The 236,451-nt window shown below is 34.4% G+C and overlaps 6 protein-coding genes and 3 non-coding genes across 15 annotated transcripts; 5 read left to right on the top strand and 4 right to left on the bottom strand.

Moving 5' to 3' along the window:
- Window positions 1-34,652: 34,652 nt before the first annotated feature.
- On the bottom strand, window positions 34,653-48,676 carry LOC123716337 (cleavage and polyadenylation specificity factor subunit 6). 2 transcript variants are annotated; one of them, XM_045672029.1, is made up of 14 exons: window positions 48,556-48,676; window positions 48,238-48,441; window positions 44,374-44,589; window positions 43,981-44,095; window positions 43,492-43,730; window positions 43,039-43,164; window positions 42,601-42,694; window positions 42,372-42,485; window positions 42,054-42,148; window positions 41,497-41,760; window positions 40,971-41,176; window positions 39,811-39,858; window positions 39,040-39,138; window positions 34,653-36,096 (listed from the first exon to the last, which is right to left on the bottom strand). In XM_045672029.1, exons 1-14 carry the CDS (start codon window positions 48,619-48,621, stop codon window positions 35,913-35,915), a joined length of 2,070 nt encoding a protein of 689 aa, XP_045527985.1. In that variant the 5' UTR covers window positions 48,622-48,676; the 3' UTR covers window positions 34,653-35,912. The 2 variants fall into 2 exon arrangements, with proteins under 2 accessions (XP_045527985.1, XP_045527994.1); XM_045672038.1 differs by lacking the exon at window positions 39,811-39,858.
- Window positions 48,677-49,195: 519 nt separating this feature from the next.
- LOC123712206 (ubiquitin-like protein 3) lies at window positions 49,196-183,244 on the top strand. Its single transcript, XM_045665206.1, has 4 exons — window positions 49,196-49,543; window positions 170,066-170,174; window positions 179,927-180,094; window positions 181,606-183,244. Exons 1-4 carry the CDS (start codon window positions 49,514-49,516, stop codon window positions 181,668-181,670), a joined length of 372 nt encoding a protein of 123 aa, XP_045521162.1. The 5' UTR covers window positions 49,196-49,513; the 3' UTR covers window positions 181,671-183,244.
- On the bottom strand, window positions 166,666-166,738 carry Trnat-ugu. The gene has a single exon. It is a non-coding gene; the product is annotated as a tRNA-Thr (tRNA).
- Window positions 169,118-169,190, top strand: Trnar-acg. Its single transcript has one exon. It is a non-coding gene; the product is annotated as a tRNA-Arg (tRNA).
- Trnat-ugu lies at window positions 179,522-179,594 on the top strand. The gene has a single exon. It is a non-coding gene; the product is annotated as a tRNA-Thr (tRNA).
- Window positions 183,245-185,199: 1,955 nt separating the features above from the next.
- Window positions 185,200-189,567, bottom strand: LOC123714815 (DNA-directed RNA polymerase III subunit RPC3). 5 transcript variants are annotated; one of them, XM_045669375.1, is made up of 12 exons: window positions 189,481-189,529; window positions 189,177-189,367; window positions 188,918-189,036; window positions 188,707-188,836; window positions 188,405-188,603; window positions 188,225-188,317; window positions 187,605-187,766; window positions 186,948-187,101; window positions 186,695-186,815; window positions 186,369-186,440; window positions 185,595-185,762; window positions 185,200-185,396 (listed from the first exon to the last, which is right to left on the bottom strand). In XM_045669375.1, exons 2-12 carry the CDS (start codon window positions 189,321-189,323, stop codon window positions 185,262-185,264), a joined length of 1,500 nt encoding a protein of 499 aa, XP_045525331.1. In that variant the 5' UTR covers window positions 189,324-189,367; window positions 189,481-189,529; the 3' UTR covers window positions 185,200-185,261. The 5 variants fall into 5 exon arrangements, with proteins under 5 accessions (XP_045525331.1, XP_045525322.1, XP_045525341.1 ...); XM_045669366.1 differs by having other exon boundaries at window positions 189,177-189,567; XM_045669385.1 differs by lacking the exon at window positions 189,481-189,529 and having other exon boundaries at window positions 188,918-188,978; window positions 189,177-189,258.
- Window positions 189,568-193,336: 3,769 nt separating this feature from the next.
- LOC123720848 (MIT domain-containing protein 1-like) lies at window positions 193,337-195,409 on the top strand. The gene is made up of 4 exons (XM_045677653.1): window positions 193,337-193,674; window positions 193,906-194,144; window positions 194,404-194,603; window positions 194,763-195,409. The coding sequence occupies exons 1-4, from the start codon at window positions 193,548-193,550 to the stop codon at window positions 194,923-194,925; spliced, it is 729 nt and encodes a 242-aa protein (XP_045533609.1). The 5' UTR covers window positions 193,337-193,547; the 3' UTR covers window positions 194,926-195,409.
- A 39-nt stretch (window positions 195,410-195,448) lies between these two features.
- On the bottom strand, window positions 195,449-233,894 carry LOC123720839. 2 transcript variants are annotated; one of them, XM_045677639.1, is made up of 11 exons: window positions 233,710-233,894; window positions 226,299-226,325; window positions 216,888-216,939; window positions 204,037-205,878; window positions 203,684-203,965; window positions 202,549-202,852; window positions 199,950-200,237; window positions 198,739-198,910; window positions 197,739-197,938; window positions 196,921-197,108; window positions 195,449-196,443 (listed from the first exon to the last, which is right to left on the bottom strand). In XM_045677639.1, the coding sequence occupies exons 4-11, from the start codon at window positions 205,875-205,877 to the stop codon at window positions 196,173-196,175; spliced, it is 3,546 nt and encodes a 1,181-aa protein (XP_045533595.1). In that variant the 5' UTR covers window position 205,878; window positions 216,888-216,939; window positions 226,299-226,325; window positions 233,710-233,894; the 3' UTR covers window positions 195,449-196,172. The 2 variants fall into 2 exon arrangements, with proteins under 2 accessions (XP_045533595.1, XP_045533586.1); XM_045677630.1 differs by lacking the exon at window positions 216,888-216,939.
- Window positions 233,895-234,327: 433 nt separating this feature from the next.
- LOC123711587 (40S ribosomal protein S16) lies at window positions 234,328-236,238 on the top strand. The gene is made up of 5 exons (XM_045664234.1): window positions 234,328-234,387; window positions 234,481-234,525; window positions 234,903-235,034; window positions 235,521-235,635; window positions 236,000-236,238. Exons 1-5 carry the CDS (start codon window positions 234,370-234,372, stop codon window positions 236,143-236,145), a joined length of 456 nt encoding a protein of 151 aa, XP_045520190.1. The 5' UTR covers window positions 234,328-234,369; the 3' UTR covers window positions 236,146-236,238.
- Window positions 236,239-236,451: the final 213 nt, after the last annotated feature.

Here is a 236,451-nt window from a genome sequence, read left to right as displayed (position 1 = left end):
CTTTTAGTTTAGTTATAGTTTTGACTTTTTAGTTTTAAATATATATTACAAGACTAAAAATATATTTTATGTATATGTGAGTGTTCTTTTAAACAGTACACAGACATTGGATATAGCAAACTTTATAGGTACAACATATAATGAAGCTATGCATCCTATAAGGTACAAATAAGGATAAAGGGCGATTAAACATTTAAAAAGCCAAAAAGGTTTAGTTTTATCATCGGACGTCAAGGCAGCATACGAAATACCACCCGTATCACCTCGACGTCCGTCGTTCCACAACTATGCGATTAAGACAGTTTTTGCCGCGCCACCAAGATTTGGAACTAGCAGCCCATTGAAGTATTTCCGAACCAATTCGATTAAGGGTCACGAAAAGGCCTCAAGAAAAGAGCGTACCAATTCTTAAAAGACATTGGATAGATTTTCTCCATTGCGTCTCCTCTGCTTCCGTGTCTGAACCTGTCATCTCCCTGGAAGTTAGACAAGACTTGTTTCGGGATCCATCATTCATTTGAAAATCTTCCATTTTTAACAATTGTGTGATACACACACAACACAAAGAAAAAACAACATTTTTCCAACTAATTCGCCTACATTAATAAATGACGGTAGCCTAACGTCTACCGACATTTTAAACCACTCACTAATACGCGTACTGAACGGAAAATTGTATCACGCCGACACGCTCGCAGCACTCTACCGGCAATACGTCTTATCTGGTCGAGCGCCCGACGCCGTCAGGTGATCAGCCTCCTGTGATTGACAGACACCGTCGACTTTCCTCACCTTTCGAGCGAATGTTAAAAAAAGCATATTTGTGAACAGCTGGGGATCGAAACTACGACCTCAGAGATGAGAATCGCACGCTGAAGCCACTACGCTGGCACTGATCTCAATTTTATGTACATTTTAGTTAATTATCTATACATATATTCCTATTAAAATATTAACTAACTATGTATTATAGTTGTTATAAAAAGGTATTTACGAATTAATCTTCAACACAGGTTTTCCGCTAAAGTTAAATTAATATTTCGGTCCCAATTCCCAGTATGTATTACAAATATTACCATTTAAAATTTAAGCTTTAGTTTAAGAGACTTTCATCCCTGATTAGTTAAAGTTGAATGACACCAAGCCGAGTCCTTAAGGTATAGTTATAAAAGGAACGCATTAATGTATTTTTAAGACTTGCATGCTTTTTAATCATTTTTAAATTTAAATATTTTATGAAAATCTGATGCATTATTCACATATTATAAGTATACAGAAATTTTATTTTGCTTATTACAATGTTTAATTAGACATCTGTCGAAAAATTAGGAGAAAATGGCTGTGCCAAAAATTTATTTGGAATTGTATTCGAAAAGCACCTTTTGTATGGCAAAAATATCACAAATCTTTCAATGATTTTTTATAAGAATTGACACAATTTTTTTAAAGACCAATTTGCACGCCATTATGTGTGGCAAAATAGGCTTTTGAACTTTTGATTGTACCACCATAACATTTTTGTACCTTGCAAGAAGCAAATAAATTATTATTATAAGTACAATAGTTTTTGATATCATACCCTAAACAGAAAGCCTTGATACAAACAAATGAGGACATAAGTTTGAAACAAAAACAATTGAAGGTGATATGATAAAATATTTCACTGTTTATCACTAATACATATTGTTGCATTCAGAAAAATCAGGCGTGTTCACTAAATTAAATTTCTATAACAGCATAAAGTTTGTTTAAACAGACACAATCAAATAATTAATTAAAATAAAACTTTTTCAAATTATTATACGCGCAGACTTATGACATTTCAAGTGCTTTACAGCAATTTTGATCAACTAGTGCCTCGTCAATTGAAAGGCAGTTCTGAACGGCTTTTAGATGTTATGATTAGTTATTGGTTTGTGGACTCAGTTTCCGCACTTAGACTCTCAATAGGTCCGTTGTGCGTAAACTCCTGGCTAACTAAGCCAGCTTAACTTCCACAGCACAGAAGCCTTCTGAATACTTCGCAGGCTTCAAGGAGTGACCTCACTGTTCCGAGAATTTCTGCACGTTGTTTAGCCACAGCCGAGGTTTAGTCTAGCATTCCATGACTACGTGGGTAGCTGATTCCTCCGCGCTGAAACAGCCTCTGCACATGGGGCTGTCTGTCGTCGGTGTTATGATTAAACTTCATTAAGACGTTGTATATTAAGTGAAGTAGATCTAAATATATTTTTTTAAAGGATTGATAAATAGATGAAACTAATATCGACACCTCAACTAACCATGAACATATTAAGACTGTATTTTGACATTATCAAGTTTATATATCCTAAAAGCAGTTATAGCTGTAAAAAAGCATCTAAAATTATTCGAAACATTTAAAAAAATGGCTGTATTTACCTATCCAACACGGTTGTGGGTGCCTGCGTGTTGAACCACGTAATCAAAAAATTGTTATGCCATAGCTATCAAACTATTTCATTATCACCTTCCTAGATGTTATAGATCATTGTATTGCTTTCAAGTGGAAGTTAATTAAATTTTTAAAGGCAACATGCCTTTTATAGCTTGTGAGAATATTTTGACAATAATTATTATAACCTGTTCTTATTATGTTGTCAAAATTATAATTAACACATTTGTATGCCTATTTTTATATGGCTGACTATGCGATTGGTTATGAAATAGTGACTTTCACCAGTATAATACTTGAAGCAGAGCTAATCTAAACGTACGCTCAACCAGGCTCCAGAAGATAAACCACTCCATATATGGAAATTGTAATAAAATCCATAACTCTCGTTAAACGTAAATTAATACTTAAAGCTTAATAAATTTGACGATTATTGATCCTAAACCTTGGGATCGATTTACTCCAACTCAAACAATTTGTGTGATCATAAAGAGTGGCGGAGAGTTTCTTGTCAGTTCTTCTTGCCTGCTCGCCCTTGAGTTGCGAACTGGTAGTAAATGTAAAATTAGAATTATTTTAACTTCTTTTCTGACGTATACAAGTGTACTTCTTTACCTATATGAATAAAGTTATTTTGAGTTTGAGTTTATTATTGTTATAAGAGTCCTTTCTTATAAATCTTATACCTGGACGAAATATTTGTTTATTTCCATACATTACAGTTTTATATATTTATATGAGGAGACGTCTAAACAATAGACATAATTACGTCTGGTGAACATCGAGTTACGTATTTTCTGGTATTAGAAACGCCTTTTAATCGTTACTAACATAATATTTAGATAACCTTCCAAAGGATATTATCAGACGACCTTTTAGAATTAAGGATAGCGAACTCAATTGCCTAAAACATTATGATTTTGGTAAAACTTTTATCGTTTAATATTTAATAAATATTAATATCCATCCATCTTGACTACTACTACGTGTATTTTTTGATAGCAATATACCTTGCGTTATGTATATATCAACATAGTTCTGTTATATACTATAAAATCATTTCAAGACTGTTGTTAAATAGAATCAAAAGCTGAAATACCATTATGATTCTAAATTATTAATTATTTTTTTACTGGATACAAATTTTTGTTTATAAATTTTTATAATTATTTGATCTTTAGGTCGGTTGCCCGCCAGCAGTTTTTACTACGCCTCTATGGAATCGTGCCTGTGAAGAAGATAAGAGTTTCCAATCAATACTACTTAAAGGCCGTTGCAAAACATACCCGTTACCACGACGTCATTGCAACCGCGATTTATTCAAAGAAATGCGAATAAACTTATTTATTCGTATTAAAAACTAAGTCGAGTTATGTCATGTTCCAGAACGCCTTCGTAGTGGTTACACATGTGTTAATTCCCGTGCATACGGTGTTTGCTTTGTATAACAATGTTTTTATATACATTACCTAATAAGAGGCGCTTCAACAAAAACTGATGAACTCACATTGTTGTTACTTTTTAAACTAGTTTCATTGTTTTATACAAATATTTCTAAAGGATTAGTGTCAACACGTTCCACGCGGCATACAAAATGCAAGAAGGGCAGGTTTTCGGACTACATTGCAAATACGCAGCACCAGAGATTTAATAAAGCCAATTTCACATTTGAAATTCATTTTTATAAATTTAATGTAATAAATCTACTTCTTAGTGTAGTTTTCATCAATCTCTTTACAAAGGGCGCCTTGAATCTAAAGTGCCGCCACGCCTTACGCCACGACTTTTCTACTTTGGCTACTACACGATGGTGTTGGACCTCAACTTTCTGACACACACATGTATGTAGAATACAGCAGCTACATACGTCATATTTTTTCGAGATTTTTTAAAATCTTTAGGCGCTCTTTCATCTTTCATCATCACAATAGTAAAATTATAGTAAGTGTTATGTAGAAATGATTGTCAAGTACTGTTAATATGTCAAAAGGAAGAGACTAGCTGCCCACGACACAGGTAATCCTAGACGTCTAGTGCACTTTTTCTTTGTTTAGTTATACATACTTTTTTATTGTATAATAAACTTTTTATTTAGTTCTTTAAATCTTTAGCCATCTTAATGTATGTCAGGAATTGACACATATTTTTTCTTTATTTAAAATGTAAATAATATTAACTAATTTGTAGTTATAGATTCCTCACAAAATTATAACATTAAAAAACGTAACATTACATGATTAAAATATTTAACACAAAAAATATCTAAAACTTCAACGTGGAAAAGTGTTTAGTTGCTTGTTTGAAAACGTTCATTTCTGAGTTATTTAAGTTAAGCTTAAAAACTTACACTCACAGATTCCCATACAGCCTTGTTTAAACTAACTTCATTTTGTAAATAAGACATTTTAATTAATTTTAATACTTTTCTTTAATCTGTTAGTAATGACAAGTAAAAATGAAAATAATACTAATATTTAAGACCCGCAGGAAGGGCCAGTTTTAATAACTAAAATAATCGAGATAAGGTAGTGTTTATATTATCATGTAAGCCATCACTTCCGGTCAAAAACTGAAGTTTAATTTTCAGGAAAGTTCATGTCACGACACAATTAATTTACAATAAATTTTTTTCGATTATAAATTGTATATAATTATGTCTTAGTAATTCACAACATCTAACATCTTGTAGGCTTAATCCCATCATGGATATCATTCGTACACTCACGAACAAAAGACAAACTTCACTATTTTAGCAGGTCGCGGGCGGGAACTAGATTTTTACTACGATTATTTGATAACCCTTCAAAAAGAAGTATAATATCACTATTGTCTCTTCAAATAAGGGTTGTAAAATTCCAGAATTTTCCGATATTCACATAATATGGCCAGGTTAACATGAACCGTATATCAAAAGAATGCGTCACAAAAGACACAAAATTGTAACCCCGCTAGAGGTCTTTTTATATTGGTAGTGTCATCCATTTCCCTTTGACTGTATGTGAATGGGTTCGTTTGTGAACTTTTTATCTGAGTCTGTGGTGTATTGATTTTATCATTTAAAAGCTTTAGAATTTTGCACCAGCTTCAATTGGGGTAATTTGTAAAATGTGTGCACATTTCTCATTTTTAATTCATAATTTCCTTATTATAGCTGAATATGGAATAAGCCTGACGTAGTATAATCTGTCTAGACTTAGACTGATATTTATTGTATTTTCAAAGTAACATAAATGTAAAACAAAAATACACTCAAAAACTAACATTGCGGCTTTATAGTAAAGATGAGAAAACAGGCATGTTTTAGGCTTTTACCATTGTCTTCAACCAAATAAAATGCAATCAAATACCTGTTTTTGTAAATATACAAAAATGCCGTATCCTCAGTGGAGAAAGACGTATATATATATCCCTCTACTTGAAATAAACAAAGGGGTCTACTGATATACTAAACCTGACATTTGATAAGAAAATTAGATACTATAAACATCTCAGTTTAATAAATCTGGTCATCGAACGAAATCAATTACTTTTCCTTTCGAGGGCATCCTTGGATATCAGGGTTGCCGACATCTAACAATGTTGACATAACTTCATTGCTTTCAATGTTGCCGTTTAGTATTACAAATAGAAATAAACCACCGCCATGGTCACATTGCGTATAACGCTTTTATTCCCGGCGAAAACAATAAATTAAAATGTTAACAAACGCCTAATTATCTAGGTAATTATATGCAATTTTCAATAAAACAGACACAAATGTGCTTATGTTTCTTAAGACTTCACATCTAAAAGACTTTGTGTGGAAAATAAAAAAGATTTCCTGAAAACAACTGAATTAATCTTATTATATAGGTTTAATTTAACTGGTTTCAGCCCTTTTTAGTTTTCGTTTTCGAAAAATGACACCGGAGGCAAATACACTCGCATAGAAATACTTGACAACACCTAGTCTGACACAAGATTTAGTTTTATAATAAACAAGCCATGGTTTGGTTTCATCTGTTTTTATTCTATAACAATATATTTTAATCCAAAAAATCCTCGGCCGCTCCGCCACTTTAACCAAACAGATAATGATGATTTATACTAAAAATAAAGGGTACTGAAAACACGGGGAAAACTGTGTCCCATTATAGGTTTGTAGAGGAAAGAAAGTGCTGCTCTTGCTCCAAAATAAAGGATCGTGGACTAGTCATTAAATGGCGCGAGGCCCCCATTGCTTAAGTCAAGAAGTTGGATGTTTCCATAGCAGTTGGAATAACTTTGTTATCGTGTTAAAAATAATAATAAGTAATCAATGGCACTACAACCTTTTTAGGTCTGGTCCTCAGATTTCTCTATCAGTTTCATAATCATTTGTTAATCTTACATGCTAGTAGGTGATTAGCATTCTGTGCTGATCACCGTCGTCTTTTTGGGTTTAGAGCAAGCCGGCTTCTTCACGATCTTCCTTCATCATTCGATCGAATGTTAAATGCGCACATAGAAAGAATGTCCATTGATGCACAGCTGGGAATCGAATCTAACCCCAGGGATGAGAGTTGCACTCTGACGCCACAAGACCAACACTGCTCACTATCATGGTAACTAAGGTATAGAACTGACTAAAGAATTTAGTCTACAGTCTCCTTAACGGACTAAAGATTCCCAAACTAGTGTCTTAGACTAGCGTACGCAAAAAATAGCCTTCCAGATTTGCAATATTAATATATAATATAAAGCAAAGCTATACTTTTAACTCTTTACTGAAAAACAATTAATAAATATCAAATATGAAAGGCCGGCAATATACTTGCGCACAGGAATTTGTGGGGAAATCAGACCTCATCTTGTGCTGAAATACGAGTGATATTAAATATGACTACTTATTTCAAACGAGGCTGAATTTTTGCCTTCGTTCCCAAAATCGATAATATACTTACAACGGCCAATGTTACGTTGTAAAGCCTCTGGGAATAGCCTGTAATTAAGAAAGCAATCAGAAATCACTTAATACTAGAATGCCAATATTTTTCTGATACACTTTAGCTTTGAAACGGTTAAATTAAAATAAATATTAATTTAACACTCTAGACCACTTGTTTTAAGTGAGGTTATGATGAAGATTGGTTATTTAAGACTTACCACTTAAGTATGTCAAAATTGCAAAATTATACAAGTTTGTTTAACATTTGTTACGGTTTGACATTAACTTAAAAAAAAACAGTAAATCTTAAAACGTTGAACAGGTAAAGACCTCAACCAAAATTGTTCATAACTGCCACGAGTGTAGCGCAAATTTATTTGGACAATTAAGTGACGCAGTGCCTTGTGTTGGTGAGTTACTGAAAAATAAATACAGCAATATATTCGACGAATACAATGACAGCTTGTTATGATGTCAACCATTCCATGAGATTTTATGAAGAATACCTAAATATTAAAACTACAAATTCGAATGACTATCGCTGTATGATGTAATTATTGAAATAATTCTCAAAGTCTCAACAAAATTTTCCTTTCACCAATTTATGTTGTAACTATAAATATTTGACACAAATCTCACTGGCTTCAAATGCTTAATATTATTGAGAACTACAAAAACTATGTAACCATGAAATGATCGAACTAGAATTAATCAAGGGCCAATAATCTACCCTGGAGTAACCTCCAGGATTCGAAACTGTATATGGTAAGCAATATACAGTTTCGAGTCCCTGAATTTGAATCGAATTCTCATTCGATTGAATTACTATATAGAAACATTATTGAGGGTCGTGAAGCGCATCACATTTGCCCCTTTTAATACCACTACAACATAGCGATCACAACCGCTCTGTCAAGAGTGTACTGGATAAGAAGAAGAAAAGTCGATAGTGCAAGTATAAAACCTGATATATGCTAATAATTATAGACTTGACATATATGAATGAAAGTACAGAATTTAACCAAAGTATTATTAATTATTTCGTGACTCAAAACATTTATAGTCAAGAATTTCAAATATTGGTAATATATTTTGTTCTATAAGAATAAAAGGAAACTAATGATGTGAATAAAACTGTAACAGTATTGTAAATACTAATAGGTGCGCTGAAACTTTCAGTGGCTTTCATCTATGTCGATGGCGCTATTAATATTAAATCAATACAATTTTTAGTTAGCCCTAACCTTCAGAGGTCACGTGTATTAATTTAACGACTGTCGTACTATTTAGTATGTATAGTTTGTGATCGTATTTTGATTGAAGGAACTTTTGTTTGTTTAAAAAAATGGATAAAAAGGATTGCTTTTTGGCAAAAAAAATACTATTGAAGCCAAGGCTTGGCTTGATAAACATTATTCGGACTCCACCAGGAAAATTCAACCACTTAGAAGTTTGCTAAGTTTTAACGAGGCGAAAAACTATATTTTTTGCATATGTTATATAACTGAGTTATGTATCAACGCGAATCTACCATTGGAATCGAAATATTGCGGTTTGATGCATTTTATGGCAATCCAATAAGGAATGACGCTTGAAATTGCACAAACACTTGTGAAATATAGGAACTGTTTCCAACCTGCGGTGTTCTATTTTTAAAGCGTGAAATCTCTGCAATATTTTTATTAACACATTATGTCGGAGACCCTAAATTCTTTCTTTAGTCACAGACTTCGTTATGTTGGTAGTTACGCATTTCGTTATGTTGGCCCTCTTGGCCAAGAAATCTATTCAACAAATATGTTTGTTAGAGTGTCATAAACCTTACAATACTCCATAATTGTTAGTATCGATAGACAATTCGATTTTGCTTACTTCATAATTTGATCGAGTAGTATACAGTTAATCACGTAAATTGAATTCTACGTATCATGTAAGCCAGTGTTCCGCAAACTTTTTGCGTTCAAGGTACATTTAAGAAAACGAATATTTTTGGAAGTACATCACAAATTAAAAATCAGTTTTAAGTTATAATAATCAACATGTATTATGAATAAACATACCTCAACTGGCAGAAAATGTATTTAGTGTGAAATTTGAGCCTGTTTAATTAAGATGGTCAACATTTTTTTTTAAATGAGTAATTGCTGACAGGGCTGCTGTCATCTCTTTGTCAAAAGTCCTAAGGCCTTCCCTTGAGCTCATTTAAGTGAGCAAATACGTCCGCCAGATATCCATGTGAATATATCATTTACTTAAGATGTCATGTGAAACATGGTGTAATGTTCACAGCTGGTACAAACATTATGTAAAACAAAAACTTGGCGATTAAAAAGACTACCGGCCAGTTCTTCGTGTCTGTTCTACGCGCTTGATTTGAGAATTGACAGTCAATGTAAAATTAGAAGCATTTAATATGTATTTCTTTATTGACGATCATAAGTGTTTATTGTGTTACCTAAATTAATAAATGATTTTGTTTTTTTTTGTATTTTGATCCACAGAATTTCAAGTTTATAAAATAATCTTAATTTTCTGCGCCCCGTAAAGTAACAACCACTGTATGACGCGCTACACACTTTGCGGAACACTGATGAAAACGAATTGAAATTCATATAAGCGCAATATCATTGCTAAACGAAAAGTAATTTTATACAGCTTACGTTGATATTTATACCATTTTTTATACTAACATTTTTGAAAATTTTTAAAATCCTTTGTGACTATTAAATACTAGTAGTAGTTGTTGTTACGTGTCGTCATTTTTATATATAGTATTGTAATTCGTATTCTTAGTAAGACTTTTAGTTTAGTTATAGTTTTGACTTTTTAGTTTTAAATATATATTACAAGACTAAAAATATATTTTATGTATATGTGAGTGTTCTTTTAAACAGTACACAGACATTGGATATAGCAAACTTTATAGGTACAACATATAATGAAGCTATGCATCCTATAAGGTACAAATAAGGATAAAGGGCGATTAAACATTTAAAAAGCCAAAAAGGTTTAGTTTTATCATCGGACGTCAAGGCAGCATACGAAATACCACCCGTATCACCTCGACGTCCGTCGTTCCACAACTATGCGATTAAGACAGTTTTTGCCGCGCCACCAAGATTTGGAACTAGCAGCCCATTGAAGTATTTCCGAACCAATTCGATTAAGGGTCACGAAAAGGCCTCAAGAAAAGAGCGTACCAATTCTTAAAAGACCAGCAACGCACTCGCGCCCTCTGTCATTGAAAGTGTCCATGGGCGGCGGTATCACTTAACATCGAGTGAGTCTTATGCCCCTTTGCCCCTCGTTCCACAACAAAAGTAAATGCGAAAGGGTTTTTAGCACAATGGCTTTTGTTCGGTTGTAAATGTGATACTATTTTTTAAAATCTCTGCTGTCGTTAACAGTCCGAGTGTCGTGGCAATGGCGACATCTCTAGCGGATGATTAGTCTGCACTGATTTCTGTACGACACATCTTATTGTGTTGAGGGAGACAAGTTTTTTAATAAAACAAAATTTAAAAAAAATAATTGGCTCTATCCATAGTGGCTTATCATTTAAAAAGATCAAGAACACAACCACACGCTACACTCGTCGAGCGGGTTTGCTTATCTTGCCGAAGCCGCGCACAAATGATTTGAAGAGGTCGATTGGGTATGAGGGAGTGCAACTGTTTAATCAGTTGCCATCTAATTCACAATATTAGCGTGTTTGACAGATTCAAGGGGGCATTAAAAATGCATGTCAGAGTGAATGTAGTGGATTAAAATTGGGACGTGTATCTCGCTCGTATATACATAATATTAAGTTTCTCATGTAAATAAAATATAATTTTGTAATGAGAAATAAAGTTCTTTAAACATAATCTTAACTCAAACCTCTTTACAACTTTTAATATTAGTCCACAGCATTATTTACTTACTTGAAAATCTCTGATAACTGATTATTTATTAATCGATAAATGTTATTTCTGAAAATCAATAAATTTATAAGAAAAAATATTATTTCTTAACCATAGCTCACTTTTGTTTTTCCAGTCAGTTAGGTCTTCTACATGGCTACCTCTAAAGCCTGCGCGCGTACTTAAAATTTTACACGCGGCCAATAGAGTTCATAGTTTGTTGACTCTGCCAAAATTTTGTAATTATTGATTTTTTCACGTTGACAGTTCTCTCACCCCTCTTAAATGTCAACTTATTATTGTATTTAGCTTATTTAAATAGTTATTATTGTTTCTTTATAAGGCGTTTTTTGTTTAACGTCAATTATATATTTAGATCTGGTTTTCTTTTATTTACTGCATACAATGTCTGTTGGCCTAAGGGTTTCTGCGACCTCTCATCCTTCGTTTGAACCCCTATGCATCAATAGAGTTACCATTGTCGATTAACAAGAAATATTTTGTAAGAACAAAATACGATTAATATAAGATTTTTAACCAAATATAACCTCACATGTCAAAGGGACATCATACCAATTCGATTTCCAACGATCAGACTTCTAAAGCATAAACGTTTATAAAGACGTGAAAGGGTATTCTTTTGTGACTTTCAATGCATTGAACAAAATGTAGACGATGTTACTAAAATTCTAATACTATCATATTAAGAATAATAATGTCAGTTGAAGAATTTCCTTTCGAATTAAAAAAAGAGGTTACGCATTATGATACTTTCGGTGAACGTAAGACGATACCTGCCGCTGAATACAGCTTATTGCCTCTATAAAGATCCACATGATCCTCATAAAACGGTGGTCTCACGGACGACATAATATAATAATATATTTATAAGTACTCTCTACATCATGTTAGCCTGTGACGATGAAATCACTACATATGAAAGAAATAAAAAAAGGTTGATCCTACTTAGACGGCCATATAAAATGTATTATTATCTAAGTTATTCTTTCCAAATGTTTGTTTCAGCCTTTTCCATAATTAAACAAATAAAACCAACGGGATTAACTACCCAGATGTTGACAGGTTACGGTGGATTCTTATCGTGTCTTCACAGGTTCAGGGTTAGACAAGTGCTGCCTGTCCTTGTAGCAATACAGCTGAAGAGACGGTGTTACATGTTCTGACCGACTGTCCAATGTATGGATACGATAGGTATCACAACACTGAATAATCTATGGGCATAAAAGCAACAGAGACCAATTTAAGGGAAGTAATGTTCAACATTAGGTTAAGAGGCATCTTTTTGGGATTTTCTGTAAAAGTCATACAAAAAGTTGTTAAACGAAATAGATAGTAGTGTTTAATCATCCAGATTAGCAATACTATTTACGTAAGCTATTTAATACCTCCGACGACTACATAGTCGGGGATTATCTAGAATTATATATATATATTTTTTTTTAATGTATTATTATGAATAGGTTTTTTGGAAAATTATCGTTAATAGTAAGTAGTATTTAGCTTGAAAGCTCATATTTGATAAAATATTTAACAGAGTAGCCTAAAGGCTTCTCATCCCTGAGGTAGTAGGTTCGATCCCCGACCGTGCACCAATAGACTTTCTTTCAGAGTGCAAATTTAACATTCGCTCGAACGGTGAAGGAAAATATAGTGAGAAAACCGGCTTGCCTGGGTCTAAGGCGTCGGCGTGTGTCAGGCACAGGAGTTTGATCACCTACTTGCCTATTAGATTGACAAATGATCAAACTCAAACTGAGACCAAAATTACTTCATTCATATAACCTATATAGGAACGTACATATATAGGTAAGTACACATATAAACGTCAGAAAAGAATTTAAATTAATTATAACTTTACTACTAGTTCGCAAGTCAGATAAAGAAATCTGAGGCCCAAACCTAAAGGGGTAGTAAAGCCCCTGATTTATTTTTTAGTTTTGAGATAATTAGAATAGTTCATGTCTGCCTCGTGTGGTTGTGACAGTTATCATTTTTAAAGGCGTTCAAAATAAAGTCATAAACTGTACTTAGATGCGTGTACTATGAACATAGTACAGCTTCTTGAAACATTACAAGGCCTTTATCTATGAACAACCATGCCATTCAACTAGTAGTGAAATAGCACCTGACAGTATGATTTTTTTATAATATTAGAATATATTCGGCGCTTAGCGATTGTACATATTTAGTAACAATTCTTTATTACAAATACGGATGTAGTCTGTATGTGATTCGTTTATCTCAACGAGAAATGAAACTTTTCAGTGGTCAGTTGAATTGTTTCATCGACTTCACTTTTAAAGAAAAATAAAGATGTTAACAGTAGATTGAATCGTGTCGGTTGACTGGTCATAGAGACACAGGGTTGGATTCAACAATTTAGACTCAATATTATGTGTTAATCCCACACAATTATGCTAAGGGGTCGAATAGAAACGCAATAATAATTGCATTATTATAGCACAAACACAACACATTAATAAGTTCACTTTAGAATGTTCCATCATCAAAGACCAGAGACAAGACAAGACAACCAGTTATGAATACCTTTCAAAAGTAGTTTCCTCAAAACGGTATCCTGTATCACTTGCAAAAACAGACAAAATCACCTAAAAACGCTTTCGAAACTTTATGTAAATTCCAATGTTCTAACGTGAGAGAAGAAGAGAGCCTCTCTTGAAAACCCGTTTTCGTAACAATAGATACAAAGTGTGGTGAATCTAATAATTAATTATCAAACAACACTAAACATACAGGTTAACGAAGTAATAAGTTTTTATATATACAGTACAAAACCTTAATAGAAAATATACATTTAAAATATGAAATATTCATCGGGAAATACGTTTGAACTCACATACATGCACGAATGGATTCCCGTTAAACATCGATTCTTTACTACAAAGAGCGTTAATTAAACGAAATAATAGTCGCTAATTACATGTTCGAACATTCACAAAAATTTAACAAATTTTATATTAAGAAAACATTATACGTACATACACTACATGTAACCTGAATCTTGTAATCAATTCCCGAGGAAATAAAATCTAACAGCTGGCTGGCTCTGGCTAAATCGATATTTATGAAATACGAAAATTGTTTTTTAATAGTTTGATAGTAAGTAATATCTTAAACAGTTCTCAACCACGATAAACATTAGCTGATAGACTTTATTAGCTTTTTAGATTTTAGGTCTTTTTTAAATTAGATTCTTTAGATTAATGTTGGTGATTCCATAATTTCATTTTTTTATGAGATGTCGTTGTGCACTTATTGCACTACCATCAAATTTCTCATTTTAGATTTTTCTTTACTAGGGTTACCTGGAAGAGATTGCTTGTTAGCGATGAGGCCGCACGTTGCATCCCTAATAATTTTAACGTGTAATATTATTCTTTTTTCTATAAATGTAACGAAGTAAATAAATAAATAATATAATTTTTCATCAGCAGTAACTATGAGTTTATTCACAATTTATGATATTAAACAAATATTTCTTCTAAACATATTCAAACATTTCAATACTGTATGAAATCAAAGTTAATAGACCTCATAGACTAGCTAAGTATTTACTTTTGTGATTGCTTTTTCCCATTTGATTCTCAACTTCTATTATGTGAAATTATTTGATGCAAATAATGTTATAAAGCTTCTTTGCCTGAGAGAATCTATGACTTACCGTAAACTTCAATATGGTTGGTCGAAATACATTATTTCCCTAAAAAGATTTTCGAGTTTTTCGAGCCTTTTTGGTACACTTAGGTCCTTTAGTTGTATTACTAGTTATTACTACAAAGTGTGTGATTTCTTCCCCTCGTTTTTCAGATGTACTTCCACTGTCTACAATTTAACTTAATTTCTTCCCCTCGTTTTTCAGATATACTTCCGCTGTCTATAATTTCTTAAACGCATTTGAAAGGTAAAGTTATGTAAATAATATAATAAATTCCCTTTGGCAGAGTGAATGCCGACAATATTACCAAAAATCAGTCGAGCCATCACCATCTGCTTAGTCCATTCACACACTATCATCATATAAATATTATCCATTTTCACTATCAGACAGCTCAGTCAATTTATATTTCATTTTCATTCATTTCAATGTATTATCATTGATTAGCTTTTGAATGCCAGAAGTCTCGAAGGCTCTATTGTGCTTCAACTTGACATCAAACGTATTTGACGGGTTGTTTTGTCCTTGTGAAAATGCCTCACGGTAATCAATGTTGTTTTAACTTAATTCTTATTCAAGAGTTTTATTGTGAGATAAACTTAAATTTCAATAAACTATTACCCAAATAAATTAGACTTATTTTCTGTGGTGATATTGTATATATTACGTATTGTATATATTACGTTTCCTTCTCTCAAAATTTTCTCACTAATAAGTGACTCGCAGACCAATTAAGTATTCAAGTCTTGGCATTATAAGTGTCTTAAGTGGATTTACGAGGACGCTGAGTAGGCTAGAGCCTAGGGCGGCAAATCTGGAAACCGATTTTGCTACCTCATAGAAATCACAAAGATGACAGTTTTCTGATAGAAGTCTGCAACAAATTTTGCCGATGACTTTACTCTCTAACTTGTCATTGTACATTCGGTGTGGCAAACTTCAATATTCACAGTGATTGATCTCTGCGCCCTCAGCTTGTTTGTACGTGTGAAAAGAACGAAATTACCGAAAATGTATTTCTTTTTTACTCCAATCAAACCCATACATATAATCCCTATTACTGGTTGGAGGCTGCGAACTGGATGGTTTGTGTATAATTTTGTACTCGAAAATTTTCTAAGGCAGTTTTTGCCACACTCCACCACTATATGGAAGCAGCTGCCCACTGAAGTATTTCCGAAACAATTCGACTTAGGGTCCTTCAAGAAAAGAGCGTATCAATTCTTAAAAGCTCGGCAACTCACTTGCGAGCCTTCTGACAATGTGAGTGTCCATGGGCGGCGGTATCACTTAACATCAGGTGAGTTAAATGATACCCGTTTGCCTCCTATTACATTAAAAGAAAAATCAGATCCAAAAATGATAATTCGTGCATTTTTTAATAAATTGCATTGTAAATATAATCTACATGACAATTGTAGAGGCAAAGGCGGCACAAAACTTCACAGCCTTGAAAATATGTAAATCCGCTACTGTAATAAAAATTATAATTTCCATTAGGGCAAGCAGGTGATCTCTGACAGTCCTAGTTTCGGTAGCTAACGAAACTAAAGACGTAATCAAATCGATTGTAAAATTCCAATCGTCTTGAATCTCTTATATTGCTTCAGGCAAACATTCCCTAGGAAAGAAGTGAATCCCAAAATAAATGTAAGATTTACGAAAACTTTCTCCTATTGTGATTTTAGTAAAACCGTAAAAGCCTACTTACAGCTGAACGCGGAGAGCTTATTTACATGTTTTTCTTCTAAAGGTCATCGACCGTGCCGAAGCCAACTTTTTTGATTACCTCTAAGTTAAAACGTAGCAGTACTGTAAAGAATTCTCTGCGGGACCATCATAAAACAGTTTTGAACGTTGCAATGTACCCAAAATAATGTGCTTAACACACTTTACATATATTAGGTCCTTACATTTCATATTGTTACGAGCTAGGGGATCGGATAGAAAATGCCGTAGATTTCTTCAAGGGTTTATTTCTTGGTAATCAATGAGGAATTTATGGGCACAAATTAATTGCAGAGATGCACTTATAGCACACAAAAACAATCACTTATTACTTCACTTATGCACACTTCACACAGTACTTTATCACTTATATTCACACTTTATCGCTTCGGTGTTTCGCTCTTGTAATCGCATTCAAAACTAAGTGACTAGTCGCGTTTCGGCTCGCTTATATATCCCTGGGAATAATTCTAAACAATATTCGAGAACTTTCTAGGCGGGCTTGCTACTGAGTAGCGATTGCACAATTCTAGAACGTTCGCACTCTTTGTCTCTTTGGCACGTTGCTCCGTCCTTGTCGTACGGCGTTCTAGAGTGCTCGTCTAGTTTCGAGAAAGTTCTGATCTTCTCTCTCTCTCTCTCGTATCATTTCGTCCTTGTCTCACACCTAGAAAGTTCGGTCTAGAATATTCCTTCACCAAAGGGGTATAACTAGGCCTGAAAACGCCTGAAAACGGGTCTCCTGAAAACTGCACTACTCGACTACACATGTTCTGAAACCGACTGAAAAAAGGTTTCAGCTTCCTGAAAACTAGGGTAACATTATGAAAATTACAATTTTCTAATATGTGATTGACCCTCTCCTGAAACGGTCAGAAATCATATTACAGCTTGCTGAAAAGTTCTCTAACTAGTGGAAAAATCTAGAAACATTGCAGTCGACCCGTCTTCGTAACAATATGTTGGCGTTTTGTTTAGGAGGAATAAGTTGTTTTTCTTTTAAATAAAATATAAAAAAGAATACTAAATCGTTTATTTGCGAAGATAGTGGTACAATTAGATCCATCTTGACAAATATCCGCACAATAAGGCATGCAAATGTCATATAATTTTTTACAATATCATATAATAAGATCTTTAAAAAAAGATTAAGTTTTTTACAATTGCTCCTAAACGCTATAAAGGCAAGTTACCTTTAAAAATTTAATCACCTTCCTTCGAAAGAATTCCATGGCAGTGATCTCTAAGTTGATTACTACGGTGATTAAATAGTTTTATTGCCATGGCGTAAAAAAAAATTCATACATCGTGGTTTAGCATGCAGGGTTGGATCCCTCAGTATATAAACGCAAGTTTCTTTGAATGTTTTGAACATCAAATTGAATTGAATTTCGGATACTTTTTTACAGTCATAACTGCTTCTAGGATATGTAAACTCGGTACCGTCAAAACATGGTCTTCAGCTCACAAGAGGTCAAACGCCTATATAGACCTAATACATTTTTTCTGAGCAATAAAAACTTTATTTACATCTACCGAATTTCCCCTTAAAAGGATACCATAGCGCAGAACTGAGGCGACATAGCCGTGATAAGCAATAATTGTTGCTTGCTTTGAAGCCACTCGGCGAGTTCGACTCAAAGCAAACACAAAACTATTAAGGCGCGTAGATATAGATAAAATGTGTTGTTTCCAAGTAAGATTTGGGTCTAGTGTTATGCCTAGAAACTTAGTCGATACTTACTATACTTACTCGACTCGTTTTTATAAATAATATAATATATTTAATTAAACATAGTAAGGACTATTGCTAACTATGCACTTTTTCTATCTTATAGGTAGTGCATTGATCCCTTTACTAAAAAACATTCGGACGGGAACTCGTAAATAATGATGGAACTCGTACTCGTAAGTATTTCGTGTTTTACATTTTATAACTAGATTGACGCAAAGAAAAAAAAGGAAAATTGAATTCATACGACGACTTAGTAAAATCGAAAAGTATGTAACGTAGGAAAATAGAAAGTGAAAAAAGAATGTGTCGTAAGACGTATTTAATATATAACATGTAAATATCAGGCAAAAAATATATGTATATAGTCAGAAATAAATTATAAATAAAACTAGAACTGCCCGTTTGATGCATTAGTTATAGAACTTATCGATATTAACAGAGGCAGCCTAGTACCTTGGCAACAGCCCCGAGGTCACGCGTTCGTATGGAGAAGAAAAACATCGTAAGCAAATCAGCACATTCCAAGAAATCCAGCCATGAAAGATGTTCAGGCCATGCCACACACATTTTTCACATTGATATTGCAGCGTCAAATACCATACCATAGTATTGCCTTTTGTTAACATAGCTTTTACACATTTAAAGAAAACACGCATAAACTTGATTATCTGGTTTAATTACGTAAATCCCGGAACTTGGCTGTTTACACATCCGTAGGACGCGGCTTTTTCACTGTCTTTTGTTTTATGACCACGCAACGATTATTCGCCAGCCATTTTAGTTTTGTGAAATACGTGTGTGATTTGTATGCACAGAAAAACAAATGTTGAATAAGGAACATTTTTTGCCGCTGACTATAATTATATATTCTTCACATTATCAAAATCTATGAAATATAATTGTTTAAATAAACATTATATGTAAGGAACAGTGTTGGCCTAGTGGCTTCAGCGTGCGACACTCATCCCTGTAGTCGTAGGATCTCGATTCCCGGCTTTCTGTTTAGGTGCTCATTTAACATTCATTCTAACGGTAAAGGAAAACATCGTAAGGAAACCGGCTTGATTTAGACCTAAAAAGTCAACGGCGTGTGTCAGGCACACCTACTCGTATATTAGATTGACAAATGATGATCATGAAACGGATACAGAAATTCGAGGCCTACACCTGAAAATGTTGTAGCACCACTGTTTTTTTTAAATTTAATGTGTTTTATTATTTTTGCACGCTTGCAGCCTATAAAATCTATTAATTCTTGTTTATCAAAAACTTTGTTGACAGTAAAATTACCGGAAATATTTGTGGTAAAGAACGGGTAGGTTTTCAGATCATTTTTAATAACTTATATGCTCTCAAAATTTACACGCAACTCAAATTGATAAATATTAAACAATATTCAATAAATAACTCAAAAATATGTAACTTAACAAATTGGCCAAATTATCAAATAACGAATGTTCCTAGTGGCGTTTTAACTATCGTATTTTATGGACAGCCTGTTCACGGCTTGGTGACCTTTGTTAAAGTATTTTATTTGGACCTTTTCACTGACAAACCTTTATTGTTCTAACAGCCCACAGAACAAGCAAAACAGTTAAGTTAATTTTATCACAGAATAATCACTTTATATCCTTTTGTAACGTTTTAACACAACAAAAGTGATACAGTGTAGACTGTAGAGAATGTTTATTTAAGAATCTTGAGTATGTATTTTCTTGTTTCGCTAGCTTCAAGGGTGTATATGAGCCTAGTAATAAGATGTACGGATGTATAAAAGGTTGTATATTCAGTTCCTCAATTTCTACTTTAATTGTGTGACTCGGGCAGGTGGTCAGCAGCTAGTCCTCCTCCTTCCCCCTTTGACGCGAACACTAGATTCTCTTTTGGAGCCTGAGAGAATAAGAGAGGAATTAATCAGTGGTTGTAATATATTCTTTACTTTTTCGCTATGCCAAAAGAGAACTCTTGTTAAATTTTAGTTAATTGAAGTCAAATTTGGTTTTGATTTTCTTTTGAATCGATCTAGATCACGGGACACTCTCAAATAAATCCAATGCACAATAAAAAATATATTGCAACTTTTTAAACCTATTTATTTATATTACAAAGATGACAATGAGTTATATTGTGATATTTATAGCGCTTTTTATAACACTGTGGTCTGATAAGGGCTTCAATAACAGTAAAAGTTAGTTGTATTGAGCTGTGAGGTTCATGACTGAATTCGAATGGAAAGTTTGGGGATAGGCAATTTATTACAAAGGCACCCAATACTTTAGTATTGTGTCGTTAATAGCTTTTAATGTTGCTACTTAATGTTGTTTAAGTGTTATTTTTTGACGCCTTATTCTGCCAAAGGGCTATGGAAAGAAGCACGCTTTACATGCTACATGAAAATAAATGTTTGAATCGAAAATAAAACTGGGAAGACGTACCAGAGTACAGATGGGAAATAGATAACTGGATGCAAACAACTGTGTGTTTTAGCACGTTACATACGATACGAAACAAGAGCGACAAAAACAATATGTGAAAATAAGGTAAACAGCACGAAACTCATGGTGACGGAAGCGCGGAGAGGAGTGGATAAAGCTATTGTTAATTAGAGTATTAGCTATAGTTTAATTAATTAGACTATGAATATGACCGATTTTATTTATTAATATTACATATTTTTATATTTAGGTATATTTTATAGTGCTTTTATTAAAAGGGTCAGCATAAAGTAATTATGCCGTTGCAAATGTGCCGGATTTGTATACCTCGGTACATTAGTCGAAATTTTATAACTACTAATCTGAAAAGAACGACATAGTGTAAACCTTGTACCTAATTCTTTTTAAGAACAACGCCAAACACACGTACTAAGTTGGGAAACATAAATTCATAGAAATCCGATTGTTGTTCTTCAGACACTGACGTTACGTATAATCGTCAATGAGAATATTGAAATAGACGAAAACTTCTCATAATTTTCTATTTTGACTCTTCATAAGGGATTTCTCTTCCAAGAAATTTGATAGACCGTTTATTAGTAAATGTATTATATACTTACTTTGAGGAAGAAAGTCACGTGGAGTTGCAACGTGGCGTGATCACGTTTCTACTCACTCGTGCCTTAGTGGAAGAAAGCTCCACAATAGATAGCGTGGGTTTATTAACTTCAATTTTCATCTAGTAGTAGGTTCTACCTTCTATGCAGACAAAAACATTGTTTAAAAAACTTAGCATGAGTTTAGGTTTCACATGTTAAAACAATACTTACATACAAGATATATATTTTCAAGCAATTGTAAAAATTAGTGTATAAATATGAACATACATTAATTTTCACAATTATATATATATATATTGGAAAGTACCTATTATAAGATCACGTGGCTAAGTAGTGATATCATATTCACTCATACAATAATATTGTACTTGTGTATAGTAGCTGTAACTGTTTGCCTTGTTTGTAATATATTCATGTTCGCTAGTCTAGAACCAACTATAGATCTAGACTGGCGAGTAGGTACTTATCGCTCGTAATAAATAATATATATTTATACTGTGAATTTTTATTAAAGTGAGACAAAGGTAGAATAACTAATATTGACTTCATCAGTCTTACATTTTTCTTATAGTTAGGGAGCTGGTGAGCATTTAGGTATATGATTTGCACAAGTTTCACATTGAGGTAGATTGCAGTTTACGTCAGTACGAATTGATTGGTCCAGTCACTGCGTTTTCGCGTTACAGCCGATTGAAGTTGCTTAAAAAAAGGGGGAATCATATTGCATATGTATGCCTCTGTGGTTCATGGTCACAAACATCTTGGAAACGAAGAAAATCGAAGAGGCAGAAATTCAGGGCTTTGCATTCATTATGGGATGGAGTAGTAAAAATGCTTAAAAAAGCTCTACTAAGTAATTTGAACCCGGTTCTCACTGCGCACATTAGATTCATTATCAATCCGTGGATAAGTCAGAGCCATGGATGTCTGCCTCTAAGATTTTTTGTGTTAACAGGATGACTATGATCATCAGCCCCAGAGGTAGATATGTGCACATAATATCACCCACTTTTTTTAAACATTTTTGAAACGCTGTAAATGGACAACGCAGCGTCACCATGGTGGCAGACGAGACTCAGCCAGCTCCCTAACTATTACAGCTATATTAGAAAGTATGGCTTACATAATATTTAATTCGCAAAATGAATACTTGTCGTAGGTAGAGTACTCACTAGAAGTTATTCAGTTCAGAGCTCGTATCTAATGTCAAAACCCAGTATGTGCCACGGTTATTTTATGGAAATAGCTTCTGCTAATTGACACGAGACGGAAACGGACGAGTAAGCGACGCTTTTCACGTTTACACTGGACAGACAGGAAATTAAAGATGTCACTCGACTTTATTTCAATGAATAGAAAACGTTGAACCTTTTGATTAAATTAAAATAATATTGGTAAGATCTATTTGATTATAACACCAAGATTTTCCAAGATTCATTACATTTCAAAAATATATATAATCATCCTACGTCTAGTTATAATTTAAAACATTTTTGCAATGTCCCTATATAATCATACTAGTGGATCCGACATCAGTCTTACATAAAAAATCTAATAATGTAAATCATTCTCGACCCCACTTGAACACACAAATTAATCAAAATCTGCATTGCCGTTTAAGAGTTTAATAACGAACACATCCCAACTTTATATATATGTAGCGTCAGGCCCCGACATTGTTAAGATAACAAACACAAAGTTTTCTCCCAATCACTTGATTTATTCCAATTCTAATTTCAGTCTCTTACTTCAATACGATTTCAATAAACAAATTCAATAGGTAAATATTTCGAAGTCTACTCGGTAATTACGTAACGTGTGCACCGGGCAATGGTCGATGAACGACTGCCCGAGTTGTTTTTTTTTTTTAAGAAGGAATCTCGCTGTTGGCCTTAAGGGCCTTTACAGCTCAGCTGGGGCTGTTTTGGCGAGCGTAGCTCGGCCAGAATGGCTTGTTTTCCCGCGGCTAGCGCAAGGGCGTCTCCTGTGAGACTCGAACCTCGGCTTGGGCCGTCGCGGGGTGGTCAATCGCCTGAAGGGCAGGACGGAAGCTCACTGTAGTGAGCGAAGTGCGAAGTAAAGGTCCTCGCCTTCCCCGGTGAAGGCGGTTTTTTACCCTAGTCTGTGAATTTCTATTTTTATTATTGGCCGCGCGGGCGGCATTTAATTTATTGTTTGCTACAGTAATTGGATCGTCCGGATCCGTTAGTATGTGTCGGGGCCTCCTACGAGCCTTTTTTGTCGGGAAGGGGTAATAGTTGATGCTGTGACGCACCAGCGGATTTGGATGGTGTTGAGCCTTGTTAGCTCCAGGTCGTGATGGAGATCGACGTTTCTCACATAGAAGGGCGCACCGGTCGCGATTCTCATGAATCGCGACTGGAGCACCTGTAGCCGGTGAATATAGGAGGGGGCACAATGTGCAAAGACTACGCTAGCGTATGTCATGCACGGTCGGATGCAGGCCTTGTACAGGGTGACCTTGTGTCTGAGAGACATGTGACTCCTTTTATTTAGGAGGAAATGAAGGCGAGAGAGGACAAAATGGGCCTTCTTGCGAACGGCGGCTATGTGCTTTCGGAAAGACGTGCCGCTATCGAGCGTGACTCCTAGGTACTTAACGGACTTTTGCCATGGAATGGCTTGCCCGTATAGGGTTACCTCTGTCTTGAGGTGAAATTTATCCCTAGCGTTAGCACCGGGGTTGCCCCTGGCAAAGAGAACTGCTACGCTTTTCTCGGGATTTATTTGGAAGCCCCATTTCCGAAACCATTCGCCTAACGACGTGGTAGCGGTCTGGAGTCTGTCCACGATGACACCTCTATCTTTGTGGGTGGTATAGAGAGCGGTGTCATCGGCATAGAGGGCTAGCTCCACATTGGGAGCCCTAGGGATGTCGCCGGTATACAGCGTGAACAGAAGGGGCGAGAGGACCGAGCCCTGAGGGACTCCGGCCATGATGGGGCGAGGAGACGATAACGTTCCTTCTACGCGATAGCGCATTGAGCGGTCGGACAAGAAGTCGTGTACGATACGCACGAGTCTTAGTGGCACATTAAGGTGGTAGAGCTTGTAAACCAAGCCGTTGTGCCAGACCTTGTCGAAAGCTTTCGCTATGTCGAAGAAGAGCGCACCCGTGGCTCTCGGTTTCAGGGAGCTATTCATCCCGGAGAGGATGTGCTCCGTGATTCGATGGACTTGATGAACGCACGAGTGGGCCGGCCTGAAGCCAAACTGCTCATCGGGAATGAGCCCCTTATCTAGGGCAAAGTCTAGGAGGCGCTTTTTAAGTACCTTCTCGTAAAGCTTGCTAAGCTTATTGAGAAGGCTGATAGGGCGGTAACTGGTGGGGTTGTTACGGGGTTTGCCTGGTTTGTGAATACCAATGACAATGGCCTCTTTCCACTGCGCCGGGAAGGTGCAGTTTTCAAGGAGGCAATTGAAAATGGACACTAGTAGGCATATCAGATGGGGCGGGAGGCACCGGAGGACCTTGTTCGAGATGGCGTCGAGACCTGGAGATTTACGAGGCAGTGAACTCTTTATTAGAGTTTTGACCTCGGCGATCGACGTAGGAGGGAGCGGCTCGGGAGGGAGGGGCAGTGCTACGATGCGTTCGACCTCACGGTTCACGTGTTCGACGTGCGACGTATGATCGAGATACGGGGTGCACTGCTCCACTAGGTTGACGGCTAAGCACTCGGCTTTTTCGTCGTCGTCGAATGCGTCAGGCAGATTTGGACGCTTGAGAGGGGGCATGGACGCCACCGTGTCGGTTTTTAGGGAACGCGCGAGAGACCAATAAGCCGTGTGCGAAGGTGACAATTCGCTGGTAAGACGGTCCCAGCGTTCGTTTCTAATTTCCCGCATGCGCTCTTTGACTCGGCGCTGCGAGGCGCGGAGTGCTCTGCGGTTTTCGTCGGTCGGTGCTCTGGCGAAGGCGCGAGTCGCCGCGTTCTTCTCGGTCAATAGACGCCTCGCGTCCGGGGGAAGCTCCCAGCGTTGAGCGAACTCATCTGGGACCTTCCGGGACGACTCGGCGACCTTGGTCTGAATGTGATTAGTGACCGAGGAGATCGCGTCTAACGCGTGAGCGGACGAGACTAAATTGTCGGGGACATTTGGGAGGGCAGAGGTGTCGGCGGGCTTGAGGGCCTCGTCTAACTTCTGCCAGTCGACAATGGACTTGAACCTCTTCTCTCGAGTGTTAGGAGGGCCGAATTCAAAGTGAACCGGGAAGTGATCCGAGTCTAACTCGTGTAACGTCTCTACGCTTCGCGGCTGTAGTGCCACGTTACGTAAAACCGCTACGTCTATGACGTCCGTTGAGAGAAGGCCGTTGCCTGTTATGCCACGGCGAGTCGGTTGTATGGGGGCAATGACGTTGAAATTGAGCACGTCTTTAAGCCTATTGAGGGCTAACCCATTAGGGTTCTGTTTTGAGCTATTCCAGTCCCCGTGTTTGCTATTGAGATCCCCGACTAATAAGATCGAGGGGCCCATCGCAAACAGGGTTCTGAGATCGCTCTCTAGTATGTCCTTGGCGGGAGGGAGGTACACCGACGCGATAATAATCGGCTGATGGCCGGTCATGGCTACGCGCAACACAGAGCACTCTATGTTGGTAAGGGAGGGCGGGTCTAACGGCGAGCAGTGAATCGCTCGTCTATAATAAATGAGCGTACCGCCTTTCGCCGTAGGTCGGTCGTTTCGCACTACGTTGTAATTCGCGAATCTGGGAGCGCGAACGCTGGGCTTGAGGAAAGATTCCTGTACTAGGAAAATATCTATTTGGTGGCGAACGAGGAAATCTCGAACCAAATCTGCCTGCGGCTTGAAACCGTTTGCATTGAAAGTCACTACGGACAGTGATCGAACCTTGATCCTAGACGTGGTCGTAGCTATTGCGGTGTGGTGGAGTCTGCAAATTGTCGCACGGACTGAAGGAGCTGGACGTGCTCGATTACAAGTTGCTTCTTGTCTTCCGCGTTATTGGCGGATTTGAAAGCCTCGGAGAAGGCGACAAGAGCGTCTATGTTTAACGCGTCTACGATGCTAAACGCGAGATTTAAGGCGTCGCGGTGTGGCTGAGGGCTTTAGCCGGAGGGCTCACTTTGCGTGTGGGCCTCTCCGTTATGACGGGGGTCGGCGCCGGCGCCTGGGAAGGCTTTACGGGTGCCGATTTTGTTGGCAGAGGCGGGAAGGCCTCTGACGTGAGCTGGGGAGGGCCCTCCGTAACGGGGGGCTTGGTCCAGGCACTATTCTTAGGAAGTGGGGCCGGCGCGTACGTGGGCTTTGCTCCTGCGCCACGACGGACCGCATCGCGCCCCGCCGTGCGCCCAGACGCCGGCTTATGCGCCTTGGGGGCACGAGGGCACCCGCGATAATTCGCTGGGTGGCCCTGTTGCCCGCAAAGCACGCACGCCGGCGGCTCAGCGCACGGAAGCGTTCTTTTGCAGTCCGCCGTGCCGTGGTCGCCTAGGCACTTTACGCACCGTGCCCTAGCGAAACAGTTACGGGCCGCATGCCCGTATAGTTGACAGCGGTGGCACTGTCGTGTGAAGGAATGTTTGAGGGGGGTTTCAACCCTCAGCCCCGAGAGCTTACAACACTCTCTCAGGCTAAAAATCTTCTTCCCACTCGGGGTAGGGTCTAAGACTGCGAGTACCATGTCGTGCTCTTCTTTGGTAGTTCTTTTGAGCATACGGAATACATCCCTTACGGGGTATCCCTGCTCGACAAGGTCCGATTGGACTATCCCGGAGTATATCTCCTTTGGGATGCCCTTAATGACTACCCTTAGGACGCGCTCCTCGGGTAAGGGGAAGGTGTGGCCACCAATACCTTCAGAGCGAAGGTATGAGGTTAAAAACCGATCATGGTCGGAGGTAAATACCTGAACGCAGAGGTTATCCCTCAGCGTTCGGGCCTTGTAAGTTATCGACTTAGTGTCGAGAATCTTTGATAGGGCCGGCCAGGCGCCCTTGTCCCTAACGTACACGGGCGGGGGGGTTTTGATGCGGTCCGCGGGGGCGGGGGGCGCAGGTTTTCTCGATAAAAGGGAACTAAGATCCCTCTTCTGAGGGTTGGCGGCTTGAGTGGGCCTTTTGGCGGGGGGACCGCCGTTGGCCGAACGCTTTTTCTTCCGGCCGACGGTTTGAAAGCCGTCGCTCTCGGAAGATGAATTTTGTGCGGCTTCGTCGGCCGCTACCGCCGGAGTGGATTGGGTCGACATGACCGATGACGGGCGTGAATTTAAACCCGTCTCCTCATCGCTGGCGCTTCCCACTTCAGGGAGTGGTGAGCGCGAGCGCGAGCGAGGGCGGGTAACGAGTTTCGATGCCTTCGCGGAGGCATTTTTCTTCGCCTTACGCGGCGATGGCGACGGCGAACGCGGTGAATCCGCGGTTACGGACTCGTTAAAAGCCCGCAATGCGTCGGGGAAGCGCTCTTGGAGAAAGAGCAGAATTCTTCTTATGTCAGGGGGTGGATCCCCGGACGCCATTCTGAAGGCGGGAAGCCAACAGGTTGACGACGGGTGTGTGTACCTAGTTTGCCTAAGTGAGGTGAGTACCTAAGCTAGTGATTTTGCTCTACAATGTGGTGTGTCTCCGCTGGTGATAGCGGAGGTGTGGTTTGTCACCGACCTAACCAGCCCGTAGGAGATTGGGTATAAGAGCCCCTACGGATGTGACAGGACCCGTCCAACAGTGGACCTGTGTTTAGCCGGTTGCTAGAGAGTAGTTGGCGTACCTACTCCCCAATACGTGCCTACTAGGAGGCCCGGCCGTGCACAGGACTTGGAGGAAGCGGAGGGGCTGTTACGCGCCTTGAAAAAGGCACGGTGTATGCACCCCGGACAAAAACACTCCCGCACAAGGCGTTAACCGACAGATAACCGTTTGGCACCGTTAGGTGGCTATCTGAGGGCCGCAGGTAAACCCGCGTTCATAAAATGCAGCCTTCAACCCGATGTCCAAACACCGAAGACGCGAAGCGACCAATGAGAGGGCGGCAGGCAGCAAGGCAGCGATCGGGCTGACCAATGAGAGGGCAGCAGGCAGCAAGGCAGCGGTCGGACAGCGCGTGCGCACTGTACAGCGGCAAGCGGCGATGACTCACACGGAGCGAGCGAGATGGCACTACAGCACTGATGACTCACACGGAGAGAGCACTGGAGCAGACGTGCGCACGGGTCGGCGGTCGGAAGCGAAGTCCCTGCCCGAGTTGTGCGCGCGCGCTGCTTTATATAGGTTTTGTAGTGGGGATCGAGTGACACATCGTACGATCGTTCGACTAATCGCCCGTTGCACGTTGTTTTACAAAACACTGATAGTGGCGCCATCAGTTTTACAAAACATTGATAGTGGCGCCGTCACGGCCATACTGACATACGCTCGTCCTCGAGCGCCTTTTGGGCATCTGGGAACAGACAAAAAAAAATGTGTTCGTTCATCCTGACACATTTTTCTAATAACCAATATAAATAGTTTCAATAATGAAAGATTAAAATAATGAGCTGGTCCGGCAACCCCTTCAGCGTACTAGAACCCTTAAGTCCCTCTCATCAGTTTTAAAACCGGAGACTGGACAAATACCTCTCATCAGTTTTTAAAACCGGAGACTGGATAAATCCCTCTCATCAGTTTTTAAAACCGGAGACTAGATTGCGCTAGACCGGAAATCTCTATAGCTGTGTTAGCTAGACCAGATATCCCTGTAGCGAATGCAAGACCGGATTGCAATCCCTATAGCCAAAAGGCTAGACCAGAATGCAACCCCTATAGCTGAGTCATTGGACCGGACCGGAGGCCCTGCAATGACTCTTTCCTACATTTTTTATATAGTACTTCTTTTTTTCTCTTTTTTTTCGTATTTTTTTATAATTTCAATATCTTTCCCATTTTTTTTACTACTAGCTTTCATCGTGGTGTACAATGGCATTAGTCACAATACTGATAGAATCTGGTGATTCTGATGATGAACTCTCTAAACTACTGCTATTAGCGCTCAAGGTACGTGAACTAGCCGACAAAGTGCTACTATTAACAGATATAGTGTCGCTATCAGAAAGACATATTTTGTAAATGCATCAATAGTGACGGAACAATACTCCTTGCGGTCGCTCTTACCACTGAGTTTTCCTGTAAGATCTAAGTGGAGAGTGTGCCATGGGAGCGGAACCTTGGGGATTGGATGCAGGCGTACTTGTTGGGCACCAGATGGACCCTTTGAAGACTTGCAAACCACACAGGAATCTACAAACTTCGTTACGTGTCTTTTCATAACCCAGATGTTTTATGTCATTATGTACGTGGCTAATAAGCGACCATATTAAAGAGTTTGGGAGAATGGGTAACCACTTAGTAGTTTTGGCGCACTCTATTTTACAGTACAGAATGCCTTGCCTAATATCGTAAGTATGTGAGATTTCAGAGGGTAATTGATTCGCTTGTATTCTAGAAATCAAATTTGAAATTTCAGAGTCTCGTTGTTGCTCTACAGATAACCATCCCTTGTCAAGTTCTGTTTAGCTGTGGATGGTTTTGGAGCATTTTGTAAGGCTTGAACTATGCGCGGATTAGGTTTGAGAGCTCCTGAGGACACGACATAACCTAAGTACTCGATCTCCTTTTTCATACCTGGTGAAAGCCTGAGGCCATGTCCACAATACTGTAATAATTCGCTCCATGCAATTTATTAATTTGGTCACTGATTAGAGGAAGTGGGTAGCTATCCGGACGAGTATTGCTGTTGAGCTCTCTGTAATCTACACACAACCCATCGCTACCGTCTTTCTTTTTTACTAATAGCATGGGAATTGAAAATGGGGATGAACTTTCTCGAATTATATAAGCATCTAACATTTCTTGAATCTTTTTATGAACGATATCAAGCTCTAGAGGAGACAAACCATATGGTCTCCTGTGAACTATCCTAGCAGGGTCAATAAGATCGATTTTTAGTTCAGCGGTTTTAATACGAGTAGTTGGCAATATCTGTATAAAATTATTGGAGTATTTTTTGAGTATACCCAACAACTGCTCTTTATCGCATCCTACGAGGTCGGTATCAATCGAGCCTTCGTGAAATGGCGAGAGTGTTATACAAGAGTTTGATATCTTTTTCTAAAGAAAAGTCAAATTATCATTACTAATCTAAACGGGAATTCCTAGTTATAAAACTTCACGGCCTAATAAAACTTCTTCACTGAGAAACTCATCTGGAAAAGGGTGATAAGTGATGTCAAAATTAAGGTTTTGGACTATAGTGGGACATTTGATTTGTAGCAAATAAATCACATTATTACTACCTACACCTTTTAAAGCTATTTGTTCATGAAACTGTTCACCCTTAATAAAGTTGCAATAGCTTTGCTTAATCAAACTACATTCCGAACTGGAATCAAAAACAATCGGCAATTTTATACCACTTATCTCAATCAATCCATGCACAGCTCGAGTACACACGTTAACCTGCTTGCTGGAACTGGCGGCAGCACCCGCAGCATCTTCCTTTTCCTGTTCCTTGCTAAATGGCCGGGATTGGCACACACGTAGCAGGCGACAGATGGGCGAGGATTCTGCGGTGTGGCTGGGAAACGTGGCTCTGTCTTGGCTGCCACTGAAGAGTCCCTTGCTACGAATCTATTTCTGTCGCAGCAATCTAGGCCTCGATGACCGTGTCTCCCACAAAAGTGGCAGCTGCCGCGAAATAGTGTATTGCTTCTAAAGCGCTTCATGTCCGAATCAGATAAACCAATGGCTTCGTTGCGTCTCTTTAATGTGAAACCACATAATGTACGAAATAGTTGGTTTTTGTTATTTATAACCACTGAATTTAACTCTCGACGAAACTTTTCATCGCACTGAGACATCACAGAGATTGCAAAGCCAGTGATCACCATCTCGGGCATATTCACTTCAGGAATTTTCTCAATTAATTACCATAATCGCATTCCCGTTTCAGCAGGGCTCTCTTTGCCATCTAACTGAAATTTAATGATCTGATCGAAGTAGTCTTGAGTCGAATCTTGATACCAGCATTTCCTTGATCGTCGGCCATGATATTTGATCTGGTTTGATATTCGTCAGACAGGTTGCAGCACGCCCCTTGAGAGAATGTGTTAGGGCAAGTATTAAATCGATTCCTTTTAGGTTTTTCTGTTCAATTATCATTTCCATGAGTACGCCAGTTGATGATGACAGATTCAGGTTCATCCGGGTCATAATTGACAAATTTTATCGGTGCATGCTGAACAGGCCGACAAGGTGTCATATTATCAGCGATTTTTTTGAAGATCTCTTCCATACCAGTCGAAAATAACATCATTTGCTCCATTACTGTACTCCTCGGCGCATTTGACGATGATGGTTGGTGTGGGGGTGGATCCCACTTCTGATGTAGCGTCAGGCCCCGACATTGTTAAGATAACAAACACAAAGTTTTCTCCCAATCACTTGATTTATTCCAATTCTAATTTCAGTCTCTTAATTCAATACGATTTCAATAAACAAATTCAATAGGTAAATATTTCGAAGTCTACTCGGTAATTACCTAACGTGTGCACCGGGCAATGGTCGATGAACGACTGCCCGAGTTTTTTTTTTTTTTTTAAAGACTACGCTAGCGTATGTCATGCACGGTCGGATCCAGGCCTTGTACAGGGTCACCTTCTGTCTGAGAGACATATGACTCCTTTTATTTAGGAGGAAATGGAGGCGAGAGAGGACAAAATAGGCCTTCTTGCGAACGGCGGCTATGTGCTTACGGAAAGACATGCCACTATCGAGCGTGACTCCTAGATATTTGACGGACTTTTGCCATGGGATGGCTTGCCCGTATAGGGTTACCTCTGTCTTGAGGTGAAATTTATCCCTAGCGTTAGCACCGGGGTTGCCCCTGGCAAAGAGAACTGCTACGCTTTTCTCGGGATTTATTTGGAAGCCCCATTTCCGAAACCATTCGCCTAACGACGTGGTAGCGGTCTGGAGTCTGTCCACGATGACACCTCTATCTTTGTGGGTGGTATAGAGAGCGGTGTCATCGGCATAGAGGGCTAGCTCCACATTGGGAGCCCTAGGGATGTCACCGGTATACCGACCGAGCCCTGAGGGACTCCGGCCATGATGGGGCGAGGAGATGATAACGTTCCTTCTACGCGATAGCACATTGAGCGGTCGGACAAGAAGTCGTGTACGATACGCACGAGTCTTAGTGGCACATTAAGGTGGTAGAGCTTGTAAAGCTCCCAACGTTGAGCGAACTCATCTGGTACCTTCCGGGACGAATCGGCGACCTTGGTCTGAATGTGATTAGTGACCGAGGAGATCGCGTCTAACGCGTGAGCGGACGAGACTAAATTGTCGGGGACATTTGGGAGGGCAGAGGTGTCGGCGGGCTTGAGGGCCTCGTCTAACTTCTGCCAGTCGACAATGGACTTGAACCTCTTCTCTCGAGTGTTAGGAGGGCCGAATTCAAAGTGAACCGGGAAGTGATCCGAGTCTAACTCGTGTAACGTCTCTACGCTTCGCGGCTGTAGTGCCACGTTACGTAAAACCGCTACGTCTATGACGTCCGTTGAGAGAAGGCCGTTGCCTGTTATGCCACGGCGAGTCGGTTGTATGGGGGCAATGACGTTGAAATTGAGCACGTCTTTAAGCCTATTGAGGGCTAACCCATTAGGGTTCTGTTTTGAGCTATTCCAGTCCCCGTGTTTGCTATTGAGATCCCCAACTAATAAGACCGAGGGGCCCATCGCAAACAGGGTTCTGAGATCGCTCTCTAGTATGTCCTTGGCGGGAGGGAGGTACACCGACGCGATAATAATCGGCTGATGGCCGGTCATGGCTACGCGCAACACAGAGCACTCTATGTTGGTAAGGGAGGGCGGGTCTAACGGCGAACAGTGAATCGCTCGTCTATAATAAATGAGCGTACCGCCTTTCGCCGTAGGTCGGTCGTTTCGCACTACGTTGTAATTCGCGAATCTGGGAGCGCGAACGCTGGGCTTGAGGAAAGATTCCTGTACTAGGAAAATATCTATTTGGTGGTGCCCGAGTTGTGCGCGCGCGCTGCTTTATATAGGTTTTGTACACATCGTACGATCGTTCGACTAATCGCCCGTTGCACGTTGTTTTACAAAACATTGATAGTGGCGCCGTCATATATATACAAGCTGTTTATATAAATTACTTAGATACCGACTAGAGCGCTATCTATCGGCCTTTTTGAATCTGAACCATCCAGGGCGCCGCCCAAACGCATAGAAAACAAATCATGCAAATCGGTCCAGCCAGTTGAGTTCAGTGACATATACACGTACAGTCGAATTTTATATATATAAAGATGAAACAAAAGCTGCCTATTTCATAATTGTCATACTATTATGGGGCACACCTAGTGGTCTTGTGAGCATTCAGGCATTTTCTTATAGTGCCGGACTACAACATATATATATATAGTATAACACTTATAATTTACGTAATTACCAGAGGTAACTGTTTTATCAATGGTACGAAAGCGGATTATGTAAAACCTCTGCTAAGTTTAGGAATTCATAAAAGCGTGGGAAGAAACATTATTTCCTTAACTCAGTTAAGAATTGCAAATACTACGCAATTTACTTTTTTAATCCGATCCCTTTGAACAAAGGTGAAGGGTCGACAATTAGCAACAAACCAAACTTTGTAAACACGATATTTCTTCAAGGGCCCAAAATTTTTAATTATGATTCTAATAATATTTGTAGAGTTTTTATTCTGTCGAATGAGAAATCGTTACATTTTATATATATTTGTAAGTAAAATAAACTAGTAAAGAAGCCTATTGCCTTGGCCGATTAATTTTACATATATTTCTTTGAATGTTGGCATTAAGCGTGCGATTTTCATCCCTGAAGTTGTAGGTTCGAGCCCCGGCTGCGTGCCAATGGACTTTATATGTGCGCATTTAACATTCACTCCCACGGTTCAAGGAAATCGCGAGGAAACCGGCTTGCCTTAGACGCGAAGTCGATGTGTCAGGCACAAGAGGCTGATCACCTACTTGCCTATTAGATTGACAAATGATCACGAAACAGAAATCTGGGGCCTAGACCTAAAAACGTTCAACGCCACTGATTTATTTTATATAATTGATTTATGTGCAATGTTCGCTTAGTCGCCAAACCATATATGAATCATTAACCGGTCGAAGGTAAGTAAATAAAAACACATAAATTATATCAATTTAATCAGTAAATTATTGGTACAGAACAATATCTATACTAAACCTTAACTATCTTAATTAGTACTTAATGTGTCTAAACAGGATGTGATCTATAACAGAAAATTCTTACACTAAGAATGTTTATAGTCATACAAATCATACAATAGTACCAACATAAGCAATGGAATGTTGATACCAAAGAATTGGAGATATAGAATCTCTTTTAGTGTCAGTTTGTTCGTGAACATATTTGGAAATATAAATAATTCGAACCGGATTTAAATTAAAATAACCAATAATTTAACCTATTTCCCTTATTCACAAAACCTTAAGTCTAAATTAAATTCTACGCTATGCGGAGGGCGAAACGTCCTGTCACGAAAATGTTTTTCAAACAGCATACAAACAAACCAAGACCAAGCGTTTCGCAACTCAGATGGCGCAGAACCTGACCGGTGACGGGGCATTTGGAAACTATTTACACATATTCAAACTGAAGACAAGCCCCGAGTGCGACTCTGACCAAAACCAACCAAATGGAAGTACCATTTGGTTAGTTTGATATTTTTTGAATTTGAATTGATATAATTTAATTTAACTTTATCCTTTTTTGTAGACTGTCCGACTTTCGAAAGACCCAAGTGCGATCCGGAGCTCGAGACTGGCATGAAGGTATCCCAGGATGGGCTATCCGACATGTTGCTCGAGCACAGATCGCAGCTGGAAAAATTGACAAATGACAAAAAGGTAAATAGCACAAGAGATAACGCGGGTCTCGCCGGCCAGCGAGCTCCGACTTGCCTATAAATATCACGAGGATATTTCCGGTGTATTTGTCGCCCGCGTCCGGTGGAAGACGCCAAGCTTTAAAAGTAAATTAAGTGAAGAGCAGATCTGACTGATCACGTGCGTGTAAGGCTACTATGTATCCTATAAATTAGTAAAAATGCAATTCTATCAAATTGTTTATACTGTGAAAAGAGACAGAAGTTTAGTTAAAATTAGACGGATTTTGCTAATGAATAAGAGAGTTAAGTTCTAAATCATCGATTTGCAATTGAGACTACAATATTCCTTACATTTCACAAATTAAATAAATGTTTATGAACAAGTTATGCTTTTTGAATCATCAATCTGAATTACTGTACGTACGCAAATTCGCGATACGCAACGTATACGCTAAATTTACGTACGTATACGGGGTACAGTACGTATAGTGCAAGGCTTTTGTGCCTTAGCATCGGAGCTCTATTGCCTGTTTCGTGGACTAATGCCGAGCATCCCGCCTGTGTTCGCGGTCGCGGTCACGATCACGGTCTGCTGGCGGCGGGTCACGGTCACGCCTCTCTCGGTACCTCTCGTCATAGTAAGGCGCGGCCGCTGAACGGCTCTTTCCGCTCGCATCACCCGCTCCCGGTTCCGCTACCGCTTCCACTGGGGATTTACGTGGCCTGCAATATAGAAAATAAATTAAATAAAATAATATATAAAAGTTTCGGATACTTTACGCGAAATCTAGTTATTTAAAATTGCCTGCTGCGTAGACGTAGGCGGTCAGGAACCGGCGTCCAAAATTATTTCACCAATATAAGATTATCAGGAGCACTTATTCATTCGTTATGAGAGCTTCCGGTTAGTCCTCTACTCTACTCACATCACATCATCATATCTACTATGACTGAATTTAGGGGAGTGCAATGTATCATATAGACACAGCAAGAGTCATTTATGAAAAAAATGTTAGTTTAAGATATCAAAAGTAGTACAACTAGCGCCACCTAGTGGGTTAAGTATGTAAATCACATGTAGTAGTTAAGCTGTGTATTTCAATAAATCAGTTTGTTCGAAGTCAACTAAGCAAGCACATTTTTTTTATTAAAAAATATTAAAATATTTAAACAAAATAGTTATACAGTCGAAATCGATTATAACGACATCGTTTACAACGACCGATCGGTTATTACAGCCAGATTGTAAGGTCCCGCCCGAATCTCTAGTAAACTATTCAGCAAACATACCGCCTATAACAACATCGGATACAGCGACATATCGCTTACAACGACGAAACTTTATCGATATTCATCGACTATAACGACCAACCGCTTCTTGTCCCGGCAAAAAAAAACAATACGGACGATTTTAAATCTTATTGATAAGCATTGAAGGAATATTTAGGCGTATTATTACCTACGCACTTTCTCCCACCTCATCCGAACCTCTTCCCGGCCATTTGACCTTGCATATTTTACACCAATTGTTTAGTGCGCGAAATGACTGCGTGAGTAACAGCTTGATTTATAAGTGTTGGTTTTGATTAGACCGTGCATTTATGCGTTATCATGTCGCAAAAAAAGAGGAAAGTGTTTTCTATTGAAGAAAAATCTCATGTCATATGGAGATTAGAGAATGGCGAGTCAAATAGTGAAATTGCAACGGAATGTGGAGTTTCGATATCAACGATTTGGAAGAATAGAGATAAAATAAAAGTTCTTTTCGAAAACAACTCTTTAAAACTTAAACGAGCAAGGACAAGTAAACATAAAGTTATAGAAGATGCTTTATTAACATGGTTTAAACATCAGAGGGCAAACAACGTCACAATAAGTAGTCTGATTCTGCAACAAAAAGCCAATGACTTTGCTCGTCTTATGGCTAAGGAAAATTTTAAGTGTTCGTCGTCTTGGGTACAACGTTTTCGTGCTCGTCATAATATTGTGGCAGGAAAAGTTTGCGGTGAAGCGGCTGGCGTTTCTAAAGGAGTGTCTGAAGAGTGGCTCTCTCATAAGTGGCCTGCACTATGCGAAGGATACACACCAGAGGAAATCTTTAATGCTGATGAAACAGGATTGTTTTACAATTTAACCCCTGACAAAACACCTAAATTCAAAGGCGAGGAATGCAAGGGCGGAAAGTTGTCCAAAACAAGAATTACAGTATTGGTTGCGGCAAACATGACTGGTTCATGTAAAAGAAAACTTTTGGTGATAGGAAAAGCTAAAAAACCGCGTTGCTTTAAGAACATTCTTCAATCTTTGCCTGTAACTTATGAAAACAACACTAGGTCCTGGATGACATCGCAAATTTTTGAAAAATGGCTGCGTATCTGGGATGCAGAATTGAAGTCTGGAGGAAACAAAATACTTCTCCTAGTAGACAACTGTCCCGCTCATTCTGTAGTCTCCAATCTGAAATGCATAAGGCTTGTGTTTTTACCGCCCAATGTCACCTCTGTTTTACAGCCCATGGACCAAGGAGTGATAAAAGCTTTAAAAACACAATACAGAAAACTTCAAGTGCTACAAATGATACAGAATATTGAAAACAGCAAAGATACTAAAAGTCTTAGTGTTCTGGATGCAATTCTAATGATATCGGAAGCTTGGGAAAAGGTCACACAGACCACTATAGCCAACTGCTAGCCTGCCATGCAGGTTTCAAAGATCTCTCTCCATCACAAGCGGAGAACGACGATGATATTCCGCTAGCAAGAATGATACAATCTACAGATGAAGATGACAACGTAGCACTTGCTGAATTGGTTGCTCAGTTGCAAAGATCTACTGCTACAGAACAAAGAATTGAGATAGAGGAATTTATTGGAATAGATGACAGTGTCGCCGTGTGCGCCTTAGCTACTGAGGAAGAAATTCTTGCAGAAGCTGAAAGTAACAATCATAACACTGACGACGAAAACGAAGACCAGCAAGACCCAGAAAAACAGTTTCAGCCATCAACAATTTTCGAGGCTCTTAACGCTATAACAGTTTTGCAAAAATTTGTTGCCTTTAACGACCAGTTTAATACTGATGATACTCATACCTTGAGGAGTATGAAACGTAAAATGGAATAAAATATTTGAGACTAGGCTAAAAAAAACAGACTAAAATGACTGATTACTTTAAAAACTAGTGTGGTCTTATAACCTGTACTGTAAGTAGCTAAGTACATTTTGTATTCTAATTATTTCTTAATAAATATTTCCATTTCTTTTCTGACATTTGATTTGACAACAAGTTCACATACATAACCTATTCTAGATAGATACCTATGATAATATAACTACACAACTAATATAACTACTGTACTTGTATATACTTATGTATTGCTTATAACAACTATCGGATATAACGTCGGCAAGTATACGGTCCCTTCAATGTCGCTATATCAGGTTTTGACTGTAGTTAACTAACATCTTAAAATATAGTATTGTGTTAGTTCAGTGTGCCACTCTTAATTTTGTTAGTATAAAGGTCGTGTTCAATTCAGTTGACACTTAGCTTCCAATAACGTTGTTTCATTTATCTGAACATTCTTATTACTAGCTTAAAATATATTTTTATGCGAAGAATACAACAGAACTTCGAGAAGGAAAAAATACAAATATATCTATGAACCTTTCTTCTCGACTGTGGCCTCTATTGTAGTGGTCAGCACGTTCCCTCTCCCTCGACCTGGACCTGTCCCGCTCACGTTCACGGTAATCACGATAATACCTGCAATTAAAATATAGTCTTAAAAATATAATACTTATTTATACATATACCAGAAAGTTTTGGTAATATTATCGGAATTATAAGCCTATTGTCGTAGATAATGACCATACAATGTAATAATATTGTATACTACCACATGTAGTAATTCTTCTTTCATTTAAATATTATCATAGAATTAAAATACAATTAGGGACAGAAACAAGATACAATATAATGACCAGCCAAATGAATATGAAGCACAGATATAGGATTGAACTCAAATCAAATATTTCGTTAAGTGACCGACTTTATGACTTAAATATAGCATTCGCAAATTCGACTTCGCTCGGTGAAGTCATTTTACTACATACAAATATTTCACGTATGTACTTTCAATCAACAATACAACTCTTAATTTACAATTAAGACAAGAAAATTGATATGATATACATTGTATTGATATACATAATATAATTACAAAAAAACGAATTATATTGCAAACCTTCAGAAATATCTAAAATCAACAAATATATATATATATATATACCATTAGACATAACAAAAAAACTATCTTTGAGTGTAGTTACGATAACTGTTACAGGGTTTCGAATTGAAATTAATGCAAAATGAATTAAATTAAATAACGATAATTAATCTTTGCAAGTTGTATGATGATCGAAAGTAGACACTTACGCGTCACGATCGCGTTCACGGTCGCGGTCCCTCGACCTTTCCCTATACCTGAAACAAGCATTGTTTTGAGAACAATCCTTTGTAACTGGTTTTTAATAGCCATTTACTTTTACCGATAATCATTTAGACACCATTTCTGATTTTCTGATTTCTGAACTTTATTTTCATATTTTCTAAGGTAATAATTGTCTAAGACATCCTTTTTTATTGTCATTTTGAATTCACATGTATTCAAAAATCATGAAAATAAGGCAAATAAAGGAGAAATTTACAGTTTTTGTTTTATTGATACGTTTTCTAAATTAGCGATTTATATAATTCCGTACCATAACATTCAACAGGTTACTAGACATTAACCTATAAAAAAAAGTAATTGTAGGAATTAGATTCGGTCAAAATTTCAGGCTAAGTATGACTATATACATATTGGACCGTATATCGAAGCCAATGTTTTTGACACACTTAACTTTTAACTGTGTATGTTTAACTTAGTATTACGCGTAACTGTGTTTGATACAATTTGAAGGATACTTATTAGAATTTATTACTTTGAAGAACCATTTGAAACTTCGAAATGCACATAACTAGAAGCTAGTAGAGTTTATAGATAAATTTAGCCACGCGCGGTGAACATTTTTAGAACTAAACGAAATCCGATTATTATAAGTGAAGTGAACAAGAATATATATTCGATCAAATTGTTAGGGTTTGTTCTAAGAAAATTTAAATATAATTTCTTGTATATACATTTATATTTCGTTTGCTAGATTTTTACTTAAATAAATCTTACTTCAACTGGACATATATTACTGCCCTACAGTCTTCCATATATTGTGAATTTTTTGACCTACTCAAAAATCTAAGTATTTTATTAATGAGATTTTTTAATGATATAATAATTTGTTATAAAATATATTACCCGTACTTTTAATATACGTAATATAATTTTATTTAACGCTATAATTGTTTTCTCAATGGTAATCAAGTATTTTCTTTTTGCCTTTGATATATTGCTTATGTTCTAAAGTAATTGATGTGTATTGTGTATGTGTGTTAAATTGGAGAAGTCATATTTTCTTGTATTTTTTGGGCCTGCACATTGTTTTAGAATGTGTATAAATATATATATATATATATATATATAAATAAATATCACTTACCGATCCCTGTCTTCTCTGTCCCTGGACCTATCGCGGTATCGGCTGGCAGACCTCTCCCGTCTCCTGGGTGCGCGGTGATGAGCCCTCGCATCTCGTTCCCGAGACCTGGACCGACGTCTTTCCCCACCGTAGGACTTTGTTTCGACGCCGTGAAGTGTATCTTGTAGAGATGATATCAGGATCTTGCAACGGTCGTCGTGGGCTACCTGCAATTTAATTATACTTATTGCAAGGGTTAAGAAAGAGACATTTTAATTAATAGATAATTGAACAATTTTCAACGACTGATAAAGTTTTATTGAAATTAAATTAGTTTTAGATTTCTGAATTGTATTTTTTTAAAATATTGTTGAATAATAATAACGTCAAGCTTTAATGAGACAAATTCATACTCCAAACATTTTAGTAAAAACAGATGAAAAAATATTTATTTTATATATAATCTCCCTTATTTATAAAAAAGCAATCTAAATGCTTATATTTTATGATAGCGATATGCATCTTAACTAATATACCCATCTCTTACCTTACTCTGCTTGATGAGCGAGATAGCAGTAACGAGTGTCTCTATGGCGGACGCGTATTCTCCGGCGGCAGCATCGCTGACCGCACGCGCAATCGCACTAGACGACACCGTTCGGTTTCTGCTCATGACCTCCTCGAACTCGGCTTCGCTGATGACGGGATGCGGAGGGTGCGGATGAGGCGCGGGGTGGGGGGCCGCGTGGGGCGCGTGGGGACCTAAGGTAGCGGGGTGCCCCGGACGGGCCTCGGGGCCCGGGGGATACACCTGAAAAAAATATTTATTTCTTAATACTAGAATAATACAATGACACAATGTCATCTTTTAAATACAATACATTAAAATTTGTGAACTTTTAGAAGAGACGGGTTTTTTTAAAAATTAAAACAAATAATTAAAATTAAATACAAATAATTGTCAGATCTAAAAGCATGATATATTGATATGGTTTTTAACTGACAATAATATCATGAGTATAATGTGCAAAATAACTATTATCTGTTCTTGTAATCGTAGAATCAGTAGAATATTGTAAATTAAATGAATAGATTTTTTGTTACCTGAGGTGGTCTTCCGTAGGGAGCTCTAGCTCCTGGAGGTGGGCCCTGAGTGGGTGGAGGGGCAGCGTGTGCCGGGTGTCCGTAAGGGGCTGGACCTGTACAAAAAAACCATCGGAATATAACATATAATATACAACAGATGGTGTTAATATGACAGAATTTCCAAATACGTTGTGTTAACTATATGTAGTCTCTCGTTGACTACGTTATGTGTCTAATTAAATAACTACGGAGAATTGTCTGTCACAAACTTCTCCCTTTACCAAAACAAGATGTACATCGTCTGTTAACAAAGTTTTTAACATTTAGTTAATTTACCAGGTGGTCCAGGTTGGGGTCCCGGCTGGACAGGCGGTGCGGTCTGCACGGGTGGCTGCTGGTTGAAGAATGCCGGATTCACGTGAGGAGCGGGACCACCTACGCCCACTACACCTAGAAAATATGGCATCAATTTCAGTTCAGCCATGTAGGGAAAGAGCACATCCGTTCCGAGCATCGTCCATTTCTCTAGTAAACACAGAATTTGTTTCGTATATAAAATACTAACCAGGATGCTGGGGTAAGGGGGCAGGTCCCCTTGGAGGTCCTTGCTGGTGAGGAGGCAGCTGGTGATGGGGCGGAGGCAAGCCTTGACCCGGGGGCTGCAAGACAAGAATAATGCTAGAATCAATTTCGGGTTAAATGCGTATCTAAAGCATTCAGTCAAATAGAACTTTATCGTATTAAAATCATGTGCAAGTACTTCAACCTTTACACACACAAACACACTCACACAACTTCTATTATGATGATTCTATTTAACAACTATAAAGCGCTTATTGCATTTCAGTGCCAGTACTCTGTAACTTCTTCCGATTTTAATATTAAGTTTGGTAATTTTGATAAGTGGTATGTCTCTCAATGGCTCCCCTACCCTAGATATTAGAAGTTACAGAATAACGCAGGGGAATCATTAATTAAGCCTTACGGGAATGTCGAAACTTACAGCATGAGGTGGGGGCATCTGATGTGGCATCTGGTGCTGCGGTGGGCCGTACTGTGGTCCGGGGGCAGGCTGCATGTGGGGCCCTCGAGCACCCCATTCACCTCCGCGGCCGCCTTGACGCTGCATCTAATTTTAAATGTAATTTATATCAACACAATATAACATAAGGTAATAATTTTGAAGTAATGCGATCGATTCTATTTTTTTAATTTTAATAAATATTTAACTTATAAGGCCATCCTAATCCAGTTTAAACAATTTGTATGACTCAATACTTGGCGATTAAAAAGAGTGGCGGAAAGTTTATTGCCAGTTTTTCTTACCTACTCAATTCAATACCAATCAGATTCTACCTATTAAGAATTGAAGCATTGTCATGCCCCATCATGATGGAATTTATCCATTAAGTAGATAGATACCAGTATATATATCGTTGAAAAATACAACACGTACATCGTTATATGGCATGGGCGGCCTATGCTGTGGGGGCCCTTGATGTGGCGGGGGTCCCTGATGTGGCGGCATATGATGAGGCGGAGGACCCTGATGTTGTGGCATATGGTGTGGAGGGCCATGAGGCCCGTGAGGTCCGGGTGGGGGTCCACGCATTTGGTGATGAGGGCCTCCCGGTCCTGGCATCATCATTCGGGGCCCGTTCGGCCCCGGACCGTTGGGTCCACCACCGTAGAACTCTATCGAATAATTCAACCATTTTTAAAAAATGATTTTGTATTTTAAAAACAAAGTTTTAAACGAGCATAGAAATAAATTTACAGAAAAACCGTTTACGACGACATCGCTTTGAACATAAGTTATATTGACAAAAATCAAAGGTCCCAGCTGAATTGTATTGTAGACTGTTACGACTATCCTATTTTACGAACAAATATAAGTAGTCCCTTCGATGTGGTTATAATAAATTGTCACTTTATTTATAATTACCTCCTGGGTGCGGTCCCGGTGGACCACCAGGATGTCCAGGTGGACCTCTCATTCCAGGGTTTGGACCTGGCGGCGTTGACCTCGTCTTGGATTGACTCTCAAATTGATTAAGTGCCTGAAAAGTCGATTATTTGGTATCCTTATGCGTCCAGTTCTTAGTCGTTCTTATCGTTGTTAGAACAGGACATGTTCAGGTAATATCATGAACACCTTATTTTTTTATATAAAGCTTTACTAGATTTAAATTCAGCCCTTTACTTTAATTAAAATCAGCTACTGTCACGGTGTACTTGTCACCGAGCCAAAAAAAATCCTCTAATCCAGGAAGTATAAAATACGAAAACTATAATAGCTTTCCGATTATCAGTTTTATATTTTTATTCTCTCATGTACCTGTTTCGTAGGCAGCGTAACAACGGGATGTTGGCCGTGTATCTCCTTTTTGGTCAAACGGTCCATGACCATCCGAATGGACTGGTCAGAACCCAAAGATATAACGCAGAAACCCTTCGACTGTCCATTGGCCCTGTTCTCGAAGAATTTCACGTCTTGAAAATCTGTTACGCCAACGTCTGCGATGGCATTAGCTATATCTTGATCAGTGGCCCACTGGAAAATGTTTAGCAAAAACTCATGTCATGCAACGCGTTTTAAATTGTTACAATTCGCTGGTTCCCATTTCCAACTTACAAATAGCGCAGAACTTTACTATTGGTTAAGTAAAGAATGTCGTAAATTGGATACGAGAACTAGCATTATATTAAGCGCGGTTGTAACATACCTCATTTGAGACTTTCCGATTCTGGAAAAGGTAGTAACCTAATCATGTCTCGAAAGCTGATATCTGAGTGTTAACTGGTTTTCCCTACATAATACCTGTCATATTCATTCACTCTATCATTCTCTCAAATTATATGTATTCTAAGTTTGGTTTTATAGGAGGCTTCAGGAGAAAAGAAACAGTTGTATTTGCTGTTATTGTTTATTGCTTTTATCACAGTATATTCTTCTCAGGAGAGGTATAACAAAGTATTTATATGTCCTAATAGAGCATCGAAATCCTTCACGACATTTTGAAGGATGGTATGAATTTGACGTTAACATCAATAGGCCGATGTATAACATTTTTTCTATTTTTTTCCAAATCAATGATTATAACCGTCGAAAAAATAAAACATTACAAATATATAAATTACTAATTATGTAATTATATTAGGACCACTTTTTATCAGAATATTAAAATGATTTGAACTATAATAACTGTATACTCGCGTCTATATATACATCTATTAGTCATTGATAGAATTACAGATATTCGCCAATAATGAAACCAACACTGTTCTTTGACCGTATTTGAACTAATATATTTATATCGAAGTTTAATACATGTTTTGTAAGCTTTCATTAAAAAGCACCACGTCCAAGAACAAATCGAAATCTTACCTTGAAGATCAGATAAATGATTATCGTAAGTTTATATTTATAGTAGTATAAGTTTCGTTTCCACTTATATAAAAATTTAAAACATGAAAGCGACACGTTAAAAAACGTAAAATAACTTTTTAATACAAATTTTTTCGATTAAAGTTACACATCTTTACAAATGGAAACTTATTTGGTATGAAAATAATAATAGATAACGTAAATTATTCAGTATTCCCCCTCATAGTACAAATGTTGTACTTACAAAGTCTCACGCCAGTTAAATTTGTTTAAAAAAATATTTTTTATATTGTAAACATTGTCATTCAATTAACACAAAAAATAAGTAATGTTAACATAGAAGATTGACAAGAAAGGCAACTAAACAAAGACAAGCTCAAAATGTTTAGTATTTGTATAAATTCTATTAAGATTCTGAATACCAATAACATCAGTGTACAGACCAAAATAATCAAAATGTTACCAAGATATTTGCTGTATGAGACACTATAGATGTGAAAATGTTTTACATAAAATAAATATAGTATTCATCCTTCTCTGACAATCCTCTTCATTCAAACCATAATTATTGTCCATACATTCATCATAGTTATTTAAAAATAGTTTTGTTGGACATGAAATACAAAGATTTTCATATGGACCATAAATAATTTTTATATTTCATGGCATACCACTCATACAAAGTCATCAACACTTTAAAGAGTGCGATAGCCAAAAAAATTCAAAAACAAACCAAGTAACAATAGACCATTGCACAAAAATAATCCATTTCTGGACTATACATGCAAATAATACCAATATATTAAGTTACACAAATTTAAGATAAAGAGTTATTTATCACAAAAGTACATAACTACAATAAAGCAAAATAAATATGAGAATTATAATAAACAATTCTTATTTTTTTAAAGATATATGAATCTTAGTTTAAATTTAAATTATATGTAAAATATAATATTTACAGTCAGAATATATATGCTTTACTAGATTCTATTCTATGTTTTCTAAATCTAATTTTCACTAACCACTTTGTAAAATAAAATCCATAAATATCTCTTTAGAATTTTGCAAAATGGGCCAAAGTCAAACCATCACAATTACAAGTAGCAATAAAAATTAAATGTGTGTAACACATCACCCTCGACGATGTTTCAAGTCACATATGATCAAGAGTGGAATGTAAAGCATTTGAGTAAAAATAGCGCATTGCGAAAAAACTCGCTCTATAATTAAATAGTATAATGTATTGCAGATTTATCACATAATATAAAACCATTTATAAATATTATGAGATATAATCTCAGCATATAACATATCACAGTATATAACGAGGTTATATATGTATAAAAACAAATATTGAAAAAGCAAAGCCATATTTCTTAATACATGTCAGTATTACAAAATTAATAAAATAATTTATGAAGTAAAAGCCATTAGGCTTGTTACCCTTTTATAGCATACAATTATATATGGAGTTGCTTTATAATTGCTTCATTTTGGAATTGATACAGCACTATAAAAAATCTTTATTGTTATAACCCTTAATAATTTTATTTTGTGATAAAAATGACAAAGTAAGCCTCAGTATATGCACACACAAACTAGAATGAAATTTTTAATATTTTGAGGAGCCATGTCATCATATCACTGTAAAAACTGTTTTAACACATGTGCCCTTAAAAGAAGACTACATATACTACTTACCAAGACCAACTAACACACAATATTGTCACACCAATTAAAATTAACTTGCATGTAACTTAAGATTATATAATGCTATATCAATTTATGTCCTTATTTTCTAATTTAAAAAACTAAACAATAATGTGCATAAGTGTGCGTTTCACACTTAAAACACATATAACTAACCAAATGAAAACTTAAAGCTGGTAGCCTAACAAATACCAATCTTAATATATTGAAAGTGAATGTTACATGGTAAAATACAGCTATTAATCACAGCAGCATAAATTTTGAGTAATACAAAGTTTTGGTTTATTCAGTTTAAAGAATTTTTAAGAAGTTCTGAGACGCCTAAAAAATAGGAAAAATGAGCCAAGTATATTTAACAATATATTCCTACTATATTCCACAGTGATTTCTCTTGATAATTTTATATTATGCAAAAGTTAATAAAGCGGATTCTAACAATGAAATTGGATGACATTAGGCTTTCGCTATATCATTTGGCACAGAAAAACAAAACTTTTTTTTCTGTTACCCTATGGTTTTTACAATTAATCAAATGACTGTTACAGAATTTTACATTTTTGTAAACTTAAAGCTAACATTAAGTAAATGTTTGTTACCAGTTAGGATAAGTGTTTTGTTTGACATTTCAAGTTTTCATTTGGTTCATTGATTTTGGGATTGCCAAATTGCCATGCTACTTACTTATATGTAAAATATACACAACTTTTTTCTCAAAACGTTTCTTGCAATAATAAAAATGATGTAGCAAGCACGCACATACACAAGATTACAGCTTAATTTTAAATTATTTTATTTTAATATAGGAAGTTATTTGTTTGAATTAGATAATTATGAAATGTTGCGCTGTGTGTGCATACCGGCTGCAGCTGTCCTGACATTATATCCGAACATAATTAAAACAGATATTGAGTCGTGAATTATGAATTGCATCTTTACTTGGTATGATAACAATAAACTTAAGTTTTCTAGCTTTAGACTGGGAATAAAGGGAACAAATTATTTACTATGCATAAGAATTGACACTCCCAAATATCAATTAGGTAGCACAACGTGAAAATCTATATTTACATTAGAACTAGTGAGTTAAAATCAAGTACGAACCCAAGTTAGGTTGCCGACGTAAAGCTGAAAGCGGCGGCCATGATGCCCGTGGCTTGGAGCGTTGTGATACGGCGCATTTCCATTTGTCTCCTCCGGAGGATGTTGTGACCCCGAGTTTTGTGGACCATCTCCATCTTCTGGCTTCGTAGGAGGTGCAGCTATTACATCGTCGTATAAATCTACATTGTCTCCTCCAAACTCGTCCTAGAAATGGCGTCACATAAATTTAGAAAAAAAAACGGAGTATAACCAATATGAAACTTTTATATATATTGTAATAAGTTAAAATTAAAGTAAACTATAAACGTTAAAACATACCTGTCTATTAAAATCAGATTCAATATCATCAGCGTATAAATCTATATCCACGCCGCCATCCGCCATTTTGCGAATTGATTGATATATGACCTATGCTACCGGCTCCCGCCCAGCACAGACTAAAAAGTTGCATCGCTAATATACATAGTGTTGCAATTGCAAAATAATAGGTTCCTTGTTTATCAACTATGATTATTTCAATAAATCTGATTTCTAATTTTTATATTTAAGATTTTTTTATCATAGCATAATTACTATGTAGCAATATATACAAGTTAAGTATTTACTACTTTACCATCTAAAGAATATGTTTAAGCATGCCCCTATAACGATAAATTAAACCGTAAAATAACTTTATAATTAACACTTTACTTCGCTTTTGTTGTTGAAGCTATTATTATGAAACGTATCACGGAACTATACTACTTAAATAAATCAAAATCTGCAACAAAATATATACAAATCTGTATCATCGTAAGTCAATCGATTTTACGCCATCTATTCTAAATTTATAAAACTGACATATAAAGGGCGTTAGTGTTCAGTTGCACGAGAAAAACACAAAACTGCCCTCTGTAATGGTTTAAAGGAACTATTATAAAGCATGCGCGCAGAGGCGGGTCAGTGGGGAGGAGGGACGACGCAACCCTCGCCAATCGCCATTTTCCGTCAAGCTCAATCAAGTCAGCTTCTTTCGCTGTGTTTGTGTTGTGTGTTGAAAAATTACCAGTACCGATGAATATCAATGGGCAATTGTGTTGATTTCGAAGCCAAATTATGGCTAGCTTATTGTGTATGTGGCTCTAATGCACCCTACAATCAGTGATGATGGCCGAGTGATTGATAAAGTGAAGTGTTTTGTGTTGTATGCTGATCTGCCGCAGCAACATTGAGTTCCTTTCTCTGGATATATCGTCCAGACGACATCGGATCATTTAATCACATTAAGAGTTACACCATGTCGTCAAAAAATATCCCAGGAGATAAGGTATGTTTTGTTTGCAAGCTTTTTTGAGAGGTCACTTTGTTTATTTTTTTATGACTTCCCTTGTCTCTGAAGATGATAGTTGAACTTGTTGTCCATAGTGTGAATAGGTATAAATAAATTTCTTATAGATTATCAAATAAAATTGTAAATTTATTATAATGTTATTATTTATATTCTAATAATAAATATTAAAACTGCAATTGACATAACACTATACTTGCATTATTTTCGAGTTTGATTAATAAAGTTTTTTCTTAAGTCTAAATTATTCATGTGTAACAGCTAATAGGTTGTTTATTTATAATATTTTCTAAACTTAAGAGCCCAGTCTAAGAGCTGTTCTAGTCTTATTAGATCCGGCTTCATATTGTGATGCATAGCTTGATTTAAAACTATTTTTTCTAATTCAAAAATTAATTTAGTTTAACAAATTAATTTTAATAAATGTTTGTATCTTAAATATTAGGCAGTAGGTGGCATAGGTATTGTTTCTGGACTACTATGCTTCCTAAATACATATTAAACTATCATCTTTTGAAATTCTAATATAGATGTGCTTGACAGTTTAAAACTTACTTTATTATAATATACATTAGATGTATAGGAATATCTGTTTATGCCTTATTTTATAAACCAATTTATGACAACACAATGAATATACACATTTCAGGTAAAATAGTTTCAATATAATATTCATGATTATAGTATTTGTATGGTTGGCCATAAATAGAAAATTGGATTATTAAATGTTTGATAAACTGTCTTTATTCAATTTTTTACTTAAAAGAATTCTTTGAAATAAAGGAACAAGAACCCCTATTATCTTAATAATTTCCTACATTGATAAGAATCAGGAACTTCAAACAGTTATTGCTTGAAACATGACTAACAAAGAAAGGTTTTGTTAGCATTGTCTTTGTTTTATCACATACTAATGTTAATGTATTTGAGACAATTTACACACTTGAACACAGTTACTGATGATATAAGTAATGTAAAAACTAATAATTAATATTGTTTTATCTAAGTCTAAAACAACATGTTAAACTATAATTATTTATAATTCTTACTTGATTTTTTCTAACTGGAATCTCATTTAAGTTTTTAATTTATTTTTATGTATTTGAGTTTTTTTAACCTAAATAAATATAAATTGTACTTACTTACTGTAAGTTAATAAGTGTTCAATTAATATAGATAGTGTCTTTAGGTGTTACTCATAAATAAAAAGTAATTACTTAGTAATCCTGAGTAATTATTTTCGATCAAATATAGCCCACTATAATTTGAATTACGCCCGCATAGGAAATCCGCGGTTGCAAATTACTTCAGGAAGCGGATGATTAAGAATGCGTCTGAACTGGCGAAAGTAATTAAAAGTTTAATCTGAATATTAGTGATTATCTATGCCACTAGCTACATATAAAAAAAACGAAGGAAGCTATTTGTGAACATGTGTTATTTTTAAATACGTAATTTTTAAAATAACGTTTTGATATGCAATGCTTTTTTGTTCGGTTCGCTTAAATGGAAATTAATTTAATATTTGTTTCGTTGTTTCTTGTGTTGTTTAAAATATTCAGAAATTTTGGCGAATTAAAAAAAATATGGAATTCTTCAGCGCGGTCAGCGAGAAAATAATGTTGTTGCTATAGATATATTATGTATATCAATATATCTTTCTCGATATGTTTTAATGATTTAAATAATCTCCAGGCCTTTCCAGGTCTCGAGGTCTGAATTTTTTACTTAAAGATTATATGCAAATATTTTGCTATGATTAATATTACATAATTAAAATATAATGAATTAACAAATTAAGTAATTTAGTAACGCACAGTAAAATCATGTTTATTAGTTTTTCTCGCTAAAGTAATTAAAATTAATAATGTTATATTATGAATCAAGGTGTTTTACACTTATGTATTATGCATATTAGAAAGTTATAGTAGCATTTAAATAGGTATATTGTACTAGAAAAGGTAGATATTAGTTGTACATAAATCACGATCAGTTTGAACCAAATTTAAGAGAATACGAAATATTTGTTTAAAAACCGAGTCCGTACCGTAAAAACGGAACGTATAGTTGCTTAGTTAGTATAGTCTAAAATAAAAAAAAATATATAAATAAATATATATAGTAGAAATATAAAGTCCAAAATGTCTATGGTCTTCTGGATAGCTTTAAACACATTAATAACACTGTTAACTAAGTCAATTGTCAACCTTTATGGAATTTGACAAATCTTAATATAATAAAAATAACGTATAAACACTAAGAAATTTACGAGAATTGAATGAAAAAATAAAACGGTCTTGCTGTAGAGGTACGAGTCTCAAGTTTTTACGTAAGTGGAATTAAATTATAATCTCCCAAGGCAATTATATAGATATTGTGAAAATTAAAGCGTTAATTTCACTTATTTTGAAATCTCAAAGTAAGGTTAGGCAAATTTAAATACAAAACAGGAAAATAAAAGTCTTAAGAGAATTAAGAAATAGGCGGAGACAGTAAAAATATTAACTCGAAGATCCGTATCAATTGTGAAATACATACATTCTCTTTGTGCTATGTACCGTCAACAAAAACATGATGTTTTCCATTTTATACAATTTGTCTGTACACAATTAGGTCAGGTAATTTACACTTGCATAGACACCCAAAAGTAATTGCCTGGAATTAACATTTAGATACCTGATCAGATTTCGGTTCAATTCAGTGCCAAGTTTCACGTTGATATGATTTTTCAACTATTTATAACACTGTTTGATAATACAGCTTTTAAAAGTGATAGTGGCCTTGCTCTAAATACAATATCCGTTTTCCGCCTATGGAGATTTTGTGGGACAAAGAGATTGAGCGTCAGAGCGCGTTTTTATATAACTGGTATTATTAGATGTATAAGAATTGGACTTTTAAAATATTTCCAGCATATGTGTAATTTGGTAAAGTGAGTAACAATCAATGCTATTGTTTCCACTTGTGTAAATTGGTATTCGCTTACACTACGATTATCTATATATATAAAAATGAATCCCTATTTTCCTTGGTCACGGCATCACGCGGCTGGATCGATTTCGCTAATTCTTTTTTTGTTGTGTTTGTTATTGTCAGAAGGTTTGCCTTGCCGGAAGGCTTTATGAAAGAAAAAGATACTAAAAAATGCGCGGAAAATTAGCAAAGAATACTTTTGTTACGATGGTAATTTTTCTTTTCAGTTCAAACTTTTTTCATGTAACCTTATGGCGTTTGACATAACATTGACAGAATGCGCGCTGCAAATATCGTCAAAGAGGATGTAAAAAAAATGAATATCGTTTAAAATAAATGCTTCGATCGCAGTTATTATATTGATAAAATACATATAAAATAATTACAGTCACTAATTGTTTGTGTCATTAATCTTGAAAGTCCATGTTTTTCACATGGCCAGTTATATGTCGCCTGTTCCCGTGTTGGAATACCAACAAAACTATTTATATACGCGCCAGAAAAGCAAAGAATGTTGTATATCATAAAGCATTTTTCGTTAGTTATTCCAATTCGAAATCAATATTCATACTTAAGACATGACAACGTCTGTCAGTCCGTTAGTAATCAATAAAAGCAATTTCTTTGAAAGTTAGTTGAAAAAATAATACTGATAGTAAAAATATGTTTAATATATATAGATACGATTGAGCTAGGTTAATTCGTTAATTGCGATTAACAATATGGTTGTTGTGGCTTTAAATATTCAAATAAAAAATAAATTATTTATTTTGTATCTATTTTTATGAAATCCTTGTAAACTATTGTATTCAAAAGTTTTCGTTATAACGCGAAAATAAATTCCTTTTGTGCCATGTGCCGTAATTCAGATGTGTTTATTTTACTATTCATTCCCGTATGGTATTCATAAAAGCATTGTGACAAAATAAGCAAAGAATTTCTAGAGATTAACCTACTTTTTAAGGATTGTATTTACGAAATAGTGCCTACGCGAACCGGCTTACGTAACAATGTATACCTAGCATAAATATGTTTTCTGCTGTTTTTTATCTAGTTTTTTATGTAAATTGATAAAACTCCAAAATACCTATAGATTTTTTCTAGTAGATTTGTATAAAAAGCAATTTGAGTGGAAAATTTATGTTACTAGTTCCAAGCTAATAAAGTACACTTCGTAAGCATACTCGCATCAGTTCTTTTGGAGTTGGTTCAATAGCTATTTCCATATGCTTTCTTAAACCTTACCACAACTTTGAGTACAGCCTTAAAATAATGTTAATTCCTTTGATATTTCTGATGTCGTTGCCCTAATTTTTGCTTTAAAAATGCTCCTTACGTAAACACTGCATCACTATAAGAGCTGGGTTACCTAACCCAGTTGTATCCTCTATAGCCTTGGTTGTTCAGCGCACTGAGGCTCGACGATGTCATTGCCGCAGTTGGTGGCATAGACATGTCGTTCTGTCTAGTGACTGTATAAAACCGGTCCCAAACTGAAGTTCGACGTTCTCAGTGAAGTGCTCGAGTAAAAACATAGCGTAATTATGGTAATTGCGTGGCTTACAAAACGTTACTTTATGCCCGTTGCGTATCTAGCGATTTATGGTCCATACTTTTCAAGTGGCCTTTGTTTGTACGAATGTATTCACGGTATTGTAAATCACGAGACGAATTGGCGAGCATTATCCCGCAATGGCTTTTGTTTCAATGAGTACACGGCTACCGCTTTCGTTTCATTAGTCTGTAACTTTAAGTATTTATTACTAGTTTTCAGTTGAGTCTCTCCGCAAAATGAGCGACATTTTCATTGCTGTCAGTGAAATCGCAATTCCAGTTGCGGAACTTAAAAAATAGATAAAAATACAGTATAATATTAAAATTATTATTTTACTTTGCGTTCTGTTTTTAAGTTTTTAAATTTAGTAAAATTTTTGTTTAAGAAATATTCGAAGAAGGCAACAATACTGTGCAAATGTTGCTGCCGGTAAGATGGTATCTGTTTTTCATTGAAATTAAAACAAAAATTGTATTCAAATCTCGTCTGTTTTATTTTTGCTTATTAGTACTTCAAATAGACTCCAAGAGTAATTAGTTGTTGGTTGCAAAAAAAATTAGAAGCCTTTTCCAGAAAGACGTAGCCTCAAATTGGTACTTCAAAGTCTTGACGTCTTAAGACTTTTGCCGACAGTATTTTTTTACTCTTCTAGGCCTTGATAATGACTGCGCGATTGCTATTTTCTTAATGTTATTTCTTCGTGATTATCTAACGGGATGTGTACTGTTACAAGTACAGTTCATTACACTTTTTGCGATATTATATTCGGTTGTCAGAGCTTCGTGACGTGCTTAAAACCTTTAAATGAATTAAGGTACTATCGGCTGATGTCGTCTTCCATTAGTCCAACCTACATTATTCAACGAAGAGCGATTCGAATAGTCGTCGACCAGTCACATACCGATAGACTTATCCGTTGGCGTTGCGTAGAGATGTGGGGTCCCTCTGCATCTTCTACCGCATTTATCAAGGAGAGTGTTCAGAGGAGTTATTCGGTACCTGCAGCTGAGTTTTATCATCAGACGTCAAGGCACAATATGAAGTACCACCCGTATCACGACAGTACAACTAACTGAGAGTTTTCTAAGGAAGTTTTTGCCTCGCACCACTGTGGAACCGGCAACACACTTATGGCTTTAGGCATATGAATTTAGGCAATGTGATCTATGGGAAATATAGTAATGGAAAAACACCTTTAGTCCGATTCGGTATATGGCTTCGTCGTTGGGTCACATTTGTGTCTCTTTAATTGATAATTTTAAAGAAAATACGTTAAGCTTCTGCACCGATGCCAAATAACTATTGTTTCTTCGAATCGAATCTAGCTCCCCTGGATTAAAGCCACGTAGTAGGATGATGGAAATACAATCTATATCTACAATTTCGAACGTTATTATCCATTAAAAACTGGCCTTTTAATATCCTATAAGGCCCTTTAAAATATCTTTTGATGATCTTCAAAGCTTCTTTTTGCGAAACGCCTCTCGCATATAAAAGTGCTAAATAAGCAGATCCCCTTTACATCTTGAAAGTGGTCATTATGATAAAGTCAGATGTCTATCAAAGGTCACTGAGTAGGCGTCAGGGGCGTTGTACATTTATACTTTAACGAAATAGAGCAACGGACTATTTATACAAATCGCTTCTAAAATTAATGGATGCAGTTCCCTGATTGGTCACTGAATATATCATTATATCAGTTTCTATAGAAATGACGTAAAGTGCATTTTTGCTCAATTTCATTTTCCCTTGCCGTTGAACGACTTTTAGAAATCAATGTAAGAACACTGTATAATATAGTAAAAAGATAAAATAAATCAGTGGCGCAACAACCTTTGTAGGTCTGGCTTGAGATCTATTTTATGATCATTTGTCAATCTAATTGGCAAGTAGGTGATTAGCCGCTGTGCACAGCCGCGGATGTAACCTACGACTTCGGGAATGAGAGTCGCGCTGAAGCCACTAAGCTAATATAATTAACAAATACAAAATTAATTACGTTCACTTGACTTTTGATATCTTCGGTCGGTAGCTCATTACGGAGTGTGGTCAGCAGCAAAGGGTTTAGAGCGAATTTTCTATCTCTACCGGTTTTCTAATTTTGTCTTGTATTTTTTTTATCGCGTATTATATTATTATGGTTTATAATGTATGTAGAATTAGTGTGTTATAATAATAAAATGAAAGTGGTAATGGTCAAGGTATATAGCAAGATGCACAGATGAAAGGTGGGCTTAAAGAAACACTATATGGAGTACCTTACTAATTAGTCCTTACTAAGGAGAAGATGGAGAAATAAAGCCATTGATGAAGATATTTGGAACAAGCTGGAGGAAGACTTCTACCGTGTAGGGATGCCGATTAATGGCGAATAAAAGATATTATTAAACTGTTTATTTTAAATTTGTAAAGATTGTAAATAAACGGGATTAATTATACAATATTATTATTATTATAAAAAAATGTATAGAGTCCCTTTACACACAATGCTGACTCAGACTCGTTGATGTCCGGATTGGCTCACCGAGTCGCACAATGCTTGTAATGACTGTGCCGACGATATGAATTGTGATTATCGCCTTTACAATATTCCGGTTATTATTTTTTTAATATACAGAAATGCCTTTTGAATTAACAAGGGCAATTTTGTAATAACGACTTCTATTTGAATTTTAAATTTATGCTTAGCACAAAATAATTTATAATCTGATTTTTTATTTCGGTCACTTAGCGATGATGTATGTTGGAACAAATGTGACGAGCAATTTGAATATCCAAAATCGAAGGCCACCTAGAGATAAACATTCTGAAAGTATTGTGTTTGCGACGTTGGAGCATGGGAACATTGGTTTTCTATTTACATTGTTAGTACGAGCATCATTCTGTTCAAGTGCTTATGCGGCACTTAGGATGTATCTTTTGAGTGCTTACATCCTAAGTGTAACACATGAGGTGAATATGAGATTCAACTGTTTTCTTGTAGAATAAAAAACCTTTTATCAAAGGCTTCGTCTATGAATACAGATATATCAACGATGCAATAGTGTGTGGTAAGCGACAACAGAAAGAGTCATTTAAAAGAACCCGTGGTGTTTGAACCTTTCAGTTCTGGGCCTCTGATATCTGTGTCTATTTTGTGATCATTTGTTTTTTCTATAATATACAAGTAGGTAATTAGCCTGCAGTGCTTGACGCACACCGTCGACTTTTTGGGTCTAAGGAAACCGGTTTTCTCACGACGTTTTCCTTCACCGTTCAGTGCGCAGACTGGTTTCGAACCTACGACCTCAGAAGTTTAGAGTCGCACTCTGAAACCAATACTATTATAATACCTAGACCAATGTCGCTCTCAATAGTGATTAAAGAAGATATATGTATAATATTCGCTACTACTTGTTTTCTCGTGAAAGTAAAAGTGAAAAGATTTTTTGTTTATCAGAAAGTAACAATTTACAAGTAATTTCTTGTTAAATACCGTTATTTAAATAGTCATAGACGTTCAGCTCTACACGGGTAAAAATATTTAAACATCTTAAAATTTTTCTTTACTGAGTTGGTTTAATTCATAATGGGACCGCTGGAATTGAATGTTTATTTTTGTCAGAAGCACTTAAACGTTGCCTTATAAATGTTTAAGTACTCCAATTACTTAACATTACATTTTTAAAAGCAATATTTTTAAATAGCCTTTACGCTCAAGTTCAAAATATATAATCGTAACAATAATGTTTTGCCGTATTACATTTTATATATATATATATATAAAATGTAATACGCAGGCAGGAGGCTCGTCTCGTGTTAAGTGATACCGCCACCCGTGGACACTCAGCGTTGCCTACATTTTAAGAGTTGGTACGCTCTTGTTCCGAACCAATGCGTGTTGGTGTCCCCGAAGTCGACTGTAAATTAATATATGTAATTTAAGAGACGGCATTAATACAAATGACAAAGTAATTGTGTTCGCTAATACTAAACATATGAACATATAAACATGAAAAGCTTCATGATTGGACGTTGAGCATTTTTTGCCGCGTACCACAACTATGTGGATCCAGTTACACACTGAAGTACTTCCGAACCAATTCCAGTTAGGGTCCTTCAAGAGAAGAACGTATCAATTCTTAAAAGCAAAACGCACTCGCCAGCCTTCTTGCTTGTTTGCTTACTATAAAAAAGACACATAGCAACGTTCTGTGTCTTTTTGACTAACCTGAATTCACATATATGCGCGTCTACTGTGCAAGGGCATTCACAATACTCATATTAATTTAAATATAAGAAGAAATCGTCCTGCTTTACATTAATTGAATTGTATAATTATAGCTTTTATTGGGTGTGAGAATATGAAGCATAATACGTTCGAGACTTAAGGGCCTATACGGTCGCCAAACTCCAAAAAAGTACATTGTTTCTTTCCATTTTTTGTCATCGTTTCTTGGAGTAGGGCGAATGGAAAAAATATATGGTGCAGTTGAGTAGTTTATGTATTCAATTTGAAATATCGATACACGATTTAAATAACTTCGCTCGATAAAAAAAAAACCGAACAGCCAATTTTTGACACTTTGATATCATTTTATGACGAAGATATTACACGATATATTTTATCGCAAGCCAAGTAATCCATTTCAGAAAAAATATGATACAATTACATTAATTTAATGTTTTACATAACTAATTTTTATTACGGGCCGGCGCGCCTCAGTGCTCCAGCTCTCCCATGCGCACCGCAGACAATGACACAGCAATTCGTGGTGGTATAGGGCCTCAAACCATCGCCACGGTTCAAATATAAAATCCAATTCAACTAAATTGTTTAGATTTATTTAATCGAACGCGTAGCGAAATAAATGTATCGGAAAATCTCAATTGATACGTATTGATCTTAGCATGTGTCGAACATAATTCAAATGGTATTAGGGGGAAATTTGACAGTTCGTTAATGATAATATTGCACCCTTGTTAGTTTACACTAGGTTTACGCCCACCCTTCATATATCCCTATTATTTTGGTAATCTAAATGTGGAAACGGTGTATTTATTCTTCTCGGTCATATTTTTCATTGCTGAAGATCGTGTCACTGTGAGATGCCATTGCCCTGCTAGTGTAATCTCACTGGTTCGGTATGGTGTATAGCGTCCGTTGACGCAGCTGTTATAGGAATCGTGACTAGGTCTCTCTAGCAGGTTGGCGATCTGCCTCGCAGCATTTCGCCTTCCACCTTGCCAATGTTAACCAACTTGCATCTGGCCCGTGACAGAAGAAGAAAAGTTAAAACTCTTCAATGGCATGTTTTTCAGAGTCTCTTACAAACTCGTGGGTTGATCCCAGATTGATTGGTTATTTTTATCTTTTTCTAAGTCCTTTATATATGCTTATCTGCTTATGATTGTTGCTAGATTCGACTATTATAGGAAATATATTATTTGTTTTGAATGCTTTCATTAGAAGATTATTACACCTATATTTCCAGCTGTAGCTTTACTTTAAGTATTATAAAGACTAAAACCTCTAGGTACCTCCTATTAGGTCTGGCCCTCATATGTCTGTATCTGTTTCATGGCCATTTATTTTTCCTTATAAGTGATCTGCTGCTGTACACCTACTTGGATCAGCAGCAGATTAGATTCTTTGCCTAACACATGGCCTGAGTTTTTGGCTCTTAGGCATGTCGGTTTCCTCGCGATAAGGAATCCTGAAAGGCAATTCACCGTCAGAGCGAGTATTGAGTGCACATAGACAGACCATTGGTGCTGCCCGGGATGGAGAACTTACGACCTCAAGGATCACACGATCAAGAGTCACACGTTAAATAATAAATTTAGATGGTTCTACTGCAGGATCACATACCAATAGTTTAGTAGTTACTTTTGTCTCAAAAAAAAGTTCATATTTATTTGATCGATTTTAAACAAGTAAGTCGTACATGAAACATGTGTTTATTCATCATTAAAGTACACATTTTGGGAATTTATTTTACAAAAATAATACCGTCCCAAAGTCCCTCGCGTTCGCGGCACTCATTTAAACAATAAAATTACTTATGACGGCTCGGCAGGTGGACTCAGTGATGGCTGCCATTTCGCGACGGATATTTTCTTTCAATTGCACAGAAAAGTCGGCTTATTGCCGTAGAATGAAGATAACCCAGAAACAATCCATAGGGGTTAAATCAGGACTGCGTGGACGCCAATTTGTGTCACCTCTCCTGGAGATCAAATTGTCTAAGAAAATTTCACAAACTCGTGGCAGAGACGTATTAGACGTGTGTGACGTTGCTCCGTCCTGCTGGAGCCATGTTCTTTGGTTATAGCCAGGAAAGTTTGGAAGTTCAGGCATTAAGAAGTCGTCTAACATTTTCACATAACGCTCTGAATTGTAAATGTAAACTTTCTCTTGAGACCTGTTATAAACAAATTCTATTGTATATGATAATATTATTATATTTACTGTAGGTATAGTAAAGGCTAATTTTTTTCAGCATCATATTTACAACCAACGAAAGTATAGTATTTGTTCTTCTCAATATTCATTTTTCTCTAGAGGAATAATCACAAACTGCGAAATAGCTTGTATTTTACTATACGTATTTCTAGTTGGAAGTTTATGTAGAAAAGTGCATCGAAATATTTTCCTTTGTGAGGCACATTCTGGCGTACCAAACGAATATTTGTCGAATACCTAGCTACGTGTACTGCTTTCAAAAACCGCTTAAGTATTCAATATCCGCTAGATTGGCTTTCGTAAATGTGTAAAACTTTCAAGGGCGTTATTTCTTTCAAGTAAACTATTCGAAATCCATGAAACCCGTGCCGCTTGAATTTCTCATGAAATATATTTATGTGGACCCTAAGTAAATTGTCAAATATTTTGCTTAAATACATTGAATATCGTCTAATTATATTATAAGTATATTCTCATATATATAATATAAGGATCACTTATTCCACGTCATTAAATTTAATGTAAAAAAGTAATAAAGTAATTTGGAAATTAAATGCCACATTAAAAGAATAGTTTGATAGTAGATCTTGGGTCTGAAGGTAAAATAATACATATTGTCCACGATTGCGAAAAAAAAGCTAATCTCCAACCTTAATTACGTCGACATTGGTGCCATAAACTCAATGATAAGCCATCCCGAATCCTTGAATACATATTGGTTAGATAGGCCCCAATCCCCCGTAGTTTTGTGCAGCCTTCCACTACCCATTGTGGTCTATAATCGGATTATTTTATCTCGGATATTGGCACAAGCCGCACCTTATCAGATCTTAGCCCCAAGTGGCCCTTTGTAAACAGTATCCAATGAGGTATTTTAGCGATTGTTTGCTGATTCATTTCCTTTAATCTAATGATCTTTTATCTTAATTCTGCGCTGAATGTAACATAAATGCTTCATTAGTCCGTAGAGACCTTAACGGTTGAACTTCTCACGCGATATGAGTTGTTTAATGAGGATATTTAAAATATTGTGTGGTTTGTTTTTGTATAAAACATAACTTATTTGTGGGTGGTTAACTGTACGAAGTATTAGTTGATTATTTTAATAGAGCAATCTTGTGATAATGACTTTTTAATTACGAATACAATAATATATGTAACAACTTTTGTAAAAGAAATATGGTAAATAATATGCCATATTTATAAATATTCCTCAGGTATTAATTTTTGCAATACATGTTATTAATTGTAACGTGACACGATACCCCTTGCAAGCGTTAGTAATTTGTCTGACCGTGAGTCATAGTAAAATTCGTAAAAATATATACTCTTTTTTCTGTTGTCTTTTTTATTGTTGGTTTAAATAAACTAATTTATCAGTCGTAAATCTTATTTTGCCTTTTTCATGAAAACTGTTAACAACCGTTACTCTCGTTATAGAATTCAAATTTGGCATCAAAGGTTTATAGACCGGTATAGTGACACAAAATAGTGGGTCCTTTGTACCAAGTATGGCGGTTGTTCTGGGTTGTAGTGGTACAAATCGTTAACATTAGCTATTTAAAAAAATTACCTGGTACAAATGGTTGATTTTTTTAAATTAACGCATTTGCGTCGTTATGGCCTGTAAGTCACACCGGATAAGTATGCCACGACTCTGTCACCTCTTATTTTTGTATGGAATAACGGAAAATACTAGAATTTTTGTGGAACAAATTGTTTGACACTCGTAATTAATCCGATGAGTTCGACTAACGCCAACGCGATTGGGCCGCCGGGACCAGCGCTATGACCATCATTTTTCTTTTTTTCATTGCGTAATAAGACCCCTGAAGAACCGCCATACTGGTACAAATGTGTACATTGTAAATACCCACTATTTTGTGTCACTCCCGGCTATTAGTCGATATTGGACATTATTTTTAAAAGCTCTATCTAATCATTATACTTGAAACAAGGGGTACGCGCACTTTAATCGTAAGCATGGCAGCTTATCGCAAAAACCTAACGCTTTGTTTTGAGATAGCAATAATCCATAGAACAATACACGTGGGGCGGGACGCCCTTCTATATTTGAAAACATTTGGAGGGTGCTGAAAGAAGTGGCTTATCGACATTTCTGGTTAAATAGAACTTGTGTGTAGCCGGTGTTTACTTTAAAACCTTCCCCTGATTCACGAAAACTTAACACGTTTATATACTACTACTTCGTCTTTTACATTAAAAATTTGTTGATGTTTTGATCAAAAGGGTGATATAGAACTGTTGTTTCAACTATTTCCTCCTTAATCATAACTATTGCGCTTAAAAAAATACAAATCAATGGCACTACAACCTTTTTCCGGTCTGGGCATTAGATTTCTGGCTTTTTCACAATGTTTTCCTTCACCGTTCGAGCTAATTTTAAATGCGCACATAGAAAGAAAATCCATTGGTACGCCGGGGATCGAACATACGACCTCAGGGATGACAGTCGCACGCTGAAGCCACTAGGCCAACACTGCTCCTTTTTTTAACTAAAGTATTCTTTTCGTCAAATTCTGGTTACGCTGTGATGAAATGGGACCGATAGATAAGGTAGTTTAATTATACAATAAATCTACCTGATATAAATAACTTCTACTTTCTTCTCATTATGATACTTATATAAACTTGCATTGTTTTTGTTATGGCCACACTCATTGCGTCTTATTCGTCATAGCCCTCAATTTTCACCACTTACATTCAAATTGTTTTGACGGAAAGAGACAGTCCAGCGCTTTAGTCAGTGTTATAGAACTGTATAAAATTGTTGGTTCTGTACCAATAATATAAGTCTTTCCCCTTAATCGTTAGTCTTAACTAAAGTATTTTTCGTTGAAAATTTTTAGTTACGCTGTGATGAATAACTTCTACTTTCTTAATATTATCATATTGTTAAAAGTTCTAAAATCTTATAAAAAGTTGCATTTTTTTATTCGCCTACCTCGCCTTAGATAGTCCTCACAAGCAATCACATTTCTGAATACTTCTCCAAACATATAGATTGCTCATAAAAATGAAATACTTACGATACTTCATAGGGTAAGGATTATATGTGTTAACATTAACCATGTCCAATTCTTCATCTACCCCATATCAATAAGCGCCTGTTTCCTTTGCATTCCTTGGCGTGCCTTTATTTTTATTTCCCTTTCTTCCTTTTAGGCATTTATTATTAGTCTCTCCTTGCCAAGGGTGCATTTACAAGTGCAGGGGCAATAATCTTTTGTAACGCGTCCGTCGCGTGCCCTAACAGTTGTGTAATTTCGTTTATTTCGATTCAGTTTTATCGCTTACGTCGTAAATAGTATATCAAGCCAATCTAGGCTTTATTGTTTTTCGATAAACACTAGTTTTGAATGTCTAATAAAAGTGAATGGAATATGGACGTGCATTGCGTCACACGTTTACATCTCACGTCTTAGTGACCATTGGGAGATAAAAATAATTGAATACTTGATTCAAGTTAATCAGTAAATTACCTATGTTAAAAAATGACAAGACTGGAAAGCCAAAAAAGCAGACAGAATAGTATCTTCTGGCCTGAGTATTTCTTATGATCAACTACAAGACCGGTGCTGGTTTTTCGCAAATTGACCACGTCGCAGATGAAGATGGATGAGACACACTCTTCGAAGGGGGCCCAAATGCATCTCCAAGGAAAATAGAAAATGTGACCAACCGAAACAAAGCTGGCAACGCTCAGTTGTGGCTGAGGCACGGTTGACGTCCAATGTTAAGTAGGCGGCACAAGGAAGAACGCGATGGTGAAGCGAGTTCACTCTGCCCCACCTAGTGCATATAGGAAAGTCAAATTATATTAAATAACAAAAACAGAAACCCTTTGTATTAAGTTCAGGTCGTAAACGGTTTTCATCGCTTTGTAACTAAATACATTATAATATATCAGTTGTATTTGTGATGTTTTAATGGTTTCCCAGAAACATGAACATATTTTAATGCATGGATAAACTATTCTTTATTTCGTTCTGACTTTAGGGAGATTTTATGTGGTAAATAATCATGAGATCTCGAGGGAAATCTGTATCTAGGGAAATAAAACATGAAACTGTATAAAAATATCAAGTGTCGTTTCAAAAATTTCATTGCTCATAAGACATCAATAGGTCTATACATTATAGTATAACCTGTCCGGCGTTACATTAGTAATGATTGTTTTCTCCATCATAAAAATATAGTAGATTACTCCTAAATATTATGTTATTTACTGTTGAAATAACAATGGTGCTGGGAGTCGCTCACTAAATCATATATATTTTAAGAACACAGCAATTAGTTTAGGTACCAAGGTTCTATCAGCAGAATCTTCCTAATTCCGTCTGTAAAAAGAAATCTAGAACCGCAGGCACTTTTTATTCGAATTCTTCGCGAATACAATAGAATACACGCTAACAGAGTTTGATATATTCGGTAATGGTCTGATAAATTTAAAAAAAAGTTTTGTTAACCGCTTACCAGGTATCTATTTCGAATCGTTAAGAATAAAAATTAAGAGTAAATACTAAAACTAAAACTTTTTTTGAAATTTTTGATTACCGGAATTGTCATAATTTTCGAATAGATATATAGAGACATATACTGTAGAAAATGCATTATATATGACGTGGTGTATCTTCATAAATATTTTAGATAAGAAAATTCATACTCAAATAATGAACGATTATCAACAGGAAACACAGAGCAGTAAAATATATTTTTACGTTTCATTGAGATCTGTTATTATATAAATGTAACTAACTTTGTTTTAAAATTTAAGAGCAATAACCTTCGTTTCTATAGTTTTTGAAAAACTTATTACATTAACACGAGATTTAAAACGAACGCAACAACTGCGCCGTTTCCTCCTGTTGCAATAAAGAAGGGCCGAAACTATGCGGTGCGGAGGTCAGTAAAATTTTATCACACAATAGTTGATATCGTATCTCACGTAATGGTCACATAATTCGCGTCCGTACAGCTTACACGAACAATTCGGTGGCGTGATCGATGGCATCGGGATAAAACGCTGCTCTATTGGGATTTTGTTAGACAAAGACTAATATCGGTCTATCTGTAGGCATGATTAAGTTGCCACATTAACATTACCTTTTACTGTTCTGTACATAGACAACTAAAGGTACAGATTAATTTTTATCTCATTGCCTTTTTAATTAAATAATTACACTGTGTTAGGCACTGAGGTCTCCCATATTGTAAGCACGATTTAACAGAAAGAGACCGTGAGATTTATAAATTAACCATAGTCTAATCTTTAGCGAGATAAAGAATTAGATTATAAAAAACACCACTTATTCCATATTCGATTTTTATAACGGTTATGTTCTGGATTATAAGCGTTATGGGGTAGAAAGTGCATTTTTGCACTATACTATCTCTAATTCGCTAAGCAAATTTTTAGTTATTATTATTATTATTTTTTATTTTGTGGTTGTTTGTTTAATTTTATTTTACGTTTGATAAATTGCTTATGTTCTAATGTAATTGATGTGTATGTGTGTTAAATTGGAGAAGGCATATTTTCTTGTATTTTTTAGGCATACATATTGTTTTAGAATGTATTTATAAATAAATAAATAAAATAAGCTGCCGTGGGCAAACAGTCTTCATTGAAGAGGACATTTATGATTACAGTACAAAAGAAATGTCACTAAACATACCCCAGTTATCCACGCGAATGCCATATAGAGATAACGTGCACTGAGTTGCATGTTAATGTGCCGTGATTCGAAACCGGGAACTTCCTTATGAACTAACAAGTAGTAAGTCATTAAACTTTCCAACGATGATCCGCTTTGCCGGGCAAGCGCCATCTGTTGGCTGTTTTAGAAACTTTGTTCATTAAAGATATAAGCTTTGTACAAATTGCTGTTAATGAGGCTCTTTGATAGCAGATACTTTGCGGCTCAAGGTATTATAACAGACGTGTTAGAATTGTTGTGAACGGATTATACCATTTCTATAAAGTGATTCAATGTTGCTTGCGTTAGTAATGTTCAAAGGCACTTTTAGCCTTGCCCCACTATCACGTGAATTCGCGACTTCTGGCACTGTGTGCGCATCACTTATCTAATAAGTATATCTTTCTTGAGTTTTTCTAGAATAGGCTAGAAGCTTCAACTAGTTTTAACCTTGGGTTAAAACTTCGATTTAAATTGTCCCCTGCTAATTCTGATTTTAAATAACTCCGAGTCCTTGTAAGCTATTCCCGATTGCAAATCCATTACCTAATGGGTTCTAAGTCCTTTGATACATTACGTTCTTATGCGATTAGCTCGGAGATTGAGCTTACTCGAAGATTTCATATTCAACACAATTGAATCAGCAAGTGCTTTGTAATTGAAATTTTGTTCTAAATTCAAATCGTCGTCAGTCACATAAATGCTTGTGTTTTCTAGTAAAGCATTTTAGTGTTGGCCTAACGCCATCAGCGTGCGACTCTGATCCCTGAGGTCGTAGGTTCGATCCCCAGCTTCTATGTGCGCATATAACATTCGCTCGAACAGAACATGAAGGAAAACATCGTGAGCAAAACGGTTTGCTTTAGACCCAAAAATTCGATTGAGCGTCAGACATAGGCTGATCACATACTTATCTTTTAGATTAACAAATGCTCATGAAACAGATTCATAAATCTGAGGCCCAGACCTAAAAAGGTTGTAGCGCCGCTGGTATTTTTAAATTAGATACATAAATAAGCCAGTGGCGCTACGACCCTATACAGGCTGACATTTCAGATCTTTCATTGATTATTTGTCTTTATAGGCAAGAAGGTGATCAGCCGTTTAAGTCACACATTGTCTACTTTCCGTTGTCGTCTATATTTATCATCACGCTGCAAGCACCTATTCTTTGAACTACGTGTATGTATCGAGGCGCTTATTTATTTATTGTTATAAGTGCAATTATTGATGCTTAATTAACGTTTAAGTCCGCTTAAATAAATATATTTATTATTTACGTATTACGAGAATGCTCCGTAACAATCTTTATCGTTTTCATTGAAACACGCGAACCACAATAGATATCCCTGTAAATATCTGGCAATATGATTTGAATTTTTAGTGGGCTTTAAGAAGTGAGCGTATATGGCCTTGATTTATAAAAATGTGTTGTTGATTGCAAAAGCAGTGGTTTGTTTATAAAAATGCCGTCCTGTTTTGATTGATGTCTAGCAAATAAATTTCAATAAACAAAGTCTTCGGGATGTCACAATAAGTGATTCGTTGGTATGTATTTCAATCGTTGACATATCACATAATACACGTCAGGCAAGAAAGAACTAAGATACGTCATGACGTCATCCCACGATAAGCCCATTTTTGATATAGAGTACTATACGTGGCGCTGTAATGTACGTGGTGTCAGATTTGTATTAAAATTGGGAATGCGATCGGAAGTTGCCGTTTTGATTATAATTTTAGCTGGAAATGAAACTGAAGCGTAACTGAGTACATACACCATTTAAGTGATGATCTAAGCTAAGATACAGAGTCGAGTATAAACGCCTAACTAGGCCATGTGTGAAACACTTATTAGATTTTGACAATATGGTTCGCGCTATGTCTTGAAATTAAACCAGAGATAATAAACAGTATAATGATATTGTTGTATCCTGCTGTAATTTAATTACGGAGCCATGTGTATATAAGCGAATAGAATTAATAAGCAATAACAAAGATGGAATTTCATCGTCGAAATTCTATTTAGAGATAACCGTTTTAAGTAAATTCAAAAACAACCTATGGAGGAGGTTGTAAATTCGATGTGGTATTTTTTGAAATGAAACTTCTTAATCGGCGTTGGAAAAAAAAAATAACGGCACATTTTTCAGTTACGCGTCACGGTTTTTCGTTACGCGCCATCTGCTTCTTGCCCTACCACGGTTTATTCGAAGTAGAGATACGAAGCTATTAATAACGAAAATATATAATAACGATAACAATGATAGTAATAATTATATTACAATTAATGAAATTATGTAATAATCTTAATAGCTATAAGGTAAAATGAAATAATTGTATTATTTGTATTCATGTCTATGATAATAAAAGCCTTTTGTTAAACTTTATCAGCTAATTTAACTTTATTTAACCAATTTCTGTAAGTTTCATATAGTAGATTATTTTTCGACCAATACCTGACCGACCGAACAGTCATAAAGACGTTTCACTTACGTGTATACACGCACACATTTTTATTTGTATGTTCCAGCATAGCTCCGTCTTCCGTGACCCAAATTGTGTGTTGTTTTGCAGCGAATTTTTGTTTATACAAAACCAATCAATAAAAATAAGAAATATTGCTTTTAAGTGCACTTTGAAGCCGGTTATGTGTTTTTTTTCGGTCTGTTCTTCGTATGGATTAGTCTAATAATCGTGACGATATAGCATTATCATGGTAAACGAACTTTTGTAATGGTTTGTGCGTTGCAAACGTTCTTCAAAAATTATACGTACATACATTACCTGTTTAGGTTGTTTAAGTCGGTTAAAAATAAAAATCTTATCTTTTTTTATTTTATAATCCTATACTTTATCTTAAAATATAAAGTATAGGATCTAAAGTATAATATCTATTTATTTATTAAGTATGAACAACCGATGATTATAATATATCACGGTCAGTGTAAAATATATTAGTTAGATTTTGTTTAATTAATTTAGTTTCGAAGACAGGAAGTTCCCTTATGCAATAATTAAGAAGATATATGCATTTAGAAACATATGAGCATGAAATTGTCATTAAAGACTATAATACGTATCGTCATAGTATATGTATGAAAAATGTAAACCAATTTTAGCCGGCTCTGGCGCTTTAAATTTTAATTCTTTCAAGTACACGACGACATCCATAAGACGGTACATTTAGAAAGTAACTCCTTATACGAGATTGCATTTAAGATAGGGGATGACAGGGTTCTTCGTAATTCAGCCGGATTATGTTAATGGGGCGAGTGGGGCTGATTCACGGCTCGCTAATCTAGCACGGCCTCGGGGGAGATGGGTGCTAGATAGGAGAATTTCATTGGTGACTTGAGACCATTCGTAAGACAGGAATTGCGTGTATAAATTACGAGTGTTTTTGACGATTTTTATTGAAGAGATGTTCGGAATTAAAACAGGATGTAGACTTGTTGATTATACGAAAGAACTTATTTGAATAAATGTAGTATAAAGAACGTAATTTGTCGATGATATTTTTGTAAAATTTCCTAAGGATATCTTATCATATAAGGATACGTTTTTTTATTATGGAACAGGGTGCAAACGGTTAAGTGTTACCGCGGGCTAATGGGCACTAAATTCAATAACCTCGCGGGCGCGTTGCCGGCCCTTTTAAATATGTAGTTCGGAAATTCTTTAACACGTTTTTCCATTACCTATATTCTTATTTTTTAACAATATTTAATTTTCAGGACCGATATAAGTTTTCCATTTTAACATTTAAAACAACATTAATATTAATTTAAATTAACACATGCACCTGGTATGTTGCGTTTCATTTGTTTTGATACGGTCAGCGAGCGGTAATTAGATTTTGTTATGAAATTATTAGTACCGTGCGAAATTTGATACCATTGTTGTTAGGTGTGCACCACATGATAATTACAAGGACAATCAATTACAATTGATATAGTGTTTTAATATCTTTGTATATAAATAGATTTCTTTAATAAACCTTTATTGTTTTTCGTATTTTTTTTATTGTAGTAGTATTGTATTTAATTTGCATTTTATTTACGTCCGTGAAATGTTCGAACTATGGAACCTTTTTAATACAATAATTATTTCAATTGCATACATAATGTTTATACCATTGGTACTTAAAACGTCAATTTATCATAAGTAACGGATCAGACAACGATCCGAAGGAAGCGAAAAGTGATTGGTAGAAATCAAAACAGGATGTTGGGAATTTTTTATTGAATTTAAGTAGTGAACGGTTTCGTGTAGAGAAACACCAATCGCAATCAGTTAAAGGAATAGTTATGATTAGATCTGTAGTCACCCCAGCTCTGCCATTTTGTAATTATAATACTGGCTCGCCGCCATATTATCATAGAATTTATTTTAATATAGAAAATACAAAGTCCATTGGTGTCACACACAAAAAATCTCATCAAATACTTGAGACGTGTAAAAGGAATCTCTAACAAAAAGCTGTTAAGCTATTTTGAGTTTGTTATAGCCGCTACACGATTCCTGGAATTCGATCTATTGTATTTTAGGGTTGTGCTCATGAGCCGATATTAGGATACCGGTTATAACAAAGAGTAAATAAATATACTGACGTTATTCGTTTTCGCTGTATACAATTGTTGAATAAGCAAAAAAATATTTTACTAAAATGAAGAAAGAAATTTAAATCGAGATATATAACAGTCGTTGAATAGTTTATGAAGTAAATTGTTATAATTTTCAAACTGGTTATCTTAGATTCAAAGGCAAACTGAAAATGTATTCCACTGTCGTATGCTTTCTTATATAAAGCATATAATGTCGTTCGTCATGTAGTTAAAGGTGCTATTTGATCCTAATCATTGTTATTTGGATTTTCTCAAATCAAACAATTTGTATGAATCAAAACTTGGCGATTAAAAATACTGGCGGTAGTAAATGTAAATTAAGAATCAATTTAACATCTTTTCTGTTGACGTTCATAAGTGTACTTTGTAACCTATAGGAATAAAGTTATTTTGAGTTTGAGTTTATTCATCTACAATTCAAAATCATTTTAAGGGCGATTTATAATGTGTGATATACAAATGATGACATATTTATACTAGCTGCGCCTGGAACTTCGTTTCTCCTTAATGTGACTTTACTTAGACTAACTTTTTAATCATACCAACATGGAATATTTCGCTATGTTCAAGGCATAAGTTTTTAAAGCGAGCAAGGATGTGATAAAAGTGGAAGAATTTGGAGGAGGCTTTCACTTCATCGTAGGTCGAGTACTAATTTTAAGCATAATGATATGAACATGTAATCCTGATAATGTAGTAGTCAAATACAGGCTATTATTATTTTATTTTTAGGCAGGGTGACCTTAACAAAATCTAGAATACGACTGTCGAATATTATCACAGTAGATTAAATGCCGGTACTTTGAACTACCCTACTTATGATGACGAGTAAAATCCCACAGATAAGTCCCATGACGCTTTGTATTTTGCCATAAAGCATTGTTTGTTTGCCTTCGGATAAGTCCTGCATTGATATTCACAACGCATCGAAATTACTGCCTGAGCTGTAATTGACTTTGGTTACGGGAATCAGTGATGTTTTGTGACAAAGGTAGGTTTATGCATTTTTGAAGGACAACGGCAGTTTTTCAGAAGAATTATATTATATAGTTTCGCTTTTCGACTTAATTGTTAACATAGTCTTTTTTATGTATGTATGGATATTATTTATTTAGTTAATATACTGAAGGTCATCCAGAGCTTGAAAGGCCCTAGCCAATACGTGGACTTGCTGCCTCCAAACTGCTCCGTACTCAAAACATCAGTTTAATCAATGTATTTAGACGAATGTAAAATAACGATATCGAAAATCCTGTAAGAAATACAACGTGAAGTAGTTTTATAAATATATAAAATTTCAATAAAAAAATAAAGGGCTGAATTCATTACATAAACTGCCAGAAGCATATTACATACTTAAAAGAACCTACGAGTAATTATTTGATACAAAAATTCCAATTTAAAAATTATCGTCACCCCTCGTGAACGTGACATCGGGGACAACACATGGGTTTATGGCCGATAAATATCTTGGGGTGTCCAAGATAGTGTTTTGTAATGGAAAACATGTGTTAAGATAATACCTGCGTGAGGATTTTATTAATTAATTTTTATTTGATACTACTGTCTTGACGCAATCCACTTCAGGTGATATAGACGAAACTATCACGCTTTTCGCTTGATTGTGGTTGATCGAACAATGATATGGTCAAATGTAAGAAATAGGAAAAAGATCTAGCTACAGTGATAGCATTGTAAGGCCATGTTACCTTCTTGAGCTTGCAACTCTCATCCCTGAGGTTGTAGGTTCCAGTTCCGGCTGTGTTACAGTTCGTCGCTACAACAATTATTTGACAATTTATTTTTAGCAGATTATGTTATATGTAAATGAGTCACAAGTCATACTTTAATCTAGGATGTTTAATGATTAATGATTTGTACCAGTGAATTTCATTACAAAGGTACTAAAAAGCTCCACGTTGTACGGCATGCCCCGCGCGACTAGACAGGAAAGAAAATATGTATGTTTTGACATAATTAAAAAATAAGTATAGCCTATGTTACTAAAAGAAAAAGCGTTGGAAAAACATAAAAAAAAGCAGATTTGATATTGATTGAATTATACGTATTTAGATGATTAAACACGTTCAAACCTGTTATTAAAGTGAAAAAGTCAACGATCATTGTAAACAATTGCCTATAAACGAAAAAATATAGTAAAAAAATATGTACAAGGTTTTTATCATAATTAAAACTTAAAGAGGCTTTACGTAATGTTTGAACTGAAATTTAACCTACTTTTAAATAGTTTACAACAAAATTAAGGCTATAGGTAATTATAGTATAGTACTTTGTTTTATTGAAGGAGAAAGATTATTGAAACTTTGATATCAGGTACATGTTCAACCTGATTTCAAGTATATAGTTTGCTCATTATAACTTAAAATATTGTTTATAACATAAAACATACATATAGCTAACATTGCATGGAATATAAAAAGCTACAATATACTAGATTAAAAAGAAAAACTCATATCACATCAGAGTAGTGTTGCCCTAGTGGTTCTAGGTTCGTTTGTCTCTCATCCCTGACGTCGATTCGACCGGGCTGTGTATCGATGGACTTTGATGGACGGTGATAGAGAACTTCGTGATGAAACCGGCATGTCCTAGACCTCAAAAAGTGCAGGCATCAGTGTGGCTCAGAAGGCTGACCTATTAGAAAACCTATTAGGATACAACAATCTGAGGCCACCATTTTAGCGCTATTGTTTTTTTAAATATTTTAACTTCGTTAAAAATAATTAATATAAATTGCATGCAACGGGCGGCTTTATCGCTAATAAGTGATTTCTTCCCGGCAACCCTAGTAGGGAAAAAAATTAAGAGATACTAAGGGTTCAGAAGTACAAGGCTTGAATAACCAAATCAACAAAAATATACTAAAAGCTAATCTTACTGTTCATGAATTACAATGCAACACAAAAGAATACGAAACTACAAAAGTCACGGTTGAGCTAGATGTTTTCAATGACTTAAAAATTTTGTATTCAACGTGTAAGTCCTATAGATATCTAGCTTTAAATGATATGGTTAAGTGTATACAAAATCGAATACATAAATCAATTCAACATTTTCGAAGCAAAAGTAATATTTAAACTCATTACCGCGGTAATAACGGGCTTCGTACAAGCGCAGGCCTTGAAAGCAGAAACTCTACGCATTCTAAATCCCAGTGGCCCAGTTATATAACCTAGTTTAGCAGGTAACCACTTGCTATGAACTATGAGCAATAAAAAATATTTTAATGAACCGGCCCGGTATGCGCTGAAAGTTTTTTTACATATATTCAAAGTGGCTTCACGGATCAGCTGATTCATGCCTTTGTAAATTGAAGATGGAAGATCTGACTGACTTCAAAGGACAATCAGTTCGACCTGTATTGTTGGTATTAGAGTATATTTGTGTATGGTGTTCCAAATAGATAGGCTAAATTTTGTAAGTTTGTGTTTATTTTATCGGAAAATTGAATTCAAATTCTGTATAAGTGTCGCATGCTTCGATGGAATGCTTATTATCAGGTGTATAATGTTGAAAATTATGTTTTAATTTTTCTCATTATTTTACTTATATTATAGTGGGCTGGCCAATTACACATATAGGGCCGCCGTAATCTTTTATATTGTCTTATGATTACTGTGTAGTAGGATAAGGCTGTTAAATTACGCATTTTTTCCGAAATATCTTCATACGGACATAGTTTAATGTATAGGGTTCGAATGCACAACCTCGGTAATAATGACAACTTCACTAAATTGTCATAATAATTTGTCATATACTGCTTTGTTGTGTCATGCAACCCGCAATATTTTATTCGTACACAGCTTCTCTGTGTACGGTAAGGTTTTACTATAATTAATATAAATGTTTATTAAACGATATTCAGTCACACATACATGTTACGCAAACACCCATTCATCACATAGCATGCCTATTGTCTATGTGAAAGTGTATATATACATTATGTATGTATGTGTTTGTTGAACATTGCATAAATGTTATGTGATACTTGTTTGCCTACATCGTGTATTGACTATTTGCTTTATAAATTTTTGTTGTGAATGACAGGTTTAAATGCCTTCAGATATAGTAAATATTGCCTACATTAACCTGAAAATGTTTGGTTAACGTTTTACTATATTTAAACACGTAATTTAAATAATATAACGGTCGATCGTCATTATATTTACATTGTACGGTATAATAATATGACTATACAAGGAATGTAAGATTATTTTAATCTTTAAACGGTTTGTTTTAATAATTTTATGGAAAATTTACTTACCCCGATGTAAGGCGGACACATTTAATTGTACGACTGACTACTACTTAATTCTACTCACTACTGACTACTACTTAATTCTACTAACTACTGACAACTTCTTTATTAAGTAAATAGTCTAAAATCTATATTTTTATAGAACCTGTGTTAGGGTTGAACGCTCTTTCCTATATGTTAATACTTAATCTACTTAACAAAGTTCTTAAAAAACAAAACAGTGTAGGTACTTTGAATAACAGGTATCAATTAAATAACATACTTTAAAAACCCAATATCTGGCGAAAGTTGATATTAAATCATAATAACTACTGACAACTACTAACTACTACTTACTACTGACTACCACTGGTCACTGAGGGTAAGAAGCAGAAACGAGACTAAGCGCGAACGTATATCAACAACATATTAGAATAACAATTAGTGTTAAATCTAGTTTTGAATATCACAATTAAACACTACTAAACGAGCTAAGAAGATTATTGTTATTATTATTGTTAAGCCTAATAGATTTTCTAATAAATCTATCCAGACATACTTTGCATATATAACCCGGATGTCAGTTAATATTATTTAATAACGTAACTAATGAAATATAATCTGTGTATGGATTGACGTATATTAATAACATGTGCGGTTAGCCAATGCAGACTAATCTTAGTTTAAAATTAGAAGCATCCAATTGATATCATTACGGTCGTGTTAGATGAACAACAAGTACTTTGGACTACGGCGTTTAAGATTCTATTTGTATACGCAACTGTGTTGAGCGCAATTCCAATGGTAAAAATATATTTGTGATTACTCTCCTAATGGTGTTTTTTAAACACACTTCACAGGTTTGCTAGAGTGGAAAAAACTTTCGTATACGTCATCATTTCATATGGATCTAGTTAAAGATTTGTCAAGCGTCTGGCCGTTGTGCAACAAGCTTCTACAAGTAAAGGCAACATTTTCGTGAGTACGACAACAAGTCTGGAGAACTTAGGTCATGTAGACATAAAAAAGTTTTCAATAAATTGTGCAATAGGTGTTGCATGGATTATTTTTATCAGGGCATTTACAAAGATGCATGAATAACACAGGGCATTTATTAGGGCATTGACAGATCAATCAAGATTTGAACAAGATTTCTTTTAAATGTATTCTATGAAATATTGAATTCGAGTCCTCGTCGTAGTCAAGTATAAAATCTGTTTTTATTATGTAAACTATTTAATTTAATTTCACTAATGATAGAATAACACATATTTGACTGATCACAAAAGTCATCCGGCTCTTTGTCCGCCGAGTGTCAGCTGCAGTCGGCGTGAGTGTCATTCTGCTAATTACAATTGGAATGGTCCTCGACTCACGTTCATTACTAACTCGTGAGATATATACCTATAAGGCTCGTTATCATAACTATGTGTCTACAGGTTTTATACTAAGATGATAATTATGATAGTGAAAATACTGCCTTAAAGTAGGATATATCAATTTATATATGAAATGACGAAAGGCTTACGAAGTTGTTAGAAATTAGAATTGTTTAAATTATTTCCATTTTCAGACATCGAAGTTACATTACGTACCTATATGTTTTCTAAGTATATGTACATACTCTATTTTATGTAAACAGTTCGGCGTTGTTGTCTGATAACATAAAAGTTGGCCGTAGTCTAAGACGTAGAACTAATATATATGTCTAGACTCCAGAGACGAGAACCGTTCAAGTTTTACTTACAGTTGGATATTTATTTTTAATTTACTCTTTTTGTTTCAGGTAATTGGAGTTTTTGTTTGGTAAGATGTGTTGTAATTTTTATAGCTCCTTATCTTTTAAAATGAAATAGTTGGCGATTATGAAGAACGGCGGTCATTTTCTTCTAGTATGTTCTACATTTGAGCTCTGACGATAAATATATTTATATATTATATTCAAATATAGCGTCATTTAATGTTTTTGATGTTATGTATGGATTTTTGATGATATGGTTTTTGTCTTGGAGGATGAAAAAATGTTTGATTTATAGATAATTATTCTTTTGTATATCATATAATAGAAAACAAATGAACGTTCAGAAGTATTTATGTAATTCTAACTAGATAATTTTCCACAATAGTGGCCGTAACAAAATGGCGACACTAATACATTATACAGCTATGTCGGTTACTAGAGCGGTAAATCACGACAAATACTGCGTCGGTATTAGCATTTGTTGTCTGAGGTCACTGTTTCGCGGAAACCGTTGGATTAACCTACAATTGTTTTTGGCATGCTACATCTAATAGTGACAGTATAGCTATTATTTTGTGTAGCCTATCGACACCTATCTGAGTAGGTGCGTTGCCGTATTTTGAGGATTATGCTCTTTTTTTTAAAACAATTGGTGGTCATATCGGCCAGGGTCCTTTCGACAGTTCGCTAATTCGCAATAGAAAAGGACATGTGAAGCGGACCCTAGAAGACATCCATATATGTCAGAGGTGCTCTGCAACTTCCATTAGCGATACCGTTGCTGATGTCTTTTGATGCAAGTCTATGCGTATTTTCATTAGGGTAGCGCTGCGCCTTTGAGGCCAAAACAGTTCAGAAAAAGTTCACGAAAGCATTGAGAACCATCAAATCTCAAACATTTTTGACATACAGTACATTCTCTGCTCTTAATCTTGATATTGAATCTTACCAATAATGTTAATCATACTTTATTCAAGAAAGAAATATGGTTGTGGCATTATTCATCTAAAGTTTGTCAGTACGCCTGTGTTGTGCGTAACTATTACAATTATTTCGTGGTAAAAGATGTACCTAAAAAAATTTAAAGAAAAGGAATGACTGATTCTACACTCAGCATCGGACATTTGACGCTTTAGTGAAGTTATTTTTTGAGGCGTATGCATCATGGTATGTATTTTGTAATTATATCTTTGTTTTATCAGAATTATTAAATCCTAGTGACCTATGGTCGATATGATTTACACAGACTTTGAGATAGCTTTCGATATATTGGCATTCTATCCTATTACACAAGCTCCAACTCCTAGGGATACGTGATGACCTTCATCGGTGGTTTGGTCATTTATATAACAAATCTTAGACAAGCGGTTGCAGTTGACATTGCTGGAAGTGACTTTGTTTATATAAGTTCTGGAGTTCCTCAAGGATATATATTAGGTCTTCCGTTATACAATGCCTATCTTTATGACATGAATAGTAGCTAAAGATTCGCATTCTGTTCGCTGATACCGATTTCGTTTGTTTGCTTAAAAGGAGTATTAAGAATACCGATAGCGCCAAATCACCTGCATCTTGATCATACACATCTTAGGCACCACTTACTTAAATGTATTGAATAATTTTTATTTGTTTGTTTCCTTTTGTAAATTCTTGAACAACAACACATTAAATATTATGAATTCCATCTCTGGCTATTTTTCAGTGTAATTGTTTGTTATTATATATAATTTATGTTAACTGTAGGATTACGAAATAAATAAATAGATTTTCCTGAACAATGATTTCAATAAGTCAAGGAGAATTGTGAAACTGTGACGAAGTAATTGTACAGGCTTTATTCATTATTATCCTTTGTAACAGATACCTTATATAGTTTTTCTATATAGAATTCGTGGTAGTTGTAGGAACTTAAAACCTTTGGTGATAGAATAATAAGCTGTATTGCTATGTAATAGGATTTATAAGCAGTTAATAAATTTGGCAAATTTTGGGGTTTGATTAATTAACGTCTCGTATATGAGGTTCACTTTGAAATATGCTTTGATTGGAAATTGCCAACGAGATTATTATGGATAAATTTTCATAACTATGTGGAGTCTATTGTGTCGACAGACTAATCCAGAGTACAGAGAGGCTGTTGGTTGAAATTTGCTGTCTCGTGCTATTAATTATTTTATTATTAACTCTTTCTAAATAAATAAATGTTAAGCCTTGTTTAATAAAGATTATTTCAAATCCTATCGGTAAATTGTAAAAATATTTCTTATACTAAGCGCCATATTAAAACACATTAGCACAAAGTCTTGAATTAAAATCTTAAAACATAATATAGATTTTAATATTAAACAATTCTCTTTAAGTATATTCCTCGCTGGACCTGAAATGCTTAGGCATTCTCAGTACCTTATGTTGTTTAAAGGTATGTGCTTTATATGTCATCATTTTACCGATGTTCACCGTTAGACCGGCGCCGGCGCCGTTCTATAAACGAAGCTTGTAACGCCGTTTTACCGCTACTCTGAATGCTGAAATTATAAACCCATTAGCACACTAAACTAAAAATACAATTACGTCAACGGGATTTCTAGCAATTTTTGTATTTATTGATCATATAAAATCAATATGCAGCTATATCCTTAAAATCCCATCTCATAATTCTTCCTTTCCATTCGCTTATCTTCCTTTAAATGTCTACTGTACAAACATTACCTGCCCACATCGTATCCCTAACTTTCGTACTAACTGATGCGAAACTGATCGAAAACTATAGTGCAGTTTTTCTTTTTCATCTGTAATTTTTTTTTTATATTGTCCTCATCGCTGTTTACATATATATGCTTTAATTGCTTTGTTTTGTTCCATTCGTTTAAATACTATATGTCTTATGTATTTCTGCACTTCTTGTTTACCTTATTTCAATTTTAAAAAAACTCACAGTAGTTGCCTGGAAGTGATCGCTCGAAAGCGTTAAGGCCGCCAGTTGCCCTCCTTTTTATTTAATAATGTCAATGCAACAAAGTGTTAGTAAATTAATAAAATACGTAGTAATGACTTCTGGCCAATGACTTAAAGATTTTTTTTTATTTTCGTGTCTCAAATGACTATCGTATCGCAGTGTTACATTTAATTATTATCAATATCAAAACGTAAAATATGTTTTGTTTTTAAACTAATAAATGGTTGGAAAGCATAAAAAGTTTTATCAACGAAACGACTTACAGATATTTTTGATATAAATGGCAATGTATAAAAAAACGAAAAAATTTAGTGATCAGCAGCTATATTATGGTTCATTGTCTGACCTAGGAACTCAATTAATAATGTCTTAATTGATGAGTTTAAATCTTGACCCGGGCTAAAGACGCTGAACCCATTTCGTAAAAATTAAATAAATTGCACTTTAAACTCATCTGTCTTTTTTTGTCACATTGTGTTTACGCTGAGGTGAAAAGAGACAGATTTTAGCTAAAATAGTGAAACTGATGTGGTTTTTATGAATTAACTAAGTACTGTAATGTGCCTGTAGCTCCTTGATTGTCTATCATACGGAAAGTATTTTGAAGTACGAACGCTACTTGTTCGTGAAATTAGGGCGTTAAAACTGACACTGAAAACATTTTTGAGCTTGCTAATAGAAAACATAGTTGCTGTTAGAAAACACTATTAATATTATTAATAGGATTCTGAAGAGCAATCCCATTATGGATTCTCTCGAGTTATTTATTCAATGTCACGTCTACGATAATCAAGTATATTAAAGATGCAAGTCGGTGCTCTGCATTTTCCACTCGATTGGCCTCGGAGTGGTTCGGATGAAAAATTGTCTCAACTCAAAGCACGTCTTCCGGGAAAATGAAACGTGCCTCAGGAAATTTAATTAGAAAAGGAATTACAAGAACTAATATCATAAGGTTTTATAAGATCCGTTATTTCGTATCTCAAGTTACTCGCTCTTGAGCACTTAGTAAAACCTCGTACAGAAACCATAACTTAACTATATTCTAGTTAATACGTTTTAAAAGCAGTGCTTGAGTTGTAAGTGACAAGTTTTTTTTATAGACCAGGGTGAAAACTTACTTGATGTTAACCGTGATACCGTGCATGGACACTCACATTGCCAGAAGGCTGACATAATACCGGCTTTTAGAAGTGGTGGTAATATGTTATCACACACATACTTCATGTCTTATCAGACTTGACTATGATTAGTTGTAACACAAAAGTTAATTGTATCATGTACCACTGACTAATTGTTATCTAGTTACCTTGAACACAGGGATTCCCTAGTGTGGCGACTAGCGGTATATGAATTATGTTACAACCTATTTGTCATGAATAAAGTTTTTATTATTATTATTCTCTTGAAGTCAAATTGTTTCCGAAATAGTTCAGTGGGCAGCTGGTTCCCCATATAAGTGGTGCGCGGCAATATCTCTCGACCGAATATTAAATAATAGACAAGTTGGAACTAAACTGTGCCATACTACTCGTATACTTTCTAAACTCCAGACATTGACAAAGTTATAAAAAAGAAAGCGCCATATCCGGTCATTCTTGTGAAACATTACGATATTCGTCGAATCACCGATCCGGCAATAACCTTGTTTATCGCTATTTCACTTTGCAATTCACGCTTCTATGGCTTTTGTCTTGCGTAACTTACCAATGAAGTGAGAATACATTTCACGTGAGGCTATTGGGCGGAGGTATTTTGCATTTTTGCTGATTTTTATTTGATCAGGGAAGTGTAAATTCGCTTGACAAAAATAAGTTTACTAACTAATACAATACATGTAGTGTTATTTTTAGTATAGGACGGCAGACGAGTCTACATGGACACCCATATTAGTGGGTGCGTTGCCAGGTTTTGACTGAGGAGTATACTCGTTTTTTTGAACAATTCGTCGTACCACGGAAGACAGTTCTCTAGTTCGCAAAAGAAAATGTCTTGTGAAGCGGACCGTGTAAGACTTCCATATATGTATGTCGGAGGTTGCAACTTCCTTACCTATTTTGGTAGCGCTGGTAAGGTAATGGGATACCTTGGGATTGCGCTATACAAAACTTGGCGTACCGCCACAGCTGGTACCCACAGTCAATATTGATTTACTCACAACTTTGATTGTTCAACTTTGTTTTTATTTGATTTGGCCTACTATTGGAAACTTTCACAAGATCTATTCTATCTGTAAATACACTGTGATATATTTATAATATATGTTATAATAATACATATATTGAAAATGGGATCTATGAGCATTATTTGTGAGTACAAAGACACAGTTTAACATTACAATCTAGGCCACCTTAAATTTAATAAGTAATTTAAGTCTAACCTAATTTACTAAAAAGGATATTTAACATAAAAAAGTGTCTAATAAAACTGCTTACAGTCTGTATTAAGGGGAAGACGCTCTTGTCTCTTCTGTACAATTTTCAATTCACTTCGATTAAGAGCACAATATTTGTGTTTTTTTTTGTAGTCTAATATTGTTATAACTACTTTTATGATATAGTAAAGCTACTCAATAGACGAAAACTAGAAAAGGACATTACCATAGTGTTTATTAATGTTCACTAAAGCAAGGTAGACCGGCAGACGTCGACGAATCAGTGTAATTGTATGTGAATTGTATTTTATTGTGTGTGACCTTGCTTGCGGTTCAATGACCACACATTTGTTATTATTTACTATTGTACAGTATGTGTACGCATTCAACTATGATTATTCTATTTTAAACTAGTTGCGGGGGACTTCCTTTTGTCTTAATTTACATAGACCACTTTATTACTAGCTACATATCAACATATTGAACATTTTGCTATACTACACCATACCTTTTTTTAATGAGGGGAATGCATTCCCGCACTGAGTGTGGGCCTCGCTCTAAAAGCCCTATCCACTAAAGCCCTGCCACCAATTACGTCTCTATTAGGATAACTTGGGGTCGCGTAAGCATTCTACCAAGAGACCCCATGACTGGCGGGTAAAGCAACCATCTTTCATTACATTGCAATCGCCTTACATGTCTTTACAGAAGGGATGCAATTTCTTGCACCCAACACATGATTCGCCGGCAGTACTACACCACACCTAGAGATTGTATGTTTTTCCACAATTGAAACCCTTAATAGGGTTATTATATTATATTAAATTTTTTCTTCATCTGAGAAACGAAACGAAAATTTACTTGTATTAGTCCAGCCGTCCGCTAGTTTTGAAGAAGCATTTTTTGCGATTCTATTTTATTTGTATACATGTCGATTTGTAATATGACTGTCCAGAAATGTATGCTAGAGGGAGTTCCCTCTACATTATATAGTTATATAAAGTACATGTGGCTCACTTTAAACAAATTTTTCGCGTTTCGAGCTTGTTTGTGATTGATCAAACTTTAAATTCGAAAAAACCGATTCCTATACGAAAGGCGATACGCCATAACTAGAGAAAGCGAGAACGTTGACTTGACCAATTACAATCAAACGAAACGAGGCGTGTTTTGTTATCTAAATATTCACCCAGGCGTCACATAACATCTCTGGTTTTCTATTACAGTTTGTAATCGATTATTTAATATGATGAGGATGTTCCAGTGTTTCTTTAAAAGTTTCACGGTCTAGTCAAGGTCACATAACGATTTGATCGTGTTCAGTCGCAAGCTCTGATATTTCCCTGATCAATCTCCAGCCGGCGTGGCGTGGACGTTGATAGATCGCGGACATTCGTTTCGCGTGTTTAATTACGATATTGATACCTTGACGTAATGCTTTTTGACTGATGTAGTGATATATTGGTATCTCGGTATTAGTTTGAAGGGCTTGTGCATTGATTCGGATTGGAAGCTGCAATGTACTGAAATATTATACGATATATTAGCTAAATATTTTAAATAAATACAAATGAACAAGAATTTTGGTCTATGGCAACATACTTTAAAAAATGAGATGAAATTTTAATTCGTAAATTAAGCATTTGGTGAGCGTGCCAATTGCTAAAAGGCCGGCAACGCACTTGCGAGCCTTCTGGCATTGTAAGTGTCCATGGACGGTATCACTTTACATCTGGTAAGCGGCGTTTGCCCCGGTTTTGTAAATGAATGTTTTTATTTTATTGGGTGTTTATTGTTAAAAGAGCAGTGATGAGTCTTCAGCGTGCGACCCTCATCCCGAGGTCGTAGGTTCCATCCCCGGCTGTGCGCCAATGGATTTCTATGTGCGCATTTAACAATCGCTCGAACAGTGAAGGAAAACATCGTGAGGAAACCGGTTTGCCTTAGACCCAAAAAAATCGACGGCGTGCGTCAGGCACAGAGGGCTGATCACCTACATATCTATTAGATTGATAAAACTTCTTGGAGCAGATACAGAAATCCCAGACCTAAAAAGGTTGTAGCGCCACTGGTTTTTTTTATTATTTCGTTTACTGTTGGTTATTGTCTTAGATATTGATAGTTTAATAAATACAAGTTATATTTTGGTTTATAAGTGGTTCTATTCTCGGGCGCACAAAAAGTTAAATTTCGTTTGAGTAGCATTTCCTATCTACAGAATTTTTAAGTACTTTGGAAAACGGTTTACTAATAAACAGCATAAATAATATAATATAAATAATCTAATAAAAACAAAAAATAGCTTGAAAAATCAAATAAATGTTACATTTATTACTCTTAGACATGACAAATGCTACAATCGTATAACATTGTAAGTATCATAGCATATATCTAATGGTCGTTTGTCGCAGCTGTTCTTCAAACTTGGTTCCAAAATTGGAAAATTTTCTATGTCAAAGAATGCTAAACGGATTCCAATGAGAGTATGTAAAGAGTAAAGTTTTTGACTTGATGAGGTAAATAATATTCTAAGGTTTAGGTTGAATTTAAAAGAGTTCTATGTAATCGATATTTTGCGGGATTAAAACCTGGTCAAGGTCATACCTTGACCGCCGGCAACGCACTCGCGAGCCCTCTGGCATTGAGAGTGTCCATGGGCGGCGGTATCATTTATATTGTTGTTCTATATTATTTCGGTTGGACTTTAAAGATCACATCTATGGCGGCCTCCTCTTAGACAAAGAAACAAGTAATACCTACAGTATTAAGAAGAACTTTTTAAACGGATTGTAGCTATGTATTATTATTATAAACTTATAATTATTTACATAATTTTAAATTTAATCCGTTGTTGAAAAAGTGTTTTCTTAGTGTGTAAAAGCTATATATGTTAACAAATACTGTAGGTATATAATGTATATTTCGTGGTTATGAGTTCTGGATTTTCTTGCTGATTTCCAAACACGAACGACGACATTATAAACCCTATGTGACGATTCCAAAATCCAATAACTTTTTTGTCTAAGGATCCTTATAACACACGCTTGCTGCATGCAATTTTGCCATTTCCAAAAGCGGCTGTTTTTGTCTGTTTTCCTCGTTCTAAAACAATCGATTCCCGTTCTCGTCCACCGCTTCAAAAATTCTGTCGTTCGTAAGTAATATTCCGTTAAGAATGGCTGTTATTAATTTAGCAAACATTCGTTGTCATGGCAACGGGCGATACCTGGCAGCGATTAATGATTAGGGCTGGACCGTCGGATGAATTAGCATACAAATGTAACGAACTCGGGGTATCTTTTATAAGTTTTTGTGATCTTAAACACCCTAATCCATCAGTTTGAACGCTTTTGTTTCCAAGTATACCGGTGATATATTTAGAATTTAAAGCTCCCGGATGTTGCAGGCTTTAATTAATGTTTTATGTAAAATTTGTCATTTAGGGGGTACTTTTGAAGTTCAAACATTCTCTACATATATCTTGCTCGTATCTTCATACATATATATTAACGGTGTTTTGGTTTAGGCTGGTTGGTAGGTTGGTTGGTTATGTACAAGTACACCTCTGTAACGTGAGTTTACAATATAACATATTGAAATATGTAAAAAATTAACGCGTACCACCACTATGTGGAACCAGCTGCCCACGGAGGTATTTCCGAACCAATTCGACTAAGGGTCCTTCAAGAAAAGAACATACCAATTCTTAAAAAGCTGGCAAAATAAACAAAGTTAATTTTAACAGCCAACATTTATTCCACAAATGATTAAAAACGAATATACATACATACATATATACGGTTCGAACTAAAGCGGAACTAATTACATATTATTAAAAGTTGTTTTATGTATACAGGCAGATATTTAAAATTATCTTATCCTATTGCCAGATAGGGAAGCATAAAATGCAGACTCGGCATCTAATGCCGACTGTAAGCAACAGACTGCCCAATCAGCCGTCAGATTACGTGATCGCGAAAGTTCAATCAATATTCATGAGTGCATGAACACGACTCTGAATAGAGCTGACGTATCGCTTTCCATTCGACTGCCATATCCTATTGAACTGAAATTGCATAATGTCCGAAATAGGCTAAACGGGATTTTAAATTAGAGAAAGAAGAAGAGAATGTTTAGTTAAAAGTGGACTAGCCCCCACACTAGGATTCCCTTTGTCAGCAGCCAGTCTCTTAGATTTGTCATCTTAAAGGTCATTAATAATAATTTATACATAACTAACATGTTTTGTGGTATGGTCACTGTTAGTTTATATCTGCATATTGCTATTAAGTATAGTTGTCCGTTGAAAGTTATTTGATTCTACAATTTCAAAGTTGAGTATCGAAGAGGCCTCCATGCCTCCTGCTGATGACAGGTGGAATTTGGTGTGATGGTTGAAGCTCCGTACAAATGTTGTATAATACAAAATAAAAACATGGCGATTAAAAAGAGTGGCGGAGAGTTTATTGCCAGTTCTTCTCTTCCGTTCTACGCCCTTGATTAGGGAACTGGAACGAGGGCAGTAAATGTAAAATTGGAAGCATTTACTGTATATTTAAAGGTTGAAGTTATCCTGTATGAGGTTTCATATAGGATATGTTAAGAAAGCGCGAGAGGATAGAGTAAGAAAATAAATCAACTCATCGTACTCTGTGTATTTAGCGAAGTGAGTGAATGGCATACTACAATCTGTATTATAAAAGTAGGAGCCACAAACAGTGTAACGGGAAGAGTAAACGCGAGACTGACGAAGACTTTTATGTGTTATAAAAATATGTGCTTGTCAATTTTCAGAAGATCAAAATAAAGTTAAATGTCCAGCCATAAGTTATGTTACAAAGGAAAATGCAATTTTATTAAATCAAGTAATGTTATAAAAAATTTGCTGTTTGGCCACGAATATATGGATTTATGCACTGTTTCCAAGGGAAATTCCGCCACTGCTTGCTCCAAAGATTCTGTAAGAGAATCAATGTTTTCTTCAATCGTGATTTTTTTTCGATATTTATGTGTTTTCACCTACGCTTTGATCGATCAACTCTCTTTGATTATAAAGATTGATTTAGGGCACTTTCTGTATATCGACGAGAAGCACCGAGCTTCAGGTCTGGTTTCATAATACGCGACAGAGTCCTAGCGCGAGTCTTCACTTCTCGCGACAAGATTTTTTGCTTCCCAAAGACGTTTCGGCGAATTATGGCTTTGATAGCATTAACAGCCAGTTCTAAGAGTACGCGGCCACCCCGATCTTTTCTGATCTTCAGACAGACGAAGTGTTGTTGTATCTGATGATGGTACGATATACGATACGAACAAGTGTTTGGAATATGACCGCCGGCTCCATACATACTTTGTTCAAGGCGATCACTGAAATCCTATTTTCTTTAACACCCGATTCCATGTTGTAATTTGAGAATGTACTCGAAAAAATATGTGAAACGGAGCAAAATCTACAAAAGTTTTTAAAATAATATACGTGTTCCAAATTCAAAATAATTAGAAGGTTGAAAAAAGTTTTTATACGTAACAGAATTTATGGGCAGACTAGTTATATTAGTGTAAAATAAATAAAACTTGCAGACATTTGCCTCTACAGCTCAAAAACGGATAGAAACTTTACTGGGGATAATAAATTTCTATTCTGAATAATTAAGCGGTAACTAGTTTTAGGAACTGGGTATGCTAGGATAATGGCGGTGTGCAACTCCTCTAAACTAAAATCTGTTATTGAACTAACTGAGATATGCCTTTATATATACGCTGTACATCATATTTGCTGATACAATTTATAAACAATTTTGTGAGGAGGCCTGGAGTGCAGTGGTTCTGTAATGCTGCAGAAGGAAACGACTGAGGGAGTGGTCTGGGTCTGGGTGGTTGACCGATTTTTCGGTCCTGGGCTCTCGCTCCCGAGCAGCCGGAAACTTAAAATAGCCTGCTTCAATGCATTGGCGAACCCCGAGGGCCCATCTTAAGGGCCTTCTATACGCCCTTGGTTGAGGTGTTTTTAGTGAGTAGAGTTGCTACTTCTCTAAATAGTAGATAGCATTAAGACACAGCCCCACAGTCACTGCGTTATGCCCGACATTAGTGTCGTAGGCAAGCGAAAGCGCATTTTCACTTTAAAAACTATTATAGTAGTGAAATAATTTTAGAAATCGGATACGGTACTCGGTACTTATTCGTTACAAAATAAAACATACAAAAAGCTTCTTAATAATATTAATGTACAAAACATGTTCTATACAATATTATATTTACAACATAAATTAAATTAATATGAATAGCTAATTATGGAACTTGAAACTGAAAATTTATTAGCCCAACACGCAAACCGATTTGAAGTATCATTAATAAAAGTAAAATATTTGCGGCGGCGGTCATTTTAACTTTACTTCAAATTTAATTCAATAATATGACATTGAGATGTGATAATACTACAGATATTTTTTGCATGGATAAATGTTTTACGCATTTCTTCTGGTAGGATTATGGGACTCGCCAATATGCTAGTGCATAACACCAGAAACCCAACGGCTCCGCCATCTCCCTAGACCTAACAGGGTAACGCCAGGCGTTGTCCGCCCGTAACAATTTCAAATACTTGAAATGAAACGCTTCTAAATAAGATAGAAAAAACTTGAAAGTAAACAATTTGTACTTGGTCACGGTGACGCACGCGAAACGTCGGAAAAATGAAAATTTAAAATTATGCAATAATTATAAGATTATAATAATACAAATAGCTTTAATCCGGTAAAAAAAAATTTTTTTTTCAATGTGGAAAAGCTATGTTAACCAAAGACAAATACTATAGAAAAAACTTAAGTAAATTCGCATTACAACCTAGTCATGTATGAATCACCAGGTATAATTCCTTATTATGTATTTTTATTAAATTTATAATTTTAAGAAATATTCTAACTCAGTTCTGTAAAAGATATGGCTTTTGATACTCGTTTTTCGGTGCTTCTTTACTCCTGAAAAGGTGAACATTTTTAAAGCCTCCTCAGTTTGTCTATAAGAACAGATGCACATATTACGGTTGAATCTCATCACGGGACACAATCAGGGGCATATTCAGGCTTCATTAGTATTCAATAGGGCAACTGTACTCCATTACACCAATCTGTTCGGATTACCTCTCTCCGTGCAACGTGTATCCGATAGCTGATATATTTCCGCATCCTGACGGTGATTAATTATTACAAGTTGCATATTGCCTTTAACTCGTAATGTTTAATATAGTTCTGCCCAGGTATTTTTAAATAAGTCTCCTTCTCGGGCTGTTAAAATTTAACATGTGTTTAATTGACAATAGGGGTTGAAGGCTTATGTAAATCGGTCCCTGTTTATGTACCCATCATATAATTAGATTTGAAAGGCTTATTTACTTGGTTAAATCCGACGTTTTGCTTTACTTGGCGTTGTCAGAGGCTTGCGCTTGCTATTAGAGTGAAATCCTCATACTTTTGGTTGCAAAGTAATTTCGCAATTTGTTTCTTTTTTATTGATGAATGCTTGCACACTAATACATTGGTAAAAGAACGACAATATACTTTATTTTAGGTGACGAGCTCTTATAGGCAAACATGACATACTCGAAGATATAATCCAAATATTAAAAAAAAACAATTAAAATTACAAAAACTAAACGAAAATCGATTTTAAATGGGGGGAGCAACTTTGGATATCCAGCTCTTACTCGTTTATCAGAATGCTCAATCTGGACATCGGGTTGAATATATAATATTTATCTTAATTTTATGAATACAATTTATCTATTGCAAATCTTAATTAATACAAACCACAGCGGTTTTCTAATTTAACATATTCTGATTATATTATATTATTTTGAATAATAAGGAGAAAAAAAATAATGATAAGTAATAAAACATAGGATAAAGTCAATATAGGACAGAAAATTTTATAAAAAATGCTTTAAGTTAACATACATTAATTCAAAACAATGTCTACTGGGTAGATATTCACCCCGAGGGATGGAGTTTATTAAATTCAAGTAGCCGTGACGTGTATTTGACCTCCGGGCTTTTCAGATCGTTTTGCATCGTTACGCGCTTGTTATGGGATAATAGGAGAACTATAGCAGTAAAATGTTTGCAGATTTTTCTATGGTAACTCTCAGAATCTAACGGTGTTAGTAAACCTCCATGCCAAGATGGTCATTAAAAGCTGTCAATCCTGCGTTTGCGCAGTACCTTTTTTATCTTGTCCAATAGCGACATTGAGGGCATATAGTTTCCACTCTCAGGGACTAGTGTGAGGACCTATGTTCCAAAGGAGGGGGGCAAGAACCGAATCTTGTGGGACGCCGTACTTGATGAGGTGCACTGGGCAGTACCTGTAACCTGCGATCGATCTCTCTGATCGAAGTTGAGGTTTTTTGTATGTAATTTCGTTATAGTTTACTGGTGACACAACTTTGGGTTTACGCGGTACAAAAATTTAACACAGCAGAGAGGATCACAATTTCTGTTGCATGTGTATTTTATACGTACAATGATATACGTACCGCTACTTAACGGCACTAATCTTACGATGGAAGATGAGCGTCCGGCCTTCTAATTGACACAGTGGAGTATTCTGGCCACACAGTTGTGTACTATGAAAAATCCTATGTAAATGTCCTCTCTCTAGAGAGATAAGCCACCGGGACGTAACCGGTTTAGAGGGCTCGTGTATCAACGTGTTTTTCATATTACATCACTTTAACAGAGAGAAGACGACTAATAGGAAGCTTGCTAAATAAACTTTTTATGCATTCTATGTATCTTTTGTTTCGATAAATCGTTACTAGCTCAATAATAATATATTGTTTATTTGCAAAGAATTTAAATTATCTTTAATGTACTTTGAATACCGCTACAGTGTTTTTCAAACTAATGCAATGTAAATAATGATTCACCACGATCGGCTATAAAACGGGAGCGTGGGATACACTTTCGAATACAAAACAATACTGCGAATACATTGAATAATATGTTTGCGGGACCTTGAGTGTGTTCCGAGGCTGTTGCGTAATACATTAATGCTTTGCACAATGCATTTGTTGGGTATTGTGGCAGTGATATGGTATTTTGAAATTCGGAATGACGGAGTATTAAGTTTCTCGAATCGGGCAGGGAACGAAACGAACTATATTACGTAAAAAGCTGGTGCAAATCGAGTAAATATTGTGTTTGAAATTTTTTTTAAGTCTTATGACATGATTTGCCATGGCATTAAATTTAAGCCAAGTAAGAAAAGATCAATGGTTCCAAAACGTTAAAATTTTCACCGGTCATAGAACCCATAATAACTTGTTTAAGCAAGTGTTACAACCTATCCATGCATGATATCTATTTAGGGGTATATGTCGTTAGATGTGTATGATCTTTGTTTTTGATAACTGAGGAGAACATTATAATTGAATGCTTCCTGGGCTATGATGGACTCGACTAATATTCTCCTAGCACTCTGCTGCAATAACCACTAAAACACATGTCGGGTATACATAAGGAGACTCCAAGGAGAGAGGAGACTCTTTCGCATTTTACAGGGGTATTATGTCCGTATAACCTCGAGCAAAGTCAGTATAAATATTTTATGTTAAAAAATAAAAAGAAATTCTTTTATAAAATAATTGTTTTGTTCTCACGCACAAAGTTGAAATAATATTGGCCGCGCTTGAAATAATTCATTCGTTGAATGTGTTTCATCCTTTTGGAAATTTCGTTTAGAACGCTCCTAAGAATCTAAATTGTGTTTAATAAATTCGAATATTATTGTAGTAATGAAAATTTATTTTCCACTGTATTCTTTTCTGCTAGCATAATACTTCGGTTTTCGTACAAAGTAGCAATTTGAAAATATTCACTTTATTAACCTTGTCAAACGTTTAAATTTAATCTAAACAAAGTTTTATATGAAAGCGGTGATACCTTTTATTTCAAATACATATATAAGCATTCTCACAAATTTATAAAAACTAAAATGCAGTTTTCAGTAAACTCATTAGTTAAATTGTATTCGCAATCAAGCCCAGGCGCCCGTAGTCTGTTACTTTAAATAAAAAAAATCAATGACGTGACAATCTTTTTAGGTCTGGGCCTCAGATTTCTGTATCTGTTTCATGATCATTTGTTCATGTAATTGGCATGTAGGTGATCAGCCTCCTGTGCCTGACGCACGCCGTCGGCTTTTTGGGTCTAAGGCAAGCCGGTGTCCGGCAAATATTAAATGAGCACATAGAAAGAAAGTCCATCTGTGCACAGCTGGAGATGGAACCTACGACCTACCTACTAACCTACTTCCAATAGAGACAGCAATACCGTCTCCCATGCTCTTTCGCAAGTTTGACATATTTCTTTCAGAATCCGTAGCGTTGATGGGATAGCGCTAATCGCAACCCTGTAATAAAATTTTGAATGAGTAATAGGATTTGTTGGTGAAGACATAAGCCAAGAACACGTTTCCTAAATGTCATTTATTTTTGTCCTAACTGTGGTTGTTCTAAGCAGTGACCTTTCAGATGTTGTGGGCAGATTACTAAGCGACCTGACCAAGCCCTATGCTTTAAAAAGTAGTGATTAATTGATGCCTTAGCACGTGTATCGATCTCCGTAGCAAGGTCGCATTCGCATGCACCGAGGCGGTCATGTTTGAGTTTTGAATTTAAAATATTTATAGTATTATGGTTTGTAATCATTTGGCAGTAGACTTATTTTTAGCATATTTAAGTTACCATATCTAAGAATAGCTAATAAAATGAACGATATTTTTTATGGGACAGGAGGCAAACGCCGAGGTTATTCGATGAAAAAAGTGCCGCCCGTAGACACCTGCAACGCTGACCTGCTTTCGGGTGTGTTGCCGACATTTAAAGGAAATATTGAAAGGATTGCATAAAAGTGAACACATACAAGATACGAGGCACTAGATACATTTTAAAACACTATTGTTTATATATATTGTTTGTCAACTAGATGGAACAGTATCTCGTGGAATGAAGTTTAAACTTTCGAAACGTGGAGTTACGCGGGTTAAATGCGGGTTTTATAAGAGTTTTGATTTTAATGTTTCAACAAGACAATATTAATGATGATCAATCACCAAAATAACGAAGCGAACTAACATCTGCAACAACGAAGTTAAAATACTATACCAATTAAATGTTACCGATGCGAAACAACATTAATGATGAACTAACATCGCATAATGATTGGTAAAGCTTGTCAGCGCATTAATTGCAAGTCCTGTCATTATGTATTTAATTAGTTAATTGATACAAATGGTGAATTATGTCCGTTGAGTGTATGTATAAGCAAATAATTGAAATTTTCTACGAACGACGAAGACTTAATATAAATATTGGCCTTCGTAGTTATCACAAGGCGTATAACTTTAGGTAATAACCTTAGGTACGAGACTAACTCTTTCAGGTACAGGTACACACGCCCGTAGTGTATCGAAAATGGACCTTCACTTTTTTTTAACTTAATAGATATGTGGGCTTAGGTATTTTTTATCTCTTTCAAAGCCTGTTGCTATCAATGTTCCTCTTTTGTTATCAATAAATACACATATAAATAGTGTTTCAAGTTTTCCAAAAACATGCAATATATAGTAGGTACCTGCTTCCTAAGTAGGAAACGAAATCTGCGAAAAATCTACTGCTTTATCCACTATTTGTAGGTTATTATTATCCCTGTTGTTATTTTGACCTAGTTAGTAGCTTTAAAGTGAAATTCTCAATCCTGAGGTCGTTCGAATACCAACCAATGGGATTTGCGTTTATTTTAAAATTGTATTATTATTATTTATCTAAGCGTCAAGAAGTAACTTAACCTCAGATCACAGAAAACACAAAAATATATATTTTGTGTAAACTTGACACTATCTGCCTTTCTAGGCGATTCATTTCTGGTCTCTGCAGTGAGACTATGGGATTCACTTCCTGTCTCTATTCGCGTCTTCTCTATCTTCCTTAAAATCTCTACTGTACAAACATTACCTGTCCACATCGTATCCCTAACTCTCGTGCTAACTGATGTGAAACTGATGTAAAACTATAGTGCAGTTTTTCTTTTTGATGTTTCCTTTTTTACATTGTCCTGTTCACTGTTTACGTTTACGTTTTAGATGCTTTATTTTGTATATTAACTTATTTATTTCTGCTCTTCTTGCGCTTGCCTTATCTATTTTTTTTCTCACGATGGTTGCCTGAAAGATATCGCTCGAAAGTTGCTTTTCTTTTCATTGAATTATGTCAACTGTATTATATTTATGTGTGCAACGAAGTGTTAATAAATAAAATAAATATCAATTTGGATAATGTGATTAATGCAATACGACCTTAAGTACGACAGAAGTAATAAAATATATTTCCCATAAATATTTAGAGGCTTCGATGTAAACAAAGTTTATTGCCAAAAACAAATGAAATGTAGTAAGTCGTAAGATGTTATCGACAGGATAAAATAAATCTGTTGGGTGTGGGGTGACCATTTAGGAGTTTTATGAGTATACGATGAATGGGTATATATGATTTTGTCTCTTTACAGTTTTTTATATTGATTAAAACGTAGCCGGTAATATTTTTTCTCAGATGGATTCAGTCTTTTAATATTATTAAAAAATCTTTTCGATCTTTTGCCTCGTAATTAACTGGGACTCATTAAAAGATTAGCTTTTATATTTTTGTTTGTATTATTATTAATGTTTTTTAGATTTCACTTTATTTTAAATATGTACATTGTAAGTGTTAAATGTTATTTTTTGTTAATTATTTGTTTTATTTTTATTGTTCCATACTAGGATTTCCTCGAAGAAATTGCTTGTTTAGCGATAAGACCGCCTGTTGCCTAATAACTAATGTACCCGCTTTTTTATATGTATGTTTTTGTATAAGATAACTAAGTGTAAATAAATAAATAGTATTTTAGTAGTAACGCCCTAATTAATCAATTTGTCTTTCTAGTTAAATCCAAATTTGACCTTTTCTTGTGGAGCCTCTCCGATACTGGAGGTTGCCGGTCAGCTTTGTTAAGCATATCTTGTCCTGTTCCATATGTATATATTCCATGTTCATGGACCTCTGTCAAATTTGCAATATTAATATAATTTCATTAATACTTTCATACGCAACAAATCACAATTACAGCAAGTAGATAATTTAAATTTTCGAAAATCGAATAATTTTATTAGTCTGGACCGTAGTCCCACAGACTATAACATTGAGACGCGATTACGATCAGTAAATATTGTTGAGCGCAGTGCCAGTTTCGCTACAAAGGAATTGTGCCACGACCTAATTCACGACAATTGATGTATTGCTCTCGTCACGTATTTATTAGAAAGTCTATTTTCCGAAAAAATAACGATGTACTTAGCTAAATTGATCGTGTTTTCGCCAACGGTAACACAATTGAAGGTCTTTCTTCGTGTTTATTAGAGAGTGAATATTTAAGTAGCTGTGATTCACTTTTGTTTTTAACGCTTATAACAACGAAAAAGGTCGTTCGGTTGAAGAACAAAGAATATTACTACATACCAATATATTACATACCAAGGTATGTTATGTTGTTTATTCAATTTATTGCGCGGCGGCGAAGTTAATTTAGAGAAACAGATCGTGATTGGTAACACAGAAGGCAAACTATCACGTCGTCTAAGTGATCTCTCACTCAGATGGACCAATCAAGTGAAAGATTTATCAACCTCAAAACTATACACTGTAATAAGAGAGCTGGACAGAAACCGGTGAAAACAGATAGTCCGCTCCATGTTTCCTTGCTGATCACGGCGCTGACATGAGCTACCGACCGAAATTACACATGTCACAAATAAATATTTTTAATAGAAGTTTCGTATGAACTGCATTGGAAATGTGAGTGTAAAAGCCGATTGAGTGCCAGCTGTTTCGGCAAAGTAAAAAATAATTTATTCATATAGGTAACACAATGTAGTGTACATGAACGTCAACAAAAATACATTAAATGCTGCAGTAAATGTATAATTTTACTGCCAGTAAAGCAATGCGTCGAACACCTGTATATCGAAGTTCAAACATCTTATTTCAGTGCAATTTATCCAACCGGTCGGTGGATCAGTCTAGCGATGCGATCGTGACACTGTGACCTATTTCCTAAACGGGGCGGCCATGTTCCGCATTCAGATAGCTATCTTCGCTAAAAATTTTATGAAAGAACACGCCCGGGACAATGCCGACGATAAACTACGGTTACTGTTTTTCGGTAAACACGGAATAACAGACTGGAAAGTTTTTAATCTATTTTAAAGGTGGAAATGATTTTTGATTTTTCGAATTTATATCATTACTTTCTTTCGTCTCTTTCTGTCAAAATTTCAAAAGAGGCAGATGAGTTAGTTTAGTTAAAACGGTTTTATTTTTCTATTAGTAGATAAGGCTGGTAGAGAAAGTAACAACGTAGTACTTAAAAATATTGTTTGCCTTACCATACAGCGTAATATTTCTTTATAAATACAAGTGTTTTTAAGACTAGTGGCAGAAGATCCTTTCCTTTACGCCTCGCTGTTTACAGTTAACGCGGTAATTTGAATTTCGAATACACATATTAACAAGTGTTTTATAAATTTTACAAATATAGAATTTATTCACTAGAGAATGTTTATATTGTTAAAAGGTACTAATAGAGCTTTCGTTGAATACAAACCAATATATTGCTAAGACTGATCCCGGAATGTCTCTAGAGACGTCGGGATGAATAACGAAGTGGATGTAGGAAATGAAATTTGTAGGAATGGCGCGCCATTTGAACTGGGTATGCGGATAACCGGATATCAGAGCTTCCAGATTCACTATTATTGTATTTGTGGTATGTTGAAATTGAATGCTTATGTAGGTTGTTAAAATGGTACATTTGCAGTTTCAAATAAACAACGGAATAGTTGCTTTATATAGGTGAGCTATGATGATAAGTACTACGTTTTTTTTTAAATAGACTTTTATTTAATTCCTGTTTAATATATATATTTATTATTAAAGTACACCACATAACATTATTTAAAAAAAAGGCGAAAGCAAATCTAAGTCGAATTAGTAATTTATAGCGAAGAATATTATGTATGTTTTAAGTAATAAACGAGTTATTTTTTTTTAAATAATACTTTTAATATTTGACTTGTGGATAAGGGAATCTGATACGTGGTTAGTTGAGAGACATTTCACTTAATAAACAGTTTACATTTGGCTATAAAAGGGATTCAAACGAAAAATAAATAGAGCGAACACAATAGCATCCTCAATAGAAGTCTGCGCGCGGAAATGACGACACAGCAACACAGAGTACTGTGTAATAGAAACTATTTAAGCTTTAATTTACTTATACAGACACACCCGGCGGGAATATACTCGTCGGATAACCTGTCCTGGATTTTGGGCAGATATCTAAGACAAGACCTACCCGACTCGACATCTCGATCCACGGTTGACTACTCGTAAGCTGCTTCTCATTCATACTTTCTACATGGCCTAACCACCAATGTCCTTTCGTATCCTTGTCTTCTTTTATACCATACCGCACATTGGTAAAAATAAACTTATAATAGATGCTTGGTTTTATTTGGAATTTGCATTTCGCTTTCCTCTCGTTTCATTTCCCTAAAAGAATAAGAGTGATCGAATAGTTTGCTAAACTTTTCTCAGTCACTCATTTTTAACTAGATGAGTCCTACGTTAATTTGAACAGAGCGTGATATTAGCCTTCCTCAATAAACGGTCTTTTCACTATATTTTCATGTTAGCAAATCTGATACTGTTTTATTTTATCCAAACTTTGTTATTTTATTTATCCAATTTGATGCAGTCGTCTGGAAGTTACACGCGGTCATATATTTCAGCTATTTATTTCTCAATCAGAGTATCAAGGTCTCTATATAATTTTGAATCGTATTTTAATTTACCATGCATACAAATTCGGCAGTTATGTATTTAATACAAATAACACTATAAAGACAAAAAATGCCTGAAAGATATCGTTCAAAAGTATTATGATTAAATTGTATATAAATAAATAGTTAAACATTTGTTACCTGTTAAGGGTAGCTAGTGTCAACACAAGTCTTAAAGTGAAGAATAAATCTAGAATGTATAGTATAAGATATCTTTACGCCCCGGTACACATTAGAAAAGTAATGTAATGTCAGCAGTGCTCTGTGCAGTCACCGTCCATTCGATTCGCCATGAGATTCTGAAATTGGTCCGTTATAGTTTTGATTGTTTCTCCAGTAATTGTCTGTTTCAGATTGAACACGATCGTTGAAGATGAGTTTATTGTTAAATAGCCTGAGATTTTAATCCTAGAATCTAGAATAAGATCTTTGTCGTAACTTAATATTGTAGGTAGCAGAGCGTTCATTGTTTACGTAGTTACAGTCACAAGACATGTAATCCCTAATGAGAGACATCCATGCGTATTCTCACGAATACTGGCGGAGTATCTAGTTTCAAATCTCAAAAACTTAGTTGCTAAGTTAGTCGTCATTGTAAAATATAGCGTTTATAAATGCTCCAAAACGGCTTAAATCTTTTAAGGATATTTTTCGAGAGTTCTGAGGGGACTTGAATATGTCCAGTATAGTGCAGGTAGCCAATTAAATAATGAATGCGAACTGCGAGCAGTGGCGGTTTTTCTAGACCTTGAAGGAGTAAAATATATATATATATATATATATATATATATATATGTATAGTGCAGCAACTGAGCACCATCGAATTTATTATTGATGTTATATACGTACATAACAAAAGCATTTGTTTTTATAATAATAATTTATTTGTAAGAATAAGGTACAAAAATGTTATGTTGGTACATTCTAAAGTTCGCGTATTCTGCCACACATAACGCGTGCAAAAGGAATTGTACATAGAAGTTACATACATTATGAGTCATATCATTATAGTCAATTCTTATATTATTTGTAGTAATAAAATATCACATTATTTAAATATATATTATTACGTTATCAAATTAATATTAATTATAATATTTTACCTTAACCTTATATAGTATAAAGCTTACGTAGAAGTAACTGCTTTCCGCCCTATTTGTATTGGTTTTGATACAGTGATTTAAGCGTAAATAGGAAACTTACTACGCATTTCATAAATTGGCAGAAATACTAAATATATTTAGTTTAATAGTGATTAATGTCTTAAATGATAACACGTGAAACCAGGCTATTAGGTCAATAGCTTGTTCCTAATAGCTGCAGTTAAAACCACTTCTAATTAACTTGAACATCACCGGCTTACCTAATATCGATAGTTAGACAAAAGTTAGGCGAAAGAGGTCCTTATAGTTCAGAAACTTTGAATGAAATAATAGAAAGTTATCTATATTAAATACTGAAGTTGATTTCTGTATTATGTATATAATAATAAAACCTAACTTTTAAAAGGACGTTTTTAAAGCGGACTGGAGATCCTAGTTTAGTTTTTGGGCAAATAAAAGGTTTCATGAGTAGAAATACAAATGACTAAATTACTTAAGAAGTGTGTAATAATTCAAAATGTATTTAAATTTCTCTTTTCTGTTTCAGGTACGGTAATTATGGAAATTTCTGACCGCGTGACCAAGGTTTGGTACACATAAAGTATTTAATGTGAATAAAGATATATTCTTTTATTTCGATAGCAGATGACAAAAACTTTCTTGGTTTATTAGTCTTATTGGGAAGCATTCTTTCAGAATACATAGCAATATCATAAGAGTCCTCTAAACATAGTATCTTCTTGTGTTGGACCGAGACAAACAGCTTGACAGATTTTTATAAATTTTTCAAAAAAGTTAAAAAAAAAAGCTCTGACACAAAAGGTCGTAAACAATTTTTATAACCTTCAGTGATAGGGTTAATCCACTCCTTTTTTTTTAAATGTTTTGCGCATAATTTATTATTTTTAGTTTTATACTATATACTATACTCTGGCATCTACCAGCAACCCTCAGCAAAACAACATATATAGGGTTAGCTAGTAACATAAAATTATCTACTCCTACACATTCAAATTTCATTAGGACAAATTGAACAAAATGCCGCAACTAACACTTCCGCTTTCACCATACGAGAGTCACCGTTAGTCATAGTAACTGTATATTTACGTTACCTCGGAATGACACCAATATTATTAATTTTACTTAACCACGCTTACAAGAATATATAAAATGCTTTGCGTTCGTTGCACTAGTTGGAAATAATTAAAAGCTTTATCATCTAGTTAAAAGTGGGTTCACACTATCAATCCTGAGCATTAAATCCCGCCACTGTACCAATAGATTCAAGCACTAAGGATTTGCTCGTATGGTGAAGTAAACATCGTGAGGATACTGGCATGCCTTAATCCAATGATCGACAGTGTCTGGCACCGGTTAGGCTAACTCTAACTCTTGCTTTCCTATTACGATTTTTTGTTTCTGTTTTTCTTAATCATGCTTTAAGAATACTTTTTATTAAGAAACACACTTTTTGAACGGATTAAAGCTATGTTTTATTATTAAAAACTTATAATTATTTCCATAATTCTAAATTTTAATTTTTTTCCGACGTTTCTTACTTTATTTTTATACTTTTTATTTTCATTTTCATTTCATTTATTTCCAACAAAACACATACACAGAAACACATAAAATAACAATAGTCATAAAGAAAAATAGATAAAAAAATAATAATAATAGAGAGATAACAATTTTTTTAAAGAAAAATGTTTTTAATTTAATTATGTAATGCGTGTGTGCTTTGGTTGTAATTGGCCGTGGCTCAACATTTTGCTGAGGAGCAGAGTTGTTCCACAGCGCTGGTCATTCTGCCAGAGACCACAGCAGCTAGTTTGCGCCTCAGTCGTAAAAAAACAAATAAGAATCGAATACTCAGTAGAAATAAATAATAGTAATAAATAATATTAATAATAAAAATAAGTTTTAGAAGTCATCCTGCTTATCAAACGGCTTACTCTTTTTTAATTTTCATCGTATAAAGATTATAAATAACTTTACCGTAATTGTTGAAATTAATGTCACACATGGAATCGGCCAATCTAAACAGTTGTACTAAGATTGCTCAGATCATTGGTCATGGTCAGGTTCGTTGCGTAATCGTCTGATATGGGAAGCCATTTAATCAATTATTATGTTGACAACATCACAGCTCATTAAAGTGTGTCTTGACTTGGGTAGCGGAGTGAGTAAATTTTTTGAAGTGAAACTTCTTTATCGGCGTTGTAGAAAATTACCGTCATATTTTTCGGTTACGCGTCACATTTTTCCGTTACGCGCCATCTTTTTCTTGTCCCTACCACGGTTGATTTGAATAGATTCGAAGCCATTAATAAAAAAATATATATAATAACGATAACAATGATAGTAATAAATCTATTACAATTCATGAATCTGTAATAATCTTAGTAAGTAATAAGTTAAATGAAATAATTGTATTATTTGTATTCATGTCTATGATAATAAAAGCCTTTTGTTAAACTTTATCTAATTTAACTTTATTTAACCAATTTCTGTAAAGTTGCATATGATAAATGATTTTGCGAAAAAATAAGGTTATAAAGAATTTTCAACTTCTTACGTGTTTACAATAGTACTCGCACACATTTTTTTATATTTTTTGTTTTAGCTATCAAGATTAATTCTATACATAATAAAAATAGCACTACAGCGTTCAAGTCGCATGAAAGTCTTTAAAAGAAAAACAATCGAGTCTAAAGTAAAAAGTTTAATAATTTTTAATTTTTATTGACTAATAGCCGAATTACTCATATTTAAAAGAAACAAAACGTGAATTACATTAAAATTAATAGCTAGAAGGCGGAACTAGTGTTTAGTGTAATTTCACTTGCAAAATATCGCTTTCGTTTTCAGCTTGAGTTCAGTTTTCGAATTTGAGCGTTATGCCTTTATAATATAGTTTAATGTTAAACTTACACTATAGTCGGGACTTATGAGGCGTGTAAAATCATTTGAAAGTTTTTATTGGATACTCTCAATGCCAGAGGACTCAGAAGTGCGTTGACGTTCTTTAACGAATTGGTACGCTATTTTCTTGAAGGAATCTAAGTCGAATTGGTCCGGAAATTCTTTAGTAGGCAGCTGGTTCCACGTGGTGGTAGTTCGCGGCAGAAACTACACGGTGGTACGGTGGAGGTGATACGAGTGGAATTTCGTATTCTGCCTCGACGTCCGATGTTGAAACTCAGCTGCAGGTATTAATCCGAACGACTCCTCTCAACACTACCCGTGATAAATGTCTAAAGAACTCAAATATAAAAAATCTGTTTATTATGGAATATGGAACACGTATCACTTATTCCACGTAATTAAATTTAAGTAAGTAGACATCCCTACTCATCGGCAAAGAAGACAGAGGATGTAGGCCGAGAGAAGAAGCCGAAGTAAAAATTTCTCGGTACTCTTTTAAAATATCAAATCATCAAACACCACTTATTTTAAAACAAATTAATTATAAGTAAACATATATTTTACATTACATGAGTTTTTTTAAATTATATTTCAAAATAAACAACTCACTCATAGCCTTGATATTGGGTAATTTATAGAAATCCTAAACCTTCAATATTTCTAAACATTGCTAAATCGTGTTTAATTTTGTGGGAATTTAGAGCGAACGTCAAACATACGCGCTCTGTCCATTTTCATAATCAATTTCCGTTTGAATGTTGAAATTCAAGTCATAAGCTAGACATAAAGACTTAGTAATTAATAAAATGTCGTCAGTAAAGATTAAATATTTAATTACATTACCTTATATTTGGTTAGGACCCTGACATACAGAATTAATATTTCGTCTCTTTCTGTCAAATTGTACTTACCCTATAATAAAAAGAAACACCACAAAAACTGTACTGCAATGTAGTAAAAAAGTACTTTAGGTACGGTGCAATTAGCCTGTTTTTTTTTAAAATTAAATCAAGGTAACGAACATTGAATTCTGCAGAGGCCTTACTATATGTTTTGGCATGACTGAGGTTTCAAAAACGACACAGCGCACGCTTATAACAACTCAGCCACATTCTCAAATACAAATTGCATTATACGCAGGCACACCCATTCATATATTCATGCATTCACACATACTCTATAAGATCTTCCACGACTTGTTTGATTAGATGTAACACTAGGACTACGTTTACTTTAAAAAATGTTTTCAACATGCATAAAAGTTACTAACAGCGTTAGATCACTTTTGTCGCAAACAGCTTTCTTGTCTCTTATAAAAACAGATAGTGCTTTTCTTCCAAATAGCGTTCACTAATTAATTATTATTTTTAATTAAAAGATTATAATTACCATGCCTTTAAAACTTGAAAGAGAGTTATCGCGTTATGTAAGTTACATGTATGGGTCAAACTTTGACCCATTTGGCTTGCGACGCCCAGCACGATGTATGGCCTATGTAATTAAATTCAGAGTGATGCAATGTCCGAACCATTACGTGCTTGTGCTGTCAAATTATTATTTTTCTAATCCAAGTAAAGGCCAAACAGTTATAATTACATTGTTTAAATAGAACATCTAATTAATAAGTCAAATGAATCTTATAATTAACCAAATCATATAATATATGATTGGCTCAAATATAAGAGTATTTCTTCCAACTTTGATTTTGTTGTCTTTGGAGTAGATTCTTGGGCCGTGGGGTTCAAGTGAACAGGCTCTAAATAATGATTTAAGTTGTCGCCTGGAAGATAGTACCGGTGCTCCAGAGCTGCTGCTTTCCTCACTCATCGAAAAAGTATCACTATACAGCTAGGAAATGCTACCAGCGTAAAGGTCACAGGTACAAAGTTTTTAAATCTGTTTTAACTTTTAATTATTTTTATGATTTCTATGTAGGTTAAAAAAATTGCAAATACTGTATATTTGATTGTTATGTTTAGCTTTTGTTTAAATAAACGCCATTCATCAAATGAATCATTCATTGATCTATGATAATATATATTTAAGCAAGTGCGAAAATGTATTTCTAAATATCAAACCACAGTTAAATCATGACTATAGAAATCTAGATACTTATTTTAAGTTCTAAAACAATATATATGCTTAAAATAAGAGTTTCATCTTCAACAACTTTTTTTTCTGGCAGATAAGAGAGAGAACGATTGACACCGATTGAGAGAGAGTGAGAAAGGGCGAACGTAGCATTAAGCAAAGAGCCATTTTATATTATCATTAGCACGTATACAGTGTCTAAACATTGTGAATATAGATACACAAGTACATGGAGTAATCATATACTGGTACATGATCATCGATTGGGACTTTTACCTTAATTCATTTACAAAGTTTTACCTCTGACTGGTGTACGTTGTACGCACGAACTTTTTTTTATGTGTCATACTTACATACAATCTAATAAGGAAGAGATGAACGAAAATGTAATCTAAAGTAGTAAAAACGCTAAAAGTTAAATATGTAAATGAAATCTTGATTTAACAGATATTTTGCTACGTGCTAATTCCTTGAATAAAGCCCATTGGCACGTAGCTTTTAAAAAGGGTACAACGTTTCTATTATTAAATATAATTTATATATATTATATAATATATATAAGAGTGCCTGCTTAAACATTGACGTAATAAATGAATCGCCCTTTTATTAATATCCAATATTAAGGCCATCTAGCGATCAGTCCCTACTAGGATACTTTCACAAAATACTGCGCTATCGAAACACAATACATTTTACGACCCATACAAAACGCAGCTAAAAGCATTACTGTGTATAAACTTGCGAATAATTTGCCTTTGACTGCGTTTAATACTATGAGTTATTGTAATGGAAAACGAATGAATAGGAAAGATAAATTGACCGAAACTTACTTGAGGGTTTCGATTTTAAACTTTTTACTATGCATACTAACAAAACAGTGTTGGCCTAGTAGCTTCAGCATGCGACTCTCACATCTGAGGTTCGATCCCCGGCTGTGCGCCTATGGACTTTCTTTCTTCGAACGGTGAAGGAAAACAACACGAGGAAACCGGCCTTAGACCCAAAAAAGTCGGCGTCGTGCATCAGGCACAGAAGGCTGATCACCTACTTGCCTATAAAATTAACAAATGATCATGAAACATATACAGAAATCTGAGGCCCAGTCCTAAAAAGGTTGTAGCACCATTGCTTTATTTTTATACTAACTAAACAAGTTTTTTACAGTAATATACGTTTTGTATGACGGTGTGGTTTGCGTAATTTGTTAGTATTAAGTGAAAATGTTTAAAAGAACCGAAACTCCGAAAGTTATATAACTTTTAGAATTGCGTTTTTTATTTAGTTTTTTTCTGTTCTCTACAATTGTGGTTTATTTGGTCAGGTTTTTTATTTGTTCATAATTATTTTAACAGTGCTGACTACGATAGAACTTATTTAGTATTCATCAAAGGGTCATTGAACCCTATCATCTAACACTTTGTATACCGATAACCTTATCGTAACAAAAGTTAAAACTTACTCCGATAGGGTCTCGCGAGTAATATTCAGTTGGTTTTAGTAAAATATAGTGACGGGTTCGTTGTACGCGCCTCTATTCAGTGAACTCGAACAGAGCGGGCGCTGAGTCGAGATAAACTCGTCAGCACAGCTGACACTGCCCGGTCCGAGGTGTAAGCTAAAAGCGATTTATAAGAAAGGGCGCTAATTGTTATGACGTAAAATTATGTACTTTTTCATATAAGGATTAAGGTGACGGACGACGTATAATGACGGTAGGTATTTCAACAGAACAAATAAAGTTAGCAGCTACAAAGCACTGCAGCGAATCATTATAGTACGTCCTGTATTTGGTGCCTCCAGAGCACCTGGTGTACCTGGTGTATCTGGAGCAACAAATCGATATAAAGGTGCCGAAGTATTAAGAAGCTTCAGATCGCACGAAGATTGCTGCAGTGAAATGCTTCACTCACTGCAACAAGAGCCTAGCTGAGGTGAGTCGACGAGACCCCACTCGCCTGTGAATATAAAAAAAACACTGCAGCGACCTCAAATCCGCCTATTGTTCTAAAGTAAATTTTAACTAAAGTACACTCCTTACATAGGTTCTCTTCACTCATGTAATATTATTACGCTCAAAGTTTTTTTATATACATATTTCAAGAGAAAATTGATTTAAACTAAAATCAAACGCAATGCATTTAGTTCATGTCGTAGGGAAGCGTGCATTGACAGTTTACCCCGCTGTCATCTACGCCATAAACCACAATGTTAGTACATATCGCGGCAAGTGAAATCGCAAATGGATGGAATATCCTTTGCGGCGTGACAGTTTCAATAGTGTCACGAGCAACACTACAATGTACACCGTGAAAGTTTAGATGCCGTACACAAGTGCTGTCGAGGTTTGAGATGCATTGTATAGCAACTGACGCTGAAATAGGCTTTTAGGATACAAGAAATATGGGCGTAGAGGAAGCGTTGATCATCAACGGACAACAGAGATATTAGATTTTTAAACTTCGACTCTACTATTTAGACCGACCGTTTTTATAATATTTTACGCAAATTGCATAGAATATTTTTTTCAAGTATTTATTTATTTAAACACCGTTGCAGTAATACAGAAATACAGTACAATTAAAATAATGAAATGATAATGAAAAACAACTGGCGTTATCGCTTTCAAGCGATCTCATATTGGCAACCACTGTGAGAAAAAAAATTTTAGATAAGGTGAGCGCAAAAGTGCATAAGAGATATAGTCGCTTAAACAAAACTTATGGAACAAAGCAAAGCAATTAGAACATATGCAAACAGTGAAAAGGACGATGAGAAAAAAATGATCCAGGGAAAAGAAACGGCACGATAGCGATAATTACAGATCAGTACGAAAGTTAGGGTTACTAGTTGACTAGGTAATGCTTGTATAGTAGACATTTAAAGGAAGATAGAAAAGAAGCAAAGCTGGATAGGGACGGGAAGTGGATTCCATAGCCTCACTGCAGAGACCTTAAAGAATTCGCCAAGAAAGGATGAGTTCCAAGGATATGTTTGGGAAGACCAGACGCAAAAACAAGTTTTATTTATCGATACTTGTTTATCGGTAAGAAGTCTTACCAATGGATGAATAGTTGTTAAACGCATTTCACGTTCTTTAATATTATTTAATTAGAGGAACAGAAAAGTGATATATTATGTTACGTTCGTATGACGAACAAGAAAGTATTAAACTGGTACTCAAAATACAATAAAAGCAAAAGTTGAAGACAGTTTAGAGGATGGATACATTAAGGAACAGCATGGCTGGGTGTGGCACAGTGTTGATAGAAATGGCGGGATTTGGATGAGGCAGATAAACGGGCAGACAGATAAAGTAATGCGACGGTAGAAATATGAATGTATTTAAATGGTAAGTATCGAAGATAAAAGGCTTTTATTATGATTATTTAAATTACTTCTAAGCCAAGCGCGTACTTAAGGATGTGATAGAGAAGTTTGTCGCGTGAAGTGTTATGCAAAACGCCATTTTCAGTTAAAATGAGCTTCTGTTAATATTAATAACTCATTGGGCTCCGAGCGTTATCTTTTGTTAAGCACTTAAGCTCTGCTTTCTTTTAGTTGCACGGATTATGTTAATTTTATCGTGTTCTAAAGCGATATTGCTTATATATTTAGATACTATATTAATAACATGAATTTATATTAAAAATTTGTTGTAATTACCTTCTAGGAGATGACTGACGGAATCGAATGAGAAGAGATTGAGTTGTTTACAAGTCTTGTTACGTCTTACCGGGATATTTTTAACTGTTAAAATCATATTTTTTAAGGATTTTTTTTTATTTATAGAACAGGGGTCAAACGGGCACCAGGCTCACCTGATGTTAAGTGATACCGCCCATGGACCCTCTCCATACCATAGGGTTCGCTAGTGTCGGCCTTCGAACAATTGGAACGCTCTTCTCTTGATGGATCCTAAGTCGAATTGGTTCGGAAATACTTCGTGTAGCTCAGTTGTGGAGCGAAAAAAATACTGTATTTATGATATATAATAATCGTCTTGAGTGAGTAATCTACGTTTGAGCGATACTTATTTGTATAGAAAATGTTTCTGTTTATAGCAGCGTAAAAACAACTTGAAAGAGACAAAAGATAATGTTTGTTAAACGACTGCTTATTATTATAAGAACAGTAATCATTATTTATATTTTTATGAATAAGAGGTTGTTGAAAGAGAATGTATAATTCTTTAATTAAAAATCTAAAATAAGACTAGTATTTATAAATAGGTACCTGTGAACATAAACAAGGTTTTTCAATTGTAAATTGTATGTGGTTAATTCGTAAAGGGCCAAATAATAGATCCCAATTGGTACAAAGGACGGTGACTCAACCGGTAAGGTCAACGTAGGTCAAGAGTGGTATGCAAGCAGGTCATTGACCATAACACGTAACTATTCGTGCCTTTTGAGAATATTAAGATAAAGCTTTGCTTTTATATATTTTTTAATAATTTATTCTACGTTGAAAATACAGATATAGCACCTAAGTGTGAAAGATATAAAAGTCTTTGTCCAGGCTTAAAGTCCCAGTCCAGGCTTTGGCCTCAGTTTAGTGAGAGATGAGTTTATTACCGTAAAAATTATTTTTAAAAATTATCAAACTTGCCGTTACCATTAAAAGTTAAAGTAATTCTGAAACAATCTTGCTAGGTCTATGTATTCTCGTACGTATACTACTCGACTATGACCAGTTCCAAAGTTAATAAAAGTGTTTCTCGTAAGACTCAATTTAATTTCTTATGACCAATTCCAAAGTTAATAGAAGTTCTAAACTTAGTACGGGACTGGTCTGAGATTGAAATTGTACCTTAATACTCTTGGAAAACAAATAAAAACTTGTGCCCACTAGGCCGATACTCCATTTCTTCCTTGGTGAAGTTTTAATGGTGATATAAAAGTTGTTATAAGCCAACCGGAGAAACGCTTAATTTATTAAACTTGTCTGATACTATAGTATACTTAGGAGATTAACTTTTTTTTAAATAGACAATTATAGTTTGAGCAGTATTGGGCTAGTGGCTTCAGCGTGCAACTCTCATCCATGAGGTCGTAGGCTCAAACCCCTTGACTTTATTTCTATGTGCGCATTTACCATTCGCTCGAATGGTGAAGGAAGACATTGTGAGGAAACTGGCTTGTCTTAGACCCAAAAAGTCGAAGGCGTGTGTCAGGCACAAAAGGCCGACTTGCCTATTATATCATGAAACAGATTAGAAATCTAAGGCCCAGACCTAAAATGATTGTAGCGCCACTGATTTTTTATTTTATTTCTTTATAGTTAGGTTTCAACTATAACTGTTACTTGTTGCTTTAGATATACTTCAGAAACTTTTGTTACTAGATTGTTATAATGGCTCACACATGGCGCTGGATGCTTTCGTGTACATTTTTTTTTATACAACGGGCAGTAGGCTCATCTGATGTTAAGTGATATCGCCTATGGCCTGTTTAGAATTGGTAACACGCGCTATCGTTTTCTATTAAGTCTTCGATAATTATAATTATACAACTTGAAGGGTTGTTTTTGTTTTTTTTTATTTTATAGTTATATGTTATTATACAGCAGTCTCTTCAATAGCACGTCATTTAAAAGTCATGATTACTTAATGCTTTAGCGATTGACGTTAATTTTCTTGTTAATTTTTTTTACGATTCAGGAAATATGTATATTATAGTCTTAGGGATCAAAAGCGGTAAATATTTAAAAAAAACAAAGCACTTAATCAACCTAGGTAGTTTTATTCCTTACAAAATGATTTTACTTAACTATCTACAATAATTAAATAATATTCGACAAAAAATAATAATTAACACAGCTAAAAGCCGAAACTAATACCAGAACGCAGAAACTAGAAAGAAAGAATAAAATCCGCTGTTCCACTCCTTTTTTTACAACCTCTCACTCGGTCCGGCTTGCTGGGCGGGGATTTCTATCATAGATTAATCTCTTCTTCAGACAACCAGGTACTATTAATAAGATATTAAAATATTAAGTTTAAAGTTGTAAAAATGTCCTATAAACGGAAACCTTAACAGCTCCCTGTTCTACAGACTATTGAATTACACAAGTTGTACATTAAAGTTTCAGGATTACAGGTTCCAGGAACTTTAATACCTGTGGCGTAGCTTGAATCTCAATAAGGATTTCACTGGCAAACTCTGTTTGTTAAGTTCTTTATTAAAAATTGTTATTGTTTCTATGGAATTAATTATTAGAGAAATGTATAGGAGTTAATTGTAATTTTTGTCGTAAATAGACATTTATAAAGTAAATCAGCGGCGCTAAAACCATTTTAGGTATGGGTCTGAGATTACTAAATTGATGTTATGATCATTTGTAAATCTAATAGGCAAGTAGGTGATCAGCCTGCAGTGCCTGACATGCCGTCAACCTACTGTCTAAGGCAAGCCGGTTTCCTCACGATGTTTTACTTCACCGTTCGAGCGAATGGTAAATGCGCACATAGAAAGTTCATTGGTGGACAGCCGGGGTTCGAACGTCCGTCTTCAAGTTGAAGCCACTAGGCCAATCCTACTCTGGACCTTTTTTTTATTTTTCTATTGCAATAAAGTTCACAAAGAAGAGTGCGAATTTACATGAATTACAATCTAGCCTATACAATAATTATGGCTAATATGTAATATTATGTTCACTTAATTTTCTACAATACTAATTAACTAAACTAAGATAATGTTCATTAAAAGTCTTAGTGTTCTGTAACGTTTTGACACTATGTTTTATGTCCGAGATACCGCACTTGCACTTGTATTCACTACACTAGGTTTATTAACTCAAAAGGTTTAGTTCTGTTTAGGTGTCTTATTGCTATCGTACTCTGGACTTAAAATTAAATGCAAATTATTCCCCTATCAAGAATAAAAAACCAGAGCAAAATAAAAGTCAAATATATACCCGTGTTACCATTCAGATTGAATTTGCGTGAGAATGCTTTCTGTCCGGGCACGTTCTGACATGTCTAACATACGTGATTACATCCCGGATGGAGCTTAACAGCAATGAAAGTTTATAGTGGCGTCGTGTGTGTCCCATATCGGCAGGATAATCGCTGGTTGGTAATCATAAGTCTCATCACTGATGATATCATTGGGCAGTCGGAAATTTGGAACGAATTTTAGCCGTATGACTTCAATACATTTTTGACGTACGGTACTCGGGCTAAACGCTAAGAATCGTTTCTGAATGTTTCCCATAAATTCAGCGTAAAGAATGGCTACGTTGTTTAGCGAGAAATATGCCTGGCAAACTCAAACTAACTTTATTCATATACGCCCAAAATTAATAATGTATCCTCAATCTAAGTCTAAATATAATCTTGGATTGATTCATATCTAAAGATCGATGTCCAATCTGCATGCCAATATAACATATTGGCTACCCGATTGTTTATTCGAAGATAGATTGCACGTAATCTTTTGCGTGATCCTTCCTCTCGACCGCGTTTCGTTAAATGCAATATGTTTGTTCAAGCATACTAAAAGGTTGCTGTTTTTGTAAATAAAATAAGTAGGACTATGTATCAATAGTAACAAATATTTTTAGTTATAGCTACTGATATAAACGTTTAAGGTCTCTATTTATATTATTAAATATGATAATTTATGTTTTTTGTGGTAATATGATTTTAGTAAGGAACGGAACGTTTCATTTTTGTGACAACTGACAAATGTCAACACATGGCTTCATGAATCTTTGTGCCCGCTATTTTCTAAAATCTAAATATAAGTGCGGTTTGCTTAAGTACAAATTAACATAATATTATAAATTATAGAACTATAATCTCTGTCGTAATGGTTGTTGAAACCGTAAGTATTTGGTGTATTTTATTTGCATGACGCTGATTTCCCGCCGATTTTGTCATATTAAGGTTATATAAATGTGTTTTATTAGGTAAAAGGTCGACCTCTGTCTAAGGAGCAATGCACGTTTTAACTTAACCTAATACAAGAAAGTAAAACAATTAATAAGAAAGCCACCAACGCCACTAGCTATAAATGAAAAAATGATGAGTGGATTCGCTTGGCGCAGCGACTAAACGCCACCGCTACCACTTGTCCCGGGATATTGCCGCAGCAACTTCGTCTAAAATGAAAGAATTTAAAGAAGTATGCTCGTAAGAGAAGTAGCAAAGGAAAAAAGAATGAAATATAGCAATAGCAGAATATTATATGTCTAAACAGAAATTAATAGACTAATTTAATAAATGTAAATTTTAAAAACAAACATTAAATAATAAGAAATAAAGAACTTAGAACCAAAGAAAAACTAGTCTTAGTTAGAAATGTTTTAATTAAAAATAGAAAAGTTAAGGAAGTAATTGGTTGTAGAGAATATTATTAATTAGCATAGTATAGTTTACTATTTCGTAGGTTTTGGTTTACATATTAGTAATATATAATGAAATAAATTTTGTATTATGTTATGTTTTTATTTCTTTTTCCTAATATTTCATTACATTACATGGTTATAATAAATAATAATTTAATTTTATAGGTAGATTAACTACATAACTTATTAAAATTTTAACTGAGTTTCTTCTAAGAAAAATAAGTACTAGTATTTTATATGTACAAAAGGACATTTAAATACAACATGTTTGTTTCTGCTAGAATTATATTAATTTTCCCAAAATAATAATGAATAAGGCTTGTTCTTTCAGTTATGTCTTGATTTCCTTCATTAACTTCTTGACTTGAAATTGTATCAAGTGTTGGAACTAAAACTTCTGCTGGTATATCTACAAATTATAATCCTTACAAATATTTTGCATAACAGCTGTGGCAATAATAATATCTTGAACTTTAGCTAGCGACAAATGCAATGTTAAAGCGCAATTTCCATACTCCAAATGTTCTGAAAAAGACAAATTTTAACCTGACATCATGTTTCATTTGAGTCACATATCTTGCAACTTTTTAACATAGTATAGTTATTAATACTCTAAATTACATTATATATTTACCTCTCTATAGTATTCCTATTCTTAATGTGTACTTAAGTAGAGTAAGCACTATTAACTACCATCCAGTGATTTCTCAGTTGACCTGTATGATATTAAGCTATAAACAAATATACCTGTTAATTTAGTTGGCACATTTATCAAGTTCTACCTTCTTATCAATCAATTTGAATTAACTTGTAGAACTGAGTTTTCAAAATTTTTTACATCATGAGCAGCACCAGGCCATAGGGCACAACATTAATATATAACAATAATTTATTTCTGCATCACACACAGCCTGTACATTTAAAGAGAAATATCCTTTTCAATTACCATATTATTCACCAATTACTTCACCTAAAGAAAATAATGCTGCTTATTATTATTACAACTTCATAATATAATGTACAAGGTTAAGAGAAATACATAAATTACTTACATGATGATTGAATTCATAAATGAGTGCAATCAATGGCAACAATTCTAGAAAATCCAGCAATTTCATGTAATTTTTCTGTACTCTGTTGGTGTATAAAAACATACTCGTCAGCCAGCTTATCAATTGCAGATGATATATCATCAACAACTTCACTATCCCAATCGGACAATTGCCTTAAAACTTCCAAATCACTGTCACTAGAACTGGAGGACGACGAAAATGAACACATTTTACTGATGAATATAAAGTGAGATGATCGTAATCCCGATCCATAAGCCGTAACCGACCGATTTCACCGATATCTATCCGGGATTGATTTGGCCAATCAAAGCAACTGTAAAAGGGACATATAGGTTATTGGCATGTGTAAACACTAATTTTCTAACAGAGGGCAATCTTCAATCTCTGATCGGTCCTCTGAAGGATTGGTTGAAAAAATAGATTGGCAACTCAATCTATGATATGAATATTGGCATGATTTTCTGTAGAAATGGATTGAATTGTCTATCTAAGTAGGCTAAAATTGGATTGAGATTGAATATTAGTTTTGGCCGATAGATAACCGATTACACTTATCACTGTCAATCGAAAAGAGTTTACATTGATTATAAATTTACAATTACTACAAGTCAAGGGCGTAGAGCGGACAAGAAACTCTCCGCCAGTCTTTTTAATCCCCAAGTTTTGAGTCATACAAATTGAACTGGAGCAAATTAAGTAAAAAGCTTTATTGATGAATTTACGTTTAAGGAGATTTTTGTTATTCAGTGATAAGCCTCATCCTTAGTGCCTAATATAGGTTTTTAAAACTGGTTTGACTTACGGAAGTCATAAAAATATGTCAAATCTTATTAAAGTGCCTTAAAGTTTGCCAGAACTTTTATACTCGCTTTAGTATAATATAAATTAAAAATGAAATAAACCAGTGGCGCTACAATGCCCTTAGGTCTAGGCCTCAGATTTCTGTATCAGTTACATGATCATTTATCAATCTAATAGGCAAGTATGTGATCAGCCTTCTGTGCCTGACACCCGTGACGTTTGGGGTCTAAGGCAAGTCCGTTTTCTTCAACTTTCGATTGTATATTAAATGGCACATATACAGAGAGTTGAGTGGCGCACAGTCGGGGATCGAACGGTCGATCTCAGGGATGAGAGTCGCACCGTGAAGCCACAAGGCCAATATTGCTTTATATTAATTCTCTTACAAATATAAATTACTTAACCATATAGGTTAGATATTATTAAGACACTTTCTATAATATTATCGCGTTTAGTTTTAATATAATATCACGGCTGCTATTAACAATTTTATTGTTTTCGAACAATTATATATTAACTATTGATATAATATTAAGTGAAGCAAAACACACGCTACATTGATTGAAAAACAGTTTCTAATTATATGTTTTTCCTACAAAGGAATAACTGTCATAGATGAACTCCGTAATTTCATATAGTTATAACTATTTTAGGTCGAACGCTGCACAGGCACAGAAGGCTGATCACCTACTTGCCTATTTTGATTAACAAATGATCATGAAACCGATACAGAATCTGAAGCCCAAACCTTAAAAGGTTGTAGCGCCATTGATTTTTTTTATATATTATATGTTAATCGATTTTTAGAAAGTAAGAAATCCTTTACGCCTCTGGCATTGAGAGTGGCCATATCACTTAACATAAGGTGAACTGCCTGTCCGTTTGCTCCGTTGTAAAAAAAACTAAACGATAGCGCGTCTCGTTTGAATGTAATTTGTCAACAGCATCTGGACCAATCACAGACACTCGACACGTATCATCCTCTCGTTTAATGTCTTGAGTTTGTACAAGCTCTTAAGTTAACTGTAAATATATACTTTGCTAATATATAAACATAATCTGTATTGATTATCATGACATAATCATTTATCGTTTATCGGCTAACTCGGCGTTTAAGCCTTGAACGTTACAAACACTTCATTACAAACTGCTTTTCCGCATAATTAGCGATATTTACTAACTCATTGAAAACAAATGCCAATTAGTGTAACGTGATTTGATCATAAGGCCACACGAGCTTGCTTACGTCCAACATTTATTATATTCACTTTAAACTCTCCCCTGTTTGCTATAACGAATTTGCATTATAGATATTATCTGCCACATTGCAGAAAAGATTAGAGAGGAGAGGAGAAAAGACGCGTTATGTAAAATATGTATTATTTCCGTTAAAGGAGTTGAATTTAAATCTAATACATAGACCAATTGTCTTAAATAATATGCCATAAATATAATTCAAACATTTGAAATTAAATTATTTATTGGGTTATTAGCGATAACTATTTTTATTTTTTATGAAATTTGTAGTTGTTAGGAGGAAACAAGCTAAATATTTTTAGTTTACCAGGACATGAAACTAATTTACAACACACAATATACAATATTTACAATATAATAATAATATTTAAAATTTATAAATATAAAATTACAAATTGCGAAAGTTAGCCCCTGTTTACCAATGCTATTATAATTATGTAACATAATATATTCTGCGCACTGAGACGGTTAATTTGTTACAACAAATAGCTATATTCAGAACTGTTAACTGGCGCAAACATCTAGTAGTAACATTAATTGAAATTTTGTTTGCAGAAGTTCGTAACGTAACGTTTCTGTTTTAGTCTTCTACCATTAGGTATACATAACGTTCTAGTTATGCCGCTGGGCTTCGGTAGAATGTGAGCGACCCCGGAGTTTCTGAATATCAGAGATATTGGTGTGGGTCGAGTCTCACATACCGATACTTTCGGGGCCAAAGAATTTACTAATGCATCTTCATTTGGATACACAATTGGTGTAGACCTAATATAACTAGAGGCAATCGGTGTTGGCGCGTTGCCTACATTACATGACCCTGGCCTAAATGTAAAGTGTACTGTTTAATTGAATGCTTAATTAAGGTTACAGGTAGTAAACAGTTTAATCAGGCGTATCCTGAAATATCATTTTTGCTAAGTTGAAACTCGAAATTTATTAAAAAAACCGATTTTCGTTTATGTTATATACTTCTTAGTTTCTATTACATTGTAACTACAACTAAGTCACTTGCCTTAATGCCCTATAGCCCCTAGATGGGGCAGAGGGCGTCTATAGTGAGTCTCCAACACGTTCGGTCTTGAGCCTCGAATTTCACCACGCTCCCAGTCTTTCCGGCTCTCTTTGCCTAATCTGCAACCGTACGGCGCCAGGTTTGCCTAGCACGGACACGCTTTCGCTATATTTACGAGTTCCAATCAAGCACCTGCTTTGGAATATGATTGTGGTCCCTTCGGAGTGCCTATCCATTTACAACTAAGTATATTAATTCAATTTCTAATATTATTAACTATTAAAAACCGATCTAGAGTTGTACTATGACATTAGTGCAGTTAACCACGTGCAAAGATTTTTATTTTCTGTCAACTTTATAGATAGGTTATATATGCCCCCTCCATTAGGCATATGGACTTTAGAGTAAAAAATTTAAAGGATCAAGATACAGAAGCAAATTGTGATATTAAGATAACATATCTGAACTGTATATTCAGCATTTGTAATTATTGGAAATAAACCAGCTTTATTAATAATAATATTATTATTATTATTCATAGATTCTTTTTTAGTTCGCACAAAAGCAACATGTACATATATATATATCAGGGAATTGAAAGTTTTTGTTGTTCGAACACTCTAATTAGAGGTTTTACGCTTGGCCGGTTAAAACCTGTATCTCTAAAGCGCAGGTAAGAAGTAAAAAGTTTATAGGCCCGGCTATTTTCGGCGAGACGTCTTTTTGTCTGTTTGTTGCCTGGGAAGCGATGATAAATATTTAAATGCAGGTTGAAGCTAAAAATACATTTTGTTTTATTTCGAAATCGGCGACTATATAATGCATAAGTGACAGTTTATGTAAGTGTAACGTATTTTTATATGACTCAAATAAGAGCAGTGTTGGCCTAGTGGCTTCAGCGTGCGACCTTCATCTCTGAGGTCGTAGGTTGGATCCCCGACTGTGCAACAATGGACTTTCTGTCTATTTCCGCATTTAACACTCGCTCGAACCGTAAAGGAAAACATTAGGAGGAAACCAAACTAAAAAGTCGACGGCGTGTGTCAGGTACAGTATAAGATCGGCAAATGATCATGAAAGAGATACAGAAATATGAGGCCCAGACCTCAAAAGTGTAACGCCACAGATTTTTATTTATTTGTAGTAAGAGATAGATGATAATTATATAGCTTAAACGAATAGATTATATAACTACGTTTATAATATTTTTGTGATAAAAATACTTAATATTATGTTCAATTTTCAATGTTCTCTGTGTTAATTTCAGCTGTCTTCTTGCGCGACTTGCCTGGAAGAGAACTCTTAAAAGCGATTATACCGCCCTTATTAGCTTATTATAGCAAAGGCTCAGTACCCTTTGAATTTATTGTTGTGTTACGAAAACTAAATAAATAATCAAATATATATAATTCTATATTATGTTAGCGACTTCTGTAGCTTTAAGGCTTTGTGGTTATATGGTGATCGCTATCGTTGGCCAAAAAAGAACAGTAAAAAGAAAATTAATTTCGAAGTTTAATTAACATTTTAAACAGACAAAGAGCAGAATAGTTCAGTTAATTAAATATCAGCAACCGCAACATTGTCTGTGTACGACGACGAAATTTGATTTCGAGCATTATTAAAAAAATACTATACATTCATTGGTTACTATGTTTTGAGTGATTTTGTTATAGTATACACGGCAAACGTCGTTTTGCCATGTATATTATTTCCAGGAAACATTTTTTTTAGTTCAGTAAAAATAATATATAATAATAAATAGGGGTTAATAAAAAATAGTAAAGGGGTGACAATTAAGTGTTGTATGTATTTTTGTATGCTGTATATAATAATAATAAAAACAAAAAAAAAAATTGGGGTGGACCCCTTAATACTTAGGGGTTTGAAATATAGATAGTAGCCGATTCTCAGACTTACTGAATATGCATTAAAATTTCATAAGCATCGGTCGAGCCGTTTTAGAGGAGTCTGGGAACGAACATTGTGATGATTTTATATATAGAGATGAAGGTAGACCACCCCTCCTCATTATTTAATATGGTAGTGTTAGATTTTAATATTTATTTAATTAAATTCTAAACATTTTTTTATAAAACATATTCTTAAGAATCTTGCTTACGAATTGTTAAGAATTGACTTGAACCTCCCCGAAGTGGGATGTTCGAGTCGGAGTTGGGAATAGATTATAAAAGAGGTTATGCGCACGGGCAATTCTTTTGTTTAGGTTTGAAGTTATACAAAACTTGTGAAGTGAACTATAGTGAATCAAGTCATTATTGGAGTGTTTAATTTCCTACCCTAAGAACTAGATCAACTAGCCCTTTAATTATTATGATTTTATAATCATAATAGTTATTCATTTAAGGAAAAATTTGCTAAACATAAGCTTTTGTAACCTTTTGAAACACTTACATATTCTTCATGAATGTCACCGAAGAAGAATGGTTTGTTTTGGGTTAATGTATAAAATTATTATATGCTATATAAAAACCACACTTATATATAAATAATTTTCTAAAACGACTTCGTTCATGTGACTTTTAGCGTGGTCCGTTAAAAATGCGGTTTCTGTAATGTAAATTAATATTCTTAAATAATCTCAAATTTCAAACCGAAATCCCCAAAGTGCAAAAGAATAATTTTCTACGTGTCGAGTGGTTTTGCTCCGAATAATTGACAAACAGACAAGGGTTCCTTGCCCACAGGTTAATGAAATGTGAACTCATACATTACCTACGAGGAAATATTTACTAATGGAGAGTAATGTAAGGAAAATTTTAATGTCAACATTTCAAAATATTTTGTTTTAAAGCTTGAGTTTAATTTAAGAGTTAAAAAAAACATTTACATATTGTGAACTGAATTTTTTCCGTGCGGCAAAAGTGTTTTAATAAACAATGCATTGAAGTGTATTGTGTATTAATCTTTGATGATCCAGCAATACATTTGTGTTATATTCAAGCTTCAAGTCATTATTTATTTATTTCGTAATATTACAGCGAGTATATACATTATATTATACAGAAAACAATTATACTAAAGATATAGCCAAACATGGCATACATCTTAGTGACAAAAAGGTTTCAAACATTTACAAAATCAATAAAAAATATTTAATACGTTTAACTTTATGGAAGTGTTATGTGATGGTATGTATGTATTATTAGTATGGATATATTAATAATCCTTTTAAGCATATTCCGCGATAGCTTAAATAAGTCAAGGCTTAAATAGTTATATATCTTTTAGCGCCGTGCGTGTGATTACGAATATAAGAAACTTTGTGGAGAACGTGGGCTCCAATTACATTCTCAGGTTTGAAAGTGTGATTGATTAACCACTGGGCCACTAATAAAACTCCAACCATCAGTAACATTGGTTCAAAGAAATCATTTAGCCGACAACTTGGCTCGTCTAAATTCAAATTTCTCAAGTTTTTACGCGAATCGAGACGGGCAGGTTTCATTACTGATGGAAGAGTTAACGTTACTTCGGCTTGTTATAATAACGACTTGGAGAAGATTAATGCGGTGAGAATCCTAATGAAAGTAAAATGGAATGGGGTTGGAATATATTCAGTATTGTTTATAGGAAAATTTACTTCCTTTCAATACGTTGATATTTATTGTTCTTAATACAATTATGGAATAGTATAATAGAAAGATAAATCGTGTAAATTCTGTGAGATTTTTTAAATCCTTGTCTTTTCATTATAACATTTGTTAGAAATAAATTTAAACTTACTCAACAATATGGCAGAAGAGTTAGTATTAGACTGTTTTTACGAATTCTTTTTTATAAATATTTGTATATAAATACGTTTTATTATTTATTTGTTTATAAAAGCTTGCCAACGTTCGGCGCACTGATACATTGGTATAAGCAAAATAAAATATTTAATGTGATAATCACTTATAGGCAAACATAACAAACACGAAGAGATAAAAAAATAATAATATAATCTAAAGGAACATTGATTTCAAAGTGAGGAAAACTAAGAGATCCAGGATTAGTTCGTTTATGAGAATGCTCCATCTGGATAGCGGTGAGTTTTGGCCAAAACGCATTACAGTACTTATTTTTTATTTATTTATTAACACTTCGTTACATTACAATATAAAAAAGATTAAATATAATTAAATCAAAAGGAGAGTACTGGCGGTCTTATCGCTTTCGAGCGATCTCGTCCAGGCAACCACTGTGAGTATAGAAAAAAATGTATTAAATTACATAAGATAGGCAAGAAGTGCAAAAATACATGTTATACACAGTTATTAACTATTTATGATTTTACTACGTTTTTAAGTAGACTTATTAAATTAGTTTTTGGAATTGTAACGTAAAATTAGATTTCATATTACAATTTCGTTAAATCTGGCATGAGGATGTCTTATGAAATGCAAACTGAATTCTTGGAATGCATATGCAACTTGCATGAAATTATACAGGGCTATTAAAAGTTATCTTGCCAAATTCGAGTTCCCACTGCAGCTATTTTCGTACTGTAGTTAATTAAAGTTCTTCGTTAATTTATGACTTATTTGACTTCAAGGTTCAGACGGTTAGATTTATTCCGTCGACGGGGAAAAAGTTTTCTCAAAGTTAAAAAGATCACTTATTTGCAGAGATATGAGTCTTTAGTTTTGTATACGGAAAAAAATGATTAAGCTTGGAGCCCCCATGAAAATTGGAGCAAAATATTCACGGAATGGTACCCTAGAGACGAAAAATAAAAAGAGGCCGTCAACGCAACAGATGGGACGGAGAACTCAAATGAACAGCAGGCTACAAGTGGAGAAGAGTCGCAAAGGATATTATAAGATTCCGTTAAACAATAAAAACTTTACTAAAAAAATCCATGGGTTTTCCATATCTCTTAAACAGTATGTATTATTTTTAACCTTAGTTCACGTAGTCTAGATGGTGGTATTACAATGTATTCCTTATTTTTCTGGTTATCACTAGAACTATATAGAACTATGTTGTTATATGCGATTAGTTGTTTGTTGTTATAATATAATATTGCATAACTCACCGTTTCTAATACTTAACAGTAGTCAGTGAAATGTTATTGGGAACACTCTATTCAAAACAACATTACTAATATATCATTGCTTCAACTGAGACTAATATTTTTTATTTATTAAACGACTTCAAAATTTATCAATAAGTATTGAATAACCGTTTTCTTATTCCAATAGATTGGTCTTGGCAAAGAGTATTAACCATAATGTTAATTTATTTGTATACGAGGTGGAGATCCTAGGATATTTTTCGTTGTTGCATTCTTCGATTTCATTAGACAGCACTTAAACACCGAATCGTCAACCTAGACATTGTTATGTAAAGACATGTAAAGATACTAACGATTGTACACGATATATATACACATTTTCTGACACAGATCATCACAAACAGAGGAATAGTTGTGTGAACTAAACAAATTACAAGTCGTATTGATAAACTCCTTTTGGTTTTTTTTTGAAGTTGGTGAAACCTCATAAGTTGAAAAATGCTAGGGTCAATGATGCAATAATCTAATATTTCATAGTATCAAATATGTTTATTTAAATTTATATGGCATGAACAACTCACATTAATTCCTAAACACGCTTTTAGAATTAACATAACATTTTTATACAAGTTAAATGTATATTTTAATTTTGTATATAAACCTACATTGTGCCACCACTGTCTCTATTAGGGTTTTTTCGGGCCAGGTTGCAAATAAGAACTGGTAGGAGCGCTTAATTAACTTCTAACCGTCGCCCGTGAACGCTTTCGAGTAATGCCGGATTCAGTAGTCTGTCGGGGTAACAAAGGAGTGGAGGCTCCCTTTGACCTCAAATTACTCTCCAAATAAAATGGTCAATTTTCAGTCGCGTGTTCCAATAATTATTCTATTTTGAAACCAGGTTTAGATTCTTCTATTATTCGGGGCTGGCAACTGGCAGCCTTTAAATCATACATGTCATCTGTTTATAAATTTAATGCTAAATACAGTTTTCTCGACCGTAGTAAGAGAGTACCGTTGGTGTTAGTCAAATTCGTTCTTCTTACCGTTCCACCCACTATAAAATTAATTCTACGAACTTTCAGAGCATATAAACGCTTTTTTGATTATCTGTATCAGTTGAATAAGATTAAATTAACTATAAACATAGGTTATAACATTTATAGTTGTTATCTAGTTACCACAGGGACTCCTAGTGTGGGGACTAGCGATATATAAATTTCGTCTCAACTCTTTTGTCTTAATAAAGTTTTTTATTATTATTAGTCATAGAAGTATTATTTATAACGTATAGTGCCCTTATGCACTGGGCATTGCTATCAATTAATTTTGATTTAAGTCTATAAATAAAGCCTGGGCGAGAATATTTTCCTTATTCAGTTGTCGTCTAAATCATTTCAAAGTGAGTGTTAAATTGTATAAGGATTAAGCGGACCTAGAACTAAGTATGGCTTTGACCGGCCTTGTCTGGTCGTGTTCAACTATCATAAACATCCAGCTTAATATATTGTGGGGGTTTGGTCGTGTCTGGTTCCAATTTCAAATTGTTTAATTCCAGTTTAACAAGTGTTTTGAATCTACGTCGCTTGAATTTCATTATGGAGCTTTGCGTATTTACGATTTCGGTTCAGTGTATTGTAAGTAGTACTAGTGAAATATTATTAAATCGTATTTCATCATTTATATTGTACCAATTGAAAGAATTGAAGTGTTATATGAAAAGGGTAACTGTTTCTCAGTGAATGTCAGCATTTTGTAATCCTTGACATTGTTTATTTCAGTGGCTTCCTTTAAATCTGTGGCGCCATTAAAAGCGATATTTTCGCTTAATTTTATTATCAAATATAGGTCGAGTTCGTTGTTGTGAAGGCCGCGCAGCCGCTGGCCTTAAACCAGAATTTGCGTGAACTTCCGCGATGTACTTCCGATGTTCGGTTTTACGAATAATAATATATTAGCGATGCCTATAGTTTCGACTCAACATAGTATAAAGGTGTATACGATGTATCTGCTGGTCTTCTATGTTCGAACGGCGAGGCCAGTCCATACAAAAATCCTTAATAGTAAATTCATACGTATACGGCAAACCAATAACGACCAATATCTCTCGGTCCGCTGCGCGAACAATTCTGTACAGAATCCTTTGATCGCTGCTCGACTGTAAATATTTCCATCGCGGCCTGGATTAGCGATATTTCACCTCGACGTATTAAACCTTCTATGATACGGCTTTAGCGGTAAGCTCCTGTATTCTTCGCAAAGCACCTGTCGAAGCTCGATGAAAGCTCATTTATTTGAGGTCCGATTGGATAATTATCCTTTAATGGTATTAATAGGTATTATAAATAATATCATCATATCTTAATTGTAGTAAAACCGACAAAAAGGATTTACAATATTAATCTTTTTTTAAAGAAAGCTGCTTTAGGTTCATTACCTATTATGTTATGTTGCAAAGAACCATAATGTAGTAAAAATAAATTCTATAATATCTTGTAAAATAATGTTACTTTTTAATTGTTTTTCTTATTTTACAAGGTGATAATAAGAATATATAATAAATGAAACCTTTGCGCATGCAAATGTATTAAGGTAATTCTTATTCTGTGTTGATTTTAATTTCGATTATCTTGACTTTCGCGCGGCTAAAACTGGTAAGTTTCGTGCAATGTCAACCGCAATGATTTGAAAGGTTCCAGCACGTAAAGCCTGAACTGAAGTTATAGCACTGCATAATACTGCAACTCACTAATTAGGCCATATTTCAAGTGATTTTCATCGTACTAGTGAATGTTGAAGTAGATTTTTGGCACGTTCTGCATTGAAATTTATTCGTCAGAAATATTGAACTCGTTTTCGGAGGCAATATTCGAGCGAATAGCTCAAAAGTTTTTTTGTTTAAATTTGAAAAAGCTGGTGTCGCAACCCTTGCTATTTTGTTGTGCTAATAGGTCTTTTTTGGGTCCAAGGCATGCCTGATTCCTTTACAGCACGAGCTAGTGTAAAAAGCGATCACAGTCCGTGTATTAGTTTAATGGTCAACGCGATGAAATAATTTTAATATCCACGTTACTTATTTATTTAATTACTAGTAATCTTACAGCTAACATACACATTATAAAACAAAACACTTAGTCAATACAGATAGCCAAAACAGATTACATAGATTAACAATATAAATGTAACAGAAAACAAGTAAGTATATTAATGGACAAAATATTTAAATTAAATTTTAAATCAGAGTCTTCCCGCCTCTTCAAAACCTCCTCACATCTTCTATAGTGAGGTTGAAAATATTACTATTCTCATAGTTGGTATTATAAAACCCGAAACATTGGCGAATTATGCAGGTAATACGCGGCACATGATACAATCTTGTCGCATAAGAGAAATTAACGATACCAAATAGGTGCTACCTATCCGCCCATGAAGAATTGCGTGTAAAAATAGCAAGTCTTGTTGACTCCGCCGCCGTTCTAATGAAACTAAATTAAAACATTTCCAAGAACCTGAATAACTATCGAAACATTGATATTTTTTAAAACTACAATGCATCATTCGCTATAATTTAACTACCAGTGTAAGCAGAACCTATCAAATCCGCCCTAGCTTTGACCAATGATAATACGGCAGCATTGCAGCGCTTTTATATGTTACTTTGGTAGCAATACCAGCAATATTTAGTTATGATGATAGATGTAATATCTATTATACTATGTACGAAAAAATGAAGTGGTACATACAAAAAGGTGAATAATTTGAAACTGAAAATATAATAAAAGATTCTTGAAACATAGTTTATTTGGTTCATTTAAGTTAACTATGTATATGATTTAACGAGTCAGGGAGTTATGCATGGAAGCATACAAAGGTATGGAAATGGTTTAATAATAATCAATGGCACAACCTTTTTTAGGTCTGGGCCTCAGATTCTGTATCTGTTTCATGATCATTTGTTAATCGAAAAGGCAAGTAGGTGATCAGCTTTCTGTGCCTGACGCATGCCGTCGACTTTATGGGTCTAAACAAGCCGGTTTACTCACAATGTTTTCCTTCACCGTTCGCGCTAATGCTTAATGCGCACATAGAAAGAAAATCCATTGGTGCACAGCCGGGGATCGAACCTACGACCTCAGGGATGAGAGTCGCACGCTGAAACCACTAGGCCAACACTGCAGAAAATGGTTTAATACTATATTTAAATCTAATAAGAAATCCTAAATATTGTACCAGCATTTAAGTCATAGCATCAAGTCCATTTGAAAAGATTGAACATTTTTGTAATTTATTTTCGAAGGGCCGTTACGATGATGGAATGCAAACAAATTTAATATTTTTAATCCCCATCTCGAATTTCCAATAATTGGTACGGAAACCGCGAAGTGTCAATATTTGGCGAGTTTCGGGAAATTTGAATATCTTAATAAATATATTGTACAAGTACCTACGTTACTGATTTACAAAATCATGTATAATTGTGATAGCATGCACTCGTTATTTACCTCCAAAGGGGATGAAAACGTTCCGGTACCTACTGTACATCCATACAAATAGGTTTTATTTGTATTTTACGCCCCGTTCAGAACCATATTTACATGTGTTTAATGTCTTTAGCAAGAATAATTGTAAATTGTTTATTACATAACCTTGTCGCAACATAAAATAAATCTTTAACACAATTTTCGTATACATTTAAACAGAATATTTATAATGCCTAGTGTAACAGTGTTAGCCTAGTAGCGTGCTACTCCTCATCCCTGAGGTCGTAAGTTCGATCCGCGGCAGTAAACCAATGGATTTTCTTTCTATATGCGTATTTAACATTCCATCGACCGGCAAAAGAAAATATCGTGACGAAACCGGCTTGTCTTAGACCCGACGTTGACGGCGGGTGTTAGACACAGGAAGCTGATCACCTACTTGCCTATTACATTGACAAATGATCATGAAACAGATTCAGGAAACTGAAGCCCAGAGCTAAAGAGGTTGTAGCGCCACTGGTTCATTTTATTTTATTGTGTGAGTGTACTGGCGTCAGTATCATTTAATATCTTATGTGTCTCGTTTCCGTTAGCCCCCTATTCTATAAAAAAACGAGTTGTCTGTCAACCAGTTTCTCAATATTTTTAGTGAAAATACAATAAAATGCATAATTAGCAAACAAATTTCCACTTAGATTACATCTTCCGCACCTTAGTTTTACGTTGCAGTCTATATGCCTTAAATGTCAACGCTTTCACCCACTATTAGTGGAATGCTCTACACTCTTAATCCATGCTTACGTTGAATGTGAGCATTTAAACAGCACTTGTGTATAACGAGTGGCATTCACGTGCCTTTGAAATCCAGGTCAATCCCAATTGCTGATTGCGACACTCATGCTGTTTGTTTTCCTCGTTTCGTTTCCGTTAATTATGGGTATTATGGGTATCCAATAATAGCTAGGACATCGAGTAACTCAACCGTCATTGTGCAGTTGAAAAACAAAACAGCTCTGTCTTCTTTTAAATCTCTGCTGTCCTGTCATCGTATCCCTAACTTTCGTACTAACTGATCACTGTAACTGAAATTATCGTAATGCGCGTGTTTTGTTTTGTTACACGATTTTTGTCTTAGTAATTGTATATGTTATGTAGTTTTGAACTTCTTGTGCTATTTTAATTAAATTTTTTATCATAGTGTTTTTTAATTGTACTCTATTTATTTATTTTGTTATCCTGCAGCTAATATAATTTATATATAAAAAATATACTAATGATATAACCAAAAATTTAATACATTATATATATATATATATTTACGAAACTTAGTAAGAAAAAAAAACAATCAGTAATATTTAATACATTAAACTAATACCTAATTCGTTTGAGTTGTGTCATAGTGTGTATGTGGGGTGTGCTCATGATGCAGTTGATTTTGCGCTATGGATGTTCTTAATTCTTCAAACGAAGTGTAAATAAATAAGTAATGGCGAGTTTCTTTTCAGTTTTAATGGTCAACTACATGCGTAGACACACGATATATTGCGCTTTCCAATCACATCAGATAGTTGATTTCCGTACATCGTTTTAAATTCTCACCTACTCGATTGTCATTGTTCAAATGCATTTTATTTTCGTGGGGATATGTATTACGCATATCCTACTGCTCAGTGGTGGAGGATTATGTGGGACTCGCTGCTGTGCATTGGGTATGCACCCACCCCTAAAACCCCACGGCGTCACCATCAACCGCCCAAGTCAGGACACGGTAACAGCGTAGCCTTGTCCGCATGGTCAAATGTGTAAACCGTTCATTTTATTAGGTTATATCTATTCACAGTTCTTAGTCTTGTGAAGTGCGATAAAATATTTGTAAACCACTAAAGGATGATCATTTTAGCTTCGTCTTTAGATGTATAACTTCTGTCAAAAAATAGAGCTTTCAGAATTTTAAGTGTTCCAAATTACAAATTTGGTAACAATTTCCAACTAGGTCAGATAGAGCCAATCTCTTAACACAGCGTTAATCGCAGCCCCTGGGAGCCTTTGGTCTAATCGCAAAGTTGATAAGGGCTGTCTTGCTCGCCTAGTCTTTGTTAGGTTGTAGGCCAAAAGGCTTAATTGTCATGGTCCACCATAAAGTATTGTAAAACAAATGTTCGAATCTTAAAATTGCATTCATTCGGTTTGTTTATTCTAGCTACGAACATTTTTTTTTTATGTAATAGCAGGCAAACGGGCAAGAGGCTCACTTGATGTGAAGCGATACCGCCGCCCATGGACACTCACATTGCCAGAAGGCTCGCAAGTGCGTTGCCGGCCTTTCAAGAATTGGTACGCTCTTTTCTTGAAGGACCCTAAGTCGAATTGGTTCGGAAATACTTCAGTGGGCAGCTGGTTCCACGTAGTGGTGGTGCGCGGCAAAAACTGCCTTAGAAAACGCTCAGTTGTGGAACGACGGACGTCGAGGTGATACGGATGGTATTTTGTATTTTGCCTTGACGTCCGATAATGAAACTCAGCTGCGGGTATTAGACCGAACGTTTATATACTTAAGCTACGTGTGGTTCAAAGCATCAGGTACGTAAATAGGTTAAAAGGAACTGGAGAAGTGAGATTTACATTTTAACCTAAATCGCGTGACGGCACGACATTTAGAGAAATGCATTAAAATTATTTCGTAATTTAATATCAAAGTTTAGGAAAGTGAAGGCGAAACATGCCCTGGTTGAAATAATCCTCATATATGGTTATGCTTGAAAGAGGTCACTTTATACCGAAGCCACTATACTATGTAATTTCTTTTTTTGATTCTTGTTAACTGTGCTATGTACGTACGCGTATGGTGTGACGTACAAAAATAGAAATACAAGAATAAATTTAATTAGCATACATAATCTTTACAAACGCAATTTTTTAATATGTTTTATGATTTTTACATAATCTTATTAAGAAAACAATAAACAATAAGCACGGTACTAATTCTTAACGCAGACTGCATCGGGACTTATCACTGAAACCTGTCTTTTAGGGAATTGTATATTTATGACATTATTTTATTTTTGAAACTAAAACTTTATATGTTCATATCATATATACAATCTTAAATAAAAAAAATCTTTCATCAACAACTTAGTTTATATATGTGAAATCTATGTATAAACGAGAACTCGTTCGTTCTTAAGTCCCTAAAGTAGTTCCCGGATTCGAATTCAGGTCGTCTGATTGCGCGGGCGGAAGGCTCGTCTCGGTGGATGCAAGTTCTCAACTCTGCAAACACACTAAACTTCCCGTTTGTTATTGAGACAAATTTTATTTCACTGGGAATTCTCAGTGTAGGGTTTCCATGTCATGTTAGATGGGTTTTCAGTGGTGAAGAAGGAGAAAAAAATGTTATAGGACAAGGTTTATTGCTTATTAGTTATTAATCAATAGTAAAATACTTACAGTAGGTACGCCATCATAAAAAATTTAAATAACTTGGTTGATTTACCTAATGTATTAAGTCAAGTGAACTTCCTCTTAAAGAGGAACACAAGAAACACTTCAGTCCTTTCTTACGTTCGTGCAGTGAGAACCAACGAGGGTTGTAATGCTCCTCTAAATAGATCTCTATATGCATCGAACGACCCTCTGAGTACATGAGAAGCAGATCCATTTCATGACAGTCTCCATGTCTTAAGTCGGGAGTAAGATGCTGCAGCCACTGTTGATCCGTGTACCAATAGTGACAATTGCATCGATGACGTATATTAAAATATTTCAATTGCAAATTTGTATTTTTTGTCTAGTTTGTCTTTTGCTATATAATGTTTAAGTTATTTTCTCTTTGTCATTGTAATGTTTCCCTTTTAATGTTGTGCACTCTTGTCATTGATGCTCATGCATGTATCTTGTTTTTGTATGTTCTGTGTCCCAAATATCTTGTAAAAGAAATACGAAACCAGTGGCTCTAAAACACATCATTAGATTAAATCTGTTTCATTTATCTAGTGATCCGTTCCTTACAAACGTCAAATAATTCTGGGTCTATGAATCGGGGTCCTTAGTATGTACGGTACGTTACAGAGACGGGCGCAGTTTCTAGTTCTAATAGTGAATTTTCAAATCAATTCTGTAATTTTAGAGCCTATTCAATCGAAATGAAGAATCAAATCTAATAATATTAGTGTAGATACTGAGTTCTGTAAATATTGGGTGTGATACCAATTACAGGTAACGTAAAAAAAGTTATTTATAAAAAAAAAGTGTGCGTACACGTCAGAAGTAAAACTTCTTTGTGTCCTTATTTTTCGAAAGATTATCTACTATACGCAACTTTACAGAAATTGCTTAAATAAAATAAAATTAGATAAAGTTTAACAAAAGGCTTTTATTATCATAGACATGAAAACAAATAATACAATTATTTCAGTTTACCTCATTACTATAGAATTACTAAGATTATTACAGAATTTCATTAATTGTTATAGATTTATTACTATCATTGTTATCGTTATTATATATTTTTGTTATTAATGGCTTGGAATCATCGGATGAGACAAGAAAATATGGCGCGTAACTGAAAAATGTAACGCGTAACCGTAAAATTTAACGGTAGATTGTTTTCCAACGCTAATAAAGAAGTTTCACAAAAGTGTACCACATATTGGTCACAAACACTCCGTCCATGGAAGCGTCATTATGTTTTAGTTAAGTAATGGCAGTGAGAATAAAAATTAAACAATAAAAAATAATAAGTGGTATATCTCCTTCAGTTTTTGTAGTCGGTAAAAATCTACTCAAAACATCGCTACCCTACTCAAGAATAATGTTATTTAATTTGAACAGGGCTCGTGCTTCCAGAATTCACTTGAATTCTTTTGATCTCGGACTTTAATTTCGCTTTTCCATCTACTTAATCTTGTTTGTTGCCGCAATTGAAATTATTGTCGAAAAGACGTTTCTCAAATTTATGACGCGCGTGGCATAACTGCGACGAAAATGATACCAATTCTATGGTTCCTATATCATTTGTTTTGGGAATTATCACACAATAGTTAGTAAAAATAAATATGACTTACTTGACTTAAAGTCTTCCAGTAGGGACAGGGGGTATCCAAAACCAGCCCGGTCATTCCAGCTTCCCTCACCTCTGCAATGATGCTTCGTTGCCGGATCTGCTTTGGGCGGCCACGTTGCCTTTTGCTTGAGGATTTTAGTCGAGGGCTTACTTGGCAACGTGACTTGAATCCCTCAGGAGTGTATGGCACACCCATTTCCGTTTTATAGACAGGTCAGGTGGCCCCCTCATTGCATAGCTGATAAGACAATTTATTATATATTCATATAAACTGATGAAATTTAACTCACAAAAACTAAAGTACACTTTGTCTCTTTCCGCCAAATTGTATTTACTATGTAATGAAAAGAGACGTGAGAATTTTTTGATGTTAAATTTATTTTTATGCTACTTTGCTATTGAATTAATTTATCTTGAGTGAATTTTTATAACCCTCTTAAAGATAGAACTTATTAGTCTATTGGAGTCTAATCTTAAATAATTAAGAAAGAACTCTATGAACACTGCTCCTTTGTAATAAATTTTTGGTTTTTAAATATGCAAATTATAAATATATTCTATTTATTGTTTCAGGTAATTGCCTTGCTGATATTTTATCACAAGCCACTCAGCAGCCGCAAATGTGTGTGAGAAATCGTCATTTACTAGTTACCTAGTCGACATCTTCTAGTTCGTGAATATTTGCGCTGTCATATGAAGCATTTTACATAATACAATAGCGGTTTACGTAATGCCTAATTGCCTTTTGAACCCAGAATGAGGTCACTCCCAAATCGACCCTCTGACTTCCTAATTGAACTGATTGAACATCTTGCAGACATTTGCATAAGGAAACGATCAGATTGAGTAATCATTCGTCCATTAATTGAAATCGAAATTTGTCGATTTTATTAAAAAGGTATTAATAATTAATTTAGGTAAATGTATGTAGAATATTTTTTAAATACACCCTAGTACGTTGATCGTTATATGAAAGCTTTGTTCATAAAAGACCGTCAGTCCACAGTGTGAATACAAAGCTTAATTAATGGGCATAATTTCATTTACACCTGAGTTTTATACGTTTATTTTACTAGTCTTTAAACGTACACTTTATTGAAGCGACACAAGACATATATCTACACAAAAATATAAATAAAATATAATATAAAAAATATATTTACTGTACTTAGGCTGTTACATAAGTGGTCACGTGATCGAAGTAATCAAAACAGTTAATAAGCTGTGGTAAGTAACAAGAGATTGAGATTTACATGGTCTTGATACTACTCAATAGAGTAAGATTTACCAATTCATCTCATAGTGTACTACAAGGAACTGTTCAGGGTCCGTTGATACACAATTTTAACTTAATATATCCTTAACGCACAGGCACACAATTGTCAGTCGTTAGAATAATTGTTAACGCACGATGAGAAAGGTTAGACTGATAAAATAATAACTAACTTTGCCTTTGAATAGTTCACAATACGCACACAAAAATATATAATTGATGGCGTAAATTAAGAAACGTTCGGCCGTGTTAAAGTATTATGTATCACTTTTAATGAGAACATTAAAATGTATAAAATAAAAATATTTCGAACACATAGCTTCATCTAGTTTAGTACAATACCTTAACGTATTTTAGATTAATTCCAAACAAGGAATATATTCTAAGCGCAGTTGCAGTTTGCATAAGGAAGCACTTGGGGTTAATCTCGCCTCTAATGATTACTGAGTAGTGGTTAATTGAGTCTGTCTTTATTGTCTTTGAATTTACAGGGGAGTTTTTCCTTGAGATGTTTTTGTGGGTTTTGTGTCCAAGGAGGAATTGCTTGCCTATCTCTGGATTTGCTCTGGATAGTTAATTACTACACGATTTATTAGTGATCTAGTGGAAAGAAAACTTTAATTATTCAGCTTAATTGAGGTAGATACTGGCGGCGTGATAGGAAATAGCTGCCCTACTTTCTTGGGAGAATATTTATGAACAAAAATCATCCAACAGAAATACCAACTCGTATTTTTTAGTCTCTATTTTCGTTTTGTTTTTTCTAGAGAGAAACATAAATATTAGTCTTTTTTAATAATGAATTTAATATATACAATTATATAAATATACACATGTTTTTCTTAGGAAATAGTAGCCCCATTTCTAAATATTATATTTTGCACAACACCAGAGAACTTGTCTAAATTTCTTGTCATTTTTTCTCACATTAGTGTTTTATGGATATATTTTTTTAACAGTTATCAGACATTTAATGTCACTACATCACACACACATATACACGCGTATATTCTCATATTGTCAAGTCTTTAGATCTTTTCATTAGCGTTTTGATTTAAATTTATTTTGTATAATATTTACTAAACTCTAAGTTTGTTTTTAAATAAATAAATTAGGGTGCGTATATATACTGGTGTTATATGCCCTGATTAGATGTTTTTTGACTCAATAAATTCTCCAGTTTAAAAATCGTACATTCACTAGAAAGGAACAAAAAATTTGTTTGTTATTCAGAACTACCGATTCGATCTTTATTACCCGTAACAATCGACAACTTTATCGGACGAAGTTTTCCTATTTAGAAGTTTTGTTGTTAATATTGTTAATGTTTCCATGTAGTAGTAAAGTAGCTCTTAAAGCTACTTACTAATAAAACCGAGTAGCTTTGTATTACATCTTATTATATTGAAAATATTCTTTCTTAGGTTTAATATTATTTTAGACGAAGAAGCCCTAAATATTACTTAACAATATATCACTTGCCTCGAGGAACACAATCGTAAGAGCAAAATAAAAAATGGTCATACTATTGTTACAAGCATACTAATCACATTGCATATACAAATATATGTATCAAATGAAATCTATTTTGTTTTATTTGACGGTTTAATAATTATGGTGATATATTTAGTGTAAATAGTTAAAAAAATAACCACTAACGACGATACCATAACCACACATTACGACGGTATTTATGACGAATGTCTTCTACGTACGTAGTTTATTACCACATTTTTCGCGGAATTATTATGACCTTGTTGAAACAGAGATATACTACTAATCTTAATATATTAAACATTTTCACATCGACATTTATGATTATTTGATATAATTACAATCTAAACTAAAACTATTTTATTGCTTGCTTCGATCTATTTCTAGAAAGTAAAATTAGGATTAACGAGTATTACTGACTTGGTATACAAAATGGTTTACGTTCAAAAAAGATGTCTTGTTTTTTTAATTATAAATAAAATAAATCAATGGCGCTACAACATATGTAAGTATTGGCCTCAGATTTCTGTATCTGTTTCATGATCATTTGTTAAACTAATAGGCAAGTAGGTGATCAGCCTTCTGTGCCTGACGCACGCCGTCGACTTTTTGGGGTCTGAGGCAAGCCGGTTTCCTCACGATATTTTCCTTCACCGTTCGAGCTAATGTTAAATGCGCACATAGAAAGAAAATGCATTGGTGCACAGCTGGGGATCGAACCTACGACCTCAGGGATGAGAGTCGCACGGTGAAGCCACTAGGCCAACACTGCTCATTTTAAGTAGAAAATGTTTTACAAAAATTTTGCTGGTTCTTTTCTATCAAATTGTCTTTACGCTTTGCTGAAAGGATAGCTAGGTCGGTCCGAATTTGGAACAATGCCTTGCTATTAGACATTCGTTATTTAAGCAATATAGGGTCTTCAATCTTGTCAAAAGATAAATTCGATTCGTAAAGCACCCCTTTCGGATAACAAGTCTTTAAGGAAGCAACATTTTCACCTTATCAAGCCTCGGGTATCAATGCCCCAGATCTGTTCGTAACTCCTTTGCAGTCTGTTTATACAACTTGCACTTTGAATGCTAATTCCTAACCGCTCCTTACTGTAGTTCGCTTTGTGTCTTGCTCGTTGTGGTTATGTTCCCTCCTGCAGGATTTACGTCAAATTCAACTTACCGGAGCGAAACTAATTTCTCTGGTTTTATGATACATTAAAAAATTTATTTTATATTGGATAATGGTGGCGAGGATGAGAGACAAGTGGTTGCATTTAGAGGAGACCTTCGAGGAGGTCGTGTACTAATGTTAAACATAACATGCATATAATGTAATCCTGATTATGTAGTACTCGAATACTTATTAGGTTATTTTATTATACACATATATTATATTACGGGTTTATAGAAGACACGACACTTCCTCATTAAAGATAATATTGAGGTGAAATTTATTTTAATTTCTATGGCATATTAATTATTTATTATCTACTTAAGTAGAGAATCAGCATTTAGCAAGTTCATACATTAAACTTCTTTGAGTACGTTTTTAAAACGCAGTAGACCCTTCACAAATAGGTCGCTAACCGGCGAAGACTCTAAAAAAATATACTGCAAGAGCAAGCGGGGAATTGGAGGAAATTGGATTGTACGAGTCTAGTGTCCCCCGTAATCTTATGAGATATAGAACTTATTTAATGGCCGATATTTATCTCTAACGTCACAACAATTAAAATTATGCACTTTCAACGTCATCCAAAACAAGACAATTATCAGTATCAAACAGAGAAATGAAGAAAATATGAAGGAAGCTTTGACTCTAAAAGGGGCCATACAATACTAGAACAATAATATTTTTTTTTTTATTGTAATAATAATTCAAATTGTTATGCAAACGGGCAACAACTTATACTAACAGGACTAATATTCATACTAAGAAATGTTACCTAACCAATTTTTGTTTGGATTTATTAATAAAGCTCTAATAATGAAAACAATAAATAAATAATGCCTAAGCTAACTTAGTAAAGTTTAAGACCGTTTTAGTCAATGCTGAACTGAGGTAATTGACTCCTACTAATGAAATTGGTAACAAATATTTTATTTAAACCAACAGTAAACTAGTTTATGTTAATGCATAGCGATATCTTAGTAATTGATCTATGGTATGACAAATGACGTTAAGTTGACAGTTGACACTGACGAGACGACCGAGGAACACGCAAGCTAGCTATAGTTACATTAAATTGCATTACATTAAAGAAATTAATGTTATACGGTTAAGTCAGGTATTTTTCAGTTAATGGTGTTGAATTTTTTTAAATTATGTAGCACAGGGGAAACGGTCAGGAAGGCTCACCCACTGTTAAGTGATAACCTCAGGTGAGTCCCATGGACACTCAATACCAGAGGGCTCGCGAGCGCGTTACCGGGCTTTTACGAATGGGTACGCTCTTTTCTTGAAGGACCCTAAGTAGAATTAATTCGGAAATACTTCAGTGAATATTGAATTTATCAAGGCATTGACAGATTTTATGTTAAATATTGATTACACTAGATTTTTATTGAAATATAAATTTTAATTATTGACTCGTATCGTCTGTTATATGATTTTAATACTGTTAATAAAACCTCATCGTTATCCTTTGATACTGACGATAGGTAGACAGGATCCAGTGGTAGGGCTGTCAAATTGAAAAGGTTTCTTTCGTGCTGTACAAAAGTAAGATAGTATTGTCTTTGGTTAACATAGCTTTTACACATTGAAAGAAAACAATTTTTTAACCGGATTAAAGCTATTTATATTATTATAAACTTATAATTAATTACATAATTTTAAATTTCAATTTTTTCGACGTTTCGCGTGTTTTACAGCGTGCGTGGTCACGGTGACTGAAGACAAATATTATAAGTTTATAATAATACAAATAGTTTTAATTAAATAAAAAATTGTTATCTTTCAAAAGTAAGATTTTCTATTACAAATGTAACTTTAATATCAAATGACATATACAGTAAACACACTTAAAACGTGGTACTTCTATAACGTGTTTACGTATAACGCAATTTCCGTCCTTGATGAGATATCTCAGGTTATATTTCTGTAGTGTGAAATTTATAATGTTTTGTAAGTCCATTATACGTTTTGCGTATCTTTGCACCTGTTTCAAATGCGTTGTTAAAAAATTAAATAAATTTATTAAATCCGTGTTCCTAGTTAGTAGAGGTATATGAGAATACTCCTAAAACGCGATTTCTATGTTTTACTGTGGCGTTTATAAAATTATTTCGTTATATATATTGCTTAGTTAAATTTTAACATGGGCTATATTAAAAATTATGTTTATTATGGAATATAAGGTAACACTTATTCCACGTCATTACATTTGTATCGGTTGACATCCCTACTCATTGGCAAAGAAGACAGAGAGTGTAGGCCGAGAGAAAAAGCCGGCGTCAAAAACTATCGGTACTCTTTTAAAATATCATTAAGTGCATGTGCGTCTGGGTCGGTCAGGTTTACGACTAGCGAACAATGATCTTTCTTTGGGCTAGCCACTCTAAGAGACAGTTTTTTAATTGTGGTAACCCTAGTTAGCTCGCGTAGCAGGTTTATAATCCACTCTCCGGGGTGTGGGGTCGCATATTAATTGAATGTTACGTCAATATTGGATAGGGATGCCACTCGTTATTCGACACGTGTTGACGGGAGCTTAACTCTTTTGTATGTTGCTGAATTTGATTCTGCGCATTACTTATGTAATATCATTGACAAACTGTAATGGGAATTAACGAAACGATATAGATGATAAACTGTATGTTTAGCAAACAGACAACAAGTTTATAGGAGTGTTTGTCCTCTGTGGAGGAAATAGGACCAAAGGAAGAGGTTAATTTGAGACGAAATATATGTATTAATTTATGTATATAGATATAATATATAGTTCTCTGAAGAGTAGGATTGATTTTTTTATTTTATACACACGTCTTGCATACAAAAAATTGTAATAATGTAAATCATTCTCGACTCCACTTGAACACACAAAAATTTCATCAAAACCTGTCCAGATTTATATATATACCAGCTTTGTTTGCTGTGTAAATAAATAACCTAGATACCGACTGGAACACCATCTGCCGGGCTGATTTGTGAATCTAAACCATCCAGGGCGTCACCCAAATGTATACAAAAAAAAAGGATTAGAGGTTCAGCCGTTTAAGAGGAGTTCAGTGAGATACACAAGTACAGTAGAATTATATATACCAAGATGAAAAGGTCAGTTATGTATAACACATATGTAAAAAGCCTACACGTAAAAACAACAAAGGCACGTTTAAATGTAAATATTACCAAAAAAGCAGGGCTCCAAACAATTAAGGTTTGACTCACAGTCAAATATTGTAAAATTAGTAGTGTGTGCAGAAAGAGAACTTTCGTGGGGTTTCAGATTGTGATAGTGCTGAATTACCTTTATTGTTATGTTGACAACACTAACCTCATTAGTTGCATATAAATTCTGATAATCATCCACTCCACATCCACTAAGCGCATACAAAAAGAACTTACATGTACTTTTTTTCAAGTGGCATCACGAAAAAAGGGTTGCCAAAATACGAAACAAGGCTAGCACACTTTAAAGATATTTAAGAATCAGGTTGATTGATCCTACCTTTTAACTAAATTTTAATTTCGTGTGGTACCCTCTAGATACCCCAGGAATATATCATCCCATTTCTCCCTTCTTTCAAAAGAACGCGTTTTTGCCAATACTCACCGATATCCAGATTGAACATTTTGGTATATCCATACTTGCTGCCCTCACACTTTGAAAACAATTTTCCTTTAGTTTTCTTCGTGTTTGTTAGGTTTGCCTTTATGTACTTGTTACACTAAATATTGTATTTTATTTTACTTGCACCAATGTATCAGTGTGTTGTGAGAGGATTTTTTTTTATAACTAAATAGAAAAAAAATATTAGAAGTATTTTTGTGTATAGCACACGTACTGCCACTGGTTATAAATAAATCAATGGCCCTACAAACCTTTTTAGGTCTGGGCCTCAGATTTATGTATCTGTTTCATGATGTTTTCTGAATGTAATAGGCAAGTAGGTGATAAGCCTTATGTGTGTGACGTACGCCGTCGACTGTTTGACTGAGGCAAGCCGATGTTTTCCTTCACCGTTCTAGCAAATGTTAAACATAGAAAGACAGTCCAATGGTGCACAGCCGGGGTTCGAACCTACGACCTCAGGGATGAGAGTCGCACGCTGAAGCCACTAGGCCAACACTGCTATTAATTGCGTATGCTATAATAGCAATCTTTGAATATAAATTTGTTCCCGCTAATTCGTTGTAACTAAACTCCCTCGGAGCCTTATAAATTGCTACGATGCAATTTTTTGTGCAAAGATTAATCGCGCTCGTTATCCCCACCGCAGAGCGCGTCTAATTCGAAAACCAGACAGTGGCGAGGGTTAATTAAAGAATTAACGGGGTCTCCAGCACCCGGCTTGTCGGCCGGATATTAATGATCGAGCAAAATGGACCCTAATGAGCGTGTCGCTGTTGTGTGATGTTACATGAAGGGTTGTTCAATATTTTTGCGCTTCCAAATGTTTGTGTTTTAAGGAGAGTGATGAATAGTTTTTAGCTAGGAATGAATTCCAGGCGGGGTTATACGCATTTACTGTAACTGAAATAATATTCACTGATTTATGTTCGCTTTGTCTGTCAGTTTAAGGCTGGCAACGCCCTTACGCGGCCTCTGACAATGTGCCATTGGGCGGCGGTACCCGTTTGCTACCTGTAATATTAATATATATATATACCAATGGCGCTAGAGCCTTTTAGGTCTGGGCGTCAGATTTCTGTATCTGTTCTGTGATAGTTTCTAATAGGCAAGTAGGTGACCAGCCTTCAGTACCCTCGACATTTTGTCGTCTATGGTTTCGTCACGATGATTTTCGACGCCGAAATACGAGCGAGTGTTAAATGCGCACGTAGACGGATAGTCCATAGGTGCCGGGGATCAAACCTAAGATCGAAGGGATGAGAGTAGCAGGTTGAAACCAGCCCAACACTGCTCTATTTAATATACTTATATTTAAATCAATATGTCTAATCTAAACTGCAAGCTTTATTTATTTTAATTATTATCTGTACCAAATTTACAATGATGATGAATGTACGCAGTGTTGGCTAAGTGGCTTCAGATTGCGACTCTCATACTTGAGGTTGTAGGTTCGACCCCGGCTGTGAACCAGTAGATTTTCTTTATATGTGCGCATTTAACATTCGCTCGAACAGTAAAGGAAAACATCTTGAGGAAACCGGCTTGTCTCAGACCAAAAAGTCGACAGCGCGTGTCAAGCACAGGCGGGCTGATCACCTACCTGCCTGCACTGGTAATAATAATTCACAATGTTGGATATTTAACATACAGTTATTGTTGTGGGTGTCCATACCATTCCACGAACAACGTTCCACGTTACAAGAAATGTTAATTTATTCAAAAATTCAAACAAAAGTGAAATCTAAATAATTTGGGTAACAAAGACCGAAAGATCTTAAGGACACACTATTTACACTCATGTTTATTAAGTTATAAATAAAACCGACAACATGCTGGAATAATTTTAGGAACGTTATTACTGATGTCTAGACTTGTCTAGGTCCACGTTCAGTACATAAATATTTTACGGATATATTATTGTTGTTTTTTATATTGCTTTAAATAACGCTCAGTTTTGGATCACTGACTGAAATAAAGAGTATATAAATAACAATATGTAGTTCACTTTGTTGAGCACAAAAATACAATAAAATTAAAATAATTAAATAAAAAGGAGCGACCATGGGATCTATTTCAGGAATACAATGTTACGTAAATGTCAAGTAAGCAATTAAAAAGTTATCAGTCTAAAAATTGGTATTACGTTAATAAGTAATTTGCAGAGCTGATACAGCAAAAATATGAAGCGATCTTTAGTTATGAATGTATGTAACGTATCGCTCTATTAATTATGTATGTGCATATCGAGCAAAAACAAAAGCTTGATGGATGAAGTATTATTCGCTAATGTTCTTTTAGTTTTTATGTACTAGGGCTTTTTATAGGCACCGGGATTGGATTTCAGAATGAAGCGCATTTTTTTTCTGCCTGTACTTGGTTGTGAGGCATATCACATGACAGCTACTGATGGTTAAGAGTTGCCTGGTCATATGCCTTAGCCCTTTGGCCCTTAAAGTGGCTTGAGTGTTACAATATGAAAAACTTGTTTTTTTTTTTATTAAATTCGACCTAGGGTCCTAAGATAAAAGCGTATCAATTGCTAAACTGGTGACAACGCACTGGTGAACCTCCTGGAAGTGAGTGACTATGGGCATGTGCATCAGATGAGCCTCTTGCCTGTTTGTCCTTGTACTATAAATTAAAAAGACTTATTTCATGTCGATCACAGCCTTCGTATGTACGAACGCTTTGTGTACCTACCAACAATACATGCCTAACATACGCAGAGATTTTACATAAAAACACACTGGAACGTTTATCGAAAAATTTGAATAATATTATGGAAATACAACGAGGTCCCCCACAGTCAGATTGCATATGAATTTAGTTCTATTGAAATAAACGAATTGATTACTTTATAGTCACAATAACGTTAGATATAAAACAGTTAAACGATGCGGTTTTAATCAGTTTATTCATCACTTTTGAACGCTTTGTATTTTGATTAATATATCAAGGAATGCCAAGAATGCCTTCCTTCACCGTAACCACTGTTTCGTCCAGTTTAGTTTGGCATACTACGTTTGGATTGTACTACCATAATCTTGAAAACAAATTATCATTAATATTATTAGAATTGAATCAAAGAAATCAGATTTATTTTATGACATTTTTTGTATGTTTGGGTGGCGCCTATTTATCTGTATAGCAAATATACCGCTGATATATATATAAATCTTCTGTGCATGTGTTCATTAAACGGCTGGACAGACTTTGATGAAATTTGAAGTGGAGTCAAGAATTATTTTTACATTATGAGATTCAGTTTTTATTGTATGTACACACTCTGTGTACAAGACAAAGTCTGTATTATCTGTTAGTGTTTGTATAAAATAGTTGAATATTTATGCAAACACTTGCAAAGAGTCAGTTTCATATTAAGAAAGCTCTCGCCTCTTTACTCAATAAAGAATAACGTCTGACAGGGTGGTATTATGTTTGTGGATGGTAAATCCGCGCTGAATAGAATACAACGATCTAGCTCGGAACAACGGGCAACGGGCAATAAAGAAGATATGAAAAAGAGCAGAAAGACTTAGGCAAACGCGAATAAAGTCGCTGCGGTTATGTTGTAGACGAAGAGCTTTTGATTCAGTAACAACTATTTTTCAAAATCGTTTTAACATTATATATTGTTTTTAAAGTTATTAAATAAGTGGTATCTCTATAATCTGTCTTAATAACATAACATGGACTGAAAAGTTCGTAGGCTAACATAGAATTTGATTTGATTATTCAATATTCGAGCCTTCGAGAGCGAAGCGATTATAGCGGTCATACAATATTTCGATACCATTTTATAGTAACATTTGTTGCCTCATAGAAAGCGGTGGATTCCAAAAGCAGTTCGAAGTTGAAACAGTACTTTCTTCTTCTTCAAATGTTGGTATGTTTTAAATAAAAACTCTTTGTTGCTGAAGTCACATGGACATTACTATAGATTAAGGGGCTTTAGAGGCTTTTTAACTTATATATTACTGTAGACAAGCAACTATTCTAAACTTCAAGCAAAAAATATGGAAATTTAGTAATTTAATGAATATCAAATAGAAAAGTTTGCATCATATATTAAGTATGTAAACATTCCATTTTTCTCATCTCAGCGGAATTGCTTCTATGAATCAGCGGAATTGCTTAATGGGTTGTTTTCTTGAATGAGAGACCAAAAAACGGCACGGCGATTTTTCCCACGGGCGGTTTTTAACCCACTACGTACATCTGCAAGCCGTTTTTTATATCGACCCCTGGGTTAAAGTTTTTTTACGTGACAAAGTCTTATAATTCGACGTTATTGTATTTATGCGTACAAATAAATGCAGCTTGATGAATTCAATTGTAATTTCCATTTTGCTCCTTCTTTATATCCATACAAAATATCTGAAACAAATAAATTTAAAATTTTCTTTAGAAAAACCATTCAACCATTCCATCAGTATTTTCTTATGGCGTTGTCACGTTGGCACCCGTCCATCTGCTTTTAAGCTCGTTCCGAACTGCAATCGGCTTCCTCAAAAATAAACCGCGTTCTTTAATAGAAGAACATAGTAGAATCGTCACTATAACGCGTTCAATAATACGGTTTTACGATAATCCTCCCATAATGTGAATTCACATAACGCGTCCGGCTCTACCGCGGTTAGGTATTTATCCAAGGTAAAATTATAATCTTGTCTAACTATTTGTTTATATTCTTTTTATAATCTGGTTTAAAAATTTGAGTGGTCAATTTGGCTTCATGTTGTTAAAACCTCACGATATTTAGAAACGCGGTTAGGCCGCAGTGCGATCTCCGCGTTATTTTCGTTCGCTCTAAGACTATTTATGGAAGCATAAAATAGAGGGGTGACAGTGGAGACAATGCCATCCCTCGTTATGAAGTCCCCGGGGAAGTGAATATATCTCTAGGGACATAAAAAAATAAACCTTTTGTTTGCCAGATTCGAACGTTGCCTTTTTTTAGGATAGACCTCAACGGCAACTGGTAATGTTTTTTGTGTATGCTCTGTGGAGAGGGTTGATGCTTGCATACTAATTTGCTGGTTAAAAGAATGGTATCGACATAACCACCAAGTTGTTATTGGAAAGGTATTTATTTACACTACGCTGAGGCCTACACTGAGCAGTGTTGGCCTAGTGGCTTCAGCGTGCGACTCTCATCCCTGAGGTCGTAGGTTTGATCCCCGGCTGTGCACCAATGGATTTTCTTTCTATGTGCGCATTTAACATTAGCTCGAACGATGAAAGAAAACATCGTGAGGAGACCGGCTTGCCTTAGACCCAAAAAAAAGTCGACGGTGTGTTAGGCACAGAAGGCCTACTTGCCTATTCAATTCACAAAACGATTATGAAACAGATACAGAAGTCTGAGACCCAGACCTAAAAGGTTGTAGCGCCATTAATTATTATTATTATTTATTTACACTATTAAACACACATACATATTTAGGTTATATTTTTTTTTTAAAGGCAATGGGTAGACCTAGGCTTACAAGCGATTTCTCTCAGGTAAACCCTAGTTAGGAAAAAGAAAACCGAAACACTAAGAGAATTACTTAGTGACTTACTTACCTTTCGGCAGACCAACGAACTGTCTGTCGAAAGAATTGAGCGGTCTAGCCCAGGACAGAGCAGAACAACGAGTTGCTAAAAAACTTATCAATTGTTTTTTCTGACCAATTATTTGTTAGTAACGAAGCCTTATTTATTACTTTGAATACTATTTTTTATCAAACTTCGTAAATCTAAATATTATTATTAAACTTTGTAACACCAATGTTTAACAGTCTATTATTTCTATACGACAAAATGGTTAAAAGGAATGATAGTTACGGCTGCAAAATGGGTTGTAAAATAAACGTTTTTAAAATAAAGTCTCGCGGTAAGTAAGTAAAAGTTAGTGTTCTTGGTGAGGTCGTAAATTCGCGTCACGTCCACGCGACGGTGGGAGGGCCTGCAACTATGTGATATACGGAACAGATGCGAGCATTCTCCTTATTTTATACAATGCCTGGCTTCGTTCACGTGGAAATATCTAAGTATATAGGGGATATCGTGGTATACCTTTCAGTATGGTTTTATTTTGTTTATTATTTATTTACACTACGTTACAATTATAGAGAAACAAATAACATAATACCCTAAAAATCTAATGGATGCGACGGGTGGCCTTGTCGCTAACAAGCTATCTTTTCCAGGCATTCCTAGTTTGGGAAAAAAAGAAATATGATGGATGAAGTGCAAGAAGAGAACAAAACAAAATTATCGAATCCCCAACCTTAATCTAAAATAATATTTAAAAATAAATAATGAAAAAATAAATAAAAAGCTAATCTGAAGAATTCATGAATTGCGATGAAATACAAAATAATAAGAAATACAAATTACTTTAGTTGAGTCATTTAGTTATGCTTTTGTATATTTTCTGTCCGCGGTGTTAGGCTGGTGACCAGTTACCACAGAACTTTTACAATCCTATTATAGGCACCAGCCTCTCAAAGATGGTTTGATTGAGATGGTTAACGTGCAGCATGTAAATCCTCTAAATGAAATCTTGTAAAGAGGCAAATAACAAAGTAAACGGTAAAATTTGTCATACAGTCACAATCTATTATAATGACCTCGAAGGAACTCCTCATATTTGGTCGTGAAAACCGATAGTCGTAACAACCGATGACGTTGTTATTAAGTAGCTTTTCAATATAACTGATATGTTGTTCTAAACGATGTCGACTGTATAAACCTTCCTCTTGATTCATCGCTTTATGGATCACATTTAAATAACAAAAAATAGCCTGAAGTGACAGTTTTTCTATGTTCAGGAGAGCAAAGTCCTTATGTACCATTGGGAACGAATTTTTCAACTTACTAGCTACATACATAAGAAATTATTAATAAAATATTTTGTTTGAAATTGCTTGGGTACCTATTATGCATATAATTATATTTTGGATAAGTAGCAAACATGTGGCCATGACATTATTGCATACATAAATTGTTTAAATTGTGATTGTGGTATACCCATATTTACGTTTTATTTTATAGACATTTTGGGTTTACACAGTCAATTGTAAAATGTATGGACTATTATAGTGTAAAGTAACCCTGGTACTTAACAATACATTTCAGAAGGAGTTGCGGTGTTTTTATGATTTGAGAATCTTACGAGATTCGTGTTAATTCGTGATTGATAATTTAATTTGTAAATTCGAAGTTGAAATTCGTCGTTTCTTGGATTATTCTTCTCAGACCTCTGTAACTTTCAATAGCGATAACAATTATTGTTTGCGTTTTTGATGTTCGACTACAAAATATTAGCGACGTAGACACGCAATGATGTACCTACAACTACCTATGAGTAACTTAATGAATGATAACACATCATATGTTTTGATAAATATAACTCTTGTATTATATGTCTGGAGAAAAGCCTTTGGGAACGTAGTCGCAGCTCATAAAACTAAGAAATGTATGTAAAAATATATGTCTAACTATGTAGATTTATTGGTATAAAGTCGGGACTTTGGCCTACATGTAAACTAAAACCGAAGTAGCTTTTAGTTTAAAATGAACAAAAAGCTTGTTTAAAAGTTTCTGAATGGTATACTCAGACTGGCATACTTCTTTAATTAACCTTTAAAGACAAGACAAGACTTTGCCTTGATGAAGCTGCTAAGAAACTTTAAGGTTATTTTTTTTTGCTTTGCATTGGGCATAACCTACTGCGGTGCGGCTGCTTAGTGAGGAAGGGTTATGTTGGACTCGCGATTGTGCGTATCTACTAAAACCCCAAGATGCCACCAACAGCAACCTTAGGCGGGATTCGGTAACAGCAGATTGGTGCACAGCCGGGAATCGTACCTACGAATTCAGGGATGACAATACCACGCTGAAGCCACAAGGCCAACACTGCAATAGTAATACAATAATAATTTACTTAGTTAAGTGAATGTATTGAATATTTTTTGTTGTTTTCATAAATGTTTGAACGTTTTTGTAAATAATATGTATTCCATCTTTGTTTATATTTATTGTTAGCTGTAGGATTGCTATTTAAAATTTGACTAAATAAAGACTTGTATATATCCGCTCCAATGCACAAAGTAATTGTTCAATTAAAATTTAGTTAAAATATAACGATAAAGCTTTGCAGTGAGTTTACTTTCGAAGATTTCATTATTCAACGGTGAGAAATTAAGAATTCCTGACCGTTGAATCTGTGCCAAGCGAAAACATCACAACAGATTTTAACGAAATAACGTTCGCGAAATTAAATAGAATGGCAACTATTCTTTTACAATTGTTCACTATCTTTATTCTTGTATTTAGTAGAAAATATCTTAACTAAATTAAATTCGACGGTACAGTTGAAAATTCGTAAGTACTCATAGCGCTAAATGATAGCTTTTTGTCAGATCTACTTCTTCATAATTCTATATGTGTTTTAGAATTTAGGAAAATTTTATTAATAATCTCCTTGGGTGCCTGCGTGGTCCGTATTTTTGGTTTCCTTACAATGTGTTTTAGACAATACTTTTTAATTAGTGTTTACATAAAGAAAGTGTAAACTATCGGAACAACTGGGGTTGTTAATCATGTTGATAATTAATGCACGTAATCTTATGATATTTTCTTCTTACGAATTAAAACATTTTAAATTATTTTATACGTATATAACCGCTGTTTTGCTGTACAGATAAATAACCTAGATACCTATTGCAGCGCCATCCGCCAGGCTGATTTATGAATCTAAACCAGGGCGCCGCCCAAACACATAAAAAAAATCATTCAAATCGGTCCAGCTGTTTAAGTACATTGAGTGACATGCAAGGGCAGAGGTTATCCAGCGTAGACAACCAGCTTGATCTGTCCTGGGCGGCTCTCTTAATTTCAGGTCATTGCAGCTTCCTTCGTCTCTGAAATTATTCTTTGTTGCCAGGTCTGTTTAGCATTTAGGAAGCAGCCACGATAGCTTAGTGATTTTGAGGCAATTACTTTTTACTAATTATTCAAAGGACTATAAAATTAATCAAACTTTATAGAATAAACGAATAGTTAAGAAATAGCAGGCATTTACAGTTTCCAATAATTACACCGCTTAACTTTCCTAACGGTTTTTCTTGGGTTAAGGCCGATTTTCACGGATATCACGACGCGGTTTCTATGTAATTAATGTTTTTTCTTTGTCTTTTAAGCATTTTGTGCACGTAAAGAATAGGTTTAAAATCTTGTTGGATGTAAATCTTTTTCAAGTGAAACTTCTTTATCGGCGTTGGAAAAAAAAATATCGTCACATTTTTCATTTTTCTTGTCCCTACTACCGTTGATTCGAAGAGATTGGAAGCCATTAATAACAAAAATATATAATAATGATAGTTAGAATTCTATTAAAATTATTGAAATTATTTAATAATCTTAGTAGGTAAAATAAAATAATTCCTGCCTATAATAATAAAAGCATTTTGTCAAAGTTTATCTAATTTATCTTTATTTAACCAATTTCTGTAAAGTTGCATATAGTAGATCATTTTTCGAAAAATAAGGTCATTAAGAAGTTTCACTTCTTACGTGTGTACACTAGTACACGCACACATGTTTTTATCCCATGCTTCCGAAATACAGGGATATGTTTGGTGACCCACACCAGAATCTCAGCTATTCAGGGACTGGGTAAGCAATATACACTAAAATAAAATAATAAATACAACTAACATTAGTTAACTAACATATATATATATATAACATAACATATACATATATATATATATAATTAACATAACACATATATATGTGTGTGTGTTAGTTAACAAATAGGTATTTATAAATTTCAAATATGCAAATACGCAAATAGTAAATTTGGGTATAATTCTCGTTCTTACCACCATACAAGATCACCACCAGCCTTTCCTATTGTTTTCATGTGTTTCGTGACTGCTTTTCTCCTGCTGAAAAGAACGGCATCATTGTTACTCACATACAGTACAATAGAAGACTGTCACAAATTGTTAGGCAGTTTGTGCGTACGCTTGTCAGCTCTGAGAGACAACTCTACGCGTTTGTTTATTTATTTTAATTTGTTGTTGATGGTGATACTAAAATGCTATGTAATTGATATAAAAACCAAGAGTGTACCAATTCATAAAAGGCCGGCAATACACTCGCGAGTCCTCTGGCATTGAGAGTGTCCATAGGCGACGGTATCATTTGCCCCCTGTTATATTATTTTCTATTCTATTATTTTGACGTTCTATCGAATTAGTTGTAACTGTTAAGGTACAATAATGACGTGGAGAATAAATAAATAATAATAATAAAATAAATAAAAATAACATCAGGCGAGCCTGCAGACCGTTTGCCCCGTCCTATAAAAATGTACTTTAATTAAAATTCAGCGTGAACTACAGAGGTGTTTCAAACAAACTAAAATAAATTCATAAGTTAATGTAGAAAAATTATAATTGTATGTACTTAATGTCTTTTTATTATATTTTCATGTGAAATAAATAAAATATAGTTTTATTTTATACATGAGTTTATTAATCACACATTAGTATTAAGGAGTAAAAAAGTTATTAAACGCCTTTAGGTACTTAATAACAACGTCATCGGTTGTTACGGCTATTGGTGGTACTACCAAATATGAGTAGTCCCTTCGATGTCGTTATAATAGATTTTGACTGTGTTATTATATCAATTGCTTCTTAATAATTCAAAACCAGCAACAACGAGGACCACGGATCAATTATACTCATCTTTGCATATAGACATACTCTTCGGGTTTTGTCTTTGAAAATTCAATTCAACATTAGATCCCAAATCCCATGGGATATCTTTTACGATATTAAATTCAAGCCGGGTAAAAGATGAAAAATGGCATAATGAAATATGCTAGCTCTATGGAATATCGTCCATATGAAACTATGTTATCAAATTCAACGGATACCGCTTTAACTATATTTTATGTTAACGCCATGAAGCGCTTGAAGCGATTAATTGGTTTTGATTCGAAGATATATGATAGGTAGTATACATTAAACCCCTGAAATCGCGTTTTAGGCGTATTCTCGAAAACCCGTGTTTTTCAACTATTAAAAAACTAGTCAAAACTAATTATGGACAAATCATTATAAATTTTACAGAGCAGCTATATAACTTCAGAAATCTCGGCGTTATAGGGAGGAAATACCGCTGGGATGGAAATCGCGTTATAGACGTACTGTATTTGCAACGATTTCGTCTAAAACATGTTGTATGCTTAAAAGTAGATACAATAACATGTGACGTCACAAATTTTACACACACACATCAGAACATAGAAATTACAAACGATCAAGGAATTCCAATAAAACTCAAATATTAACTAAATAGTAACTTGAACCTCATTGAGAGAATAATAAACAAAATTACAGTAAGTAGAAAGATTGTTGTGAAATACATCAATTAAGGTTAGTGATTAAATTGAGAGCGTGATAGCCTATTCAAGGGTTCAAAAGTAGCGGATAAGCGAACACAATTAGTTAAGTTACAATTCTACAGTTACTAGAAATATTAGACTTAATTATACAAATAAATAATGTCTTAATTTTTGGAGTTTTAGAGGATCTAACTCTAAATGGTGTAAACAAACCTCGTACTGTTGTACGTAACAGCACCAATTATGATGAGCACGTGATTATTCTTCACCCGGCCGGCAACGCACTTGCGAGCCTTCTGGCAATGTGAGGGTCCGTGGGCGGCGGTATCGCTTAATACCGGGTAAGCCTCCAGCTCGTTTGCCACCTATTTCATTAAAAAAAACTGAAATATAAAATTTATTGCATTACAAATTTTATAAAAAAAACAAGTATCGCGTTTGCAGATTGAAATGAAGGACTGACTTGTGTCCCACGATTTGTCATAACAGTTGTGCTCATGGAATTAAAGACAAATTAGTTTAGTTCTAATTAAATTCAATGACAATTGCAATGATGCCTAGAAAACATTTAACGCATATTCGCTCGAACGGTGAAGGAAAACATCGCGAGGCATGCCTTAGACCCAATACGACGGCGTGTGTCAGGTACAGGAGGCTGAAGACCTACTTGCCTATTAGATTGACAAATTACCATGTAACAAATAAAGAAATTAAAACAAATACGGAGTTCCAGAACTTTAAAGGTTTACTGTTTTTTTTTATATGGCATATTACATTACGGACATGTGATGGTTTTGTGTCACTTGTAAGGCATCATCTTGACAATCAAAGCATGAGGATGTTGAATGTATGGCATCAATGATACGAAATAAAAAAGAAAATCGATTATATTTAGACGGATTTTATTTGTTTGTTGACTCAATGCTTTTCAAAGAAACACTGATGTTACAAGAAGCGAGAAGCTCATCGAGTATAGCAAGACTAGCAAATTACATTGCAAGTTTTATGCAGTTCACTCAAGATAAACAAGCTACCAATAAAGCGATCGCGCAATGACAGTGATGAGTCAGCAAATTTACACATCGCCTGTGAACTATCTCATCGGCGAGAGAAGCGTTTGGCGAATACAAGTATTCGTAGATTGAATTTTCAGATATAAAAGTTTAATCAGAAACTTTACAGCTTCGCGAGTGATGTATTGCATGAAAATGGGAAAATAACTCATAAAGCCAAATTTTACGTCAATACTAAACTAGAGAGGTAAATAACCCTTCGGGAGCTTAATTTCGGAAGTATGTTTATGTTCTCCTAGTAGTTGGGGGTTGTTGCTTGTGGACTGAAGTCTACACACCACACGCAATTTATCATCATTATTTCGTGTAATTCCTCTTGTATGGCGTATGCAAGAAGTCTCTGCCCACTTCCATCTCTTTATATAGGTCGTATATATTTTCATTCTGCCTTTATTTTCTTGTGAAAATTAAAGGTACGGAGGACTAGTGTTAAACATCGCATGCTACTAGGCTAACATTTGTAATGTTGAATTATATTGATTTTTTGTTTTTTGTTGCAGGTAATTTATTTTGTGTTTGGTGACAATACGACGGTAAGGAATTTGAGATTTCAAATGTGAGGCCTCTTTATATACCAGACTATAGGTATATACCTATAGTATAGTTAAATGTACTTATATAAGTACATTAACTTTACTGAACTGAATTGTTATGCATTTAAATAAATATATTATTATGAATGATTTATTTGCACATAGCATAACATAAAAATATTTACAAAATATAAAAAAATACAATGCAATGGCCACCCGGCCGGCCTTGTTGCTAACAAGTGATCTTATTTATATATTTTGAAATATCTTGTACGAAAAACTCTACCTTAAGCTAATATTTTTTTTTATTTTTCATGTTCTGCCTCTAAGGATAGAAACATTAATAATGTTATCTACAAAAATAAAGATTCACAAAGCAACTTCGGCCATAGACAATTAATATAGGCTACAATTGTCAAAATTACACTTGGAAAGTCTCCAACCATTGTAGATGTGACCTTGGTTAAAGGATTTAAGTTGTTCGTAGTGTAGCGACACCTACAATCTATGCCTACGAATCACCACGATGATGTCATACTCTGAAACACGCTAACCAAGTTCCGGCCTCTAAATATATATATACACAACTTCTCAGCCTTAGCCACTGAAGCCTTTGGGCCAGTGGTTAGAAATTGTACAGCATCAGTCCAACTCAGTATCTGATAGTTTAAATGATCATAAACCTTGAAATTGATTTGATCCAGTTCAAACAATATGTATGACTCAAAACTTAGCGATTACGAGAGAATTCTTGCCAGTTATTCTTGCCCGTTCTACGCCCTTGACTTGCTAACAGGCAGTAAATGTAAATTTAGAATCAATTTAACCTATTTTCTGTTGACGTTCATAAGTGTACTTGGTTACCTATATGAATAAAGTTATTTTGAGTTTGAGTTGGCATAATTTTGATTAATGAAATTCAAGATTTTCAAGGGAAGAACAAATTCCTGGGTCGGTCAATTAGGCCGAAACATAATGTTTTGCTTGGGATGGAAGTTGGTAGTTTCATACTAAATGAAACTGTACTGAGCCAGTAATTTATAATTCAGTATAAGATTACATTACCTTCTAAAACTTGTACAACACAAAAGCCTAGAGTTATTCATCATTGATTTTCTCTTCAGGGTCAATGTTAGTTTTCTATTAAACCTGACCTTTGTTGACTCAAGGTCGCATGCAAGGCTGTTTGTGAGATGTCGTTTAGCTAGACAAAGGCTTTTTTTGTGCAATAAAGTAAATTTCATTGTTATCTTACCTTGGAATGACCTAATTTAAGATGTACATACTTAAAGTATGTAATATTAAAAGCACAGCCATGAGTCATGTATGCGCTGCAAGCGTACCGCAAGTGAAAGCATTATAGATTTAGCATTTGTGAACATAGTAAAGGACATTCTAGTAAAGGAATATAAAATTTCACCTCGAAGCACCTGGACGTCCGCTGTTCCACAACTGAGCGTTTTTAAGGCCCTTTTTGCCACGTATCATGTGGAACCAGCTGGTCACAGAAGTATTTCCTAACCAATTCGAATGAAGATCCTTCAAGAAAACAACGTAGCAATTAAAAGCTCACCAATTATTGGGTGTCTAGGGCGGCGGTATCATCGACTTGAGAATTATCTAAGCATTGTATTAGTAGAGTAGAGAAGACTGCTGCACACGTAATAGTGGTTTAATTATATCAGTAGCTTAAGCGCTCTACTTGATGAATGATCTTTTCTATTTGCATTGAACAGTTGCTGGTATAGTTATGCAAAACATGTACAGTCGTGTCAGGCACAGGAAATTATTGATCTAGAGATAGGTCTAGTAATCTAAGGCCTACAACTAAGGATTGCAACGCCACTAGTCTTTTTTAAGTATCGTAAATCTTCTGTAGTTTCCCATATATACAAAAATAATCCCACTAAGTATATATTATATAATTCTTTATCGATATTAGTCTAGTTGGCAAGTATCCGCCCAAGATGGTATTCCCTTAGGGACACGCCCTGATTGCTATATCACCCGGTAATTTTATATTGGAAAAGAAATGCGTCAGTATATCCAAGATATTATTGTTGAAGAAACTTTCTTCCTTCTACCCGGCTTATGGTGACTTTGATTTTAGATGAGGAATCGAACTTTAAGTATTAAAACAGTAGCAAAGCAATTAAAAAGTCAGGTTTTATCCCGTAAATAAAGTAATATTTGTATGCTAGTCATAAAATCTCGTACCAAACTTTTCAAACTAACCGAACAAACCCTTTTAGGAATGGTATATTTTATTTTAAAAATCATTGCAGATTATTTATTTGTCAATATACAATAAAAAATGTTATTTTTGATTGTATTAAGGTTTTAAAAATTCAAATTATACATTCATAAATTCAAGGGTTAAAAACGCTCTTCTGGGCAAGATGACGTCGTCATTATGACGTTGTATCCCAATAACACGTAAACAAAATCGTTTTAAGTGTTAATTATCATTATTAAATTATAAAAGCACACGTTCTTTTTTTTGATTAAAAACAGACACTAACGAAATAAAAATAAAATAACAAATTAATGGTGCTACATCGCTTTTTAGTTGTGAGCCTCATATTTCTGTATATGTTTCACTATCATTTGTTAATCTAATAGGCAAGTAGGCGATCTACCTCTTGTGCCTCATACGCTATTGACGTTTTCTGTCTAAAGTAGGTTTCCTTCACCGTTCGAGTGAATGGTAAATGCGCTCAAAGACAGAAAATCCGATCGAGGGTATGAGAATCGTACGCCGAAGGCACCAAGCCAGCTCAACAAAGTAAACTTTTAAGTATTTGAAAACAAAACTAATAATGTTGAGCCGAAGATGAAAAAATATTATTTACTGTTTATGTGACGTGACCGGCGTTATTATTTCCTTATGATAAAATTGTGATTACGTAATAACGCGGAGATATCTCAAATTTTATTTCTGTAGTGTATATTTGTCAAGTCTATTAGTATTGCAACTATTTCAATTGTGTTGTTATAAAATTAAACTACTTAAATAGTTTTATTAAATTATTTTTTCTAGTTTTTGAATTGTTCGAAAAACGGTTTTATGAGAATACTTCTACCGGATCTAACGTGTTACTGTATTTACAAGATATTGTACTCTAACGCTTTTTTTAAACCATGTTTTATACAGATAGCTCCCAATAGCACTTTGTTTTACATTTTGCGAAATAGCCCATTAACACGAAACAAATTATTATATGAAATATGAAAGTGATTTAGTGTAGGTCATATTGCTTTAAAATGTACCAAGGACGCGGCGAACAGCTGGCCGGGGGGTGGTAGCCCAGTGGCCGACTTGCGACCCCCCCCCGGATGTGACGTCATATTAATAATCGACACAGGTTTTGCTTACAACCGTAGTTAACAGCAGCTCTTTTGTTAAACTGACTTTGTTTTGATACGAAATCTTTAAACATTAAATTAATCGCATAAATCTTTTTATTTATTCTTTGAATTCAACTTCAAGGCAACGAATGTTCCTTATGTTGGTATGTAGCCACTAACAAGATAGGCTTAGTATAAAATATTGAGACGAAACGAAGTTCGCCCTATTCCAGCACGAACTTCTTTGTCAGTGTCTCGGGGTGGGCTGCGGTACGAAGAGGCAGTCGTGTAACTTTAGGTGTTAGACAGGGTTTCGTTATATTTTTCTCTGCCTTATGAACAATTGTTTTTTGCGTGTAGTATAAATCGTGCGTGCAGCAGTGTTGGCCCAATTCAGCGTGTGATCCCCGGCTGTGTACAAATGGACGTTCTTCTATGTGCGCATTTCACATTAGCTCGAACGGTGAAGGAAAACATCGTGAGGAAACCGGCTTGCCTTAGACCCAAAAAGTCGACGGCGTGCGTCAGGCACAGAAGGCTGATCACCTACTTGCCTATTAGATTAACAAATGATCATGAAACAGATACAGAAATCTGAGGCCCTGACCTAAATAGGTCGTAGCGCCGCGGTGGTAGTAAATATCATAAGCTGTGCTTGAGGAAAAAATATTCTATTTCGTCACATTTCAATACTTCCTTGGTTTGGCTTTGTGGTTTCTCTGGAGATGTTGGGTAATCTATGTTGAATGTCACATAACTCGAAGCTTGATATCATTTATTATTATCTAACCCATTTACAGGAGGAGTAAATTAAGATGCGGGTTGAATTTCAGTGCTTTTAAAGGACGTTAGTCTTACAACTAACATACATATATGTGGTCATAGATCAGACAATGATAAGTACATTTTTGCTCAGTATGACTTATCATATTCTGATCATATCCTATGGCCACTGATAAAACAAAACGCGTAGACAATATACAAAGCCAAAAATATTACATGAATAAACAATATCTATATATATTTATTTATATTAGAAAACATACGACAAATAATACATAATATTTCAAAGAAAAAACTAAATTGTTACTGCTAAACAACTTCAAAGTCCCGCCTCTTCAAATATGTCCTCACATCCTCTTTGCAGAGGTGGAAAATATCAACATCCTCATATTCTGTGTCATAATTAGATGAAACCTTATAAGTCTTTACATTGAAAATTTATCTCGGAATACAGGTAAATGATATGTCTATCCCATATTATTTACCGTTACTGAAACTTTAACAATTACAATGTTAGAAAGGCGCATCGTCATTCATCGTTCACTAAGTCGATGACTGATGACCTGCGAGCATGGATTGAATGACAATGTAGCAGATTTCCATTAGCTTCCCCTAACGTTGGAACTGATTGATTTCCTCACAAGGATACATCACCTAGAGGGAGTGAATATAATTAACCAGAGATTAATTACTTAAGTATTTCTTATGTCATGCAGACTCTTCCCTATAAACACAAAATATAGATATATATGTAAATGACTCCTACTGTTAAAAGAAGGTGAATTGTGTGTGCATAGTGCAGTAAACGATATATTTGATAGGCCATGTCACCGATCTCTGAGTCTATACGAAAAGTAATATGTATATTTTTAAGGGAAAACAAATCAATATGCCTCTTTGCAGTCATTAAGTATGTAGAGCTCGATAATTCACGGTCCTGACATGTGCGATCGTGTAGGTGTCTCAATCCACGAAATGGCTTAAATTTCGCGAGTTGTATTCTGGAACTTCTATTAATTATTTTTACCTACATTTTTGTGTCAAAACATAATACATTTTTTTTAATAGGCCAAAGAGATCGGACAGCTATGAAAAACAAATTTCTTCTGGCATCCATGACAACCAAGTGACAATTTTTTATTTCTAAAAATACATAAGAAAAAGTATGTTAAGCTGTTACAATATTCAGGAAGGACCTGCTCGTGTACATAATAAACAAACCAGTAGCTACTTTTAAGGTCTTGACCTCAGTTTTCTGTATCTGTTTCATGATAATTTGTCAAACTAACAGGCAATATCAGCCTCCTGTGATTGACACACGCCGTCGACTTTTGGGTCTAAGCCTAAGCTGGTTTCATTACCATGTTTTCCATCACCGTTTGAGCGAATGTTAAATGCGCACATAGACAGAAAGTCCATTGGTGCACAGCCGGGGATCGAACCTACGACCTCAAGGATGAGAGTCGCATGCTGAACACACAATGCAACCACTTTGAATGACTTTACTATTACTGGTCTATTCCTGATTGGTATATTAATTAAAACTATGTTTAAAACATTCCCCTGTATCAGTTGATCTTTACCAAATGGACTGCAATCCAGTGACCCGTATAGAACTGTTAAAAGACATCCGAACGTGAAAGAAAGCGGTATCACCGGATTTCCGGACTAGCTGGGAGGAAACGACCAATCGAGCGACTAATGAGGGGTCAGAAAGATAGAGAAATTGGCGGACATGATTACTAACTTTTTCAGTGGAGTGTAGAAAAGCAAATATCAATATTTTCCAATCGAAAAACGTGTGGTCGTGTTATCCATTTTATCGTGTTTCGGGTCTTGCTGTTATCACAAAATCTCTTTAAATCTTCGTAAATTATGATTTTTTCATGACGTACGAATTGATGTTATGTATTAATTTAAAATGCTGAATTTATTATTTATTTCTTTTTATATTCAAGCCCTTTTCTCGAAGAGGTAAGCAGAGACCATGGATCTTGCTTTCATGCTTCACTTGCTACGGTTTTGACATACCTCTCATGACTTTGACCATGCATGTTCGTCGGTTATGGGTAATTTAACTTGTCCCTTCCCGTGGACGTCCTGGTTTTGGTCCAGGTATGCACCCAATCCGACTTCACCATCCACTATTGCCTTGTATATTCTAATGAAGTTAATAAGAATTACACAAAAGGTTTTAATTGAAACGTGTAAATGTGTTAGTGTGTGGTGCGTATTAAATACACACACTACAATACAATGCATATTTTCTCAGCCAGCCTCTGCCCAACTTCAGCTTAAAGATATTACATACAAAGAATCGGTACAATTTATTTAATTATTATGATAAACTAAATAACGTGGTGATATCAAGCTGGAACGTATATACCAATTTCCAATATAACACTGATTAACCAACCCATATTCACAATTTTAATCAGTTTGTAGACTGCATCACGTGCTAATAATCTACATCATATCAAAACGTATGTAAGCATTTGATTACTGCTATTCTCATATAGTGGATGTATTGATATTGTTTAAATAAACGAGGTATTCCTCGCTGGACTTATCAAAGTATCAAAAAGCAGGTCGATATAGGATCTTTCTATTTCCCGTTCTGTTTGCGCGGCTATTGTTTCAGTTAGGAATTTATATTGCTTCCACTAGCTGCCCAAATGGGACACGAAATAAATGCATTTTACTACGCAAATGTGACGTTATTTACATGTTACGTAAAGACTATCTATGAATTTAATGGTCAAAGATCTGGTATAGAAACTGTTTTTTTGAACTATAATGAAGTCTACTCCAATTCGCATTGCTGCTAGAGTGGTTATAATATAAGAAAGTTATATATATAAGAAAATACTTTTATGGCTCCATCATACAGTCTACGATTTGTAACTCCTATTTATATATAATTTTGTTTTTTGAAACCTGCTACCAGAGAAGTTTTACTTGTAAACTAATTGCTTTAGAAATAGAATAACTGTAGATGCTGTAGGTTGTACACAGAGGCTATGAGAACTTGGAGAAACTGATCGTGGTTGGTAACACAGAAGGGAAACGATCATGGCCCTTCATCAACCGGATGGATCGATCAAGTGAAAGACTCCATGTCTTCAAAACTGTACACTGTTTTAACAGAGGTGCTGGACAGAAACCTGTAGAACCTAGCTGACTGCGACGCTCAGGCATGAGCTCATGAGCATAAGCCGACTGAAGAGAGATATTGCAAGAATTATTTAATTCGCGAACAAAGAAGACACATGTCAAAGTCAAAAATCATTTATTCATATAGGTACCACAATGTACATTTATGAACGTCAAAAAAAGAAATATACATTCAATGCTTCCAATTTTACATTTACCGCCTGTTCCCAAATCAAGGGCGTAGAACGGAAGAGAAGAACTGGCAATAAACTCTCCTCAAACACGAGTAATAGAAAATCTATAATAAAAATATTTACAAAATAGAAATTTGTACTTAATTATTATATACGTAAAGTGCAGATCTATTTTTCGTTAATATTAATAATCCAGTGGCGTTATGAACCTATATGGGTATTGGCATCTGGTGGCATCCGTTTCTTCGATAATTGTTATTTTAGAAGTAGCATGTTATCGGCTTTTGATTGACAAATGCCAGATTTCTCACGTTTAACTTCACCGTAGGAGCAAGTGATAATTGCGCACATGAGAACAAATTCCATTGGTGCACCAACGCTTCATGAAGGTCGCATGTTGAAGCCGCTAGGCCAACACTGCTCAATATCGTGTTCTTTATGTATACCATTTGTTGGCTGACCATTGTAGTAAATAATTCCTTAGTTCGTATCTAAGTATTAGGTAACAAATAGACCGAGAACGTAATATATTGGAGTAGCCCTTGATTAGAATTCATTGCGCTTTTGTTGGGCAGCGGTCGCGTGCTGTAGTACTGACGTAGATATATGACTGCTTTTTTGATTATATTCTTTTGTAGCTGGTGTAATGACCTTATTCTGTCGAATTAAATCAATCTTCTTTATGCAACTATGTGAATTCTATTAAATAGTAACAGAGAAGAAAATTGTGATGTCATGTAGTCGTACGCTTTGATATGTGTGAATCTCTCTGCCCTGGTAGAATGCGAGAGCGGCCCCGGAGCCTCTCTAACAACATGGAACTACTCGAGGTAGTTTTAGTCGGTATCGCTCATACATTCTCTGAATAGTAGAGGTTCTGAGTGTGGAGACCCATGTACTGCTACTTTCGGGGGTAGGGAATGCTGACATGGATTTATCAAACAAATTGTGAATCTCTGAATCTTTGTTTGAGAGATAGGACTTCCAATTGTTAAAAAAAGTGCATATTCCTTCCTCAAATGCCAGCAACGCACGCACTAAAATAGGTATTAAAAAAACAGTAAAAAATTCGTAATAAACTCAAGAGTACATAGAGAATAAACAAGAGGCTTTAAGAATGTCCTTCTAACAAGCGATGCTCCGATAATATCCCTTTACAACATAATTAGATAGCCATCTTTCCATCGCTGCTTAAGTACGTCCCGAGACATTAAGCCTCCCCTAATTACAATAATGGTAAATAATATTAATATTATCGAAATATCGTTGATAGCATTGAAATTAGGTCATTATGACGAGGTTGGTCTATCCCTATTGTCATTGCGGGATTACAGAGTTCTGGACAGTTGTTATAGGTTAATACGTTGACTATTTTCTATTATCATACCAGTAATATGTTTATTTTATTTTGCTCACAAACAACTCACATTTAAAATGAGGACAGTCTGATTGTTATGTAAATATGTTATAGAAAGGATATACACGTGTGAAAATGATATGAGAACTTAAGGCCCATCGAACGATGACAAAAAATGAAAAGAATTTTTTGGAGTTTGGCGACCGTATTTAAGACCGCCTACCGCCTTTAAGAAGACGAAGCGCTAACCAGATCCATGCTACTCCCTCACAATCGAGCCAGTGAGAATTCCCCGCAATATCGTTTTAAACAGTAATTTATCATGTCGTGGTTTCTTTCCTATATATTAAAAAAAAGTTATCAATTAAATATTAAAACTACAGAATATTATTGCTAATATAATTACGACAGCCACAGTGGTATCAACCCAGAGCGCATTCGTGGAGCTAAACGGATATGCCTTACTATCAAAAATGCATTTTGACATACGGGAGTAATATGGCGGAAGTGTGTGTTCTGTTATATCGTTCTCTTCCTGTTTCTTCCTCATTTCCATTGTCTTTCTTTTTCTCATTGCCTCCCTTAACTGGGCCTCTGCTTCTTTAACCAGCTAAGAGAGTCATTTGACCGCAGTGGTCAGTTGAAGGAGGCCGCTTTGTCGAACGCTGCCTGAGCTGATCTTTTTGATGTCACTACGCAAAAACTATCATCTCCTGTTATCACAATGCAAGTTTTAAATTACTTTAAACATCTGCAAGAGATTGTATAATGTAGGCCTGTGTTGCAACATATAATTATCCATTTTAGTTGGCGCCTCGCCAGCCGCTTGCTGCAACCGAATTTCGGCCTTGTACACATGGACAATGGGAGAGTTGAATGTGTTAGAATGCTATGACGCACGTTTATATTTTGAAAATGTTGTTTTTAATACGGTAATTTGATGACGTCCTTGAAAAATTACCCTTTTCGCCTAAGACTAGTTTTTATGGGAACTTATGAGGTTTCAAAGAGATTTTCTTAAACGAGGTTTTCTACACATTTAAAGATATATGTTTTAATTAATAAAAGTTAAGGTTGTATGGTATGATAACGCTCTTCCTTGTTATAGAATTCTGAACTGGAATGTAACCAACTGGAACGGACAGGGCTAGTTTTGAATAAAGATTTTCTGATTTTGGATGCAATTATTGAAGTGCTCTTCAATTTTGATCGTGAGCCGCTCGCATTAAGTGAATGTATTAAATTGGCCTAATCGAGGTGACCGGTTCGATTCGTTATAATTTCAGAGTCAGGGTGAATGGGACCGCTGAAAGTAGGTCGGTATTAGGGCTGTCAAACAAATTTACAATTAATATCTACCAAATAATAATATGTCTTAATCAGATATCTATAGTTCGTGCTTGAATATTTGAAATAACTTACTTACTATGTATTTTTTTTAATTAATTGTACACAGGTGTGGCGTAAGGAAGGGATGATGTGGGAGCATGTTGGAGTCTTGGCACCAAAAAGAGTGGCAAAGGGAGTAATTAGGAATTTCGAAATAAATTCTAAAAATCCGAGTCTTTTATTATACATATATAACACTTTCTCTGAATCGCTGTCTTGTACCCGAAACAACATCTTACTACGATTATAATACAAATTTTAAATTAAGCAAAAAATGTAAAATTAAGATGACGTTTAAGGTTCAATTCAATAATTAATTTACTTAAGTTAAGTAATTTTTGACAGCCCTGTTACGTATCGATTTTGCGGTTTGTATCACGGTATCAGGTGAATTGGACCCGTAAAATTATTATAATTGCTAGAGATTAGCACTACACCGCAGTCGACTCGAGCGATTAGGAGAATTGTTATTAATAAGTTTTTCTTTATAAAGCACGTTAATGAGATCAATTTTATATCATATATTATTTCAAGTGATTTCGAATATCAGTCATTATTGAACTTTCACTTCAAACCCCTTTGACTATTTGACTGGAGACTTCGCAAAATATTCTTGTCACAAGGCCTAAGTTCAAAGATATAATCTTGTCCTATTACGGATTATTACCAGTTACTACGTTCTATGCGCTCAATTTGAAAACGCAATAAAAAGACTATTTGCATACATTGCGTTTTTCTAAGCTCTTTTTCCACGAACTATTCTAACCTCATTTAAGAACTGCTTGAGGCTTAAGCTTCACAATTTTATTTTACATACGACTTACTTGACTTAAAGTCCAATCACTATCCTAAACCCCCAATTGGAGCAGAGGCCATAAAAAACTAGTCTGATCGGTCCTGGATAGCTCTTTTAATTTTACTCCATTTCATATCATTCCAGCTTCCCTTACCTCAGCTTCGTTGCCAGGTCTGTTTTGAGCGTTTCCTTATGCCTTGTGGATTCCAATCTAGAGCAATATGACGTGGATCATTTCCACGTTATTATTTTAAATATGATCTACGTTATTCACCTACAACTTTAATAACATCCAGACAGAATTTAATTTAAGCAAGTTGGCAATTTATGTTGTTTGAAACTTTATATTTGAGTAAAATTTTATACAGAACTGTGGACTTATTAAAATTTCTTACGCGAATTATTTCGGCCCTAATAACGCGACTTGGAGGCTTTCACAGAATCAGCTCCCGCGGGCTTTCAGGAAAATGTTGTGGAAAAATAAACCTACCCTCATTCCTTGAAATATGACCACCTAAAGAGGTCACAGATTAATCAGGCCAGTGGGCACAACGAAGGTTGTGCTGTCCGGATCCTTGAGTATTAAAATAAGTTAAAGTTTCATAAGATTTATATCTTTTATGAGGAATTTTTTTTTATACAGATTTTCATTTATGAAAGGAAATAGAAGTGCTTTTCTTCGACAATATATATATTTTTTATTTTTCATTGTCTAAATATTTCTGTTTATTTCCTTTAATCTATAAACTATTTTTTTTATTTGTACCTGTATCATAGGTACCTGGTTCATAGGTGTGCTTTAACTAATAGATTTAATTGTTTGACTATTGATTTTATTGTTTTATTTATTAACCAGACGCGTACAACAATAGAATATAAGTGAAATTATGACATGTTAATAGCTATGTAACAGTTGAAGAGAGTGCTTATGTCTCGCTATACTCTCGGGGCGTAACTCCGTATATTTAGGAAATCGCCACGCTTATAAGAAAGCCTGAGTGAGCAAAATGTACAGCCTTTACTCCTACATTATTAAATACGTTAGCATTTGTATTGGCCCCAAAATATTTATCAATTTATTTCCTTATATAAGAAGCTAATATTATGTTTATATCATAAGTGACGTCATACAATTTATAATGTCTATTAACCTTTTGAGATTGTCGGCTTCCGTTTCTGAATATTAATTATTTTTCTCTACATACGAGTGTTTTAGATAATTTGGATACTCTTATTTAATATTAGAAACGGTGACCCAACATTCGCTTAATGCGTCAGACGAAGGTAGAAGACGCTCGAGCTGCCATTACAATAAAATTTAATGCATATTGCGTGTCACCTCGGAAAGGTATAATAGTTTTGTTTTCAATTACATAATAGTGTTAATGTATAATAAATAAATGGCAATACAACCTTTTTAGGTCTAGGCCTGTTTCATGATCATTTGTCAATGTAAAAGGCAAAGATGGACAGCCTTTTTTGTCTGATACACGCTGTCGACTTTTTGGGTCTAAGGCAAGCCGGTCAAGCGAATGTTGGATCGACCCTACGACCTCAGGGATGACAGTCCCACACTGAAGGCACTAGGCCAACACTGCAATAGTAATATAATAATAATATTTTTTACCATTCTACTTTGGTGCCTCTCCGTTGCTTGAGGTTGGCCGGCTCGAGAAGCATGTCTTGTCCTGTCCCAGATGCCTTTGCAACTTTCCTATCAAAGGCTGCAATATACTTTATCATGGTTAATCTGATATTTAAGATAGCCTAATAATTACGTTTGGAACTTTAAAACGTTTTAATAAACAACGTTCTTTCGTGTGGTTAAAGTTTACTTTAACTAAGTTATTAACATGTTCCATACTTTACTATGAGAGGCTTGGGAGTCATATGTCTTCATCTTTGTTTTATTGATAATCACATCGTCACATACCTGGAAACTAGCATGACAAGTTTTACTGTTCACAACAGTCTGTGGTCAGTTTGAAATATGAGACGGAATGGTAGAAACAGGTCAATAGGCGCTTAAGGCAGAGCCACTGATTTATGTCTATCGCCCGAAGGCGGCATTATCGTTTATTGTTCGTCACGCGATATCTCTTAGCTTTGGTCCTTTATACCTATTGTTACATATCCAGATATCTTTATGGATTCCCGACACGACTCACCATACGAGTGGTATTTTTTTTAATATATAAAATAGGGGGCAAACGGGGAGGAGGCTCACCTGATGTTAAGTGATACCGCCGCCCATGGAAACTCTCAATGCCAGACGGCTCGCGAGTGCGCTGCCGGACTTTTAAGAATTTGTACGCTCTTTTCTTGAAGGACCCTAAGTCGAATTGGTTCGAAAATAGTTCAATGGGCAGCTGGTTCCACATAGTGGTGGTGCGCGGCAAAAATTACCTTGAAAAACGCTGAGTCGTGGAACGTCGGACGTCGAGGTGATACGGGTGGGATTTTGCATTCTGCCTCGACGTCCGATGATGAAACTCAGCTGCAGTATAGAAATCACTCAAAAGTCTAATCGGAGTTGTGTGATTGATGAAAAATTATTAAAAATATCGAAGACTATATAGGGCCACTTTATATAACGAGTAATAAAAAAAAATAAACAGACTCCAATTGCCTATCGACCTTATTTACTTTATTATCTTATACCTATGTATATGAAACCCCAGATTAATTTAACCCGGACCGCATTGTGGGAGTATTCTCTTAGCAAAATTAGCAACACGAATTTAATCAAGTTATTTAGTTTAATTTTATAACAACACAATTGATATAGGTGCAAAGATATGCAAAACAAATAATTATAAATTTCACACTAAAGAAATATATCTTGAGAAATCTCCGCGTTATATGTAAGACGGAAATCGTGTTAATCATTACGTGTTACATTTTAAATTCGGTTAAAGGTATCATTGAAGTGTGTTGTCGATGGAGGCCTGCTAATTTGTCTGCGGATAACCTACTAATTTGCCTAAGACCTCAGCGAGTCTAAAGGTGTAACATATAATAAATCAGTAGAGCTACAGCCTTCTTAGATCTAATGGATCAGCTCCCTGTGCCTGACAAACGACATCGACGATGAGGTCTAAGGCACAATGTTTTCCTTCACCGTACGAGCGAGTGTTAAATGCGCTCATAGAAAGAAAGTCAATTGGTATACAGCCGGGGATCAAACCTACGACCTCAGGTATGAGAGTTGCACGCTGAAGCCACTAGGCCAACTTCGCTTCAATTTCTAAATGATACAAAATAATTATTAGACAAACCCTTATCTCGAACATCTGTTATACCATAGGAACACTTGCTAAAAACATATTTCTATATTAAATATTCCAACACTACGATACACTTGCTTCTGACAATGTAAGTGTCCATGGGCGGAGGTATCACTTAACGTAAAACTATCCGTTTGCCCCCCATTACATAAAAATAAAATAACCAATACGTTTTCTACAGACAATTATACGAGTCGTATATTACGACTTATTTTACGACGATATTTTACGGAAACTGAGTGTGAATGAGCAAAAACAAAAGCGGTATACAAATGTCTAAAATCAGCTTCAATTTTGTAAACATAACCCAGTTTATTACTTCAAGGACGGCTTTTGAATGTATGTTTTGTACTAGCTTTGTATGTGCTGTAAGTTTTGTCCATACGATGTTTCACTTGTGTTGAATTGTTGCTTTACGTAAATAAGCGAATGTTGAAAAAATTATAAATGAAAAATTTAATTTGCCTCCAGAGAGATTTGAACTCTCGACCCCTGGTTTACAAGACCAGTGCTCTAACCCCTGAGCTATGGAGGCTACGCACTAGAATGTTAAAACTGCGGTCCTTTGAAGGATAACGTTGAGTTAGAAAATGTGTGAAGTGTTTTTAGATTCTGAAATAGAATTCTAGTTTTTGCTATATTTTGTAGGTTATCTAATGCCTATTTGATATTAAATCGTTTTACGTTCGTATCTGTATTTATTTCGAACTGTAAACATTTGGTACTAGCGTGCTAAAAATAAGAAAAATAAATATAAAAAAGACGATAAACAAAATGCATAGATGACCTTTAATGCCCTAAAACAGAAGTGGCAATGGGTGCGGCATATAGCAAGATACACAGATAAAAGGTGGACCTTAAAGACATCTTTATGGAAAGGATCACGGGGAAGAAGAAGAGGGCGTCCATAAAAAGGTGATAGAAGAAATAGAAGCGGTAGCAGAAAGCGAATGAAGCAATAAAGCCTTGTTTAGAAATATTTGGAAAAAGCTTGAGGAGGTTACCCGTGAAGGAGTTCCGACAGTAGGTAGCTAGGATATGGAATAGCAAGATAAAATCAATGTATAAAATGTAAAAAAATCTAAGCTGTTTTTTTTTTTCATAGTTGGAAATTAAACTGGCCTTTTATTTATTTATTAAAATGGTTTAAGAGTATTAAGTAGCGAGAAAAATTACTGACAAAAACAGCACAATGTTATACCTAAAGCGAGTATATACAATAAAATAACCACGTAATAATTTTTTGTAAGTCAATAAAGAGATTTATGACAACATTTCATCAAATGTAATAAAACATTGAGTCAATCAACCAAATGCAAACAAAATAGTCTGTGCGTTAGAAAGGCTTATTTATGGGCCGGGTGTTCTCTGCCTCTGTAAATTATAGACCCTCTACTTCATAGATTTCCAATGCCATGCTTTGAAACGGGTTATTTTTTTTAAAGTGGGGGCAAACGAGCAGTTGATTTGAGCATTTGATGTTAAGTGATACCGCAACCCATGGACCAGTGTCCATTGTCCAGTGGACATTGCCAGAGAGCTCGCAAATGCGTTGCCGTACCTTATGCTTTAAAGGTGACATTTCTATATTCGAAGCTATTCCGGATATCGTAAAACAGCCGGTCCCAGTTAACGTTGTAAGATCAATAGAGACCTTGAAACAGAATGCACTCGTGATAAGCAGCTGAGTGTTTGGCAAGGTGCCAGGCGCTTGCAGACGTTGAGTCTAGTGGATATATGCTTCAGCTACGCTAGTCATTTAGATACTAAATCTGGAGAATTATTTTAATAGACAAGTTAAGGCATTTATTACACGTCTTACTTTTTATTTACATATTTATAATAAGTATAATATCATCATTGGACGTCAAGGCAGAATGCAAAATACGGATGATATTTTATATTATGCCTTGACGTCCGATAATGAAACTCAGCTGCCGGATTTGGCCGAACAACTTCTCTGAACACTCCATGGTAAATGCGGTAGAAGATGCAGAGAGTGTTGTTGTTCCTGTTCCCTGTTGAATATATATGTGTCTATACCGCACATTAAATGTGTAGTAGACAATTAAAATATATAAACAGTTGTGAATCTATTTATAGGTTGAAATCGGCATATCCGTGAAGTAGTCTTAGTTTATAACGAACAGACAAACAGACATGGCAAAGGACTTCATTATTTACATATGCATTTGTCTCGCTCATAACAGGACAGCCATTTTTACATTAATACAAATTATATGTATACACAGTGGTTTTCGAATGTAATAAACCATGATTTAGACATTTGTCTGTAAAATTAATTCATATAAAAAAAATTGAAAAATAATTATGAGATATATGAATTTCACTCGTAGATTCGATCCCAGTGTTTGAGTTGTATCTTTAGTACATTAATCAAATTTGCCTCCACAAAGATAGCTCCCCCTCGTTACCCCCCGAAGCTCTGCAATGCGGCCTATGCATTCTTTTCATATATATCGAATTAGCTTTAAAATATTAGACTATACTATTCTATATATATTCAACTATTTACAGTATATTTTGTCTGACTTTAAGTGAAGGTTAATTAAGGCTTTGATAGGTTTATGAAATTTTTAACTCAAAACAAGTTTCTTTATATAATATATTTGTTGGTCACAAATTTATGGAGTTATTAATATAAATTAGTTTCCAGGTATTTTTTTTTTTGTTGATAATGTTTATTTAAAGTTTTTATAATGAGATATAGTGCTCTCACTGTCTTAAATCTAAATTCAGTATTAACTTGTTTATATAAGGTTACAGAATAAAAATTATTTAAAGTAGAAGTTTATCTACAAATTCTCGATTTAAGGCTAGAATGTTGTTGTTGATAATATACACAACATGTCAAACTTTAAATAGTTTGGCCTATTTCCAGCTTTCAACAACCGGCCCTGTGGCGCAACGGATAACGCGTCTGACTACGGATCAGAAGATTCCAGGTTCGAATCCTGGCAGGGTCGTGGATTTACTTTTTCTGTTTATTTAAAACTTTGTTTTTATTTATTTTTAATTACATTTAAACAGGTGCAAACTATAAATTTATAGTTTAGTGCTTTTCTGTAAAACAAATCTTTGAAAACCATTCATAAACAATTTTAAGGATATGTTTAGAACGCAGATGCAAATAGATACAGATGAATACTACTAATGTCTATTTAAATTACGAAACAGAATGATGTTATCTTTTTTATTTAAACAAAGATACTCTAAAAAGACGAGGGTAGATCCTACAGCTTAACTCTTCAAATGTCTTAGCCTTGTGTTTTCGGGTACATGCTCTGTTTAATTTATGATAAGGATTTTATTTGATGTCATAATTTAAATTTCCCTGTTAATTAGACATTTTTTAGTTAGTAACGGGAGTTATTTAGACGAGACTAACAATAACAAAACTGCCAGGATCTATACACATTCTTATATCTAAAGTGAAAATGACTTATGTATACCTGAACCAGCAATTAATTCCCTACGTGGAGCCTTTTCCTTCCTTTATATTTTATATATTATATCCATGAACATTTTTTTTATTATTACGTATGCATTTAAATTCGTATACAGCCAAAACATTTTATTTTTGGTATAAAGTAATCAAGTAAGTAAGTAATTTAAAAAGTAGTATTTCGTGACTTGACATACTGTAATATATTTTCTTTCACACAACATCCAATGAGATGGTGATTGCAATAGACCTCACAAAGATTCAAGAAATGTTTAGTTTTAAATCAATTTTGATCATTGTTAAAAGTGCCTACAAAATTGTTGAATTCATAAAAAATCCAAATTAACCGCTTTTAACACGTTAGAACACTGTTAATTTTTCTATATTCTCTTTCAGATAAATTTGCGGTTAATACTTGTGTCTGGTAAGACCAAGGAGTTCGTATTCAGTCCGGTGGATTCAGCTGGCGACATCGCTCTACACGTCTATGACAATTGGCCTGAAGGTGAGTCCTATAAAATACAAACTAATTTGCATAAGGCAGTTTTTTTTTAAATATATATTATGACAATAGTTTTGACTTTATAGGTGCGCGTGAGGCCAGCACCATATAATAATAGTTCCTAGGCTAGGCAGTAGTGAAACAAAGGAAACTTCGAGACTTTAGTATGTATATTAGGTTAAAAGTATACACCGAAGAAAACAGAAGAAATAACTAAAAGAATTGATAACACAGCAAGAGAAAATATACGTTTAAACAAGAATTAATTAATTATAAGTTACTAAGGGAAATTCGTAATTCGCGCGCACAGGTTTCGCGTTAGATAGTTCGAATCGCACTGGCTGCAGGCTCCACCCACCGCGCCCGTGTCGTCACATAGCGGTAAAATCACCGACTCGGTGGTAAAAAGGAGTAGTATTATTTGGTCGCCACAACTTTATGTCAGTTTCGAGTAAAAGTCAAAAGGTTGGGAAACTACACGCGAGAAAAATTAGACAAAGACATCAAAAGTAAACAAAGGGATAAGCTAGTTAAAAACCTAATATGTACATAAACATATAACATCTTAATATTATTATTGTTTATGAAAGAAAATAATACATACTCAAACTTTTAATTAGGAATTATCAGTTAAACTGCTTTAAACATAATGAATTCAATAATTTTATAAATATAAGTAATCTTACCGTATCGAAGATAACATTGAAATGATACAAGGCCAAAAAACAAAATATACGAATCAGCCAATTAAGAACATTCCTGTATTAAAAGACAATTTAATATTAAACAAACAAACAAATACTACAACTTAATATTTTAAAGGAAAAATCAATTATTATTACTTGTTACTAACCTGTTTCTAATCAGTCGTTGACATATTTAGATATTTTTAGATTTCAGCGTTCTCAAATCTAGCATAGAATTTATTGTTCAGTTATAATAATTAACCTTTTATTAATGGAGAACTGGGTAACACTTTTGTGGCTGACCTATAGTGATAATTAATGATATTTCGTCTTAGCGATATTATATTGTGTTATATGATGGAAGTTTTCAACCGGAAATAGCCAAACATACTAAATCTAACGCTTGTAGTGTAAGGGAAATGGGATCCCTCGCATTTTTCGAATTATGCCAATGTTATTCATGAGGGTTCAAATAAGCATGCTCCATCGTACAATTTTATGGAAATAATAGCCTTATTTATGTCGGTATAATGACCGTTTTCCCATGAAGTTGTAATAGAGGGTGTTCGATGCTCTTTAACATTAAAAGTGCGAATCTCGGTCCGCTAATGGCGTGAAAAATAATTTACGTTGACACTTATTATTTTTGTAGTTAATATTTCTTTTCCTGCGTCATTAATATCGCAAAATGTGCATAATTTCTTGCGGATTATGCTCGTTTTAAATAGAATTTACGGTTAATTTGAGGACATTTCATTATGATATTCATTTGATTTTATTCGTAAATGTTGAATATCTACCTTACGGCCGTTTACCAGATAAACTTTACTAATCGAAAATCAAATGTTTGCATCTTGCCAAACAAAACTATGCAAGAAATACACACATAGCATAACATTCACTTAGTGCGGTCTTGTTGCCGATCTAGCGATCTAGCCAGAGAGATATTTAAAAAAAATATCCATCAAATACACTTATTGAATTTACACTTTATAGATAATTTAATAGATGACTCTGTACTCTATAGACAAAATGGTAATTGTCTCATATTTCATTCTCACATAAAACAGCCACATCGCTGGTAAGTTCACTTATTTTCGTTCACAAAAGCTTAGGTTCACTTTTGAAAAGCGTTATTAAAATTAAGTTTAAAACAAGGCCAGCCTCTGAATACCTTCCCCACTCAAGAACCGGGTTACATGCATAATGTATTAGGGAACACATTAGGGAATGTCTTAGTCTTTGAAAAGGTTAGATTTGAGCTTTGAGAAAATTAATAACGACTTCAAGGACGCAGGAGGTTTGGAGATTTGTACAAGTGGCCTAGAAACACATTTTTAATTAAATATGGCTTTTAGCGGTCACTGTACGCATTCTACATAATTGTGTCCCTACGCATGTTTGGATTCTGGCGTATTAGACCAATGTTTGAAAACTTTTCGGCGGTACAATTGGTTATAATGTTACCGTACCCGCACCAGGTGAAACCAGGTGGTTCACCATTCGGTAAATAAATATATAACAATTTAAATAAGCGCTTAATATTTTTTATGTAACAAGGGGCAAACGGGCTGGAGGCGAGCACCTAAGCCCACTTAAGCTCTTAAGTGATACCGCCGCCTATAGACACTCACATTGCCACAGGGTTCGCAAGGTGTGTTGCCGGCCTTTTAAGAATTGGTACGCTCTTTTCTTGCGGAAATGGAAATTTTCATTCAAAATTTTTCTTTTTTTTATAATATTTTTTTTTTCTAAAAGTTTAGCTATGCAACAGAACAGTTATTACATTTATAATAAACATTTTACATTTAATTATTATTTTTATTAAGTAAAATACAGTTGTAGCGCAAATTGTTACTAACATTTTAATATTAAAGCTTTATATTTTTATATTTACGCGCAATTATCTTCTAAGCATAAGATAAAAAAGTATAAAAGTACAACATTATTATATAAGATAAAAGAAGTCTATTTTTGTCATAATATTTGAAGATTTGTACGTATGTTTACATTTCAAACGGAAGAAGGAATTGGGTCAAAACTCGTATTTATTCTGTTCGATAATACTTGATCAGAATGTTTTATTTTCATGGAATTTCTTTTTTTTTACTTTTAATATTAGTGGATTTCGGATTTCTGGTAAAAGATATATTGTGGATGAAAATGTACGTATGATGTACGAGGCACAGTCTGTTTCCTTGTTCCTTCTACCTCATATCAGACGACCTCAGAGCTGAGAATGACACTTGCTCCTAAAACTTTACTTTCATATCTCCAAGTATGTACTAGGCAAAGCAAATGTTTGTTGAGTGAAGTGCAGGTTTTCGTCTTGGACGAGAAAGTTGGCCGTTAAGGCTCTCCGGCCCTTGAGGCAGGACACGAGTGCTCTCCCCAAAACCTTGAATGGGCCACTAATAAAGCGGGTACTGAAGTAACCTATCTCTTTTCATACTACAGTAAACACAATTTGGTAAAAAGACACAAAACATTACTTTACTTAAATTGATGTAATTTTTATGAGTAAATAGTCTCACATATAGCAGTTTATATATGTCTAATTTTGATTTACATTCGTGAAATATAGAAGTAAATTTTAATATACTTAAAAGTCGGTGGTAAAACGCTCATAGTGTATATAATTCGGCTAAGTCCTTCAAGAAAAGAATATCATAAAAGGCCGACAACGCACTTGTGAGCTCCCTGTCCGTTAGTCTCCTGTTACATAATAAAAAGTAATAACACTGGTACGAGGGGCTTACTTAAAAGGTTTATTCATCTTGTACTCGCTGGTGCCTTAGCCACGTGTAATCATATGAATTGCCGGCGGGGAGAGAGCTGTGCAAAGAGAACTAATTTTACGTTTTCATGTGCAGTTGGTGCATGCATCGACGAAAATTTAAGATTTCAGAAGGCACTTCATTAAAAATTATACAGCCTTTTGAATATCGTATGACCCCGCGTTGTGTTTAAAATAGTTAAACGGACAGTTATTACTGTTTAAGAACGCTTCTGTTGGCGTTTTGAAGTTTTTAATTTTTTTACAAATTCCTTCAATTGATATTAATAGATTATAAGTAGTCTGGCCATAAATACTGTGACATAAAAACATTTCTTTTTTTCCAACTTTTTAATTATTTTAAATTTGGAACACGTATATTAAGAATATTATAAAAACTTTTTTCTATTTTACGCCATTTCACATATTTGTTCGTGTTTATTATCAAATTTCATATGGAATGGGGTGTTAAAGAAAATAGGATTGCAATGATCCTTGCACAAAGTGGATAAGAAGTCATCGGTCATATTCCAGACACTTCAAAAGCTTGGTATCAGGCGTATGTTCGTATATCGTACCATCATCAGATACAACAGCTCTTCGTCTGCCTAAAGACCAGAAAAGATCGGGGCTCCAGTTGAACCAAAAAATCTTATTGGCGAAATTTCGTTATAGATTCGTGGCTAAACAGAGAAAAGGCCAAAAGTGGCCATTTCGAATATTATATTTTTTTATTTTTTGTTGAGACTTTAATAAATATGTAGGCATAAATTTTAATAAACTTCATTAAAAAATGCATTTTCATTCATAAAGGAACTTCTGGCTGGATTAGGTATAAAACTAGTCGATCTACTGCTAAGTCTTTGAAAGTTTGTAATGGAAGAATTATATTCACAAATAATATTAATTAACAAAAATAATTACCCATATAGGTTTAAAATAAAATAATAGTTTAGACCAGTGACTCCTAACGTAGGCCACGCCCCACAGGGGGTCAATTTCCTTGAACTTTTATTATAATTATTTTGAATTTCAGTTTTTCATTGTTTCGAAAATTAATATTAAAAATTTCCGCATAATTCCTTCCTAAACTTTAAGGTTTTTAAAAGACACGTAACATATGCTAGAGGTCTGGCTTTTGTGTTAAGAACTACACTTAGAGTGTATGGTGCACACTCTAAGAATAGTTTCTTTACCAGTCAGTTTCTAACACATAAAAAGTATTTTCTAATTCACTTACAATACAAAGATAAATATTTGTCAGGTTCAATGAAGCACAGTTCTTGATTGTGAGTGCCAGAGAATTCCTTTGCCCATTTCGAGTTCCTTTGCGTCCTCTGTCCCTTACATTTGATTGTGTAATTGTTACGTTTCTTTGAAGAATTCTTGGAGCGTGTTAATTTCGACGTTTTTATTCGCAATTGTGAAAAAAGGGCAATTCAGCACGCTTGTGCGTAGAAAATCTATGATTACTTAAATAGGACAAAAACGCAGTGTTATAGAAAAAATCTAAATTATAGAATGAGTTGGTCTGATGACGGTAGTTCTTAATTTAGATTAGGTACCAGTTCTCGAATCAATGAAGTTTCAATAGCAGCTAGGTAAGTCTAGGTTTTAATCCCGTTTAAAATCGCTTTGGGTTTTGAAAAAAATAGTTTTGACTTTAGACCATAGCATGCAAAGTGTTCAGAGGAGTTGTTTGGATATACAGCTGAGTTTCATCGTCGGACGTGAAGGCAGAATACGAAATTCCACCCGTATCACTTCGACGTCCGTCGTTCCACAACTGAGCGTACCAATTCTTAAAAGGCCGGCAACGCACTCGGCATTGAGAGTGTCCATGGGTGGCTATATCACTTAACATCAGATGAACCTATCCGTTTGCTTCCTTCTATAAAAAAATAAAAATTATCAGTTCCTTACAAATAAATCTAGAGTATTTTTATAAGCAATTTATATAAATAAACTAAAAAAAATACAAGTAGCGCTACCTTTTCAGGTCTGGGCCTCAGATTTCTGTATTCTAGTACCAGTTTTATGATCATTTGTTAATCAAATAGGCACGTACTTGATCAGCCTCCTGTGCCTGACACACGCCTTTAACTTTGGGTCTAAGACAAGCCGGGCTCCTCACGATGTTTTCTTTCACCGTTCTATCAAATGGTACATGCGCTTATGTAAATTCAATTTTTGCACAGCCGGGATCGATCCTACTATAAATGAAAGTCACACGCTAAAGCCACTAGGCCAACACTGCAATAAGCAATTTATAACTGAATTAATTCGATAAAACCTTACTCTTGAAATTATCGTTTAAATCAAAGAACGAGCTCGCTCCTAACTCGTACACATGGCAACCCGTGAACTACGTAATATAACGTGTTGCCAGAAGCTAATTAGTCCCGGCCAAAGTAGGCAACTAATTAACGAGAGCGTTATAAGTTTTCATACTTCCTTTGTGAGCTTGTCAATATCGACGCCGTCCTTAGAAACCGATAATTGGAGAAACTGTAAACTGTACAGCGACGGTGTGTTCACTTTGTAAGTTATACAGGTCTCATTACTATAACGCTTTATTTATGTGAATATATATGTGAATGGTCTTCTAATAAGCTTCTTCTACTATAATATACATATCAATATTGCTTTTTGTTACGCGAATTCAAATATTAATAAATTAACTAAAGGGATTTGTTTGTTGACTACGAAGATGTTTGAATTATTGTTTTGGATGGATGGACACTAGAGCGGTCTTTCTCACTGTGCGTCGTGGCCCATATGTCTGTAAAGGGGGCTTTGAATTTTAGTTAATCATTATGTTTTGAAAATTTACTTACGGTATTTCGTTAAGAATTTCCGAGTAATTGCTGCAAAATCCATAATTTAGGTTTCTTAAGTGATTTTTTAAAATTATAATATTCAAAATAATCTAACGTTACATATGGCATAAGAATTTTAGAAACGCTACGGTGGGGTATGGATAAGAAACATTACACTAGAGTGATAAAGACAAAATATTCGATTTTTTTTGTTGTATAAATTTGAAATTTATAGCTTGGATAATTACTGATGTCAGCAACCATCCAAGTTCCTCTTTCCTAGTTAGAGTCCCCAATAAACCCCAATGGGGCATGATACTGTGTATAATTTTTTTAAAGCAACTAAAATATCCATGTTATTCACTAACTCCAGGCTAACTCTTAATAAGATGCAATGTGCGTAAGTAGGTGTGATAGGTCTAATGAAGCATGTGCAGCGTGCATCAAGGTCACTGGCCCAAGTCACTGACCTGTGTTAACTGCGTATGCGCCGCCGCGCCTTTACATCGCTCAGTTGTTTTCTATACGTACGATAAGTAATTATTCAATAATAATTTAAGCACGCGGTTTCTGTTTTTAGCTGTCGTCATAACGAATGTGATACGTGTATGACCAATAAATAAGATTCTATATCCATCTGTACCTGAGTATCTCTCGGCAGTCGTGGCTAATGTCTGAGCGTCGTGGTCAGCTAGGAAGCATCTGGAGCTGACAATCTTATTCCATCAGTTTCTGTCAAGCGACTCTCTTATAACTGTGTACAGTTTTGAGGACGATCAATCTTTCACTAGATCGGGCAATCTGGTTGGTAAACGGCCACGTTATATTTTGCCTTTTGAGTTGGCCAACCACGATTACTTTCTCCGAGTCCTCATCGCTTCTGCCCGTTGTATGGCTGAGATAAGATTTACTTCCTAAGTATACCAACATATAACATACTATTATAAATATAATCATGAACCTTGCTTACCTACTTTGTGGGCATTCTAGAACCCGGGACCTTTGAGTTCGCATGCATATTAAACATTTAGTCGTAGGAGGTCGTAGCCTCAATCAAGTTTCTATAAAACGCCAGTTAATGTTCTACATCTCTGGTAACATGAGTAAAAGTACAAATACATTTGTCACACGGGTCATTGACCTTTGACGTACAGCGCCCTCTATGTGGATCACTTAATTAATTATTCTATTTTTCGCACGTCGCGTGGGCGAATGCAATCAGTAGGGCTGGATTCAGGAGCAATAATTTAATTTGTTTAATGTATCGTTTATAGGCCTATAACATCCAAGTGGGTTGAACAGACCTCTCTAGTGTGATTTAAATACATCAGTGTTAATAGTACTAGTAATAGTGAATGTTTTTGTCAAATTTTGTTGATAGTTTTCGTAGATATATAAGCAATGAGATGTAAGACGAGAATTAAATTAATTGTTTGTGAAAAAGAAATACAATTGGTTTTCTAATATATAATTATACTGTACGTGTGCGTCCGATTTGCATGATTTTTTTGTATGCGTTTGGGTGGAGCCATGATATAGATTCACAAATCAGCCCGGCATATGGCGCTACAGTCAGTTTTTTCATATATCGTTTAATATACTAATTAGCTAGCCTAGCCTAGCTCGAAATATCATGCAGAACAACGTCTGTCAGGTCCACTAGTTATATCTAATTTACGAGAAACATAAACGTATATTTGTTACGCAGATCATATTAAAAACTCTCAAAAATAATAATCTATTTGAAAATACGAAATGCCTTATCGTTAAACGACCATATTCAATAAATCCAAAAATATATATTCGAATGAAATCTTATCATACATTTTAATTAAAACAGGGCATGTTTCATTACAATTCGTAATAAAATTGTACTTAGAAAATAACTGTAAATTAGCAATTTAATTTAGCGAAGGCTGGTGGTAGCACGCGAACTGATTTGTGGGTACGAATCGAGCAAAACTCAATGTATTGCTGTTAAAATATAGCCTTACACCTTGGCCCGTGCTATAGATGTTTGTGTGATTTTAAGGTAGGACTCCTAATATGCCTCAAAACGTTATTATAAAAAGGATTAAACTGTGATTTTGGCAAGAGGAGGTCACTCGTTATTACATTTTTACCTGTGTAACTTTACTTAATTAAAAAGAGGGAAAAATAGCTTCCTGTGTTTATTTCCGACCACTGCTTATTGTTTGGCCTTGTTGATTTTAAAGAATTCATGGAAAATTTATAAAAAAAAAATCTAGAATTAATTTACACTTATAAGTAGCGTCAATATTAAAAAGAAAGATCTAAATGTTCACTAACTACCAGTTTCCAAATCACCAGAGTGAGACCTGGCAGGAAACTCCGCCACTTAATCTCCAAGTTTTGGTGTACAAGTTTGTAAGGAACTGATCACGACATGCTTCACTTGACATATTGAAACAAAACAAAGCTGGACCAGAGCGACTCGTAATACAAGCCAATTAGCCTCTAGGTCCTACTTCCCAGTTTTTCAATGGTTTGGATGTACAAAGGAGGTGATAGACTTTTTCCAATAATTTATGGCCTCATTAATATTCCGTTTTGGGCTGTGGTTAATGATATATAAAAATATTATCGCTCGCTTAACGCACAATGCACTCGACGATTTAACATCTGACATCAGTGTTGGGCTTAATATCTAAAAAAAATACTTAAGCAACGAAGCTTTTTCCTATCAATTCAATCAAGGCATTGTACGTCACTTGACGTTGTCAAATTGACGTAATACGTCAATTAATGTCGCTTTGATAGACAAGAGTGATGGACTAGACAATTATAAATCGAGGCTCCAGTCTTTAGAAAAAGTCTGATTAAGGTCTAGATTGACAGAGTCCTTGGGAGTATTATTCAAAATAAATAATAACGAATATTTTTTTATTCGTTTTCGATCGTTTAAGTTGTTAAAGTAATATTATATACTATAGCGCCATCTATGTATTATCCACAAAACGAAATGTGTGAATCATCTTTACATTATCTTGGTAGTTGTGTATGCGTTAATACGTCTAAGTGTTCCGGTTTTATACAATCTTGTTTGTAGCCTCCATAGCTCAGGGGTTAGAGCACTGGTCTTGTAAACCAGGGGTCGAGAGTTCAAATCTCTCTGGAGGCAAACTCAATTTTATATTTTTTTACTTCAAATAAAATACGTTAAATTTTTTATTTTTAAATATTATGATTTTTATTGAAATTTTGTTTTGTTCGATATTATTATTTTAGTAAATTGTTATAATGAAGTTAAAAAAGGGAAACTTTAAATTTGTTAACCTGAATTATCTAATAATAGTAAAATTATGTTTTATTACGTAAAATACGAAAATTGTAATTGTATTTTTTTGTTAAAACAGACAGCCATATTGGTATTAAATAATATGTATTTTTATATATACAAACGAAGTATTTCTTGTGTTAAGTAATTCTTTATAATCATTTTTTCAATTTCAGCTGACTGGTCTTCGGAGTGCGTCTCCCGTGCAGAGATTCTCCGACTCATCTACCAGGGTCGCTTCCTGCACAGCTCAGTGACGCTGGGCGCGCTAGGTTTGCCACTCGGACGTACAACGGTCATGCATCTAGTGCCACGCGAACATCTGCCCGAGCCCAATTCGCATGGTACGTCACTGAACTGTTATGTTTTTGGCTAGTTTTCTATTATCTTTTCTAATTAGGTCCACTCAAACCGGACAGGACAGGACAAAATTAATCCAGAACACTAACCATACTTTGTTTATTACTATGGTTATATTTGAAATGAATATCAACTCGACGTTGGAACGTCGACCTTAAAAACCGCTCGTGGACGATTGAGCGGTTTTTAAGGCGGTTTTAGCTGCGCACCACCAATATGTGGAACCAGCTGCCCACTGAAGTCTTTCCGAACTAGTTAGGGTCCTTCAAGAAAAGAGCGTACCAATTCTTTACCAACGCACTCGCGAGCCTCCTGTCCGTTTACCCACTGTTCTATTAAAAAAAAGTACAACAATTTTTTTGTGTTGTATAATCATTTTGAATTCCCCGATTTTGTTAAATATTTAGTCCACTTTTGAATACATTCTTCTATAGGTAAACGTTTTTAAAAATTTATGCCACATTTTCTCATGTATTTTATACATATATTTGAATAATATTACAGAAGTTCGATGGAGTTAACACAATAGCCTCCCTCTCCCCTACCCTACCCCTTTCCTATCCTGCATTTCGTAAGTTTTAGCTTATTATTACCTAGTGTCAAGCGGAAATATAAAAAATATAATCCTATAACGAATTAATGAATATATTTTGTTTAATCGAAGAAAAATGTTTTCAAAGGTGGACATTATTTTCGCTTGACACGTTTTAGTACCGTGTAGTTATTTGAGCGATTCGAATAGATAATAATATATACAATTCATTTATTCTGAATTGATTAAAAAGGCAAAAAACAGCGTGAAGGAAAATCACGATTGTATCACTAACCACACTTTCATTTAAACAATAAAAAAAACTAAAGATTTACGAAACAGCTTTATATTATTTTAGTTTTATTCAGAATCTTGGAATGAATCTTAAAGTTTTAATAAAAATAACATGAAACATACAGAATTTTCATATTGACAGGTTCATTATAAAATGTCAGTTTGATATTTCAATATTCTATTACCGTTGAAGTATCGTAGGGATGTAATCAAAGTGAAGTGAATTTTGATCTGTGTAAACCAAGATATAATATAAAGTTTTTTCTAAGCTTTTTTAGTAATGAAATTAGTACTTTTTTTTTTTTTTTTTCGATACAGTATAATTAGTAATATCCTTCGGATTTAGTTACCGAGTTTTTTTTTAAATTATACAGCTGTTTCGTAAAACTTTAGTATTTTTATAACATTAGTTAACCATTTATCAATTAACCGTCAAGTGAAAAAAATAAATAATATAAGCCTAATTTAAATTTTCAACCTTTCCTTCTGGCAATGTGAGTGTCCATGTTCGACGCGACCACTCAACATTAAGTGAGCCTCCTGCCCGTTTGCCTGTTAATACAAAAAACGAAACGAAAGGCTTGAAGTTGAATATATTGTTGTTTGAAAACATTTTATAGACATACCTCTATTTTCTAGATTGTAATATTATACTAATTCAATTTCCAGATCAACGACAAAAGAGCAAAGGCGGTTCCAGCAGTTGCTGTTCGGCGTCATGCTGCATATTGTAATGAGAGACTCAAATGTGTTCACATTCAGTGGTTAATCGGTCACGGCACTTGTGATGTTTTTAAAAGACTCGCTTATTTTAAGAGATTGTCTTAGATAATTTCCTTTAGTTCAATAATTCGCTAGCACTCGGAAACCATCGAGCACAAAATTCGAACCTTTACGCACACCTTACGAACTCTTTAAAAATATCGCAAGCGTACACAAGTCTATAAAGGTAATACCGGCGTACCCGCAGATTCAGTGTGACATTCAGAAGCGAGACTTAGCGCTGAGTGTCATTCCGGTATGTCAAAATCCAATACAAGTTTGACGTACGGAAGTCACGCTCAGCGCTGTCTCGTTTTTGAGTCTTACCCTTAGAGTCGACACTTAGCGTTACACTTCGGTATTTGAAATACGTTTTGGATTTGACGCACGGGAGTTGGCGCTAAGTATCGACTTTGAATCTTACAGTGAATAGTTTAGTATTGCCAGTTAATGTCAGATTGGGTCTTAGATAAATTTTAGTGATGAACGGCAATGTAAACTATGATATTGGTGATTTTGGGTAGCGTAAGTGGCCACACCGTTAGATCATTGTAGAATCGCTGCCGCGTTTAGGTAAGTGAAAATTAAATGTATAAATGGAACGAGTTTGTATACAAAATAGTTCCTCTAGTTCGGCTTGTATGTTTGTTCGTATAAATTCTTAAGCGATTGACTTTAAATGACAAATTATATGTAGAATTCAGTACGTTGTATATAGTTTTATTCGTTTGGGTTAAGTTAATGCAATATTTGAAATTTATTTTTAAAAATTTAATATTTACATTCGATAGTTGTAGCTTTAACGGAGTTTGTCGCGATTTAGAATAATTCCATTAATAATATTATAAACGCAACACGGCGACTGATTTGTATGAGAAAATTAATTTAAAAAATATTTTTTGCCGAATTTCATACATTATTAATACAAAATCACTCAATAGAGTACCGCCATTTTAGACATAAACTCATTTTAGTGTTTAAAAATTATAAATATTGTTGCTATAACGAATAATTCTGAATATCTCAGTGTTACCAGGCTCCGATATTGTAAATATACTTTAACATCACAGCTTATTATTGGCTTTTAGATATTTTTTTTATTGGCTAGGTTTAGCCGTATTTTAAGATTCCTGATAAATTTCATCTATCCATCATGATTATATTTTTGTGATAGTACAAATAAGCTATTGACGGACAGACAGAAGGTAGATAATTATGTATCAGAAACAGTATTAATGGGAACTGAAGCTTTTTGACCTGAAGCGGACTGGGGAATGTATTTCTGGAAAATTTTATATTTTTTTTAATATTCATAATTTTCATTTAGTATTGATTTTTCTCTCTGTTGATTATACAAAAGTATAGAGACAATAAAATTAACGAAATCTTGCCATAATTTATTTCAGGCATATATTCCCGAGGTCGCAATGAATGTTTTTTTTTTAAATTTTGGTTACTCTGTTTAGTTGCTGTATGTATTTTGTTAAGTTGTGTAAAAATACCTAGTTGATAATTAAAATAAAATTACAAATTGATTTGCATTTTTTATTTTCGCTTCTTTTCACAATAGATAGCGCTTAACACCTGTTTTCACGTTCTTTTTATTCAGTCTTAAAGATTAAAATTCACAAAGCTTACTCCTTTATTTATGAAAAATCATATTGCAATGTTTTAATTAAAGTATTCATTTGTCTCTTTTTGACACATTGTTAACACAATTTTACAGAAAAAGACAAAATAATACAATTCATTTAGTTTTTATTCAGAAGAGTTTTAGATTTTTATATAAAAAAATTGCTTTCAATAGAAAAATCTACAACTCGATACATAAAATCAGGAAGATTTTTTTACGAATAACAAGGATTGATACGAAAATTACAACGCATAATCTAACATTTTGTAAATATTCTCTAGCCCCAGCAACACGACAAACAAGTGTTGACAGCTTTTAGCCCTCCAAAAGTTATTAAGAAATATACGTTCTGCGTCTGTTTTAAATCATTTCGGGCTAAGATGTATAGGTAAGTAGGTTGTATAAGGTGATATCGTAGTATAGTTTGATGTCTTCACCATATTTTAATATTTCCATAGATTAGAAGTCAAAACCACGTTTAGTTTTACTATTTTTCAATTCGTTAACTAACGCTACGATAGACAAGTGTCTAGTTAAGGTATGTAAACTATGCGGGAATAAACGTGGTGGCCGACTGTTATGTAAATATCTTAAACTTTAGAAATAATTTAGCTTCTATAAGCCGTTGTATGTTAGGTATGGTATTTTTTAACCATAGATATTTCGGTTCCGCTTACCAAATATTTTAATTGTTAAAAATAATAAATTCTATAACATTGTTTTATATAGTTCTGTTAATATATTAGATTATTGATAATTTTCATGTCAAATGAAACCAATCTAGCAAAAGTCGAACAAAACATTGGCAAAATTAAATAATAAATCTATATTAACTTTTAATTGACCAAGAAATGTTATTATTTTTTATATTGGTATCGTAAATTAAACTTCATTTAAAATTAGCGACATACAACGGTCAATAATAGGTGTCACTATAACAGATTTACATAATCTATATTATAAAATATTCATCATGTAAAGTTCGGTATTTTAAGCTTTGGAAATAGTCATAATAGTAGAATATTTGGGAATTAGTAGCGTAAAAATAGCATTTTCTGTAAAGAAACATTATTTTTCGTGTAAATTTCTTTAACACCATAGAAATAACTTAAATAAAGGAATTGTATTTTATTAGTCTGTGGCGTAAAAAGAATGCGACGAAGCAATGATGATTCAAAGTGTATGGCAAAGTTAAAAGAACTCTAAAGAATCGTACTAATTTATTATTGTTCTAAACTTTAACTATACTATAATACGAATTGTTCTTATGGGTGCTTAACTAGTTTTGACCGGAATAGTTTAGCAAATATCCAAAGCTTAACATACCGATTGCTCATAAATGCATGATTTCTGCATTTAGGGTGGCACTCTTGAATATTCACTTTACTTTCTATATTGAAGTTTCTTGATATGTTACGATATTATAAGATAAATTTCCTATGACGGTATTTCTTTAAAGAATTATTTAATGATTTATAAAAAAGAATATTTCAAAAAAATCAAGAGTGCCATCCAAAAATATATCAATTATAATTGTTAATATAATAATGTTGAAGACTTGGCTCGGTACGATTCGTATTAATAACGGATAGTTTTATAACATCGGTATAGGTTGTATATTGTTTTAGCATTCAGTTTCGATGGGGTCAAATAAAATTCTAAGAATGTGTTTGGGCTTTTATTTTAGAGAACCAGAGGCGTAAGTAAGCTTATTGAGTGTACATCAAAAACTTCATAAAATAATGATTTTCTTATTATTTTGAAAAACAATTGAAATTCGTTCTCGGTACTACAACAAATTAAAAAGAAAATTTGGTACATCATTTTGCACCGAGCATGGATTAGATGGAGGCACAGCAAGCGTGCCGCAAAAAAAGACCAACGGTTTTCAATATTTTATTATAACACAGTATTAATCATATTTTATATTCTAAGGATAATGGAGATACCAATTAAGAATAAATAGATTTCTGTCCAGCTCGAGTTCAGCCGTACTGAGCTGTTTCAGCTGCTTCTCCACCTGAGCCAACAGATTTACTTCTGGAGGAGTCAATGTTTCCAACACCTGGAATTAAAACTGTATTATTACCAATTACATGTTTATAGAAGTCAAAGAGTCATGTCTTAGAATGCATCTGTTTCTTTGACAATGGATTGATATATTTTTAGACAAAAGTGTGTGATCAGCCTTATATGCCTGATCCATTTTTGGGTCCAAGAAATAAATTAACCCTCGAATTAATAGTAAAAAAGTTAAACTCACATCATTAATGCTTTCCTCTGTCTCGCTGCGCATGCGCATCCCATGCACAATGGTCCGTACGCGCCTTTGCTTGTCCAAGGCTCGACCATGCTCCGAGACCAGCTGCCTTCGAGCACGTGACAGGTTGTGAAGCGACGCGTAACACATCTCACGACAGACGTGCACTGCCTGGAGAATTTATATAAAAAATTTAAAGAAAAAAGATTTTTAATAGTGTTTTGTTTTTCCCACTTATCAATATTTTTGATTGAAGTGGCCGTTTCTTTTGTGCTTCATTTTAAACAAATAAATACATTATCTTAACTTTTTTTTTTAGATCTAGTCCCGATTGTAAGGCACTCGGAATGTCTAGTTAAGAAATGTAATAAATTAAAAATTGTTTAAGGATTAAATTAATTGGTACTCTCGTAAAGCTAGATCTTTTTTATGCGTTTGTATTTTATCAAGTGCAAATTAAAGTCTCATTATAGAGTAGATGTTATTTTTCATGTTTTGCTCGCAATCATAAGCCAACTAATTACAAAATGTTTAGCTGGCAATCGAACCCAATTCTGCGTGTAATACGCCACTAAGCTACAGAGTTTAGGCAATGTATAATTCACATTTATTTAAATTCTAATCACAAGTAAAATATCTCCTCCAAGTTACACTATAACCACTGTTAGTAAGGGTTTAATCATTACTTTCAATTCACATGGTGAAGTGTTTTGTGTGTGTGTTAATATCCTCACAATTTTAAGTAAGTCTCGCTTTGACAGTCAACAGACAACTTACCTCAAACAACTTGACATGATATAAATATATCCCTTTCTGTGTTCCGGACACTTGTTGTGATTTTCTCATTGGCTGAAATTGACATCATTGCTTCATTTATGACTTTTCTTTTAAATAACAGTCATATAAATTTATTTAAGAATACATTAATTATAACTTTATACTAAAAAGGAAAACATATATCTGTGCCCATATTTTAAAACTTTCGTCTCAAATACTGTCCAATATCAATTGTCAAAAATAGTTTGCCATGATAAAATGGTCTATGGTCGAGACAGAATCTCGATCAAAAAAATTATATGAAGAAACGTTCATACAACACTTACCTGTACACTAATGAAATGTTCTTCTAATAATTTGTATGTCAACTGTTTGCACTCCTTATTTGGCAACATGGCATTCTTCTGTATGTCTTCCTCCTCTACATACTTTTTTGCTCTTATTAATCTGAAAATAATATTATGTATTTTTGTTTAGATTAGGGTGAGTATAAATGATTTTGATTTTCAAAAATTATTTTTAAATAAGTGCATAGTAATTTCTTATCAATCTAACATAGTTTATGCTATATTACCTTACCTAAATATTCTAGCGGCCTTGGAGCCTAATCGCTCGGTGACAACATGATCAAGAACATCTTCAACGAGTAATTTGGCTGCCACCTTTGCCTGAACACAGTATTGTCCTCCCCCCGCGTCTCCCGCGCGACGGATGAACCCGGCCCCGTTCTCTTCTGAAACATTATATTCAGAGTTGTAGTGTCAATTTCACCTTATAGAGAACTGTTTGTAGCACCATTACCAGGCTCTGCCATGTGAACAACATAGACCTCCAGTAGACTTCTGAGCTCCTGTAAGGAGTTAAGCTTTCTAATTAATAAATAACTGTGTGTATGCAACTAGGGGATTAGGAAAGAAACAGTTATATTTATGTTCATTTAATAAATTGGTATTCATGTAGTCACATTAATTTGGATAAATTTTCAAATCTTCGATTTTCCATTTAGATTGCATTTGGACTATATAATATTGATGAAGTGTTTTGCTCAAAACTGCCGTTTTACATTGTCATGGTAACCAGGTAACAAGTGTCTTATGTTTCAAGAGAGAATTTTGTTTTAAACTAGCTGTTCATCAGATGAACCCATGTATGTATACAGATATATAGATAGTTCCTATGGACACACAAAGTATGGAACATGACTCATGCACCATGATAACAAACTACAAAGCTCACCCATAACCTTGAGATAATGCTCAAGATGGTGATGTAAGAGGATTTTGTCAGTTAGTCTCGAGCTCTCTCTCAAGTCCGTGACAGGAATTGCATTAGACTCCTCTGCCCAGGCAGCTGACGATAGATACATTTGTTGAAGTAATAAACGCATTACTTCCCCAGCTGAAATATGGTACAAACATGGATAATAAATAGAAACCATGTGACATATACAACTTATTAAAATTCTTACAAGTCTCAATCCTCAGTAATTTTTTTATGACAAACTGAATTGGTCTAATTGCTCAATTTTAACTAGAGCCAAAACTCAAAATGACACAAAGTCAAAAAGTATTTAACTAAAAATAATGAATGCAATCACACAGATTTTGGATAACCAAAAATTCCTATAAAGGAATGTTACATTTTCAAAAGACAATAAATGCTGTTAGTCACATTGGTAAGAAAACTATATGTCATAGTAATTACAACTGCAATTTGTGTGTATACTATGGAGTTAATGGAACAGAGATATTGTTAAATGGTGTTTTAAATCTTTAATTAAGAGATGTATAATAAAATCAGGAAATCAGATTCTATTTAATATTTTATTGTAAACATAAAATATAAAAAAATATTACCTGTATCATCAATACGCCTTGTCATTGCTTTTATCATTATATCATCTCTGAAGTCCTGATGAAATCTGTCATAGTTGACTTTCCAATATATATCTGAAATTTATTTGTTATGTGTAATTTTAACATTCCCTTAAATTAACATCTACTTCAGAAACAGTAACAGTTAAATTAAAAGCTTACTATCTTTAATGTCAACTGGATTAGCCATGGCCTGCATGAGAGCCCTTGTATCTAGGTCTGGTACTATTGTAGCTACTTGTACCAAATTAGGAATTTCAGATCCTTCTTTTATTTCTGCCACTGGTGCTTGCTGAATGTATGCAGCAGTTGCTAAGCTGATAAATGTATCTTTAAGTGTTACTATTGTAAGATTTTTATCCTGTAAACATTAAATATGCATGAGCAACTTAAAACAGATCAATACAACAACAAAAAATTATGGCTATTTTGCCAATATACCTAAATTTAGAATTAGCTCATACCTTATCATCCTTATATTTATTGGCTATGGTGACCAATAGCAGCGTAGCACTACATGTTGCTTGTTGTAATAATTCTTCTATAATAAGTTCTGCTTCTGTTCCATATTTGCTTTTCATCTGTAGGAGATATCTAATACATTTAAATATTCATATTTAATCTTTAATAACTATCATTTTGGTCAGAAAATGTTCTCTTAACTAAATTAATTACCTGGGATATCTAATCAGTAGTAAAACGTTTTCTGGAAGAAGTCTGTAATCCACATGGGGTCCTGTAGCTTCAAACATAGCCAAATCAAATTTCATAAGTGTTCTCAAGCTCTCAATAACCTGAAGCGAACAAACTAGCAATTTATTATATATGTTTATATTTTTCTTTATCATACCAATGACTGAGAAAAATTACAATTTTTTTTTAAACCTTGTATATTTGTCAAATACTGATTAAAAGTAAATATAACCTATAATACCTGAGTTCTCGGAAGACCCGTTGACTTGACTATCATCGCAATTGGTTTACTGCCATACATGAATAGGTCATTCCCGACCTTTTCCACTATTTCACCACAATATCTTTGCAAAATTTGTGCAACAAGGCGTCCCAGTTGATGAGACATTTTCGTTAAGTATGTATCGTGATTTTGAGAATTAATATAAAAACCTATCCAAAAAAAGAAACATAGTACCTTATTTACATTATTTAAAAAACACTATCTCGTTATATAAACAATTCTCTTGCAACAACTATATTATTTTAAAAGTATAAACCCTAACTTCAAACTTTGAGATAATTTTAATAAACATTGAAATTCGCTGGTTCCGTGGCTCAAGACAAAGTCACTTTTCGACAGGACTAAACTTTACAAAAGGGTTTGGGGGTCACCGCCTGTCATTTTGTCTTTAGTCTCTGGATTGCTAGAATATGTATTATTGCTTATCCACACTCCCCACGATGTGACACGAGGGGAGGCGAACACGACAGTGTGGATGGTGCGCTCAGTTTCGGTGCCGCAGTTTTGGAGGATGAGCAGGCGAGGCGAGGCAAAAGAATTAACCATACTCTCGCGCTTGGTTACCTTCTTTGTTAACTACTGCACTGCAAGGACGCACGCGTTTTCTTATCATGATGGAGAGAAGTAACGATTTCTGTATGGCTTTTATCAATATATAAAAAACATTATTAAATACATAGAAGTTAAAAAAAATACTGCTAAAGTAGGTAAACTGAAGCACCCCATTGAGCTGTGAGCATTAATTGTACTATACACTGGTCACTGACTGGATAAGTTAAGTAATTGTTCTAATAAGATTATATTCTAGAACGTCTCATAATGTCATCTAAAGTTTAAAATATAGTTTCATGAGCAGTAACCATCACTCAAGATGAGTTTTTCACTTCGGATACGAATGGGCCCTAACCCTTACATTCACAAAATACCTTGTATTATCTTAAATAATTTAAAAATTTTACCTACAAATAAAATTTTGTATTGTTTCCTAAAACGTCCGAGGTCCATTATGAGAGTACATCGTTTCCGTTTCCGCCCAAATCACTAGTATCCGACCCTTTTCTATCACTTGTCACCGCGGCCAGCGCCCAACGTTTAAAACTGGAACTAACTTTTTTACCGCGCTAAAGCAAGCAGCCAGAATTCTTGTTCATTGTGTGTCTCATAATAAGAGAACCAGGAAGAGCTCGTATGGACCTCGGACGTCTTAGGAAACATAATACAAATTTTATTTTTAGGTAAAATTTTTATACTATGTGTTCCGTTTGATGTTCGAGGTCCATTATGAGGGACTATCTGATCTACAAATCCCCGGCGACGCTTCGATACCCGATTCCAAAAGGGTTTTCTCAACCCAGCCTCCAATAATTGTGGGCGTAGCTGGTCTTACAGGATCTCTGGTTGTAATAAACAAATTTGTCAAAGAGCCTTGCCTATTACAGTTACGAGTGTCCTAAGCCAATAAGGGATTTAGATGCTTATCCGGGCAAGATAAAAACGTCCAACTTCATTGTCTATATATACGTTCCTGTAAAGCAAGAGAGTCAAATCATGAACTCTACGCCCAGAAGCCAATAAAATTATTGTGGCCGTACGTTTCGAGATATGAAATAAATTTTGCTCATCTAGTTTAGGCTTTTCAAATAATTTATAACTATCCTCGCATCCCCTACTGGCAAAGTCTGAGCGACTGGCCTTGCTATAGGTATTTCTTGAAGAATATGTTTTACTAATTTATTAGATGAAATTTTAACAACGCTTACAGTCACAAATTGACACTATGACAGATTTGTGAATCAAAATAGACCTATATGCCAGATTCAACATTTATAAATAGTTTTGCTAAGTATCTAGCTACTTCAGGAGGAGCCGTGAATCGACAGTCTATATTATTATGTTGACACCAATTTACAAATTTATACCAAATAGGAGCAGATGTATTCCTTGTTGAAGCTCTCACATGACGAAAGAAGTTGTTTTTCGTCTCGTGTCCAGTTTCCAGCGAAGATTAGCCACGCTTCCAACTGTAGTTTCTGCACTTGAGAAAGAGGTAGACCCGTTACCGTATTTATCAGGGCTTTGTTTAGATCCCGTATTGAAAGCGAGGGTGCAAGTGCTCGGCTTTTCATAGAGCGCCAAAAAGGCTTCCTCCATCTGGGTGCTATTATTATAAACATCCCTTAGGATGATTTGAGATGGTCTAGCACTCAAGGTAGAAGCGCTGGCGGTGGAAATATCCACGCTAGATCGTATTGTCAGCATCTGCTGAAGGCGTCGTAAAATCAAGCGTTCGAGTCTCATAATGCTAACGACACATAACTTGCCACGACATGAGCCTCTCGTGAAGCGAAAAGACCTATATATTATTTCCCCATCGTCTGAGGGCTACCCTCCTATGCCATCCCCAACATGCGGAGCCCCATGGTTATGTAGGAATATTCATGGTTAAAGTTTTGAGGTTAGAATGGTAACGATTAAAAAACCGTGGCCCAAATTAGATGATACTGATTATGTAGGTACTCTGTACCTTGATTGGAACACCTCCAAGTGATTTTTGCTGCCAGAGTTGCGTCTAAGTATAAAAAAAAATAATTTAAAATTTTGTGTAATGTATTCAAATTCGTTAACAAACCGTACATCTTCTACTTTTTTATTGGTTATTAGAGATGTGACATTCTGCATAAAAAACGGTTTTTAATAAATCGATTATTTTTAGCATGAAAAATCATTTTTTATTTTTACCGATTTTTTTCTAATTTTTTTAACTTTAAAGTTTTAGAATAATAACCCCAACCACTTTAACGCGCCAGAAAGAGTTATTAAAAAAATATTAATATACTAACCTAACCTAACCGAACAATAGATAATAATTGGTTTTTGGACTGCTCCGGCACTACGGGAAATGCAGCCCTTCCCTTGCGTACCAAAGCACAGGCATTTTATTCAAGCTTTAGCCGCTACGGCTTACATAATTCCTGTGCTTTGTTACAGCGGGTAAGGGCTGCTCTTCCTGCGCGCCTCCGAACTTTTATATACATTCTAGGGATAGGGCAGGCAAGACTACATGGATAGTGGTGTGCTCTGATTCGGTTTTGGGTACTTTTTGGATATTAAATAAGTAAGTAAACACTTAGTTTTAGTAAGAATTAGATAATACATAAAGTTACAAACAATGAAATGATTTTATTATATTTTATATACATATTTAATCGCAGTTAGTAGTTCTAAAAACGCATTTGATGAGGCCGCAAAACGTTCTATGAGATACTACTTTGAAGAATCCTCTAGGAACCTTAATTTTTAAATCAGTAAAAGTAGAAAAAGCAACGTATTTCTATATAACGTAGACAGTTCCAATCAGGAGTGTTAAACCTCTGCAATGAAGTTAATTTTGTAACTTTCTCCGTGATCGCCTTTGCAATTGGAGGTTCTTAAACCGATACGTCTAATTGCCCAATATCTTTAAATACAGCCGCGTGGTTCAAAAATGGATCGTCTAGGGTTGCCCTATTAGACTTAGTAACTTTATTAAATATGCTAAACGGCGCAGCATAGTTGTAAAAAGTATTATTTAGGTGACTCACCAATTGCTGCTATAATTGCTCAAACCTTTGTTCCAAATCACGAGAAAAAACCGACGAAACAACGACGCAACAATGAACAATCATTCTGGCGGCTTGCTTTAGCGCGGTAAAAAAGTTAGTTCTAGTTTCAAACGTTTCGCGCTGGCGGCGGTGACACGTCGGGTCGGATACTAGCGATTTGGGCGGAAACGATGTACTCTCATAATGGACCTCGGACGTCAAACGGAACACATAATAAATAATATTTATTAGAACGTGAAATAAACTTTTAAAATTGCATTAATTTAAATTGTTAAAAACTTCCAACCTAACCAAACTAAAGCCGGCCTATGTATATAATATGACGCGGTGATGAGGAGTTGAGTTTACTATTGTACGAAAGCAAGCAGCCAAAAACCAAAATTCTAGGCTGAAAATATTTTACTAACTTATCTCTGGCTGGTAAAATACAGAAACGTAACTCATGATTGACATTTGAAATCAACAGTCATATTCAATGTATCATGTATGTACTATGTAATATACTATATTTAAATAAGTAGAAACAAGTAATAATATATTATCTTCTTATATTTATTATTCTTAGTTTTCACAAGTTAGAATTTTTCGATGCATTAAAAATAAGTTTTCTTCTTTGTTGCAATTTTAGGAAATTATTAAAAATCATAATAAATGACATATTGTTGATAAATTTTAAACTATTTAAAAAAATATTGTAGTTTAGAAAATAGAGATTTAAAAATTCATTATGAATATAGAAAGTGCAGCTATTAACATTTTAAAACGTGGTGTAGAGTTAGATACAAAAAAAAGATATACTGAAGCACTAGTTTGTTATCAAGAAGGACTACAAATTCTTGTGGACAAGATAAAAGGTAAATGAATATATTACACATTTCCATAGTTGTTGATTAGAAAACTTCAGTCTTTAATTAAGACAGTAGTCAGGTAAACAGAATTCTTCATGTAAGGAAGTGAAAAATAAACTCTTACTTCCCGAGCTTAACTTCTTGTTATAGTGTTATAGTGCTCAAATACTTGATGATATAATTAATTCATAAAAACTGTCAACTACAAATCTCTAATATAATGTACATAATTTACAGGTGAAATAGATGAAACCTCTAGAAGTTATTTACGAAAAAAAGTAGAAGAGTATATGAATAGAGCTGAATGTATAAAGAAATTGGTTTCAAAGCAGAAAGAAATTGGCCAGTTTCATGAACAGGTTCATATTGAAAATGATTCTACAGGACATAGCTATAAGACATTATTTGGACGTTTTCTAGATGAGGATGTACAGTTTGTAATTATTGAAGATCCCTACATAAGAAGTTTTCACCAGGTGAGTTACAGTAAGGCAAAATATTATGTTGATACAATAAGATATGAATAACAAGTTCTAGTAATATGTACCCAAGAAACCATTGTTACAAAAAATAATATATGATAATGTGTCATATAATAGAAGTCTGTTACAATTTAAATTTCAAGAAACACTGAAGAATATTGTACTGTATATATTTCCTACATATACACTTATTAAATACTGTCTATTACTATCTAAATGTTTTCAAGTATATTAAGTCAAAATTTGTTTATAGTGTCAAAATTTTCTTCGTGTATGTGAGTTATTGGTGAAGTCTTGTGATAAACTGAAGCACATAGAACTATTAACATCCAAGGATAATAAGTCAAATAAAGACCAAAGCAACTGGCTGAAGAACATATCCATTGACCTGCTCAAATATAATGTGCAATTGATAGTAAAATTTTCAGAAACACTACATGATAGACAAATTATGTAAGTTGAATATTATGAACATATTAAATAGAAAAGCATTGGTTTTTAGGTATTTTATAAATACTTATCTTATTATGTGGGATTAAAGATCATATTAGATTGTATGAACAGTATATTCTTAATAAAATTAATTATTTCTTCTTATAACTTCTTTTTCAGCCTTAGTTCTGGATGGATAGTAAAAATAGGCAGAGGTTTAGATTTCTACAAAGCAACTGAGAACAAATTTTGCTTAGGAATGCATGATCTTGATTTAAGACCATGTCATGAGACTACAGTTGACATTTTACACTCAAAGAATATTAAGCAATCATACGGTTGATAGTGTAAGTTCTCTATAGTAATTAATATGACACAACTGTCTTGTGATGTGATATGGATAAAAAGTATTTTTCAAAATGATAATTTTATATTTGTAGAAAATCTAGAGATCTTAACAGATCCAAAGTTAAGCACAATAAGTAGGTATATTTGTGTAAACTTAAAAATCTACTTAAACTATTTAGGATATCAAGATTTTCTATTAATTAATAAATATTTATTAAACATTATCTAGTGTCTGGAGTTTGATTGCATCTAATATTGTAAATAACACTGGTAATCCATGAAAAATGTGTGACATAGATTTTCTCTCAAAGACTCTTTTGTATAGATGCAATATGTACAATATTAAGAATATTTCTCACTTTTGTGAACCTTTTTTTTTTGAAATGTGTATTGTTAATTAATTTATTTTTGTAATGTGATGTTAATATACATAGAAAGTGTGTGACAATTTATACTTATTATGAAGGTGCTAGAATTAAATAAATAAAAATGCAATTGACTGAATAATATACTTTATTTTATACAGAACAAATTTATTTACGCATTTTATATTACGTATGTTTACAACTTACATCTAAAAGGTGGTGTCAAAATACTTGATGAATTACAAAATCACATCAAAAAATATATCGCCCAAAAAAAATATTGGTTACAATATGTTGGAGTTGGTATTGGAGGTATTTATAGAAGAACTCAAAAACTACTGGTTTGAAATCCTCTGAATAAAAATTAAGTATGGTTTATAAAGGGGTAACAATTATCTACCCTCTAGTTGATTTAGATAATTAGACAAAGAATACTAAATATTTTGGTAATGAATATAAATGTATGTAGATTTAAGACTATAGAAACTACGACTAGCAAATATATTAGTATGGCCTCTGGATACAGTAAGATAGTCCATAAATAAGAGAATTTTACACAATATTTACACTGTATGGAATGTATTGGCTATATATAAGCCCGATATTGAAAGTAATTGGTTCAAAAATAGGTTTTTAAAGTTTCATTGTATAAACACAGATGGCGCTTTTTTCAATAAAAACTTTAACGATTAGTATAAAGTATGGGACAGACACATTTTTGTGTTTTAAATTAATCGTAGGTTAGTAGGTGAACAGCCTATTAAGCATTTGGTTTTTAAAGATATGCTGGTATTTCTTAAGTACGAGGAGGTAAAAATTAACGCACTATTATTTCTTAACCACGACCAAAAGTGCAGATCGATAGATGGCGCTATAATCAAACATAACTCTCTTGCTTTGCCGAGAAGAGCATCAGAGATTCCATCAAATGTGGCCGAATCATATCATCCACGTCCTTCTGGTAGTCTTTAAAAGCATCCGGTTGATGTTTGTATATCATTCTTAAAGCTTTTAAACAATGAATCAACGTCTGGTCCGGGTTTGTGTCGGCGTGAGGGCGTGTTCTCTGCATCCTAACTAAACGGGTGAGATGGGGAACGCCCTCTAGTTGAACTATTTGTTGGGCCACTTCAGAGACAACGGTGAGTCTGTAAATGTGCATTAATTCGTAAATTGTTTTGGTTCAGATAAAACCGCAATTATAGCCTATTACTTTTATTAGGCTACCCACTGAAGTGTTTGCGAACCAATTCGACTTAGGGTACTTCAAGAAAAGAGCGTACCAATTCTTAAAAAGCAGGCAACGCACTTGCGAGCCTTCTGGCAAGGTGAGTGTCCGTAGGCGGCCGTTTCACTATTCAATACCTATTTGTATATTTTATAGATATGTATATATACACGAATAGGCATATTTTAGTTATTTTATTTTAAGGTTAGTTATTGTTTTAAAATATATATTATAATACTACTAGCCTGTGTTAGACAAATACACTGTGAAATATTATTAGACGGAATTTTGGTGGAACATTTCCTAATAGTTTTTAAAAGGACAGTTTTAGCTTAAATTTTCTATATAATAGAACAAATTAAGATAGCGAAGCGCAAATAGCTCGTGGATTGTTTACCTGGATATAGCTTCAGCAGCATGGCAATGCAATCGATGCTGCGCGCGCATCTCTGCAGCCCTTGGAGAGTGCGCGGGCGCAGCTCGGACAAAACACACGAGTGCTACACTGGCTGACGGGATACACGACAGGTGAAGGATCATTCTGTTCACTCGGGATAGTGATGAAAGGAGCGATGCTGTTTGTTCCTGTAAAACGTTTATTTATTTAGAAGAAAGAAAGGATATCTATTCGATCAGAACTACATAAAGAAAACATTTATTTCTTAAATTCATTTTGCGTCCGTTATGTCAAAAAGGTAGCCACTCAGCTCAAATAATGGTATTAAAGTTTTACTCGTTTTAATGTGATACAATTGTACGTCTAAAAATATATTGGAGGTCGTATTTCTCAGGGAAGATCCCCCATCGGGCTGTGGTAGACTTTCAGCCATCAAGGTGATGCTGAATAAGTTTAATACGGCTCGTACGGTATTACGCATAGAGAGACCTACTACTACGTGTACTACAAATACCCTCTAGATACACGAGGCATCCCATCATTTCATTTTTACCTCCTTTCCGAAGAATGTGTTTTGTCAAATCTCACCAACATCAAGATTGAGCATTCCGATAAACGAGTTAGGTCTGGATATCATCATATGACATAGTGGGTCACACTTTTAAATCGATTCTCGTTTTGTTTTTGTAATTTTAATTGTTTTCTGTAATAATAGTATATATATCTTTGTGTATGTCATGTTTGCCTATAAGGGCATGTAACATTAAAAAATTATCATTAAAATAAAGATACTATATCTATTAAATAGTAGCACATACCTGTAAGAATACAGAAATATTCGGGCCACGACGTTTTATAGCATCAAGAAGACGCTCAACGGTACGGTGACGTGTCAGCACTTCTATGATGTCAGAGTTGCTAGATTCCTCTTTTTCCAACTCCAGTTCGCGGACGAAGTTCACGAGACAAGCTGTACATAGTAACAGAAGCTGGCAGCACTCGGTTCGGGACAGCAGGCCTGCAAATTACATTGAGAAATTCATTTCTTCAATACGGTAATATTTTTATTTCTAATAAAAACAAGACCTTACTTACTGTTGAAAAATCAAAAAGATACTGTATTTAAAGTTAACTTAATATTTATTTCCAACACACAAATATACAGTAAGGACAATATTCTGTTGAGATGTTGGCAAGTGGCCGGAAGGGCTTTGGTATGGGATGCTACTAGTATGGACACGTGAGCTCCGTTTCAAGCCCCGCTCGGACAAGCAGCAGAGCAGGCAGAAAATAATAAAAGGCTGAAATATCCACCTTTGATTTGCTTCCCGTTGTAAATTCGTTTTCTAAACCAGAATCAAAACTTTTTTACCGGCTTCAATAATAACCATAACAAGGTTATGCATTTCTTTACTAAAGACTAATTTATTTACAAGTCTATATATAGTGTCTATTTTTTATATAAAGGGGGCAAACGGGCAGTAGAATCATCTGATGTTAAGTGATAGACCCCATGGACACTCTCAATGTCACAGGTTTCACGAGTGCGTCCTTTTAAGAATAGCCTTGTAAGAATCGGTACATTATTTTCTTGAATTCTTGAACTTAGGGTCCAAGTCGAATTGATTCGGAAATACTTCAGTAGGCAGTTGGTTTCACATAGCGGTGGTGCGCGGTAAAAATTGCCTTGAAAAACGCTCAGTATTACGGCGGCGTATTCCACGCCGTCATGATACGGGTGAAAATAATACCGTAAAATGGATAAATTCGTTAATAAAATTTCATAAATTTATATTTATATCAGCAGTCATTACTTACCAGTAATATTATTTACGATCGTGTTCAAATATACATGTAATTGTGTTAAGTCGTGGTGACCCCTCAACCACGGCGCAGTGATTTGAGTCAGAACAGTGATCGCCTCGCGCATCTGCGGCTCCGGGTTTGATTCATCCGACAGTATATCCGACAGGATTTCTATACCACCGCCCTGAATATTATGAAAACATTTCTTATGACACTTTCTTTATAAATATAATTAATTAGTAACGATTTTTACATAAAGATTTGTGAAATTAGTAAAAAGATTACACTAAATATTAGATTTTTTTAACAGGCGGGGGCTCGCCTAATGTTAATTGATATATAGGCGACGGGCCTATAGACACCCACATTGCCCGAATTTTCGCAGGTACGTCTGCGGCCTTTAAGTTAGTAGTAGGTTATAAATAAAAAATAAAGTCATAACTTATTAGTGTTTTTTACTTACGGTCTGTTTCACAATATACGGATAAGTTCTACATATGTTCCAAATAAGCTATATATTACTTATTGGTAGGATAAACACTATTGTTGCGTTTCACGACTGTCAGATAGATTCGTCACATAAAGTCCATCATAAGTTATGAGTCCGATGAAACGCGAAGTTTCTTATTCGGAACTTTTATCTTCCAAATAATTTATGTGTTGCATAGCTATTTGGTACTTTATCCAAACATTGTGAAACAGAGCCTTAATATGCCTTAAACAAAAGCTGTATAAAATGTATTCAACATTGGAGCTTTTGTTCAGACGACACGTGTGTAGGATAAGGTTATCTTAAAATTTCAGATAGTTTAGTGATTTTTATGCCAAACACATTTCAGATAAAATATCTGTAGGTAAGAACTTGTTTATAAGCGTGTACGTACGTTGTGCCCCACTTTACCCTTGCCAAAATTCTTATCTCCCGCACTCTATTTAACATACAAAGCCTAAAATATTTTATCTTTAAAGAAACTTAATCGATACCTATCATTTCTTTCCTCTTTCGAAAGAAAGAAATTACTACCTACCTAGTAACACAGTAAGAAAAACATAATAACATATAATGAAAAAAAGTAAATTTCGAGCTTAACTATCAGATTGACCTCCGGGCCCACGTTGCGAAACAACGATTTAAAGGGATTAAAAAGTCCAAAAAAAACGTATTCCAATTACAAAGCATGTTAGAGAAGAATATTGATAATATTTTATTCAGAAAAACTCACCTCTTCAAACTGTTTGATAGCTTCACCCGTAATACAAACAGTAGCTAGAGCCCTCAAAGACAGAGCTTTAACGGAACTTTTATTTGACTCAATAATAGCTGTTAAAAGCGCCCGGGGCACCCCACAGTCCACGAATGGCAGGTCGGTGATACTCTTGATGATCTTCGTGCACTTGTCGTGAAGATTTCCCTCGGTATTACCACTTAGCATAGCCAAGTGTCCGATTGAAGTAAGTGTGCTTTTCAAAATCATGTCCGATGGTGGTTCTTCGATTATTGAAACCAATGTCTGAAGAAAATAATTTAATGTAGGATGTTAACATAAATGCAAACAAATAAACTACATAAATGTAATTAAAGCACTGAAATTGATGAAATTTACAGTCAACTATAAGTAATTTGGTTTTGTTAAAAAAAATTGAGAGTTGACGAACGAATCTGAGAGTAGGATAAAAAATAAACGAAATTGTAATTGAAAAAAACTGGCTATGGGTTCCCAAATCTTACACATTAACACATTTTTATTTAAACAAAATTTATCAGACCTATTTTCAAGCTATCCTGGTTAAGATTGTAAAAGAATTAACAACGTCACGTTTCATTAGATTATGATTCCATTTTTGAAGCAAACAATAATTGTATTCTTGATCTATATATATACACGATACCATCAGTGAAACTGATGAAGAACTGCATAGTCATCGAAAACACAAGGTTTGTTATAATATAATTGCAATAATATAATAAAATATAAGTGTTATACACATATAAGAAATATTTATCTACAATGTTGTTTATTGGAAATAACAACTAAGGATTCAAGTTTCTTGTCGATTCCTGGTGCATAAAATGAACCTAATCACGATTACAGCTCAAATAGGGTTCTCCCCCAGAGGTATTTTCCTTCTTAGCAGTACCGTAGATTTAACCCCTATTCACAAAGAAAGCTGTTATATACGAAGAATACCTCGTGGAGAAACTATAACGATAACCTAAGACACAAAAAGGATGGACTGTGCCAGGTACAGAAGGCCTAAGTATCTGGTGAAAAATTATCACGGAGATAGATGTCAGAGATTTTTTTTGTCTCTCTGACTCTTTACGCTGTTATAAAAATTCACGCACTGACTCCCATGCACACAAGCTCATGCTTTATGTTAACAAAATCAAAATTATAATTTATAATAACACAAAAAAATTACCTTGAAACAGGTATTTGTTTCCTAAAAGGGTTCCCAACATGCATGTTACACATTGTAATGCACGGTTATGATGAATAAACGCATTTATATTCTAAAAATCTATTATAAACTAAAAGAATATTAATTATTAAGTACTTTGTATTCGTATTTTTGTATTGGCAACCCTTATGTCACCCCAGGGAAGCCGGATTCTCTAGCGTTCAATGAATATTGCATGCACAAAATATTATATAGAAGCTCATTCAGATTCTACGATACGCCGCAACCTGCATCTTAATGATTTAAACGCTAGGACCTAGTTGGCCAAGTGACTAAATTACATTACAATTTTATGCGTAACTCCTTAGAATTTGAATAGCTTTGTAATAACTACGGAAAGTAATAATGATTAAAGATTGTCACAGAATTGTGTTTTTTAGAAGGTTGAATATAGAATATGACTTTTATTTTGTATGTTTTATAACACTATGTGCCTATTTTTTTAGTATAGTAGTTATTTTATTCTAGGTACAAGACCTTCACATATAATTATCAAATCAATGCATATAAAATATTGGAAAATCTATTTTAAAATATTTAAACTACCTTTTGGAAGGGACAATTAGTTTTTTTAAATTTATAACTTGTAATTTTGTAACTTTAAAAATTGCCTTTTAATAGATGATTAAAATAAATGATTTGACTTTGACTTGGATGTTGTAGACTTTTGTCAACATCATCGTCTAATTCCCATTTCAGAACAGTGAGTACTATCTATATTGTTAGTTATTACAGTGATATGAGGAAATATTTTTTTTATTATATTCTTTGCTTTCTATGCTTTCAAACGGCTAATTCATATTTAGCCAATATTGTAAGATTAACAGGACGTATGATTTTAAATATATAAACTATTATTTTATTGTTTACGCTTTTTGCAGTATTGTTACCTACTAAAATTATTATTGAATTCCTACTAAAACGCAAATTCACACCGCAAATTGATTGGCATAGGGAAACCACCGATCATTTACGCGATGTTTTACATAATATCCGATTCACTGTAGTGACAATAGACTTATGATAAAAAGTGGGAAATGTTCAATATGAAATATTTTATTAAAAAAAATTACGTTACGGGAATTATTTGTGTCTGACTATACTTCGTCGTTCATTAGAGTAAAGATTAAAGTAAATGTAACTATCTAATATATATATATAGATAGTTCGGAAGCTAAGAACTTTTACTGCCTCCAATCCAATGTGTGATTTTGTTTACCAAAGTATTTCATAAACATTTTTGTTGGTTGTGAGGTACGTACAATCTTTCATAAAACATGTCAATGGAATCTAAACTGAACAAAACGTGATCCACAATCGGTGTTAATCAAAGTTAAAGAGAAATTAAAAGATTATTACCTTCATCTGCTGAACAAGAACCGCCTTTGTTGTTTCCAAGAAGATACCGATCAACGTATCTATATGTTTTTCGACCAGGTTCCACTCAGGACACGACTCGTTCAACTCAATCTTCACGTCCTCGCCTATATCTATTAACTTCTGCAAATACAGCTGCAAGGACATTTTGATTTTGTCCCATCTCTCTGGCGTTTCGCCTGGGGGCTTCGTGTTTAAGGTTATACTGTGTGCCAGAACGAATTCATTGATATTTGCGACTAATAGACATATCTGTTCTTCGCCGATTTGCTTCAATTCCATTTGCCTGTAGAAATATATAGATTATATCGAGAGGTATATACGAATCTTGTTTAAACTGGTATTGTTAGTGAGAGCAGTGTTGGCCTAGAGTCTAACGTGTGACTCTTATCGATGAGGTTTTCGAGACCCGGCAGCACCACTGGACTTTCTGTCCATGTGCATTTAACACTCGCGGTGAAGGGAAAACATCGTGAGGAAACCGGCATGGCGTAGCCCAAAATTCGTAGTGTGTAGTTGCCTATTAGAAATGATCACGGAACACATGCAGTAATCTGAGGCCCAGACCTAAAAGATTGTAACACCATTGGTATATATATAAATCTGGTATTATATACTGATTACAGTGATATGTTACATTATATTTAGCAGGAAAGAACACTCTAACAGAGCTGCAATTCCAGGGATTGTCCTTATTAGTATTGTGGTTATATCGCAAAGTCGTAGAAAATTCAACGGAATGACCTCACTGTTATTAATACTTAGATGCCGTTGAAAAAATGATACTTTTAAATTATTCGAGATGACGCAGCTTGTACATTATGTACTAATTGTAATCACTTAATATCCTGTTTGTTAATTGATATTTTATTTTAAATACCTTATGGCAATTCATAGTCATTTAATCAGAAATAATTATATCTTTACTTATCTTTACGTTTCAAGGATATGGAAAAATAGTACAGGTTTTGGCTATAAAGATATTAAGCTATTTTTAATGAAGTACCTTTATAAAACTCAGCCATTCATTCGGAGACCAAACATAAAAAAGTTTTGAATTATTTACGGCATATTATTGGACGGTAATTGTCTAACGCGAAAGCAAAAAATAAATTACCTCAAGACGTCACTGTACTGGTGGACTATAATCTGACCGTGAGTTTGGACTTTTTTGATGTTCCCCGTAATTGTTGCTGAACTGGCTGAGACTAGTGCTTTCATTTCTGCGCCTAACGGCTTGCTTTGCAACGTCGTCATACACTCGTTCTCGCAGGAACCAACTAGGTCACATAACCAATACTGCACCGGCTCGGGCTTCCGGTCACATAATCTCTCCAAAGTCGTCTGGTCTATACTCCTTTCTCTATATAGTATCTCGTTTTGATTATTCAATACAAGCCTGTGAAAGAAACTCTTGTTAATTACTGCAATTATGACAATAAAGTTTACAGTTAATGTTGCGAAACTTACCTGCTACTATTGAAGTTTTCTAATAGGTTCACGCGTCTCACATTTTTGGAACCGCTTTGGGCGCCGTTCATATAGTCTTGAGGCGCCAACATTTTTGGTGTAGAGGTACAAGCTAAGTCTAGTTGTAAATCGGCAAAATTCATCTCTTCATCTTTTAATTTTTCTCGTTTAGTATCATGCGTTAAACTTTTATTGATTTTCGTGTTTGTCTCATACGGTGTCTTTTGCTTGTCTTGGAACTCTAGCGGTGGTGTCACCTTTCTAAATTTAGAACTTTCGTCACTGCTTGATTTGTCTTTGTTAGCTTGTAATTCACTTTCAGTACCAATCAGCCTTTCATTGTAGTGAGGTATCAGCATTTCTTTTTGTGGGTGGCCTACGATCACCCATGAGTTTTGGTCTATTGTTCTGGGTAGGCCAAGGGCTGGTACCCGACTTCCATCGAGGATACCACCAGCTTGAGTTTCTGCTACTTCAGTTTTACCTTTTTTCGATGGAAATATCCTTAAAAGATCTTTTGTCTTTTCTTTGGCTGCCATTCTTTGTTTGGCTTTGGCTCCAGCTTTCTTTGTTGGCTTTAAATGCAAGCTATCCAATATATTCTTGGCTAGTATGGCTTTCGTGGGTTTATGCATTTGTTCTTTTGGATACTTCTTCTTTTCTTCCTGTAAATCATTCTCATCAATGTATCCTAAAGAATGATATCCTTCGTGAATGTCTAATATTTGTTGATCTAGCCTCTGTGCTTCAAAGTTTAATGATTGATTTAATCTGTTTCTTTGAAATTTGGGTGTTGTACAGATTGGTGATTCATCCTCATTTGACATACTTCGCCTATATTCTGGTTTGACGGCTATAATTCTTTCAGTAGGTACATAAGACACATTAGAAATGGGTGTTCTATTTCTTGGTTGATTATTAACAGCTATTTCGTTATTGTGTGCCAATTTGATATATTCCAAGCTATCATCTGATTTATTTTTACTTGTTTCTAAGTCCTTTACTTTTGCTACTTTGCTGATTTTAGTGCTATCCGTACTAGAAACAAACTTTTTCGGAGGGTACTTCTTTGATGGGCTTAATACATTTAAGTTCTTATTAATTACAGATATATCTTTGGTATCTTTTTCTATTGCACTTGTATTCAAATTATTTTCTTTATTACTAATATTGTTAGTAGATTTAGGACAAGGAATTTTGTCGCTACTTTTATTTCTGTTATCATCCGGCAACGGGCTATTCATATTCTTTGGAGAAGGATACTTACTTATTTCGTCATTGTTATTATCTTTTAAAAGTTCCAAGTGCTCCTTATCGTGATGTACTTCACAATATTTTTGGAGATCATATGGAGTCTGTATTACACTGCTACTTCGTAACCGAGGTTTCGGTGTCGGCGCCTCTGGACTATTTGAGTTTGGACTGTCAGTAACATCTTTACTCTCAAAATCTATAGCTTGTTTAACAGTGATGTTTTCGTTATTGTTCGAATCATTACTACCAGATGACTTATTTCTGTCAGAGTTATCCGGTGAACAATAATACTGTGAAACTGGCGGAGAACTATCCGAATCGGAGAATCCGGAGTCTTGGCTTTTGTGACTTCCAGGACTGCCGTGACGTAACGGCCATTGGTTGGGAGCATTGTTCGCTCTTGCTATGTTATCGTCGCTGTTGTTTCTTTGTTCGGGTTGGTTAGCGATCCAGTGCGGCAATTGAGGCTCCCAATTTTGATCCGCTCGATTGTTTGGACTCCAAGCAGGTTCAGCCACAGGACTGCTGACGGTCGGTGGTGAATCACCCCACCACACCTTACTTCTTGTTCGTTGAAAATTCGACATCCTGCAACAGAACAAAAGACGTAAATGACTCGTGGGAAAATTGGTAGGTTAATGATCGGTTGGAGTGACGTAATTCCTTGGTCCATTATGTGTGACTACGATTGAGGTGCGTGGTGCATGATGCGTGTCGATCATAGCTAAAATTGTGTAGCATTACTAAAGTGTTATATTATTATTAAATATTATAAGAATGAGACGTATGTATGAATACAAAACACGAGCTGGCAGATGTTTGAAACCGTTGCTGAACCTATTGTGTCTAAGTACGAGGGCTTGGAGTGTTTTCATCGGTCGTGATTTCATCTCCCCTCGTGTTTGACTTAAAAGTCTATTAAGAACTACTCATTAGCAAAGTTGTCAAAAACGCAATCACAAATGTAAAAACTATACGATAGAAAATGTGACTCAATTTTCTGATTCATTCGCACTTGTATAGGTTACGGGATAGAGATAAATGTTTACTTAACTCGTCAGAAACGTATTACCACTTGTACGATAATGTTTAGCAATAAAATTTAACAGGCACAAAATCAAACGCCTATTATGTGCAATATAAGAGTTTATTAAATGTAATGTTTTGTAGTAATCGTCAAGCCTAGTAAAGTCATTTTGTCATGGTTACTCCATAACATTTTTTAGATCAGATTTCAAAACCAGTACTAACCGGTATGTGTTAACTGAGAAAAAAGATTTGTTCATTTTTAAATGTTTTTACTGTGACTGTATATTATTGTTTATTACGACATTAGCTACGAATATATAGCCTTAATTTCTTTAACTTTCTAGATGACATAAAAAATCAAGTTTATCATGACGTACATAATCCGAGCAGTAAGGGTTCGGCTCTGTACATCGATAGCAAACAACGTCTATGGTGAGAGAAAAAGTAGAAAGAAAGAGTAAACCATGGTTCTTTAAAGTTCTAAAATTGTCACTTCTATTATTACACATAATGTGTTTAGGACATGTGTGTATACCTCATCATTTAGCAAGGCTTCCTGTTATTGATGGTTATATTTGTGAGTGTGGAGAAGATATTGGTGACGTCGACCATAATTTCTTTTCTTGTTCCCAATATGACCGCACCTACTTGGTGAATTACTTACTTTTTTTATAATCAATAATAATATTAAGATGAATATGTTTATGTCCATATTTTGATTTTAACTAGCTTATCCCTTTGTTTCCTTTTGGTGAATTTGTTTATTTTTTCTCGCACATTTTACTAGAAACTGACATAAAGTTAAAACTATTGTCATAAAATATATGGACTACCCTGTCAGTTATTAGATCTATAGTCTAACATAAGCACCATAAAAAGTAAGTTGAAAAACTATTTTTATACGCATTTGTCGGGTTCCAAGACTGGCATGGTTACATTAATATAAACAACAGTGATTTTAATATAACGTATTATTTTATTATATTATCCTGTAACATAAATAAAGAAAAAAATGCGTGACTTTATTCCCATAGAAGACATATCAATAACGATAGGATTATTAAAGCATAAATTCTTTAAAACGATTTGATGTTTATACATATTAATACAGTAATAATTATCTTTATTCTCTACGCATTTTATGCAATATTTCTTTTACGCAATCAGGAGTTATGACAGTGTAATTGATTCCGTTTAGTCAGGTAACTAAATACTTGTGTAATTAGTTAAATTAGTTTCTATTAGCACTCATTGATAACTGATAATTGGGTTAGATACTTGGTAAATGGTTCCATGGATTGTATAACACAATTTTGAAATCAAAACCGTTTACGACGACATCGTTTTGAACATACCGGTTATATTGACCAAAATCAAAGGTAAAAGTATCAGTTTCTATCGGTTTTTACGACTTAATATGAGTAGTCCCGTCGATGTCGTTATAACAGATTTTAACTGTATAAGAATAAAGGATGTAAATTATTAATCAAGTATAAGCTATATTAATATGCAGTTATTGATTCTACAACATATCTTCGCAAAATTAAGATTTAAGTCAAAGTTATTTCTATATTACAAGATGTACCCACATCGTAAGTTTTTATTTATATAACATAATACTAAGCGAATTAAATATAGGGAAATGCTCAAGATAGAGAGAGACGGAGCTAGAAGTTCTTGGAAAAAATATATTATTTATAATTATTTCTGTATACAATATTAAGTGTGTATATTTTGTAAAAGTTGCTAAATGTTTCAAGGAATAAATGAGGCTCAATTATTACTATGCGAGTACATTTTACTAAGCATTCAATTGTCAAAACAAATGTCAAAATATAGAAGTAATTTGAAAAAAATTAATGAATAGGTAATATTCGCCAGTCATCTGTATATCACACCAGTGTTAAATCAAATTATAGAGGTTATAACCGACACTTATAAATCTCAAGTGCATTCATATTCAAAACGCTTTTCGTTTATTTTTTAATATTAATTCCTTTGTTTAGGTGTGAAATGAAACTTTTATTACAATTAATTCGCATTATGAGGGCGCTGTGTTATATGCGGGATAACGTATAACTTAGGTACATTTCCAATTTTGTATAGACCTAAGACAATTTTCAAAGGAAATGTGTAAAACTAAGGCCATGGTTTTAAGGATACATCCAATAAGCTTTTGACAAACGAGAGTACTAAGCGGTAAGTGTGAGCTAAAACACAAGATTTAGCGTGAACTATGTGGTTACTGAATCTTACCGTCAAAGGGTCAACTTTGATATAAATTTGAGATTTTAATTCGTTTTTAATTATATGCAAAACCAGTTATGCATGTTTGACCGGAAATTATGAAATCCACTAAACTTTTAAGTTAACATAAAACGGTACATTGTCAAAATGATTATTATCTATGGAAATTATGTAGTAAAAGTGACTCACGGAAAAGCGGGAATGTGTTTTATTATAATATTAGTTGCCTCCGTGGATTACTTGTTAACAGATATTGCATATAAATAGGTGGTCTTAAGTACGATTCCCGGCAAAATTATAAGTATTTCCATTGGTACTTTATACTTCTGTGTAATCTACTAATTTGATACCACAAAACGATAATTGTTGCGAATAAAACGGTATATTTCCTTTATATTTATAATTAAAAATAAAATAAATCAGTTTCATGATCGTTTGTCAATCTCATAGGCAAGTAGGTTGATCAGCCTCCTGTGCCTAACACACGCCGTCGACTTCTTGGGTGTAAAGTAGGTTTCCTCGAAATGTTTTCTTTCAACGTTGTGTTAATCAACAACACGAAACAACAATGAATGATAAATATCGTTTAAACTTAAAATGTTTAAAAACAATAGAAAGCGTAAAAAAATAGAACATAAAACTATTTATATACATAGAAATAACTACAAGAACGTTAATAACTGAAGTACACGTATAACCTTAAACTATAAGATAAGTTGGGAATTTTATCAGGAGTCTTTGACCTTCCGAGGCCCTTGTCGACTTCCTTAGTATTTGATACGCTTCAGTGACAACAATAGTGCAATTTGCTTATTCAGCTGGTTGACATTGAATATTGAATTTTGGGAATCGCCTTCGTTCATACAGAACCGTAAAGACTGTATATGTTTAAGCGCTAATCATTTTGTATGATATTTAATGAGTAAAATATAGTATGTTTTTAGAAATTTGTCACTTCAATTAACGGGATTTGAAACTAATGTATTTTTTAAAGAATGTGTTATGTATATTTAGTAGAACCGTTTTCTTACAGTTAAGTTACAAACGAGCTCGGAATGTTTATGTCCACTTGCTAAAGTGATAAACTATTTAACTGTTTAATCGTGTTCATATGATAAATATATAAAATTAGAAAGAAAAGAAATTACAAAAAAATTATCATTCATCTAATTTAATTATTTTTAACGTGTGCCTAACTGTGAGTGTAACGTGGAATGTTTCCCAGGAAATCTAATTCAGCATATCTGGGCTCGTGTTTCAACCTTTTAAGCTAAGGTTGGAGTGAACTCCAGGCAAGAAGGAGCTTTTAAACAAATGCGCACGATATCGTGGCGTTTAGGCATGATCGTAAAATCAGGTCATACATATATTTAATAATTCGGTATTAAAAACACCACACCGCGATCGTGCAACAGAGAAAGCATGACTAAATTATACAGGCGATGACACATTTACATCGCTCCAATGGTTACGTGATCATGGCTTTATAGGAAAACATTGTTCTTAGAACACATACATTGCACAGATTGATTTGTGATATATTCTTTAACATTATGAATATGAGAGAATCGACACGCACATATATAAACTGTTATGATCTGATTAATTAAACTAGAACGTCTTAGTATGTTCCAGTGCCTTATTTACAGTTAACATCAATTTAATTTAATTTCAAAATAAACATAAATGAGAAATTCTTATTGATTGTTATTTAAACAAAATAAAAATATATTTATTCTATAGATATACATTACAAGGCATAATATTTGGAAACCCTTTTACTCGTAAGTAAAAAATATTTGTGCCACGGTTCCCAGCTCTTCTATAAAAAAGTAAATTTTTGTCGGTTATTTTAAATTACAATTTTGATTTTAACTGTTAACACCAACTTCTCCCATTTTTTTCCGCGTTATATGGAGGACGGAAATCGCGTAATACGAAGAGCCCCTCAAGATATAGCAAGACCAATGCACCATATTTTTCTTAGTTTTGGTACTGGTATTTAAGAAATATACTTGGCTTTATATTTTTCATATATCTTGTATTTGTGGTGTCTGTTATGTTTCATTATTGATAAATAAATACGTAACAATATCGAAGCTTCCTAGTTGGTGGTAGTGGTTAGGAGTTGGCTGGTGAAGTTGATGAACGCCTACCTGTTGGCCTGACCAAATTAAAACAATTATAGATCTTATCCATTAGGGTCCTCAGCTTGTCAGGGCTAATGCCCTGGATGACAGAGCGGTGTGGAGGCAGCAAGTCAACGTTAAGGGCTTTATAAGAAGACCTTAAATGAAGACGTAGAAGAAAATCTCTCTCGCACCGACTCCAAGTCTTCCTCAACCGCTGTCTTCGCCGTATTCTGGGTTATCTACTGGACCCAGAGAAGAACTTTAGGACCGCTGCCAAGAATCTATGATTAATCAGCAAATCAAGCGACGCAAGTGGAAATGGATAGGCCATACGCTCGGGAGGGATTCCTATTAAATTCCCAATCAGACGCTTGATTGGAACCCGCGGAAAGCGGAAGCATGGCCGTCCCCGGCAAAGCCGGCGTCATCAGTTGCAGATGAGGCAAAGAGAGCCGAGGACTTGGAGCGAGGTGAAATACGAGGCTTAAGACCGAACTCGTTGGAGACCCACTGTGGACGCTCTCTGCCCCATCTAGGGATTGTAGGTCAATGCATTGTGAGGCCACCTTTCGTAAATGTTATATAAACATGATTAGACTGAGGCACGTGTACCTAAATGTATTGACACCGTTTCAATAAAAATATCAGTGCTTAAATAACTCGAAGACTAGGTATTTTTAAATTCAATTTTATTTCTGTTAATCTAAGCGCATAAATTCAATCTTAGCTAATACAATGGTTGGAGTCACATATTTCAGGTAATAATAAATTCAGGGTAATACTTATACCAAAATCTATTAAGTTTTTCATCGTCATTTCAAGCATCTATTAAAAAAGTATCATGTTTGCGGATGTCCTAAGTCATAGTGAATGCACTCAATGTGCAGCTGGCATAACGGTCGCGTGTCATCTGCTCATCGCCATACGCCACGCTCGGTTGTTTCGCGCGTGCCATTGCGATCGCCATATTTGACACGATGTTCGAATTTCAAAGAAACCCATAGATCATAGACACCGAACAATTTGAGAAAGTGTAATAACTTAAACTGTAGTGGTCATGCCGGTTACAGTCCGTCTCATTAAATATACCTAACTCTAAAAATAATGTTGTATTATTTACAAAAAACTTATGTACTTTTAAAATTATCATTAAATCTGTGAATAGATAATATGTAAATTATTTACTTTTAAAGAACAATGTAAAGATAGAATTGTACCATAGACTAAAACTTCGAATTGTTTTAATAACACGTCACAAACGACAGATTAAGCATAAATTAATTAGACCTTAAATGGGTATTACCTATATATTATATATATATATAATGTATATGTTATACGATCAAAGTAAACTAATGCTTTACAATATATATTTTTTAAGAATGAGAGAATAGTGTAGTTGCCTCACCTCATGTTATGAGATACCGCCGCACATGGACACTCACACTTCCAGGATTCGCAAGTGCGTTGCCGGCCTTTAAGGAATTGGTACGGTCTTACCTTGAAGAACTCTAAGTTACAGTTAAGTAACATTATAATACTGCATATTTTAATCTTTAAAGAAATATGCCATAAACATTGTAAAACCGTTATGGTTATAAAAATCGATAGTGTCATCCGTGTAGTGATTCGATCTCTATGGTTACAGCCAGGTGTTAAAATTCCCTTATTCGCGAGGGTCACCGCTTTGGCCCCTTGGCGCTACGATACAGCGTGTTCATTTTGAAAGAAGCTTTTGTTAATATTTAAAATGAATATAGTTTCAGTGTAAATTATTCTTGTAATTTAAAAATCAGGTTGTAAAGCACACTAAAAATATTATTAATAATTTTATAACTTGATAAAGCTACTTGAAATTATAACACTTGCACAACTAGAATAATATTTGTTTTAAATTAAAAATTCCAATGGAATTATGACAGCGTAATTGTCATAAAAATTAGAACAACTGATAAAAGTTATTTACGGAATTAATAATTACTGTTTCTGGATAATAGTTTAAAGTTTTCATGCGCTTTTATAAATGATATAGATCGAGTGAGCTACAACAATTTTACAACTCAAAAGAGAGAGAGAAAAGTTAGGGTTTAAATAAAATAATTATTACTAGCAAGACAAGTCTTTAACAAAACACAGTGGCGCTACAACCATATAGCTCTGACCCTCAGATCTCTGTATCAGTTTCGTAATTCATTTTATTAGTGATTTAATTTAAAATCCGTTTAAGCGCATTACAGGATTAATAATTAGTGAGGAAATCTGGGTTGTGTAAGCTTTTAAGTATTTTATCTCATTACGTGGCTTCCTCATGCTTTTAACTAGGCACCTAAGTGCGTCATATACTTGATAATCTATCCACCATTATTTTTATAGTAGGCAAACGGACTGGAGGCTCACCTGATGTTAAGTGATACCGCTGCCCATGGACACTCACATTGACAGAAGGTTCACGTTGCCAGCCTTTTGAGAATTAGTAGGCTCTTTTCTTGGAGTTAACTGGTTTGGAAATTACTTCAGTGGGCAGCTGGTTCCACATAGAAAAACTTCCTTAAGAACCTCTCAGTTGTGGAACGACGGACGTTGAGGTGATATAGATGGTATTTATTAGTACAAAAATTGAGTTTAATAAAAGCTATAAATTTTAAACATGATAATGCCTGTCCAAAGTTATTTTATTTATAAAAAGTTTATTTTATTATTTACTTTAATGTTCAATTGTTTTAATAATAAGCAATAATTCAAAACATGATATCATCACGCATATTTATTCTGTGGTCACAATTGTAATTTGCGCAAGAGTACCAACACTTCGTATTATCATAAATTAATCATCGTTTATTAATACAACTTTTATAGTTACGTACATGTGTTAATACACAATACATATGTATCCAACTAATATACTACGCGATTAAGTTTTCATCAGGTAGATAAATTTACTTATATTTAGCTAAAGAGAAATCTCAATGTGTATTCTAAATTAAAATAGTTTATTACTTGGATTGCAACTGGTTTTATTTTTTAATATCTTTTACGACCTAAAGTGAACAGCCTGTAAAGACAACCCCTAACACCCGGCAACGCTTACCGGTTCCCAAACATCTGTCGGAACTCGAAAAGGTTCCATAATGTTGCACTTGGGACACAATTAAGTGACAGACATAACAACCTATCCTATATGTAATTGATGTAACGAAATTTTTTAAATATTAAATACAGTTTTACAGGATTATTAATTTAATTATTTAACAATTTATTCATAATGAAGTAAATAAATATAGGATGGAAATATATAATGATCTATACGAAAGCATCATGTACAAACCAAGACCATTTATTAATTAAGTGGTTATGGTGTGTGAGTTTGCGTTTTAAAATGTATCCTTTAAATATCAAAAATGTATTGGACTCTGAATCTCCAAGATGTAGCACACGGAACTCTAACCTAACAGTTCGCCCATGATAACTGCATGTAAATAGCGAACCATGGATCTACAGTGAAAAATTTATTGATTTAAAAATTTTATTGATGTTACGTGTAAATAGTTTTTTTTTTAAATGAAAAAAAAAAATCATTTGCGCGAGTTCAAATGTCGATAATTAATCACGTGATTAGAAACTAATCTCACGCAATCGGATATGTCAATATGATAAATACTTCCGAATGTGTTATATTGTACACGCAAAATTTGCATTCGCTACCTACTTGCCTACTTTTACTGCAAGCATCTTGTTTAAAAGTTTATATTCATTTCATTTATTACTTTTTAATTACAAGTACCGATTCCATTTGAAGAGTACTTCTGGTAATGTATAAGGTGATAAATGTATTATTAACAGCAAATTTACAGATTCATTTTCAAATTTACTACTGTACAGATCTAAAAAGAGTGGTGAAGAGTTTATTGCGAGATCTTCTCTTTCGTTCTACGCCTTTGATTTGAGAACTGGCAGTAAATGTTAAATAAGAAGCATTTAATGTAATTTTTTTTGACGTTCCTAAGTGTACATTGTGTTACCTATATGAATAAATGATTTTTGACTTTGACATCTTTCCTATATATTTAGTAATATAAGGCCGGTGTGTGTAAGTGTAAGGCCGGGACAGGCCGTCTTTTAAAATAGATCACCTTTTGCAATAGTATTAACTAGATCCTGTATAAAAAGTAACTTATTGGAATGGGATGCTACTTGTGTACAAGATAGCCCCGTCTTACCTCCCTCGCACAAAAGCTTGCGCGGACGCAGCTCTGGCGGAAAATAATAAACGGCTCAAATATAAAGAGTCTTTCCTGATTTTGCTTTGATTTTGTTCCCTTGGAGTAGACTCTTGGGACGGCCCAACCCATTCGGGGTTCAAGTTTACGGCCGCTAATTTAAGATTTAAGTTGACGTCTGGTAGTACCTCAGAGTTGGTGCTTTTCTCGCTCAACGAATAAGTATCGCATTACAGCGAGGAAATGCTGCCAGTGTCAAAGGTACACTGCCACAGGGACCAAAACTTTTTAAAATAGTTTTAATTTTCTATTTATCCATTTTTAATTATTATTATTATAACTTATTAGTACACTTTCTTTATTCACAATATATTTCTTCGTCCTCTAGTGCATTATATAAAACAATGTACTGGTTTTAATATCTTTACTTAAACAGTCCGTTTAATAAAAAAGTTTAAAGTTTTAGAAAGAGTCAAAATTCATAATTATTATAATAAATGTACCGAATGCTACAAGACTGTCCCAGTTAGTAAGGCACACTTTCGCATTTAATTTCATACATCGTTAGATATGTCCCTCCGCCTTCATAGGGCACGCGTGCGAACCATATGGCTGATAAGGAAGCGTGACTAAAAAAATTAAACGGCTCCATCCACGTGTCGATAGTTAATTTTTAGAAGTAGAAGCGTGAGATGACAATTAACAAAATTATACTAAACAAAATTTAGATATTCAATCAATCATTTTTTCTTGATTTAAGATAAGCTTTGCCCTGCTGAATCACCCGGGAATACGGTTCTAACACGATGTATATAGTCTTTAATAAATGGACTATCCAGAACAAGAATTCTCATAAAGGTTTTGGTGCAAGCTTTTTGAAATCGGTTTATTCGTTAATATTCGTTCGTAAGTTTCAGCCTGTTTGCATCCACTGCTGGCCTCCCCCTAAATTTCCAGTATGGGCTTGTTTCCAACGCCTTCCTTCACCTTCATCGGGTCTACTGTCCACCTAGAAAGAGGCCGTTAACGGCCTCTTTCTAGCCTTTTCGGCCACCCATTTTTCGCACATTGCCAATTTGGTTTTTTTTTATTTACTACGAATGTATTTTTCAGTTAAATATTAGTATAGTTAAATATAAAACCTAGCCATTTGTGAAGCGTATGGGGGTAATATACTGTAATTTAAAAATGTACTTGGAAATGATAAGAGGATAGCAGGAGGTTTACTGTCAATTTTGTAAATAGCTTAATTGAATGTTATTTTTAGTTATAATTTGGCCAAGCATGGGCTGTATTGAATAAATCAATTGAATTGAATAAATTTGTTTACAATTGTGAACTGAAAAGTAAAATCAGAAGATCAATCCGTCAATTAACGGAAGTTAAGGGATCTCTTTGTTCTATTAAGTGCTTAATTCCTTTAGTAATGGTCACTTGAGGCTGTGGTGAATCACCTGTGTGGCCTTGACAAATTGTTTGACATTTAGATTGTCGTTGGCAGCTGCGAATTGCTGCGCAAGTAGTTTCAGTGCAGATGTTTCGTTTCACGTAAATGGCGCGGTGGCCGTTTTTCTTTTTTGCAATTAGAATTTTCTAGGATGTACACCTTTTATATTCGTTATATTAAATACTACCACGGTCTTTGCCGCAATTGTTAATGATCACATAAATGCGCATGATTCTTCAGCTGTGTGTAGCTGTTGTCAAAATTGTGATATATCGTATTCATTAAATACAAATGATGACAACGGCGAATTTATTTAGATTATGATTAAATTAAAAAAAAACATTCAGTGGCGCTACAACCTCAGAAGGCCTCATATTTCTGTATCTGTTTCATGACCATTTGTCAATCTAATAGGCAAGTAGGTGATCACCCTCCTGTGCCTGACACACGCCGTCGACTTTTACGGAAGCCAATCGGTTTCTTCACGATTCTTTCCTTCACCGTTCCAGCGTCCCGGGATCGTACCTTCGACTTCAGGAATGAGAGTCGCACGCTGAAACCCGCCAATAATGGATTTCTGTAGAACAAAATTATAAACCTTTTCCTTTTTTTTTGAATTTCTCATTAATGCTCCACTCCTATTTGTTTCTCCCTCGATTGAAGGACTATCCATAATTATTTATTCAATAGTTCCTGAAATTACCGTTTAACCAAATATACAAACAGCTTTCATATATTCTAGATTATTAGCTATTGGAAGAATAAATAACGAAATAATGTTGTTGATTAACATGATTTTTTGACAGTATTTCTCAAACAAATAAACCAGGTGAAACCCATTTGCAATATATGAATCATCAATTGACGGTAATTGAAACTAACGAAGTGCTGATTCCAATAATTAAGACGGCAACGAAACCCAATTTCGAAGTCATTGAATTAAATTGTTTGATTTTTGTAAATATACTACGGTTTTTTTGCACGTATTATGGTAAGTGAAGTGTTGTGCTAGTCGCTTCAGCGTAGGTTCGATCCCCGGTTGTGCACTTAACTTTATGTCTATGTGCGCATTTAACATTCGCTCGAACGGTGAAGGATAACATCGCGAGATAACTTTTGCCTTAGACACAAAAAAGGCTGTAGCGCCACTGATTTTTTTTATGGTAAATGAACCTCACACTTGCAAAAGGCTGGCCTTTTATAACCCTAAGTCTTACGGTTTCGGAAATATCATTACGGGCATTCACACAGTAGTGCGCAGCAGAAAGTTCCCTTGGAACAGATGTGAAACAACATCACAACATAATTCTCAACAGTTATAATCCCATGCTTATTCATTCGACGGTCATCCTGTTACCCATAAATCCGTAACGTTCTTTGTCTCCATCTCCAAATGCGGAGACACAATCAGCGAGCTGGTATGCGCACGTGCAAATACATAAACTGACTGTAATGGACAGTGCTTTACGACTGCTCATTACCAGTCTAGAGTTTTTCAATTACATAAAAGGTTTAATAAAACTTAATAAGCTTTTTGCGCTGGGTTGTTTCATCATGCAATGAAGGTATTCCACACTCTGTGAAAATATCTTTAATACATTTCTGTTTTTCATTTAATAGGAGTTAAACGGGCAGGAGGCTTCAAGTGTTGGTACGCTCTTTTATTGAAGGATTCTAAGTCGTATTGGTTCGGAAATACTGCACTAGACAGCTGGTTCCAGATGGCGGTGGTGCACGGCAAAAACTGACTTAGAAAACGATCAGTTGTGGAACGACGGAGGTGATACGGATGGTATCTACTTTGTATTCTGCAATTTGCTTATTGTAATACGAAGTGAAAGACGACAACAACCGAAAAAAATGCTTCTGTGAAGAAATCTTGTATTAAATTTTTTTAAATACACCTCCACCCAATGTACCTCGACATTAATGTTTAATTCCATCCGTAAGTTTGTATGTCAAATTGGTTGTACAACAATGTAATTTTCCTCAGTGAAATTAATTGAACCATTAATCCGTTGCAATCAAAAACAACTCCTAAGTAGTTTTTGTTAAGTGTATTTATTTATTTATTAACACTTCGTTACACTGCAAAATTAAAAAAAAATCGAACATAATTAAATCAAACGGAGGGCAACTGGCGGCCTTATCGCTTTCGAGCGATCTCCAGGCAACCACTGTGAGTAAAGAAAAAAAAATATTAAATTACATAAGATAGTTGTTAGAAGATGGTTGGTTTCGAGACTCGCATAGCTCGGTACATCACGGGGAATGCAATTATATTATCATAACATATCAACTATGTTATATCTATGCCCCATATCCGTTGTCCATATCAGGACATTGATTATATTAAATACATAATAACTGTTACTACTAGGATGTATTGCACAATATTATCGTATATCATAAAGAGTATTTTTTTTATGTAATAGGAGACAACCGGTCACGCTTTGCCGGCCTTTTAAGAATATGTCCGCTATTTTCTCAAAGGACCCTAAGTCAAATTATAATTATCTAATACATAATAATGTAGATATTAAGAATCTTACTTGTAAATGGAATTAGAAAATAATATTTTTGTTTCCATACTATTTTCATATTTCATCCTTGTTCTCAAGTTTTGGTTCTTTTGGATTCTCTATCGAATTCCGGTCTAATCTTATCTTAGTAAGTGATAGACAAGATACCCTATCACGTAACCAGAGTCGGGAGCAGTGACAACAAAAAATAATCGTCCGTTTAATTATTACAATATTTCAAAATCATAAGTCTATTAATGTCCGCTGTCATTGATAATGTTGTCTTTGACATAAAAATATGTAAAAAGTTTAATCTGTGGAAAATGTTCGTTATACGTAGTCTATACGCAATAATTATTTCTCATAATTCCCATGGTCTATATTACATGAACTACTCAAGCCGAAGAAATATAGATATTGAAAATCGGTTTCTTAGGCATCTATAATTTTTCTTTAACAGAAAAGTACAAGCGATAAGAATTACGGGACATAAGAAAAATATAAATGAATGGGGAAGAAAAGGACGCAATAATAGCACACACTAGGAACAAGAGGATTCTTGAAAGACATTCGAGTTCGTCTTTCTGAATGACGTATAAAGAGAAAAGTTTAGTACTTTGTATGTTATTGCGGCCAAGTTGTATCACATAGGCCGCCAGTACTTATCATATTAGTTATGGACTTGTAAGTATCTCAATAATTACGGAATAAATTTATAAGCACGTCATTAATTGTAAATTTACGTTACTAAAATAGGATTTGCGTAATGAAAAATGTGTAAAACTAAAATAGATAAGAGTTAGAGATGTTTATTAAAAAATACAATTCATACCTATAAAATGTTCTATAGTCCAACTAGTCAACTACAACTCGTGTCAATTACGATTATTATTATTATTATGTATATAAACACACTAGCAGCTTAATAAGCTTATGCGTGCGTATTTGGAGATTTGGAAAAAATATCCAACCTATTTTTAAAAGAGTTCAAAGAGGTGCACTAATTACATTTTCCGGAAGCCTATTCCACTCGGCCACTACTCGGTTTGAAAGAAAGTTCTTTAGGAAATTTGTGTTATATTGAGTGGTTCGAGTTTCAAAGAAGTACCCCTCATATGTGTATTTTCACTTAAAATAGCTTCTCAATTCCAGAAACATTATAGTGGCCGGTGAGGATTTTATAGGTTTTAGATTGTTTTTGATTTAATAACTGAGTAACCAAAATGATTGGCTGACACATACTGACTTGACATATTCCACCTATGTTTATAGTAAACGCTATCTCTCATAATCCGTGCAGTGTTGGCCTAGTGGCTTCAACATACGACTCTCATCCCCGAGTTCGTAGGTTCGATCCCCAGCACCTATGGACTTTCTTTTTATGTGCGCATTTAAAATTCGCTCGAACGGTCAATGAAAACATCGTGAGGACACCGGCTTGCCTTAGACCCAAACAGTCGGCGTGTGTCAGTCACAGGAGGCTGATTACCCTTGCTTGCCTATTAGATTGACAAATTATTATGAAACAGATACAAAATCTGAGGCCAGACCTTAAAGGTTGTAGCGGTACTGGTGTATTAATTACTTTATCATAATGGTATATACATATATTAATCTGATAGAGTCCTTTGATTAAAGTACTGTTTCTTTACAATTATTTCTATCAAGGATATAAGGCTGATAATGTATAAAAGAGTATATATTTTGAAATATCTGTACATAAAAAGGTTGTTTAATCTAATCTTGAATCTTTATCGATCTTGTCATCTTAAAGAATCACAAAAGTTGAAAAACAAAAGAAATATAATAAAATATTTTTGATTAACGCATTATGATAATTTATTTATATGCAAATCATGAAGATGCAAGACTAGGTAATAAAGACGTAATAAATTAATATTCAATACAAGCATTACTTAGAAAATTGTATGTTTCATGGCCCTGATATATGTCCTGAATAAAAATAATTTGTTCTATATATTAAGCTTATAAATGCAATACTATAAATTATACTTATTTATTTAGAAAATATTTTTGTCAGGTCTAACCTCACCGATATTCAGATTGATTTGTAAACTAACTAGGTCTGGCCGATAGCCGTATCAGGGTAGCAACTCAATTATCCTTCGGTTTTTATAGTTTTTGAATCGATGTTATTTTGTCGTGCCTATAATTAGTACTTGTCACATTAAGTCTTGAATTTTATTGTTCTTTATATTCCAATGTATCAGCGTGCCGAGCGTTGGCAAGAATTTGTTAATAAAACAAAAACTCACGTCCCGCTTAGGTAATTAATTATGGTAATTTAGAGACTTCTTATTTAGTGAAATATTGTTTTCTGTTGCCCAAGTGACGCGAGACTATTTGACATGAATAGTTATAATGAATGGCTTATAATATATAATTACTTTTCTAACGTACTATCCTTGTATAATTGCAATACTATAATACAACTTTAAATTTAATACCTTGCCTAAAATCAGAAATATTCATACTTAGGCATACTTCTTGAGCATTAAACAAGGGAGTGGGGGATAGTTTGTGCATCGTACACAGCGCGCGACACAAACGTCAACTGATTTACCAATCACGTGATCGACACATCACTCTCTCGCCCCTCCCAGTGATACCTTTAACATTTGTTGACATTTGTTCAACATGTTTGCCGGTATATATACGCCAGTTTATTTATGAACTCATCCATGTTCAATCCGTACATGTTTACAAACAATTAACATTACTCATATTCATTACTTACATTACTTATTGGTCATATGTTTGCAATTTATAAGTGAACGGCAAGTGCCTTGTAAAGGTTACAACTCAGCTTTCAACTATGAAAGGGAAACTCAGATGAAATGGTTTCTAATGTCACTGTGTGAGCGGTTTACTATTTTTTTTTAATTAAAAATAAATAAGTGGCGCTGCACTCTTTTTAGGTCTGGCCTCATTTTTTAATCTGTTTCATGATCATTTGTCAATCTAATAGGAAAGTAGGTGATCAGCCGTTTGTGCCTAACTCACGCCCTTGACTGTTTGGGTCTAAAGCAAGCCGATCTCCTCACGATGTTTTCCTTCACCTTCAAAGTTAAATGCGCACATAGAAAGAAAGTCCTTTGGTGCACAGCCGGGGACCGAATCTACAACCTCAGGGTTGAGCCTCGCACGCTAAAACCACTAGGCTAGCACTGCTCAAATTTTAAAATACATTTGTATACAATTAAGAGTGTCTAACTTTTGTTTAACTTAAAAACAAATACCGAAAGAAAAGATTGTGACGTACATATATTACAATCTCTTACTTCTTGATTGACAAAGGGTAAGATTAAGCATTTAGTTATTAGCACTAAGTATGACTATGTCCAAATCCAAAACGTTTTTATGTCTTGGAATCCTTTTTATTTGGTTTCAATGTATCGAAACATTTTAGGCATTGACAATCATATAATTTAGATTTTTTTTATCTTTTTCTAGTATTTTTTTGTATACAATATTCAATACATTTCTTTCAATTCGTTTTAATTATTGTTATGTATAAGCAATTTTATTCATATATTTCGTCTAAGAAATGTATAAATTAAGATTTTCATTCCGCTCGCATCGCCAATCGAATGGAAATAAAGCCTTCTTGGAAATCGTTTACGTAGATCTTAAAGTTAAATTTAGAAACGGTTTACCGACCATTGTGGCCTGTCAAACGCCGGTTGTCATCTGACAAGGCATTTAGAATTCTAATGAAACAATATGAATGTCACTCACGTAATTGTGGCGGGAGTTGATGCAGGCTTCGTGGCTTCTGCATTACGTAGTGACCACTGACTAAAGACTACTACATAACTTTTTTATCTATGCCTCTATAGTGTTTCAAAACAATTTTATCTATAAGCTTTCGATGTAGCTCCTTCAAGATTATTAAACAATTTCAATCATAAAAATACGAATAATACATTTATATTTTTTTGTTTTAATTTACGTAGTTATAATGACGATCTTTTGAAATCTAGTTATACTTGATATAATAATTATGAAATTGTCATACTTAATGTGTTGTATGATGATTACAATATATTCTGGTATTTCATAAACTACGTACCTTTCTTAAATTTTAATCCAATAGAATGTTAAACAGCTATATTTCAAGTGTTTCAAGGCGTAAAATTAATTTACTATAGCCAATTAAATATACAACTCAGTCACGCGATGGATCAATTCTTTTAAAACACAATCTAATCGTTTGAACATTGTTTATGCAAACAAATGTATTTATATACTAGTTTTTATTAATAAAATTTGATTTAGGATCAAGAAAAGAATCACTGTACCAATTATTAATACCGCTTTTCTCTTTTATAAAACATAAACATGCGATCAATTTGTTACGTAATTAACAAGGAATTTGTTTATATTCACAGATAAATTTCTCATTAACCGTTAAAGAAACTTCAATGTCAACTGTCACTTTTTCTTTAATACATCAAAACGTCATTATTTATTAACGATGTTTTGATCACTTGAGGTGTTGAAGGTAAGTATCAATTGATTCGTGGGATAGTTCCGTTATTGTAATTGTGTTCGTCATGTGTGAAGTTTTTATTATAAGGCTGAAGATTTTTTAATAATCTGCGCGACTAAAACTTTCGAAACTTCGAGCAATGGACATACGAATTTGTGATAAAGTTCCGTAAAACAAAGACATTTTTAAAAACCGGTGCTTCTCCGAGATTGAATAGATTATATTATGGTTTATATACAAGTCTGCGACATTGTTACATAACAAGACATACAACAGATTTTATAAAGATATACATTTTTTGATAAAATAGTTTATACAGATTTCTGTGGTCTTTAGTACCACAGTAGTTTACTTTTTGCATTGTTTTGAGCAAACAAATAATAATCGCCTGACATAAAATATAAAATCAGTGGCGCTTTTTGGTCTGGGCTTCAGATTTCTGTATCTATTTCATGATCATTTGTGAATCTAATAGTCAGCTTCTGTGTCTGATACACGCCGTCGACTTTTTGGGTAAGGCAAGCCGGTTTCCTCACTATGTTTTCATTCACCATTTGAGCGAATGTTAAATGCGCACATAGAAACAAAGTCCATTTGTGCACAGCCAGGGATGGAACCTACGACCTCAGGGGTGGGAGTCACATGCTGAATTCACTAGGCAATCACTGCTCGTCTGATAAACCGTTTTAACCCGCGCCCTTGTACCGCTTAGTCTCGATGCTCGAGTCACTTTAGGACCTTGGTAAACTTGCAAATACTCTTATTGAATAACTATTATATGTATTGTTGACTGCCATTGGGAACTAAATTATTTTATACAATAGAACATTTAAATTAGTTTAGAACGTGAATGAGCTATTGTGAGTTTCGTATGACATCCGGTACAGGTTACAGTAATGAGATTAAAAATGATACCGTAAGGAGTTACTGTCGGGTAACTGGATATTAAATGGCTTATTCAAGCAACAGAAAGGAGAATGTAAGTGCGTGCTCCTATTTCATCATGCCTACTGCTGATGGAGGATACATTTTTGATTTTATTTTATTTAAATTTTTTAACTATTAATTGAGATGTCATGTGGAACATGGTGTTATACAAAAAACATGGCAATTAAAAACAGTGGCGGAGAGTTTATTGCTAGTAAAGATCTTCTCTTCCGCTCTACGCCCTTGATTTGTGAACTGGCAGTAAATGTAAAATTAGAATCGTTTAGCATTTAATATGCATTCCTTTTTAACGAATGACCTAAATGGATAAATGATTTGATTTGACAGTAAAATATATGCATCAAAATATAATTTATTAAGTAATAGAATAATTAAAAAAACTAAAGCCACGGGCGTAGAATGGAACGAAAGTAAATACGTGTTGTCATGTTTTATTACTAGAGTGAGATTCATGAAAGATGAAGATGAAACAAAACTTACTATTACTGTGACATACGTTTGTCTAAATCCACATTTTGACGTACGGAAGTCAGACTTAGCTCTAAGAATCATTTCTTAATCTCTTTAAGTAAGCTAGAGGAACTGACGAAGACGCCCCTGACAAGATATTTAACAGTAAAATGAAAATTTATTTTATTTTCCTTTCCTACTTTCCTAGACTGGTTGAAGATTGAAAAGGACGAAATCTTTTGAATAGTGTACAGGAACAGAGTGTATCTCTTTATTAGAGACTGTAAATGTGTGTATAAAAGTGATATTGTATCAAATATTTTGTGTATTAAGTAAACTTTATGATACGTTCTATATATGTTTATTTGGTATTAACGAAACATTATAAGGGACCAAATATTTTTGAATCTGAAGAAATTATTCGACTTCTGGACTGGTTACAAAGAAAATCCTTTTATGATAATTAATTTACAAATACGAACGAATTGACGGCAAATAGTATTCTACAAATCTTTAACGGTAGACATTTTTATAATTATTATTTTAACAGAGTTTAACTTGATTATCAATGGATCATCGTAACTTGGTAAAGCTAGATTTCAAATGCTACTGTCGTTATAGATTACTTGTTTTTACAAGTAGCATTAGGAAATTCATTCAATATTGGTGAATGACTCATATCTTTAACACTACGCAGAAATTGGGACAAGTTACTATCAAGACGAAAGTGACTCATCGATGACGAGTTTCATTCATAAAATCCGGTCCCCGTTCGAATCTCAGCGAAAGGACATTGTTCCGCGAAGATTTATCTTGCATTCACAAGTGATTCATGGCTAAATATTAGTATTTCTGGGAAGCCATAAAGGAATTTTTAAGTTATTTAATAACGATTGTTGATGATTCGAGCGTTAAAGAATCATAATGTAGGTTGTTCTATCTTCGCATGGATTGAATATACTTTGGAAAATGCCTCTGTTATTCAGGGATAGTATTTTCATTCTTATCAGTTATCAGAAAAATTACAAGTCTTTAACAAAAAAATTGTATGTATAAAAAAATATATGACAATAAAACTTATTCAACATAAGTACAGTGTAAGTGTACAACATAAGTGTAAAATATACACCATCCTTTATAACTTTTCTGTCAGAAATTCACTTAAGCACAAAGCAAGAATTTGATATGAACAAATCTATCAGTCCGGACCTGCCGGGCATAAAATTGCTAGAGAACTGATATTATTAGAGAATCTCGGTTGACGTGGTTGTTATATTGCAGTTGATGGAAGACGGGTGTCGATAATGGGACAAAGGTCAAAGTGTAATAGATTTAGTCCAGTAGTTTTTTTTTAAATTTAGTTCGTCACAAACAATAGTGTAACATAAGTGAAGATTCCGTAAGCAGTTAAGAAGGCATTTCTAAAAGTCTTTTAGCTATATTAGAAATGTAGTTTCTATGACTTGTATGGTTTCTAAGTATGTATTATGACGGCTGACTCACCTGATCACTTTCCCGATCGAAATGCACCTGTAATTAGAGAAAATTCATAAATTCCCGTTTGATAAGAGAAATCAGTCTCTGACATGTTTTACTTTATGTAGACACTAAGACTGTGTTGGCTAAGTGGCTTCGGCGTGTGATTCTTATCCCCGAGTTCAATCTTCGGTTGTGCACCAATGGAATTTGTGTCTATGTGCGTATTTAACATTCGCTCGAACCGTGAAAGAAAACATCGTTAAGAAACCGACTGGCCTTAGACCCCAAAAAGTCGATGGCGTGCGTCAGGTCCAGGAACCTGATCACCTAGTTGCCTATTAAATCTAATATCGTCATTTCTAAATTCACACATCATCACGAAACAGACATAAATCTGAGGCCCAGACCTAAAGCAAAAACACAGAAGCCTAAAGAAAACTAAATCAGAATTGAAACTTAAATTAATGTGCTTTATTAATAAAAACTAACATGAAATTGCAATCTCTTTACCAAAAATACTGTTTTGTCTCCTTCTGCCTAATTGCGTTTATGCTTTGATGAAAATAGAAATTACTTTAAAAACTATGCAATGGGACTGTTAAATTTTTTTTTTATTATTAAGAGTACAGGTAAGTTTGTTGAGAAATCAGATTTTTGGAAATGTGGCTATACGTAGGTCAATATCGAATTTAAAATATAAAGTTTAGCAAAAAAATATGAAAGCTGACAGACATTAAAAATCCATCTAAAATGAAGATGAAATGTTCGTGAGTTAATCTTAATGCGGTAAGTGATTTGAGATCTCATTTAAATTCAAATAAGTGGGTTGAGTCACAAGGTGTTGACATATGCATGTATGCATTTAAAAATGTATGTATGTAATTTTGCCTACATTATAAAAGTCACATTTTTACTAAATATAAAAAAATCTAATCTTTGATTCCATACGACTTTAATTTGAATTTAGAATATCGATTCATGACTTATTTTCACTGTTAAGGAAACATAATCTTCTCTTTTTATTCTAATCTGTGTTTCCATACGAGGTTGATTTGAATTTCGAACATCGATTTACAACTTAATTTCACTGTTTTCACATAGTCATGTATATTAAGGTGATTTCTTATTAATTATTAGTAATAGAAGTCTTCTCTTCTTTAGGTATACTTAAATAAAATCATATAATCTCTCAATAAGACTTCTAGCGGCCTCACACGACTGGATATTTATTAAAAAAAAATTCAGGTAACTAAGGCATAGAGAAGCAAATACTGTAATAATTTTTAACAATTGATTCAGTTTTCAAGCTTATACCCTACAAATGTACAAAAATCGTTTCTACCCGAAGTCCTACCGGTAGACAATTGTTTTTATGTTAAACCCTTAATTTTTACCATCAAGCGCCTTTTTGTAACGGGGACATTAGTACTGTAAACATCTTTGGTACAACAAGGTGTACCGAGTCCACGAGTATTAAATAGCGTAAAACAAATTATGTACCGGATGAGCTGATATTGAGCAAGTGACCACCGGGCTAGATAGTTTAGAATTACTTGTAATACGACCTAAGACTTTCCTGCGAGTCGGCATTCGCGAGATGTATTGTTTTGAATCCTAAAGCTTGCATACAATCAATGTGACATATTTCTATGCTAAGCACCCCATTGGTTTATTTATTATTTTGTAAGGTTTTAGGAAATAATTCGGTTTAAAACCTTTGTGAATCACTATTAAGCGTTGTATTTGTTGTGCTTACTTACGTGCTTGAAACAAATATCAGAGAAACGTGCAAAAATGTGTCTGCGTCGTGCTCTGTGGCGCTTTTTTAACATACCTCGAATTGTTGACTATAAATTGTAGAATATGTAAAAAAATATATTTATTTTTACCTATATGTTTTTTACTTGAGTAAATTAATGTTTACATTATTTTTAACAGTAAGACCGTCCATTTACATCCTATGTCTTCATTTATTTAATTTTATTCACCTGTTTTCTGTTATTCTGATGTAAACAAAGTATTATAATGTAACCTTATTTAAGGTTACCAACTGCGTCGCCCTGAGCCGTTTAAATTAAATTAAACCATTATAAAACCGGTTAGTATTACGTTACGACGAGTACTTATTTAAATGTATTTAGATAGTGTTGAGAAGATAGTTTCGGAGTTACGATCATATCAATGTGAAAGGGCGCAATAAGATGCTGCATGTTGATCTGAGACTATTTTGTGTAATTTCTTAGAAACCAGCCGATGAAGAAAATGTAACAAATGTTTTAATGGCTGTTAATCGATGATAGATCGATTGACCCTGAATATAAGTTACTACTTATGTTTTTGCTAGTATATATAGCATAAAATATACACCATAAACACACCACATACACATCCTTACGTACATACGTTCACATTCAAACCATCACACAAAACAGCCGAACTATTTATAACTTAGTGAATCGTAATAATATTTTTCATCGATTTTTGTAAATATTCGAACTTTTTTATATATTATATTATGTATTCCATCATTGGCTATATCTTAAGTTTAATTGTTTTTTGTTATATATAATTTATGTTTGCTATAGGATTACGAAATAATTAAATATAAATTGCTATTGAATGCCGTATTTTTTAGCAATAAGTGATTCGCGGTTAGCTTACGCTGTTTTTTGTATTGAAAATATTACTTGCTGGATTTAAGCTGTACTAAAAGAAGATACATAGAGGGAGTAGTGGTGGACTAGTGGCTTCAGCGTACGACTCATCCCTTAAGTTCGAACCCCGGCTGTGCACCAATGGACTTTATTACATTTAATTATTTACTCGAACGGAGGAAAAAATTGTGAGGACACCGGTTTGCCTTAGACCCAAAAAGTCCACGTTCTGCTGATCACCTACTTGCCTATAGGACGAATAATCATGAAAGAGATACAGAAATCTGAGGTCTAGACCTAAAACTGTTGTAGCGCAACTTATTTTAAGAGAAGATACTTGGGGTGACATCCAGAAACCAGAATTAAAGGACGATACAAAATCCTATTACGTTGTACGGAACATTTAGTACTAAGTGTCGTTTCTGACAATCTAAAGCAGTGATGAGCAAAGTACGGCCCGCGGGCCATCGCCGGCTCGCGAAAGTATTTAATCCGGCCCGAAGGTCCATCAGCATAGACTGGATGTGGCCCGTTATAATTCCGTTTTGACAGTCGAGAACAAAAAGTAGATTCTATTTTTATTGTTTTTATGATATTATAATTAAAAGCTTTAACAACAATGCATTATTTTTTTATAATTGTGGCCTTTAGAATTTTTTAAACATTGTGGCCCGCCATTAAAAAAAGTTTGCCCATCACTGATCTAAAGTAAGCGTCATCTTAGAGCCCACATTCTTGTAGGCTTATGATTACTGAAGTCGTTTCTCCTTCGACTGGCATTGACCTTTTATGGAACATTACATAATCCGCCTAAGAACTGGATGTTTGGGACTCGGAAGTAAGGCTAGCCAACTCATGATAATAAATGTTTTAACACTTCTTTCGCCCTATCTTTTAACTTTTATATACACATAATTCTACTGTACGTGTGTATATCACTTAAACGGGACAGAGTCGAATGATTTTTATTGTATGCATTTGAGTGGCGCCCCGAATTTTTTAGATTCATCAGCCCGGCAGATGGCACTGCAGTCGGTATCTTCATACTTCATTTAATATCCTAATCGCTTGAAATATCATGCAGGACAACGACTGTCGGATCCGCTAGTAAATATATAAATTGTCAGTACTTTTCATAGTCTTTTTTTCTTTATTTGTCTCCGTCTCTGTAGTATATTGTAATTTATAACTATAAGAATAAATTACAGTCAAACCTGAGGAATTGACAACTACGTAAGCGAGAAAACTCTATTAATGAGAGTATTTACCAAGTCCTGCATTCACATATAAACGCTCACACACACACCCCTCCGTAAAAAGTAATTTAACTGTACAAATGCAAAAGTAATAATACAATATACTGTAATGTACATATATTCAATTCGCGTTTATATCAGTTATAAATGCTTTATTTAAGCAACAACTCAGGTAAGCCATAGACAATATATAGAGGTGGAGTATTCAAATAATTATTATGTTAAAAACACATACAAAAAACTGATTCCTCTCGGCACGAAGGCCCATTAATTAACGCGCATTGTTTAACACTTTTTTGCAAGTTATTCCCCATTTGTTTTTGTAAGTCTCCTTTTGTATTTACAATCGTATAATATATTGTTATTGATGAATAAAAATGCTAGTCATCCTACTAAAGGTATGAAAGGGATGAAAAGAATAGATGAGATAAAGATAATAAGATAATGAAGCAGATTTAAGAAAATAAACAAACTTAAGTGGAAATAGGCAGAGCACATGGAAAGAAAAGAAAAGTGGAGCAACAAGGTGCTAAACTTGTGCTCAACGCACAATAAACGGAAAAGAGGAAGACAATTTCGAAGACCGGATTAAGGAAACAGCTGGTACATGGCAGAGGGGCACAGTCCATACAGAAATGGCGGGATTTGCCTGGCAAAAATCGGCACACAGAATATTAATGCGATGATTGAAATATGTATATAAATGTAAATTATGTAAAATTAAATCTTTCCCACAATTAACATAAATTATATACAACAAAAACAATTATACTAAAGATATATCTAAAGATGGAATACATAATATATACAAAAAGTTAAAACATTTAAGAAAGGAAAATTTCAATAAAAATCATGAAATACGTAACACCTAACTCGGCCGTGTGTCATTGTGTGAAAGTTAGGTGTAGTGTAGTGTGTGAATGTACGTGAAGGTGTGTATGTGGGGTATGCTCATGATGCAGGTGATTTAGCGCTATGGATATTCTTAATACATCCTTTTCAGTATATTCCGCAATAACCTATATAATATATTCGATTATACAACACACAATACAGTATTTACAATATTCTTAACCTATATAAACAGGAAATTAGGATAAAATTAAAAGTGGCAGTGTACCTTTAATGCTGGCAGTAATTATATTTTTATTATTTTAAAAACTATGCCTAAGAGGCAGAGCAGTGTTGGCCTAGTGTCGTGCGACTCTCATCCCTGAGGTCGTAGGTTCGTTCCCCAGCTATGCACCAATGGATTTTATTTCTATGTACGCATTAAACATTAGCTCGAACGGTGAAGGAAGACATCGTGAGGAAACCGGCTTGCCTTAGACCCAAAAAGTCGACGGCGTGCGTCAGCCACAGCAGGCTGATCACCTACTTGCCTATTCGATTAACAAAATATGATCATGAAACATATACAGAAATCTGAGGCCCAGACCTAAAAAGGTTGTAGCGCCATTGATTTGTTTTATGCATAAGAGGCGTCAAGTATTCCCCGTCCCCGATGCCTATTTCTTGCAGGAAGCCGTATGTTAACGTCGGTCAAAGAACGGTATCGCGGTTAAAAGTGTACCAAGTCGGTATATGGATTTGACCCACTATCTGACCCAGTTTGATGGTCAAATTATCGGTACTGATAAGTCTTTGTTTAGGCTGCATTTTTTACTCACGAAAAACTGTTGGAAATTGATGTTTTTGGTACATTTATTTGGCGTCTTAAATTTCTGTATTTATCCCTTGCCTTAAGGAAGTAAGCGATTAACCTTTTAAGCCTGACACCAGAGACCATATACAATAATTGCTATTTACTTAGGTTATCTATATTGCAGATAGGGGTATGTGTAATGTAAGTGACCGATCCAGAATTGTGTGTTATTTCAAAAATATTCTATCTAGAATTGGACTGTTCTGAAAGTTGGAATATATATGACCCAACTAATAAAATATACACTTACATACACAATGACATTTATCGTGTCTGTAAGCCAAACTAGATCATCATATTCAAACGACTCGTATTCCAATAAACGGGTCGCAGGTTCGTTGTTGAGGTTAACGACGCGATTTTCAAATAAAAGGTTTACAATTACGCAGTTAATAACAAGTGAAACAGTAAATCTGATATAAAAAATGTTAAACACTCCATACCTTAAGCAGTATACGATATTTTAATATATTTTTTAGTTTATTCCATAGTTTTCTCTGAACTATACGTTTAATTTATTTACAGAAAATCTCGATATAGGGTTTATAAGAAATTCGCTAATTTGAAGATTTTTTTTTAATGGTAACCCCACTAAATGGTACAGATAGACTAGATACTTAAAAGTCGTTCTCTAATTTGGTCTACTAATCTATGAATTAATTAATTGGTATTAAATCTACATTTTAATTATATCTAAAATGGATACAATTCGATCTCGTAATTAGTTAAAAACTAATTGGCTATCCGTAAAGCGTAAGCCTTGATATTTCCAAACCTTTTCATTGATGAAAACTTCATAAAAATCCTCGCAGTCGTTTTCTGTCAAACAGAAAGACGCGGCAAAATTTGTTTTAATTATAAGACTCGGATGAATGTAAGAAATTTTAATTTCAATTAATTTAGACTAAATGAGTATTCGGATTTTGCTTTAAACAAATAAAGAAATGTTAATTATTCTCTGTGCCACATTTTTACAATAGGTAGATATATCAAAATAACCTTAAAATATATTATTACAAAGATCTGAAATATCCTACGATATAATAAAAACAAAAATTTTAAAAAGAATAAACAAAACGTTGAAATAAGTATGAGTTAATAAAAAATATTAAAAATAAAATAAACAAATCGTAACGATTAACTTTAGTGCATATAGGTAAACCGTTTGAACTAAATTCTACTAAATCTAGTAACACCGCGAGTACATTTTTATTTCCTAAATAAAAAAAAATAATGCCCACTCGAAGCCGGGAAAAGCTGCTCACGTATAAAACATTATAAAACAGCCACAGATATCCAATTCCTTCTCATCACTATGACTTGAAAATGACTTCATGGAATGCTCATTACTATCATGATTTAAGTTTGTTTTTTCCTATATTGTGGTCATTCGAACGTAGGTAATAAGTAAATACCACAATATATACTTGTAATTGTTAATTTAACTGGGTCTTGCTTGAACCACATTCCTACATGAATCACTTTTTTGTGACGCATTCGTTTAACGTAACAATACATTTAAATAACAAACTTGAAGAGAAAAGTGTGGCAATAGTGCATTTTGATATTTAAAAATAATTTCGGAAGATTTATAGAATAAATTAACTTATTCGTATAAATTTGATAGGTATTATAAATAATAATTTCTTATGGAATGCTATCCGAAATTGAAAAACAATTACACGGCTTACATTCGTTTTTTACCCCATTATATTTCTGCCTTTATATATAAAGTACACACCAATTAACAAAATTTCTAAATAATCTAACAACAAATATTTTAATTGTATCGATAGGAAAACATATTAAAATTTACTTACTTGTATGGAAAAATATAAAATCCAAAGAAATCCCGTGTCAAAAGTTCATGTTTATACACATATACGTAATTTATTTTTAAAGTTATTTGTTCTCACTGTTTTGTTTCACTTTAAGAGTACCGGCGTTATCCGTATAGAATACGAGTCCGCTAGCCGTACACATACCGCACGACTTCACAGCAACGATTACGTTTATTGAATACAAAACAAGTACGTATCAGAGTTCACAACCAACATACTGAACATAAAGCACCATTCACTAGCGACATCTAGTGATAATTTATAGATTTTTACAACTACGACATGAAAGATTACATTTCTCTCCTAAGAGATGCCGCTTTAACGATATAAATATAATTCTTTTAGAAATTTAGAGAAAATAAATAAGAACACATTAAAGGTATATGTAAGGTTTACATTACTTAAATATCTGTTTTGGCACCAATGTACGAGCACAGATTAGACTTTTTATTAGATTTTATTAAGAATTTCCTAATAATCTAGTAGTTAAATCTGTATCTAAACCGTGACTCACTTTGATTTTGCAAATTTTACTTGTAAATTTGAAATTATTTATTTAGTTTTATAGTCTGTGCAATTCCTGTGGAAGAAAATCCAATTTATGTTTATCTGTGAAAGATTCAGTCTTTCTCTGTCAAAATGGCTGCCGCGCAGGAGGTGCGTATTATAACTTTAGCGATAAAATATCGAATAAATTCAGTAAATTTTAGTATATTTACGCAATATAAACTTATTTAATTGTGATTTCAGGTGAGACGTGAACCAATTCAAGCAGTACAAGTTTTCGGCCGCAAGGTGAGTATTTGCCAAGTCCACGTGTTTTTCAGTATTTCTTTAATTACATATTATTTCTTGCATCTATATTAGTACTTAAACTCTCATAGTGGCTATGAATTCCAATTAAAGTAATTACTATGTGTCCAAACTTGTTTATGAATCCTTTCACGCCGACTGTTGCATTATAACCAAATTGATGCTAACGTCTTATAGAAAGGAAGAAAATAGTTTCTATCCTACCCAGCCATCCTAAATGAATATCATTGTTATGGTCTAGATGGAAACGACATTTAATATAACTGAAACGTTATTTCGCATACTAAACGACGTCGATTTCCAGCTGACCTGAAAACCACATTTACTTTTTGTTGATATAAATTTTCAATCTCTTTCAGAAAACTGCCACAGCAGTTGCTTACTGCAAGCGTGGCCATGGAGTTCTCCGTGTCAATGGTCGTCCCTTAGACTTGGTAGAACCTCGTCTTCTTCAATACAAACTTCAGGAACCTATTCTGTTGTTAGGCAAGGTAAATAATAAACAGTTTTTTTTTATTTGTTGGTAAAATAATGTGCTTCCAATCTACATTTAATTATGGAATTATTATGTAGAAGTTATTGCTGTTAATTTTTAATTTTGTACAAACACAATAGAGACAACATATATCAAATTTGTTATGAACACAAGACTTTAAATCATGATTGATGCCTAACTTCTACAGTTGATTCTGGTTTTTAGAGAAAAGTTGTAAAGAAATAAATTGTTGCAGAAATATCTTCGTATTTCTTGTTCATAGTGAAACTTATTGCAATTGTTCCATGTACTTATAAGTTTAGAACATATAAGAATGGTTATTGGAAATGTTTCTGTAAGAAATCATTACTCCATGATGATTATAACTTATTCCGAACCTGATCGTCAGATGTGAAGTGAGAAACTTTACTGAAATATTTATTAATTTCATCACATTTAATATAAGACAAATGAATATTTCAACAATAAAGTTTGATTTCAGGAAAAGTTCTCAGGAGTTGACATCAGAGTTACAGTAAAGGGTGGAGGTCATGTAGCTCAAGTTTATGCTATTAGACAAGCCATTTCCAAAGCTCTTATTGCTTTCTACCAGAAATGTAAGTGTTTTTAGAAAATATATACCTAAATTAGGGAAACTTGTCGGTACATTTGAATTATCTCTTTTTATCTAATACACAAGTTAGGTTAATTTGTTTAAATTGAATATATTTGCATATTGCATTCTTATAATTATCCCTTCTTTCCAAAGCTGCTTTGCTCTATGTGATGCAGTCATTTCAGAGAAGGGAGAAAAACAGTGACATTACCAAGCAGTCTGTGTCAACTATACCTTACTAGTTTGAAATGATCACAACATCTTTTTTTAATATTATTTAGAAGGCTTTTATTATTCCTATTTGGATTTTATTAAAACAATCTATAACTGAAGTTGTATAACAATATGGTTAATTTACATTGCAGTCGTAGATGAAGCCTCAAAGAAGGAAATCAAAGACATCCTCGTCCAATACGACAGGAGTTTGTTGGTGGCTGACCCCAGACGCTGCGAGCCCAAGAAATTCGGAGGACCAGGTGCTCGTGCCAGATACCAGAAGTCTTACCGTTAATACAACTCGCCGGTTCTCGAAGTGGTATTGCTTTGTTTATTATATGCAAAGCAATACCATTGCGAGCTTTTTAAAAATATAAAATAAGGGACATTTTGTTGTTTTATTTAATGGTTTTTAATAGCAGGAGATATGATTTATTCACATAGTGAATTGTGTGTTAGCTAGTTAGTTTTATGACAAATTATGCTTGTAAAAATAATAGATGCCCTTAATTAAGATTTTTATTATGAGTGCCCGCAACAATTATTACGCTATTCAGGAGTGCGCGAAAAGACTAGGTGGCGATAATATTTTCGTATTAAT

The sequence above is a fragment of the Pieris brassicae genome, chromosome 1 (assembly GCF_905147105.1).
Source record: "Pieris brassicae chromosome 1, ilPieBrab1.1, whole genome shotgun sequence".
In the NCBI taxonomy this organism is placed as follows: Eukaryota; Metazoa; Arthropoda; class Insecta; order Lepidoptera; family Pieridae; genus Pieris; species Pieris brassicae.
This window is presented reverse-complemented; position numbering and strand designations above follow the sequence as displayed.

Excerpts from the sequence above, each read along its gene's own strand:
- LOC123716337 (XM_045672029.1), bottom strand. The coding sequence starts at position 48,621 with ATGGCGGATGGCGGCGTGGATATAGATTTATACGCTGATGATATTGAA. Across the intron at positions 41,177-41,496 it reads CGCTCATCAAGCAGAGTAAG|GTAGCCCACGACGACCGTTG; the intron begins GTAAGAGATGGG and ends ATTAAATTGCAG. Across the intron at positions 39,139-39,810 it reads CGTGAACGCGATCGTGACGC|GTATTATCGTGATTACCGTG; the intron begins GTAAGTGTCTAC and ends TTTTAATTGCAG.
- LOC123712206 (XM_045665206.1), top strand. The coding sequence starts at position 49,514 with ATGTCGTCAAAAAATATCCCAGGAGATAAG. Across the intron at positions 49,544-170,065 it reads AAAATATCCCAGGAGATAAG|ATAAATTTGCGGTTAATACT; the intron begins GTATGTTTTGTT and ends ATTCTCTTTCAG. Across the intron at positions 180,095-181,605 it reads GCCCGAGCCCAATTCGCATG|ATCAACGACAAAAGAGCAAA; the intron begins GTACGTCACTGA and ends TTCAATTTCCAG.
- LOC123714815 (XM_045669366.1), bottom strand. The coding sequence starts at position 189,323 with ATGTCTCATCAACTGGGACGCCTTGTTGCACAAATTTTGCAAAGATAT. Across the intron at positions 189,037-189,176 it reads CGGGTCTTCCGAGAACTCAG|GTTATTGAGAGCTTGAGAAC; the intron begins GTATTATAGGTT and ends TGTTCGCTTCAG. Across the intron at positions 185,763-186,368 it reads ATCATGTCAAGTTGTTTGAG|GCAGTGCACGTCTGTCGTGA; the intron begins GTAAGTTGTCTG and ends TAAATTCTCCAG.
- LOC123720848 (XM_045677653.1), top strand. The coding sequence starts at position 193,548 with ATGAATATAGAAAGTGCAGCTATTAACATTTTAAAACGTGGTGTAGAG. Across the intron at positions 193,675-193,905 it reads TCTTGTGGACAAGATAAAAG|GTGAAATAGATGAAACCTCT; the intron begins GTAAATGAATAT and ends CATAATTTACAG. Across the intron at positions 194,604-194,762 it reads CTACATGATAGACAAATTAT|CCTTAGTTCTGGATGGATAG; the intron begins GTAAGTTGAATA and ends CTTCTTTTTCAG.
- LOC123720839 (XM_045677639.1), bottom strand. The coding sequence starts at position 205,877 with ATGTCGAATTTTCAACGAACAAGAAGTAAGGTGTGGTGGGGTGATTCA. Across the intron at positions 203,966-204,036 it reads GAAAACTTCAATAGTAGCAG|GCTTGTATTGAATAATCAAA; the intron begins GTAAGTTTCGCA and ends TTTCTTTCACAG. Across the intron at positions 197,109-197,738 it reads ATATTTCTGTATTCTTACAG|GAACAAACAGCATCGCTCCT; the intron begins GTATGTGCTACT and ends AACGTTTTACAG.
- LOC123711587 (XM_045664234.1), top strand. Across the intron at positions 235,035-235,520 it reads CTATTCTGTTGTTAGGCAAG|GAAAAGTTCTCAGGAGTTGA; the intron begins GTAAATAATAAA and ends GTTTGATTTCAG. Across the intron at positions 235,636-235,999 it reads TATTGCTTTCTACCAGAAAT|TCGTAGATGAAGCCTCAAAG; the intron begins GTAAGTGTTTTT and ends TTTACATTGCAG.